General features: G+C 42.2%; 3 protein-coding genes and 5 long non-coding RNA genes across 11 annotated transcripts; 3 read left to right on the top strand and 5 right to left on the bottom strand.

The window, feature by feature from the left end:
- Nucleotides 1-5,979: 5,979 nt before the first annotated feature.
- LOC131274823 (uncharacterized) lies at nt 5,980-15,697 on the bottom strand. Its single transcript, XR_009182129.1, has 3 exons — nt 15,483-15,697; nt 11,097-11,238; nt 5,980-8,766 (listed from the first exon to the last, which is right to left on the bottom strand). It is a non-coding gene; the product is annotated as an uncharacterized lncRNA (long non-coding RNA).
- Nucleotides 15,698-27,735: 12,038 nt separating this feature from the next.
- Nucleotides 27,736-47,429, bottom strand: LOC101433744 (uncharacterized). 3 transcript variants are annotated; one of them, XR_002794097.2, is made up of 5 exons: nt 47,338-47,429; nt 47,040-47,195; nt 42,242-42,375; nt 41,909-41,988; nt 27,736-27,752 (listed from the first exon to the last, which is right to left on the bottom strand). It is a non-coding gene; the product is annotated as an uncharacterized lncRNA (long non-coding RNA). The 3 variants fall into 3 exon arrangements; XR_002794096.2 differs by lacking the exon at nt 27,736-27,752 and having other exon boundaries at nt 40,664-41,988; XR_188959.4 differs by lacking the exons at nt 27,736-27,752; nt 41,909-41,988 and having other exon boundaries at nt 42,043-42,375.
- A 28,897-nt stretch (nt 47,430-76,326) lies between these two features.
- LOC111760403 (uncharacterized) lies at nt 76,327-118,076 on the bottom strand. Its single transcript, XR_002794100.1, has 4 exons — nt 117,994-118,076; nt 97,013-97,067; nt 76,672-76,906; nt 76,327-76,495 (listed from the first exon to the last, which is right to left on the bottom strand). It is a non-coding gene; the product is annotated as an uncharacterized lncRNA (long non-coding RNA).
- Nucleotides 118,077-166,298: 48,222 nt separating this feature from the next.
- LOC139437096 (uncharacterized) lies at nt 166,299-167,808 on the top strand. The gene is made up of 3 exons (XR_011646688.1): nt 166,299-166,359; nt 166,510-166,554; nt 167,729-167,808. It is a non-coding gene; the product is annotated as an uncharacterized lncRNA (long non-coding RNA).
- A 1,853-nt stretch (nt 167,809-169,661) lies between these two features.
- Nucleotides 169,662-173,218, bottom strand: LOC131274822 (uncharacterized). The gene is made up of 3 exons (XR_011646689.1): nt 173,140-173,218; nt 172,744-172,955; nt 169,662-172,240 (listed from the first exon to the last, which is right to left on the bottom strand). It is a non-coding gene; the product is annotated as an uncharacterized lncRNA (long non-coding RNA).
- A 1,538-nt stretch (nt 173,219-174,756) lies between these two features.
- On the top strand, nt 174,757-175,588 carry LOC139437104 (serine/arginine repetitive matrix protein 3-like). The gene is made up of 2 exons (XM_071210255.1): nt 174,757-174,817; nt 175,023-175,588. The coding sequence occupies exons 1-2, from the start codon at nt 174,757-174,759 to the stop codon at nt 175,586-175,588; spliced, it is 627 nt and encodes a 208-aa protein (XP_071066356.1).
- A 6-nt stretch (nt 175,589-175,594) lies between these two features.
- AMN1 (antagonist of mitotic exit network 1 homolog) lies at nt 175,595-277,255 on the top strand. Of its 2 annotated transcripts, XM_058283017.2 has the most exons (9): nt 175,682-175,753; nt 177,259-177,974; nt 236,029-236,161; nt 242,400-242,544; nt 244,344-244,561; nt 244,884-244,940; nt 246,019-246,192; nt 263,031-263,142; nt 275,986-277,255. In XM_058283017.2, exons 3-9 carry the CDS (start codon nt 236,045-236,047, stop codon nt 276,057-276,059), a joined length of 897 nt encoding a protein of 298 aa, XP_058139000.1. In that variant the 5' UTR covers nt 175,682-175,753; nt 177,259-177,974; nt 236,029-236,044; the 3' UTR covers nt 276,060-277,255. The 2 variants fall into 2 exon arrangements, with proteins under 2 accessions (XP_004477975.1, XP_058139000.1); XM_004477918.4 differs by lacking the exons at nt 177,259-177,974; nt 246,019-246,192 and having other exon boundaries at nt 175,595-175,753.
- Nucleotides 277,256-280,942: 3,687 nt separating this feature from the next.
- On the bottom strand, nt 280,943-287,306 carry ETFBKMT (electron transfer flavoprotein subunit beta lysine methyltransferase). The gene is given in 5 exon segments (XM_004477920.5): nt 280,943-283,106; nt 283,879-284,009; nt 286,852-286,870; nt 286,873-286,946; nt 286,948-287,306. Coding segments are annotated over 5 exon segments (822 nt in total). The 5' UTR covers nt 287,172-287,306; the 3' UTR covers nt 280,943-282,732.
- Nucleotides 287,307-288,358: the final 1,052 nt, after the last annotated feature.

Below are 288,358 nucleotides of genomic sequence, written 5' to 3'. Positions count from 1 at the left end.
AATTGGAAACGAGGTCATTGGCTTTTTCTTTCCTGGGTTGTCCCCTCTATAATCTGCTTCTGCTTCCCAATAAGATTCAGCTGCTGCCAGGTCCTTCAGCTGGAGCCCATCTTCCCAGCCTGCCTTGCTGCTGGGCCCTGGGCCTTTCTCACCAGTGAAGTACGCGCAGGAGCACGAATGCAACTTCTGCCTAAGGGAATGGTTTGACAAAATTCTGTCTTTCTCCATTCTCTTGAATTGGAATGTAGAGATGACATGAACCTATTCCAGCCAGCCAAAGGAAGGTAACTCTGAGGACAGGAGTTCTTCAAGCTGGTGTCCGTGGACCGCTTTAGCAGTTTGGTAGTGAAGTAGGAAAAGCGGAGTATGCAGAAAACGGGGCCTATTCCTGCAAACGGAAAGATGGACATACGTCCCAACTCGCCGCCCCCCCCTTGGGGTAAACTCCCTAACCCCCTATAGCCGGCTAACTGCCGGTGTTCCACTTTTGTAACTTGATTGCATGTGTAACTTGCTCGACTGTAAACGCCCAGCCCCCGATAGCTCGGCTGACTGCTAATGTTTCATTTCTGTAACTCGCTTGACTTGCTTGCTTGCTCCGCATTAGAAAGCAAAGATTAACCAATGAAATTCCTTCTAAGCGTGTGAAAATGACCCCTGCCCTCTGTATAGACCCCTATAAAGCCCCAGTTCCCCTGAGTTTGGGGCCCCCTCACCTACTGATGGTTTAGGGTGCCCGGCCGTAAACAAAGGTTCTCTAAATTTATACCTCCTGGGTGTCGTGTCTGACTTACGAAGTGATCCCACTTCAGTAGGACCTGTACACCCATCTTAGAATAATGTTTTGGTTTTGTGTGTGTGTGTTTTTGTTGTTGTTATTTTTAGAATAATGTTTTTGAATGCAGGAAATAAAATACTTGAGACTGAAAAGGTAATTAATTCAATATGAAATTTCACAAAATATTAAACAAATGTATGAGGTGGTAATATGCATTTCTCTACTAATAAAATAAAAAGATCTAGTTACAGCTCTAGTAACAGCTGTGATTTTTAAAGTGATGAACATAAATGATATTTGATAACTATAACATATGAAAATATCTGTGAATTTTAATGGTGACAAGGTTACTGTTAAAACTGACATTACTACTGTGGTTTGACTGTCAACATTCATAAGCAGAGGAAATGATACATTCCAGTAAAATGTTGGTGAAAATGAAGCGCTCGTTGTTGTGCCATCTGAGTTCTCGGTGCTCCTGAACTCTGTCTGTGGATGTGGCGGGCAGCGGCCCCAGAACTGGTGCATCCTGGCGTTAGTCCATGGTTACGTAGTTTACATACAAAGGGACTTTGCAGAGCTAGTTAAGATGATTAATCAGCTGGCTGGCAACAGGGAGGTTATTGTGGGTTACCTGTGTGGGCCCCGGGTGCGTCTTAAAAGCAGGAAGGGAGGAGGAGAGGCCAGAGATGGGGCAGAGGGAAGTCGAGAGAGTCCACGCTTGGGAAGAGCTCGCTTGCTCTCACCGGCTCGACTGTGGAGGGACCCACGTGGAAAACACGAGAAGAAAATAAATCCTACCAGTACCTGAGTGAACTCGGACGTAAGTCCACACGCCTCCAGAAGGGAAGGCGGCCTCGCCAACACCTTCCTTTGGGCTTGTAGATCCTCAGCGGAGAACCCAGCTGAGCCACACTTTGCCCAGACTTCTGACCCACATACCGTGATGTTCAAAAATGGGTGTTCGAGACAACTGGGGGGGAGGGGGGGAGGGGAGAGAAATAAATAAAAATAAATCTTTAAAAAAACCAAAAAAACAAAAAAATGGGTGTTCGATGTTCATCATGGTATTGTTCATGATTGCCAAAGGATGGAAGGAATCCAGGTGCCCATCAACTGATGAATCGTAAACGAAATGTGGTGTCTACACACGATGGAGTATTATTCAACTGTGAAAAGGAATGAAGTTCTGAAACGTGCAACGACATGGATGAACCTTGAAGACATCTTGCTGATGAAAATGAACAGGCACGAAGGACAAAGACTGTATGTTCTCACAGGTGTGAAATAGGAAACTCGTAAAAGCAAACTCACAGAGTCGTAAACTAGAGTGCAAGTCTCCAGGGCCCAGAGTCAGGGAGGGGAAAAGAGAACCAAAGCTTAATTGGTATAGAATTTCTGCGTGGGATGGTGGAAAGGTTTTTCTGATGGATGGTTGATGGTGATGGTAAACATAGTGAATGTAATTAACACCACTGATTACACATTTGAATGTAGCTAAAGGGGGAAATTTTAGGCTGTATGTATGTTACTAGAATAAAAATTTTTAAAAAACATTAGACTGTATAGCATAGTGAAGCCTAATGTAAACTATGGTTTACAGTTAATAGTCCAATTATAATATTCTTTCATCAATTGTAACAGGACAAGTGCCACGCTGGTGCGAAGTGTTAATAATTGTGTGTGGGGGAGTTTTTCTCTAATGAAAAACAATGTTTTAAACAAATGGATGCTGTCTTAGTTTAATTTCGGTTAATTTGTTATAGCAGCAATAGAAAACTAATACATTAGACAATAGGCTAAGACCCTGCACAAGGGAATGTTCAAAGACAAAATGGAAGGACACTGGATGCTGACAGGTCTGTGAAGACGGCCTGTTGCCAGCCTGGATAGCTTGACTGTTATGAAGAGAGAAGTAATTTTCTATCTTTTAAAAGTTGATTGATGCTTCAGATCTGAAAGAGCCTATGTAGAGCATAGAATGAGAAAAGAGATCGTGGACCAAGTCTTGAAAAATTCCACTGTTTAATGGCAAGGTTGATGGATAAGTTTTAAAGAGCAAGGCAGAAGAAAACCAGAATGTTATCACAGAAGGAAAGGAAAGAAAGCAATTCACATGGGTAAAAAGTGTTCAGTCTTGCTAAAAGTCAAGTAAGAGTGCGCAGAAATATATCCTTCATATTTTACAAAAAGGGGGTAACTGAAGACTAAATCAGAATAATTTGAAGATCATTTGGACAAGGCCAATATGTAAAAATCAATTGTATTTCTAAATACAACAGGCAGTTGGAAAACAAAACTTTAAAAACCATTACAACAGCATCAAAAACACAAAATACTTAGGCTAATTCTATCAAAGATGTGCACGATCTCTATACTGAAGACTACAAAATATTTTTGAGAGAAATGAAAGAAGCCCTTGTTTAGAAGACTCACTGTTGTTAGGAGGCAATTCTGTCTCAATGGTCTAGTTTCAACTCATTTCCAACAGAAACTCTGTTACTACCTATTGTGGCAGTTTGATATTATTTGTGAATTTCCAAAAGAGATATTGATTATGTTTGTAAACTGGCCTGTTCCAGCTACCCAGGAAAGAATTGTGAAAAGTCTTACTGTCTGATGGCTTGGACCCCTGCTTCCTGCATGCTAAACCAGCAAGCTTTTTGAGAGCTGTATGAACAAAACTACTGTCAGCCTGGATTAAAAGGGACATGGAGGGGAGAGACTGAAGGAGAAACAGCTTTAAGAGGAAAACCATGGCAGCTGAGATCTGGAATTAAGACATCTCCTTGGGCCAAGAGAGGAACCCCACCCACGTGTACAGAGAGGGTGAGTTTGCCCCAGCAGTTGAAGAGGGCGGATGTCCCAGTTCAGGAGAGTTTTACCACCCTAGGCTACAGAGAGGGTAGAGCACATAACCCAAGGGTTGGAGAGAATAAGGTTGATACCCCTTAGTTCTGAGAGGTGGGTTTGTTCCCCATAAATTAGGAAGGCCAGGTCACCAATTCATTGCTCTGAGAGAGCTGGGCCTGTAGGCCAGAGATTAGGGGAATGTTACTGTCACCTCACTGTACTAAGGGGGCTGAGACTGCACCCCAGAGATAGGGAAAGAGTGGCCATCACCCCCTTGTTCTCGGAGGATGAGGTTGGGAGCTCGGTAGCCACCTAGATGCCTGATGAGGGTGGAACCAAGAAAATGGCCATTGGGCAAGCCTGTGGAAAGGGGGGCCACCATGAGGCCGCAAGGATACGATGAAACCATCATCTTGAAAAAGACTCTCAGATTTTGATATCTAATGAAGTATGCCCTGCAGGTTTACTGAACTGTAAGGGACCCATAACTCATGTTTTCTTCTGAATTTCTCCTTATGGTAATGCAAAAGTTTAACTTTTGTGTGCCCCTTTGTATACTGGAAGCAGATAAATGGTTTTGCAAGTTTCAGAGGTCTACAGCCAGGTGGGACTTTGCCCCAAGACAAACTGTGTTTCTTTAAACTGCGATATGATTTTGTATATAGCATTGTTACTGATTTAAGGTGCTTTTTTTTTTTTTACTATTGTAATGTCTTTTTGGAATTCAGAGGGTGGAGTGTAGCAGTTTGATGTTATTTATGAATTCCAAAAAGAGATATTATGTTTGTAAATTGGTCTGTTCCCCTGGGCATGAAAATGCCTTGATTCTATTAGGTTCAGCTGAGATGTCTGATTAAATTATGTTGAGGTGATTGAACCATGTCATTAGAGTACAACTCAGTGTTGAGTCCTAGGTCCCTTGGTAGGCTAACAAAACACTCTCACACAGAAGTAGATACACAGAGAAGGTACACAGGAGAACACAGAAAAAGGCACAGCAGAGGAGAGAACTTAGTTTTGATGCTGGAGCCCCCAGAGAGAGATGAGCCTGATAGTTTACAGCTGACCTTGTGAAAAGAACAGAGCAGCTCAGCCCAGAAAGAAATGAGCCCGAGGAAGAGAGAAGAGCCTTATCCCAGCCTATAGCTGAGGCAGGAAGAAGCTGGGACCACGGAGACTTAGGAGGAAGAAGGAAGGCTGGACCCTCCCAGACCTCACCTGCCATCCTGCTTCAACATGTGACAAAGGACTTTGGTGAGAAAGTACCTCTTATGCTACCTTGAGTTAGACTCTTTAGGGCCTTGTGACTGTAAATATCCTTTACAAACAGAGTTCTGGTACTTTACATCAGCACCCCTTTGGCTGACTCAATCACATATCAAAGCAGGGGTTCTCTGACAGATGCATTCAAGTGACCAATTCCTGAGACACCTGCGTTCAAAGGGAGACAGAGTTTATTGCTAAGTGCCAAGCAATGAGGTCAGATGGCCTATCCACCTAAAATCTCTCTCTCCAAGTCTAAGGAGTTTAGGGTTTTTATAGATTCAAACAAGGGGAGATGGAGTTGTTACCATTACAATAAGTATAAACAACTACAATTTACAAAATGTAAAGGAGTGGAGCTAAGTTGAAGTAACCATTACAAGAGCAAGTATAAACAACAATTGAATCACGTAAAGGAGTGGGAAGTAACCATTACAAGATCTAATACAGACAACTACAGTTTACAAAATGTAAAGGAGTGAAGCTAAGCTAGAAGCTAAAATAACCAATAAAACCTAAAGTAGTCAGTGGTCACAACTCCAGCAGGTTTTTTTTTTTTTTAGTAGAACTTGTGAAGCTGATTCTAATCTTTGTGTAGAAATACAAAGGACCAAGAAGAGCAAACAAAATCTTGGGGAAGAACAAAGTTGAAGGATACTAAGTACCTGATACTCAAGATTTACTGTGTAAAGCTATGGCAATCAAAAAGTGTGATGTTGACATAAGGATAAGTAACTCAATAGAATATAACCCATAAATAGACCCACAAATAAATAGTCAATTGATTTTTTCAGTTATCAAAGAAATTCAATGGAAAAAATAAAGTCATTTCAACAAATGGAGATGAAACAACTAGCTAGTCATTTATGAGAAAAGATGAATCAACACCTAATTCACACCGTGCCCAAAATCAATGAAATGGATATCGTTGTTCCCCATTTACCTTTATTTTTCCCAGTATCACTAAAGCACCAACTGTGCCTAATCCATGTACTTCTTCAGTGCTTTGCTCCATGCTTATTTAGCCACATAGAAATAATATACCTATAGTGTATTTAGTCATTATTTTGTTAAACAGCATATGAGACACTTCTCTGATTCTTGCTTTATTCAATAGGCCATTGAAATTTGTCCAAATCAGTGGGAATAGCGCTAAATCCTTTTTAATAGTTACTTAAAATTCATCATTATCCTTTTGAAAACCATAAACATTGTTTCCCAATTTTGCCACTATGAGTAATTTGGAAACCTTGGAAAGATTCCCAGAAGAAAGGTTACTGAGTTGAACTGTAATTTTAGCATAACAGAAATTGCCGGATTACTGTCCTTAAGAATGTAAGGGTTCTCGTTAACACCCAGAAGGGCATCCCTTCCCACTGCTGTCAACAACAGGTTTTAACTTCTCAATCTGGGTGAGGTTGTGTTTATTTGAACAGTCAGAAAGATCCAGTGAGTTAAATTACCAGCTGGAAAGCTAAATTCAAGGCCAATTTGGAAAACAGAGCGGAAGATGTAGAAGATAGTGAAGGAGCTCAGCAGTCAAGAAAGGAAAACGATTCCCCAACTCAGGTGATAAAAGCTTTGGGTTTAGGAAACCGAATGTAAGACGCCGCTCAAGTCATCAGTTCATCCCTTGTTGGAACTATGAGGCAGAATAGAACGGGAGCCTACGGAGGAGGGACAGAAAACCCAATGAGCCCCACAGACACCATGCGGCAAGGGAGGCTGAGGCAGCAGCCTGCTGACGGCACCAGCAGGTTCTCAGGGGCCAGCGTGCAGCACACCCAGCAGCTGCATTATCAGAAAACAGCACCCCCCACCCACCCACTATCACAGCACCTCTGCACAAACTCCAGCAGAGCTCCTCGACGGCAGCGGAAGCCAATCACCGCTGTTCAGCAGCCCCTAGATCAAACCTCCCAGTGAGTCTACCCCGCTTTGTTTCAACTATGCCAATCAGCAGCCCCTATTCCCTGGGGTGACCATAAAACCAGGAGCCCCAGAAGAGAGGGCGTCTCTATCTCGAGCACGCCCGCGTTCACATCTGAGTGTGTACTTTCTGAAGGGAGCATAGGCCATGTTGTGGGCCTGGGTGCCATCACAATGCTGAGTCATAGGTGCTGAGTCATGGTGAGTCAGGAGTGCTGAGTCATGGTGAATCAGGAGTGCTGAGTCATGGGGCGAGGCCAAGGCGCATGCCCCTCACCAGCTTGACTGACAAGCCCCTAAATTACCATATCCCTATATATCCCCCCTTCCCCTCCTCTTCCACAACTCGTCTGCAGATTGCGCACGAGCCCACACGCTCTGGCTCTCCCAATAAAGTCTCCTGTTTCTTCTGGCCGGTGTTCGTGTGAGCTCGTAGCGCGGTCCTCTTCGCCGCAGCTGGCTTGCGGCCCCGGCGGCGGTTCCCGGAGCGAGGCAGAGAAGTCGCCCCGACAACCCGTATCTCACGCCAGCAGCGTGAGGAAGGCCCTCTCCCCCGGCGGAACGGGTCCATGAGGGGCAGCCGACCGCCGCCTTCACTTTCCCCTTAGTAAACTCTTTGTCACTCTTTCTTACGACGTGACCAAGTACCTGGAAACCAGCTCCGGCTACACTGCTTTGTTCCGATTTCACACAGAGGCCTGGGGTCTTTGGTGCTGTTTCAGACAGCCCCGTTGTGTCAGGTCTCGCTCTCAGTGGTGGCTGCCCGGGTGGTACTGAATGTTGTGAGAGTCACTGAGGGACACACTTTTCCACAGTGGCCCTCTCGTGTCCTTGTCCCTCAAGGCTGCCCCTCCTCACCCGTGCTCACACATGGCCCTAGCCCCATCCTTTGGTTTCTCCTGCCTCTTGACCCAACAGTAGCTGCCAATCCACGAGAGCAACTCCCCTCTCTCCCAAGGACCTGTCATTGGCCAAGTATGCTGACGAGTCACACCTCAGCGGACCCCTCCTGCCGAGCCACCGTCCCTTCACAACGCCGCTGCTCATTCAGAGCCTTCTCATGCCTGGCATTCTCCAAAAAAGATCATGTTAACAGTGCTTTGGTCCATTTTTTCCTTCTTTTCTTTCTAAAATTGTGGTTCCTCGACTCAAATCAAGACTGGACCTTCTGTTACTTGAGTTCAGGCCACACTGACGAGAACAAAATGTACCTGAGACTTCTTGACGTGTCCCCTCCTCAGTCACCCTGACCTGCTGGCTGAGAGAGCCCTGCTCCTGGCAACCCATTCCACGTTCAAGTGTTGCCTGAGTGTTTATTCTCTTTATTGTCTTTGCTATAAGTTTCTTGAGGTGTTTTCATGACTCAGGGTTCTCGTGGATGAGGTTGATTTGGAGTTCCAAGTGATTCTTGGGGCCTGTTAGTCGTTTCTCTCTCTTTCTCTCTCTCTCTCTTTTTAAGAGGTACCAGAGATTGAATCCAGAACCTCGTACACGGCAAGCAGATGCTCAACCATTGAGCTACATTCACTCCCCAATGAGAGTTGGTTTTCTCGTTTGTTTGGTTGTTTTTTAGAAGGTACCAGGGACTGAACCTGGGACCTCATTTGTGGGAAGCAGGTGCTCATCCACCGAGCTACATCCACTCCCCAGTTGTTTCTTGTTTGTTCTTTATGTTTGAGCATTAACTCAAAGCTGTGAGGCAAAGAGTATTAAACACTTAAGGCTCCAGTTGGATCTTCCTAAGGACGTGCTAGTAGTTCACTGGCCACTCCCAGAAATTGGGGTATGGATAAGACATTCCATTTTCCTGACACAGTAGAAGAATCAAAGGGTTGGCTCAAAGATTCCAAATATTCACTGGTGGGCATTTTGATAATGGGTCTGATGAGGCCTCTAAAAGGAAAATTCTAAAGTTGCTTCCATGAAGTGGCTGTAAAAGACAGCTGTAAAGGACTAGCATTTGGTTACAGGTTACAACGGAGTTGTAAATCGCTCAACTAACCTAAGATAACAAGTAAAGGAATGGAAATAAGCTAAGCAAAGGGGCTGTAAGGGAAGGGCAATCATCTGGCTAAAGCCTTTATTAGGAAAAGCTTGTGAAAATGTGGAGGATCTAAATCCAAACGTAAGCTCTCCTCTCCTCTCCTGAACCAATCCTTGAATGATCTCTTTCTTTGACCTTCCACCTTGGCTTTCTCCTCCCCTGGCTCTGCCCCTCCTCCTGTACCTTCCCCAGCTCCTCTGCTGTCCGCCACTGGCCCTTCTGGCAGGACGATACCCCTTCAGGATGTCTTACAACACGGGTAGCTATGAGGGCCAACTTTGCAACTTTGCAGACCTTTGAACTCTAAATCTTGGTCAAAATCAGGTTTGCAAAAGCAAGTTGAGGACTTTGTAAATCCTAGTAAGGAAAGAGAAATATACTGCGTTAAATTCCAGTTCATTGAGCCTCGGAGACGACCAAAGTTAAGGCAGAGAAGTGTATTAGATCCCGGCGTGGGGGGTCTAAAGGGAACGACTCGGGTTTGCCCTTAACTGGCCTGGGGGCGGCCAACGAGGGAGAACAGCGGAAGAGGTCTGACCTCTACCCTGCCGGGAGGGGTCTTGGGAAGGACGTGGGGTGCGTGCGGGCGCTCAGCGGGACGTTGGACAAGCTTGCGTTGGCCTGGAGGTAAGGCAGATCCTGTTTTGGGGGGACAGGGGTGGGGGTTTAGGCCATCTGTCAGCTGCCCACGGAGACTTCTTGGAGCCGACCGGGGTCACGGGCGGGTTACTTTGCCAAGGGGGTTTTCAGACTGAGGGTGTTTTAGATCATTTTAGCAATTTGTAATATGAATCCCCTAATCTCTATCAATTAGTTTCTATCTTTACGGGACCCAGAGATGCTAAAACTCTTGTACAATGTGTGGCTCTTGCATTATGCTCTCCAGGCAGAATGTCTGGGAGGGTCAACTCCCCCCACAATTGGCAGTGTTGGCAGCGAGGCACAAAACGGCTTTGTGTCAGGTCAAAGTGCATCTTGGTGTGGGAAGCATGGGGTGGGGGGTGGGGGGTATACAGGAACCGCTTACATTTTTTAATGTAACTTTTTTTTTATGATGTATATATCTTCAAAAAAATACCATTTACAAAATGATGGGGTGGGGGGGTGGAGAGTGGGGTATATGGGAACCTCTTATGTTTTTTATGTTTTTTAACGTAACGTTAAAAAACATTTTGTGATCTATTAACTTTAACTTAAAAAGTGTAAAAAAAAAGCAGCAAAAATTTTTTTAAAAGTGCATTATGACATCATCATACGAAATGGAAAGCCTCTTTCCCTTCAGAGAATGGAAGCTCTTTTCGTGACTTTATCTGGCTGATTACCAACAGAGGAGTTAGAGGATTTCTTGGACTCACAGAATTCCGTGGACAATGCATCCCTGACTTTCCTATACTGTATCATCTGAACTAGTGGACACACGTGATCCCTTGCCCAGGACAGATGCACCGCTTGGACTCTAATCGTCACAAACTTTTCTTTGCAGGTGTGTGAGGACATAACTCAGAGATGCCATAAATTCCTAGATAATAAAAAACCCCAAAACACCCAGCCCTCTGCGAGTGCATCATAAAGTACATGTGCTCATTCCTAAGCAACAGAGCTATCCACACTAAAACGACTCCTGCTGTACACCAAGAACTTCGAAAGCATATTTATAATCTTGCAGACCCTGGCTTGGCTCTGTGCCTTCTTTGTTCTTGTGCTTTAGAGCGCTCTCTAATCTGCTGGGTGGTGCAGAGGGCTACACAAACGTCCTGCAGCCACCCGGGACCAGCCTCCTGGTCTGTAAGTTCCCTAGTAGCCTCTCACTATTCCATCATACGGAGGGGCTTGCTTTGTTTTTCAGTCTTAAGTGCCCATTGAACTTGGGCAGGACCTGTTCTGTGGGTTCACAGCAAGGCAAGGTGTAGATGAAGAGTTCAAGACATACTCTAGGGGCTTTAACCGCAGCACAAGGGGCACCAGAGACCCACTGCTCATTCTCGCCTCCTGCTTGACCTCTTGGCAAAGGCCTACCCGCCTCGTTTGGGTGCAGTGACAACAGCGTCAAAGTTACCTGAGGCCTCTGGTGATCCAGTCTTAGTGTCTTCACTTAACCTCATGTTCTCTCACACTGCTTAGACCTTATTCTTGAATGGAAATACTCAGCCTTTTTCTGCCTCTGGCCTCTAGATTGGCTTCCTTAAAAACTAAAAATCATGATTGTCATAGACTTTTTTGGGAACTTACCTATCTCTTACTTTCTTGAAACACCTTTATATAATCCATATTTAAAGTTGCTTGTGGATGATGACCAAACAAGGAGACTGTCCAACTGGATATGCCAGCACAACCCACTCAAGACTTGGTCAGTTTTGTGTGATCTATGTACCTTTAAAAGAAAAAAAAAGACAATAAAAAGAAAAAACTTTCTCAGATCCCACTCTCTCTCAGAAATCAAATGTGCGCTAGTTGCTGAAATTATAGCCTTTACAAAGGTCTGCCAGTGAGACTGCAAATGCATATACAAAGAGCAGATATCGTTTTAGAATGGTTCATAATTTGGTGTGCTTTGGAAGCAACACAGTTTCTCAGCTGCAGCTGGTACTCCACTTAAAAATGGAAGCAGCATAAAAATTCTATCAGATACCTTGTATCTTCCAAAGGAATTGCCTATAATTAAGGTTGAGGCCCATGCTAAAAAGAGACGCAAATTCAAGAAGCAAAGAGTAATGTTTTTGTAGATTAAGATGCTCAAGGGAAACGGACTTTGGCCCAGTGGTTAGGGCGTCCGTCTACCACATGGGAGGTCCGAGGTTCAAGCCCCGGGCCTCCTTGACCCGTGTGGAGCTGGCCCATGCGCAGCGCTGATGCGTGCAAGGAGTGCCTGCCGCGCAGGGGTGCCCCCCGCGTAGGGGAGCCCCACGCGCAAGGAGTGCACCCATAAGGAGAGCCGCCCAGCGCGAAGGAGGGAGCAGCCTGCCGAGGAATGGCGCCGCCCACACTTCCCGTGCCGCTGACGACAACAGAAGCGGACAAAGAAACAAGACGCAGCAAAAGACACAGAAAACAGACAACCGGGGGAGGGGAATTAAATAAATAAAAATAAATCTTTAAAAAAAAAAAAAAAAAGATGCTCAAGAGCTGCTTTAACACACCTCCAGACTGTCTACAAGTGTAAGAGTCAAAGCCCAAACTAATTCTTGTTGGCATCAGGCCTTGACTTAACTCCAGGATCAAGCACCTGATTCTGAAAAACACACTGGAAAATACCAGATTGTCTTCTCCATTCAGATTATCTCTGAAAACATCAAAATGGTTGTTTGGCATTGAAATAGAGCCTCTCATAAGTGATACATGCTATAACTCACCATGGAGAGGAAAATTTAAAACCACCTTATATAAATATTGATAAGGAAACTTCAAGATTGCAAGGGATGTGTCTGGTAGGAATCCCATCTATCAAGCCAACAGTCTTGGGAAAACTGATGAGATGGGGCATCCACCCAGCCAAAGCGTTTTATTAAGTCCTGTAGAACATCTACAAGTGGATTTCACTCAGTTACCCTTTCTATAGCAATGACTCTGTCTTTAACATTGTCTCTTTTCTGGTTGGCTGGATTGTTTCCTCTTGTGTAAAGCAACTGATTGATGGAAGTAAGGAAACTTTGAGATGTTGTATTTCTCACTTGAATAATCACCTATTTGCCTAGTGATGGAGGTAGCCATCATACAAGAATAGTATTTAAAGAACTCTGTAAGACTCTACCTGGGGAAGCAGACTTAGCTCAATGGATACAGCATCTGCCTACCACATGGGAGGTCCAGGGTTCAAACCCAGGGCCTCCTGACCCAGGTGGTGAGCTGACCCACGCACCGTGCTGATGTGGGCAAGCAGTGCTGTGCCACACAGGAGTGTCCCCCATGTAGAGGAGCCCCATGTGCAAGTAGCGCGCCCTGTAAGGAGAGCCACCCCACGTGAAAGAAAGTCCAGCCTGCCCAGGAGTGATGCCACACATACACAGAGCTGACACAACAAAAAGAAACACAGATTCCCGGTGCCGCTGACAAAAATACAAGCGGACACAGAAGAACACATAGCAAATAGACACAGAGGACAGACAACTGGGCAGGAGGGGAGGAACGGGACAGAAATAAATAAAAATAAATCTTAAAAAAAAAAACAACTCTACCTGTAATTCAGAAGCTTCACTGTTTCCCCTTCCCTGTCCTCAGTAAAAATTGAATAAATGGCATACTAAAATTGAAACTTGAAAAACTAAGGAACTCCATTTGCCGTGGCCCAAAGCTTTTCCCTCAGCTTCCTCCGGGTCACTCCCAATGAGCTGATGGTAGACCTGATGGCAGACCGTCTCACGTCATCTGGGGACCTCATCCCATCCTTTCCTCAGCTTTTTTATAGGATAATATCGCAAAATTTTGTTATGTTAACGGAATATGCCCAAACATATAATCAGCAGGTTATCTTTCCAAGACTAAGCCTCAGGAACTCTTGTTTGACTGGTTCACACTAAACACCACCAAAGTAAGACTGGTCTTGAACCTCAGTGAAAAGAACCTAATCTGGTAGTTGACCACAGTGCTACAGTTAGGTCCCAGGGACTTGGGCCTGCACCAGAAAGATAACAGCTTTCCTGAGAAACTTGGCCCAAGTAGCAGATTGCGAGATGAGGGCAGCTTCTGCTCAAGACCTTCTAATGAAGGCCCTCCGCCCCGCACACCAGGGGTGATGGACTGCCGCTCCTTTCTTTTGCCTCTTTGCTTTTCTTTCCATTGCTCTATTTTCCCTCCTCTGCTGGTTTAAAGTCGTAGATTGCTAAAATTAGATCCTTAAGTTTTCTCCCCCTAATTCTGCTACTCCAAGCCCTAGAGTCTAAGTATGTATGATGAACAAAGTGACACACAACCTTATTGAAAGAAAACTCCCTTTGCTACAGAAGAATGTAGGGATGGCTTCTCTTCTCTTGGCCAGTCCCAGGTAGGGGAAGATGGTGGCCAAGAGACATGGCCCAATGACTGATCATTCTCTTGTTAATTCTTAATGTGTCCACAACCTTTCACTTTCTTAAATGCTTCTGTATATTCAGGAGCTGGACAAATGATTAAAATTCAACTACAAAGGCAAAAAAGGAGCAGGAGTTCCTGATAGCAGTCATCACGTGAAGGGGCCAGAAACTGCAACCAACAAGAGGAGTGTCGAGTCAGAGAAGTGACAAACCCCGATATGGTCCAATGATGAGGCTTCAGTCTCCCCGTTGACCTAGAACAGGGGCTGTGAGAGAGCCTGAAGAACTTTATTTGTCATATACATTGGTCTCACACAGCTGTTCCTCTCTTAGACATGAACTTTTAACTCTTCCTGATTACCCCTTGAAAAAAATCAGATTGTCCGAACCATGGCTACTAATCTACAAGAACAATTCCTACCTTTCTGAGAACTATCCTTAACCAACCATTTCCAAAACTAGATGAATTTAAGCTGATAGTTTCTGCTAAAGATCTACACAAAATTTCTCTGCCCTTCTTGAGATCAGAATGACCTTTTGAAGCCTTCTCCTGCCCAGCATTTCCAAAAGAAATCTTATGCTAACAGTGCTCTGATTGACTTTCTCCCACAATTCTTGTCATCACATAATTACTGCTAGAGAGGACACTAGAACCCAGGGCCACCGGCATTGTCCTCTACTCTACTTATTCCTCATAGTGAGCCTTACAGAAGGTGTTTGATAGTTCTTTTCTAAACAATTTTCTGTTTGGTGTGATACACAACATAATTCACTCAAAGTTACATATTTTAAAGCCAATGAGACTGGTTTTCTTAAATACAAATTCATTGAATAGAACAGAGACTAGAAGGTCCAGATTCCAAAAGGAAAGGGCTAAGGTTTAAAGATCTGGGAATGCCATGGTATGTTTCTCCTTCAAGTTCCCAGTTTCATACCAAAGCACACAGGATCATAAGCAACGTAAGGAGCACGGCTGCCTTGTACTGTGTCAACTGAGCAAAGTTCAAAATAAGCTTCCCAGAGAAGCGGATGTGGCTCAACTGATAGAGCATCCGCCTACCACATGGGAGGTCCAGGGTTCAAACCCAGGGCCTCCTGACCCACGTGGTAAGCTGGCCCACGCACAGCACGGACGTGCGCAAGGAGTGCCATGCAACGCAGGGGTGTCCCCCGTGTTAGGGGAGTCCCACGCACAAGGAGTGCTCCGTAAGGAGAACCGCCCTGCACACAAAAAAAGTGCAGCCTGCCCAGGAGTGGCGCTGCACACACAGAGAGCTGATGCAGCAAGATGACGCACCAAAAAAGAGACACGGATTCCCAGTGCTGCTGACAAGAATACAAGCAGACACAGAAGAACACACAGCGAATGGCCACAGAGAAAAGACAACTGTTGGGGGTGGGGGGCAAGGGGGGAGAAATAAATAAAAAATATATCTTTAAAAAAAAAAGCTTCCCAGAATTCCTCTCCTTGCATGACTCCCGGTTATTGCTGGCCACAGGAGAAATATCCGCTGTATTCTGGAGGGCAAAAGGGAAGCCGCTGCCGGCAGTCCATAGGGTGCCAGGCATTAGGTACTGTGTTCCCGTTGTCGCTGATCTGTGAGCGCACCTTGTTGGGGTCACGTGGGGCGGTGGGCAGTCCACAGTCCCCATTCCTGCCAGAGCTCCTCCTTCATCTTTTTCTAGTCCCCAGGGAAGGGCACTACCTTCTGCGGGTCACCCGGCGTCACTGTGGGCCTTGTGGGTGCCAGTTCCGGCCTTGTGCCTTGCCGCTCTTTCCCCTTCTCTGCTTCAATCCAACTTTCCTGACCACCAGCCCGATGACCTCCGCTGGTCCAGGCCCCACCCACGGAGAGGCGGGAGGCTTCCCAGCCCCCTCGCTGAGCCGCATTCCTACAGCAGCTCCTCACCCTGCATTCACCCTGTCAAACCCTGCCAGAAACAAGGACCAGCACACCCGCGAAAGAAACACAAGCAAGATGCGTGCTCCTGCTCATAGCCACGTGTCCTCCTCTCTTCCCAAAGAGCATCAACTGCAGTTTTCAGTATGAATTTTTACAGCATAGGTGTTTTGACTCCACTCATTTTTGTTTAGGCTGAAAAGGAGTGTTTTCCTAGTAGATAAACCATGTGAAGAAGTTCCTTTGATTAACACAGTAGAAAAATAAGTCTTCTTCAGCAAAACTTATGAGACTGACTCTACAATTGGTTTAAAATGCTTGCCCTCCTTTTAAAAAGGCAGCAATCAAACACTCATGATCTGAGGTAAAATTCTTAAGTGTGGGAAAGAATAAAAAGGTCGTTTTATAAAAGCCACAAGAGGCCAACCTATTGCATCACACATTCTCAAAGTAGAGTCAGGGCATGCTGAAACATGCTGTGTTTTGTTTTTAACTATCATTTTCCTCACTATAAAAACAATACATGCTCATTAGACAATGAGAAAAATACTGAAAAATATAAGATAAAATATTGTCAAGAAGCCATTACCCAGAGAAAGCTATCATTAATAATACACTGATGCTTTTCTTCTCATGATTTCTTTTCTATGCATAGTTTTTGCTTCCTTAAAAAAGTTTTCCATACTGTAATTCAGCCTTCATAAACATAAATTTAATAACTGCATGCTATAATTTAACCTTCATAAACATAATTTTAATGATCCAAGGAAAAAGGTACTGTAGTTTACTAAACCATTTCTCTAAGTGGTGACCACAGTTACAGAGATCTTCGGGCTCCTTTGCTTTTCCTTAGGCACATAACATTTTTAATCAGGACTTTTTAAAGATGAAAAGTAATGCATAAATCCTGTAGAATTTAATATCCCATTTCAAACCCTGGAAATAACCACTGTCCAATTTTCTTCTGTTCACACCCTTCAGAGTCTTGTCTGTGAAGATACGATTTTATTGAAAGGCAGAATTCCTAGATAAACTTACTAGTACACAGAAAGGTTTTACTGAATTATGAGGGAACCATCAGGCAAGAAAAGTGTTTGGGAAGCATTTGAGGAGCAGAGATTTACATATGCAGTCAGAAGGGAAAGGAATGCCAGTAAGCAAATCAGCTTTAGACTGGTTAACTTTCCTAGGGCATAAAGCCCTAACACATTTGAGGTTAGCTTCTCAACCAGATAATAAGCATCCTCACAACTTATCAATGTATACAGGTTCACCTATAACCTCATAGAGCAGCAGTCTCCCTGTACCTTTATCAGATATGATTGTTATCAAAAATACAGGGAAGGGGACTTGGCCCCGTGGTTAGGGAGTCTACCTACCACATGGGAGGTCCATGGTTCAAACCCCGGGCCTCCTTGACCTGTGTGGAGCTGGCCCATGTGCAGTGCTGAAACGCACAAGGAGTGCCGTGCCATGCAGGGGTGTCTCCGCATAGGGGAGCCCCACGTACAAGGAGTGCACCCTGTAAGGAGAGCCGCCCAGCGCGAAAGAAAGTGCAGCCTGCCCAGGAATGGCACTGCACACACGGAGAGCTGATACAGCAAAAAGACACAACAAAAAGAAACACAGATTCCCGTGCCGCTGACAACAACAGAAGCGGACAAAGAAGAACATGCAGCAAATGGACACAGAGAGCAGACAACAGGGGGGTTGGGGGGAGGGGGAGGGGAGGGGGAGCAAAATAAATAAATAAATAAATAAATCTTAAAAAAAAAATACAGTGCCATTTCCCAAGAGTTTCACATTAGGGAAAGTGGGCTTTACTATAAAAGCTTAGGGAGGGTATCAAAATCAAGCAATCATCATTTTGCCTCTGTCCAAAGTTTCTTTTAAATATATATATACATATGAATTGTATGTATGTGCATATACACACACATGCCCCTTCTCACTTCAAAATTATAAAGGTATTTTCCTGAAATTTTTCCTGGTAATTTTATGCTTTGACTTAACTTTAGATTTTTAAGTCCCCCCTCCCTGAAAATATTTTATTTCATGTGATACAAGATCTTTTATGCCCAAAATAGCTAAAACACCACATATTGAATAATTCATCTTTTCGTTTGACATGAACCTGCAGTTACTAGATAGTGTACATACACATACACACAACTTGAGTCTATTTCTGGATCGTATTCTCTTTCACTGACCAATTTGTCTGTAACTGCTTTAATATGACAATGTTTTAATTACTTTGTACTTTTTTTTACATGAGAAAGCAAGTTCTCCATGTCTATTTCTCTACTCAAAATTTATCATTTACGTGATTCTACTCTTTCTGTTGACAAAGAAATTCTTTTGACTTGATAGGCTGAAGGCACGATCTAAAGGGTAAAGGGGCTCTCCAACCTGGCCCACGCAGAATGGCTCCCGCCAAAAGGGTGGCGGGAAGAGGCGAGCTGGGACCAGGGCGTACACCAGCTGTGCTCAGGAAGTGTCCTCGGGCACCCAAAGAGACCCAGAAATTAGCTGTGAAGGAGAGGGGAAGGCTGGAGGTGCACACCGACCCCAGACTCAACCAGGAAGGTTCACCAGCAAGCTCCAGCGTTGGTTAACCAGGTACCTGCAACCACTTCCGAAAACCTACAGACAATGCGGATGAAAACAACAGCTGGTTATCAAATAAAAGTATACATTAACTGCACATAAAGGGAAAGGGAAAAATAAATCGCCCTGCCAATTCTGTCCCCTGGCCATCTAGTTCTCTGCTACAAAGGCAACTAATATTTCTAGTTTCTTGGGTATCCCTCACGGACATTCTCCACAAGGGTATTTGGGTTGTTTCCGTCTTTTGGCTTTTACAATGCTGATATGAAGATTCTTAAGGATACTGTGGTGTACACATGCATCAGTTTCTCTGTGGCATGTTATTAAGAGTGGAATTTTGAGGTCATCGAGTTCAAGGACAAACTCTTCTTCAAAAACGCTGTACCAACTCATCCTCCCAACAAGCGGGCATGCGGTTTCCTGATGCTCACGTCCTCACCAGGACGTGGTTTCTCAGCTCCTTACTCTAGTTATGCTGGTACCTTGTGGTTTTCCTGGCACTGTGAGGCATCTTCACCTTGAGAATCTCTTTTTACATAATGCCTGTTTGAATCCTCAACATGTTTGTGGTAGGGGAAGGGAAAGTAGGCTGTTTACTTTAGCCCTGTTTTTTTTTTCTCCCTCCCTCCTCCCCCACCCTGCGACTTGCTGTCTGTGTCCATTCGCTGTGTGATCTTCTGTGTCTGTTTCTTTTTGTCTTCTCTTCTTGTTTTCTCCTCTAGACTTCACCAGGATTCGACCCTAGGGACCTCCGACGTGGGAGAGGTTCTCCTTCCTTGCACCACCGCAGTTCCTGGTTTCTGTCACAGCTCGCCTTGACTCTCCCCTCTGTCTCTCTTTTGTTGTGACATCATCTTGCTGCATTGCTCCCATGCAGGCCTGGCTCGTCTTTACCAGAGGCCCCAGGAATCGAACCCGGGTCCTCCCATATGGTAGGCAAAATCCCAATTGCTTAAGCCACATCTGCTTCCCTGCCCTGGTTTTTATTATGGTCTTGTTTATATTTTTTTATCCACTTGGAATTAATTTTGATATAAAGTAAGTGGTAGGAATTCAACTATCACTTTCCAGATGCCTACTCAGTTGTCACAATACATTTTAGATACATGTAGAATCAAGGTGTGTGTATGTGTGTAAATTCAAGACTCTGTATGCATACACTGTGTAGGTCAGTGGAGGAGAGTTTCCATCTTTTTGATATTGAGTCATCCTATCTAGGAACATAGTCTACCTCTCTATTCATCCAGGTATTCTTTTCTATGTCTTTTTATACTGCTTATAATTTTCTCCCAAAATCATCTGTAGTTTTTCTTGTTATAATGAGGATTTTCTGCACTATGTTCTCTGATTTATTCTTGCTGAAAATATATCATTCTATGTAAGTCTATATTTATCTTATACTTGTCTGCCTTACAGAAGTCTATCAATTCTTGGTAGACAACCTCAATGTCTGCAAAAAATTTTTGATAACCGAAAGTTTAAAAGCATCATAGCAAACTTATATTTTCTATGAATTACTTTAGTAGTTGAGAGCTTACCATCAAACCCGGGGTAAAGCAATGGAGGATTTGGATCCTTGTGGACCTAGTTAATCAGCAGATAATGAACGATTCAAAATCACTGGCTAGAACAAGTCAGTGACAAGTCCAATCACGGACTCTTCCTCTTTTGCCTGAACCTGCACTGCCCTTAGGCAACTTCTTTTCTTTGTCTCATGACTGTTAGCTAAGATTAGAACCATTTGGCACACTGAAACTAGGCAACCACAGGGAAAACATTTCCTGTTCAAACTTTCGCCTGCTTATAAAACAATCCAAACTGTGAATCACCTCACTTCTAAGTTATTTACCCCTAAGGCAAAATCACCCTGCTATTATATTCTTACCACTCTCTGGTGCTCTCTCCATTGGTCCGATCTGTCTTTGACAAATGCCAATGAACAGTATGTCCTAACAGGAAAAGTCTTGGTGCTTACCCAACACAATCCACCCTTCCTTAAAATTTTCATTTGCCGTATTCATTCATTATTTAGCAAGAAGGTTAAAAATAAATATAAGCAAAGGACATAACAGCTATTCATAGATGATTTCTCTTTTCCCCAGCGCTTAGCAAACCCCAATCAAGTGAAGTGCATAAGGAATTGAAAATTTTACTTTTAGAACTCCAGGGAAATGTTAATTGCATCCTCAGGAATTCATCCAGAGGTCATCTTATCCAGGAGCATTATGATGTTGCCAACAGCTTTGTTTGGCTGCTTGAGTTTGTGCCCTCTTACCCATGATCCATCTAAGTGACTTGAGGGGCAGTGGCTGAGATGTGTAACGAGGCATGCTGTAAGGTATGTACCACGAGTTTATGAGTAAGAAGACGGGAATGTGAGCTCTAGCTCTGGTTCTAGCTAACTTAAGCAAGTAATTTTACTTTTATGAAACTTTGATTTTTTTTTTCTTTAAAAATGGTAGGGATGCAGAGCTGATACAGTTCGGTGACTGAGAACCCGCTTTGCATATATGAGGCCCCAGGTTGAATCCCCAGTGCCTTCTTAAAAATAAATACATAAATACATACATACATACATACATACATAAAAATCGAAAGTCAGGGAGTTGAACTAGGTGACTTCCAAATTTTACTTCCCCAAATGACTGCATGGTATACAAACAGCCCAGAGCTGGCAGAGCACTCTCCACGAGGACGCCTGGCTCTACCTCCTTCCTACACACCATTCAGGTCACTGAACGTGTTTCTGGGGTACTTTTTTCTTCTCTTTCCTTTTCCTCCCTCCCCCTCCCTGGCTCCCTGGCTCCCTCCCTTCCTTCTCTTCCTTTCATCATAATGAGGACATTTATCTTATATAATGAGCTGTCCAGATGTAGTCTATGCTGCCTTCTAACTTAATATGACATGCACAAAACCTTTTGGGGAAAGGAAAACACCTTGTGATTTTGATTACCCTTAGGAATGTCCTAGGTATGGTTTGGGGATTTACACCTCTCTAGGGACCAACCTAGAGCAAGCACATTAATTATGGTTACTTTTGTCCGCTAAGTTCAAAAGTAGCCATTTAAATAAAGCTGCCACCTGAGTCCTCAGTCTTCCAGTCCTCCCTAGGGATTTATTAAACTCGGTTGTTCGGGGCTCTTTTTACATGACCAGTCTTTATATTTCACCATCCCACCTCACTAAGATCCCACAAGAGGACTCTGAACTGTTTGCAAACCACTTAAGTACTAATGCCAAATAAATGGGCAGACCTAGTCAAATTAAATATGATTAAAATCTGTGTTGCTTAAGGGAATTAGTTTTATCCAACAAGTTCAGTTCTACCAAATTTGGTTCTTCGGTTAGGTCTTCTACTTTTTTTAAAAAAGATTTATTGTATTTATTTCTCTCCTTCCCCTGCCCCCCCCCAGTTGTCTGCTCTCTGTTACCTTTTGCTGTGTGTTCTTCTATGCCCACTTGCATTATCAGGGGGCACCGGGAATCTGTCTCTTTTTATGCATCGCCTTGCTGTGTCAGCTCTCGGTGTGTGCGGCGCCACTCCTGGACAGGCTGTGCTTTTTTCACGCGGGGCAGCTCTCCTTGTGGGGCGCACTGCTTGGGTGTGGGGCTCCCCTATGTGGGGACGGCCCTGCGTGGTAGCCACACTCCCTGCGCGCATCAGCACTGCGCGTGGGCCAGCTCACCACAGGGGCCTCCTGTACGGGAGGTGGATGCTCTGTCAGTCGACCACATCCGCTTCCCGGTTGGGTCTTCTTAGATATTTTCCCGCATTTCCATCCGAGTTGTCCTTGGTTTAGATCAGCTCGTTAATGGTTCCCCACCAGCTCCGTCATCGCTCAGGCTTTGCTCCCATTCCAGTCAGTGCGGCTGCGGCCTCGCCTGCACGTGCTGTATGCTGTGGCCTCGTGCAGCTTGGAATTTTGGAGAAGCGAGAGGTAGAGACAAGAAGCTGTTATGAATCAATAGAAGAAGGCTGTGGTTGCTTTGGAAATGAGCGCTGGAGAGCAGAAAGCACCTCGTCATAGAGCGTGCGTGGTGAGAGATCCGCCGGAACGATCAGACTCATGGAGTCCAGGAGGCTTGAACAACTCGAGTTTCACAGCTCAAGAGCCCTCAAATTAAAAGACAAACTGAGCACAAAATTTTAAACATGGCAAAGACTAAGATTCTTATAGAGAGCTGAGTAATAAAAAGTCCCCACACTTCTAGGAAAAAGTCCTAGAGCCATGGTAACAAGTAAATACCAGAAGTTTCTGAAAACGCCTTTAGAAGCCAATCAATCAGACAGGCCACCGCTCCTGAGCGTCCGCGGTCAGCAGCAGTCGTGCCTGAATACACCACTCTCGTCTCTAACCCTCAAGCCGCACTGTCAGGGCTGAGGTAAGCCCACACCCAGCTCTGTAATCAGCGCAACCACAAGCAGATGCTTCCCAGACCCTCAGGAGGCAGCCGTGCGCTCTCCCTGCCAGTACTGCCCTTATGTCAGTCACACGCTCGTCTCTTCAGTGTCGGACACTAGGTAGCCGCCTCCTTAGACAGAGCTGATACAAACATGCGACGCACCATTAGATAAATTGCAACGGATGTGCGACAGTAATTCACAATGGAGGAAATACAAATGCCAAAAATATTGGGGAAATGGTCAATGTTACAATTAATCACAGAAATGCGAACTAAAACATCAAGATACAATTTTTCTTTTTTCAAAAAGACTAATGCTGGCAAGGGTTTACTGAAATAATATAAATGTAAAACCTTGAAAAATCTTCATGTAGTTTATCCGAGTAATTTTATTTTCATCCCCACCACCACAGAAAGAGAAAAAGAGGGGGGAGGGAAAGAGGAGAAGGAGGAAGAAAGAAGAAGCTTTATTTTATTTTATTCTACAAATAAGGTAATCTTTTTTTCTTCTCTCCCCCCCCCCACCACCCCATTGTTGCTCTCTTGCATCCATTTGCGGTGTGTTCTTCTGTGTCCGCTTGCATTCTCGGCAGCACCAAGAATCCATGTCTCTTTTTTATTGCGTCATCTTGCTGCATCAGTTCTTCATGTGTGCAGCGCCACTTGTGTGCGTGGGCTGCATTTTTTTCACGCAGAATGGCTCTCCTTGTAGGGTGCACTCCTTGCATGTGGACCTCCCCTACGTGGGGGACACCCCTGAGTGGCACAGCACTCCTTACATGCAGCAGCACTGCACATGGACAAGCTCACTACACAAGCCAGAAAGCCCTGGGTTTGAACCCTGGACTTCCTATTTGGTAGGCAGATGCTCTATCAGTTGAGCCACATCCACTTCCCAGAAGAAGCTTTATGAACAAATCTTTGCCATGATGATGAAAGGTGGTGAAAAGAGTAGCACCAACAATTCCATAAAAATTTTAAAGGTCTAATATACTATTCAACCCCGCTAGTTATCAGGTATGAATTAAAATAAGATACAGTGTTTTGATAACTAGAGTAAGTGAGGCAGTAATGGGATTACGTTCTTATGCTGTCACTTATGCTGGTCACTGTGGTCACCACAGGCCCTCTATTTCTAATAACAGAATTTGTATTAAACTCTTTTTTTTTCCATCAGATTTTAATATAGCCATGCTGGCTTTCTTTAGGTTAGAAATTGTCTGACCTACCTTTTCATCACTTTAATTTCAGCATTTCCACTTTTGCAGACAGTCTGAGATTTTTAAAAAATTCAATCTTTGTCTTTTAACTAAGGCATTAAATTTATTAACCTTTAAGGAAACTAGTTAATTTTTTTAAAAAAGGTGGAGGAGCGCATGTGGCTCAAACAGTAGAGCGCCTGCTTCCTACATGAGAGTTCCCCTGTGCTGCTAAAAACAACAAACAAACAAACAATAAGCAAACAAACAAAAAACAAACTCAGGGAAGCTGATGTGGCTCAGGGGTTGTGCGCCAGCTTCCCACAAACGAAGTCCAGGGTTCAATCCCCAGTCCCGGTACCTCAAAAACAAAAGACTGCCATCCTAGTTCATGCTATTAATTCCTACTCCTTTCTTGCCTTCTTTTGCAGTAATTCTTTATGGTTTCCTATATCAGTTGGAAAACTATACATTATACATGTACTTTGTTTTCTTTTAAGTGGTTCCTCAATATCTCCTCTGGAACATGGGCCTGTCACACTTTTTTTTTTTTTAATGTTTTTCCAGCTGTTCACTTTTTTTTTATTATTTCCCCTCCCCCCAGCAGCTTGCTTTTTGTCTGCTCTCTGTATCCATTTGCTGCATGCTCTTCTGTGTTTTGTTTTGTTTTGTTTCCTGTCTCCCTTTTTTGTTGCATCACCTTGCTGTGTTGGCCTTCTGCAGCACTTGTGGCCGGGGCAGCACTTTGCGGCGCTTGTGGGCCAGGTTGCGCTTTGCAGCGTGCCGGCGAGCCTGCCATCACAAGGAGGCCGCGGGACGTGAACCCAGCGCCTCCCGTATGGTAGACGGGAGCCCAACTGATTGAGCCACAGCTGCTTCCCCCGGCACACGTTTTAATATTATCTTGGGATTTTTACTTAAATATCACTAATATTGCCATTGTGTTATAGTCAATATTTGTTTAGATTTACCCAAATACTTATTTTTTGTTTCTTCCTGTATCTTAGACTGAGGAGAGGAAGCAGGCCGAGGTATAGTTAACCCCTGTGGCCAGCCCGGGGCAGCTGTAAGGTGCCACAGCTGCCCGGGAGGGGTGGCGGGAATGGGTGACTACGCCCTCCGCCTGGTACGGTGACTCCGCCCTCACATTGCCCCCGGCCACGCCCCCTCACCGGCCCACCTCTGCCCCGTCTCCACCCACTAGTCTGCAGCGCTGCATCTCCTGGCCATATAAGGGTATTCTGCGCGTGGGCACCAATCCGCTCTCACCCCATGCTAGCCCCACCCCCGTTCCCTCGGGCTTATATTGTCAAGCACTTCCTCATTAAATCAGACCTGCGCCATCAGCCTCGTCTCCATGTGGGTTCTTCCCCTCGTCGTTACTTGCCTGAGGCCCCTCTGCGGACTCCTCACCCAGCAAGCCGCAACCTCATTAGACCTTCCATCAAGGGTCACTTTTCCTTCTGCCTAAAGCATATCCATTAGATCTTCCTTTATGAGGGTTTGCTGGTGGGAGACTTAATTTTAATGGTCTGAAAATAATTTCATTTTGCCCTTATTTTTTAAAGATATTTTCACTGGGTTTAGAATTCTGGGATGTCAGTTATTTTCTGTCAGCATTTTCAATATAACATTTCAAGGAGAGTGGGTGTTGCTCAGGGATTGACTACCTGCTTCACATGCGCAATAAATAAATAAGTAACATTTCACTGTTCCTAAGCTACTGGTTACTAATTTTGCTTTTTTTGAGAATTCTCTTTATTCTCTCTTACTGTTTTGACAGTCTCTTTGTCATTATTGTTCTGAAACTTCACTATTTCATGTCTTGGTGTGGATTTCTTTTATATATATATCTACAAATGTAGCCTGAATATATGTAAATCAAAGACTGATATAATCACAAGGAGAAACAGACAAATCATAGTGAAGAATTTTAATATATCATTCTAGTAATAGAAAATGTTCAGCAAGAACACAGAAGATTTGAGCTATGTGATTTGCAAAATTTGACATAATTAAAATATAGACTACTGCATCAACAACTGCAGAAAACACATCCTACTGGAGCACATGTGAAGCATTTATTAGTTGAATATACATTTGGCCATAATGTTCAATTATCATATGCATAACAGTCTTTGACAATAATGATATTAAGTAATATACAAATAAAAAGATAACTAGATAATCTCCATGTGCTAGGAATTAAGATGCAAATAAAGAAATCAGAATGGAAGTGATATCAAACAAGATTATTATAAAATTATTACATATCACAACTTCTGGGATATAGCTAAGTAATATGTGGAGGGACATGTATAACCTTTAAGACCTGCATTAGAAAAAGAAAAACAGAAAAATCAATGTCTTACTACATAAGATAGAAAAATGGCAAAATAAATACAAAGTGGAAGGAACAAAACAGTAAATACACAAATCCGGAAAGACTGATTGAAAAACAAGAAATACAAACACACACTTTACCAAAGAAGTTATATAAATGGCATGTAATACATGAAATAGTGTTCAACATCATTTAGTCATTGGTGAAATGAGTACTAAAGCCACAATGGAATACCACTTCACACCCACTACAATGGCTCAGTTTAAGAAGACTGACAGTACCAAGTGTTGTTGAGAATGTGGAGCATTATTTGGAACTCTCATACAGTACTTCAAAAAAATAAAATAGTTTTTTACTAAGTAGAACATACACTTACCACATGACCTAACAATTCAATTCCTAGATATTTACTCAAAAGAAATGAAAACCTGTTTGTAAAGACTTGTACTTAACCTTTCATTGCAGTTTTATTCATAATATTTCCCCCAACGGGAAACAGCCAATTGATAAATGAATAAATTGTGGTACACCCTACAATGGAGTACTACACACCAAAACAAGGAACTACCAGTACACAATACCACAACATGGAGGAATCTCAAATGCATTATGCCAAATTCAAGAAGCCAGACACAAAAAACTATGCTATGTAATTCCATTTGTTTTTAAAAATTCCCTAAAGTCAAATTACACAGTGATGAAAAGTAGATTCAAGGTTGCCAGAATCCAGAGTGTTGAAGGAAGAGATTGACCATGAAGGGACATGATGAAAACTTTGGGATGGTAGAAATATTCCTTTCCTATGCAGTAACAGGATAGGCTGCCGCAGTGGTTTTCAATCTGAAGGTTGTAACCCACTGGTGAAGGCTTAAAACCAGCATGGCGGGTTGTGATCAGAACTTCAAAAAACAAAGTGGAATGGACTAGAACATAAAGGAAAGGACAGGAAATGAAATACCTGCATGCACTGGAAGAAGTATAGTTAATATTTTGCAAAACTTGTGTTTCAATTATACATGCATCTATGTGTACACTGGGTAGTTACATAAAACTGAAATTTTCCTGTGGGTTTCAGTCAAAATTTATGAAACACTGACTTGGGGTTGAGGACGTGACCCACAGATGTTTCACAGATGAAGCTGTCCAAGCGTAGGGAGGGCTGTATAAAAGGACAGCATCCCCCTGAGGCGAGAGGGATATGTCAGCAGAGAATGAGTGGGCAAGTCCAGCTTGGCGAGTGAGCGAGCCTCTGCTGGGGGCTTCCACGGGGTCCTTGTCCTCAGAGGTGGGAGGAGTGACAAGAGTTCCAAGCTCGAATCTCGCAAAACGCGAGGTCTTTTGTGGTACCTGTCTGCGTGCAGGCGGGAAAGGCCCGGGAGCGGAGCACGGCTTTCACGGAGCACAGCGCCTCTGGCACGCACGGCCTGCAGAACAGAAGTTACACATTCGCAGTGACAACGAGAAAGTGCTGTTGATGTGAGGGTAGTCAAGCACTCAAAAGAACAGATTCTTCTCAAATTTTCTGGAAGACAAGGCTAAGCATTTATGATGCAGGGTTCACTGACTTCACAACCAGTTCCTGGGGCTTGCCCTTTAACTATTTGGGAATGGAACATCGCCGTGGTGGGAAGGGAAAAGAACTGGAGGGGCTGGGGGGACAGAGGTCATCTGTGCCACACAAGGAACACGGGAGAGAGTTGTGCGGACAGAGAGCGGAATGCAACGTTCCACTGCACAGCTAGCACCGGCTGGTATCCTGTGATGGGGCTGCCTAGGTAGGGTGACTTCATAAATTGTCATCCAAACCAGGTCACTCCAAGTGAAAGCAGGAGCCAAGCCCGCAGTGTACACCGAGACCGTGCCCGGCGCAAAGAAGTGCTTAATAAATGCACGTGATAGCCAGACCCTGAGCCTCAACAGACTTCAGCTCCTACACTCTGGTTTACTGGACTTACCCCACTCAGCTGAAAGGGAGGTGAAGAAGGTCAACCACCACACCAGGGAGCCAAGAGGCCTACAACTGCAAGCAGGAGAATTGCATCCAGCATCCATGTGGAATCTAAGCCCCTCTTGACATAGATGTGGAGTGGACACGACCATTCCAAGGTCCACAGGATGGAGGAATAGAGTATGGATTAGAGTGAACTCACTGATATTCTATTCATGAACTATTGTGGTTAGTAATCGAAGAAAATGTGGCATTGGTGTGGAGAAAGTGGCCATGGTGGCTGCTGGGTGTGGGTAATGGGAGGAAGAGATGTGATGTGGAGGCGTTTTCAGGACTTGGAGTTGTCCTGGAGGATGCTGCAGGGACAATTACCGGACAATGTAAGTCCTCCCATGGCCCACTGGGTGGAACTTGGGAGAGTGTGGGCTATGGTGTGGACCATTGACCGTGAGGTGCTGCGGTGCTCAGAGATGTATTCACCAAATGCAGTGGATGTCTCATGATGATGGAGGAGATTGCTGCTACAGGGGGAGTAGTGGGGTGAGGGGGGTGGGGGTACATGGGGACCTCATATTTTTTGAATGTAATATTTTAAAACATGAATTAAAAAAATAAAAATAAAATAAAACAAATATAAAAAAATAATAAACGCATGTGCTCCGATTAGCAGTCATTTTTTACTAGGAATTTACTAGGAATCTAATTACAAGTGCTTCTGCATCACCACTGAGTTTGGGGGGCTTTCTGGGTAACCTGCCCATCGCCAGCACGGCCCCCTCTGGCCGCTTGATCCGCCTCTGCTAAACCCACCAGCCGGCGTGGGCTCCGAGCCACGGCCCGGCAGCGCGGGCTCCACCTGAGACCCTGCGTCTCCATCGCCAGCAGAAGAGAGCGGCGCTCAGCCCCGCGGCACCGCGAGCGCGCGGGGTCCCCGCTGGCCGCCCCCGGGGCTGCGCCAACACTCCACCACGAGCTGGGGGCCGAGCGCGCGCGGGAGGCCGCCTCTGCCCCCGCGCTCCTTCCGAGCTGAGGCTGCGGGGCTGCGCCTGCCCCTCCCCGGGCCGCAGCGCGGATCTCCTCTTCTCGTAAAGGCGCCGTCGCAGCCCCCTCCCCTACTCCAGTAACTCGCCAATTCCATCGGTCATGCCCCTTTTTCCAAATAAGGCCACATCCTGACGATGGGGACCACAGCACATCTTTTTTTCTTGGTTAGGAGGTGCTGGGGCTCGAGCCCAGGACCTCACAGGGAAGCAGGCGCTCAACCACGGAGCCACATCGGCTTCCTGAGTTGGTCTTTTCATTTGTTCCGCTTGCTGTTCGTTTCGTTTTTTTCAGGAGGCACTGGGGACGGAACTTGGGACCCGGAAACCTCCCTCAAACCTCCAGGTTAGAATAAGGACAGAAGTGACGCAAATTCTATCTAGAAGGATGTTAGGGGTAACGATCTGTTTGGGAGGTTTGGAGTGACTACGATGAGTTTTTTGTGTGTTGGTGTTTTGTTTTGTTTTTTTCCTGTATAAGTATTTTAAAATTTCACAGTTAACAATTTCACAGTCTAACAGGATTTTCCCATATTTTCAAATAAGAGAGTGTTGAACATATGTTATGATGAACTTTTACATTTGACCTCCTTTTACGTAAATACAGTTGCAGACTCCCCTCTCAGCACAGGCCGCTCTCTGGGATGGGTCCAGACACCCTGGCCCGCTGAGGCAGCGCACCCAGGAAGATACCTACCCAGGAAGATACCTGAGAGGGAAAGCTGCCCTCCCCACCACCTCCCCCACTTTTTTTTTGAGTTTTTAATGTCAAAATAAAAAGTCTTGTAAGATCTTAAGATAATCCTTTCACAAAATACGGCAGCGTCAGGCAGCGGAAGCGTTGGTTCCTCGCCTCGGTGAGGTTTTCTGCGCTCACCTGGAGGGGCGCGCAGGCCGGCAGGTGCGGTGAGCGCGTGGCTGCCCACGGGAGCTCCGCCGCGGCCTCCGGCGCCAGCGCCCACCTGGTCCCTTTCAGGACGACCGCGGAGCCCCCGGGGCGTGGAGGCCAGGGCGCACGGGGCTGGGTGCCAGCTGCGCCTCCCCGCGCCCCGCAGCGCCCACCTCCCCGCAGGGAGCCTCCGCCGGGGCTGGCCGCCCGGGGCCCAGGTCCACGCCCCGCTCCGCGCCCCGCCGCCTTGACAGAGCTTGGATTTGCTTAGAAACACCGTCTGGAGAGGACGGACACTGCTCTCCTTAGACGCAGTACCCCTTCCAGTAGGAGGAGCAGCCAGTGAGGCTTCGGCAGCAGAGCAGCGCGGACGCTCTGGGGCCGAGTTTGAATTCTGCCTTTCCCAAAGCAGACCCGGGCAGGACGCCCCACGCGCCCCGTGGGCGGGCTTCGCTTTGTTTCGTCTTTCCAATTTCAAAATGAATTCATTACAAGCTGGTACCAGATAACTCCGTAAGAGCTGCATGAAAACAATGCAGAGAGGGCTCCAGTCGCTCCACACCAGCAACTTACACTCAGAACAGCTAAAGTGCAAGGCATCCTCCAAGAAAGAAGCAGCACCTCCGCACCAAGCGTGCTCCTGCCAAGCGCAGGGGCCCGCCAAGGGTGTCGCACTGAAGCTGAGTCCAGCCTCAGGTGCTAGTGAAGGTGGGATGTTCTCTCACTCACCTAAGTGACGTGTCTCCTAGGGAATCACAATGCAATGCAAATAATAATGCATGAAAATAATGCACATCAACGAAAATGGCCCCTGAGGAAGCGTCCACTGACATTTACCACTGATTACCTACATCAAAGAGGGCAGCCGGTGGCGATCAGAGCTTTGCCAAACTGCTCCTTTGCAAGGCGTTGCGGTCACTACGGGTTGTAGAAGTCTGTCCTCTGCTGAGACTGGGGATTCTCCAAGGGCAAGGAGGCTGGCGGTCTCCTAGGTGTCCACAGCCCAAGCCCAGTAACCTGGCTCGTGCTGACTTCTGTTTGGGGAGTAGCGGACAGAGCGGGACAGCGGGAAGGCGGCTGGCCTTGTGTCCTGAAGGATGCCGAAGCCAAGAGCTTGGAGTCAGGTGGTCCCTGGAAACCTGAGCAGGACCCGCGTGAGGGAGAGCAGAGCAGCGGGGCCTCGGCAGCCTGGCGCAGGAGCCCCGGGTGTACAGGAGGCGCCGGGAGGGCCACCCACCCACGGGGGATCACCCAGGAGCGCCCCTGGGATAAGCCACGGAATCCCCCCAAAGCACGACCTAGGGAAATGCCTTTGGCAATTCCCTTCTCTCTCGATCAACTCAAGGGCACAAGTTTCTTGAGCAGATCAGGAGTCAGCAAACTACCTATACCCTTTTTCCTTCAATAACCCATGGTCTAAAAGTGGCTTTACAATTTTAAATGGAAAAAAAAAAGAAGAAAAATTACAAAATTTAGTGGAAACTTGGTGAAATTCAAATGTCAGCATCCACATATAAAGTTTTATTGGAACATAACTATGCCCATTCATTGACGTATTATCTATGGATATTTTTGTGCTAAGAAGGCAGAGGTGCAAAAGCTGAAAACAGTTACTCATTAGCCCTTTAGGGAAAGTTTCCTGACCCCTGAACCAGATTAACCACTCCAAGGAAGGCTGGCCAGGTAAGTATTAGAAAAGAGGATGGTCCCCGGGGCACTTGCTGCAAGGAGGAGGCGAAAGCACAGCTGGGAGCACGCAGCGACCTCTGATGAGCCTTCTGTTTCAGGACACCCTCAAATATTTTCCCCCTGGCTCCTTTGATTCTGATGGGATTCCTGGATGGGTAAGCAGTGAAGACAATGCTCACCCCGGGAGGCCCCCGTGCAGGGGATTTAGCTAGTAAAGGAGCGCTGGGTCTCAGTGGTCCAGCTCTCCGTACAGCTTGACCACAGGAGAGTGTGTGTTCACAAGGAACTGAGCATCCCGAGCCCAGGGCAGGTGTGAACCAATGCCTTGACCCTCTGGCTTTTTAGAGCAACCCCAGCAGCTTCACGTTGGTCCGTTCTCAGCAGATGGACCTGTTCTTGGTGAACTTTCCAGGTTCTGGATAAATACAGTAATTATTACCAAAGTCTCTCCTGTGGGGAGGAGAAGTCACTGATGTCCTGCTTAGCCTCTGCCCTCCCTGTCAAGCCCCATGGGAAAGGGTTCCACCCGTAAATACAGTCGAATTTTGGAGACTTCAAAATAGAAAGGAGATAGGACAATGGGTGTGTAAGTGGCTCAAAAGGATCAACTCGATCTTGAAGAACTGGATCACTCCCACTGCACTAGCTCATTAATTACTCTCTTAGGAGTCTGCCTGAGAGGGTATTTATGTAAAGTACAACAGACCCTTGAAATTCCTGGGATAATATTCTTGATTTGAAAAATTCATTAGAAATGTCATTTGAGCATGTTGGAATTTTTCTGAGTTACAAATTGGAGTCCCTAAGGGACCAGGCAGGTCTCAAATCAGAGTGACACTTATGTCAGGGAAGTAAGGGCCACGTGTTTCTGCTACGTTAGGACTCTCCTTCCCCCCAGCTCTCCACGGACCGCGCCCTGCGCACAGCCCAGGCTCAGCCCAGGGACCCCTCACCTGGAGCTCAGCTGCGCTCTTCCCCGGAGAGCCCCCCCCCACCCGCCCCCGTCTCCACCTGTGAGGCCCGATGGCACCAAAACTGTGAAGGCAGCAGAGCCACCCTGGAAGTGCCTTAATGGTCACGGTGTCCAGGGCAGTCCTAGTACTACAATTCACTTGCCTTTCTTTACAGTGTTTACAACTTATGTGCTTATCGCTAACCAATATCAGGGAGAAGACTTTTAATGGGAATTCTGATATAAAGTAACTGGTTCCTTGGTCCCAGAATTCCCAGTGTTACCAAATTTTGTCTAGGTTCTTGGCTATGCTGCAAAAATGAATTTCAAGAGCACATCGGGTGAGTTAGGCCAGTACTTTATTCAGGTAGGGAGGGACAAGATATGGGAGAAAACAACAGATCAGGGGTGCCAAGTAGAGAGGAAGGGACTGAAAAGTGATAAAGAGAGCTGATTTACAGATTACAGTTTCCCCTTATAGATTATAAATCCCCAGGTTTACTTGCACAGCGATCCAAGCGGGGAGAAGGCTCCCAGAGTAGGGGTCCAGAGGTGAGAGAGCTCATGAGAGAGAGCTCAGGCCTTGTGCTTGCCTTTTTGAACTGTTAATTATCCCACCCCTTTGCTAATTGTTGGAAACTGAGGCACAGTGGCCCATCAAGGAGAGACGTGCTGTCTCCATGGCTATGCTTGCAACCTAAGGAATGCGGTAATTAAGAGTTCCCAGCAAACAGGATGAAGCTGTTAAAGGTTGAAAGAAAAGATGAGCACATACCTTTTGCAGTAAATAAAACACTTAGACTTTGTACCTTGAAATAAGATTTCTTTAAATTCCTGAGACTATGGGTAATGCTGATAGGTAATACGTGTTGCTGCTTGATGACTCGTAGGCTGTGTTTATGCTTATTGGCATGTAGGTAATGTATGCCTGCTTTTTGGCAGGTACACTGGGGTATATAAAGAGCCCCTTGTAAACAATAAAGTTGTCTGAGGAGTTATTACTCGCAGACCCCCTGATCCCAGCTCTCTCATTCTTTTTCTCTCGCTCTTTCTTTCTCTTTGTTTCCTTCTCCCTTTTCTCTTTCTTTCATTCCCAATACCCTTCGGGTCCAAATCTCCAACACTAATGGCAGGGGAGGAGTTCCAGCTGTTTACCATTTTGCTTGCTTATTTCTCCCATCAGTCTCCAGGAGGGCCCAATGATAAAGTCCTTGGGGAATATCGGGGGCGTCTCCTGGCTGCTGGAGGAAGTCTTCTTCTCAGTGGCAGAATCTTGGAGAGGGTCCTCCAGCAGCCATCTTGGGGATTACTGATGTCCACGTAAACTCTCTGCCAGGTTCCAGATCCCTCTATTGATTTCCTTTCTTAACTAGCATGCTTCATTCCCCCCTCAGAGAGTTTATACTTTTAATCTTACAGGGGTGCCAAAGGGAGATGATTGTTCTTCTGTAGCTATTTCCTGCTGGTTAGAGGCAGGAGGCCCTACCTGACAAGGTGTAAAACTCTCCTGCTATTCTATCTTGTTTGGAGGAAGATGGATGTGGCATTTTGGGCAAAGCTGGATGAAGTCCCCATATGGCTAACAAGATGTTGATTCTGGAAGAAATAACCTTAATTAGAATTTTGAGGATATATGGTCCTACTAAGAGGACACTGGGCCACAGAAGTAGAAAAGGCCAGGTGCCTGCAAAGGCTGCATTCTCCCAAAGTTGATGGGAAAGATTATTCTTCCATCAGTAGAATGGAAAGAAGCATTGCCCTCTTTAGTTAAGTCAAAGAAGATGAGAACAGACAAGGTTTTTTTAAAGGGATGTCTGGATTGTCCTCCCCCTAGCAAGAGGCATTTGGGCTAGAGTTAGAGGAACAGCTGACTTTGACATAGACACTACTTAGCTTTTTCTCTTGAAGAGGGATTTCAGGCCATCCCATCACTGGCATTCATCCAATGACTGGCATTTGTACATCCTGTCAGGTGCTTCTGATGAGCTGGCACTTTTTTGGGCAGCTGGCTTCCCTTGGGTTTAGTGCACCAAGCTGGGAAGTCCTTTAACTTTAATAGCTTTCACCATTATCCAATTTGTAACAGGTGAACCCCAAATCTGATTTCCTAGGCACAAGCAAACTGACAAAGTTAAATACAGATTTCAAAGTTGAACACAAAGTTAAGCCCAGATTAAAACACGAGAATTTTATACCTTTAGCATTTCTAGGGACTCATCGATCTTAACTGATGGCACATGAGGTTTCTTACTTTCCAGGAGAGGTTTAGTAACCAGTCTGGATCTTGATCCCTATTCACACCTTCTATAGGCACATCTGAGTTTAAACTAATGGAAATTTGAGGTACATTTCCTAATTTCTTTAAGGAGACACGACATGAGGTTTCTGGGCCCCAGATCTATCTGTCCTCTTTTCTTACACTGGTTTAACTGGAATCCAGGGTCTTATACAGAGGCTGCTCTTGGCTATACTGTGGCCATCTGGGCCAGCAGTAGGCAGAATTTCCTGATTCCTGAGAAGAGACTCCTACAGGGAGTTTACTGGTGGGCTAAAGACTGTGCCCATTATTCTAGGAAGAATGAAGAAGCACCTTTTAGTCGACTGATCTGGCATCCGTGAGTCCTAGTCTGACTAAAACCTTCACGGCTCCACATAATTTGGAGTTTGTGCTCTGTCCCAGCATCCTGAGAATTTCAATTTTCAGAGCCTTCCTGGCCGACAGGCTTTGCTGTGGGCAGCCTAGGTGTTGGGGGAGATCTGCTGCTTCTGGCAACCAGATCAGTGCGCCTACGCTGAGCTGGTGCCGACGTTCAGAGCAGATAAACCCAAATCAGAGTGCCTGAGATGAGTCTCAGGGATATTTGGCTGCCCTCTGAGCAGAAGGGCCTGAGGAACGGGGGCCATTCAGAGTTTCCTGCTCTGGTTCTCGGCGCCTCTGGCATTTCAGGGTCCGAGACTGACTGCACGGTTACCCAAACAGAAGTTCCTGAGTTAAATCTCAGGAAACGTTTGGCTGTTCTAGATTCCTGCCACCCCAGGAATCACAGAGCCCCTGCCCCCAAGTGTTTCTGGGGCCAGTCTGGACTTGGAAAACAGCCGAATAGATTCGACCTGAAGCTGCCAGGCCCAATAGCGCTCCTTCCTCAAATAGCGCTCCTCCCTCAAATGCGCTCCTCCCTCAAATAGCGCTCCTCCCTCAAATGCGCTCCTCCCTCAAATACTGCTCCTTTCTCAAATACTGCTCCTTCCTCAAATACTGCTCCTTCCTCACAGAAGGGGCAAAAAGCTTCTTCCTAGTCTTACAGAGGCCCTTAAAGCCATCCCAGTTTTATGACTTTACCGTCTGATAGTATCCCAGTTAGACCAGCCATCAAAAAGCCACTAAATGATTAATGATCAATTGCTTTAGCTAACAGGCTTTGGGACCCTGAAGCAATAGCTTCCTTGGTAGACAAAGGCATTTTCCATTTTCACAGTTTTGAAGACATTCCAAAGCATTCTAACACAAACCTGTAAAGATAAATTTGGTAGCAAGAAGTAGGAAGGTAAAACATGGGTAGAGATTAATTATGCAAGGGTGCCCTGGCCTGTGACACCCCTGGGGAAGGGAACGCCCCCAGCATCCATCTTAGCTCTGCCTGCCTGGAGGGCCTGCAAAGGCAGGGACCTGCTGGGAGGGGCAAGCCCCCAGGACTTTCTGCCATTGCCATGCTGCTTCTGAGGGGGGGAGGGCTGGAGAAGGCCCTGGCAGGCAGGCCCAAGGGCAAAGACCCCAACTGCTAAAAGGACTTGAAAACAAAGCTTTGCAGTGCCTGGCATTCTTTTGGGGAAGCTTTGTCTTGGTAGGGCCATGATTTGAGCCCAGTCCTATGACCCAGCCATCCTGGCTGGGGCCAGATCTCACAAGCTTGGGTGCACAGAGTGGATGTGGAGAATTCCCATGCCCCAGCCCCTTCCCTTAAGTCCTATGGGGGCTCATAGGCAAACCCGTTTAAAATGGAGAACCAAAGGAAGGCATTAAACAGGCTGAAGGCCATCATTTCACTCTCCAATAAACTCCTGGCTGGCTCGCCAAATATGTTACTGGATTTTGTCTAGGATCTTGATTATGCTGCAGAAATGAATTTCAAGAGCATATCAGATACTCATAGTGGAAACTGGGGGGGTACTGGGTTCCTGGCCGGGGGTGCTCTGTTGTGGTCCCTAGAGGAGCAGTGGCAGTCCCCCAGGTGCAACGGTAAGGACCAGGAAGGAATAAGGGTCCAACAGTGAGCCCCTGATACTAATGACTATGCCTGTGAGCCTATATGCTTGAAATAAGAACAAGGCCTAGAGCAGCACTGTGCCTAGGAGTTTCCTCCTGACAGCCTTCATGTTACTCAAATGTGGCCAGTCTCAAAGCCAAACTCAGCACGTAAATGCAATGCCTTCCCCCCAGCGTGGGACATGACACTCGGGGATGAACCTCCCTGGCACCGAGGGATCACTACCAAGTACCAACTGATGATGCAACTAGAAAATGACCTTGAATTAAAGGTTCAACGCAGACCAGCAGAATATCCCTGTCTACATATAATAACAGGAGTTAAAAATGCTGTTTGACCTAAATTAAGGGGGAAATGGAAAGGACAAATGAGTTTATATGGCTATGAGTCTCTAAAAAAGAGTCTGGAGGATGTCAGAAGGATTGCCCTTATGCACACCTGAGCAGAGTCTCAGAGACAGATAAAGTAGATACAACCCCAGGTATTGGTTCTTTTGAGGGCTAAAGAGACCCACAGGTTCTATGGTCATGGCAGATGGGGTTCACTGCCATGTCAGTTGGCCCTTCTTTGGAGCTGGTGTTTCTGCGTGATGGAGCTGGACACAGATGGGCTCTCTTTTCACAAGCCTTTCGTGCTACTTTACTGGAATTGTAGTTGGTGCTGGGGTTTAAGATATATCTAGGGGATTTGAATCTCTGGACTGACAATATGATAGCCAGGCCCTGAGCCTCAACAGACTTCAACTCCTACACTCTGATTTATTGGACTTACCCCACTCAGCTAACATGGAGTTGAAGAATGTCAACCACCACACCATGGAGCTTAGAGTGCCTACAACTGAAAGCAGGAGGATTGCATCCAGTATCCATGTGGAATCTAAGCCTCCTCTTGACATAGATGTGCAATGGACACAACCAGTGCAATGGACACAACCAATCCAATGTCCACAGAGAAAATGTGGCATTGGTGTGGGAAAAGTGGCCATGGTGGTTGATGGGTGTGGGGAATGGGAGGAAGAGATGAGATGTGGAGGTGTTTTCGAGACTTGGAGTTGTCCTGGGTGGTGCTTCAGGGACAATTATCAGACATTGTAGATCCTCCCAGGGCCCACTGGATGGAACGTGGGAGCGTATGGGCTATGATGTGGACCATTGACCATGAGGTGCAGCGATGCCCAGAGATATACTTACCAAATGCAATGGATATGTCATGATGATGGGAGAGAGTGTTGCTGGGGGGGGGAGTGGTGGGGTGGGGGTGGTGGGGTTGAATGGGACCTCATATTTTTTGAATGTAATATTTTTACAAAATGAATTTAAAAAAATTAAAAGATAAAAAAAAAAAAAAAAAGAGCACATCAGGTGAGTTAGGCCAGTAATTAATTCAGGCAGGGAGGGAGGAACAAGAAATGGGAAAAAATAACAGATCAAGGGTCCCATGAAGAGAGGAAGGGGTTGAAAAGTGATAAAGCAGATTGATTTACAGACTACAATTTCCCATTATAGATTATAAATCCCCAGATTTACTTGTGTAGTGATCCAAGTAGGGGAGAAAGCTGCCAGAGTATGGGTCCAGAGGTGAGAGTGCTCATGAGAGAGAGCTCAGGTCTGTGCCTGCCTTTTTAAACTGTTAATTATCCCACCCCTTTGCTAATGGCAGGGGAGGAGTTCCAGCTGTTTACCATTTTGATTGCTTATTTCTCCCATCAGTCTCCTAGGAGGCCCCAATGATAAAGTCCTTGGGGAATATCCAGGGCTTCTCCTGGCTTCTGGAGGAAGTCTTCTCAGTGGCAGAATCTTGGGGAGGGTCTTCCAGCAGCCATCTTGGGGTTGTTGATGCCCATATGGACTTCTTGCCAGGTTCCAGATCTGCCTATTGATTCCCTGTCTTACTTTTAGCCTGCTTCACCAGCAAGCTAACTGTGCAGTCTCACACTACCATACCATTATTCTGGCAATAACAAGAGCTCAAATCTTATGCATCCTGATTTTGTGGATCACTTGCCATGCAGTAAGGAAGAGTTTGCTGTACTCTTTAGTTCTGAAACATTGAGTAGAAAGAACAAAATTATCTGGATAAGAAAAATGCAATATTGCCACTGTTTGGAGACTGTCTCCTAAGATTGAGCAGAGTGTTTCTTTGGAGTTTATCCAAACTTCATCTAGGGGAGTTTGAATACAAGGTCATGAGTACTGAGCAATATAGATGGTGTAGTGTAGTGCCAGCAATGCATATATGATCAGGGAGCCTGGGATGTTCTGCATTTTCTATTTCCAGCCAACTGTGGCCCAAATCTAGTCTCAGGAGTAGAACCCTATGAGGTAGAAGAATTCTCAGCTGATCCAGGCAGCTAGGAAGAATGGCAAGCCATCTAAACTAGCCAAATCAGACAAGAACCTCTCCTTAGGTTACAAATGCTGTTAGAAGTCTTGGGGTTGACATCCCCGACATGTCTCTGTTTTCAGTCACGTTGCTCCCAATCTGGATGAGCCACCACCCACCCTTGAGAGTTACTTCCCATCCTTTGGTCCCTTCCCCAGCATCTTGGGCATTCCTTTTTCCTGTTACTACATCCTATATCTTCCTTCTCTGAGTTGTTTTCTCATTTGGATGGAGCATATCCTCCAGGAGTTTCCTTAGAAAGAGTAAATGGGAAATAATTTTGTTTTAGTTCTTTTCAGATCTTTGTCTGTACCAGTACTTGTTTGATAAGGAGGCTGGATATAGAGTTTTATATTGGAAGAAATCTTCCTTCAGAATTTTGAAAGCATTGCTGTATTGTCTTCTAACTTCCAGTGTGCTATGGAGAAGACCAAAGCCATTCTGTTTTCTGATCCTCTTTTTTTTTTTTTTCTTTCCCCTCTCTGGAAGACAGAGAACCTTTTCTTTGACCTAGATGTTTCAAATTTTGCAACCACTTGCCCTGGTATAGGACAGTTTTAATCTGTTATGATGAAATCTTTCAATCTGGAAATTCATGTCCTTCAATTCTGGCAATTGTTCTTCAATTACTTCTTTGGATCCCCTTGCCTCTGTTATTCCTCAATGGGAATCTCATTATTTGGCCACTGAACTTCATAGACGTTTTTAAAATTTTATCTTTTTCATATTTCCTTGTCTCTTTGGTGTACTTTCTGGACAATTTTCTCAATTTTGTTTTTCAATTTTTATTGTTTTTCAACTTCTAAAGCTCTTTTTTGTTCTCACAATGTTCCTCTTTTAAAAAATAACATATTGTTCTTGTTTTAGAGATGTGGTATTTTCTGTTATCTCTCTAAGGACTGAGCAATGGAAAATGACAGAAACCACAACTTGAAAAACAGAAAACCCTCACAGAATCTACAACTTGCAAAACAGAAACTATTTCAGCAACAGCTCAGCTTGGATCCATGTTTTCAGTAAAAATGAAACCACAGACTTTTTCACACACAGCCTCTCCTAGCCTATCAAAGCAATCAAACTCAAATTACTTATAAATTCTGAACCAATTTTTCCTGCCTCTCCCCGCTCCTTCCTTCCTGCCTCCCCCACCCACCCATGCTAACTCCCACCCTAAAACCATCCTTTGACTAACTCCTCCCCAATGAAACAAAAAAATTCAAGTACTCAAGCCCCTCAGAGAGTCCATTTAGTCTGATTTCGTTTGATCAGTGAATCCCCTACCTGGCACATTTCTAAACTAAGTTTATTTGGTATTTATTTTTCCTGTTTGTTCTTCATAATAGACTTCTTTGGTGGCCTTCTTTGGGAGAATTTGAATATAAATTATATAATTTTTTTAAACAAATCAATTTTATTGGTACAAATCAACGAATTCATCCAAATACAATATTTTCTTTCATCACATATTCTCACTTATTCTGTTTTCTCCAAGCTGTTTCTTCTGTTTGTTTGTTCTTTATCTTGCATGTTAGAGACTTTCTTAGAGTCATGAGAATCTTGGGTGGTTGGACATGATTAAGAGGGAAGGACTAAAAAGCTGATTGAAAGTTCTGAATACATGGGGAGGTTTTGCATAGTTTGAGTTTGCGGTAGGGTCATTTATTTGTTGGGTAATCCCTGATGTCGATATCTCTACTTTTTTTCTTTTGGGCTACTCACATTTCCCATAGGTGAAAGGTCAGGCTGCCACTGTTTGGGGACTGAATGGGGAATGAAGGTTGTGGGGCAGAGGTGGCACCTTAGCATCCACCTGCACATGGAGAAATAAGCCTCCATTTCTGTAGTGGCCATGCCCACAGCCGGAGGGGTCAACGTTCAACACTGTTGCCTCAGAATTCACTTTTCTCCGTTCTTCTAAGTCAGTCAGCTATCATGTTTTCCAGTTTCCAAACTTTTATTGTTGTTCTCCTCCCAACATCATGCTTTTATGTCTTAAAAAAAATCGCACTGTTGTACTTTTGTTTTAGGGAGGGAAAACAATTAGATTGATGTATTTTATCCACTCTCCTAACCCCAGAATTCCTCTAATGCTTTTTCAATAGCTATGTGGACCCAACTGCCATTACACTACAAATTTATGCAGTCAATATTTTTATGAGGTTCATTCTGTCACAGCCAAACTGTTTTGGGAACATTTAGGCAGATCACATGCCTGAGCAGTCAAAATAAGACCGAAGTCCTTCTCACATGCAAAAGCAAAGCAATGAATGGCTTAAGAAATGGAGGCAGCAGCTTCCTCTCCTGAAATTCTCTATCTTTGCATTTTCTGAATCTCAAGTCAGAGTGTTTAAAGGATGCACTGGATTTGAGAGTGGAGTTGGGGAAGGAATGGGCAGGAAGAGAGAAAAGACTGACCTTTCATTTATAGAGGGCAAGCTGCTTGTTCAGAGGTTCCACACACTGCCTTGGCAAGTCATCCATCCCACGGTCTGATCCTTTGTTTAGAAATTAAAATGTTAAATTTACCCAAAGTGAATTGAACCCCAAACTAAAAAGATTTATTTGTTTATTCTGTGTCCATTACATAGCAGTCTTGGTGCTATGTGCTAAGGATACAAAGAAAATAAAATAGAAACAATCCTAGTCTTTATGGTGCATATGATCAATTTATATTTTATATTGATTTATTTCATAGTGATAAATATTACTATTGATGACAAGCCAGGAATGATGCTGAAAGCGAATTACCGGGTTCTTTTTCAAGTCAAACAGGAATAGTACCCCAGCCCCTGCAGTCTTCCAGGCTTGATCATTTCTTGTTCTTCAGCTTTCCTTTTATAGATGCCCTCCAGCTCAGCTCAAGACTGCTGAAAACATTCTTTCTGCAGAGAGAATGAAATACACTGATTAGATCTCTGCTTTCTACCACAATAACATTCCAGTCATGCCTCTCGGAGATTACCACCCCCTGTTCCTGATGGGATTTGGGGTGTTCCCAACCCCCCCCCAATATTTAAGACATGCAAATATATGTAAAGAATAAAAATGTAAAACAAACAAACAAACAAAAAATATATATATAAAGATTGCTCAACAAGCACAGGACTGTCCACTATTCAGCTAAAGAAATGACAGGCGCCACTACAATTAAATCTCCCAATTATACACCTCCCCCACCTTTCCCTCCAGAATTAAGCTTTATCCTGAATTTGGTGTCCTAATATCCCTTGCATTTCTGTATAATTCCACAATGTACATATGTACCCTAAGTAATATATAAAATTGCCTTGCATGGTTGTTACTTTATATGACCAGTATCATACTATGCTTATTTCATCACCATTTTTTATTTTGATCAAACATTGCAGACCTAGGGATGAAAATTCCAGGTGTAGAGCAAGTGCATCTTAAAATTTTCTTGGTATTATCAATATGCTCTTCAACATTATTTTAGCAATCTATAATCCCCATCCCTCACCCCCTACCTCTAAATTCCTGCTACTTCAAATTTCTGCAATATTTGGTACTGTCCAAATTTAAAATTTGCTACAATGATGAGTTTGAAATTGATTCCTTCTTTGATTTACACTTCGGTTACCAGTGAAGCTGAGACTTTTTCGTAGGTTTATTGGCTCTACCTGTCTTTGTGAGTTGCATGTCTACAAGAATGTAAGCTCCTTAAGGACGAGAACTGTGTGTACCAGCACTTTAAGCCAAGCCTAGTTTGAAGCAGATATTCAATACATATTTTCTTAAGTATTTGTTTTATCTGTGTGTTAGCCTATGTTGAATATTGAAGAGAGTTTACAGATTTTGTTCATTTTTTTTAAGTTCTCTTTTTCTTAATGATTTGTCAGATTTCTTTATATGTTTGAACTACTAATTTATGGGTTATGTGTGTAGCAATAACCTCTCTAAGTTTATGACTTAAGTTTTCCATTTCAAAAAGGTGTCGATGCTCAGAAGTATTTGTTTTAATACAGTTTTTAATTTAATATGCATAAGCCAAGCTGCTGGGTGGCCGTTCCATCCCGAGAAGCCATCTCTTCTGCATGGCTGAAACAAAGTTGCAGCCGTGTGCATGTTCAGCCAGCAGGAAGGGGGGAAAGAACGTGGAGGGGCACACACGCTCGGAGCAGGGCAGGACGTGGTGTTTATGACAGTCCTTCCTTCTGCTGGGGCGAGCATGTCCACATGGCACGTCCAGCTGCCCGGGCCTTAGGAAGCACTGCTGGGCAGCTGTGTGCCTTGACCTTGGAGCAAGGGGAGCAAACAGAACAAGTGGACATTGACAACCTCTCCACAGGGAGCTTTTCCTCTTTTTCAATAATTTAAAGAGATTGCATGATAGGAATGATCTCTTCCTTAAAAGTTTAATATAATTCATATGTAAAACCTTAAGGGGCTGCTTTCTTGAAGGGAATATGGTAAACATTTTAATGAATTAATTTACTGATGATATTTAGTTTTTTTATTTCTTCTTAAGTTTTGATGTTTATCTTTCTAAAAATTTGACCTTTTAATCTAAGTTGTCCTTTTTTAAAAAAAAGAAGTTTTATTGAGATACATTCTCAGACCATACACCCCGTCTACAGTGAACATTCAGCGGCTGTCGGTGTGATCACGGAGCAGTGCGTTCACCACCACCGTCAATATTAGAGCATTTCCACTACGCCAGAAGGAGAAACCCCTGGCCCTCCACTCGCCTCTCAACCCCTCTGTCCTGCTCCTGCCACTCCCAGCTGCTTGTGTAGCTCCATCTCTATAAATGTATTTATATTTACAATTTATATAACTGGAGTCAAACAAAAGGTAGTACTTTGTGTCTGGTTTCTGCCACTTAGCATAATTCTCTTTCTCTCTTTTTACAGTTGATGAAAAAATATCAACACATTACTCTGCGCCCCAGTCCGCAGGTTGCTTTAGGTGTGTTTTCGCCTCCTTATTGTTAACATCTTGTAACATGAACTGCTCTTGCCCTGATCAATGCAAGAACGTTCTCATATGTGCACCATTAACCACCCAGCGGGATACTCCAGGCTCCACGGTGCCAGGACCCACCCCGCTCTGCTGGAGACGCCCCTCCACTGTCCTCTCAGCCTCACCCATACCCCACGTGGGTGCGTGACTCACGGCCACTCCCACGCGAGCGCTCTTCACCATTCTCACCCGAGGCGCGCCTCTGCCATTGCCTTTCACGTAACCAGCTTTGGGCTTCATAGGTCCTCCTAGCCGCGCTTTGCTTTCTAGTTTGTTATTTATTTATTTATTTTTGCTCCTACCTTTATTTCCATTCTTCTACTTCTGTTTATTCAGTTGCTCTTTTTTTAAATTCCTTAAATTTATTAAAGTTCAGCCTTTATTATTTCCTAATATAAGCATTTAAAACTAAAAAATTTCCTCTAGGTGCTTCTTCAGATGCATCCCACAAGTTTTAATACGTGTTATTTTCAGTATCACTTGGTGCAAGTATTTCTTATTTTCTATCATGATTTCTGCTTGATTTCATGAGTTATTTAATAGTGCCCTTTTAAATTTTCAAGTAAATTTTATCTTTTCATTAATTTTTAAACTTAATTATATTACAGTCAGAGATTACAGTCAGCAGATACTATGAATAGCAGGAGTTATCACCCTCACCTTATCTCTAGCCGCTTTCCTTCTTAACTCTCACTTCCTCTAAGAAAAAGAGAAGTTTCAGGAGCTTCTTTTGTTTCTCTCACACCTGCCCACTAGCCCACCGACATAAAACATGCCTAAATCAGGAAGTGGATGTGGCTCAACGGATAGGGCGTCCGCCTACCACATGGGAGGTCCCAGGGCCTCCTGACCCGTGTGGTGAGCTGGCCCACGCAGTGCTGATGTGCACAAGGAGTGCCCTGCCACACGGGGGTGTCCCCCATGTAAGAGAGCTCCACGCCCAAGGAGTGCGCCCCGTAAGGAGAGCAGCCCTGCTTGAAAGAAGCGCAGCCTGCACAGGTGTGGCGCTGCACACACAGAGAGCTGACACAGCAAGATGACACAACAAAAAGAACACAGATTTCTGGTGCCGCTGATAAGAATCAAGCAGATACAGAAGAACACACAGCAAATGGACACAGAGAGCAAACAATGGGGGGAAGGGGAGAGAAATAAATTTTTAAAAATAAATAAGTCTTTTTAAAAAACACAAAAACATGCCTAAATCTCAAGAAGTGCACCAAATAGGCTCCAACTGCAGCACATTTGGAATGTGCAAGTTTTAGTCCACTTACAATGCATTGCACATGGCATTCAGTACACAGCATTTAATGAAAACTCAACGCAAACCAGACGCAGTATTGAGAATTGTATGTACCTTATCTCATTTAAACATCAAAGCAGCCCATTGTTTCCCCCCATTTTGAAGGCAAGGAAACTGAAGCACAAATAAATTAAATAACTTTCTCCAAGTCACACAGCCCCAAGGGGAAGCACCAAGAACCTATTGTTGGTCTGACCCCAGAGCCTTTGCCCTGTAAGAACACAAATGAAGACCATGTACAACAAAACAGACTTTAATGCCACTGCATCATGCAGTCACAAAGTATGCTCAACGCGTTGAAAAGCCTAGGAATTCGGGGTTATCTTATTTTTGAACTGTTTCAAGTCAACTATAAAATAGAACAAGGTGAAGAGTTACAAGACTGGTAAATTCTTTTTTCTTTTAATATTTATTTTATTTATTTTTCCCACCCCCTTGTTGTTGTTTGTACTTGCTATGTTCTTTAGGAGGCACTGGGAACCTCTACTCCCTGCTTTGTTGTGTCTCTCAATATGTTTTTCCTCCCTGAGTTTCTTGTTGCATCATCTTGTTGCATCCTCCAGCTCGTTGTCTTTTTCAGGAGGCACTGGGAACCTCTTCTCCCTGCATTGTTGTTTCTCTCATTATGTTTTTTCTTCTTGTGTCTCTTGTGTCAGCTTGCTGGGCCTGCCCTTCATGCCAGCTCACTGTCTTCTTTAGGAAACACTGGGATCAAACCAGGGACCTCCCAGGTGGTAGGCGGGAGCCCAGGTGCCTAAGCCATATCCGCTTCCCAGACCAGTAAATCCTTGTTGCTGCTTCCTGTCTTGTTATAGCGGCTCTTTAGGCATTACCTTCTTTTCTGATGAAGCAGTAGATGTACCTAAATCACACCCTTGTTCTTAATAATTCCTGCTCAAACATTTAACAATCTACTGTTAAAGCTCAGGAAATTGTGAATTTTCTAAATCGCTTAAGATAATTTGCAATCTGTCCCAAAAGTCATCTTTCACTGCTTTTTTCGCTTGCCGCAAAATGGTTTTTCCTCACTATGTATTTCATTTTCCACAATTAATTACTTTATATGTATATATACACACACATGAATTTTAGAGAGATAAATAGACACTGAATTTTTTTAAGCCTCCTATCTTAACCTAGGGTTCTTTCTTCTTCATAATCTTGCCTTCCTGTGTCATCACGTCTTCCATTTATTTGGTTCTCCCTATATTTTGTCTGACATGTCTAGTGATGAAACATAGGAATTTAAGTGTTCATAGTTACCACTGTCTGCACAGCCTTTCATCCCGTCGCCTGCCTTCCACCTGCGTCGGCCCCGTGCTCCGAGCACTCACACCGTGGCTGATCGCGGTGTCCCTCCATGCTGGGGTTATCCGTGTTCCATTAGTGCTGCCGGTCTCCTCTAGGTTCTTGGCGATGCTACAAAAAAAGAATTTTAAGTACACGCCAGTTCAGTTAGGCCAGTAGTTTATTTTAAAAAATAAGAGAAGAGAAATGGGAGGTAAAATCAGATTATGGGTCCCAGGTAGAGAGAGGAAAAGGGGTAAAAAGGGCTATTTACAGACTTCAAGTCCCATTACAGCTTAGAGTCCCCAGGCCTCCTTGTGTGCTAATCCAGGCAGGGAGAGAGCCGCACCCCACGGCAGCCCTGGCCTGCACGCTTGCCTTTTAAACCCTCCGCTATCCCGCCCCTTTGCTAACGTCAGGGGAGGAGTCCCAGCTGTTCGCTGTTTTGATTGGCTACCCTACCCGTCAATCCCCGGGAGAGCCCCATGATAAGGCCCTGGAGAATATTCAGGGCTTTTCCTTGATGCTGGATGAATTCCCTCGGAAGGGGGTTCTGGCTGGGTTCTTCCAGCAGCACCGCGTGGGGTCTCCCTGCCATGTGCTCACGGCTGTGTTTTTCTGCCAGGTCCAGATTCATCTCTTGATTCCCTAGTCTAGCCTGCCTCACTAGTAAGGGACTATCCATTTGCTCCTAATTCCAGAATCCATTTTGAGGAAATCTTTCCTGGGGCCAATTACTCAATCAGTCAAGTTCCAACAGGAAACACAGCACAATTAATTGGAGAAATTGAAAAGAGTTATGTATCAACTGACTTCTGAGGAGAGTGAAGACAATTCAACGGGACAGAAAAACCTTTTCAACACATGGTTCTAGAATAGTTGGAAGTCACATACAAAAGAATGAAATTGAACCCCTGCCTCATATCACACACAAAAATGAACTCAAAATGGATCAAAGATCTAAATGTAAGAGCTAAGCTACAACAATCTTAAGAAGTAAACTTGGGTATAAATCTTCATGACTTGGATTTGACAATAGTTTGTTAATATGACACCAAAAAGACAAGCAACTAAAGAAAAATAAACTAAATTTCATTAAAATGAAAAACTTTTAAGAATCAAAGTACACTATCAGGAAAGTGAAAAGACAAGCTACAGAATGGGAGAAATAGTTGCAAATCTCTTATCGGAGAAGGACTTACTCTCTAGAATATAGAAAGAGCTCCTATAACTCAACAATAAAAAGGCAAATAACCCTTTGAAAAATTGGCCAAAGGATTTGAACAGACATTTCTCCAAAGAAGATACAAAACAACCAATTAGCACATGAAAAGCTGCTCAACATCATTAGTAATTAGGGACATGCAAAGCAAACCCACAATGAGACATCCACAACAACATGGATGGGACTACGTCACATCCGCTGCGATGGCTAATGTAAAAAAGATGGGCAATAACAAGTGTCAAGGAGGCTGTGCAGAAATCGGCACCCTCATACACTGCTGTTGGGAATGTAAAATACTGTGGCCACTGTGGGAGAAAAACCTGAAGTTCTTCAAAGGCGAAACATAGTGTTTCCTGTCTGATCCAGCAATTCCACTCCTAGAATATCCCCAAGAGAAATGAAAACTCATTTGTAAATGTTCATGGTAGCATTCATAACAGCCCCAAAAGTGGGAAGCACCCAAATGTTCATCAGCTGACAAGTGGATAGACTAATGTGGCATAGTCACACGATGATATAATTCAGCCAAAAAAAGGAACGAAGTACTAATAGCTGCTACATCATGGGTGAATCTTGAAATATGCTAAGTAAAAGAAGTCTGTCCCCAAAGGGCACATGTTGTAGGAAATATACAGAACAGGCAGTAGATTAGGGGTTGCCTAGGGCTGGGGTGAAGGAGAATGGGAAATGGCTGTTAATGCGCACAGGAGTTCTTTCTGAGGTGATGAGAATGTTCTAGAATAATGTGGTAGTGATGGTAGCACTGCTACACAAATAGACCGAGTATACTAAAAATCACTGAATCTGACACTCTAAAAGGATGAATCCTAGAGTGTGTAAATTATATCTCAGCTTGTTCTAGCAACCACTCAGAGGGCGTTCTCCTCAGTAGCCAATGGCAGGGGCCCTAGGCGGAGAGAGGAAACATGGACGTCAAGTCTCGACACGCATCTCACCCAGTCACATTCCATTGGCCATAGCAAGTCAAGAGAAGGCCTGAATGTTTACTGAACAAAATGGAATCTATCACAAACTACCCTCTCATTTATAAATATATTTAATTTCTTTCTGCAGGCAAAATACACTCAGCATCCCCAAGACACCCCAGAAGTGCCACCTAGTCACATCATTGGGCGCAAAGTCTAGCATCTGGTGATCTGAAGTAGGTCTGAGTCAGGTTTTCCTAGCAGAGATGCAGAAACTAAAACAATAAAACATCTGTCCAAGTGCACCCAACACACAATGGTGGAAAGACACAGGCTCACCACGGCAAATCTTCCAATTCAAAACTGATTAGAAACGGAGACACAGAGCAATGGCGGTCCACGAGCAGACCGGAAGTCCCTCTGGCCGAGTGCTGCCAGGGAGCCCTGAGGCTGGGAAGGGTCCTTGGGTGGACCCCTGCTGTTCCCGGGGCATAGCTCGGTGGCTCTCAGCCACACTCTGGAGAGACTTCTTTTTCTGCTCCTTTGACGTGACTGAGAAAGGCCCTGGAGAGGTGCCCTCCCTGGAGTGGAGAGCGAGCGGGTGGAATTGAGGGATTTCTGTTTCCTGCCGGTAGAAAGCTGGGAACCCTGAGCTCATTTGATCTGAATCAGTCAGGACCTCTTTTAATCCGGGTTGGAAAACTTTTGCCAATGCAGCAACTCAGAAATTTTGCGGGTTTTCTAGTATTTGATTCCAGTCATTATCAAGTGCCAAAAGCCATAGTCATACTTTTTTCTTTTTCATGGCAGGCCTCCTTCTTGCTAGATTTAATTGCATGTACTCTGGGTCTATTTGGCTTCTGTGGGATCATGTCCTAATCTTTTTAGGAGCCATTTGATCCAGTTGGAAGAATCTACTAGACTCCACCTTAATCTGTTCAGGCTCTTAAACAAAAGGTGTAACAGCTACACGCTTTTATTCCCCTTTGCCTGTGCTTTATTGGCTATACCGCTTTTTCTGCTAAGAAACAGTTTACTTTGAGCTTGTCATTCCTGGACTCTAGATTCCCTCTAAATTATGCTTGGAAACTGCCCGGCCTTCCCCAGGCCTGTACCTTCCTTGTAGAACCTTAGCAAATGCATTAACAGGAGTAAGCTCTTGCAATAAATATTCTACCTTTTATTAATTTATTCTGAAATATATTAACCCATTGACAAAAGTTTATTAGGTACCAAAGTTTACAGAGTACATTTGGTGTCTTTCAAGTTACTGCCAATGATAGTTTTTCCAAGTATTTCACAAGTACACAGCATAGATCACCATTTTTCCAGTTTTCCATACTACTTACTCTGCTACTTGCCAAGCAGTCACAAAGTCAATACCACATATTTTAGTAATCCATTTAAAGTAAAAATGTCTGCATTTATTGCTTCAATAAAGCTATATGGCCAGCCACCCCAGAGTTCAGTAGTGTAAAACAACACGCGCTGTTTCTTGGTCACACGTCCTTGGTTTGATGCGGTTTGGGTGGCTTGGGCGGCCTTGATCCAGTGTCTAATGTAGGCTGCAGGTGGTCTTGCCTTGGCTCTGAGATGAGCTGAACTGAGCTCCCTGTGACTGTCATCCTCTCTGTCTAACAAGCACGTCCTTCCCACAGCAAAGGACGAGAGAGGACACATGGGAGCAAGACGTCTCTTCCGGTCGCTGGTGGCATCATGACCACTGCTGTTCTTTTGGCCAAAGACAGCAAGGAAGAGAAGAGTGCTGTGCCTCCAGGGGACGGGAGTAGGGAATTCTGGTGAAAACGAATCCCACCTCACGCCCTGCTGCTCCCTGTTCCCCTGCAGGTACTGTATTGGCCAAATCCTGGAGGCAGCCAGGGGTAGCAAGGAGCGGAGTCTGTCCGTCCGTAAAGGTCTGCGTTCTGGACCCCAGGCCCGACAGGGAGGATGGAGAAGGGTGGAGAGTCAAGTGGAAGTGCCTCCGGGGTCCACAGGGGAGCCTCTTTCTCTTCAGTCACTGTGTTGGGGGGGGGGGGGCTTTCTTTGCTCGTTCCTTAGCTCAGCCAAAGCATCCAAGTCCCCGCCACTGAATTAGGGTGGCTGAAAACGGCCACAACCACTGGAACGTGCGGCGCCCTCAGGTAGGGTATTTGTTCGGCCTGCGTAGGGGAGATTTCCCCTTACCTTCCCTCGTCTCCAGCTCCCAGCGGCCTTTCTGCCCTGGCTTTCCACTCAGTTCAGTCCATGGAAGCCGTGGCGGGAGACTGAAGGGGCAACCGAGGGAAGCTCTCCGTTTCTGGGGAGGTCCCGGGGGGCTGCATGGGTCTCATCTGTGATCCAGCTCCCACCAGGCAGGAGAGGCCTGCCGCCTTAGTCCCAGGGCCGCCCACCGTCCAGAGCTCCTAACCCTGGCTCCCCCCCTTATCCTGGCATCCCCAGCGACTTCCGGCGGTGGCAGGTCTGCCGTTGCCCCTCCCGCACTTTCAGAACTGCTCCCCGTATGGAGTTCCATCTCTGGAGCGGCCTGCAGGGTGCCGGGTTTGTTTGAACTGGACCTGTCTAATATGCCCTTTGGCCTAGAATTTTCACTTCCAGTAATTTTATCCACATTCCTAGATAGGCAGGCACCTGTGCGCAAACCCGTCATACAGGAGTCACTGGTGCAGGGTCTTTCAGGGCAAAAGCCCGGAAGCCATCTAGAAACACACGGGGAGGTATAGTTCAGCAGTGGAATGCTATCCAGTCATTTAGAGGAAAGGGGTAGTTGATCTAGGGTTCAAATAGACCAAGATATTGTTAAGTGAAAAAAGCAAGAGACAGAACAGTGTACAAGTTTAAAAGAAATCCTCATCAACATATATTCACGGGTTTTAGAGCAGTGCTCATGAAGGCAGGCTCTGGAGACAGTTGCCTGGGACTGTGTCAGTTCCACAACTTGATAACCGTGTGACCTTGGGCAATTATGTGACCTTTCTGTTTATTTATCGATCCCTGTTTCCTTATCTGGAAAGTGGGCTAGTAATGCTCATAGGGCATTTGAGAGGATTAGATGCGTTAACGCAGGAGTTGGCAAATGAAGTCTTACCGGAACAGAGCCACGCCATTTGTTCACACATTCTCTGCAGCTGTTTTCATCTACAATACAAGAGATGAGTAGTTGCAACAGAGCCCAAATGGTACACGTAGCCTAAAATATTTACTATCTGGCCTTTAGGGGAAAAGTTTGCCAACCCTTGAATTAATGCACACAAAGTGTATTAGAGAAATAGAACTGACCAGATCTCTCTCTCTTTAGCGTCTGTATTCTCTATCTAACTATCTATCTATCTTATGTAAATAGTAAGAGATTCATTATAGGAATTGGCTCACACAACCATAGGGATTGGCAGGTCGGGGTTCTGTAGGACAGGCTGCAAGTTGGAAATTGGTGACGGTGAAGGAGAATTCCTCAGGAGAAGGTGGCTGGCTGAGGTAAAGAGAGAGTTCTTTCTGACTTCTGAAACCCTCAGCCCCGGCGTTAGGACCTCCCAGCTCTTTGGATGAGGAGAAGCTGCTCCTTGTCTCCTCTGGGGATTACAGATGCAGTTACCCATAGACACAGTCCACTAAGTAGCAAATCCACCCAGGAAGGACCTTTGCAGGAACAGTCCAGCGAAAGCCTCCTGGAGCAAACACCTGGACACCGTAACCCAGCCAAGGTGACACGTGTTTACCTACCATCACACGAAGAGTTGAGAACAGGGCTTGGCACACAGTAAACTCTCATTGTTGGTTATTCTTATTGAATAAACATCAAAAATTCATGCAAGAATTCCTAATTGGGAGTCTGAGTACAGCCTTTTACATTGTGTTTTTTGTCGTGTACCTTTTTAAGCTCTTTGACTTTTTCTTCATATGTATACATTACTTCTAACGTTAAAAATTTTAATTTAAAAATAACTTTCTACCCTTCAGTGTAGTTCAAATTTTGTTTCCATTTTTCACGTGGTCTGACTGACAGACCACAGTATTTGAGGTTAAACCCCAACTTTGGATATATTATGTGCCCTTTAACCTCTCTCAGTCTCAATTTTCTCAGCTGTAAAAATGAACATGAAAATACTTCTTCAGAGAAAGGTGGTGAGACTTGAGGGAAGCAGTCTGTAAAAGGCATGTGGAAATAGAACAATGCCACTCAGATTCTATGGAAGTCTTATAGAATTTAGAACAAAGGCTCGTTCTCATCAAGGCAGGGCACAGCTGGAGTCTCTGAACTGCCACAGGTTGTGAGCACTAAAATGGGAGCTCTCACGCAGAGCGTCGAGAGGAAAGAGCGTCGAGATAGTGCTGAACAAGTCAGAGGTAGGACTTTTATTTAGTTAGTTACTTTTTTATCTTTATTTATTTTATTAATATTACATTTTAAAAAATGATGTCCCCATATTCTCCCCACCCCCTTACCTCACTCCTCCCCCCATAACAACAACCTCCTCCATCATCACGAGACATTCATTGCATTTGGTGAATACATCTCTGAGCACCGCTGCGCCTCATGGTCAATGGTCCACACCATAGCCCACACTCTCCCCCAGTCCACCCAGTGGGCCATGGGAGGACATACAATGTCCAGTAACTGTCCCTGCAGCACCCCCAGGACAACTCCAAGTCCCGAAAATGCCCCCACATCTCATCTCTTCCTCCCACTCCCTACCCCCAGCAGCCACCATGGCCACTTTCTCCACACCAATGGAGGTGGGACTTTTAGAGGCCCCCCTGGATGGCTCGGCACATCCAGAGCTACATCTGAGCGCTGGTCCATTGTGCATCCCTGGGCTGGCACACCTGATACGGGTCAACAGCTTTCCACAGCAGGTCATCAAGGGTGTAATCGTTCCCCATGGTTGTTTGGATTGGATACTTAATAGTTCTATAGCTGCACTTTGGAATAATCCTACAAATTGTAGGGAGAGAGCCTGGTACAGAAATCATGCTAAAACTATCTCTGCTAAGTGTTTCAGTTATCTATTGCTGGAGGATAAATAGGTCCAAAGTCACTGGTTCAAAACAGCAGTGTATTCATTCTCATCCTGTAGGTTGAAACTCCAGACAGCGCTTGGCTGGGTGTTTCTTCTGCACTGATCTGGCAGCCAGGTCACTCGCTAGGCTTGGCTGGGTGGCTCTTCTGCTTCCTGCGCTGGCAGCCACAGTTGCTCGCTGGGTTGGCATCAGCTAGAGGCTGGACTGGGCTGGAAGGCCCAAGAAGGTGCACACACATGCTCCTCGGATGGCCCATCTTCTCTCTCTGTGGTCTCTCCTCACTCAGGAACCTTTCTTTTCTCATTTAACACAACATCTTCAAGGCCGATCCATATCGCAGCATGCGTCAGAACTTCATTCCATTTTACAGTTGAATAACATTCCATTTTATGTATATAGCACATTTTATTTATCCATTCTTCAGTTCATAAACACTTGGGCTGCTTCCATCTTTTGGCAATCGTGAATGAAGCTGCTGTGAATATCAGTGTGCATATGTCTGTTTGAGTCCCAGCTTTTAATTCTTTTGGGTATACACTCAGAGGTGGGATTGCCAGGTCATATGGCAATTCTACACTTAACTCTCTGAGGACTCATCACACTGTTTTCCACAGCAGCTGCACCAGTTTACATTCCCACCAACAATGTACCAGCATACCTATTTCTCCACATCCTCTCCAGCACTTGTTATTTTCCATTTGTTTTTTTATTTTTTTGTTTTTTTAAAGATTTATTTTTTATTTATTTCTCTCCCCTTCTGCCCCTCCTCCCCCAGTTGTCTGCTCTCTGTGTCCATTCACTGTGTGTTCTTCTGTGACTGCTTCTATCCTTATCAGTGGCACCGGGAATCTGTGTTTCTTTTTGTTGCATCATCTTGCTGCATCAGCTCTCCGTGTGTGCGGCGCCATTCCTGGGCAGGCTGAAATTTCTTTCATGCTGGGTGGCTCTCCTTACGGGGTGCACTCCTTGAGCATGGGCTCCCCTATGCGGGGGGCACCCCTGCGTGGTACAACACTCCTGGCACGCATCAGCCCTGCGCATGGGCCAGCTGCACACGGGTCAAGGAGGCCCGGGGTTTGAACCGTGGACCTCCCATGTGGTAGGCGGATGCCCTATCCATTGGGCCAAGTCCATTACCCATGTTTTTTTTAATAGTTGCCATTCTAGTGGAAATGAGATGGTATCTCAACGGGCTTTTGATTTGCGTTGACCTAATGGCTAAAGATTTTGAGCATCTTTTCATGTGCTTTTTTGGCCATTTATATGTCTTCTTTGGAGAAATGTCTATTCAAGTCTTTTTCTCATTTTTTAATTGCATCTTATATTTTGTCGTTGTTGAGTTGTAGAAGTTCCTTATAAATTCTGGATATTAAACCCTTATCAGATATATGGTTTCCAAATATTTTCTCCCATCCTGTAGGTTTTCTTTTTAGTTTCTTGATAAAGCCCTTTGACTTTAACACAAAAAAGCACAAAAGTTTTTAATTTTTGACGAGGTTCATTTATCTCTTTTTTTCTTTTGTTGCTCATGCTTTTGGTGTAAGTCTAAGAAACCACTACCTAAACAAGGCCCTAAAGATCTTCTCCTATTTTTTCTTCTAGGAGTTTTATATTTTAATTCTTATATTTAGGTCTTTAATCCATTTTGAGTTGATTTTTATATATGGTTTGAGGTAGGGTTGTACCTTAAATCTTTTGCAAATGACTATCCAGTTTCCCAGAACCATTTGTTGAAGAGATTATTCTTTCTCTCACTGTGTGGACTGGCACCTTTGTCAAAGATCAGTTGACCAAAGGTGGGAAGGTTTATTTCTGAGCCCTTAATTCTATTCCATTGTCTATTTGTGTGTCCCTGTGCCTATACCATACTGTTTTGATTATTGTAGCTTTGTAATAAGTTTAAAATAGGAAAGTATGAGTCCTCCAATTTTGTTGTTCTTTTTCAAGATGGTTTTGGCAATTCAGGGCCACTTACCCTTCCATATCAATTTGTGATTGTTTTTTCTATGAAGAAGTCTATTGGAATTTTGATTGGTACTGTGATCAATCTATACGTTGCTTTGGGTAGAAATGAATCTTAGCAATGTTTAGTCTTCCAGAACATGAACACGGAATGCCCTTCCATTCACTGACTTCTTCTTTAATTTCTTTCAGCAATGTTTTGTCGTTTTCCAGGTACAAGTCCTTTACATCCTTGGTTAGACTTATTCCTAGTTGTTTAATTCTTTTAGTTGCTTCTGTAAATGGAATTTTTTTAAAAAGTTCCTCTTCAGAGTGTTCAATACTTGTGCATAAGAAGCACCACTGATTTTTGCATGATGATCTTGTACCCTGTCACAATCCACATTTTGTACATTGTTCCTGGGGATTTAATCATGTACCCTACAAAAGGTATGCTCAAGACTTAATCCCTTTTAAATGAGGCCTCATTGAACCAGGGTGGGCCTTCATTCCTGTTATTGGAGTCCTTAAAAACAAAGGAGGCTGGAGGTAGAGGGAGAAACCAGAAGTCAGGAGAAGCCAGAGGATGAGGCAGCTCGCCGTGCGATAGAGACAGATGTCAGCCAAGGTACTCAAAGGATTGCCCCATACCAACACCAGACCTCTGCAGACTCCTGGAGAGTGTGGCCTGTGGAGGCCTTGATTTTGGACTGCTAGCCTTCAAAGCCATGAGGTCATAAATTCTGTTCCTTAGCCAAACAGTGTGTAGTGTTTCTCATAGCAGCCCTGGCAAACTAACACAATTGCCTTCTCAAAGTCCATCTCTTACCTCCTCCTTCCCTGCTGACAGACCATCGCTGTGTTCAGATTCCTGTTCTCAAGGAGACAGACTCCAGCCCTAGGGGGTCAGCTGCGGCTTCTTGTACTAGTCCCACTGTACTAGTTATTAAATTAGGTAAATGCTTTCAGAGCAGCTGGTAAATAGCTGCTTCCTTGATCCCCCCAACTGCCACCCTACTACCGCCATGCCAGCCCTTCCAGATATAACATAGAGAAGCCAAGACTCACCAAAAACACAAATGTAGACACCTGACTTCTTGGTTCTTATCAATGAATCAAGTTGTTAATTACTGAATGTAAGATATTATGGTGATGGAGAGAACTGCAGCAGAATTGGGAGAAATTGGAAAATAATGGGCAAAGATTCACCTTAAAAAATTTTTTTGAAACTGTATTAGGTATTTGCTGTATTATTTAAGACTATTTGATTCTGACATAGAAAATTTGAGAAATAAATAAATGAGGATAAATTGGATTACAGTTAGCAGCAAGTATTTGTGGAAAACAAGTAGAATCCATAAGAAATGTTAACAGATAAGCTAGTAACCCCTGAGACATGTCAGGCATGTTCTGAACATAAAAAGATGGTGATAGTGAAACCAGGGACAAGACAGCTAGGGATCACGACTGCAAGTAGGTTCAGACCAGACCCTGCTTTCAGCATTTTCCTCTCCCATACCTAGAGTTCTTTCTGAGCTTGTTTTACAGGCAGCCAAACTCGGCCCTGAGCAGAGACCAGAGCATGGGGAGAAGCACTTCTCCCCTGAATGACCCCTGAGGTACTAGGAACAAAAACCACCTTCTCTGGAACCAAGATTACAGGAATGAGGAGTCAGTGGAAGCAAATAAAATGTGAAGGGTCCCCCAAAAGGAAGGTAAAATGCAGCCCGGCATATTTTGACCATATATAGGAAGTCCTATAGACAACCAATCAGAACAGGCCAACCTGAATCCTGCCACAGTCCCCACCTCCTCTTATTTCCCTCCTATAAATCTCCCTTAGTTCTTGGACCAGGGAGACAGACTGAGCTTTCCTCCTGTCTCCTTGCTGGTCAACCTCGCAATAAAACTTTCTCTCTCAAAATCCTGGTGTCATGACATTGGTTTCTCTGCACATTGGGCAGCAAGCCCATTGCTCTGTAACAATAAGAAGGACCAAGAGGCACTGAAAATTCATAATACCCTAGTGCATATGCATAAAGTACATGAACCAAAAAGTTTTATGATGCACTCAATACACAGGAGACATGGAGGAGCTCAATTTTCATGAGCTCATAGATGGGCCACCCACTCACAGACAAAAAGCATCGTTAGTGAAACAGGTTTAGCCCAGTGGTTGAGCATCTGCTGGGCATGTATCAGGTCCTGGGTTTAATCACTGGTACCTCCTTTAAAAAAAGCTTGATTATTCAACAGGCTAATTGGTAATTTATAGCTGTGGCCAGGTATATATATTCCTGGGTCTCTCCAATAAGTGTGCATCATTGGCCCCAGGCACCGTTCATCTGACTGAACCTCTCACTTGAACCTCAAATAACTGTGGTTCTTGAAACCACACAATTAACTGAAAAGGCTGCTGGAGCAAAGAGAGAGAACACATGAGCACCATGTACCCAGAATCCAGGAGATTTGGTCCTTGTACCCTATCTTAATTGTACCCTATCCATCTTTTGTTTTGCTTCTTGATGTTTGTTTCCAATTTACTTATTAAACCATGTGGTTTGTGTACATTAATTTTTCTGTGAGTATTTGAACTATGTGCTCTAGATAATTTATCTGGTGGTGCACTTGGCAGTTAGAAGGCAATTCCCCACTTAAAAGAGAATTTCCTAAATTTGGACTGAGATACTGAGTTTTTGTTTCCTTAATCTTAGTATGGTATTAAGTAAAATAAAATGGTCAACTGCATTGGATGTTACCAAGAGCGACCCCTTTCTGAGTAATGGCAGGTACTTTCCAGAAGACAAAAGTAATTGACCTTGGGACTTTCTGAGAAAATGTAACAGACCCTACAGAGTTATAGATAAGCAGCATCTTGTTGTAAGACAGTTTCAGTCCAGTAGAAATATCCTATCAGAAATGGACAAATGTACTACATACACTGATGTATGTCTGCTCTGTTCTGTGAGACCATCCTAAGTAACATGGAATTTAACATAAACCAGTCGTTGTAACCCTCCACTTGGAAATTCCCTACATGCCTTTATAAGCAGCTGTGACCAGAAGGCTAAGACTCTCACTCCACTTCTGGTTTGAGCTATCCCCGCTCGCTAGCATTCTCTCCCTCAGTAAACCCTTTAATGTCTTGATTTATATGTGATGAACCTGTTTCTTTTGGCAATGTTAATTTTTTAAAAGATTATGAGAATCAGACTGCTTCTGAATTTTGCCTGAATCTTTAGGGACCATGGTTTTAAGAAGAGAGTACCTGTACCAATACTGAAAATTTGAGTTCCATAATAGAGGTAAACAAAGCCAATGAGCATTCACCTGAAGAATTTATTTTGGGGACCTAACGTTCAATCACTATTTATCTCCTTTTTTCTTTGTTAAACATCTCAAGAGCTATATAAAACATCATTCTCCTCTCTCCACTCACTTGCTCCACAATCTCCTGTAGTCTAAGCTCTCACACATCCTACCTACTACCATTCACCAATGGAATGCCATAATGAAATTCTAATTAGTACACCCAATGGTCTTTTCTCGTTTCTTATTTGCTCTGTCCACTTACATTATTTGACATCTCATCACTCCTTACTTGACATATTATGCTTCCCTGCCTTCTCTAATACTCAGAGCCCTGCTTCTTACTTTTCCACCTCTTCTGCTTTCCTCTCTGGGATCTATTTTAAAATTCATTCTTTTCTGTCTCCTTGCGTGGCTTTTTTTGTTCCTCTTATACACCATGAATCCACCCTCCACCAGTCCCAGAGAGTAAATATATAGACGTAGACCCAGCGAAGTGGGCATTGGGGATCTGAGGGCTCATACAAATGCTTTTCTCTTGTTGTTCCCAACAGCAAATGCACCAGGACACGTGGAGCGAGGGGCATGTGGCTAAAGAAAGAGCTCTCTCCAACAGACTCACACCGGCTAGTCCAGGAGACAGGGCTGGGATAGGATGGTCAACACAGTGTGCTCTGTGTTTTGGAGTGGCTTGTGAGAGGCCCCGTCCCTAGCCTGAATAACAGCCAGGACTTGCAGAAGGTATAAGTTTATTATTAACCTGCTCCATTGTGAAAGGGTGACCAGCCGTTTAGTCAGGAGCCACATCCCAAGAGAACAGCCCCCATTCGGAGCCTCTGTGTCCAGATACAGTTCATTTCCTCATAAGAATAGACAAAGGGGTCACATGACCCCATCAGCCCCCTCCACACCCTTAGAATTCACTGCCCCTAGCCCACTGGCCCCTAGCCAGTCCTATAGGCCCCAACCCCTCCCAATAACTAAGCATGTTCCTGCCTGTAGAAGTACTGGATAAACTCATGACTGCCTCTGCCAGGGGCAGGCGGAAGTTTATTCTTCAGACTCCCTCCGTTGGGAGAGCTTGCCTATAAATCCTTGCCTGCAGTCACTGGTCTCCACATCCCAATTTTCTCATCCTGACATCTCACAGCTTAAACATGAAGAATCTGAAAAATGGAATCAGAGACAATAACCTGAGAGCAGAAGTCTGAATTCTGGATCACAACTAGGATTTATTACTGCTTCCAGCCGATCCTGGGAAAAGGGCCAAACTGATGTGCCAGGGACCCCTCTGACCCTGACCTTGGCTCTGTGTGCATCTAAACCACTGGGGTGCCCAGGAGATACCTGCCTAAAAATAAGACACAAAAGCAAAAAGAATAAAACCATAAGAATCAGTCTGGTCTGTTGGCTGGAAAGGACTAATGGGCAGTGATAGCAAAGAGCCACGCATCTGTATAGAGGTATGCTGTTAGTGCTAAAGGTTTTATTTAAAGCACTAATTAAATGGGAAAAATAGACAGATGTTATAACTTGCTCAAAGAAGAAGTCAAAGAACAAGTTTATGCGGAGCAAAGGAATATTGAAATCAATGTACAAATGAGAGCAACAGTGGCCTGGTGTGGGGCAAACAGGTTGCTCCTTACTAGATCAGAACAGCTGGCATGTCTACAGAGAATTTTCGCATTGGGGTCAGCTACCTACAACTTAGAGTTGCCAAATAGCTCTCAGCATCAGAATCAGCTGTCCCAGGCAGTGCACGGTTTTCCGCGGAAACACCATTTCCCCCTCCATTGTGAAGGCTCCGACAAAACAGCCTGCGCCCTCGCAGGTGAGGGGGCAGAGGAAGGGAGAACGCCACGGTTTCCTTTAAATACTTATGCAAAATTTGATTCTCTTTTACCAGAATGTGTTCTTGTGAAGTTGGTTCTAACAAAAGAAGACGATTTGGAGTTGAGGACCACACAGTCTAGCGGTGATCATCCGGGCTCAGGGCCCGCGTGACGGGGCTTGAACCGCCGTTGTTGCAGAGTGGAGAGAGGTTCAATCAATTGTGTACAGAAAGGCCGGGACTCAGGAATGATTTTGAGAAGGAGAAAGGATTTATTTATGACCAGCCGGCCTCGGAGCTTCTCATTCAAAATCCAAACCCCGAATAGAGTTTTGGGTCCTTTTTATACAGATGATATAAGGGTGGGGAGTCAAATGGTGCTTTTATGAAAGGAAACGACTTTCTTTGTTAAAGTGTTTGCCTGAGTGCCAGGCAGGGTTTGCACTGACATACCCCCACATTCCAGGGGAGCTTGAAGTAACATCTCGCCCACATTCCATCTGGATGCAACTTTGAATGCACATTCAGTTTGCATCCTTTCTGAACACTCAAAGCCTGTAGGGCCTGTATCACTTAACTGGATTCCTAGAGACTAGGCACACAGATTTAGATATGTTTGGATTTTTGCACAGCCTGCATTACCGTCTCCACGTGCGGCCGCCTCGTCCTGAAGCTGGCTAAGCCAGGTGCTTCCGCCAGGAGATGGAATAACCTGAGTACCACCTTTCATGGGGTTACTGTGAAGATTAAATGGGAAAATGCGTGTAAGCCATTTAGCATGATGCCTGGCCCGTAGTAGACACCGGCAACATTAGTCATGATAAATAATATGGCTATTATTTCCATGAAACTCCAGGAACCTGGAGGCGTAGGAGCCAGGAGGGGTTCCGAGGCCAAAAGCCGTCTGCGTCCTGCCTCTGAGTACATCTGCCGTAGGAGACCGATGTCAGACAGTGGAAAGCTCAAGGAAGAGCTTGGTAAACGGAAAAGGAAAGTTAAGGATGAAACAGTTCAAAGTGACCTGTAATCAACGGTTGGTAAAGTAGTAGAAACTTAGAGCTGGAAGGAATTGTTGCTGGAAACGCAGGTTCGCTGCCCGCTGTGACACCCACCGGTGCTTCAAAGAGAGAGACGCCTTTGGTGCCTGGTGGGGGCAGCGCAGAGCACAGAGAGCCCTGGGCTCCGCTCTCTCCCGGGGTCCAGGGAGCTTGGGGTCTTGGTGGAGTCATCCAAGGGGAGCTGGTGCCATCACAAAAATGCATACAAAGGACAACAGCCTGTGAAGGAGTGGAGCTAGGCTGGAATAACCAGTACAATAACAAGGATAAGCACTGCAGTGGCGTTACAAAATCTTTGCAGGCCAAGAAATTATTGCAGACTTGTTAATTGCTTTAATGTCACAGAAAACAGGAAAAGTCTACATTGGGGGGTGGGGGGGGAGGGCAAGGAAAGAAACTGCCAAGGAGACGGGAGCCCACAGTGGCTCCAAGGGACCAGGAACCTCCCAAAGAGAGCTGGCTGCTCGTAGCTCCCTGCTGGGTAAGGAAGGTTCCCACCCCCCTTCCCACCCCCCCTTCCCACCCCTTCTTCCTACCCCTCCTTCCCCACCCCCACCCCCCACTCGCACAATCCATTTCCTGCCTTTCTTCAAGCTCCTTTTCTTTTCTTTTTGGCCTCACTGGGGAACAGACTGAAAAGCAACCAATGTAAACGTGCTTCCAACACAGACACTGTTTTAGGTACATTTGCTTCTTTGTCTTCTGATATTTAGCTCAAACAGAACCTCTCCCTTCCAGACCACGCAGGGAAAGGAAAACAGCTGCTGGCTTTAACAAATCTTGGAAAATTTTATGACATAAATGTAAAGAAAAGCACTTCAAAGGAAATGAAAGAAATCCGTTCATATGTATTTTATTATTACAAATACTCACTTTAAGGGTTTTTTTCCAAAAATAGTAATTATAAAAAATGTAACCCTAGTTGTACTGTAAATTACTAAGAAAAAGCTGATTTCCTTGACTATTAAAGAATATTTAATATTCTTTATTAAACATATATGTTAATGTGTTTGAAGAGTACAGACTACATGTAATAGTGACTTTGTTCCATACATTTTAATTTGCTATTTTAGAGTATGTAGTACAGACATAGTGGGGGAACAAAGCATTTATTGTCTTTCAAACCTGCCACCAGCCATGCCTAGAATGTGGGAACAATGAGCAGCTGATATTCTGGATTATGACTGAGGGACCAATATTTTGTGAGAGTGTTGGCATATCCATATGGATAATTATTTTCTCAGCTCAACTTTTTGATTATTAGACAAGTCACACCCAATCACTTGCTCCCACCAGTCAAATTTCATATTTACTAACAATCAGAAGTTCAAGAAGAATAAAAAGGGGAAACTTGTGCAACCAGATTCAAGATTTATTAAACAGCTTTGTTAATTAAAACCTATGTGTGTGTATATATGTACATATATATGGAATTTTGATATAAGATAATGATAACACAGTAGAAGAATAGAGAAAAAAGAGACTACTCAATAAATTACGGTGGAGAAAATAATTATACATAGGGGTGAAAGTGGAATTGAATCCCTAATCACACTGTGATAAAAATCAACCCCAGGTAGATTAAGGATATAAATGTCAAAAGCAAAAATTTTTACAGCAAGTATTGATTTTTGTTCGTTTGTTTGGGGCTGGGGAAGGAGCTCTTAATCAAGCACAAACACTAATCCTAAAGAATGTGAAAATTCTGCTCATGTTAAAACTAAGAACATCTATTCATCAAAATATTGTGTATTGAAATATTAATGATTTTGGATCCCAAAACCTTGTAAGCTCGTTGACCAAAATTAGAATGTAAACAAATTGAGGAAAATATGCTTTTATAATAAGTGATAACCATATATTTGTGTAAAGAAATTACATGGGCTGCTTAAGGCCAGCCGGACGGGCACTTCGTAGAGTCGGCGCAGGTGCCGTGTGGGCGAGCACCCGGGCGGGCAGCAGGCGTGCTCTAACTGCAGACCCAGGGCCAGAGCTGCGGGCCTTGCTGCCGTTCACGCGGACACACGGCGTGGTCCAGCGCCCCTCGCCACCAGCCCGAGACCCCCTGCACCAGACCTGTCTCCAGAGTGTGCTTTTCAAAAGGTGTTCGCCTGTTCTGTAATCCAGCCTTCTGGGCTGTGGGACATCTTTGGCCTTCCACGCACTGTGCGCGCAATGCGGTCACACTGGCTGCGAACAATTAAGTAGGCAAACACAAGGCTTTGGGCATTCGAAGCAGGTCATGTCCGACCTGCTTTCAAGAGCTAAGTGTACTCGTTTTTTTATTCCTTTTTTTTTTTTTAACACTTTTTAGAATTAAAGTTAATAGATCACAAAGAATGTTACATTAAAAAACATAAAAAACATAAGAGGTTTCCATATTAGCCACTTCCCACGCCCCACCCCATCATTTTTGTAAATTGTATATTTTTGAAGATATACACATCAAAAAAAAAAGTTACATTAAAAAATATAAGAGGTTCTGTTATAGGTTAGTGATATTGACCAGACTTGGACTTTGAATACAGTTCCAATTGAGAGCTTTATTAACCGCGCGGCGACTGTCTCATCCTACGCAGAGGAGAGAGCAGCCCTGAGTCTCAGGGAAGGGGTGGTTTTATAGCTTTTTAGGAAGAGGGGCATCTACTAATAAGCGAGCAAGGAAGCAGGCACAGAAGCGGAACACTGCGGTTAGCTGAAGATAGCGTATCTATTTTTTCTTTTTGAAAAGCCTCTTCTTGTGAACAGTCCCGTGTTATTTATTGGCCCTTTCCTTACAGGCTGCCCTAAGTTATCTATTGGCACTCTCCGTACAGGCTGCCCTAAGTTATTTACTGGCACTCTCCTTGGAGGCTGCCCTAAGTTATCTATTGGCACTCTCCTTGGAGGCTGCCTTAAGTCATTTATCTATCTGAAGGCTCCTGCAAGTCCCACCTCCCCATGTAGTTCTATTCCTATTTTCCCAATGTGGCCTTTCCCTTACAGTTCCTGTATATCCCCCACCCCACCCCTCCCACACCAACAACCTCCCCCATCACTGTGGCACACTCATTGCACTCGGTGAACACATTCTGGAGCACTGCTGCACCACAGAGATAATCATTTACCCTGTAATTCACACTCTTATGGCAGGATACATAAAGTCCAGCATCTGTCCCTGCAATATCACCGAGGACAACTCCAAGTCCCAAAAATGCCCCCTCATCACATCTCTTCTACCCTCTCCCTGCCCTCAGCAACTACCCTTGCCACTGCTTTCTGTTTGTTACAATAGCTACATTTACACAACCCAGAAACAATTTAAAGAAAGTGTAAGTTCAGGCTTTAAACTAGGAGACCTGACAAAGAATTAATATCAAAACTGAAAAAAAAAGAGCTTCTATAACCCAATTAGAGAAGGACAAAGAACCCACCAGGGAAAAATGGGTGACGATCATGAGCAGGCATTGCATCAATGAATAAAGGCTAAGTTCAATAAGTATGAAGACATCCACCTCCACCACCGATCAGACACCGCCCAGGACTGCGACACTGTTCCTCTCATCCGAGGGGCGCAGAGTCCCGCCACCCGCTGCTCTGGGGGTTCCGCCTGCGCCCGGGGCTTGGGGGCTCTGGCCGCCACCTCGAGGCTTGGAGAGCGTGAAGCCCGGCCTGCGGCGCTCGGGAGAGCCCGGCCACTGCTCAGGAGGGTCGGGGCTGCTGCGGCCCGAGGCCCGGAGGACAAGCCACGCGTCCATAGCTGACGCAGACCCTGAAATCTAACGGAGATGCTCCGCTGGGACTCGGAATGCCCGGGGCCCGGGACCCCGTTTTCCTTCCACGTGCTCCCTGTGGGAATGGGATGTTTATCCCTCGACTGTCCCTCCACTGGACATTGCTTTCCAGGTTCCACAGTCTGCAGACAAAGCGCAGTTGTGCCCCAGGACAGACCGTGTCCATGACCGATTTTGATGAGCTTTTGCACCAGGCTTAGTTTCTGAAGTGACCAAAGGCTCTTTGGATGTGATGGAATGAAAGTATTTCGCATATGGAAGGAACAAGGCTTTCTGGGGTCCAGGATGGAGTGTGGTGGTTTGAAGCTGTATGTACCCCAGGAAAACATGTTCTTAAATTTAATCCATTCCTGTGCATGTAAATCCATTATAAATAGGAACTTATAGTTTAATTTTTCAAACAAAACAAAAAATATACTGTTCAAGCCTCTATAATTCTAAGGTGCATGGCATGTCCATTTAACTAGCAATTATCATTTGGTGGACACTTTGAAAATCATTATAGGTACTGATGAAAGAGAAACAAATGTTTAAATCATGGCCTGAAATGGGAGGAAATAAATATTTTGGTACAAGTTTTACCCCATAAGACAACATATTGATTTTCAGTTAAAAAAAAAAAAACAAAAGAAAAGAAAAAACAGCCATCCTACAAAAAGGATTGGCACAGCTTAATTAAAATTTTAGACATTTTTATTTGAAGCATAAATGTGTCTCAGACTGCAAGTGGCTTTCTTAAAAAGTGAAATCTCTGGTAAAAATCAACCCCCAAATTCTACAAATCTGATAGCATGTATTCACAATCATTCCTACTGAAATTATGCAAGTCAGCAGCACCAATCAATACGATGTTAAAAGCTAATCTTGTCCTGAGTAGCTGGGTCTACAAAAATGGATGCTAGGGAAATGGATGTGGGTCAAGCAATTGGGCTCCTGTCTATCACATAGGAGGTCCAGGGTTCGATGCCCAGGGCCTCCTGGTGAGGGCAAGCTGGCCCGTGTGGTGAACTGCCCCACGCAGGAGTGCTGCCCCACGCAGGAGTGCTGGCCCACGCAGAGAGCTAATGCACAACAAAAAGAGACACAGGAGATAATGAGAGACATAGCAGACCAGGGAGCTGAGGTGGTACAAGAGAATGATCGCCTCTCTCCCACCCCACAAGGCCCCAGGATGGGTTCCCAGAGCCACCTAATGAGAATACAACAGACACAGAAGAACACACAGCGAATGGACACAGAGAGCAGACAATGGAGGGAGTGGGGAGAAATAAATAAATAAATCTTTTTAAAAATAAAAATAAAAACGGTGCTGGCACTGTGGTGTGATGAGTACAACCACCGGAACAGAAAGGCAAGGAGCAGCCGGGGGCAGGGGCTGCAGGCCAGGCTGCGGACGCTGGGGGGGCTGCGGCTGCCCCGGTGGCAGATGAGGCCTGACTGCCTCTGGGAGAAGGAGGCCTGCGGACATGCGCCCAGCTCCACGTGCCCTGGGGGCACAGGCTGGCCCTGGGCTGCCCGGCGAGCGCCCCCTCCTCAGCGGCCCCAGGCCCGGAACCTGCGCTCTGGGTCTCGTTGCAGAGGTGGGCCAGGCTTCTGCTGCGAGGCCGCTGCCACTGGACTCCGGCGCTGACCCAAGGTTCGCACGTGGGAGATAGGAGAACGGCGACATCGCGCGTGGCAGACTGCTCCTCTTAACTGAGCACACGTACGTCAATGTTACAAGATGCTACCATCAGGCAAAAACACAACCAAAGCAAAGTATGGGCCGTGGTGCGTAGGAAGACATTAAGGGTAAAAAAGGAAGGAAATAGTACATCATGACTAGCTATCTTGGTTATTTTCAAACACTTACACGGACACGGAAAACTACTTTCAGAACTATTCCTTAACGGCTCTTTTACAAAGACATCCACATTGTTTGTGGAATGTAATGAAGCTGTGATGATGAGTAGGATGAAGATGCTTCAGCCTCTCAAAGGGAGGCTGTGGGTTCATCTTGCTGCATCATCCTTCGCTCTCCTCCTAAATTCTGGCTCTTGTCGTGGGCACAACCAAAACGATGGTCACCTCCACTGGCCCGCGCCTTCCCTTTGGAGAGCGAGGGGCCGCCAGGCTGGCTGGGACGGGTTCTGGGGCAGTCCTGAGGCGGGTGGTCCCGGGCTTGGGGCTTGTTCCCCAGCAGCGCTGAGCCGCTGTCCCCGCGGCTTGCCTGACAGTCGGGCGTCCCCGCGATGGACAGCGTTGGCCGGGCTTCCTTTCCAAGCTGCTGCCTCTTCCTTCCTGGCCTGGCGCCTCGTGCGTCTTCAGATTCCGCCCGCCCACCGCATCGGAAGCAGGATCTAAGCTGGGCGTTCTTAAGCTGGGTGGTAGGGACATCGGCGTTAGCCTGGCTGTTGTTCCTCATGCCGTGGCTTCTAAAACGTAGCTGTACGTTGGAGAAACCTAGCTATTTTTTTAAAATACTGATGGCTAGGTCCCACCTCAGAGTTGCAGATTTATTTGATATAGGGTATAGCAAATATTATCTTAAATGGAAACACTGAATTTTATCATGCTGAAGATAATTGGGCTCATTCCTGAAGTTAAAAAAAAGAAAAAAGAGTTATTCTGAACTAACCATAACCATAACGTTAACAAAGACAATCGAGTTCTCCTTCAACCAGCTTCCTTTGTGTTATTATTAGCAATAGTACTGTGATCGAAACACTGCTCTGATACTATCAGCTTTGCCCTCAACATTCTGTTGTAGGTTCAGGATCAATCCAGGATCTCACATTCCATTTAGCCGCCATGTCTCAGTGTCTTCCAATCTGGAAGCTCCTCAAGTCTTTCTTGTGTTTCATGAAATCAACATTTTGAAGAGTACTGGGAAGTATTTTGCAGAATCCGTAATCTTGGCTTTGACTGATATTTTCTCATGATTAAATTGAGATTACACATTTTTGGCAAGAATACTAGAATAGTGATGTTGTGGCCTTCTTGGTGCACTGTATCAGGGAGTACGTGAGGTTGATCTGTTTAATTACTCGTGATATTGATATTAACTATGATCACTTGATTAAAGATGGTACCTGCCAATTCATCATATTTTTATTTTTTCCTGATTTCGATTCAATGGAAAACTCAGAAATTATGAAGGACGTTTTACTGTAATTCTACTGCACAAATGAAGAAGAGTTGGACATACAGACAGACACGCGCACACACAGAAATTTAAGAGAAGATATTTAAATCCATTGTAGTAGTCAGTATTTCCACAATAATGCTGCATAACATACCACCCTGAAACTCAGAGACTTACAACAAGCATTTCTTTTCCTGCTTCACGGGTCTTTGTGTGGACAGGGGCAATTTTGCTTTAGACAGTAGGTTGCCTGGGCTTGGCTCCAGACTTCTTGGGCTCAGGTTTGCTCTACACGTTTTTCCAGTCTCTTTATAGCACAGCTACAGGGAGTGGGGGGTGGGGGTAGACGTCCTTCTCATATAAGATCACAGGAGCCTAGAGGGCAAGTGCTTTCTTTTGAAGCAAGAACTGGCACAGTGTCCCTTCAGCCCATATTCTACTAGCCAAAGTAACTTGGGAAATACAGTCCATCTTGAGTAGGAAGAAGGGCAAAGCACATGGCAAAAGTATAAAGGGAGGGTGAATGATGTGTGAATGATGATTCCATCTGCCTCATCACTCTTACATTTTTAAGAAGTGGCATGTTGTTCAACACACACTATTACCCCTGAAAGTCTTAAAGAAAAGTGAGTGTGACAGGCAGTGAGGTTGGGATGATGGATTACGGCTGGATCAAAAGATTACAAATGAGCCCTCGGAGAGTCCAACAACATATACACAGTTCAACCGTCCCTTTGCTTTCCTCCATTGCTCCAAGATGATTAATTTTAACTTGAGAGTCTTCTTACTTTTTCTTATACATGCTTAAAATAATTTTGAAAAGTAATGTCCTTCCTCACCTCCTTCTAACTTTTTTCAAAAAACATAATTTTGGGCATTGTGTAAGTATCAATATTTGAAAACATAACTGTATATGAGCTTTGAAATGTATCGGATGGACCCTAAATAACATATTTTAGTTTCCTCATTCCTAAAGCAAATACCATGCAGTGGGATGGTTTAAGCAATGGGAATTTATTGGCTCATGGTTTTGAGGTGAGGAGAAAGTCCAAATCAAGCCATCACCAAGGTGATGCTTTCTTCCCAAAGACTGGACCTCGGGGACCGGCTGCGGTCAGCCTTGGTCCTCGGCTTTTCTGTTACATGGCAATGCACGTGGCGGGCTCCCTGGCCTCTCCTTCTCTCCCCAGTGCTGCTGACTTTGGCGCCTGGCTGCTCTCTCCGTGTCTTTTTCTATCTTTGTGACCCTCCCTATAAAGCCTTGGTAACAGTCCTACCCCATCCCTGGCCACACCCTAAATGACGGCACCTCCTCAGAAGGTCCTGCTTCCAGGGGCCACGCCCTCGGGAACGGCGTAGGTTTAAAAGTGCGTCTTCCCGGGGTACCCAGCTCCAAACCACCACAAGAGGGTTTTGATACACACCGTCATTCATTAAAAGCAAAAAATGAAGTCTCTGTTCTTCTTAAACATAGATTCTCAGTCCTTTTTCCCTACAAAATTTTATTCTAATTATACATATATATGTTTAAGAGTATTAATCATCCTATCATATTTTTTTGGAACAAAAATATGTATATAAACTGAAATTTTTTTAAACTGCTTTTATTTCCTGTGATCTTAGAGATCTAATATTTAAACATTTCTTCTGGATGGAATCACCACTATAGTTTTTAGTAATTGGTCTAAACAAGTAAATATATGGCAGTTTTAAATTAATAGTTATTAAACGCTATAAGACAGGAACTCACAGTGACCTGAAATTCTTGCTCCAACCCCAGACACACATGGACAGCTGACCCTGAGTTGACCTTCTTGCAACATTAATCTCTGGAATGTTCTAAGTTAAGATAATTGTGGAATGTTGTGCAGACTGTGCTTTTCCTTGTGAAGTATATCTGGTTGTCCAGATTATTTATTGTATAACCGTTCATGGATGGGATTCAGCTGCCCCCAAGAATGTTAGTAACTTACACACATGCCCTGGGGAAAACACCACCAACAGGGTGTGAAAAACCCAGGAGCAGAGCGCGTAGTAGTTTCCCAGAGCTGCAGGTCTTGGAGGCTGGGCCTGGCATATTGCGAGGTCTTTGCTAAAATGGGGACTTGCAAGCCAAATTACCTGTTCTTTATTGTTTGGATAAGTAAACTGCTGTTGGGAACAGATTATGTTTTGCTAACCTTCCCATCAGTCCAGATTTGTATCAGAAGTTGCAATTGATGTGCGACCTTGGCCAAATATGGCAAAACTGTTAGAACATGAACAGGAGTGAAGGCTTTTGATGCCAGAGTGGTTGCTGACCCATCGCCTGTGGTTTGCTATGGCTAACTTTTTATGGCCCCTGCCCAGAATTGATTTGATGAGTGGAACTTAAAAAAACCCATCTGATTCACTAGGAACTGATGAAATTAGTTGCAAAAGAGAGGCACGCAGGGAGGAAGGCTGAGCTACCTCTCCGTGGCTGCTGCCTACGGCATTGCTGGACGTGAAACCACCAGCACAGAGACAGAAAAGGAGGAGCTGAGAGCTCCAAGGCCTTCACAGACACCGAGAACGCTGATGGGAATATGGGGGGAGAAAACAAAAACCAGAAACAAATGGAAACCACGGTACTCATGCTACCACTCACTGAGCTCCTGCCCCAAGCTCCCGTGTCCCGGTGGGAGTGAGCAAGTCACACGGAGGCCCAGTGGTCTAGTCTGGAGGAGCTGGCCTTTTGGCGGGTAATTCCAGCTGCCTGAGCAGGGCTTGCTGCCCTCGGAGTAAACAGTCAGGACGCCAGTCACCCAGTTGTGGGTGGTGTAGAATGGAGCAGTGTGTGTGGAGCACACATCCTTAATACGGAGAGTCGTATCTGGGGAGCCTGCCAATCCTGAACCTAGGAGTCACCAACGGTCTCTCCAACACACAAATAAAATTACACTGGAAATACATGACACAGTGAGATGTATGTTCTTCTGTCTTTCAGTCCATGTGCCCATTGAAGAATATGACCAATGAGCAGAACGGCACAGCGCTCCCCATCGACTGAAAGGTCATCCCACCAGCGTTGACCCTTGCTTGAGCCTGGAAAAGGGCAGTTAGGAAGATCCCCTCCTCCTTGTTCTCAGAAACAGCGTACTGCAAAAAAAAAAAAAAAGAAATCTTCCCACCCTTTCCTCAGGTGACCCCGTGTTCATGTAGGACAGACCTTCCAAATTCTCCGTCTCTGTCTCATAAATAATTAGCTGAACTCTTCGCATTGAACAATATGGACAAAGTGCCCACTAGTCTGACTTAACCAGACTTGATCTTAGGAGTCTCTCCTTGCCCCAAACCTCTGAACTTTGACCACCATTGAGCTTAAACAGGAATTGGAAGTTAAAACAAAGTCCTTCTGAGGCTCACCACAAAGAAAAGCTCTCCTTCTCACCCCCAGCCCAGCCCACTCCCCCACACCCAGTTCTTTCTAACCTTGTTTACTCCAGTCAAAGTATTTTCCCTCCTTCCCCTATTTTGATAAACTTTTTGAAAACACTCTCCTTACCCAAGCCCAGAGTTGTTTTTATTTGACACCTTGTTTCTTTAATAAGTAAGGAGAATAGAAGGGGTTTTATCATGAAAATAAAACCCAATTCTTTGGACTGTTTCTGAGATATATACCAAAATTACATGATTATGGATAATCAAAAATTGACAGTTAATGCAATTTCAGCTGTCGATTTCAGTAGGACTTCAAGTCCCCCATCAGCTGGGTAGAGAGGAAAGAATTGAGAAACACCCGACTAGCCAAGGAATTGTCATGCTGCCTCTAGTCACTCGCGCAGCAGCCACACGGACGTTTCTCAGCGAGTCCTGCCTGGAATCTTGGAAATGTCCTCTCCCCAGCATGTCCCTTGAGATTCAGCACAGGGCAGGCCGATGCACTAATTTTGTAAATGGGAAAAAAGGTTGTCAAGGGTGAACTGGGAAAGTAGAACCCGTGTAGCATCTGAGAACGAGCAGGACTACCGGCAGGTTCTCCGGCAGATTCCTTTTAAGGGAAAGTATATAAAGAAGATGAAGACGTGGAAGCCTATTTTCTGTACACTAATTCTGCCCATTGCTTCCTTCCTCTGTCTTCAGCAAAGCAGTTACTTTGCTGCTGCTGAATGAAAATGTTCAAAGGGCATCCTGCCTCAGGTTTACCAGCAAGAATCAAGGAAAGAGCAAGATTCAGGCTCAGCTGTGGAATGGGCACAAGGGTACGCCTTGTAGAAAGAAGGCGATGTATAGAATAGCTACTGTTGAAGACAAGAAAGCTCAGAGTTCTCTTTCTAAAAGTAACTGTGGGTAATATTACTGGAATGGAAAAGACCAAGCACATTACAAGTGAAGGGGTAATCCCAGCATCCAAGATTTCCTCTCTAACACCTTTGCAGTTAACCATCATGCAGAGAATAAAACAGCTCCCTGAAATATCAAGGCAGCTGGGCACTGACAATTGCACAAGTTAGCCAAAGAGTCTTTCCCATGGCAAGTGTTGAGGAGCAAAGCATCAAAACTAGAAGACACCAACGATGAAGAAAATAAAGATCTAAAAAGCCTATAAAATTTTGATATGACATCAAAGAATGACAGTAAAATTTTTTGTGGTTCTTGGAGCTCAGATGGACGAGATTTAACAAACGACCTCTATGATTCCAAGTTCTAGAGAAACAGAAAACATCATTTATTTATATTTAAATAACAAATATTTTTTAAATTAATACTGATTTTTCTTTTTTCCCCCATTTTTTCCTTGAATTAATTTTATATTGTGCATTTACTCCCAAACTCTATTTTTGTTTGTTTAAGATGTGAAGTACAGATGTTGCTTGAGGGATTGTTTCATTATCTTTTTTTTATTTTTTGGTGAATGTGAATTGTGCCGGGGGTATGTGTGGATATGCAGTGATGAATAAATTGGAAATTTTTCTATTTAGCCTTCTATAATGGTTAACTTCATGTCAGCGCAGCTAGATTATGGTGTCCAGTTGTTTAGTCAAACACTAGTCTAGATTTTGTACATGTGATTAACATTTATAATCACTTGACTTTAAGTGAAGGAGATTATTCTCAATAATGTGGGGAGGACTCATCTAAAAGACCTTAAGAGGAAAAATTGGGGTTTTCTGGGAAAAGAAATTCTGCTTCAAGACTGTAAAGTCAAGTCCTGCCAATCTCTAGCCTGCTCTGAAGTTTTGCACTTGCCAGTACCCACAATCATGTGAGCCAATTCCTTACAATAAATCTTTTAATATAAGTCTTGTAATTTCCTATTTTTTGCTTTCTCTGGAGAGCCCTGACTGATGCTGATACACCTCTTTCTTCCCCAGTTGAAACAAATCTTTATATTTGTTACATTTTTTTGCCCCAAAATTCAGAGACTTACTGAAAGGTCAGTGCCTTGTATTTCAAACATGAAGACATTCAAGACTTGGTTTTAATATATTCTGTGTGTTAAACTTCACTGTAGTTGGGAAACTTTTGAAAACCAAGCAGTTTGCTCACCTGGCCAAACAGTTCTTCTATTAGGACAATAGATCACTCACGTGGGCATAAAACGTACTTATCAAGTGACAGCTTACTTGTCATGACTTACTTCAGGACCCTCATCTCACTGTATCCACCAACCCTTAACTACTTTGTCACTAACTTGTCCAATCTCATTTCCCCTTCTAGGAAGACCCGCCTTAAACCACTGGATCTCAGACCCCGAAACCTTTTCTGAAACATTACTAAGATGTTGTCAAAGTGATAGTCTCTCTTTTTCTCTCAGTAAGTCTAACAAATGACACTTTGCTTGACCAATAGATTTTTCAAGTGACAGTTTGGAGGAGTCAACAGTTGACTTGACAAGCCACAGTTCTAGCTTCAGTTTCTGGTTTTGCATTTCCTTGATTGTTTGTTGGACTTCAAGATGTAAAATCTCATCTATGCTCACCACATCTTTATATGTCAACCTTACCCTGTGCGTTAGCCATACTTACTAACAGAAGCAGAATTGCCCCTTTTCAGCTAGATAGAACTTGAGTTTGTCCTTTTGAAACAGAAAAAAAAAAAGTTGTAAACTTATCCTGTAGCACTAACTGGGGCAAGGGGTAAAACTGTACTGGGCCCAGAAAGATTTCTTTAAATGCCATTCAACCGTTAGACTAGCATCTACCTCTGGGTAGATCCTCGTGGCTAGAGCTGCTCACATCATCTCCTTACTGCCTGGATTAATGCTTACGAGCAGTGATCAGATATATTATTTTTATCTCTTATCAGAAGACTTGGAGTTTCAGTTACATTCATATCCAGTGTTTGTATTTGACTCTATAAAGAGTGTTGCCTATTGAGACAGACATATAGTATGATGATGTTTGTTTTCTGGAATAATGTTGGAGTTTTCTTCACATTGAAAATTGCCACACTTCTTTACTTACCTTAACTTTCTATACTGCTAGCTCTAATTATTCTCAAATACCTTAACATATCCCTTAACAATAAAATCCCTCTCAGGTCATATTTTTTATGGAGACTCCCTCCTACAGAGTGCTGTCCTCTTGTTGCAATGCAGATCGGTTTTGCTGGTGCTGCTGCATCTCTGCCATCTGTGGACTTCCTTTCACCTCGCCCATTTTTAATTTTTAAAAAATTTTAGGAGGTTTTGGGGATTGAACCTGGGACCTTGTACATGGGAAGCAGGCACTCAACCACCACCGAGCTACACCTGCTCCCCACTTCACCCATTTTTATCTCCTGTTTTCTGTTGTCCCTTGTATTCATTTTCCAAAGGCCAGCTCCTTACTTGGTGGTACGTATTCTCAATTCCTTTCTGAATAAGGGTACATGGATGGCAAGTTATTTGACCGTTTGTCTGAAAATGACTTTGTTTTATTGTCACACCTGTTTGATAGTTTAGCTAGGTACAGAATTCTATGTGGACATGAGTTTCCCTCAGAATTTTGAAGACATTGCCAGGATACTTTTGTAATTTAAATTTTTATTGTTGCAACATACATATAAAACAAAATATCTCTGTTTTAGCACTTTTAAGCATTCATTTCAGTGGTATTAATTCTATTTGCTACATTGTGCAGGATACTTTAAAAATATCCCATTCACACTTACTCCCTCACCGTCATCTTGGACACAGAGGAACCATTCAGTAAGAGGAAGGTTGCTTTCATCCACAGCTTGAGTCATTCTGGCCTATGTGTTTGCTAGTGCCATGGCAGGATCTATAAAAACATTTTTAAATAAATAATACATTCATTGGTCCAAAATGCAAAAATTATGAAAGAGTGTTGAATGGAAAGTCTCCTTTCCAGTTCTATTAGTCAGATACTGCTGCAATAACACTGTATGTAAAACCACCACAATCTAGTGGTTTACAAGAAGCGTTTATTTTTCTTACCTGTGGGTCTGCGGGCCAGTTGATCGCGCTGCTTTAGACGGGCCTCGGGTGCCTTGGCTCTGGTTTCAGGTTGGCTCAGGACTGTCCTCGCATCGTAGTCTGGAGCCCAGGCCAAAGGACCAGTGCTACCGGGGCTGCTTTCCTTGTGGAAGATGCCTGGACGACAAGAGCCCAGACCCTGCTCAGGCCTGCTCTGTTCATAGTCCGTAGGCCAAAGCAGTGCCCACAGCCACGCCTAAGAACCAGGAGAGGCAGGGGGATGAATGGTTATTGGACAATAATCTGAACTATTTTACCAATCCATCAATCACTCAGTAGCCTCCCCACAGACAACTAATGTTATTAGGGTTTTTGTTATACTAACATTGATATATTATCCACACACAAGAAATTACATATATATTCTCTCTTCACCCCCTTTTTTACACAAATCATTACATTCTATACAAATTCCTACTACTTAATATTATAGGCCTTATTTAAAATAAAGGTTTGTGGCTTTTCCACAAATCTAGCTCAAGATTATTGTTCCAGGAAGTGGATGTGGCTTAAGCAGTTGAACACCTGCTTCCCAATTCGGAGGTCCTAGGTTCAATTCCCGGTGCCTCCTAGAAACAAACAAAAACAAACAAAACAAACAACAAGCAAGCAAATGAAAAACTAACTCAGAGTAGCCAATGTGGTTCAGTGGTCCCAGGTTCACGATGCGGCCCCAGTACCTCAGAAAAGAGAAAAATGTATTGCTCCATACACCATCTATCACTGTGCTTTCCTCTGAAATATCCTGATTGGGCACTTTAAGTGGGTAGCCCCCCAGTGTTATGCTGTTGTGGAAGCTGGAGGCACTTGATTTGGAGGTTTCATAATTGAAATGATCAAAAAGCACAAGAAGTTTTAGGAAAGTGCAGAAGAATGTCCAAAAGGCAGAACTTGGGAAAAACCATTTAAGGAGTGTTAGGAGAAAATTCTCCATGAGTCCAGTGAGCCTGCATGTCTTCCCACAGCTCCAGGATCGTCTTTCTAGGAACGTTTGGGCAATCAGGAGGCTATGGAAAGCTGGAGACCAGGACTTCCTTGCAGCACAAACATTTGCACTCACTGATAAGGAGAGATAAGAAGGCGACTCCCCCAGAGAGATTAATGGACTTCTCTTCCCAGGAGCATTTGCTTTCATACCAAGGTAATAAAATAATGCCTGTCTGGAGGGGGAATGGGCAGCTGCTTTTGCTATGGGTATTCTCTGCCTGTCCCTGCCATATGTATATTTTAAACATTGGCTGAGTGACTGTTAGCTTGCAAGTAAGTGGAAACCTCAGACACAGTTTCTGCCTTCACAAGGAGTTAGTAAAAGAAGAGTAAGAGGAAAAAGAGGATCTGCGTGTCATCTGAGTACGCTGGGGCATCTGTCCCTCCTGGAGAGGCGAGGTGGCTCTTGGTTTAGGAAGACCAGCCTTCACGGACCTGAAGGTGGAAGGCATAAGACAAGTGAAAAAGGAGAGTCCACAGTTTAAAAAAGGAAAAGAAAAGAAAAAAACAAGGTCCCCGCCCCATGGCATCTATATTTGATCAATGCAAAACTTATATAATCATAAAAGAAAAACTGTGGTTTTTGAAACACCAGGAGGGACAATGACCAGAGCTTCAGGTTGGTGCTGGGGGTGGGGGGGACAAGGAGATGACAGCCAGCTGGCACCCAAAACAGGTCGAGGCAGAAGCATCGCCCGTGGCTGCAAGTCCACTCCCGCACGCGGCCTCTTTGCCCTTTCAGGGCTGCTCTAGATGCTTCCTCCTATCTGTGCGTGAAAAGGTGTCTGTGGGAACTGGAGCTGGGGGAGGCGAGGGGGGAACCACCGCACGCACCGCGGGGGTCGTGGCCAGGCGCTCCTGGGGGCATCTGCACACGGGCAGCCCTTAGAGAAGGAGCGTGAGGGCCTGGGGTCCCCGTAAGCTCAGTGGTGGCGAGAGCCACACTCAGGCTGGAGGGCAGGGGGCTTGGCAGAGACCCTGTGGCGGGGTCTTCCCTGAGGGGTGTGGGAAGAGAACTCAGAAACAAGTGGCATGGAGAGGTAGGGAAAGGAGAAGAGATTCACGACCCTCATGGTGGGAGATAGCTATGACTTTATTTCTTCATTCAAAGAGTATGCAGCTGGGAAGTGACTGTGGCTCAATCAGTCGGGCTCCTGCCTACCATATGGGAGGCCCTGGGTTCACATCCCGGGGCCTCCTTGTGCGGGCAGGCTGGCCCGTGTGCCGTGGAGAGCTGACGCAGCAAGATGACACAACAAAGGGAGACAAGCAGATAAAGAAAAAACGTTCAGAGAATGGACACGGAGAGGAGACAACAAGCAAGCAGCAAGGAGGGGAGATAAATAAAAATAATAAATACAGACACAGGGAAGAACGCACAGCGAATGGACGCAGAGAGCAGACAGCAAGCAAGCCACAAGGCGGGGGGGGGGAATAATAAAAAAAAGAAGAGTAGGCATCTGTGAGCCAGGCACGTGCTGCATGCCAGATGCTCAGGAGTTTGTATAATTAAAATGGCAGGCACATAAGTCTCACAGTGAATACCTCTCTTAATCCCTGCCCAGTGAATCCTAAAACACGAGGCCCCAGCGAAGATGAAGTCCATGTCCTTCTCGGTGTTGAGAAGAGCTCCAGACTCCCCACAGCACTGGGCTGCCTTAAATCTGCTGCCTCCTGTAGGGGACGGCCCCAGATTGCTGAACTCTTTTATTAAGACTTCTTTGCTGAAGAGTTGGGTGACTGTGTTCTCGCTCAACTGTGAGCTACCAAGATGGTTTTAATACGTTTGGGATTTTTTTTAAGGATGGTGCTTAGAGATGAATGATGCATCTCTATCTCAAGCACATCGATAGCATTGCTTTGCAGTTAGCCTATTTAAAATGCTGTTTAGGGAAGCAGACTTGGCCCAATGGATAGGGCGTCCACCTACCACATGGGAGGTCCATGGTTCAAACCCTGGGCCTCCTTGACCCGTGTGGAGCTGGCCCATGTGCAGTGCTGACGCGCACAAGGAGTGCTGTGCCACGCAAGGGTGTCCCCCGCATGGGGGAGCCCCACGTGCAAGGAGTGTGCCCCGTAAGGAGAGCCGCCCAGTGCAAGAGAAAGTGCAGCCTGCCCAGGAATGGCACCGCACACAAGGAGAGCTGACACAGCAGGATGACGCAACAAAAAGAAACATAGAGTCCTGGTGCCGCTAATAAAGATAGAAGTGGTCACAGAAGAACACACAGCAAATGGACACAGAGCAGATAACTGGGGGGGTGGGGGTGGGGGAGGGGAAAGGGGAGATAAAATAAATTAAAAAATAAATCTTAAAAAAAAATAAAATGCTGTTTAGAGACAAGCTGTGGTTTCAGGAAAAAGAAGCTTTCATATGCAGAACCACATTTTTTAAATCATTGGAATATGTTATGTTTTAATAATTTCCACGTGAGAAAGGGTCAGATCATGCTAGTTAGAAAATTACTTGCTACAGGAAAGTTAAGTGGGTCATAATTTATCAGTGCTCCAGGGAATGAAAAGGTAGGTAAGTGGACCCAAAGTTAATTTTCAATATTTTAACATGATTTTTAATATTTTTTAAATCTAATTTAACATTGATTTAGTTAGACAGAGTATACTGTATGTTCTGTAAATTTGGGGGGGGGGGGGCGCGGAATGCCACTGTGAAAAATTTTAATTAGAGGCATATACTAACATGTATAAACAGGTAAGACCATCCTCTGAAAGTGTTCAAGCCCTTTGCATGCCAGAGACAATTTAAGTTTTCTCCATGAACATCTGGATAGTAAGACAAGAGGATGTTTGTTCTAAAACACTGGGTCAGTAAACAGCTCAGTCTTCTGCAGGATTATCCACACTGCTCACATTGGTAGACAGATGTATTTGTGAACTAGTATGTCTTTAGGTTTTGCTCAATCCTTTACAATATGCAATATGCACTGAATGCATATTGTTAAAAACATTCAAGCCCACTTCAGAGAACTTCCCACATGGTACATGAATTCAACTGCAAAGGACAGAAATCCAAGTCAAATGAGCTTAGTTATAAGGGAAATTTATTGGGATATCACACCAAAAATTCAAGGGGTAAATCTAGTTTCAGAATCTTCATAATCCAAAGCCTCAAATAGTATTATAGTTTGCAGTTATTCTTATAATCACCCTTTCTTGTTCTCTTTTTCTCCTTCTCTCCAATCTGCTTTCCTCTGTAAATTGACCAAAGTTTCTTCCATTAACAGGTGGACTTTTCTATCGGACCACTGGCAAACACACCTTCATATTACCCCAATATCAGGTCTCCAAAGGTAGGAGACAGATTTCCTTGGCCTTTGGTCTGGCTTCAGGAGGTAAAATGTAAATCTTTGGTATTTCCTGTGATTTTTCTGGAACAAGAGGGGATGAGGACAGGACTGGAGATCAACTTTAACCACATGGGCATTGATTCCAGAAATCCTGCCCAGTAGAAACTCTTGGGCACTGCAGCACTAGAAAGCCTGATGATACTACATCGATGTGCCGGGAGGATGAGCATTCTAATGCCACCTGGAGAGGACACAAGCTTTGCCTTTGCAACCCTTCCAAATCATGCCCCATGTATTACTTCTTATCCTTTTTGCTATTATGAAACTCTAATCATAAGTGTAGTGCTTTCTTGAGTTTTGTGAGACGTTCTCGCAAATTATGGAAACTGAGTGGGTGGTGAAACCCCTGACTTTGTAGCCATTTGGTCCTGGAAACCTCCCAGCTGGCTGCAGGGTGGCTGAAGGTCATCTAGCAGAGGACTGACCTGAACCAGTGGAGACTGGCCCAACTCAGGGGCATTGAATTGAAGTTAAGGTCTGAAGTCATTGAAGGCATTTGCCGTTGTCCACTATACAATGATACTAGTTGATACTCATGTAAATGTTGGCTAGGAACTTTCTGCTTTGTTTACATATTATCCCTCTAAAAAGTGGCTAAGAGGAAACAATTCTTAGAGACTAGATTATCTTCATATAGAGTTGTGGTAATGCCATTTATTAAATAAAAGAATTGTGTACTCAACAAATGTTGACAGAACGCCTACTATGGGCAAGGTACTAGAGACAGAGTGTCCAACAAGCCCGATATGATTACTCCCCTCCTGGGTGTGCGTTATAGTGATGGTAACGCAATGGGCATTAAAGGATGATACAACTTAGTGTTAAGTTATAGCTGTGATCATGCTTGTGTGATTTATTAGTGCTGCTCTCTTCTTCCAGACACATAGTAGGATTGATTGGGGTTGGGTCAAGTTAACAGTTTTGGCCAATGAGTTACAAACAAAAATGCTGTGTGTCATATCCATTGTAGGCATTTCATTGCCCAGCGTGACAATCTCCAGAGCCCTCCTGCCTAGCCTGGCCACCGCCAAAGTCCAAGAAGCAGCTTTATTTGTATCCATTATTAAGAGTCTGCTATTAACTAATTAAACTATTATTTAATTTTTAACTTTTTGATTTGAAATACTTTCAAATTATGGACTGTTAGAAAAATAATACAAACAACATACAAAACTCCAACATCCCACTACACCCTCAGACACCCAGACCAACCTTTTTCCATTTCTTCCTTCCTCCCTCCCTCCCTTTCCTTCCTTCCTTCCTTCCTTCCTTCCTTCCTTCCTTCCTTCCTTCCTTCCTTCCTTCCTTCCTTTCTTCCTTCCTTCCTTCCTTTCTCTCTCTTTCTTTCTCTCTCTCTTTCTTTCGTGCTATCAATCCATTTTCTGAGCAGCTGAATGTTGGTTGTATACCTCTTGCTCCTTGAACATTTAATATTGATATGTACATTTCCTAAAAACACTTATATAACCATGTTAAGCACAGTTATCAACTTCCAGAACATTGATAAAAAGCTTATAGTCTATATTCCAACTTTTTATATGTCCCAGTAATATCCCTTTGAGTCCTTTCTCCTCCCTTCTTAGTTCCCGTTGAGGATCATGTATTGCATTTAATTGGCATTGACTCTTAAGTGCTTTTTCTTTCTTGTTTGTTTCTTAATTGTGGGAAATATATATAACATAAACTTTTCCCATTTCATCCATGCCCAAGCACAGCATTCATTGGATTAATCACATTCACAACATTGTGGTATACTCACCTTCCTTCCATTCTTAAAACTTTCCCATTACCCCAAGTAGAAAACCCTATATCCATGACATACAAGGAAGCCTCAATTAAATTAAGTGCCAAGTTCTCATTAAAAAAACATGGAGGCAAGAATTCAGTGTATTTAAAATGCTGACAGCAAAACTTGCCATCCAAGAATTCTATATCTGGAAAAATGGTCCTTCAAAAATGTGAGAGATATTAAGACATTCCTAGATAAACAAAAGCTGTGGAAGTTCATCATCACTAGACTGGCCCTACGTGAGAGGCTAAAGAGAGTTCTGCAGGCTGAAAAGAAAGGACATAGACAATAGACTGAAGCCATGTGAAGAAATAAAGATCACCAGAGAGGGTAACATGGGGAAATGTAAATACCATTTCTATGGTATCTTTGGTTTGTAACTCCACTTTTTCTTTTCTTTTCTTTTCTTTTTTTATAATTCCGCATCTTACTTCCTGTAGAATCTAAAAGGCAAATGTTTAAAATTTAATAGTTTTGGGTTCACAATGTATAGACATATAATTTGTGATGAAAACTACATAAGGGTGGGGGGAGGAGGGGCATAGGAACATAGTTTGAGTATACTGTTGAGTTAAGTTGTTATCCAAGCAAACATGATGGTTATAGATTTAGGATGTTGAATTTAAGCCCCATAATAACTACAGAGAAAATATCAGACAATATGCATGCTCATAGAGACAGAAATTAGAGTTCAGGATGCTGGGGGCAGCAGGCAGGGGGAATGGAGAGTAATGCATGATGGACATAGGGTTCCTATTGCTTCTCCGTTGTGGCTTTCAGAATTCTCTTTTCCCCTTTGGCATACGACAGCTTGATTATAATACACTGTGGCACGGATCTATTTGGGTTTATCCTGTTTGGTGTTCACTGAGAGTCTTAGATATGTATATTCATGTCTGTCATTAAATTTGGGAAATCATCAGTCATTATTTCTTTGAATATTCTCTCCCTTTCTCTCTCTTGCCTCTCCTTTTGGGATTCCTATAATGTGTGTATTGGTAAGCTTGATGGTGCCCCACAGGTTCCTCAGGCTCTATACACCTTTCTTCATTCTTTCTGCTCCTCAGACTGAATGATTTCATGTCTCCTCTTCAAGTTCTCTGATTCTTTCTTTGGCCAGCTCCAATCTACTGTTGAGCCCCTCTAGGGAACTTTAAATTTCTATTACTGTGGTCTTCATCTCTGCTTGGTACCTTTTCACAATTTCCATCTCTTTATTGATATTCTCTTTGTGTTCATCTATCATTTTCCTGATTTCTTTTAGTTATTTTGTCCATGTTTTCCTTTAGCTCCTTGAATGTATTTAGGACTATTGTCTGGTATGCCCTAGCTCTGGTCCTCCTTAGTCATGGTCTCTAATGCTTTAATCTTCCTCTTTGCCTGTCCCATCGCTTCCTGGTTCTTTGTATGTTTTGTAACCTTTTGCTGAAATCCAGACATGTTGATATTTTAATGTGTTATTGCTGGAATTAAGACTCTGAGGTGTCTGTCCCTTAAGGCCACATCCAGCTGGTGTAATGGCAGAGCTTTCCTTTAATGCCAGGATCTAAAAAAATATATAAAAAATTTAAAAAGGGGAAAGAGAAGGAGAAGTGGAAGGGGAAAGGGAAGAAGGAGGAGGAAGAGGAGGAAGAAGAAGAAAACAACTTTACCAGTCCTTGCAGATTGACCTGTGGGAGTACACACGTTCAGGGCTTATCCATACAAGAGTCTGGAGAATAGCTCCAGAGAGAATAGCACAGAGGTCTCGCTAATCCTTTCTGCACAAGCGGCTTTTCTTGGGCATGTACTTGTGACTCCAGGAATTACCCTGTTTACACAGTTTCATATGTCCCCTTTACCCTAGAAACAGTTTCCTCACAGTCCCAGGCACTGCACTGTGTAATGTACAGACAACCATCTCCTGCGCCTGAGCAGCGTAACTCGCTGCTCTCCCACAGCATTCTGCAGGACAGCTAAGTTCTGGGACAGCATGTCCCTCAGGCCACCACCAGACAGATGGAGCCAGACATTCAGGCTTCCAGTGTATGGATGAGATTTACTCTGCTTCCTCCAGAACTGGGCCCAGAAATCCTTTCTGGGAGTGAGGGCCAGCTTTGTGCCAGCCAGTGCACAGGGGTGAGGGGCTGGCCAGGACGCCACAAGATCCTGCTGCTTTGCGGTGGCCTTTTTCTCCATTCAGCACTCGCCCTGTTTCTGCAGTCCTTTGGACTGTTTTCTGAAGCTTTGAGGAAGATGTTTCTGCCAGTTCTTGCTGGTTATTCAAATCTTCTGAAATGGGATAGAGCCTTGGAGCATCTCTGCCATCTTGATCAGGGTGGGACCCCTAATCGAATTTTTAAAATTTTGTTATGCACTGGCAGTGCTGGTCAAACATTAAATAACCATTGTGGGGTCATGTTTTGGAATGTCCTACATTAGCTAAATATTACCAGAGTTGCCATGCAAGACATATATTATGAAAGACGAGATGTCCTATATGGGGTCAATTTGTGTGAGGAAGAGAGAAACAATTAGAAAGCCTTTGTTAGACAGACGTAGTAAAACAAAGGAATTCCAGAAAGAAAAATAAAAGAGGTTATCTCACACAACCAAGTACTCAGATGTGTCTTCCATATGTGAAGAGGAGCATCAAAAGTTTGGATCCCACACCCCAGCCGATGCAAGAGGCAGGGCCTGAGCCCGGATGCCTCCTATCACCAGGAGTCCTGGCAGCCCAGACCCTGGCTTTGATGCCTTCCCAAGTTGAACACGGCTTGAGAGCCAGCATAGGACACAGGACTCTTTCCAAGACGCGTTAATCTCACCATATACACTGTTTCCTGCTTCAGAGGGATTCTCAGCACGGCATAGCCCCTTCTCTGTAATGGTCTTTGAGGCTGCATATGTACCCTTAGGGAATACATAGTTATGAATAGCTTTAAAGAACCACTGTCTAATTCAAATTGCATTTGAATTCTTGTAAAAGTCATCTGCCTGTAATGTGTCTGTGGTCTGCTAGCTTTCCAGTCACCCTCCCTTCTCCCAGTGAAAGCCATAGGCATACTTCTCACCCGTCCCAAAGCTTATATGCCACTGGGGAGGGTGAAGAGGACAGGGCTCTAAAACCTATCTGTTAAGCACAAAATAAAGGGGCTGTGCAGCCTTGTTTCATCTAGATCCCCAGAATGGCGTAGCTGACTTTGCCTTTTCTCCCCCAGCCCTTCCAGTTCTTTTTCCTTCAGTCACAGCAACATTCCATTCCCAAGTAGCTAAGGGGCAAGCCCCAGGAACTGGCTGTTTGTGAACTCGTGGCCGATCAGTAAATCCGACATCATAAATGCTTAACCTTTTCTCCCAGAAACTTTCACAACAATCTGTTCTTTTGAACTGCTTGACTACCCTCACATCAGTAGATCTTTTACATAGTCACTGTGAATTTCTGCTCTACTGATAAACATGGTGAATGTTCACTCCCTTGTTTTCCGCCCTAAGCACTGCATTCTGTCTTACTCCATAAATAAAATGAGAAAAAAAGTCTTGTTCCCCCTCACGCACCTTCTTCATCTGCATATAGACAAGTACTATAAAAGACGCCTATCGCTTTGCAAAAACTGAGGACGCTCAAGCTCGGAATTGTCGTCTCTCCTCCCACCACTGAGAATGAGCGCTGTGCAAAGTCCCCAGCGAACGCTCCCTCGCCAAGCTGGGCTTGCCCGTCATTCTTCGGTCTAACGTATCCTTCTCGGTTCGGCCGGAAGCCATCATTTTACACGGCCCGTCACTACACTTGGGACACCCAGATGACCATCTCATGCCTGGATTAATGAGCTATCTATTCAGATGTTGGAGGGGAAGGCAGGGGCCTCACCAGAGATCAGCCACCACCTTCGCCACGTGGCAGGACCCCAGGATCACAGTAGCTGACTCTGGTGAGAAAGCATCTCTAATGGTGCCTTGACTTGGACGTTTCGTGGCCTCAGAACTGTAAGCTTTACCCCAAATAAAATTCATATTATAAAAGTCAACCCATTTCTGGCAGTTTGCATCAGCATCATTTGGCAAACTAAGGCAGTGGCTTAAAACAACAATAAGCATTTATGGCATTTAAGTCTCTGTGTGGCAGGAATCTGGGAGCAACTTAGCTAAGTTGTTGGCTCTCTCAAGAGGCCACAGACGCCAGAAGCGCAGATGGGGGCTGCAGGGGCGGCTCTCCAGGTGGCTAGCAAGCTGGACTGTCTGGAGGAAGGAAATGTCAGTTCTTCCTCTTCCAGGCTTTTCCACCCGTAGCTGCTTGAATGGATTCTTGACATGATGGTTGGTTTCTTCCAGAGGCAGTGGTCCAAGAGACAAGGGGTGGCAGAAGCCCTTACGATCTAGCTTCAGAAGTCACATACCATCTCCTCCGCCATAGTCTATGGTCACATGGACAAGTTCTGATTCAACATGGGTGGAGACTACACAAAGGCATGAATATTAGGAGGTGAAGGATCACTGGGTCCCTCTGAGAGGATTATCTCCAGAGATTGTATTAACATGTTTACTTGGATTAAAACAAAGAATTAGGGAAATAAAATAAATAAATCAATAATAAATAAAAAAAGAAAAGAAAAGAATTAGGCTTTCTAAAAAAGTAAGTCTAATTTGGCTGAATAGTTTGACAATCTTGACTGTCTCTGTCCATCAGGTTATATGGCAGACATTTTGCATAAACTGAAAGAACTAAATCTGCAATTCTAAGGTTTTGAAAATAGTATTCTTAAATTACATTTACATTATATAATGCATTGGAAAATACATGTTTTGCAACTAAACTTCTGATAAAAAATTCAGATATCAACTCAAAAATGTGCAAGGGGTATGTATTTTTTTTTAATTATTTTAGAGGATGACCCGGCCTGCAGGTCAAACGAACCGGCACCTGAAAGAGGGAGTGGGAATTGGGGGACAAGAGGCGAGAGAAACGGAGACAAGACAGGATTCTGATCAAGTCTCCGTTTATTGAGGGTAGAGCATCAGAATATATACTAAGGGGAGGGTATTAGCAGGGGGTGATAGGCTGATGAAGCGGCTCTTCCATATAAGGCAATAAAATGCTGTTACACCACTTGCTATAGGTTGCGAGTCTTCAGTGCTGGTCATGGCTTCAACATCTTGTTGTGCAGGCGCAACACTTTTTGCCTGGGAAACTGGGGAAAGGGGAAGAAGAAGGCGGAAGCACAGGGGTGGACTTATGAAAACCGCCATGTTGCTGGAGACCGCAAATGCACGTAGCTCCGGGCGGCTCCCCACAAGAGGATATAAAGTAAAAAATAAAAATTGAAGAGCATCTTCCACTCCCTAATAGAAGGACAAGAATAGAGATGGGAAGACTATAGTATTTTTTTCCTTTTGACCTATGACATTTGGCAAATATTTCCAAGTTTGGATATTCAGAAGGACTCACTAGATGCCACAGAGCATAACAGCATAACTGCAGCGAGAGAAATAGAATGCGGGGATGCATCGGGTGCCGAAGACGTAGGGCTGGGACAAATGCCTTATTTGCCCCAGGAATACAATTTAAGAGAATGCCAAAAAAACTCAGGAATCAAGATAAATATTTTAGTGCAATATTTTTAAAAATAAAAATTAGTGCAAAAATATCCATGATAAACAAAAAATCAAAATTTTTAATGAAGACAGGTTTGACCCTGCACTGGTATGATCCTTACCCTCCTCTTCCTAAACACAGTCATAGTTCTAATAACACTTTATTTATACAAGCAGATCCACAAGCCATAGTTTTACTATTTAATTATTTTTTAATATGCATTTAAATTGGATTTATCTTATTACTGGGCTTTTTGGTACTGCCTTAAATGATGTGTCTAGCTGTGACCCTGCCGATTGACCTTCCTTTTTTTCCTTTCTTTCTTTCTTTTTTTAATGCTACATTCAGAAAACATGAGGTCCGATTGACCTTCTGTGCATGAGCCTCCTGGTGTCCTTACCCGCACCAGGATGGAGAGCGCTTCATCACTAGATGAACGAAAAGGATCTGTGCAAGGAATTTTGGCTCTAGGAAAAGCTAAAGCCAAAGTTTCCAGCAGGGTTTTTATTTCCCTCTAGTCATTCAAACAAGTCAGATGATCTAACTGGTTAAGCTAGTTGAAAACTTTTGGTAAAGAAACAGACCCTGGGGCTCACCACGGACGATTCAGACTTTAAACAATACTCATAAATTCCACTGCCCATATCTAGGCCAAGAGTCAAAACCCAAACATCCAGCTTCTCCAGAGACAAAGACAGACCTTTTCCAATTCAGTCGTAAATCAACCGCATCATCCACACATTCCCAATAAATGACCTTTCCTTTAAGAGTCCTCAGTGCCAAACGTGACAAACTGATGAGTTTTACACAGATTAGGAAAACACCTAGACACCTAGATCACCTGTTAGTGACTTATACCAACTGGAGACCACCTGTTACAGTAAGTGTCCACAGTGCTTATTACAGGTCATGATGCATTGTAGGTATTCAGTCCATATTTGCTGAGCAAGAGAGACCAAGCAGAGGAAGGAAGAGAATATAAAAAGCAGTTTCTGCAGGCCCCATTTCCCCTTCTGCCTCTGCCCTCTTCCTGTATGAAGGTCTGTGCTTCTCTTTTATGGCGTGGTTCCCCTTTCAGTTCCCTTTCCAAAACGGGCCAATGACCTTGATGTCTAGTTCAAATTTAACCTATTAAGATCTACAGTTTCTGGTCTCCCTTTCTGCAAGTAGTGACATCCTCATTTCTCTTATTCCTGGATACTTAGCTGCTAAATTCTTATTGGCTTATCCACTCAGGTCATTCCCAGATGGAAGTTAGACTTTTTGACCTAGAAGATAAAATGGACTTGATATTTCATCCCAAATTAAAAATACAGGCAATATGATTCACCAAGTTCTACTTACCACCCTTTTTCCTCAGCAAATGGGTTAAAACTGAGTTTTTAGCCTTTTATTTTTATGTGGTCCCTTTTATAATTGATTCCATCCACTTCTTCACATTTTTCTTTGCAATCTAAGTTCTCAAAGAAATTTGTTTCTCAGTGCTTTGGGCAGATTGAATTTCGCTGTGTAAATCCTCTTGACACATAAGACTCTAGAATGGTGAAAACTCTCCTTGAGAGGCCTTCTGTGGGAAATCTCCACATGGCAGGTCTGTGTTGCTCAGGTCTCATGTCTCCCAGAGAGCCTAGACTTGAGACTGATCCAAGGCCAACTTCAGGGACTACAGTACTCAGAACGCTTTTTACGTCATCAATGGATTGACGACTTTGCTGTGTGCACCTGGAGCAACGGGCCGTGCTGTGCCAGCAGGTCAATTTGCTTTGCACAGCGATGATGTACTCCTGGTTTTGTTACTGTGATCCCGAGTTTCAGTTGCCATGGCTGACAGAATTCCAGAGTGTGCCTACGTGACCAGGCCCCATACAATCCATCTACGTCCTTGTGGTTCACTGCTAAAGAGAACACGTGTCCTGTGTAGCCTCAGATGAGGACGGCCTTGAGGACGGGCTGAATTGCTCTGGAATGCACCTGACACATGTCTTTTTCCTATTGCAATGTCTCTGCTAACTAGTCATCCTATCTCTATTTAAAAATGTCCATCACTAATTTTTTTTTTTTCAGATTTATTTTATTTATTTATTTCTGCCCACCCCCCGTCACCTTTCACTTGCTGAGTCTGTTCGTTTTCCCTGTTTCTTTAGGAGGCACTGGGAGCCAAACCAGCGACCTCCCATGTGGTAGGCAGGATCCCAGCTTCCCAAGCCACATCCACTTCCCCATCACTAATTCTGGATGGCACAAGAATTTTATTTTATCAGCTACAGGAGGCAATACACCCAACCAAAATTGAACATAAAAATCAAGTGATAAGAACTATTTTCTCGGGTAGAGCACTATCTTTTTTCAGAATTTAGAAGAGGCTTAAGTTAGAAATTATAATTTTTCATCAAAGGTTATATCCAGAAGTATGTAACAGAAAAGCACATCAAATAGAAACCATGAAAAAAGAGATAATGGCAAGTGTTGATTGTGGAGGATGTGAAGGAATAGAAGTTCTCATGCCCTGCTGATGGGAATTTAAAATAGTGCACTCATGGTAGAAAATAGTTTGGTTTTCCTCAAAAGCTGCCTCAAAAATGTTCAACATGGAGCTACCATAAGACCCATCAGTTCCACTTCTAGGTATACACCTAAGAGAAATGAAAATGTAGGTCCACACGAAAACACTCACTAATGTTAATGGCAGCATTATTCATCACAGTCAAATAGTGGAAATTATCTGAACGTCCATCAACTGATGAATGGATGAACAAATGTCTGTCTATACAATGGATATTATATGGCAATAAAAAGAATTGAAATATTGATACATGATACACATGGGTGAACCTTGAAAACATTATACTAAGTGAAAGAAGCTAGTCATAAAGGACTATATAGTGTATGATCCCATATTGTATGATTTCATTTATATATAAAATGTCCAGAATGGGTAAACCCATAGAAACAAAAAGTAGATTGGTGGTTTCCTAGTGCTAGAAGGTTTCAAGGGAAATGGCTAATGAGTATGGAATTTCTTTTGGGGGTGATAAAAAGGTTCTAAAATTGTAGTGGTTGCACATCTCTGTGGATATACTAAAAGACATTGAGTTATACACTTTAAATGGGTGAATTGTACGATATATGAATTATATTTTAATGAGGATACTGTGGCAGTTCGAAACTCTTGTATGATCCTTAAAAGGAGAAGGATTATGCTTTTGAACTAATCCATTCCTGTGGGTGTGAGACCTTTCTGATTGGAGTATGTCAGTGAGGTGTGACTCACATTGAGCCTCCGCCCTCTTGCCATGTCTGATATAAACAGAAACACAAAGGAAAATGGAGCTGCCGTATTAAATTGATCCTGCCATATGAGAGAGAGGACTGCAGGAAAACAGAAGCCCTGAGGTGCTCAAGGAGCCGAGGTCCAGAAAGAGGTGAGCCATATGCCTAAAAACTCACAGCCGAAGTGAGGAAGAAAGCGGAGCATCTGAGACTGATAGAGGAGGCTGCGAAAAGGCAAGCGCTGAGCCTGGTTGCCCACAGCTTAGGGCTCCCGGGGACACCAGGGTAGGGGTTCTTTGCAAGGAGTCCAAGAGCTTGAATTGAAATTTTAAAAAAACATTATTCTTGTGGGGACGTGTTGGTGCAGGTGTGATCTATTTATTAAATAATACACAATATAGTGTGGACTTATAAGGAGTCCATGGTTTTCAAATGACTGGCAAAAAGGTCTGTGGAACAAAAAAGGTGACGAGCCCTGCTGTAGATTCTGGAAGGTAAGACAGGGCCCCAGCAGGGGTGGCAGCCACCTTGCTTGGCCACAGGGCGGGACCGCAGGATCAGCAGTAGCTGACTGGTGAGAAAGCACCTCGGATGGTGCCTTGATGTGGTCCTTCCACAGCCTCAGAACTGTAAGCTTTCACCCAAATAAATTTCTCATTATAAAAGCCAACCCATTTCTGGTACTGTGCATCGGCAGCCCTGTAGCAAACTGAAACATACTATTTTTAAGAAAGCAACCATTGAAACTTTCAATTAATTATTTCTAAGAAAACATAATATTATACTGTACTATGTTTTATGAATTGTTCACAAGCCTGAATTACTATTAAAATAAAATTTTTTATTATGTACTGCTAGAATCCCTTGTTAGATGTTCATTTTAATGAGATAAGACTCTGTTAAAATAAGAACTCTACCAAAGTCACAGGATGTTTTTCCATCATGCATTAAAAAGAAGAGGGTTGGGGGGGAAATACACCAAATCTAAGATACGTTGGTTAGTAGTAATATTTTGAGGATGCTCTTTAATCATTAGTTAAAAATGTTTCACAACAACGCAAGGTATTGGTGATAGGGTGAGGCATGAAAGCCCTGTATGATGTTATGTATGTTTTGTAATTTCTCAACTATACTATATACTTACTGTTTATGTATGTTTCTGTGCAAGTGATATACTTCAATAAATGAAAAAAAAAGGAGAGAAACATAGAATCCTCTTTTGATTTGCAGAGCAATGTTACATGCAGAGATGTCAATTACAACATTACTAACAAGGAACATTATCCAGTAAAACAGCCAACCAGAATTACAAGCTGTGAGGAAGAGGCTTATGTAGCAAGTCTGGTTTACTCCATTTCCACTTATTTCCAGGAGAACCTAGATTCATGGTGCCAACCCTTGGCTGACCTCTGGAAACTCAACCTTTACTTGCATTGTTCACAGTCCTGGTTAATGAGATTGCTTTGTGCTCCCAAGGCAATGAGGCATGATGCACAGGTTGCCAACATTGCTTGACAAAATATCAAGATTTATCACATGCATCTGCTGCCTGGTTTGGGGTCTGCACAATGGGTGGTCACATAGGAATGTGCCTGTGTGGCCAGATTCCTAGAACACTGAACTCCAAGACATGAGCAGGTTTTCCAGGCACAGATATATCTGGTGCATGTCGTTATTGTTCACAGGTGGACAGAAAGCACATCAGTGTGACCTGCAGAGAGGAAGGACGTGGAAGTCTGCACCTACCTTTCTAGCTTCTCCTAAGTACATCTTTTGTCTACAGATCCTGTATTGTTTCCTATGAGCATAAATTGATACTGAGTCGAATGAACCCTTCTAACAAGTCATCAAGCTACCAAGTGTTCTCCAGACCCTCAAAGCACAAACATTTCTCAGAAGGTTATTTTCAAGAACATTGAAACAGGTTCTAAATCTTAGTAGTTTTACAAGACCACCATTTTTTAACATTTTGCAAAATCAGATACGTTGAATAAATGTTATGCCACAGAAAGTTATCTCTCCCTCTGTGCTAGAAGGGAGAGTGGGTGTATCCTTTATTTCTTTTTTGAGACTTTTGTTAACAACAAAGGCTTGCTTACATTGATAAAGTCAAGTCACAGTTTCATTAGTTAGCATTATAAGCAAAAAGCAGAGATCAATTTTACTGGGCATAAATGGAGTAAAGAATGAAAAAGGTCTTATAAAATCAGTAAAATAAGGAGCAAATAGAATTGTTTTTCTGCATTGTATGGTCACATATTTGTAAATATGACAATAAATATTATTAGAATGTAACTGCAAAATATTTGGCAATAGGCACAAATATACCTTAAAGCTGCTCTATTCTTTTTTTATACAATTTTATATTTACATATGCTTTTCAGTAAAGTCAGACAAATTTTAACCTAAGTTGATCTGTGTGCATTCAGAACAACAGGGTGAAATTTTTGAGATTGCTCACCAAAATGCTTAGAGTTATCTAAATTCTCTCTGAAATAAAAATCATTTACTTTCCACAAATAGGCCTTCTTTCCTATGTAAGTACAAATTTAAAATAATGAATTAAAATAAATAGCAGAAGAAACAAACAAAAATAAGTAGTAGAGAAGTTAAAAAAGACTCTTGTATAATTTTCTTTTGTTTTCTGTATAGAAATACACCTGCTATGAAATATGCTAATATCTCTTGTAAATACGCCAAGCGTGTGTTCTTAACCTTAAAGCACACCCTAACCCTGCCCAAATTAAACAGAAGAACAACTGGTGAAACGCTCCTCAATTATGACCCAGGATATTGTTTCATAAGGAGGCAGATTGCTTTTCTTCAAGCTCAAGTTTTGCCTCTTGTTGTCTCCAGGAGTTCTATCTCTTTATTAATGAGGTCACATATTTTGTCACCAGGTCAACTAGCCTACTCGTGTAGTGCTGATCTTGGGATGAAACACTTTCCCTGAAATTCAACTTCCAATACCAGAGGTAGATGTCTGAGAACCTTGACCTTGCAAATATAATACAAAACCCAGAAAAGATTTTCTTAAATGATAAATTTGACTTAAAAAAATTACACAAGACATAAATCACCATTAACAAAGTCAAAAGAACATATGACAAACATCTATAACATAAGAATTACCTGGAAGTACTAAAAATCCATTAAGGTAATTAGAGTGTAGTATCAGGGAAATAAGACTAGAATGTAGTTGAACCCTAGTTAGCTAAAATATTGATCTTACACTGTCCAAAGAAATTTTGCATTAAAAAGGAAGACAGTCAGAGGGGATAAATAAAGGACAACAAGAGAACAAGATTTGGGGGCACAGATTATCTAGCAGTATTCTGAGTCCAGAGAAATTGAATACAGTAGACACAAATACTCTGGTTGCACCATAGTTATATGCTATTGTAGGATAAGGATGGCTTACTTTACTTCATTATAGCTTGGATAAAATATTTCTTAAAACCATATACTTCCTGGGGAATGGGTGTGGCTCAAGTATTTGAATGCCTGCTTTCCACAGGGGGCGGTCCCAGGTTCAATTCCTGGTGCCTCCTAAAAAAAAAAAATTAAAAACAACAAGCAAGCAAATATAAAAGAGAACTCAGGGGAGCCCATGTGGCTCAGTGATTGAGCGCCAGCTTCCCACATCTGAGAAACAACTTCACTCTAGGAGCCCTTTCTAAGCAGTCAGCTGACCCCAGATCGTATGCCTCTCTTAGCCCTTGCTGCATAACAAACCACACCCACGATTAGTAGCTTAAAAAAGGAACTATGTATTTGCTGGGGATTCTGTGGATGGCAGTTGGATGTGCAATCAGCCAGGGCTTCTCCTGCTAGTGCTGACAAAATCCCTCCTGTGGCTAGTTAGCCTTCTAAGATAGCCTCATTCACACCCCTGGCCCCCAGTGCTGGCTGTCGGCTGGGGAAGCTTAGCGCACAGGCTCATCTTTCAAGAGGCTAGACTGAGCTTCCTTACACAGTAGTCTAAGAGAAAGCAGAAGCTCAAAGACCTTCCAAGGCTGAAATTCAGAAATCGTATCACATCCCTTCTGCAGTTCATTAGCCGAAGTGAGACAACTCAAGCAGTTAAGCGCCTAGTTCCCACTTGGGAGGCCTCGGGTTCCGATCCGCTGCCTCCCAGAAAAAAAAAAAGAACAACAAGCAAATGGAAGGAACCAACTAAGGAGAGCCGATGTGGCTCAGTGGTTGAGTGTTGGCTTGCCACACATGAGGTTCCAGGCTCAGTCGCTGGTCCCAGTATCTAAGAAACAAACAAATAAAAAACTACCAGACCAGCCCAAGGCTCAAGAGGTGGGGAAATAGACTCCACCTCTTTTCAGGAGGAACTACAAATAATTTGTAGCAATATTTAATCCTCTACAATTCTGAACACAAATTTCACAGGTTGTCCCAATAATGTCCTTTATAGGAAAAAAAACAAAACAAAACAAAATGATTCTCCAGCCTAGTATCCAAGGTAAAATCAACTTCAGTCTTTTTTAAGTCTGGAATACTTCCTTAGCTTTTCTTTGCCTTTCATTACATTGACGTTTTTGGAGAGTTATTTTGCAGATTGTTCCTCAGTTGGGGATTGTCTGATATAGCCTTGTCTGTAGATTCAGTTTATGCATGTTTGGCATAAACACTAAAAAAGAGGTGTTATGACCCCCTCATTGCTTCACATCAAAATAAAATGATGTCAGTTTATCCCAGCTGGGGATGTTAATTTTGATTAGTTTGCGGTTCCACTGTAAAAACATACATTTTCTTTTGTAATTAATTAGTAATTTGCATGGTGATATGCTGTTCCTTATCAAACTTTCACCCACTAGTTCTAGCATCTATTAATTATTTCTAAATAAATTTTAAAGAAGATCTAATTTAGAAAAAACTTAGGTTCATAAATCAGTTTGCCACTTACCAGCTATGACCTTAAGGCAATTCACTGAACAGCCCTCAACTTCAGTTTACACATCTTTAAACAGTAGATAATAATACTTACCTCATTGAATTCTTGTGAATATTAAAACAAGATAATGCATGTAAAATACTTGGCAGAGTGCTTACCATTCATTTATTTGATTAATTTTTATTGGAATTCTTTCATTTTCAACACTGTGCTAGAAAGAGCTAAACAAAACAAAAAGCATCCTTGCCCTATTGGAGAGCCTTGTCTTATCTGGAGCAGATGTTAGTACACTTTTCCTACAAAGGGCCAAATTGTAGATAGTTTAGAAGCCATACTGTCACTGGAATGACTATTCAACTCTGCAGTTGTGTGAAAATGCAGCCACTACTGTATTCCAATAAAACTTTACTTACAGAACAGGTGGCAGGCTGGACTTGGCCCATGAGCTGTAGTTTGCTGATCCTTGGTCTAGAGAAAACAGACCAACAAATAAATATAAATATAAATTTTCCTAAGTGCAATGAAAGAAAAATATAGATATTATGAGATCCTCACCTTATTTAGAATGTGAGGGATAGTAAAGAAGTAACATTTAAACAGAGACCTGAAAAACAGGTAGTCATTAACTATGTATGTGGTGGCAGGGAGCTTTCCAGGCAGAGGAAACAGCATATGCTAAGGTATTGAAGGAGAAATTTGCATGGCGTTTTTTAAGAATGCAAATAAAAGCAAGGTGACTAATAAATTCTTTCAACAAGCAAATACAGGGACTCAATAATTCCAGTTACTGAACTTTTCAGTGCCTGGGGTTAATAATTTGGGGGAAAAAAAATACTGAACAGCAAATTAAATTAGTTGAAGTCTAAGGTTTTATCAACACTATTAAAATTTTCATATAATACTTATTAAAATTACATTATGTCTTTGACAAATCTATTCAATAATCAATGAATGTCTCCCTGAGCTTATTCTTATTCACATTCTTTTAGGAAAAATATCCTTTTTTCTTGCTCAATTTTATTTCAGTCCATTGGGGTTATACATTTATTTTGAAATATCTCAGGCATATGGAAGAATATGAAAAATACAACAGAAGATCATCTGCACCCAGCACATCATCAAGCCTCTGTTTAGTCTTCCTAAATGATCTCTTACCACACACATTACTTTGACTTTGTTGTTTACTATTCTCATTTGTTTATGCTTTTTCCATGTATATGTATCTCTCCACAGCATATATTTTGTTTCTTTTAAACTTTCTGTAATGGGATAATTCTCTTTACTCTTTTATGACTTGCTTCTCCTCCCTCAAAATTATATATTTGAGACATCCATTTGCTTTGACCATTGTAATATAGTATTCCACTGAATGAGTATATAACAATTTATTATCCCACTGGTGGATGTTTCCAAGTATTTTGCTTATTTGTTTTTCAGAAAAAAAAGTTTCAATGAATATCTTTATGTTCCTCTTCTTGAGCATATTTGCAAAAGTTTCTCAGAGAATATCCGTTGGAGTGGAATTGCTGGATGTAAAATATGCTCAAAATTTCTCAACTTGAAAATTGTATTAACCAAATGGAGATTTTAATTTATTCATTCAAAAAATGTTTAATGAGTATGGACTCTGTCCTCATGGTGTTTACACTATTGTGGCGTAATAGAAGAGATTTACACATTTGGAAATGTTTTGTGCTAAATGATGTCTAAGATCTTAAATAATTCTGAAATCGTATAAATCTGTGAAATCAGAGATGATCTTATTAATCAAAATAGTCTTAAAACATAAATATGTATTTCCCCCCTTCTTTCAGGAATATTTAATTAAAATTGACCAACAAAACGAGACCATAATGTAAAACCTAAGAAAGCAAAATCATGAAGGAATAGTAAGCTCTTACTCTCCATAAAGAGCAAGAACACAGACAGTAGGGAATTCAGTATTGGGAATAAGCAAATAACTGGTTCAAGAAAAATAAAAACCCATTCAAAGATAACTAACATGAATTTAAACAGAAAGCAGCAGCACGAGATGTACCAAACGGTATTGCAAGTTGCGCGTGCCGGCAAGGGCACGCTCGCCACCGGGACCGCGCACGCAGCCGGCGGGGGCACGCTCGCCCCGAGGATGCGCACGCAGCCGGCGGGGGCACGCTCGCCCCGGGGCCGCGCACGCAGCCACCTCCTGCTCCCCCGCTACTCTCTTTCCTGCGCTGTCCTCTCTTCCCGCCCGCCTGTCGCCCACCCCGTGACAGCCCCCCGGCCCGTTCCCCTCAGGCGGGCCTCCGCCCCGCGCCTCCCCAGGCTCCCGGCGGCGCTGGCGCTCCCGGCCGCGGCTGGCGGCCGCCTGCTGCTCGTGGGCCCTCGGTCGCCTCTTCAGCCGCCTGTCGCCGCAGCCCGCGCCTCACGGCGATGCCGGGGAAGATGTGCTTGGAGCGGCGGCCGCTGACGTGCCGCTGACGTCTTCTCCATCAACCACAGCCTTTGCCTCAAGCCCCGACTTGTTGAACCTCACCTCAGACGGCAAACTGGAGGCTGGCGCCCAGGTGAGGCAGGCGACCGATCAGTCTGTGGTGGATGGCCCTGATATTGACATTACAGCTTCGGATGAATCAGAACAGGGAGCAGAGGTGGCTCGAGCAAGCAGACACCTGTCTCCCACATTGGAGGCCCCGGGTTGGGTTCCCAGTGCCTCCTTTTAAAAAAAGAAGACCACACAACAAACACAGCAAATACAAACGAAGAAAGGATGGGGAGAAATAAATAAAATATATCTTTTAATAAAAGAACCAGAAGGAGATGAAGAAATACATGCCACAGGATTAAACTGTCAGAATGAAGCCTGGAAGAGTCACTGTTACCACAAACGTGGCTGGTCCCAATAGAAGGGCCTGCCGTATCCAGCGACACAAAGGAATAACGTTTTTCTCAGTGGCAAGGTGATTTATTCCGAATGCACAAGCAAGGAACTGGGGGAATCGTCCCCAAATCACGTCCTCAAAGTGAGGATGTGTGTTAGGGTTTTTACAGGTAGAAGAAAGGGGTAGGGATGGAAAACCAAGTGATTGATTGTGATACATTCTTGTCAGGTCAACAATGAAGTTGAATCTTTCAAGGGTTTTGTAAGGAGGTCATGAGCAGATTTCTCAATCCTATGTTGTCTTAAGCATGCCGAACTTACTCCTGTAGTGGCGGTTTTAGTGATTGGTCAATCACAGTTTAGATTTAGATATTAATTGATGTGCATGATCCTACATACGGAGTCTTCCATGACTTTTCCCAGCTAATGGCTCAGGAATTTCAAACTTCCGTGTTTTGAGGAGGGAATTTCTGATTTACTGGGCCACAGGGTGCTACTGATGCCATTTTGTCTAGTTTTGCTTTGAGATGTTATCTTGTTCCTGTAACCTGAACTGAGAAGTTCTGGTTAATGTCCTTTGGTGAGCTAAGTACAGAGTAAACTACTAAGATTAGATTGATAGAAAACCAGCTCAGCTAGGTCTGGGAAGGATATTGGAAAATCTAGATCTGCTTAAGTGAAGAAATTTTAATAAGTGTATTTTTCAGCTGTCATCACTTAGTCATACTCTAAACAGGACCTCGTATTCAAGAAACAGCCACTTTCTACATGCTGTTCTCACTCATGGCAGAGGGCAGAAGCTCAGAGGTGAGAACAGAGCCAAACCACAAAGACACATTTAAAACTTTCATGGATGGTCATCTACTTCATGTCCACTCAAAATCCACTGGTCAAACAAGTAACATGGCCATGCCCAAATTCAGTGGGGCCATTAATAACCAGATACTGGAGAAAAGCTTCTAATATCAGAGAAAGAGAGCAAAAAGCAAAGCAATAGGTATAATAGAAATACAAAACTTTGAAGAAGGAAAGACAAGTGAAAAGAAAGTTTTGGAAAACCAAAACCTAATATTCTTTTAGAGTTAAGAGAAGATACTGGATTCATGATACAAGGACAAGATGCAGTCACTAAGGAGGGCTTAGAGCAAGAAAACTTTTGAAAACTATAATATGGAAATTTAAAAATCCATAGAAGTTTTAGAAGATGAAATTGAGTAATCTTCCACAAAGTAGGGAAAACAAAAAGAAAACAGGAGAGAAAAACAGAAGATCTAAGGACCCATCCAACAGATCCAATGTCTATCTCATTAAAGAGAAAACAAAGAAAATGATAGGAAATTATTAAAGATATGGAGTAAGATTTCTCTGAATTGATGGCACAGGAGCCTACAGATTGAAAGGATCCACTGTTGGACCTTTGGAAGGTACTAAAAGTGTAAAATGTAATGAATCCACATCAAAGCAAATTGTGAAACTTGAGACCAACCTGTATAAAATCATGTTCTCGATAAGTTTCCAACTGGGGAGGAGTGTGGCAAGATGGGGAGAAGAGGAAGGGCTAGCAGATTAAGAATCCAAGGATTAGAATGGCAGTAGACTTAACGATAGGAACAGTGGGAAGCTAGGTTCTAATACTAATGAAGCCATTCCTTCAACATTCTGAGTGAAACTGATTTTCAACTTAGAATTCTGTTTAGCCAAACCATGCATTTAAGTATGGAGGTAAAATAAAGATATTTTTAGATTTACAAAGTTGTAGAAAATGTAGTGCTTTGTAAAAAGATGTGGGAGTGAGGGATATAATTTAGCTTAGTCTTCACTTTCTATATTAATGTCTAAAAATGAAAAATGAAGAAATAGCAATATAAGCAAGCTATTTAAAAACAACATTTAGAGTTGAAATTTCTTGCTTCTGAAGGCAGGGTATGGAAAGTAGAGTTATATTGGCCAGTGGCCTGCTGCTTTTATTTGTAAGCTTTATATTACTATATGACATATTACTATATGACTATATGACAACCATTTTGTAGAAATAAAGTAAAAATTTCCAAAATTAAAAGGTAGTGCAAAAAAAAAAAAGGAAATTCCAGGAAGACGGCACCAGAGTAGGCAGGCAAGACTCAGCTCTCTAACATGAACAGTGGAGAAAGGGCAAGAAGCTCTTCAAGGGACCTGCTTTTAGGGTCAGCAGACCAGGACAGTTCTGTGCAACCCCCAGGACAGTGAGGGACAGAGAGATAAAGAATCCAAAGCAACAAATGTGAGTTACTAAACCCTGTGGCAGCTGGGAAGGATACCACCCCCCACCCTCAAGATGTTAAGCCGAGATAAACCCCTGGCTCACTGCAGCTAATGAGAGGGGAACAGATGTATTCCTCCTCGGGAAGAGGGAGGGTGCATGGCGGGGGGGGGGGGCAGAGAATGAGACAGAGAGTGGTTTCCATTCAGTGAATTAGGCCAGTAGAACCTGCTTGGAATCTCGGCTTGACCAAGACCAAAAACATGGGCAAGTGGAGGTTGAAAGAAACACCTCTGAAAAGGTTCACTGACAAGTGCCATCTGCTTGTTAGCCAGAAAACTGTAAGGAAAAAAACTTCTTTTAGGTCTCTCTTAACCTGAACCCCATGGGAAAAAAATCTGCATCCCATTAGTGAATCTCTGGGCCAATTTTGATAAGTTGGGAAATTTTAAAGACTCAAAAAAAGCTGAACCAAAAATCAAAGAAGAGATGTGGGGAATAAAAAAAACACAACAACAACCAATAGACAAAAGAGAAATTGACCATCAGAGTAAATTCCAGATGCCTAGATATCATCAAAATATGACAAGGCATATTAGTAATCAGGAAGAGATGGCCCAGCCAAAGGAACAAACCAAATATCCTGATGAGATACAGGATTTAAGATAACTAATCAATGATAACCACACAAATTTCCTAAATCAAAGAATTGTAGGAAAATATGACAAAAGAGACAAAGGATATTAAGAAGACACTGGGTATCTTCATAAAGAAAAATTTGAAACCTACAAAGAAAAGTAACAGGGCTTATGGGAATGAAAGACACAATAGATGATATTCAAAATACATTAGAGGGGAAGCAGACTTGGCCCAGTGGTTAGGGCGTCCATCTACCACATGGGAGGTCCGCAGTTCAAACCCCAGGCCTCCTTGACCCATGTGGAGCTGGCCCATGCGTAGTGCTGATGCGCGCAAGGAGGGCCGTGCCATGTGCGGGTGTCCCCTATGCGCAAGGAGTGCGCCCCATAAGACCACCCAGCGTGAAAGAAAGTGCAGCCTGCCCAGGAATGGCACCGCACACATGGAGAGCTGACACAACCAGATGATGCAACAAAAAGAAACACAGGTTCCCGTGCTGCTGACAACAACAGAAGCAAACAAAGAAGAACACGCAGCAAATAGACACAGAGAACAGACAACTGGGGTGGGGAGGAAGGGGAGAGAAATAAAAAAATTTTAAAAAGAGAGATATCTGTCAATAGCATCCAATTCTTTAAGAGTCTCTCATGCAGTCGTGGGGATGCACAAGTCCAGGTTCCACAGGCAGGCTGCAACCTGGGGCTTCAATGAATGTCCAGTGAAGGTTCTTGATGAGTTCTGGGAGATGTTGGCTGCCCAAAGGCAAGCTGGGAAACGCTCTCTCAATGCTAGAATCACTTCCCCTTTTAAGGCATTCACATGATTAAGTGGCACTCATTGCTGATGGCAAACTCCCTAATTGATGTAATTATAACCAACTATCTATGATTTACCAATGCAGTAAAGTCAATGGTGACTTAAGTCCATAAATGTCCTTGTATTTACAGTTAGCCCAGTGTTTGCTTGACCAAAAAACTGGGCACAATTACCTGGCCGAGTTGACACAATAGCCTAATCATCACACTAAGGGTTTGTTGATTTTGTTCATCTTCTCAAAGAACCAGCTTTTGGTTTCTTGATTCTATTTTTTTTTCTCAATTTAATTTATTTCTGCTCTGATCTTTACTATTTCTTTTCTTTGGCTTGGTTTGCGATAAATTTGCTGTTCTTTCTCTAGTTCTTCCAGGTGTGTAGTTAGACCTTCAATTTTAGTTTCTACTTTTTTTAATGTAAGCATTGAGGCCTATAAATTTCCCTCTTGGCACTACCTTTGTGATGTCCCATAGGTTTTGATATGTTGTGCTCTAGTTCTCATTTGTCTCAAGATATTTACTGAAATCTCTTGCAATTTCTTCTTTGACCCTCTTATTATTTAAAAGTGTATTAATTTTCATATATTTGTGAATTTTCTGTTACTGATTTCCAGCTTTATTCTATTATGATCAAAGAAAGTATTTTGTACAATTTTAATCTTTATAAAATTATTGAGACCTGTCTTTTAACTCAACATATGGTCTATCCTGGAGAAGGATCCATGGGCTTTTGAAAATAATGTACATCCTGCTATTTTGGAGTGTAATGCTCTATAAAAACGTTAGGACTAGTTCATTTATCATATTTTTCAAAATCTCTATTTATCCTCTCTCCAGATGTTCTATCTAATGCTGAAAGTGGTGTACTGAAGTCTCCAACTATTACTGTAGAAACTTCTATTTCTCCCTCCAGTTTGGTCAGTGTGTGCCTCACACGTCTTGGGGTACCTAGGTTAGGTGCATAAATATTTATTGTAGTTATTTCAACTTGGCGAATTACCCCTTTTACAATGACTTTCTTCATTCCTTACAATAGCTTTGCATTTAAAATCTATTTTGTCCAATATTAGTTAACCTTTTTGGTTACTATTTGTGTGGAATATCTTTTTCTGATCTTTCAGTTTCAACCTGGTTGTATCCCTCCATCTGAGGTTACTCTCTTGTAGATAGCATATAGATGGGTCACATTTTAAAAATCCATTCATCAGTCTATGTCTTTTGATTGGGGTATTCAACTCATTAATGTTCAATATTATTACTGCAAAGGCATTACTCACTTCATTTTGTTCTTTGTCTTTCCATTGTCATAACTTATTGTTGTCTTATTACCTTTTAATTTGCCTTTCCTAATAATCTTCATTTCTACACTTTTCTCCAAGTCTTTTGCCTTTGTTTTTTCCTTTCAGGCTGCAGCACTCCTTTTAGCATCTTTTGTAGTTCTGGTGTTTTGGTAACATCTCTCTCAGGTTTTGTTTTTCCATGAAGACTTTTAACTCACCCTCATATTTGAAAGACACTTTTGCTGGAATTCTTGGCTGGTAGTTTTCTCATTACCTTAACTTTTGTCATCTCCATAATTTCTGATGAGAGGTCAGCAATTATTATTGAGCTCCTCTTATATGTGATGCTTTGCTTTTCTCTTGGTGCTTTCAGAATCCTCTTTTTGATATTTGTCATTCTGAATATTACATGTCGCAGATTGGGCTCTATTTAAGGTGCATTGTTCTTGGTTATTGATATTTATATCTTTCACATGAGTTGGGTTGATTTCCATTATTTCCTCAAATATTCTTTCTGCCCCTTTTTCACTCTCTTCTCTTTCTGGGACACTGATAATGCATATGTTTGTACATTTTGCATTATCATTCAATTCTCTGAAACTCTTTTCCATTTTTTCCCATTCTTTCCTCTTTCTGTTCTCCTGTCTTTTCCAGTTCAGATGTTCTGTCCTTGAAATCACTAATTCTGACCTCAAGCAACTCAAATCTGCCTCTAATGTATTTTATTTTATTTTTATTTTTTATTTTTCTCCTCTCCCTCCCCCCCATCCAATACCAATCCTACTCAAGCTCTTTCAAAAGACTGAACAGGAAAGAATGCTACCAAACTCATTCTATGACGCCAACATCACCCTAACACCAAAGCCAGATAAAGATACTATGAAAAAAGAAAGACCAATACCTCTATTGGGGAAGTGGATTTGGCCCAATAGATAGGGCGTCCACCTACCACATGGGAAGTCCAAGGTTCAAACCCAGGGCCTCCTGACCCATGTGATGAAGTGGCCCACACGCAGTGCTGATGTGTGCAAGGAGTGCCTTGCCACACAGGGGTGTCCCCTGCGTAGGGGAGCCCCACATGCAAGGAGTGCTTCCCATAAGGAGAGCCACCCAGCACACAAAAAGTACAGCCTGCCCAGGAATGGCACCGCACACAGGGAGTGCTGATGCAACAAGATGACACAACAAAAAGAGACACAGATTCTGGGTGCCACTGACAAGAATATAAGCAGACACAGACACACAGCAAATGGACACAGAGAGCAAACAACTGGGGGGCAGGGAAGGGGAGAGAAATAAATTTTAAAAAATGAATCTTAAAAAACACTAGTGAACATAGATGCAAAAATCCTGAACAAAATATTTGCAAACAGAATCCAAAAGCACATTTTAAAAAGTATACACCATGATCAAGTGGGTTTTATCCCAGGTATGAAATGGTGGTTCAATATAAGAAAATCTATTAGTGTAATAAAAAGCATTAATAGGGAAGCAGACTTGGCCCAATGGATAGGGCATCCGCCTACCACGTGGGAGGTCTGCAGTTCAAACCCCGGGCCTCCTTGACCCGTGTGGAGCTGGCCCATGCGCAGTGCTGATGCACGCAAGGAGTGCCATGCCACACAGGGGTGTCCCCCACATAGGGAAGCCCCATGCGCAAGGAGTGCGCCCCCTAAGGAGAGCCGCCCAGCACGAAAGTGCAGCCTGTCCAAGAATGGCGCCGCACACACGGAGAGCTGACACAGCAAGATGACGCAACAAAAAGAAACACAGATTCCTGGTGCCGCTGATAAGGATAGAAGCAGTCACAGAAGAACACACAGCAAATGAGCACAGCAGGACTGGGGGGGGGCGTGTAAAAAAAATAAATCTTTTTTTAAAAAGCATTAATAAATTGAAGAAGGAAAATCACGTGATCCTGTTGATGGATGCAGAAAAGGTGTTTGACAAAATACAGAGTCTGTTGTTGATAAACAATCCAAAAAATAGGAATAGAAGGAAATTTTCTCAATATGGTAAAGTGTATAGGTGAAAAACCTACAGGTTTTGTACTCAATGATGAAATTCTGAAAGCTTTCCTACTGAGATCAGGAACAAGGTAAGGATACCCACTGTCACCACTATTATTCAATATTGTGCTAGAAGTTCTAGCTAGATCAATTAGGCCAAATAAAGAAGTAGAAGCCATCCAAACAGGAAAGGAAGAAGTAAAGCTTTCACTATTTGCTGACAATGTGATCCTATATCTAGAAAATCCTGAAAACACCTCAAGAAAGCTACTAGTGCTAATAGACATGTTCAAAAGTTAGTAGCATTTCATTACATTACTGATGAGCAATCTGAGGAAGAAATCCAGAAAAAAAAAATTCCATTTATAATAGCAACTAAAAGAATCACATATTTAAGAGTAAACTTAACTAAGGACATAAAGGGCCTGAATTCAGAAAACTACAAAACATTGCTAAAAGAAACCAAAGAAGACTTAAGTAAATGGAAGAAAATAGTGTGTTCATGGATTGGAAGACTAAATATCATTAAGATGTCAATTCTACCCAAGCTGACAGATTCAATGAAATCCTAATAAAAATAACAAAAGCCTTTTTTTTGCAGAAATGGAAAAGCCAATAACCAAATTTATTTGGAAGGGTAAGGGGCCCTGAATAGCCAATAATGTTTTTAAAAAGAACAAAGTTGGAAGACTCTCACCTACTGACTTTAAAGCATATTACTTAGCTACAGTGGTAAAAACAACATGGTACTGGCACAAAGATAGATTGACCAATGGAACTGAATAGAGCACTCAGAAATAGACCCTCAGATCTGTAGTCAAGTGTCTTTGATAAGGCTGTCAAGCCCTCCCTGCTGGACCAGAACAGTCTATTCAATAAATGGTGCTGAATATCCATATCCAAAAAAAGTGATGACCCCTATCTCATATCTTATACAAAAATTAACTCAAAATGTATCAAGGACCTAAATATAAAAGCTACAAACAAAACTATTAGAAGAAAACATCATCAAGATCTTGTGGTAGACAATAGTTTCTTAAGTCTTACACCCAAAGCATGAGCAACAAAAGATAAAATAGATAAATGAGATCTCCTCAAAATTAAACACTTTTGTACATCAAAGGACTTTGTCAAAGGGGTGAAAAGGCAGCTGACTCAATGGGGGAAAATATTTGGAGATCACATCCCTGACAAGGGCTTAATATCTCTGATAAAGAAAGAAAGACTACAATTCAACAATAAAAAGACAAGCCCTCAATTTAAAAAATGGGCAAAAGACTTGAATAGACATTTGTCCAAAGAAGAATTACAAATGGCAAAAAAAAAAAAAACATGAAAAAATATTCAACATTACTAGCATTTAGGGAAATGCAAATCAAAACTTCAATGAGATATCATTTCACACTTATTAAATGGCAACTATTAAAAAGCCAGAAAACTACAAATGTTGGAGAGGATGTGGAGAAATAGGAACACTTATTCATTGTTGGTGGGGATGTAGAATGGTACAGCCACTGTGGAGGACAATTTGGTTGTTCCTAAGGAAGTTGAATATAGACTTGCTATGTGACCTGACAATACCACTGGTGTTATATACCCAGAAGAACTGAGACCTGTGACATGAACAGACATCTTCACAATGATGTTCATAGTGGTTTACTCACAATTGTCAAAAGATAGAAACAATCCAGGTGTCCATCAACCAATAAATGGATAAACTGTGATGTATACACATGATGGATTATGCAGCTCTAAGAAGAAATGAAGTCATGAAACATATGACAACATGGATGAACCTGGAGGACATTACGTTGAGTGAAGCAAGCCAGACACATAATGACAAACACTGTATGACTATACTATTATGAACTAAATATATAATGGAAACTTATGGTGTTAACAATTAGAATATTGGTCCCCAGAAAATAGAATGAGGGTAGAGAATGGAAAGCTGAGGATTAATCTGTGTAGAATTGGTAAAAGATTTTTTGTTACTCTTTGAAAATAAACAGAAAAGGTGAAAGCATATCATAGTTTTTATAACTAACAGTGCTAATATATGGGTATGATAACAGGGATAATATATGGGTTAAAAGGGCAAGTCTAAGATCAAGTATAATTCTAGAAGGAAAGCTGAAAAATGTTAATATGGAACAGTGAAACCTGTGAAATACGAAAATGGATAATATTATGTTGCTGCCTCCCTTCACCCCTCCTCCTAGCCTTTGTTATCTCCCTTTTCCAGCCGTTGCTATCCTTCCCGCCAGTCCCGTCCACTTAGCCAACTCATAATCTGCCCCCTTTCTTAATCACCGCCTACTTCATAGCTGCCTGCACAGTTCTGCCTATCCACTACCGCCCTGTAGTTTACCCGCCCCAATTCCTACCCCTCCCTTGACCCGACCTTATATAATAAGTGTATTTCCGCAATAAATTGGACTAGCTCATTCTCACAGGCTGTCTCCGTGGTTTTTACCACGCGTCCCCCACGCCTGGAGAACCTAGGCCTACGCGTTGGCCTAGGGGCTCACCGCCGAGCCGTGGAAGCCCGCCCGGTCCTCGTAGGTTGCTAACTTAGAATAGCAGCCCACAGCAAGGGTTGCTAACTTAGAATAGCAGCCCACAGCAGGGGTTGCTAACTTGGAATAGCAATATTACATATATGACTTCTTACAAAATATAAACACAAACTAGACTGATGGAAACAGAATAGAACTATGCATGGCATGGGAAGCATAGAGAGATTGAGAGGTGATATGGCAGTTTGATACTATATGAATCCCCCCAAAAAAGAGAAGAATAATGCTTGTAAACTCCTCTGTTCCTCCAGGAGCGATATCCTTTGGTTTTATTAAATTCAAAGGTTTTAAGTTTACTTAATAAAAGATGAGGGCTTTGATTCAACCATGTCAGTAAGACATGACTCAGGGTTGAGTCCCTGTCCCCTTGGTGGACTGATATAAATGGACATTCATGTGGAAAGAGAGAGAGAGCTCCATAGATGCCACAGGAAGAGAGAGAGCTCCATAGACACAGAAGAAGAGAGAACTTTGTTAGTCTTAATCCTGGAGCACTGGGAAGAGATGAACCATTCGGCTGCCAGTTCGCAGCTGGGCAGCTGAGCAGCTGAATAAGGCCTAGAAAGAAATGAGCCCTGTGCCAGCCTACAGCTGGGCCCACAGAGCGTTATGAGAAAGAAGAGACCAGGTAGAGATCACCTGCCATCTTGCTTCAACACTTGGTGCTGAGAGCCTTCTTCCCTTCGTGCCCCACATTGGGCACCAGTTGCTGAAATCAGCTCAGCAATAGGTTGGCTTGAAGGGAAGGCAACACAGAACTTTACGAAATAAAGGACAGAGAGAGACACACACAAGAGAGGAGATAAAGATGGGTCCAGGGGACTCACAGCTTCTGGAACCGAAAGCCTCAACCCTAGTTTCCACCTCATATTTATTGGAAACTACCAAGCAGCTGTTTGCTATCTGAACTGCAACATCATCTACAATAATAGGGAACAAATGCAACATCTACAATAGAACAAATGTAACATTTACAATAAGGGACAAGTCATAGAAAGTTCAAATACAATCTAAACTTTTTCCACAACTTAGAAGGAAGAAATGGCTTGTTGACTGAAGAAAATAAGACTTGATGTTACCTAGGAAACAGAACAAGAAAAGAATGTTCTTTGTTGAGGCTCCCTTGGTCAACAGGACAGGAATGTCTCTGGTTAAGATTTACTAGGTCAACAGGCCAGCTTAGTAGAAAGAACAAAGTCACTTTGAAAAATTAAAAGATACGCAGCCTCTCCCTGTTTCTAATGATAACAACAATAAATCTGTGTGTCTCTGTTAGCATATAAGCTTTCTCTATTAGTGTGTAGCAGAATAGAAATACACTTGTCTGTAGGCATTGACTTGCAGATCCCCTGATCCCTTCTCTCTTGTCCTTCATTCCCAATACCCTTAGGGCTGGCAGCAACACAACTTGGCAACTGACTTTGGTAAGAAACAGCCTTGAGTTGGGCTCTTTAGGGACTTGTAACTGTAAGCTTTTTTCCCGTAACTGTAAGCTTTTTTCCCTAGATAAAGTCCCTTTATAAAAGCCAACAGATTTCTTGTACCTTGCATCAGCACCCCTTTGGTTAACTAACACAGGTGATGAGGTTTTTGTTTGTTTTTTGTTTATTATTGTTATTGGAATAAGGAAAATGCTCCAATAATGATTAAAGGGATGAATGCACAGCTATGTGATTATATCAAATACCACCAACTGTATACTCTGGATGGATTTATGCTTTATTAATACGTATGAACAAAATTGATTTGTTTTTTTAAAAAGCTATTAAGCAGTTAGCATATTTAAAAAGACTTGAAACTGAAATAGCTTGGTTTTAAAAATTAAAAGTCAGCTGAAAAAGAGACACTTAAAAAATTATGCCATAAAGCAGGTGAAATTATAAAGAAATATTTCTCCATAAATCAAAGAAATTATTTTAAAAAATAACAGCTTCTGTAGAAATGAGAAAGAAAAGCTACAGGAACTGAAAGGTAGGTGCAGGGCACAGGTATATCTGGCACTCTTGGGAAGAGAAGCACACGAAAGGGGCATACGTACCCCTCTTTGTGAGGTTTCAAAATCTTGACCACAGAAGGAAATGCAGAAGGGTAGAATTTTCTCTCTCACCTCTCTTCCCCCATTCCCACTATTTTCTTCTGTTAGGTGCATAACATTCAATCTTTTATTGAACATATATATATATATATATTAAGATAATATATATATATATTAAGATTTATTTATTTATTTCTCTCCCCTCCCCTCCCCCCAGTTGTCTGCACTCTGTGCCCATTCTCTGTGTGTTCTTCTGTGACGGCTGCTATCCTTATCGGCGGCACCAGGAATCTGTGTTTCTTTTTGTTGCATCATCTTGTGTCAGCTCTCCGTGTATGCGGCACCATTCTTAGGTAGGCTGCACTTTCTTTTGCGCTGGGTGGCTCTCCTTATGGGGTGCACTCCTTGCACATGGGGCTCCCCTATGCGGGGGACACCCCTGCATGGCACGGCACTCCTTGCATGCATCAGCACTGCACATGGGCCAGCTTCACACGGGTCAAGGAGGCCCAGGGTTTGAACTGCGGACCTCCCATGTGGTAGACGGACGCCCTATCCACTGGGCCAAGTCCGCTTCCCTGAATGTATATTTATTAAACCTGTCCTTTGTGCCAAGCAATGTGCTCTGTTCTGTGGATACAAAAGGGAACAAGACTGAACATACCTGCCTATACACTTACATTCTAATGGAGTAAACAAATAAATAAAAAGGAAGTAAGTAAATGCATGCGTAAGTCCATTTTAAAAATTGGAAAGACTTAAGAAAACGAACAGTGTTAAGTGATAGCGAGTAATAGGGGAGGGCCGGCACACGAGGGAGGGTGGTCAGGGAAGGCTTTCTGGTCAACTTGAGCTGAAACATGAGCGATGAGAACAGGTCAACCACGCAAAGAACTAAGGAAACACTCCAAGCTAAGATAGGTGAGTTTGAGCAAGCGGAGGGCAGAATGTCTTGACATGTAAGAGAGCATAAAGAATATTATTGTGGGAGCCAAGGGAGGATTTTGTTTTCGAGGATGAGTGATACTATAGGATGTTCAGGTGCTGATGTTAATCAATCACAATAGACTTGGGCGAGGGCTAGGCAACAGGCACCCAACCACTTGAGCTACACCTGCTCCCAAATTTTCATTGAATTAACATATTAGCAGAAACCTTTGTCTTAGAAAAAGTCATATTGATTAGCATTAGGGAAATCTATACTTTTAAATAATCAGGTTCCTTCTCCCCAGTTTCCAAGTTACTTTCAGCTCAAAAGGTTGATATTTAGATAATCAAATAAACACTTAACAGGCCACTAGAGAACAAGAAGGAAAAGAGCCACAGTGTCCCAAAACAGCTACAAGGTGAAAGTCTAAATATCTAACTTCTTCCAAATAGTGTGCTTTAAATTCCAGGGAAAACTCCCTTTGTTGAAGGACTCCCCTTCCCCTTTCTGGAGGGAACCCCTTTCCCCCTCCTTCTTCCCTGTTGTGGGATGCTGAAAGGAGCTGCTTCCTGATAACGCAGCCCTTGCCCTTGGGTATGTGTGTGCTGAGGGCTGCAGGGCGTGCACTGGTAAGCCCCTGCTTGTGCGAGTCAGCAGGCTAATCTAAGATAGCAGCCTTGCCTCAGCCTGTGTCCATTTATCTCAGCTAACAGCAAAATTTGCTTCTGTACTCCCGCTTGCTTCCGCCCCCTATATAAGGCCCTGAAAACCGCAGCTCGGGACCCAGAATTTGGAGACCGAGCTCTCCTCTGGGTCCACGAGCGTAATAAAACCTGAGTTCCTCCATCTCTCCGAGGGCATGCTTGGGGCGGCTGGACCTGGACTAATTCTGCAACAACTTGAGAATTGATACCAATCAAAGTGGGGCTTCTCTGCCTAAAACGCACAAATGACCAGTTCCTGAGACACCGGCGTCTAAGGGGTGAAAAGGTTTATTGCAAGTTTGATGCAAGGAGAGCAGATGGCCTATGGCAGAGTTAGAGCTGATCTAATTATTTAAGCCTGTGCCGACTGACCACACGCCTCGTCACAGGCCATGCGTGAGGAAACGGAGGCCTCAGCATGATGGCAGGTGTGATCGCCAGTGCCACAACGAGGTATAGGTCACTTACAGGTCAAGGGTTAACGAATGCACATGTCAGGTGGGCCAATTCTGGTTACCTCTAGCTTTGTCTCTTGTAAGATAGCTTAGGAATTGGGGCAGGTTAGTTCTGGGCTGATTCAAGTTCCTTCATTAATAGATATTAGAGACAGTCTTTGTAATCACAAGACTCCAAAGTTGTAAAGCCAAGTAAGGGGGAACAAGCAAAGCCAGTCACGAGGTTTTACAACCACAGGATAACGGTCATAGGGTGTGGATGAGCCAGTGGTTGAGTGCCTGCCTCCGAATCACGAGGTCCCCGGTTCAATCCCCAGCACTGTTGTAGAATTTGAGAATGGTTCAATTATTTGCGTATAGAAAGGCCAGGACTCAGGAATGATTTTGAGAAGGAAAAATGGTTTATTGACAGCTGGCCGGACTCGGGAGCTTCCTGTTGCAAACCCAAGCCCCGAACAAGATTTTCGAGTTTCTTTTATACAGAGAGGAAAGGTTAAATTGTCCTTTCGTTTCAGGTCTCAATGGGCTTGAATTAGCATATATCTTCCACATCTTAGGTAAGCTTTTAGCATGGACTTCATACATTCTAGATAAGCTTTTAGCTTATCTTGGTTTGCATTTTCCCTGAATATTCAAAGTCAATAGAGTTTGCATTGATAAACTGTTCCTGGGCTGGAGTCGTTGCCACGGTCACCAAGGGCAGGACTGCAGCCTCTTACCATCCCACACCCACAAGTCACAGACAGCTTAGGTTATCTCTGAAGAGACAAAGAGCCTCCCACCCATAGCCCACATCACTACCTCCTAAAGAACAAACAAACCAAAAAAAAAAAAAAAACTGAATTAAACAAGATAACGGTTATATTGTTATACCATCATTATCAAAGATCAGGGCCTCTGGGTTACAATTCAGTGAGTTTTAGTAATTTCATGTATTTACTTTTGGCCATTGTACAATATACTGGAAAGTAAAAAGGCATCTATATAATGATTTAGTAATCATAATCATTGGTTGATTCTTAACTTCTCAGACACAGTATTTTGCCTTAAAAGAAAGAGTCCCAAATCTTGCCATGTTCCTTGACCTGTGCAGGAACACTGCACTATGACTGTATCACTAGTTGTAAAAAAATAATAATTATAATAATAAATAATATGTGAATTGTTCTAAGACTTTCCCTTAGTACAAGATGATGACACGGGATGCTGTTGTTCATTGTGCCTCATTTAATTGCTCTCCAGTAATGACTGGAGACTTATAGAGAAAAAAGCATGTAAGTTTGGCCAGGAAGGGCTTGCAGTAGAAAATATGAATTGGCAGCACACCCGTCTAATGCTACATTCCATGACATGCCACAGAACCTGAGGATGCCATGCTCTTGATTCAATGAGAATTCAAAAAGACAGGCAGATTGAGCTAAGTTTAATGTTTAAATGGAAAATAACTTTTTTTCCCTACAGGAATATGTGTTTCTGTCGCTGGACAAAGTGGGCTTCTTAATTAACATAAGATAAGTAGAGGAATTGAACTGAGCTAAACAAATGGGCTATAAAAGTGACAAAAGCTAGCTGGGGCCAACCTAGTTACAGGTGATAGCAGTGTTGTAAAAGGTAAGATAACAATGAAAGGAATGGAAATAAGCCTAAAATAACATTTATAATTAAAACCTTGTAGTCAGCAGTTATGGTCTACAGAGAAACAGCCTTTTCCCAAGGACGTTAGGGAAGGGTTGTAACCTAAGGTTAAGAATTAGCAAATAATTATGATTACCTGAATCATGATACAGATGTCCTTTCACTTTCCAGAATATTATAAAATAGCCAAAACTTAATATGTGAAATTACTGAAACTGGCTAGACCGACCTCATCCTTTACATATGGTCATTTCTAGCTTAGAAAGACCTGCTACTATGATGAATACTCCAGATAGATCTTACCCTTGCGTTTCTATTGAAATGGTAAGCATTCCACCTTCCCGTGTGAAATCCATTAAAAAACCCTTGTCCCTGAACCCTCCAACACTGTGCCCCACCCCAGATGCCTTGAACACGGAAATGACTGTCTTGTGGTTGTGATATAGCCTGTGAATAAATTCAAAATTGTTTCCAAGTGTACCTAGTCCCTAAAAGTCCAAGTAAGTAAGAGGCCCTACAGTCTTTGGACGTTTAGGAAAGATGTAAGACTGAAGGTGTGTTCAAGGTTGCCTCCAGACAGAAGGTGGAGGATATGCTAACCCAAGCGGGCTTGGAATGGGGGAATGTGCAGCTCACCTGGAGGAGATAACCCATCTGATACTCAGCTCAAACACTGAAGAACCTAACCCAAGGTCTGTTTGCATGCCATCACCCTTGTCTCCCTAATCCTATTTCCTCTGTATAAAAGGGACCAAAAAGGGCTATTAGGGCTCGGTTTTTATTAGGACAGGAGTCCATGGAGTCTGGCCGGTGGAAGTGGAAATAAACCAACTTCCTTCTCGGAGCTCCCGTGTCCTGGCCTTTGATACTGCGTATACCCGACTTCTCTACGACAGTTGTGATAACCCCCTCTTGTGCCCACCCCCTCCTGCTCAGCCCCATAGCGTATCTTAGTGCAGGAACCTGAGCCTGCCCCACCCCAGTTACTCGTCAGCCTAAGCCTGTCTTTGCTGCTTTAAAACCATCAAAATTACTGAAGTTTGGAGAGGCAGATTTTTGGGCCCTTGGGCCACTGACCTTTGATATGCACTAGCAAATAAACTACATTTTTTGAAATCTCGGTATGTCAGGAATTGGTTAATGAGCGCATCAGCTATTTTCCTCTGCATCAGGGTTTTTAAGCGAAATGGGCCAAATGGTAATAGCAGCAGTTACACGGCTACATTTCCACAGTAGCACACGGGACTTAGTGAAATATTCTACTAAATAGCTGCAAGTTAAAGTCTCCCATTGTCTTCAGCGTGAGATGGCGACTTGGGAGATTGCGACAACTTGGTAAGTCATCATCAAGAGACCACTGCCGGGAAACGGACTTTGGCCCAGTGGTTAGGGCGTCTGTCTACCACATGGAAGGTCCGCGGTTCAAGCCCCGGGCCTCCTTGACCCGTGTGGAGCTGGCCATGCGCAGTGCTGATGTGCGCAAGGAGTGCCCTGCCACGCAGGGGTGTCCCCCGCGTAGGGGAGCTCCACGTGCAAGGAGTGCACCCATAAGGAGAGCCGCCCAGCGCGAAGGAGGCAGCAGCCTGCTGCGAAGGAGGCAGCAGCCTGCTGAGGAATGGCGCCGCCCACACTTCCCCTGCCGCTGACGACAACAGAAGCGGACAGAGAAACAAGACGCAGCAAAAAGACACAGAAAACAGACAACCGGGGGAGGGGAAATAAATAAATAAATAAATAAAGACCACTGTCAGCACAGCTAAAATGCTGAGTCTTAATCTTCCTAAAGCAAAAAAGCTTAAAAAGCTGTATTCTTTTTGTTTTTGTTTTGCAGCTTAACATTTAACAATATGAGAAATGACCTTTTAGGACCTGCATTGTTCAAAGTTTCATTAAATATAACGTTATGTTATATAGTTACCTTAGGAGATGAATCCAGCAGTCATAGCTGGTTCTTTTCTCCATTTAAAATAATTAGAACATTTTGGAGAATTTTAACTTCCATAGTGCTAACATCTGTTATTTGTAGAGAGGATCTAACCTAACAGTGGTAATGACAAGAAAAAATTATAATCAGTCTCTTAACGGAAGAGTCAACAGTAAAATTAAACCCTCAGCATTAAATAATTCTGGACTATTTTCAAGGAACAAAAATCAGTCAATGATTATAATAAAAGAGCATTTACCTGAAAAATATCCAAATTATCTATTGAATAATAATAAAATCTAAATATTAATTTTACCTAAAACAGGAGATACTGGGTGCCCACCTAAGGACAAACCTGTCCCTTTACCACCAGTTACTATCTCCCCAACTTCACAGCAGGTGTCAGCCAAGAAATAACAAACTTCAAGGCCATGAATGCATTTATTTGGGGTCTTAGAATTGCAATTCCCAGAGCACAGATTCAGGTAGCAGCACAAATCCGGCCTTGGCATTTCCAGTTGAGGGTTTTTAAAGGAGAAGATTACACAGGCTGTTGGTGGGTGGATATTTGTCTCTCAGGAATCTCCTGGTTTGTTTTTGGTGTCGGGATGCCCTTGGGGTTTTCAGGGGGTCTTGAGGTTTTGCTCCCAGTAGCAGTTTGTGTTATCTGCAGAAATTTGCATAAGAGTAATCACCTCCTTTTGAAATCTCTTATCCACAGAAACTCTATTTTGTTTTGTTTCTAACATCCTGAAATAGAAGTGCTAGGGCAGGGTCTCACCAGAAACCGGAGGTCAAAGACAAGCTGCCACCTGGAGGGAAGGAGGGCAGAAGGGCTGCCACCGGGGAGGGAAGGAGGGCAGAAGGGCTGCCACCCGGGAGGGAGGGAAGGAGGGCAGAAGGGCTGCCACCCGGGAGGGAGGGAAGGAGGCAGAAGGGCTGCCACCGGGAGGGAAGGAGGGCAGAAGGGCTGCCACCGGGAGGGAAGGAGGGCAGAAGGGCTGCCACCGGGGACGGAGGGAAGGAGGCAGAAGGGCTGCCACCGGGGACGGAGGGAAGGAGGCAGAAGGGCTGCCACCCGGGAGGGAGGGAAGGAGGGCAGAAGGGCTGCCACCGGGGAGGGAGGGAGGGCAGAAGGGCTGCCTGTGCAGTTCCCTCGTATTCTAGGGTGAACAACTGCTCCTCGAAGAGAGCGTCTTTGTTTTCACTTCCCCTAGAAATATTTGATCTTCACAGCCTTCATTGTAGGGCCATTCACTTTCATTTAGAGGATAATAAAACTTCTCTTATCTTACCTGGAGTGAAAGCTTTAAATTCCAGGTCGCTGGGGAGACCTTGGGAGAGAATCATTCCCTGGTGTTTACATTTCAGAAAGGAGGGAAACCCTACTCTGAGAACTCTGGGAGCTGGTCTTATCTCCCCCTAGAGACTAACATTTATTTAGATTCCGAAGAGTAAGAATCCAAGATACTTCCCCTTCAGTTCCCAAGGAGAACTTGTTTACATTAGGGGCAAAGATCCCCCCTGGTACATGGGAAACCGGCACTCAAAGGCTGCGCCCCACCGGCTCCCCAGGGAGCTGGGGATTTTCTCCTTCCTTTCTGGAGGAGAGAGGGGATGGTTGTCCTTCTCCTGTGATAAACTCTCCGATCCACCTTTCTGGATCCCTCTCCCACAGCGTGAAGGCTTGTCCATCCAGCTCTCTTTGTGGGGCTGCGAGGCTCAGGGAACAGGGCTGCCCCCTTCCTCTGGTCGCTGTTACTGCTGGACGTAAGAAAATTCTGCTCTGGATCCAGGGACCTGGGGATTCTGCTGGTATCTACCTGTGGATCTATGCATCTACCATCTATCTATTGTTGCAGAATTTGAGAGAGAGGTTCAATTATTTGCGTATAGAGAGGCCAGGACTCAGGAATGATTTTGAGAAGGAAAAATGGTTTATTGACGGCCGGCCGGACTCGGGAGCTTTCTGTTTTAATCCTGAGCCCCGAACAAGATTTTCAAATGTCTTTTATACAGAGAGGAAAGGCCAAATGGTCCCTTTGTTTCATTTCTCAATAGACCTGAATTAGCATATATATTTTCCATATCTTAGGTAAGCTTTTAGCATGGACTCCAGACATTCTAGATAAGCTTTTAGCATATTTGGTTTGCATTTCCCCTAAATACTTAAAGTTTATAGACCTTGCATTGTTAAACTGTTTCCTGGGATTGGAGTTGTTGCCATTGTCATTAAGGGCAGGACTGCAGCCTCTTACCGTTCCACACCCACAAGTCAGACAGCTTAGGTTATCTCTGAAGAGACAAAGAGCCTCCCACTCATAGCCCACATTACTATCACCTATCCATCTATCTGTCCTTTATCTATCTACTTACCTACCTATCATCTACCTATTTATCTATCTACCATCTATCATCTATCTACCTACCTACCTGCCTACCTATCATCTGCCAGCTACCTACCTACCTATTATCTATCTATCTATCTATCTATCTATCTATCTATCTATATCTATCTTCTACCTATTCATCTACCTATCAATATCTATCAATCAATCATCTATATCTGTCATCTAGTCTGTCATGTATGGCAACATCTCAGACACATCAGTTTCTGACTTGACATTGCCTTCCTTGAAGAAATTGGTGAGCTACTCTCTTACATAGTGATTCAAGCAATATTGAGTTTCTAATATGAGCCCAATATCATTTATGTATTTTCCTGCCCCAAATGGAGGAAACCTAATAATGAGTAAACATTTGAAAAGGAAAATCCAAATCGAGGAACATTCTAAAAAGCTATTGGTCTGTGTACACCAAAAATATCTTCTTTGTCATAGAAGACAAAGAAAGTCTGAGGAAATGTTTAAGTTTAAAGAAGACTAAAGACATGTGGGGGGAAAGATGAAATGTGTGAAAAAGGAACAATTGTTGTAAAGGACATTTTAGGTACAATTGGCAAAATGTGTGAACAGACTGTATACTGAAAACATTGCAACAATGTTACAGTTTCTCAATTTGATAAGTATACTGTGGCTTGCAAGAGAATATTCCTTTTCTTCAGGATAAATACTAAATTATTTAGACCAGATGGGTCATGATATCTGCTACTTAGTTTCAAAGGGAGAGAATGAAAGAGAGAAAGAAAAATTTAAATGTGGCAAAATGTGTACTGATTACTGGTAATCTAGATGAAGAGCGCTCAGAATCACTGGACTATTTTTGTAAATTAACTCTGGTTTAAATCTTTTCTTTAAATAAAGGCTTTTCATAAAACAGCAACAAAAATAATCCCATAAAAAGTCTAATATGTGTCAGACTCTGAGCTAACCACAGGCCCTAGAGATGGAGTGATGGACATGTTATATTCCCAGCCTTGACAAACTCACAGTTCAGTGGAGCAGACAAACAAACTGACATCATTTCATGGCATGAAAAGAAAGAATACTGTAGAATATGATTATGAGCATTTTCTGCCCTTGGGTTCTAGAACATCACTATCTCTTGATTTTCCTATTTTGTGGCTGCTGCCTCTCAGTGTCCTTTGCTAATCCCCCCACGTCTCCCCCAACTCTAAACTCGAGTCTGCCCTGGAGCTCAAGTCTTGGAAACTCATCCCTCCTCTGTCTACTCTTGCTCCTTAGGTGGACTTACCTAGTTGCCTGTCTTTAAATACCATCTACAAGCTGATGACTCCGGAATGTGTACCTCCAGCTTGGGCCTCTCTTCTAAACTCCTGCCTGTCAACCATCTCCATTTGGAGCTTGGATAGGCATCTCAAAGTCAACTCATCTGAAAACAAATGATGGGTTTTTTCCCCCAAGCCTACTCCTTCTGTAGCATTCCCTATCTCAGTAAATAAAAAACCTTACAGTCATCTTTTACTTCTCTTTCACTGATACCCTACATAAATTCTTTAGTAAATCTTATTGGTTTTAACTTCAAGATATTGTATATCCATAATCTTGCTACTTCTTACCACTTCGGTGCTACCACTCTGATCAAACCACCCTCGTTTCTCCCTCTGATTATCGTTAAGAGTCCCAAGCTGGTCTCTGGGCTTCTCCACGTCTACTCTTCATACAGTATCCCAGTCATCTATTAAATTGCAAGTTCTCCACTTGTGACCCAAATGTCCAGGACAGTCCCATTTTTGCCTATTGTCCCAATGCAATTATTTTTTTATACAGTTTTTTATTAGAGAAGTTGGGGTTTACAGAATAATCTTGCCTAAAACACAGAATTCCCATTTATCATCCTATTATTTATTAACACCTCCCATTGGTGTGATACTTTTATTAAAATTGATAAAGCACATTTTTATAATTATACTATTAACTATAGTCCATGATTTAACTTAGGGTTTACTGTGCAGTGCATTTCCATGGAATTTTTAAAAATTGTTTATTCTACTACCATCTATACAACCAAACATCCCCCCCTTTTTTGAAAATCACTCCATTTATTTCCTACGTATTAAGTACTCAGTGCATCATGAGAACTATTCACACCATTCTCCATAACACTCATTTCCATTTTTTATCCTTTCCCAACAGCATGCTATAATTTCAAATCATGATAATTTGTTATAATCTGTTTTTTACCCACTAGTGGAGTGAAATATCTAAGTTGTCCCAGACTCTTTTCCATGTAAACATACTTTCGGAACCAATTAAAAAAATCTCTAAGACATTTCCATTAAAGGCAACTCACGAAGTCATCTTACAGCATGAAAACAGAAATATTGGGAGACTAATTAGGATCATTTCTGATCACAAATACATTTTTTTATTACAAATAAATTTTTGGCTTAAAAATAATAAATAACATGAAACCTATTTATTTTATAAAGTAACAGTATGAGAAAACTTTCTGAGAGATCTTGTCCTCATAACTTGTCTTTCAGTATAAAGTAATGCATTTGTATAATAATAATAAACTTTATTTTTAGAGACTTTTAAAATTTTTTATTATTTATTTATTTATCCCCCCTACCCCTCACTGTTTTTGTGCTCACTGTCTGCTTGTCTTCTTTTTTTATATTTAAGGAAGCACCAGGAACTGAACCTGGGACCTCCCATGTGGGAAGGAGGCACCTAATCACTTGAACGACCTCCACTCCCTGCTTGTTGTGTCTTTCATTGTGTTTCCTTGTTGCGTCATCATCTTTTTGTGTCACCTCACTGCACCAGCTCCTCACCTCAGCTCACTGTCTTGCTAGTCTTCTTTAAGTGGCACTAGAAACTGAACCAAGGACCTCCCATGTCCTAGGCAGGCACCCAAGGGTTTGAGCCACATCAGCTTCCCTAGAGATGTTTTAGATTACAGAAAAGTTACATCAAAAGTATAGGGGATTTCCATATAACCCCCTCCCACGTATCCCCTATTAATAGCATCTTACCTTAGTGTAGTACATTTCTTACAACTGATGAACCAATATTGAAACATTGCTACTAACCAATGTCTATAGCTTACATTGTGGTTTACATTTTGCACTGTACAGTTTTATAGGTTTTGACAAAATGTATAATGTCCTATATCCATCATTGCAGTATCAAGCAGAACAATTCCAATACCCTAAAAATGCCCCACGTTCCACCTATTTTTCCTCCCCCTCCCCTCAGACCCTCTGGTAACCCCTGTCTTTACATCAATGTTACAAGTCTTCCATTACTGCAGTAATGATAAGTCTACTTTGGTCTGTGGTTGCACCCCCCCCCCCATTATGTTTATTCATTCCTCAGTCTCGAGGAATTTGGAATGATGGCATCTGCTCTGCTTCAGATTGAGAGGGAGCTTAGATGGGACAGATGGATGGACCTGGTTTGCTTACAGGGACAGATGGATGGACCTGGTTTGCTTACAGGTGGGATGGGACTTGTCCGTTAATCATTGTTTTGTTGGTTGTCCTGGGTGAGACCGAATAACTATAGAGTAGGTGTTGGCACAACTCTGCTGAGATTCAGGAACCGGCAAATGAACAGACCAAAGATTTAAGACTCTGGGACACATATTTAATGGGTACTCACTTTCCCTTTTAACCACACTCAGATATACCTTTCAGTGCTGTTAATTATGTTTACATTGTTGTGCTACCATCACCACCATCCATTACCAAACATTTCCATCATTTCAAATAGGAATTCTGTACATTTTCAGCCTTAACTTCCCATTCCCTGTCCCCACCCCATCCCCTGGTAACCTGTATTCTAGATACTGACTCTGAGTTTGCTTATTCTAATTGCTTCATATTAGTGAGATCATACAGTATCTGTCCTTTTGTGTCTTACTTATTTCACTCAACGTATCATCAAGATTCATCTATGTTGTTGCATGCATCAGAATTTCATTCCTTTTTATGGCTGAATAATATTCCATTGTGTGTATATACCACATCTTGTTTATCCATTCCTTAGTTGAGGGACCCTTGGGTTGCTTCCTTCTTTGGGCATTTATGAGTAATGCCACTATATATATCAGTGTGATTAACCTGTCCAAGTTCCAGCTTTTAATTCTTTTGGGTATCTACCAAGTAGTGGGATTGCTGGATCATATGGTAGTTCTGTACTTAGCTTCCTGAGGAACTGCCAAGCTGTCTTCCACAGTGGCTGCACCATTTTACATTGCCACCAGCTAAGAATGAGTGTGCCTATTTCTCTGCATCTCCTCCAATACTTATTTTCCTTTTTTTAAAATAGCAACCATTTAAATCAGTGTGAAATGGTGTCTTATTTTGTTGTTTTTTTGTCTTTATTTTTTTAATGTTACATTAAAAAAATATGAGGTCCCCATATACCCCCCACCCCCTCACCCCACTCCTCCCCCCATAACAACAACCTCCTCCGTCATCATGAGACATGAGACGTTTGTTGCACTTGGTGAGCACATCTCTGAGCACCGCTGCACCTCATGGTCAATGGTCCACACCAGAGCCCTCATTTTGGTTTTGGTTTGCATTCCTCTGGTTCTCTAATGGCTAATGATGCTGAGTACCTTTTCATTTTTGTCTCTTTGTATATCTTTTTTTTTTTTTTTTTTTAGGTACTGGGTCAGGGATTGAACCTGGGACCTCAGATTTGGGAAGCTGGCGCTCAACCACGGAGCCACATCAGCTCCCCTGAGTTGGTTTTTTTGTTTGTTTGCTTGCTCTTGTTTTTAGGCAGTACCAGAGGTCGAACCCAGAACCTTGTACATGGGAAGCAGGTGCTCAGCCACTGAGCTATTTCCGCTCCCCTTTGTGTCTTCTTTGGAGAGATGTCTATTTAAGTCTTTTGCCCATTTTTAAATTGGGTTATCTTTTCGTTGTTAAATTGATGGATTTCTTTATATATTCTGGATATTAAACCTTAATCAGATACGTGGTTTCCAAATTTTCTCGTTTTATAAGTTGTCATTTTACTTTTATGTTAAAATCCTTTGAGAGACACAACTTGCTTTTTTTAATAAGGTCCCACTTACCTATTTTTTTTCTTTTGTTGTTTGTGCTTTGGGTGTAAAGTCTAAGAAACCATTGCCTAGCACAAGGTCCTGAAGATGCTTCTCTATGTTTTCATCCAGGTGTTTGAAAGTTCTGGTTCTTAAATTTAGGTCTTTGATACATTATGAATTGGTTTTTTGTAAGGTATGAGATAGGGGTCCTTCCTTCTTTCTTTTGCAAATGGAAATTCAGTTTTCCCAGCACCATTTGTTGAAGAAACTATTCTTTCCCAATTGAGTGGTCTTTGCTCCTTTGTCAAAAATTAGTTGGCCGAAAATGTGAGGGTTGACTTCTGAGCTCTCAGTTAGATTGAGATCAACTCCTCCTACCATCTTGTAATTTCACTCCCAGCCTTCACAAATGTCCCGTTATTTTGTTCCCAGGAACTGTTCAAATTCTATCAAAGAATCAAAGGCTCTGGTAATACTCAGAGTTTCTATCCCAAGTGTCAACCTCTTACCTATTTTCACTCTCTTTTTACAACAGGAAAAAGTGCTTTATAGGGAAATGTGCTGCTACTAACCAAGGCCTGCAGAGGTCTTTTTTTTTTTTACGCTTTTGACGAGAAGTCAGCCCCTCTAAAATCAACTTCATGGCCCATTTCTAAAGATTAAAAATTCACCTAAAAATGAAAGATACTTAATATTTTACTCCTTGGAACAATTATCATGAGCCCATTACAGATCTTCAATGTAATACCTACTCTCTTTGTACCGCTGAACAAATATCTTGATTTTCATGTGTTTAGCCTCTTTTCAGTGTGTTTTCAGTATTTCTTTCAACTGGCCTCATGGAAGTCTGCTAAGCTCTGATTAGGTCCCTCCCCTCACTTCCTGAATACCATCAGTCTCTTTTTAAAAGATAGTTCTGGTCCTAAAAGTATATCCTCCGTTGGTAGATTAAAAATGAAATTGGGACATAATAATTAAGACTTGGAGACAAGAGATAAGAAAAGATTTTAAATTCTGGACAAGTGTACTTAGCAGTGACACACAGAATTGTTCTTCACTGCCATCTTGGGTTTTCTAAACTCTTAAGTTCTCTAAACTCCTAAGTTGTAATATATAGAATAAATTAATAAAAAAAATTATAGAGAACAGTTACCTAAAGTGTACAAAATATCTACCAGGTACAGTTCATAAAATGAGAAAATAGGCATGAAGCACTTTTAAAAATAATACAAATATAAGTCAGTATTTACCTCTGAATGTTAGGTAAATGCACATCAAAAAGAAAATTAAGTTTCCCTGGTACAAAAAGGGGAAAAGGCTCCCTTCCACACCCCTCCTTCCTAGAGCATTTACTTTAGAAAATGTTATTATAATTTTTTTTCTCTGCCCCTTTGAGATGTACGTAATTCTTTTTAAAAGCCAATATGCCTTTTTGCTAGCTTTACAGCCCAGGAGTGTCTTTTTCAAGGACTGGAAGCATCTCCCTGGAATGGAACCCTGGAGGGGAGAGCAGTCCTCAGGCCCCAGCGCAGGAGGCTAACTTAGGGCCTGGCTCCAGGCCACCCGCCCCTCCCAGAGAGGGAGAAGTTTTATCACTTCTTTGGATAAAGGCAACAGCGAACACAAAGGCCACTCAAAGGTCCCTCGGTGGCCAGGTGAATTCAGGGTGACAAATGGTGCCCTCAGGTCCCCTTACTTGCGCACCAGTTGTTGTTTATCTGGAGAATATGGGTACAGTGGGGGCATCTCCGTGGCTCCATAAAAGGGTGAGATTTCTTTTCTTCTCTGCAATCTCTCTAGCAGATTACCGGTGATGTGCATCACATGCTGGTTTAATGCTTATTCAAAAATGGAACCTTCTTTCTCTTCTACCTTTGCAGAGAGGTTTCCTGGGTTTGGGACAGATTTTGTTTTTAATTTTATTTCCCCAGCATGAGCAAGGAATAATTCTCCTGCATGAATTTCCAAAGTCACTATCTCTTATTAAAATACATGAAGAATTTATATGAAGAACAAATCTTATTCTTTATATACAGTTGTGAATAAATCTTATTGTGTTTTGGCTACTCAAATATTAAAATCATGATGATCAACCAAAAAAAGTGAAGGGTGCTTTAAGTAACAAGTTATAGAATTTTACTACTGAAGTCAAGAACTACTTTCAGCTCTTTGTCAATTTCGAGAACTCTATGCTTATTAGATAGAAATGAAATATTTTCTCAAATAGAGGATGTTGAGTAGAATACAGGATAATCTGCATAAGAGATTTCTTTGGAGATATTATTAAAATATCACCTTAATAAAGTGAAAATGTGACTCATAAGCAGGTTTAATATATAATATCTTTAGAATGTATTATTTGAGTAAAAGAAGTATATAAAAATGTCAAACTTATTCTAGTGTAGTTAAATTTTGGATTACAGAGCACCCAAAAAGAAGTAGATCCCTCACGTCTAAGAAATAACCCTAGTTAGGAGCAAATAAGCTGGTAAAAAGCTGTCGGGGTTCCACAGTGGGAAGAGTCTTGTCCAGCAAGACGTCGATGCCTGGAAAGAAAGAGCCCTCTTACTCGCGCCTGCAGATCCCTTTAGTAACATTCTGCTCCTCTATGTATCTTTTCTAACTGATTGTTAATGTGTATCTATAATCACACGACAATTAGTCTTGCACCTAATACATTTGTTCATATCAAGGAAACGGAAAGTTTATGTTCTGCTGTGTTCCTTTAGCGGCCGGCGATGTTCTGTATGTCAGCAGGATGTGGGCCTGCGTTTGCAAACCTTCTCATCTTTTGGTTCCCTCATGAATTCTTAAGCACAGGACGTAACTTGTCAGGTGCTTTGTGAGACGCGACGGTGACGATTGTTTTCAACCATCAAGATTCAGGATTTTCCTTGAGTGCCATCAAGGCTCCCAGGAGCAAGCCGACGTGCCACAAAGAGCTTCCCGTTGCCCGTTGTCCTTCAGTGGGTGAAAAATGTGCTGCTTCCTTCTGGTCTCCAGGATTGCTAATGAGAAACCTGCTATAATTTTTCCCCCCATCACTTCTCTTTGGCTGTTTTTCAAAAATTTTTCTTTGTCTTTGGTTTCAGAAGCTATGGCGTGTTTTGGCATGGATTTCTTTGGTTTTATCCTCATTGTATATCAGTTTCCTGAATCTGTAGGTTTCAGTCTTTTACTCAAATTAGGGACACTTTCAGCCCTTATTTTTTATACGGTTTTTCAGCCCCCCGTCCCCATCTTTGCTCTAATTCTAAGACTCTAATGACACAGATGTTAGCTCTTTTGTCCCCAGGGTCCCTGACGCTCACTCCTTGTCCCTGCTATCTGAGTGTTTTCTCCTGCTAGGCTGCCGCCTTTCTGGTCCTTTGGCTACAAAGAACAGTCTTGTTTTAAGCGCATTTTCCCCCCTGTACCCACTGTGTTTCTGGTTTGCCAACTTCTCCAGCACAAAAGGACAGCCAGGGGTGTCACCGCGTGCCCTCCTCGGGCTCAGGGCCGGGTGGTGCTGCCGGCAGCCACTTCCACGTCCTCGCTGATTTCTAGCTTACCTGCAGGGCGCGGTGGAGAATTCCCTCTTTCCAGACGTGGAAGTCTCTGTGGTAGGTTTTTGACATACAGAAATATAACATTTTTACAAAGCCAGATGATCATTTCTAAGTTGAAATTTTAAACCTTTTAGTCTTTCCCCACACCAAGATTATATAAATATTAATTTAACTTTTTTCTTTCATTTATATTGTTTTATTACAAGTGATTCAACATTTCATTTTGTTCTTTCCTATTTTCTGTATTATAAATTGAACAAACATCACATTTACAATACGAAAAAATTGCTAAATACAAGAAAAATACATAAATGTAGAATTTGTATGTGTCAAATAAATGGTAAGGCAGACTACAAGTGTTCAAAGAAGACATGTGAAATCTAAGCTGTGCTAAAGAACGCTTCTTAAAGCTTGTGGAACTGAAATGGGCTTGAAGAATGAGTTTGAGCTCTGTTAAAGAAAAGGGGAAGGAGATGAGGAGATTCTTGGGCGGAGGTGAGCAACAAAGAACCGTGACTTTCAGGTTAAGAGGAAAATACGTTTGTCTCAAGTGTTGTGTTTGCCCAGAGGAGAAAACTTGAGGGTGTAAGGTCCACATTGAAAAGAGCCAGAATTATGATGCAAGGAACTTCACACCTCAGTCGACAAAACTCAGACAAATTGGGGGGAAGATTAGAATTTTAATTTGTATTTGCAAGGGACACCAATTAGTATAGACCTGCCTTACCTAATCAAGAAAATAACTATTTGAAGTATGAAATCACAAGGACAGGCGATAGCTCAAACTGTTATGTGGTAACTGGCAATTCTGACTGGAGAGTGTTTGGGTCTGTTTTGATTAAATGAAAAACAAGATGTTTCTGTCTCTGGAATGAAAGATAATTTTGTGGATTGTCTTGAATTCACGGTTTTTGTGGTGTAGCTTGAGTTCAAGGCTGTTGGGACTGTCTGCCTTTTCCCAGCTGTTGTACAGGATGAGCTTGATTAGTTATTATGGTGCACAGGGCTAAACAAAATATCAGTTTTCTTTCTCATATCATATAAACCAGAGTGCAAAACCTCAAACGCACACAGCCCTCAGCAGGGCCATCAGGCAGAGGTGTACAGGTGTACAGGTTGTACACTGCACGACTCTGCGGGGTACCAAGGGCAGCCTCCTGGCCAGGCAGGTACCGCAAATCAGCAACGCATGTGCCCCATCTAAAGATTTCCAACTAATTAAAAGAAATGTGCAGAACACTGTGGCGCTCTAACAAAGCCAAGCTGTGGGTGATATCTAGCCTCAGAGCTCCAGACTGGGATCTCTGCTGTAGAATGTAGAATCAGGCAATATTTCTGAACAGGGTAAAGATGCACTAAAGTGGTGTGATGGTTTGGAGCTGTATATACCCCAGAAAAACATGTTCCTAAAGTTAATCCTTTCCTGTGTGTATTAGTCAGCCAAAGGGGAGCTGATGCAAAATACCAGAAATTGGTTGGTTTTTGTAAAGGGTATTTATTTGGGGTAGGAACTCACAAATACCAGGCCATAAAGCATTAGTTACTTCCCTCACCAAAGTCTATTTGGAGCAAGATGGCTGCCGACGTCTGCGAGGGTTCAGGCTTCCTGGGTTCCCATGTTCCTGGGGCTTGCTTTTCTCTGGTCTCAAGTTTCCTCTCTTCCTTGGACGGCTTCTCATTCCTCTGTGTGCTTACTTCCCAGGGCTCCAGCTTAGGTCTTCAGCATCAAACTCCAACATCAAAACTCCCACGTCAGAAACCCCCAACCCTGTGCTTTGGGATGCCTTTTATCTGTGAGTCCCCCACCCATCGAGGAGCAGGGACTCAATGCCCTCACGAGGTGGCCCAATTAAAGCCCTAATTGTAACTTACTCAGGCCCAGGTACAGATCAGATCACAAACATAAGCCAGGATCTACTTTCGGAATTCATAACCATATCACACTGCTACACCGTGGGTGAGACCCATCGCGAGTAGGACATTGTGAAGCGGCTGCTTCCGTTAAGGTGTGGCCCGCCTCAGTCAGGGTGCGTCTTCCTCCTATTACTGGAGTCCTTTATAAATGAGATGAATACAGAGAAAAAGCCATGGAAACAAGAAGCTGAAATAATGAACCCCGGAAGAGCAGGGAGCGCCCAGCGGACGCCGCCATGTTCCCTGGCATAGGACGGTGGGGCCGGACCCCCACAGCCGGCTGTTGGCAAGAAAGTATCACCTTGATGGTGCCTTGATTTGAACATTTTTCTCAGCCTCAAGACTGTAAGCTAATAAATTCCCATTGTTAGGCCAACTCATTTCATGGTTGTTGCTTTCAGCAGCCTAGGAAACTAAAAGAGTTGTACGGAAAATAAAGGAATAGACTAGAAAGAAGGAGAGCAATCAGAAAAGGACTTCAAAAATCTAGAGCTGAGGAAGTAGGGGCATGGCCCTGGGCCATGGAAATGGACTAGAAAGGAGAGAACTGAACTGCACAAGAACACTAGCATAACGCACCCGCGTGAACCTGCTCACGGTTCGAAAGATCTTCTCTATACGTGTACAGTTTCCAAAGTTTCCTCAATGAATGTGATTTATTTATAATCAGAAAAAAATAATTTTCAAGATCTTTAGGAACTCGACTTGTATATAATCCATAAAGTAAATTATATTGTTTATATTGTATCTGTACAACCATTTACAATTATAAACACTAACAGGCTTGGCTTTTTGCTATTGGAAAACCATATCCTGTTCTAGAGTGCTAGATGCAGACCTTGAAATCTCAAGGAAATCAGGATTTAATACTTTTGAAGAATGTCAATGTACTTTGTTTTTGTTTTTTACACTTTTTAAATTAAAGTTAATAGATCATAAAGAACGTTACATAAAAAACAAAAAACATGAGGTTCCCGTATACCCCACTCCCCAGCCCCCCACCCCATCATTTTTATAAATTGTATTTTTTGAAGATATATACATCACAAAAAAATGTTACATTAAAAAATATAAGAGATTCCTGTATAGCCCCCACCCCCACCCCACTCCTCCCACACCAACAACCTCCCCCATCATTGTGGCACACTCATCGCACTCAGTGAACACATTTTGGAGCACTGCTGCACCACATAGATAATAGTTTTGCCCTGTAGTTCACACTCTCCCCCCCAGTACATTCAGTGGGTTATGGCAGGATACATAAAGTCCAGCATCTGACCCTGCAATATCATTTAGGACAACTCAAAATCCCAAAAATGCCCCCTCACATCTCTTCTTCCCTCTCCCTGCCCTCAGGAACTACTGTGGCCACTTTCTCCACCTCACTGCTACAATTTCTTCTATTACTAGTCACAATAGTTTCTTAGTAGAATATGAGGAGTCCACTCTAATCCATATTTTATTCCTCCACCCTGTGGACTCTGGCATGGAGATGTCCCCTCTACCTCTAGATCAAGAGGGGGCTTAGATTCCACATGGATGATGGGTGCAGTTCCTCTGCTTACAGTTGTAGGCACTCTCGATTCCCTGGTGTGGTGGTTGACCATCTTCACCTCCCTGTTAGCCGACCTGGGTAAGACCAACAAACCAGAGAGGAGGAGTGGTCACTGCTGAGGCTCAGGGCCCAGCTGGCACATGGGCAGCCCAGAGAATCAAAAGATTCAAGTCTCCTGAGTATGCACCATCCCTAGTGCCAACCATAGGTTCAGTAAAAGTGACAGAAGAGGCATGTGTAGGAAGGTCACATCTGAGTCCAGCTCCATCACACTCCGGAGCACAAATTCCAAAGTAGGGCCCTCTGCCATGGCACAGAACTCCAAATCCATCCGCCATGACCATATACCCTGCGGATCTCTGTAGCCTTCAGGAGAACCAGCAGCTAGGGCTGTATCCATTTTGGCTGCCTCTGGGGTCCTGCTGAGGTGTGCATAAGCGTGACCCCTCTGATGACTTCCCGGCTCTTTTTGGAAGACTCTTAGCCATAGAAACGCATTTGTCTTTGCCATTTCCCCCTTTTATTCAAGGTCAAAAAGCAGTTTTTAACACATGATCCTACATGTAGGCTGAGATATTCTGCTGGTCTGAGTTTTACTTTAGACATTATTTTCTGATTCAAAAATAATTTCAAATGAGGTAAAGACTTAAAAAAGATACAGTTATTTTTTAGCATTAGCTGTTAGCCCGTGTCAAGGTGCTTTCAAGCATACGGTCTAGCTGAGCTTTTGCCAAAAAACATAAGAATCAAGGTAAGCAGGGATTACAATAGCATCAACCACAAAAATAATGTATTTGTTACACTTTAAAATTTTTTAAAATGATTTCACATATATGTCAGACTCATTCGACCTTTATGGAAAAAAGAGTATGTAATTATGGCAAGTATTTTTATTTTTTTATTTTTTTTTATTTTTTTACATTTTTTTTATTGATTTTGTAATAATATTACATTAAAAATATATATGTGAGGTCCCATTCAACCCCACCCCCCCCCACCCCACCTCTCCCCCCCCCCCCCAGCAACACTCGTTCCCATCTGGCAAGTATTTTTAGTTCAATTTTATGGACAAGACAGACTCAGAGAGGTACAGTCTCTGGCTCGATATCACACAGTTCCTAAGTGGAAATGTGGTAGAGAAGTCGGGTGTGCACGGTATCGAAGGCCAGGACGCGAGAACTCTGAGAAGGAAGTCGGTTTATTTCAACCGGCTGGACTCAGCGGACTCCTGTCCTAATGAAACCAAGCCCCAAACAGAATTTTGGGTTCCCTTTTATACAGAAAAGATATAAAGGTTGGGAGTTAAATGGTGCTTTTATGAAAGAAAAGGACTTTCCTTGTTAGTTAAGTGTCTGTCTGAGTACCAGATAGGTTTTGGATTAAAGTATCCCCCCGCATTTCAGGTGAGCTTGGATTAAAGTCCCCCCACCTTCCGTCTGGATGCAACTTTGAATACACGTTCAGTCTTATGCCCTTTCTGAACATTCAGAGCCTGCAGGGCCTGTGCTACTTACTTGGATTTCTAGAGACGAGGCACACTTGGATACAATTCTGAATTTATGCACGGGCTATATTAGTAAAACCAGAATTCCCCTCGAGGACCCCGTTCAAGGACTGGCTTGTTTTACAGAGCGTCAGTTGGGAACCATGAAAACGCGCTCGGCCCGCGGGGTCAGGCCTCTCCCAGGACCTCCCGGCCCACCGCTCCCCTCCCCACCGTGCCAGCCCCACGTCACCCTCCAGGCCCTTCCATCCATCTCCTTCAACCTAATGAAACCCAAAATGCAGCAAAGGAGAACAGAAAGTGGTTAAAAACTTTCATTGCTTTAAGGCATATTTAATATTTTAAACTTTGCACAATGGTTTGCAAGTAAGTGCTTCCTAAAAAGAATGCAAGAATAAAGGTCTGAGAAAAGTGACAGAAATTACTGAAACTTTCACAAGTTGATTACTGAGTCCACACCCACCAGCAGAATAATTTTCCATGGGTGGATCTTACCCAAAATAAATGGTTAAATTAGGAGAAAACAATTCTTCAAGAATCGGCTTCAGTTCCACCTGGTTACATCCTCAAAATTAATTTTCCTTTCATGCTCCTTTTATATCATTCCTTTTGGCAGTTATGCCCACTTGTTGCAGGAATTTCTCGTTGCTCTGTGATCCAGGGTATTCATTTGTTTTAACTGATGTTCTACTGTTCGTCATGCAAACGTGATTTTTGCTTTGAACACATTTTTGATTTAATAAACGCTCAGATTGTTTTTCAAGCACTCATGGATTTTTATGTAACTTTTTTTCCTGCCAGGATTATTAGCTTCTTGTGTATTAACGTAACATGAAAACATAAAAGCATAAACAGATACCTAAATGGTAGCACCCCTAGTTCTTGATTCAGTAAACTCTTATTGCTGGATAAATTCTATATAGTAGCAACAGTGTTTTTTACCCCGCTAATCATCTTTAAAGCAACATTGCTTTCTCTGAAGTTTGTAATAATGTCATGCAAAATAAATAGCCATTAAATGAATGATGGATATAGCTAAGACGAGATATTTTAGCCAACTTAGAGTGGAATGTTATAAAAAGTAAGAGATTCTAATTTTTGAAATATTTGTTGATAACCAAAAAAAAAAAAAATGGCTTAAGTCTAGTTGCAATTTAGAATTTGAAATATTTTAAGCTACCAAGCCTAAGTAATAAAGGATAAACTTGAAAAATAAGGAATTTTAAAATGACCAGAAATGACAGTGATGTGGGTTGTGGGTGGGAGGCTCTTTGTCTCTTCAGAGATAACCTTAACCAAACTGTCTGTCCTGACTTGTGGGTGTGGGACGGTAAGAGGCTGCAGTCCTGCCCTCGGTGACCAAGGCAAGGACTCCAGTCCTGGGAGGCAATTTAGCAATGCAAACTCTACATACATACCAGTCAGTCCAGGGCAACTCTGATGGTGGTGATGCCAAAGCTTGAGGGAACTTGGACTTGGCCTCGAATGAGAAACATAATATAGCCTGTGCATAAATTCAAAATCATCTAATTCTGTATCCAAGTGTGCCTAGTCTCTAGAAATCCAGTTAAGTGATATGGACTTTGAATGTTCAGAAAGGATGTAAGACTGATGAGTATTCAAGGTTGCATCCAGAGGGAATGTGGGCAAGATGCTAATTCTAGCTCACCTGAAATATGGGCGATATGTTAATTCAAAACCTACCTGGTACTCAGGCAAAGACTTAACTAACAAAGAAAGTGGTTTTCTTTGATAAAAGCACCATTTGACTCCCCACCCTGTATAAAAGGAACTTGAAAGTCTTGTTCGTGGCTTGGTTTTGAAACAGAAAGCTCCCGAGTCCGGCTGGCCCTCAATAAATCATTTTTCCTTCTCAAAATCATTCCTGAGTCCTGGCCCTTCTATACGCAAATAATTGAACCTCTCTCAAATTCTACAACAGATTCTCAGAGGACGCGGAATACATCGTCCTGGCAAAAGCCAACTCCCTCTTGTCTTATTTACTGCTGCTGAACAAAATACCCAAGACTTAGCAACCTGAACAACACATGTTTGTCATCTCACAGTTCTGAGTGTGAGGAAGCTCAGTGTCTCAGGGTCACTGCCAAATTCCAGCCGGGGCAGCAGGCAGCTGATGGCTCGGCTGTGTTGGGGCTCCTCTTCCAACATCATTAGCAAGGTGCTGGGCAAGAAGCCGCATTTTCTCACTGCTGGAGAAAAACAGTGTTCACTGGGACGCAGAGACTGATTGACCACAGGCAGAAAATATATTTATTGAGAAGCTCTCCCAATGGAGGGGGTCTGAAGAGAGACTTCAGCCCACTCCAGGAAGGGGGGTCTTGAATTTATACACAGCTTTCCTAGGTGGGGAAATGATAGTTAGAGGGAGGGGGGTTGAGGGTCCCAGTGAGGGAGTGGGAGAGGGTTGAGGTAGTCTAGGGCTTCTTGGAATGCCGCAGGAGCAGACGTTTCTTTTCCTCTGTGGGATTAAAGGATACGTAAATAGTGAAGGTTTCCATCTCTCCCTCTGATATGCAGGCGGAGGTAGTAAAGATCTCCATCTCCCCCGATATGCAGGTGGTGAAGATCCTATCTCCCTTTACTCCTGTCTCTAGGAGGTTTCTTGTTTAGCCTGTGGGAAAGCCCTGTGCCCTCAGACACAGGGAGGGGGCTTGCCTTTTCCCAGTGCACATCAGGGGAAACGGAGCTACAGCTTGTTAATTCTTGCAAACCTCTAACTCACCGCGTGTCCCTCTCCACAGGGCTGTTCATGACACAGCAGCTGGCGTCCCCCCGGGAAAATGATGTGGAAGGAAGGGAGCCTTCAAGATTGAAGCCACAGTGTTTTTTATAATTAATTTTAGAAGCAACAAACCATCCCTTCTGCTGCAGTCTATTGGTCACCCTGGTACTGTTGGGACAGTGTGGAAGGACGACAAAGAATGTGATACCAAACCGGGGGAGTCCCTGGGAGCCACCATGCAGAGCCGGCCAACGCTCGCCTTGCATTCTTTATTGATCATCCCCGCCTCCTCAGGGATCTTGTTCCATCGTTCTCCTCCTTGATCTTTCAGCTTTCATTACTTCCTGGTTATCAGCTCTTCCCCTATCTTGGTTTTAGGTGCCCCAAAACTATACCCTGAAGCTTCATTCTGTACTATCTTGGGAAAGAATGATAATAATAATAAAAACCCAACCCTAGACAATCTAAGTTCTGCTCTAGTTCCAGCTCTATTGCCATGGCTGGGTCTCCTGAAGGAAAAGTCCCCCTCCACTTCCTCACTTCCTGTTGATTCTTCGGTCAACACCCCAACCTCACCAATGAAACTACAGTCCCTAGGTCATTAAGATGCTGCAAGAACTTCTTGATTGAAAATTCCAATACGTTTTTCAGCCCTTACTTAATCTCTGTAGCATTAGTTTTCCTTGCATCTTTTTCCCCTTGGTTTTCATGACACCATTCTTCTCTGGCTTTTGTCAAAAACTCTAAGTACTGCTTCTCAGCCTCCATTGCTGTTTTTCCCCCTACCTCTCTTTAAATATTGGCATACTCCATAATTCAATCCTCACCTCTTTTCTTATGCTTCTAAACACTCTCCCTTTATAATTTCTTCCATATCGGCTTGACCCACCAGCTGTGTCCTGATGATGGCCAAATCGAAATCCCTACATAAGTTCTTTTTCATGAGTTCTCCACCATTATAATCACCTGTTTGCTTAAGAATGTGGAAGTCTCACAGATTTCTTAATTGATAGAAATGGATAAATTACTTCTGAGAATTTCTTATTGGAGGTGAAACATTTTGCTTACAAAATTGATTCCAGGGAAACAGACTTTGGCCCAGTGGTTAGGGCGTCCGTCTACCACATGGGAGGTCCGCGGTTTAAACCCCAGGCCTCCTTGACCCGTGTGGAGCTGGCCCACGCACATTGCTGATGCGCGCAAGGAGTGCTGTGCCACGCAGGGGTGTCCCCCGCGTAGGGGAGCCCCACGCACAAGGAGTGCACCCATAAGGAGAGCCGCCCAGCACGAAGGAGGGAGCAGCCTGCCCAGGAATGGCGCCGCCCACACTTCCCGTGCCGCTGACGACAACAGAAGCGGACAAAGAAACAAGACGCAGCAAAAAGACACAGAAAAAAAAAACAGACAACCGGGGGAGGGGAGGGGAATTAAATAAATAAATAATTAAAAAATAAAAAATTGATTCCATTGCAGCTTTTATCTTTTTTAATATACTTTTTTTGCAATAAAAAATTTACATAATGTCCTCCAGGTTCATCCATGTTGTCACTTGCTTTATGACTTCATTTCTTCTTACAGTTGCATAATATTCCATCATGTGAATACACCACAGTAACAGTAATCTGTTGTGCCTGAGCCTGCGTTCCCACAACACACTGTATAGTTGATGTGGGCTATGGGTGGGCGGCTCTTTGTCTCTTCAGAGATAACCTAAGCTGTCTGTCCTGACTTGTGGGTGTGGGACAGTAAGAGGCTGCAGTCCTGCCCTTGGTGACCAAGGCAACGACTCCAGGCCCGGGAGGCCATTTAGCAAAGCAAACTCTCTATACATACCAGTCAGTCCAGGGCAACTCTGATGGTGGTGATGCCGAAGCGTAAGGGAACTTGGACTTGGCCTCGAATGGGAAACATAATATAGCCTGCGCATAAATTCAAAATCATCTAATTCTGTATCCAAGTGTGCCCAGTCTCTAGAAATCCACTTAAGTGATAGGGGTTTGAATGTTCACAAAGGATGTAAGACTGATGAGTATTCAAAGTTGCATCCAGAGGGAAGGTGGGCAAGATGCTAATTCAAGCTCACCTGAAATGTGGGCGATATGCTAATTCAAAACCTACCTGGTACTCAGGCAAAGACTTAACTAACAAAGAAAGTAGTTTTCTTTGATAAAAGCACCATTTAACTCCCCACCCTGAATAAAAGGCATTTGAAAATCTTGTTTGTCGGGATTGAAACAGAAAGCTCCCCAGTCTGGCTGGCCGTCAGTAAACCACTTTTCCTTCTCAAAATCATTCCTGAGTCCTGGCCTTTCTATACGCAAATAATTAAACCTCTCTCAACTTCTACAACATAGTAACTCGCTCCACACTACTCTTCTCAATAAATTGCTCAACTAAGACACCTTCTTCCTGGGATGTTCAGGGTTTCAGACTGAAGCCTGTTCTAAACCACTGCTAAGCCAACATTGTGAGAGTAAGAGCTGAGCGTCATGTCGCACAGGTGTTGCTAGTGTAGATGCCGGGTTCACATCCTGCAGCTGTCACTGCTCCAGCGACTCCTGAGGTCCCTGTTTCTATGAGTAAATGGCTGAGTGAGCATTCGCACTGCTGACAACACCATGATGCCCATCACCGGCTCCATGCCACGTCCTGCTGGTCACACATATACAAGATCAGGAATGCTTGGTGTTTCCATGTGGGCACGAGCCCGACAAGAACAAAAGCAGATGTTGGGTGGATGGGTGTCAAGAACTTTATTTTTGCCAGTGAAATCACTGGCATTGAGACGGAGCCCTCTACACACGCTGGAATCTCCCAAGCCTTCATTCTACGATGGACGAAACCACCTCAACTTCCAGCTCACCCAGTTGAAGAGGCTTCCCAGAGACTACTGACCAGTGCCACTGCTGGTCTAATGTTTAAAACTGATCAGGAACCACAAAAAAGAAACTCATGTCTCACCCAAGTTCCCCCCCCCCAAAAAAAAAGCCTAAACACTGAACGACTTCAGCATTGTAAAAAAATGCAAAATAAAAATAAATTTCAGGTGGCGGACTTGGCCCATGGTTAGGGCGCCTATCTACCACATGGGAGGTCCATGGTTCAAACCCTGGGCCTCCTTGACCCGTGTGGAGCTGGCCCATGTGTAGTGCTGATGCACACAAGGAGTGCCGTGCCACGCAGGGGTGTCTCCGTGTAGGGGAGCCCCACGCACAAGGAGTGCACCCCGTAAGGAGAGCTGCCCAGCGCGAAAGAAAGTGCAGCCTGCCTAGGAATGGCGCCGCACGCATGGAGAGCTGACACAAGATGACACAGCAAAAAGAAACAGATTCCCAACAGAAGCGGACAACGCAGCAAATAGACACAGAGAACAGACAACCGGGGTGGGTGGGGGGGGCAGGGGAGAGAAATAAATAAATAAATCTTTAAAAAAATTAATTTCAAATAAAAAGCAAATTTGAACCACACATACTGAGAAAATGCCATGTCAAACAAATTTAATGCCTGCCTAGATTACTTAGGAATCTTTGAAAAGACAGAGAGGGAGGGATGGAAGTAAAAAGGGTAAATATATAGAGGGAGCCTTCTCACCCAGAAGATAATGAGAAAAGTGTAAGCCCTGATTCTGGATACCCCGAAATTATCTTTTCCAGTTGGCCTACATTCCTTCATCTCATATTGCCATTTTTAGTTATTATTGGATTGCATAAGTTTATGGTTAGTGTTCCTTTATGTTGATAGTTTATAGTTTTTGTTATCCTGAGAATACTTTATAGTCTCTTGCAATGAAGACAATTCAGATTCTTTACTACATAAATTATTTTTAGCTGCATGTAATCTTAATGTTCTGACAAAAGACTTGGAAGAAGGCACAAAATTTGAAATAGTATCTCTGATATCAGGACGCACCAGGAGTATTCTTATCCTGACAGTCCCTCAGTCAGAGATTGTATAATACTGCCGTCCACAGACACCAGAAGCCCACGATCAGAAAACACGCCACCAAAAGACAAAAAAAGAGAAAACACGCCACCAGATGTGACTTCAAGTCTTACCACTGTCAAATTATGGAGAAGATTTTCAGCAGCAGAGCCTATTAGAATCTCACTTTACTGGTCTACCCATTCTAGCACTGCACGTTACAGAGTAGTACATTATAGAAAGCAGTGAGTCAGTCTGCACATTATAAACGCTCATTGTAAGAGACCCAAGGGCCTCCCACATAGAAATGGGGCCAGACCCTGCCCACCGCGCCCTGTCCCTGCCCACCACGTCCTGTCCTCCCCGCTCAGGACCCACTTAGGGAACAGACAATCGAGGGAGAGCACGGCTGGCAGAGGTGGCCAGGGGCCGACCACCGACGTAGACCCCAGCCAGCTGGGACGTTCCAGCCTTCAGCGCGCTCAGTACCACAGTTCAGTGACCTTCGCCAAACCTCGGCTCACTACAGTGGTAAGCTATCCTCCTCTCACTACAGTGGTAAGCTATCCTCCTCTCACTACAGTGGTAAGCTATCCTCCTCTCACTACAGTGGTGAGCTATCCTCCTCTCACTACAGTGGTAAGCTATCCTCCTCTGGGCAGGACTTAGACACCATTTTCTGTGCATGCAACGTATGACCAAGTATGTTAGAGCGTGTTAGAACATGGAGCGTGCACAGGTAAGAACCCACCTGCTAAACCCCTCCCTGTCTCTCTTCCCTCCCAGACCAAGCAGCCCTCCCTCCCTAACGCAAGCCAATGCAACGCCGCTGCTCCCACTGCCCGGGGAGCGAGCGCGAGGCCTCCCGCCTGACCTCCAACGGCTTCGTAAAGCGCTTTCCCTTGATCGGCCAGCCTCGGTGTGGACCTGCATTCTCTGCACCAGGCAGAAGAAACCGAATCTGTCAGGGGCCCTTTCAGCTGCAGCCCAAAACCAAGGCTTCAGCAAGATGCCACTTCCTCCCCGAAGTCCAGAATTCCGGCTCTGGCTTGCCGCACATCCTTTGGTCTCCTCGGCTGGCGTCTCTGCCCCCATCGTGCGATGAGCTCCCTCCCGTGCCTGCTCTCCCGGTTTCCGTGGGCTTCTCTGTGTCTCTCTCCGTGTCTCTCTCCGGCTGACCTCGTCCACTGGCCTCTCTTTACAGGGCCCCCAGCAGCTTGGCTGAAGGCCCTCCTGATTCGATTTGGCTTCCTACAGATAGGATCTTCAAAGGCCCCATTCACAGAAGAGTCCACTCCCTAACTAACAACAACATCGCCCGAGAGCCTGTGTTCCAGTGGCTTCACACGCGCAGGACGGTGGATTAAGACTTGAACACGTCTTCTGGGACGGATGTGAGTCAATGCTCAACAACACCTTCTCTAGGTTTTTTTCCTCCTCACCTGAGATGGCTCTCTCGTCTGTTGGCTTGTTGTCTGCTCATTGATTTTTGCTCACTATCTGCTCTTTTTGTCTGTGTTTTTTTTTAAGATTTATTTATTTCTCTCCCCTTCCCCTCACCCCGGTTGTCTGTGTCTATTTGCTGCGTCTTCTTTGTCCTCTTCTGTTGTTATCAGTGGCACGGGAACCTGTATTTCTTTTTTGTTGCGTCATCTTGCTGTGTCAGCTCTCCGTGTGTGTGGCACCATTCCTGGGCAGGCTGCACTTTCTTTCGCGCTGGGTGGCTCTCCTTACGGGGTGCACTCCTTGTGCGTGGGGCTCCCCTACGTGGGGGACACCCCTGCGTGGCAGGGCACTCCTTGCGCGCATCAGCACTGCGCATGGGCCAGCTCCACACGGGTCAAGGAGGCCCGGGGTTTGAACCTCGGACCTCCCATGTGGTAGACAGACACCCTAACCACTGGGCCAACTCTGCTTCCCATTATCTGGTTTTTTCTTTAGGAGATACCAGGAACCGAACCTGGGACCTCCCCTGTGGGAGATAGGAGCTCAACTGCTTGAGCCTCATCTGCTCCCTGCTCATTTGTTTTTGCTCATTATCTGCTTGTCCTTTGCTTATTGCTTTTGCTTGATATCTGCCCATTTTTCCTCATTGTCTGCTTGTTGTTTTTGCTTGATGTCTGTTCATTGTTTGTCTTTAGGAGGCCCTGGGAACCAAATCTGGGTCCTCCCATGTGGAAGGCAGAAGCTCAACCCCTGAGCCACATCCGCTCCCTCTAGTGTTTTAATCAAGGGCCTTGATTAAAGAGACAGATAACTTTTTTTAAGAATAAAAAAAGTCCCCACAAACCTGAGAAACGACTGATTTTCTATGGCCATAGTAACAAATAAGCACCAAACGCTGTTTTAAACCTGTTTATTTAGGACAGCTTGCTTCAGTGAGCGTGCTGCAGTAACTGAGTGAAAGTTTCTACAACTGGCAAACGGTGCTTCTAAGATGGACTTTCAACCCAGTCCTGCCTCAGTAACCAAAACTGGCCCCCCAAAACCCTTCCCACAAACCCTACATTTGCTTTGCTCTGTGGGACTGTGGCTAATCAGCAAAGATGTCCCTTACTGAAATAAGCAATAATGTCAGTGTAGGTTTCAGATCTTTTTAATCGTAGTTTCATCATTTGATATGTTGCACAATTTTCTTAAGGGAAGACTTACACTTCTTTATTCCAGAAGTGTCCAGGATAACACGGAATATGTAATGATGAAACCAGAGACAGATTTTGGTACTAACAATAATAAAGTGAAGGGGAAAGGGGCATCTGCTAATTTGTTTTAATTACATGAAGAAACAGCTTTATGTGTTTAAGCCTCTTGAATTTTTTCTGCATTTTTATTTGAAAAACACTGAAAGGCTAAAAGTAAATTAAATTACAATCCCATTACCTTTGTTTTTAAAAAATATTTAAAAAAGCAAAAGATCTCCCTTGAGCTCCTTCCTACCAGTTCCATGGAAAAGAGGTAATCACTGTTAGTTTTATGTGTATCATGGGTTGAACTGTGTCCCCTCCAAAGCTGTGCTGATGTTCTAACCCTTGTCCTGGGAATTAGGGCCTTCGAAGGTGTTGTTAGTTAAGATGAGGCCAAACTATAGTAGAATGGGCCCTGATTTAAAATACCGGGAGTCCTTTTAAGAAGAGTAATTTGAACAAAGCCTAGATGGACACTGGGAAGGTGGGAGGAAGGTGGATGTGGCAGAGCCTGGGCCATGTCTGTAGGCTGAGCAGCCGCGCTGGCCAGCAGGGGCAGGGAGGGGCTCCCTCTGGTCAGGGGAGTGGGCCCCGCTGCCTCGGGTTCTGAGACCTCCGTTCCTGTCGTTGTCAGCGTCCACTGGAGCTGCTCGTGGGGCAGACCTAGGAAGCAGACCGTGTGCGTCTGGAGAATTTGTACTTAGTCACAGAGTCGTTCATCAGCCTCTCTTCACCAGTCGACACGGCATTGCCGGGAGGCTGGGGACGTGCCGTATATAACTGGATATCAGGGTAGTTTGTTAGTACGAGTGTGAGCTTCTAGAGCACAGCTGCCACGATTTAGTCTCTGAAAAACAGATAACGTTACAGAAGAGCTTTCCAATAAATATTTATTGAAGTAAATTAGGGGCTAGGGGTTTCTCTAATAAGATTCCATTCAATTTCTGGTATAAGAATATAATACTCACAAGGAGAAATGGATATTTGGCTCAACTTTGGGATCTGAGTGTTTGAAGTTCTAGGACAGTATTGCTCAAAGAGAGGTCAAATCATGGTCTATCAAGTACCAAGAGCGTCTGGCCAGGAAAGTGGATGAGGCTCAACAGAGCATCCGTCTACGATATGGAGGTCCAAGGGTTCGATACCCAGGGTCTCCTGGCTCATGTGGTGAGCTGGCCCACACGCAGTGCCGATGAGCTCAAGGGTGCCCGCCCATGCAGGGGTGCCCCTGTGTAAGGGTGCACCCTGTGCAAGGAGAGCTGCCCCGCGCAAAACCATAGCCCGCCCAGGAGTGGTGCCACACACGGAGAGCGGATGCAACAAGATGATGCAACAAAAGAGACACAGATCCCCAGTGCCGCCTGATGAGAATACAAGTGGAAACAGAAGAACACACAGTGAATGGACACAAAGAGCAGACAATGGGGGTGGGGGGGGAGAAAGAAATAAATAAATCTTAAGAAAAAAAAAAGAGTGGCCATTTCAGAGGAAAAAGTAATTTTGTCGCAGACGTTTCATAAATGAAATTTAAGACTAATCACTATTTTTACAGAAATCCTGCTAAAATATAAGATAAAATAAAATTAAATTAAAGATAGGACTTTCACATGATTCAACACTGAAAAAGTTCAAAGGATACACAGTAAAAGATCTTCCAACCACATCCCCTAGCCATCCAGTTCTTGCAAGAGGTAACCATTTGGATCAGTTTTTGTATACTTCCAGGGATATTTTACAATATACAAGAAAATGTATATACACACACACACACTTTCCTCCATTTTACACAAGGAATTAGGTCATACCCTTTTCTGTATCTTGCTTTTTACATTTAACAGCTTATCTAGGACAGCCTCTGTATCAGTACACAGGAGCTGCTTCATGCTTTTTAGAGATGCAGACAGCTCTTGAATGGACATAAAGATTGTTTGCTTTTCATATTACGAAAAAGGTCTTAATAACTGTATTAGTCAGCCCTAGGGGAGCTGATGCAGAGTACCAGAGCTCTGCTGGCTTTTAAAAAGGGTATTTATTTGGGGTAGAAGCTGACAGTCAAAAGGCCCTAGAGAGTCCAACTCAAAGTACCATAAAAGGTAATGTTTTTACCCAAGGTCATTTGCCACATGTTGAAGCAAGGTGGCGGGCGCTATCTGTGAGGTTTGCCCTTCCTTCTTCTTAAGGCTCCGTGGTCCCAGCTTCTTCTAATCTCAGCTGTAGGCTGGTATAAAGCTCATGTCTCTCCCCGGGGCTCGTTTCTTTCTGGGTCCAGCTGCTCTGTTCTATTCACAAGGTCAGCTGTAGACTATCAGGCTCAACTCTCTTCTTGGGTCCTCTGTCATGTCTAATGAGCTGTCTCTCTTCCTCTGTGTTCTCTGTGTGTCTACTTCTGTGTGACAGTCTGTTTTATCAGCCCACCAAGGGGGTGGGGACCCAACACTGAGGCTGAGTTTCACTCTAATGATGTGGTTGAATCTTTTTTTTTTAATATTTATTTACTTATTTATTTTTAAAATTTTTCTCCCCTTTCCCCCTCCCCATTTGTCTGCTGTGTCCATTTGCTGTGTGTTTTCTGTGTCCACTTGTATTCTTGTCACCGGCACTGGGAAATTTCATCTCTTTTTTGTTGCGTCATCTTGCTGTGTCAGCTCTCCGTGTGTGCAGTGCCACTCCTGGGCATGCTGCACTTTTTTTGTGCAGGGCAGCTCTCCTTACGGGGTGCAGTCCTTGCGTGTGGGGCTCCCCTACGTGGGGGACACCCCTGTGTGGCACAGCACCCCTTGTGTGCATCGGCACTGCGCATGGGCCAGCTCCACATGGGTCAAGGAGGCCCGGGGTTTGAACCCTGGACCTCCCATGTGGTAGGCAGATGCTCTATCATTTGAGCCAAATCCACTTCCCTGGTTGAATCTTAACATAATTTAATCAGACATCTCAGCTGAATCTAGTATAGTCAAAGAGTATCATGCCCAGAGGAACTGACAAGTTTAAAAACATAATCAGTTTCTCTTTTTGTAATTCATAAATAATATCAAACTGCCACAATAACTTTGTACAAATATCAGTTCATTTGATATAGACTTGCTAGACTGAAAGGTATGTGGATTTGTAACTCTTAAAACTGATGCCCAAATCACCTTTCATGGAGAGCAATATGCTCTCACGGACCATTAGAATGCCTAGTTCCCCATAAGGCTCAGTCATAAGTATATCATCAAATATATTTTCTTTTGCTAATCTGATCATTTAAAAATGATCTCTTGGTAAGGCTTTAATTTATATCCTATTGCATGTGAAGTTAGCATTTTTTCATGTTTACATCATTTGTATTTCATTTCCCTGAACTGTCTAGTCAATTATTTGCCCATTTTTTCTATTGGATTGTTTGGGCTTTTTTTTTCCCCTTAGTTATTTTAGGTGCTCTTTTATGCTGGGAAAATTAGCTCTTTGTCTAAGGTATTTGTAGCAAATGATTTTCCACAATTTGTCATTGCCATTTTTTTAAAAAGAACTTTTAGATTACATAAAAGTTACATCAAAATATAGGGGATTCCAATATACCCCACTACTTCCCTTCCCAGACTTTTCCCCATTATCAACATGCTTCATTAGTGTGGTACATTTGTTACAATGATGAACACATATTGAAACATTGCCACTAACTAAGGTGTAGCAGTTTGATATGGTTTATGAATTCCAAAAATAGATATTGGATTATGTTTGTAAACTGGTCTGTCTGAGGTTTCACCTTTACTTGATTAAATTATGATTAGGACTTTGATTGGGCCACGTCAGTAGGGCACTGATTGCCCGCCCCTTGGTGGGTGGGGACTCACAGAGAAAAGACATGGCAAAGGAGAAAGTAGGGCATTTTGAGCTGGAGCCCAGGATGTGAACCCACAGGGTAAGAACACAGAGGAATAGAGATGGCTCCTTAGACACGGCAGAAGCCTCAGGGAGAGACAGAGCTGTTCACCCACTAGTCTACAGCTGGCTTTGTGGAGCGGGCACAGCAGCTGAGCTTGGAGATGGTTTTTATTTCATTTCCTTGCCTAATTCCCCTAGCTAGACCCTCCTGGAATAGAAGTAGAATAGACGTAATCTCTTTTTTCTGCTTTCTTAGATTTATTTTGCTAATCTTTAACTTCTTCATTTGGATGTTTACTTCATTTGTTTTCATTTTTTCTCATTAGTGAAATTTTATAGTAAATTATATATACAATAAAATTCTATGGTGAAAATTTCCTGCTGCTTTATATGTTCACCTGTGAATACACCTAGTGTGGAATATTTGTAGAATCAGATTCTAAGATGTGCTTTGTCAGCATTACCTGGAATGTATGTGGTTTATTCCACTAACTGACTGAAATCATTTAAGTGGGTACTGATAAGCCAGTGGCGAGACTGGCCAAACATGGTGCTTCACGGAGCCTGAGTCTGGTTTGACCAGGACAGCTATCCCTGAACTTGAGGCAAGCTTCCTGCCAGGTAACTCACTTGTGCCCCTGCCACGTGCCTGACCACCAAGTCGCATTTCCTGCTCAGCCCTCCTGCTGCTGTGGCAGATGACACAGCTGGCGAAGTTCAAAGCTCCTCTGCTTCCTCCCTCACAGCCAGCTGGCTGGCGCCTCTGCGTAGAAAGGTTCTGTGGGTCTACCCTCCACGGCCTGCTTCTGGCTCCGGCTTCCAGTGTCGCCCTCTGCACCAGGACCTCCAGAAAGTCTTCTTCACTACATCCAGACTCACATTTTTGCTTTGACACCTGAAATGTTTGCCAAAACTCCATTGACTTTGGATTATGATTTTGCTGCTAGTGTTGTTTACTTATTAAATGGTATAAATGGTATACATGTGTAGGAGCTTTTTGGAATCCTATTCCTAGCACAACTCCTAGCTCTTCTGAATAGATCTAGGTCTATATAACTGCTATTCTGGCCTATTATAAAAGTATTTAAAATATAATGTTTCTTCTGAACACTGCCTTAGCAGTCTTTCATAGGTTCTAATACATAATATTTTTCAGAAAGTAGTTTTATTGAGATTATCTTCAATGATGTTTTTGTGTTTCTTGAGATACATTCAGTAATGCTTTTATTATCATTATTTTCTAGATAGTCTACACTTCCATTTGGATTTGTCTCTTGAGCCCAGGACCTTATTTGCAAGTAGGCAAGGGATTTTGTTTCCTTGTTATGTAGTTACCTTCTAGTTTTATTGCATTGCTTCTAGGAAAAATTGTCTGTACTGTTTCAACATTTTGGAATTTATTGAAGTTTCCTTCTTGATTGGGAATATAAAAGAAAGTATATTCTTTGTTTTAAGAATCACAGAATTTAGCATAAATCAATTAGCTCTACCTTATGTTATTTAAGCTCATTATATTATTATTATTGCATATTTTTTATACAGTTTAACTGTCATGGGCAGAGAGAGTGAATTAAAGTCTCCTAAAGTATGTTCCACTAATGTGTCTATCTCTCCATGATGCCCTTAAGTTTTTGCTTCAAGGGCTATGCTTGTACTATATCATTTGTGCATAGATATTTGTGACTTATGTTGCTGTGAATTGTACCTCTTAGCATTATGAGGTACATAATTTGTCTTATTTAATGCTTTTGACCCCAATTCAATCATATTTGAAATTAAGATCATGACCACTTTTGTTTGCATTAGCCTAGTGTGGGTATGCCCATTCATTTCTTTTTTTAATATAGTTCTTTTTAGTTGCTTTCTCTTTTTTATAAGATTATTTATCCCCCCCTGCCCCCACCCAATGTTTTGCACTTGCTGTCTGCTCTCTGTATCCATTCACTGTGTGTTCTTCTATGTCTGCCTTCTCTTTAGCAGCCCCAGGAACAGAACCTGGAACCTTCTGGAGTGGGGGAGAGGTGCTCAATCTCTTGCACCACCTGAGCTCCCTGATCCGCTGCCTCTGTTATTGTCTCTCCTCTGTGTCTCTTTTTGTTGCATTATCTTGCTGCGCCAGCTCTCCACGTGGGCAGCTGTCTTCCCACTGATGGACCAGCTTGCCTTCACCAGGAGGCCCCAGGAATTGAATTCTGGACCTCCATATGGTAGATGGGAGCCCAATCGCTTGAGCCACATCTGCTTCCCATCTTTCCTTTTTCTTTTCCATCCTTCAGCATCTCTTAGTTTAGGTTTCCTTTTTTTTTTTCTTTTTTTCTTTTTTAACAATGTAGAGTTGAGCTATATTCTGTAATCCAATCAGAATTTTTTTCCTTTTACTAGATGATTGCAAATTAAGGAATACTACAGATATTCATCACAGTTGCACTCCTTATATCTAAAATAGGTATAGTTTACACTGATTTCAAAAGGCCTATAAAATGCAGCCCCAAACTCAGCTCTTGGCATATGTGTAATATGAAGTGTGCTAGATGAAGAAGTGCTAGAGGAGTTTTTGCTACATGAAGAAGTGCTAGAGGAGTTTTTGCTCTTTCATGTGCTAAAACCCAATGCTTCGGGAGAAAAGATTTTTCTATTTATTTAATCATGACTTTGTGAGCCATGGCATAGACTGGAAGAGGTATACTAGAGTCAGTGCTGATGACCCACCAGTTCCTGAGTGTCTTAATGTCAGTCCACATGTTGCTTCATTCTTGGAAGAGTGGGTAGTCAAGCACATGCCTCCTGGGCTTATTTCAGTGTTTAAAGGAAACCATGAAACAATGTGACTAAAAGAAATGGTGACCACCGCTTGTTCAACTTCTGAGCATATTGTGTGAAGACTCATCTAATTCCATCAAGCTTGTTTCTGCCTCCTCCACAAAACACCCCAAAATTGCCAACCAACTTCCATTCCAACCATTTCAAATACAATGGTCAGTTTTCTGTCCAAATCATTGTTGATCTCTTAGTAGCATTGACCCTTCCTTTCTTTCTGAAAGTTTCTTCTCCAAGCTTTTTCTGAAACCACAATCTTCTGATTTCCTCCTCTATTACTGGCTCTTCCTTCTCAGTCTCCTTGCTAGTATCACCTTTTCTGTTTATCTTCTAAATATTGGCCCTCCCAAGATTTGGGTCCCTGGTGCTCTTATTTGTCTATCTTCTTTGTTTAGGTCATCTCAACCAACCCCATGGCTTTAAATGACAACTTTATGCTACAGATTCCCAAATGTATACCTACAGCCCTGTTTTCTCTCCTGAACTTCAGATAACATTTATTCAATTGGGAAGCAGACTTGGCCCAGGGGTTAGGGCGTCTGCCTACCACATGGGAGGTCCATGGTTCAAACCCCGGGCCTCCCTGACCCATGTGGAGCTGGCCCACACGCAGTGCTGCCGTGTGCAAGGAGTGCCCTTTCACGCAGGGGTGTCCCCGCGTAGGGGGACCCCACGCACAAGGAGTGCGCCCCATAAGGAGGGCTGCCCAGTGTGAAAAAAAAGTGCAGCCTGCCCAGGAATGGCGCCGAACACATGGAGAGTTGACACAACAAGATTACACAACAAAAAGAAACACAGATTCCCATGCTGCTGACACAACAGAAGCAGACAAAAAAGAACACGCAGCAAATAGACACAGAGAACAGACAACTGTTGGGGGGGGGAGGAAGAGGAGAGGAATAAATAAATAAGTCTTTTAAAAAAACATTTATTCAATTGTCTTTTTGACTTTTCAACTTGGATGTCAAAAAAGCTTCTCAAACTTACTATATTCTAACATAAATTTCCTCCCTCCCTTCTCAAAAAAAAACAACAGAACTCCCTCTCCTTCTGCACTCACTTAAAGGCACTGCCATTCATCCTGGTTGCGGCATATATGGCTTTGCATTTCCCCCCAACACTTCCAGGTCTTTCCAGTTGCTGTAGCATTCCTTTCCCAAATAGTTAAAAGGCAAACCATGGAAAACGGTTGTTTGTAAACGGGTGACTCATCTGTAAACCTTGCTTCATAAATGCTTGACCATTCCTTTTAGAACACTGTAGGAACATTTGTTCCTTTGGACTGTTTGATTACCCTCATATGAAGAGGTCTTTACATAGTTACTGTAAAAATGTAATTCCTGTCCTACTGATAAACATTGTAAATGTCTATTCCTTCGTTATCTGTCCAAAGCACTGCATTCTTTAGAAATCAGGCTCTCCCTCATGTACCTTCCTCATCTGCATGTAAACATGTACCATAAAAAGCCCTTCTTTTCATGGCTAGTATGGACAATCCAACTCAGAACTGTTGTCTCTCTTCCTGCCGCCAAGGACAAGACCCCACGTAACCCCCTTAATAAAAATGCTCACTTTCTCGCCAAGCTGGACTTGTCTGAGTCATTCTTTGGTCTGACATATACCTCTCAGCTTGGTAGGAAGCTGTTGTTTCATACAGCCCCTCAATATACTCAGAACACTAGTGCTTCAGCCAAAAGCCTATGAGACCCCAACTCATCTTCTTGATTTGCCTTTTGATTCACTATAACTTATTCTTCACTGACAGGGTACTTCACACGGTAACCAAAGGGATTGTTTCCTCTTTATACTTTTAAATTTAGGAAATAAATTACACATATGGAAGTTTATAAAAAATACACTATTAAGTCAATATCCATGTACAGTAACTTTTTTCTCTTGCATATGTATTTTTTTAAATTTATGTTAAAGAAATTTTAGATTACATAAAAGTTACATAAAGAATTTAGGGCATTCCCATATGCCCTACTCCCTTCCCCTCCTACATTTCCCCACATTAACAACATCCTTCATTAGTGTGGTACATCTGTTACAATTGATGAACACATGTTAAAGTATTGCCACTAACCGTGGATTATAATTTACATTGTAGTTTACACTCTGTCCTGTGCAATTTTGTAAGCTACGACAAAATATGTAATGACCTGTATCTGTCATTGCAACATCATGTAGGACAATTCCATTGTCCAAAAAAAATGCCCCCATATCACATTTATTTTTCCCTCTCCCTTCCCTCAGAAACTCTGGTGGCCACTGCCTCCACATCAATGATAAAACTTCTGTGGTTGCTAGAATAACAATAAATCTATAGTGGAATAATGGTAAGTCTACTTATTCCATTGGTCATTCCCCAATTTTGAGTATTTGGAGATGGTGATGACCACTCTTCCTCTAATTGGGGGCTTAGATCCCATGAGGGCAGATGGATAGAACTCTCTTGCTTGCAGTCAAAGACTCCCTCAGTTCCTTGGGATGGCCATTGCCCATCATCTTCTCTTTGTTAGTTGTCTGAGTGAGTCCAATGAACTGAAGAGGAGGTATTGCAACTCTTCTGAGATTCAAGGCCCAACAGGCACATGGACAGACCAAAGATTTAAGTCTCTTGGACATACAGCTGTCAAGTACAGTACAAACTATAGGTTCAAATAGAAGGAGCAGAAGAGCCATGTGTAGGCAAACCACAAATGAGTCCAACTCTGTCACACTGGGGAGCGTAAGTTCCAAGGTAAGGCCCACTGGCAGGGTGCCAAACTCCTAAGCTGTCTGAAAGTCTCTAGAGCCCTCAGGAGCCTCACTATCTGAGGAAATATTTACTGTGGCAGTCAAGGAGATCCTGCTGAGACATGCATAAGTGTAAACTCTAGAATAACCTCCTGACTCACTTTGAAATCTCTCAGCCATAAGAACTTTTTTTTTTTAAAGATTTATTATTTATTTATTTAATTCTCCTCCCCTCCCCCGGTTGTCTGGTTTCTGTGTCTTTTTGCTGTGTCTTGTTTCTTTTGTCCACTTCTGTTGTCGTCAGCGGCACGGGAAGTGTGGGCGGCGCCATTCCTCGGCAGGCTGCTCCCTCCTTCGCGCTGGGCGGCTCTCCTTATGGGTGCACTCCTTGCGCATGGGGCTCCCCTACGCGGGGGACACCCCTGTGTAGCACGGCACTCCTTGCGCGCATCAGCACTGCGCATGGCCAGCTCCACACGGGTCAAGGAGGCCCGGGGCTTGAACTGCGGACCTCCCATGTGGTAGATGGACGCCCTAACCACTGGGCCAAAGTCCGTTTCCCAGAACTTCTTGTATTTACCATTTTCCCCTATGGTCAAGTCTTTTTTCAGGTGCATTGGTGGTTGGCTCTTGGTAATAATCCTCAGTGCCATGGAGGCTTATCTCAGGAGTCATGTCCCATGCCTGGGGGAAGGTAGTGCATTTATATGGTGAGTTTGCCTTAAAGAAAGGCCACATTTGAGCAAAAAGGAGGCTCTCAGGAGTTAACTCTTAGGCAACATACACTACTAGGCTAAGTTTCTGTTTTGAAAGAAAAGGTTCATAAGTACAATCATCAATATCAAGGACTTGGTGCAATTGCCATCCTCTTTCACTAGGTGCCATCCCTGTACTTGGGGGATTCTTGCTGTCCCATTAGAGAATGCAGCAGAGCTCCCCAGGATGAGAGTTCAATATTCTTTTGGTTATTTTGTGGATCTCCACTCACCATGGCAATGCCCCATGAACAGCTGAATGCGTTCATATGCCTTAGAGGCTTGCCTTAGATGAATGCCCTCTCATGTATCCCCCATCACCAACACACAGCACCAATATTCCTCCCCTGCCAAAGTTGTGATGCTTGTGTAATCCAAAATCTCGCCAAAGATGAAGGCCAAGAAAGTAACCAAATAAAAATAATAAGAAAATGAAATAATGACAGTTTTTAAAATAACATATACCAAAAAATTTTTAAAAATTAAACAAAATTTTAAATAATAAAAACTTTTTAGCCTACTCATCTTTCATCACTGTAAAATCTGTTGTCTTGTATGTACTGTGAGATTTTTCTTCCATGTATTCCCCCAGGGTCTTTTTTTTTCTTCCATTTTATCTTCAAAGAAGCTTTAGGTTACAAAAAAGTCATGTACCAAATATAGGGGATTTCCCTACACCCAAGCTCCCCCTTCCTCTCTCCCCTATTAATAACATTTTATATATGGATGGTACATTCATTACAATTGATGTACAAATATTGAAGCATTGCTACTGACCATGGTCAATGATTTACATTATTTTTTTTTAAGATTTTATTTTATTTACTTCTCTCCCCTTCCCCCCAATGATTTACATTATGATTTAGATTTAGATTAATTCTCCCCCACCCCTTGTTGTTTACACTCACTGTCTGCTCTCTGCATCCATTTGTGTGTGCTCTCAATGTCTGCTCATTTTCTGTTTAGGAGGCACCCGGAATCAAACCTGAGACCTCCCAGCTGAGAGAGAGGCACTCCATCACTTAGCCATCTCAGCTCCCTGCTTTGTTGTGTCTCTCATTGTCTTTCTTCTTTGTGTCCCTTTGTTGCATCACCTTGTTGTATCAGCTCACTATGTCTGCCTGTCACACCAGTTCACTGTCTTGCCATCTTCTCCAGGAGGTACCGGGAACTGAATGCAGGACCTCCCATGTGTTAGGTGGGAGCCCAATCTCTTGAGCCATGATTTACATTTTGGACCATACACTTTCATAAATTTTGACAAAATTTAAAATTACCTGTATCCATTATTGCGAGATAATGCAGCACACTTCTAATGCCCCCCAAATGCCCTATGTTCCATCTTTTCTATTCTTCCCTCCCTTTCCCCTTGGGACCTATGGTAACCACTAAGCTTCACATTTTGAAGGATAAGATTCATAGTTACTTGCAATAATATTGAGGGTTTGACATATTTCTTGACATATTTTCTTGTTTGTTGTGTGCACCTGATATAGCACGCTATGACAAGATGAATACTTACATATTCTAGAGAAACCTGCCTCAGGTGAACCCTATCCTGTATGTCCCACCCCTACATCCTACACCCTACACCAGTAATACTCCCCTGCAATATTTGCCAAAAGAACATTCCCAACATTGTAGTTTTAACCACAGACCTTCAAATCCTGAGTTCCCCTGCTCCTTCTCCCAATTCTCCCCCCAGTTCCATGGATAGTCTAACCCAGCCCTCTCACCTTACCCACCCCATAGAGCAGCACTGCCAAACCCAATAGCATCACTGCATCCCTGTCATGCCCATCCATTGCACAACTTCACCCTTCCACCTTATCATAGATTTTGCCCTTGTGGGCATTGGCTCACAAGCCCCTATTCCCTGTCTCATGCTCAATTTGCTCAGTTCCTATCAGTGAGGTCATGTAATATATATCCTTCAGGGCCTGGCTTGTTTCACTCAACATAAGGTCTTCAAGATTCATCCATATTATCCCATGCATTCCTTCTTACAGCTGAGTAATATTCCATTGTATGTATATACCAGAGTTTGTTTATACATTCATCTGTTGACAGACATTTGGGTTACTTCCAACGTTTGGCAATAGTGAATAATGCTGTGAATAATGCTGCTATGAACATTGGTGTGCATATATCTGTTCCTGTCCCTGTTTTCAATTCTTCTAGATATATGCCCAGCAGTGGGATTGTTGGATCTTATAGCAGTTCTATACTTAGCTTACTGAAGAACTGCCAAACTGTCCCCCACAATGGCTGTACCTTTCTATATTCCCACCAGCGGTGGGTAAGGGTTCCCTTTCCTCCACATCCTCTCCAACACTTGTTCCTCTGTCTTTTTAATAACCACCAGTCTAATGGGCATAAGATGATATCTCATTGTAGTTTTGATTTGCATTTCTCTAATGGCTAATGATGTTGAGCATCTTTTCATGTACTTTTCAGCTATTTATATTTCTTCTTTGGAGACGTGTCTATTTAAATCATTTGCCCATTTTTAAATGGATTGTCTTTCTATTTTCAAGATGTAGGATTTCTTTATATATGCTGGATATTAGTCCCCTATCAGATACATGGTTACCAAATATTTTCTCCCATTGAGTGGACTGTCTTTTCACTTTCTTGACAAATTCCTTTGAAGTGCAAAAGTTTTTAATTTTGAGGAGGTTCCATTTATCTATTTTTTCTTTTCTTGCTCATGCTTTGGGTGTAAAGTTTATGAAACAATTTCCTACTACAAGATCTTGTAGATGCTTCCCTACATTATCTTCCAGGAGATTTATGGTCTTGGCACTTATATTTAGATCTTTGCTTCATTTTGAGTTAATTTTTGTGTAGGGCATGAGATCATGATCCTCTCCCATTCTTTTGGATATGCATATCCAGTTCTCCAAGCACCATTTGTTGAAGAGCCATTCTCTCCCAGTTGAGTGGCTTGGTGGCCTTGCAAATATAAGTTGATTGTATATGCAAGAATCTATATCTGACTTCTCAGTATGTCTATCCTTGTGCCAATGCCATGAAGTTTTGACCACTACAGTTTTGTAGTATGTTTTAAAGTCAGGTAGTGTGATTCCCCAGTTTTCTTTTTCAATATGTCTTTGACTGTTTGGGGCCCCTTGCCCTTCCAAAAAAATTTCCTAGTTAGCTTTTCCAATTTAGTAAAAAATGCTGCCATAATTTTTTATTTATTTAATCTGTAAATCATTTTGAGTAGGATAGACATCTTAATGATGTTTAATCTTCTCCATGAGCAGGGAATATTCTCTTTATTTACATCTTATTTGATCTCCTTTAACAATATTGCATCGTTTTCTGTGTATACGTACTTTACATCTTTAGTTAAGTTTATTCCTAGGTACTTGATTCTTTTAGTTGCTATTGTAAATGGAATTTTTTCTTGAGTTCCTCCTCAATTGCTAATTATTGGTGTACAGAAATGCTACTGATTTTTGTGCATTGATCTTATATCTTGCCACTTTACTGACTCTTTTATAAGCTCTAGAAGCATTGTTGTAGATTTCTCAGGAATTTCTATGTATAGGATCATGTCATCTACAAGTAGTGAAATTTTTACTTCCTCCTTTCCAATTTATATCTTTTTCTTGCATAAGTGCTTGAGCAAGTACTTCTAACATAATGTTAAATAAGTGCAGTGACAGTGGGCATCCTTGTCTTGTTCCAGATCTTAGAGGGAAAGCTTTCAGCATTTCATCATTGAATATGATGTTAGCTGTGGGTTTTTCATATATACCCTTTATCATGTTGAGGAAATTTCCTTCTATTCCTATCTTTTGAAGTGTTTTTATCAGGAAAGAGTGTTGTATTTTGTGAAATGCTTTTTCTGCATCTATAGAGATGATCACATGATTTTGTTCTTTTGATCTGTTAATGTGGTATATTACATGGATTGGTTTTCTTATGTTGAATCATTTTTGCATACCAGGGATGGAACCCACTTGGTCATGGAGTGTAATTATTTTGATGTATTGTTTAATAGGATTAGCAAGTATTTTGGTGAGGATTTTAGCATCTAGGTTCATTAGAGAGATTGGTCTATAGATTCCTTTCTCATGGTATCTTTGCTTGGTGTTGGTATTAGGGTGATGCTGGCAACATAGAATGAGTTAGGCAATGTTCCCTCTGCTTCTGTTTTTTGGAAGAGTTTAAGCAGAATTCATGTTAGTTCTTTCCAGAATGTTTGGTAGAATTCACCTATGAAGCCATCTGGTCCTGGGCTCTTCTTTGGAGGTTTTCAATGACAATTCAATCTCCTTACTTGTGATTGTTCTGTTGAGTTCATCAATTTCTTCTTTCATCAATGTAGGCTGCTTGTATGTTTCTAGGAATTTGTCCATTTCGTCTAAGTTATCTGCTGAGACCAGATCAGCAATAGGTTTGCATGAAGGGAAGGCAACGCAGAACTGAAGAAATAAAAGGACAGAAAGAAAGACACAAGAGAGAAATTAAACATGGGACCAGGGGAATCAACAGCTTCTGGAACTGAGAGCCTCGACTCTAGTTTCCACATTGTATTTATTAGAAATTACAGAGCAGTAGTTATCTATGTTTATTTTCAAGGCTGCTTGATAGTAAAGCTGTAGCCCTGGCAATGCTAGGGAGTAGGCCATAACAAAGTTCAAACATTACACACAGACAACTTTCATGCTGACCAGACAGCGGTCCGTCTAGTCAAGGCTGGTGTTCCTAAGCTCACATTTCTTATCTGCGTTATGGAAACATTCCAACTTTAAGCGAGGTTCCCACATTCAAATTCAAACTATTTTCCCACAGTTATCCATCCTGTTGGCATACAATTTTTCAAAGTATCTTCTTATGATACTCTTTTTCTGTGAGGTCAGTGGTAATAGTCCTTTCATCCTTTCTTATTCTATGTATTTGCATCTTCTCTCTCTCTCTCTTTTTTTTTTTTTTTGTTAGTTTAGCTAAGGTTTGTCAATTTTATCAGTATTTTTAAAGAACCAGCTTTTGGTTTTGTTATTTTTTCTAGTGCTTTCTTATTTTCAGTTTCACTTAGCTCTGCTCTAATCTTTGTTATTTCCCTCTTTCTGCTTGCTTTGGAATTAGTTTTTTCTTTTTCTAATTCCTCCAGGAGAATTCCCTTTAGTGTTTCCTGAAGGGCAGATTTCTTATTGACAAACTCTCTTAATTTCTATTTATCTGTGAATATTTTGAACTCTCCCTCATTTTTTAATGTTAGCCTTGCTGGATAGAGAATTCTTGGCTGGGTTTTTTCTTTTTTTCTTTTAGCACCTTAGCTATGTTATACCACTGCCTTCTTATCTCCATGGATTCAGATGAGAAACCAGCACTTAATCTTATTGAGCTTCCCTTGTATGTGATGGATCTGTTTTATCTTGCTGTTTTCTGTATTCTCTCTTTGTCTTGAGCATTGGACAATTTGACAAGTACGTGTCTTGGGGTAGGATTTTTAGGATTTATACTGTCTGGGGTGCACTGCACTTCCTGGACATGTATGTCCTTGTTCTTCAAGAGCTGGGAAACTTTCAGCCATTATTTCCAACAGCACTCCTTCTGCTCCCTTTCTCTTCTCTTCTCCCTCTGGAATGCCTATAATGCAACTATTTGTGTGTTTTGTGCTATCATTCAAATCCCTAAGTTCCTGTTGGATTTTTTTCTATCTTTTTATCTATCTGTTCTGCTGTTTGATTTTAGATGTACTGATTTCAACATCACAAATTCTTTCCTCTGCCTGTTCAAACCTGCTGTTATGTACTTCCAGTGTATTTTTTTATTTCTTGCATGCGCCATTCATCACCATCATATCTGTTATCTTTTTATGTATGTTTACAATTTCCTCAGTATGTTCCACCAGTGTCCTCTTTTTTTTTTTAAGATTTATTTATTATTTATTTCTCTCCCCTTCCCCCCAACCCCAGTTGTCTGTTCTCTGTGTCTATTTGCTGCCTCTTCTTTGTCTGCTTCTGTTGTTGTCAGCAGCACAGGAATCTGTGTTTCTTTTTGCTGCATTATCTTGTTGTGTCATTTCTCCGTGTGGGCAGCGCCATTCTTAGGCAGGCTGCACTTTCTTTGGCACTGAGCAGCTCTCCTTACGGGGCGCACTCCTTGTACGTGGGCCTTCCCTATGCGGGGGATACCCCTGCGTGGCAGGGCACTCCTTGCCAGCATCAGCGCTGCACATGGGCCAGCTCCACACGGGTCAAGGAGGCCCGGGGTTTGAACCGCAGACCTCCCGTGTGGTAGACGAACGCCCTAACCACTGGGCCAAGTCCACCGCCCCACCAGTGTCTTCTTAATATCCTTTATCTCTTTCTTCACTTCATTAAGGTGATTCATGATATTTGTTTGGACATTCCTGATTAGTTGTTCCACATTCTGCATCTCCTCCTGTTTTTTAGTTTGTTCATTAGATTGGGTCATGTATTCCTGTTTCTTTGGTATGACTTGTAATTTTTTGTTGGTGTCTAGGCAACTGTTTATCTTGATATGCTTATTTGGTTGGTTAGCTTCTCTTTTTTCTCCAGGGTTTTATTTTGTTGTTTGTGTATGGGGGGAGAAGGGGGTAAGGTTCCTTTTGTCACTTGGTTCCTCTTGGTCTATATCCTTGCAGTTGTCTGGGTTCCCTTGGAAAAAAAAATCAGGACCAGAGAAGATGAAAGAGGTAAGAAGAGAAAAAGAATAATAGTAATAATAATTTTAAAAAGTAGAGGAACCATACAAGAGCTAGGAAAATAAATAACATGAGTAAAAAGTTTTTTTAAAAAGTACAAAGGAATAAAAGGTTGAATTGAAAAATGAAACAATGAGCAAAATAGAGGAAAAAGTAGAATGACTTAAAAGGTTGGAATGATTGATGAGAAGAGAGGAAAAGAAAAAGGGAAGGAAAAAAGACCAAACCAAGAGAGACAGAATGAAAGAAAACTAACAGAAAATGGAAGATTGAAAAATTAAGGAAAGTAAAGAAATAAAGTAGGTAGGAAAAATAAGTAAAAGAAAAAGAAAGGAAAGAAAGGGGAAAGACAACAGACAAAAAACAAAAACAAACAAACAAATAAATAAAACCAGGAAAATCAGCCAGCCCTCCTAAGCTCCTAAGGAGCTTCTCAGGCTGCCAGCGCTCATCAGTAAATCATCCATTTTTTTAAAGATTTATTTATTTATTTTATTTCTCTCCCCTCCCCTCCCACCCCAGTTGTCTGTTCTCTGTGTCTATTTGCTGCGTGTTCTTTGTCTGTATCTGTCATTGTCAGCAGTACTGGGAATCTGTGTTTCTTTTTTTGCATCATCTTGTTGTGTCAGCTCTCCGTGTGTGCGGCGCCATTCCTGGGCAGGCTGAACTTTCTTTCATGCTGGGCGGCTCTCCTTATGGGGTGCACTCCTTGCACGTGCGGCTCCCCTACACGGGGGACACCCCTGCATGGCAGGGCACTCCTTGCGTGCGACAGCACTGCACGTGGGCCAGCTCCACACGGGTCAAGGAGGCCCGGGGTTTGAACCGCGGACCTCCCATGTGGTAGGTGGATGCCCTAACCACTGGGCAAAGTCTGCTTCCCTCAATCACCATTCAGCATGCCCTCTGCAGGTGATGTACTGGTTTTAGTGAATAAAGAAAGTAAAAAAAAAAAAAAAAAAAAAAGAACTGATAGAAAAGAATAAAAAATAACAGATTCAAGAAAAACTAAAACAAGGACATCTGTCTGCATGTTCCTTGTCATCGCCTACCAGCTGGATGCCTGCTAACCCGATCACTTCCCTAGGAGGTGCTGGATCACTTCTCTAAGGAGACCTGGGAATGGGACCAGGGACCCTGTAGACACAAGGCAGGAGCTCCACCCCAGCTCCACAGCCCAGGGAGGCCTCAGAAAGCTCATCTGGCTCTACCTGCCCCCTTTCCCTCCGGTGGTTAAGCTTCAAACTATTTGCCGAGCCAGGCAGTTAGGCGCCTGTCTCCTCCCTCTCTACCTTAGTTCCTCTCTTCCCCAGGTCGGGCAGTTGTGAAAGCCTGCCTGACCAGGTCTCCCCTCCCCTTGAGGGGGCTCAGCTGGCCAAATGCACTGAAAAGAAACCCCTCTCCCCCCTCCACCGGACCCTCTTCCTCCTGGGAATGCTATGTACAATAACATTTTGCACCAACGGCAGTACACTTCTGATTCTAACTACCAAGTGTTGGGTCAGCCTCCACAGTCAAGAGTTAGTCCCTTGAGTCGTTCTCCCTTCAGTCACTACCAACAAGTTCAGGGTTTCCCAAGTCGCTGCAAGACTGGAGGTTTCCACCAGCCCTCCAGGTCTGGCAAGTCACTAGAACAATTCCTAGAACTCAGAAAAGCACTATCCTTATTAATAGTTCTATTCTAGCAAAAATGATACCAATAAAAAGAAATACATAAGGTGAGGTATGGGAGTGTCCCCAAGCATGAAACTCCAGTGTCTTCCCCATGGAGAGTCTGATGCCTCACTCTCCCAGCACGTAGTACTTACTAAGCATTAGGAAAGCTCTCTAGAGCCTTGGTGTCCAGGCATTTTACTGGAGTCTCACTGCCCAGGCCTGAGTGCGTGTTGAGCTCAGTGTTCAGTCAGACCTCCCCTGCCTGGAGGTTGGTGTATGGCATGGCTCAAAGTCCCAACCCCTAGCCAAATGGTTGGTCTTTCCAGCTGTGACAGTCCCCACCCGAAGACTCTCAGCACAAACTATCAGATGTGGTCTGTGATCCCCATCACAGGAAATTCCAGGCTTAGAGCATATCTCTGGGAGTAAAGTCCTGCCAAGTTTTTCATTCTTTTTTTATACATCACTATGTGTCTACACATAGGTTTAGAAATGGAAACAGTCCTGCAAAAGAATGAAATTGGCCATCCTACCAACTCATACCATATACAAAATTATCTCAAAATGGCTCCAAGACCTAAATGCAAGAACTAAAACTATAAAACTCTTAAAATAACATAGAAGTCAATCTTTGCACCCTTGGATTTGGCCATAATTTCTTAAATATGACACCAAAATGCAAGCAACCAAATTAAAAATGGATAAATTGGACTTCATCAACATTACACACTTGTTGCTTCACAGAAATGGAATATTTGCAGCACTTTACCAGGCCTCTTCCTTCTCCCATATCCTGCCTTCCTGCAGATATATCCACAGGCTGTGTATGACAGTCATTCCTTCCCTTCAGTTTTATCACATATGCATGCATCCCAAGACAATATAGTTTAGTTTTTCCCAATCTGAAGTTATATAAATGGAATCCCACCATATATACCCTTTTGTCACTTGCTTTTTTTTGTCGCTTAGTGTTATTTTTGTGCACTTCATCAATACATATAACTATAGCTCTGTATAGAATTTCATTATGTAATACACTATAATTAATATTATTCATTATAATATTTATGGGCTCTGGGGTATTTTAGTCATGTCTTGTGCCACAATGAAACTCCTGATACATGCCTCCTAATATTTGTGTGCTAGAGTTTCTCTAAGTTTCACGTCTAGGAAAATATAATTTGTACTGTTGAGTAATCTCAGAGATGGGCATCCTCTATTTTTCAAGATGGTTATACCAATTTAATACTCCTACCACTAGAGATTGAGAGTTTCAATTGACTGTGTTAATGTTTCTTATTGTCAGATGTTTATACAGGTTTGTCAGCCTAGCAGCTTGCATGGGTATCTTGTGGTTTTAGCATACGTTTATCAACCATTTGGATTTCCTCTTTTGGAAAGTGCCTGCTCAAGGACTTGACAATTTTCCAATTACATCTGGGCGTTTTGATATTGATTAGTAAGAGTGCTTTTTATATTATAGATACTAGTCCTCTTTATTTATCTGTGTTGCAAATGTTTTTCCTAAGTTTATGGCTCCCAGTTGATTTGTTAAAAATACCTGTCAGATCCTACTGAAGCAGGCTAGTAAGAGAGGGAATCAAGAGACAGATCTGGAACCTGGCAAGAAGTCCATGTTGACATCAATAATCCCAAGATTCTGCCACTCAGAAGAAGACTTCCCCCGGAAGCCAGGAGAAGGCCTGGATATTCTCCAAGGACTTTATCATTGGGGCCTCCTGGGAGATTGATGGGAGAAATAAGCAATTAAAATGGTAAACAGCTGGAACTCCTCCCCTGCCATTAGCAAAGGGGTGGGATAATCAACAATTCAAAACACAGGCACAGGCCTGAGTGCTCTCTTGTGTGCTCTCTCACCTCTGGACCCTAACTCTGGCTGCCTTCTCCCCTGCTTGGATCACTATGTAAGTAAACCCGGGGACCTGTAACTTAGAATGGGGAATTGTAGTCTGTAAATCAGCCTTTTTATCACTTTTCAGCCCCCTCCTCTCTACTGGGACCCCTGATCTGTTATTTTCTCCCATTTCTCTTCCCTCCCTACCTGAATAAATTACTGGTCCACTCACGCAGTGTGCTCCTGAAATTCACTTCTGCAGCATAATCAAGAACCTAGTCAAAATCCGGTAGCAGTACTGTGCCCTTGTTTATGGCCGTCTGTGGCTCCCTATTGCTCTCAGCTGTACAATCCCAACTTGCCGTGGTCTCGAGGTCCTACAGGATGGAGGCCTGCCCACCTGTGTCCTCCCCTCCTTCGTTTACTCCAGCAGCACTGGCTGCCATTAGTTTTCAATTGGGTGTGAGGGACTTTCGCTTTGGACAAGGGCTAGTTCTTGGCCACACTCACTGCACCGCTGCACCTCTGCAGTAAGTTAGCAGTTACAACATACAAGTTTGTCTAGTCTCAATACATTAGCATTTCCATTTTTTTTTAAGTAACATCTTTATTGAAGTATAACTCAAATTCCCTACAATTGACCCATTTAAAATGTATGATTTAATAGTTCTCAGTAATCCACAGAGCTGTGCAACCACTGTCCCAACTGATGTTAGAGCATTTTCATCGCTGCAGGAAGAGCCCCAGCTGTTGGCAGTGGCTGTGTGCGTGGAATGCTGTCCCCGGCTGTCACTGGCAGCCACCTCCTTGACACAGATGGAAGCAGAGACGACGGTCTTGGCTCCCTGGGTGATTCCTGGCTTGGTCAGAGTGTGTGATAAATATTGAGGGTGTTATAGGAGGATTGGGGCAAAGGTTTTGTGCTTTAAAAAGAGAGGTAAAAGAAAAAGCGGTTCTTTTTTCCTGCCTCCAGACACCTTAGGGAAAAGATGTCCTGCCTTGACCCTCAGAGTCATCCTGCAGCACGAGGGGACCATCCGGAGAAGCAGGGGCTGAGCTGGAGTTACGAGGGCACCGAGCCAATGCGCGGCCCTGGAGCCATCCTACGAGGTGGTTTCCCTGGACGAAGCCTGATGTGACAGCCGTTTTGAACTGGGTCTGCGGCCAAATGCACCCTCCCTACTAACCCATTAGAACACCCCGTTTTCTTTTCTGCTCGGCAATGTCGTGTTTGCTTACTGCTTGTCCCCCCCCCGTTGGAGTGCAAGCTCCAAGGTCAGGGACCTCGTCTAGTTTTCCTTGTACCTGGCACCAGGTGGGCAACCACAACCGTCAGCTGGAAGTGAAGGAGCAAGGCCTGCCCCACTCTCCCCTCACCTGCCCTCGGCCGGGCCCTCTGCAGTCTTGGCCGATCCCACAGCGCGTCTCAGGGTAACCACTGCTCGCCTCCAGCTGGCATTCCAGCACCCTCCAAGCCAGTCTCACCCTTGGGCCTCCTCTTCCCGCTTGTCCTCAATTCCAGGGTAATGAGGGGTGTGGGGTGCTGGGCTCGTGACCTCACGGCAGTGGGGGGGGGGGACGCTGAGGAGGCATGGGGGCTACAGGGGGGACGTCCTTGCAGGGCTCAGGGGTGCGGGCACTGAGCCCCCTCTGCACCGTCCCAGGCTGGCAGCGAGGCCGGACAGGGCTGGGGGCATGGCAGGTGCACTGGGGACCTGTCCTTGCTCCGTCACATGATCAAAAGGAAAAAGCGCTCCTTGTCCAGAGCCGGTGTACCTTGCCATCCCTCTCCCTTCACGTATTTGGGTGGGAGTGACCAGCCAGCCCCATCTGACTGGAACGAAACAGACAGTGCAGGGAAGCCCTTTATCAGCGTCATCCACCACCCCAGCCCGCCCAGGGCCCTGCCAGGAAGGGCACACGGCAGCCCAGGCCATGAGCGGAGGTTCCGGAGGAGGAGGATTTGACCCTGCACCTGCCTGAAGGCTCCTCCGAGAGGCCCTCCTCTTAGAGATGGGGAAACTGAGGCCCAGAGAAGGGAGGCAACTTGCACAGAACAGCAGGCAAGCAGACCGGCCGACCCCAATTGCCCGTGTTCATCCATCCCATCCTGCATGTTAACTGTTGTCCCAAACCCTTCCCCAGAGCTCAATCCACCCGCCGCGCCTCTGCAAAGTCAGAGGACAGGCCACCACCCCTTAGCTACAGCCTGGAAGTCCCCAAAACTCTGAAAACCAAAAGCCTTTTCCTGTATTTGCTGCCCAAACTCTTCTGGTGATTAATGTCATGAACTTGTTGCAGAAGAGGTCTAGGTGGAGCAGAGAAACCCAAGCAACACTCGGAGAGATGGAGGAACGAAGTTTTGTTGCGCACACAGACCCAGAGGAGAGTTCAATCTCCAAATTCTGGGGCCCCCACTGCGGTTTTCAGAGGTTTATATAGGGAGGCTGGCGGGAAGCAGGCGGGAGTACAGAGGCAAATTTTGCTGGTTACCTTGCGATAAATGGACGCAGGCAACGGCTTAGATTAGCCCGCTGGCTCCCATCGAGCTCCTACGGGTGCGCACCCTGCAGCCCACAGCGCCCCCAAGGGCTGCGTTATCAGAAGGCAGCCTGGGCCAGCACTGCACGGCGGGATACAAGGGGGGGCAGGGGTTCCCTCGACAAACTGAGGTTATTTATATTTTTTTAAATAACTTGTCATTTATAATCTTAAAAGCTCGCTCGGTATAGCCACACCTCTGCTGGTTTTCTAGTGCTGTGTGTCGATGCTACCACAGCCCTGGTGGCTTAACACGGCCCTCGTTCGCTATCTCGCCACCTCCTGGGCAGGCTCTCCCCCGCCTGGCGTCTCGCCGGCCTTCGCCGAGGGGCGCGGGACCGCGGCGCCGCCGGGGACTGACCGGCGACACTCTGCGGGATGGGGGAGCGGCTGCGGCCACCCCCGGAGCTGCGCGTCCCCCAGGACGGGCCCCTCACACTGGCTCCTCAAAGGCCGAGAGGGCGCGCCGCCGGCGCCTCGTCGCTCCGGACTTGCGTCACCGCGCTTACGTCATCGCGCTCACGTCAGGACGGGCTTCCTGCCGTCCGCCTTCAGCGTGTTCTGGCGGGTAGACGAGCCCCGGTCCTGCCCGCTCCCCAGGAGCGGGGACGGCGGGGCCCTTCCCGGGCCTGCCCACCACCTGCTTTCCCAAACAGAACCGTCGGCGGGCTTGGCTCCGCTCCCGGGCCCGGGGGACGTCCCCGAGTGGCTGGTGCGTGCCACGCAGCTTCCCAAAACGCGGAGCCTGTGAGTTGTGCAGCACGTCTGTCCTCGCGGGTCTGAGATTAGCCGGACATCGCCGTCACCACTACACGGGGGCGCTGAGGCGTCCGGGCCTTGAGGTCTGGGTCCGAGCCCCCGGCCGCACACAGGCTCCCGGGTCTGAGGTTCAGGGACCTGCTGGGCCAAGACTCCGAGGCGTCCAGCCCCTGACAGCACCCCCGAAGCCCCCGAAGGGCGGGCAGGCTCGGGTTAGGGGCAGCGCTGCCCCTCCTCCTGGGGACGGCGGAGGGAAGCTGCCCCAGGCCCAGCCTGCCCAGGACAGCGACTGCCCACCCTCTCCATTCTCTCACCACAGCCCGCGGCAGGAACCCCTTTTAAACCTGGTTTTCTAGTTCATATTGAATAACATGCAGGTCCTCCCAGTCTTACATTCTGCTATTCCTCCCTCCGCCCACCACACTAATCTGTCTTCCAGCCAAGCCCAGTTTTGCCTCAGGGCTCTCTCTCCCCTGGGTCTGCAGATGGCTGCGAGTCCAGCTTCTTTTTATCTTCAGAGCTCTGCAAAAAGTCACAAACTCAAGGAGACCTTCCCGGCCCCCTAGCTACACCAAAGTCTCTCCAGTATCTTTCTCTCCACATCATGAAACTATTTGTATGCTTATTTTCTTTCTCTACCACTAGACTGTAAACTCCTAAAGGATATGTTTGTTTACTGATATATCCTGCCTGGTAAGAGCAGACTTTAAAAAATATTTGTTTGAGTGAATGAATTTAATGCTTTTTAAAAAACATTTATTTATTTCTCCCCTCTCCCTCCATTGTCTGCTCTCTGTGTCCATTCCCTGTGTGTTCTTCTGTGTCTGGTTGTATTCTCATTAGGTGGCTCCAGGAACGCATCCTAGAACCTTCTGGAGTGGGAGAGAGGTGATCATTCCCTTGTGCAACCTCAGCTCCCTGGTCTGCTGCATCTCTTATTGTCGCTCCTCTGTGTCTCATTTTGTTGCATCATCTTGCTGTGACAGCTCTACGTGTGGGCCAGCACTCCTGCATGGAGCAGCACTCCTTGCGTGGGGCAGCGCTTTGCATAGGCCAGCTCACCATATGGGCCAGCTTGCCTTCACCAGGAGCCCCTGGGTATCAAACCCTGGATCTCCTATATGGTAGACGGGAGCCAATTGGTTGAGCCACATCTGCTTTCCTTAATGGCCTTTTTTTTTTTTTAAGATTTATTTATTTATTTCTCTCCCCTTCCTCCCTGCCCCAGTTGTCTGTTCTCTGTGTCTATTTGCTGTGTGTTCTTCTTTTTCTGCTTCTGTTGTTGTCAGCATCATGGGAATCTGTGTTTCTTTTTGTTGCGTCATCTTGTTGTGTCAGCTCTCCGTGTGTGCGGCGCCATTCCTGGGCAGGCTGCACTTTCTTTTGCGCTGGGTGGCTCTCCTTACGGGGTGCACTCCTTTTGCATGGGGCTCCCCTACGGGGGGACACCCCTGCGTGGCACGGCACTCCTTGCGCACATCAGCACTGCGCATGGGCCAGCTCCACACGGGTCAAGGAGGCCCGGGGTTTGAACCGCGCACCTCCCATGTGGTAGACGGACGCCCTAACCACTGGGCCAAGTCCGCTTCCCCCTTAATGGATTTTTAGGGGAAAATTTTCCCCCATATTTTTCAAATGGGGCATCCGTGTGACAGATATATGTAACACCCGATTCCATTGCAGATGACCAATAATTGAGAATTAGGAATTCTATAGCTTTGTAAAAATAAAGAATAACAAGTGAATCTAACTAGAAAAGACAATGGCTTAAGCTGTCATCAGGTTGGTTATCAACATCCTAATGACAAACTGTAATGCCATTCTTCTCACTATTAAGACGCTATTGTTATTTTGGCTGGGTTTGAGCTATTATTCTAATTTTTAAAAAAAGATTTATTATTTATTCCCTGCTCTTCATGGGCACGGGCCAGCCTGCCTTCACAAGGAGGCCCTGGGATGCAAACCCAGGGCCTCCCATATGGTAGACAGGAGCCCAACTGATGGAGCCACAGCCGCTTCCCTGTAATTAATTTTTAAAATGTTCTATTTTGTTTTTTTTTAGGAGGTATGGGAGATTGAACTCAGGACTTTGCATACGTGAAGCAGATTCTCAGTTACTGAGCTACATCTATCTGCTCCACTATTCCTTATATTTTAGAAACTTGTGATATTTAAATATTTCAATTATCTAAAAATCAGTGGTCTGAGTTGTTGATTTCCCCTCTATTCTCTCTTTTTTGGTTTGTTTTTCTTTTTTCTTCTACTCTGCTCTGGGGCATCAAAAGGGAAATGGCAAATGAGGTGGGAGCATTTATTCTCCCGGCTCCCTCCCTGCTGGGTTGCCAGAGGCTGGCTAAGTCCTGCTACCCACTTGCCCTAGCAGACATAAGGGCCTCTTGCTCTCACTAGCCCTAGGATTGAACCAGGCATACCCCTGCTTTCCCTACTCAGCCTCTCTGCTTACCCTGTTTATACTTGCCCATCTGTTTCCTGTTGGATTCTGAGGCACACAGTGCTTGCCTCAAACTTCCGAGTATTTGAAAGAACATACCACACCAAGGGTTTCTAGCCAATGGAAAATTTTAACAATGCCCAGCAGTCCATGAGCACGGGCACTGTTGTTTCCAATCTGGACTATGACATGAGACATAAAATTAAGTAAAGCAGCTGCCTGCCGTAGCCGATTACAGGAGGGACTCCTTTCTGGGGAGGGCTTTGCTAGAGGACAGAGCACTTGATGTGCAGGGGCTTTCTGAAACACCGGGACATGCAGCGCCACCTACAGGACCGCGGGGGAAGCACACCCGCTGAGAAGTGAGCACGTGCAGGTGCTCCCGCTTTGTAAGACCCCCGTCAGTGGGAGCGCCAGCCAATCAGGACGTCTCCTCGCGGGCCTCCCTGTTCGCCGTGTGAGAGGGTCCCCTTCCGCAGCCTCAGCAGAGCTCCCTTCTATTTTCTGACGGGTGGCTGCCGATTCATGAATCACTCAGCGAGGATGTAACACACTAAATTGCATGAAAAGTTTTAATTTAAAATGAAGCTAAATGAAGAGTGTTTCTCACTGGCATGACTTAAGAGTGCTACTCTCGTTTCCGTACATTCTATTTATCTCCACCCCCCTCAGAGTGATAACCTAAAGATCAGGTTTTTAAAAATGTACTGAACAAAAGATTGGGAAACCTCAGAAACGTTAAGTAATCTGTCAACTTTTCTGTAATTTCCCAATCTGTAAGATATTGGAATAATTTATAGCCAGGACATCCTTTTGACTCTAAAACTTTGACTTGATACTTTTATTTTATAATTATGAAGACCTGTCAGGAGTTTTTGTTTTAAAGGGAAGAGGGACAGTGATATAGAGCAGTGCTTACAAATCCAGGCTCTGCAGTCTAATTGCTTGATTTCAAATCCCAGCTTTGCCACTGACTAGCTGGGTGTAGGATCTGGGGATATTTCTTAACCATTCTGTTTCCTCACCTAGAAAATGACCTGGTGTTAAAAATACCCATTAATCAAGGCTGTTTTGAGGATTAAATGAGTTAGGACCTATAAAATACTCACTGTGTGCAAGGCATTGTTTAACCACTCAGTATATGTTCACAATTTATCATTAACACTCAACTGAAATGATCTGGGGTTAGTAATAGATTGTGATGTATATGTTATACTGAATTAAAAATTAATATTTGAAGAGCAATTACAATTTTGAATCCAAATATAAATTGAGTGAAGAACACAATTCACAGCTGATTCTTATACCCCAAATACATGTAAGGATGATCTGAACAACTTATTACCATCTACTTGCTGTGTGCACACATTCTCATTATCCACCCACAATTCATGTGTGTGTATTTTTGTGTGTATGTACTACTCATACCATAAAAGATATACTTCTTGTTTTATATATACACACACGTTCTCATTATCCACCCACAATTCATGTGTGTATCTTTGTGTATGTACCACCCATACCATAAAAGATACACTTCTCATTTTGTATATACATGTATTTATTATATACTTTATATACATACCTAGGTATTACATACACAATAGGAATCAGTAACATGAGTTAAGGAAAGTAATACTGTTTATTATTCTTATATAATCTATCCAGAGCAAAAAGCATAAAGCTTTCTTGATATGGTACCTACGATAGGAAGTAAAAGAGGTTTATAGCTAGAGAAAACCATGGTAAAGTGGGTGCAGTAAGCAAAGAAAGGAGAATGGGAAGATGGTATCTTGCTCTTAGCCTAGTCCTGTCCACAATTCACCTACCATAAGCCAGAAAAGACTTGCATTCCTGAAAGCACTGTATTCAAAGATAAACCATAAATAACAGGAAACTCCTAAAAGCCTAACAGGAAATCCCAAAATCTTTGCCTCCTGAGATAAGCCACAAAAACAAGAACATCCTGTTTTCCTTACCAGAGAGGAACATTGTGTTCTTACCCAGTATGAATTATCAATGTCATAGGACAATCTAAGCTATAAATGCCTCCTATTTTATTTGAAGAGCCACTATTTCTGAAGGCCTGATTCCCTTGCATTGCTAGTAAATGCTTCTTTGTGCTCATAAGTGCCTGGACTTTCTTTTGACAAAGGGCTCCTGAATCGTCACTGGGGGGCTGATTTTCTTGGGCAGCCTGGGGTTGGACGCACCCAGATAAGGATGCAGTGGCAGAGGGCTCCTCCCCTAGGACCCCACACCCGGCTTCATGCTCTGCTGTCATCAGCATGAAATTCTTAATCCTTTTTTTTGAGGACCCCACAAGTTCTGCTGTTGGTCCTGGATCCACCATCGGTCTCTCTTCTGTGCACTTAAATCTGAACTCAGTTGTTTCACACTTTCAAGTGTACCCTACTAAGAGCCTATCTCACTGCGCTATGACAAACAAACCCACCCACCCCCATTTTTTTTCAGACCATTAACCGAGTAGAAAGAGCATTAACTTTTGGAGTCAGATCTTTTTACTGGGAAAGTTCTCATCTCATCTGTTGGAGAAAAACGGTGTTCACTGGGACACAGAGACTGATTGACCACAGACAGAAAATGTATTTATTGAGAAGCTCTCCCAATGGAGGGGGTCTGAAGAGAGACTTCAGCCCACTCCTGGGAGGAGGGGACTTGAATTTATACAGAACTTTTCTAGGGGGGGAAATGATAATTGGTGGGAGGGGGTTAAGGGCCCAAGTGAGGTGCAGGGGCCAATAGGAAGCCCTAGAGGTGAAAACTTTCCCTGAATGATTAGAGAATAGTGGGTTAGGGAGTTTACGTTTATCTGTAGGAATTAAAAGGGTTTCTTTATCTCCCTTCAATATGTAAATAGTGAAGGTTCCCTTCTCCCTCTGATATGCAGGTAGAGGTAGTAAAGATCTCCATCTCCCTCTGATATGCAGATGGTGAAGATCTCTATCTCCCTTTACTCCAGTCTATACGGATTGCTTTCTTTGTTTAACCGGTGGGAAAGTGCCCTCAAAAGAGTGGGGGGGCGGGGGGATGAGATGGGACTGAGCTACAGCTTGTTAATTATTGCAGACCTCTAACATCATCTATAAAGCATCATGAATGACACCTCAGCCTTGTTTGATGACTACATGAGCTCATGAATGCATTTCCCATGTTTGATCCCTAGAAGCTGCATAAATCAGTTCTGAGTGGTTCCGTTTTACCTTCTTTGAAGTACAGCCATACCCTTAGGCAAGCTACTTCCCTTCTCACTATGTCTAAATAGCAGCAGCAGTTCATTTCAGTAAGTACTTGCTGTGACTGAGCTGGAATCCTTGTGTGTTTACTGCATGTCCCCTTCACTTTTTTTGCTGTGGTCAGGTTGTATCCTTCATCACCACCTCACTGGCCTTCAGAGACCTTGCTGCTAAATCACTGTCAGTTCTTGTATTACTAGACCTGTCTGCAGCACATGAAAATTTTAACCAATCTCTCTTCTGTGACACTCCACTCTCTGGTTTCTCCCCTTACTCTGTGGCTGCTCCTTCTCAGAGTTAACTAATAGCTCTTCTTTTTTTTTTTTTTTTTAAGATTTATTTATTCATTTATTTCTCTCCCCTTCCCCCTCCCACCCCGGTTGTCTGTTCTCTGTGTCTATTTGCTGCATCTTCTTTGTCCGCTTCTGTTGTTGTGAGCCACATGGGAATCTGTGTTTCTTTTTGTTGTGTCATCTTGTTGGGTCAGCTCTCCGTGTGGTGGTGCCATTCCTGGGCAGGCTGCACTTTGTTTGCGCTGGGCGGCTCTCCTTACGGGGTGCACTCCTTGCGCGTGGGGCTCCCTTACACGGGAGGCACAGCACTCCTTGCGCACATCAGCACTGCACACGGGCCAGCTCCACACGGGTCAAGGAGGCCCAGGGTTTGAACTGCAGACCTCCCATGTGGTAGGCGGACGCCCTAACCACTGGGCCAAGTCCGCCACCTAATAGCTCTTCTTTTCCTTAAAATTTGCTGCCCCCCAGCTATCTCTCCAAGGACTTTGGTTGTTCTCACTGTACTTACTCTGGTTGGTTGAATTCATCCATTCCCATAGCTTCAATCACCACTTACATGCTGTTGATTCCTGCTAAGAATATGTAACTTGTTAGGATGCTTTTGGCAGCAAGAAACAGAAAATTCAACTTAACTGATTTTCTTAACAACAAGAAAGGGGTTTATTGAATCATGAAACAGAAAGTAGTCATGAGCACCCCAGCTTTCTCCTATAAGTCTCTCCCTCCGACTTCCTGTTTAACCTCATTCAGCATGACAATGATGAGAAGAGAAAGGGTTCAGTGAACCTTGTCGTAAGTTCAAGAAAGCATCTTTCCTAGAAGACACCAGCAAAGCTTTCCTTGCTTCTTACTGATCCCAAATGGGTATCCCCTGACCAGGTGCTCATTTTCAAATCAATCCCTGCGGCCACAGAATGTCATGATTTGTTGACTGGCTTAGGCTGCTAATGCCTGAATCCATCACTACAGCATTCAGTGATCAGCCTTAATCTGTAATGTTTTAGTTTCCTTAGCTGCTCAAGCAAATACCATGAAATATTTCAGCTTAAACAGTGGGAATTTTTTCACTCACGATTTTGAGGACAGAAAACCGCCCAAATCAATGGAATCATCAAGGCGATGCGTTCACCTCACAGACTGCGGCGTTCTGGGGCTGGTACCCATGACGCGTGGCTCCTTTGTCACGTGGCGAGGCACACGGTGGCACCTCTGGTCTCTTCCTTTCCTTCCAGGTTGTTTCAGCTTCTTGCTTCCTTGTGGCTCTCTTGCTCTCTGAGTTGCATTCTGCTTATAAAGGAGTCCAGTAATAGGATTAAGACACTTCCTGATTGAGCTGGGCCACACCTTAACTGAAACCATCTCAATGAAAGGCCCTACTTATAATGGGTTCACACACACAGGAATGGGTCACATTTAAGAACATGTTTTTCTGGAGTACATACAGCTTTAAACTACCAGGTGGGCGTACCTCTTGAAGATAGGAGTCAGTTCCCCAAACCACAAGGCTGCTATAAAAAAGAAAAATGAGTGTGTTAAGGTAATCACAAAGTTCACCAAGTCTACCTATTCAGTGGTGAGAAACTCAAGATCAGGAACTCTTGATTTAGTTATGCTAAGTATCTGATGTCCAGACTTATAGATACTGCAGGCCCTAAAATCTGGGAGAAATAATTGTAAAATCAATTATAAGAAATATATCACGATCTTTGACCTTTAAAATAATTGGCTAGAGATAACTGGGGCTTTGTTATCTGATCTTGTTATACACATGATGTTTTTTTTTTAAATGGAAGTACCAGAGATTGAACCCAGGACCTTGAACATGCGAAGCAGGCGCTTACCCACTAAGCTACACCTGCTCCCTGATAATTGCTAAAAACAAAGCAGTGACGGGTACTTTCCTGGTCTTGGGGAGTCAGATCATTAATGGGAAGACTCAGAACACTGTGTAGCACTTAACAGATAGGAAAGGCCAGGAGGTTCTGCCCTGATGTGCTTTGTCAAGGTCTTGCAGCTAATTGGCTCCCAGGGCAGCTGAGTAGTCTTCCAAAAAATTATTGCATTTATAAGTAAATACATGTGCAGCCCTATCACTGCTATTTAATCTCTTCTTAAAAGCAAACCAGCACAATTTCCAGATCTGTAACTCCAGGCCTATGTTTTTCAAAGATGTCCAAAATTTAGATAATCTCCCCCTTTTCTTGAACAAGCAGAACACTAATCCTCTCATTTCAGTACATGGCATCACCCTGTGCACACCCAGTTCCCAAACCCAAATCCTTAGAGATTAGCCTTTTTTCCCCCAAAGATTTATTTTTTATTTATTTCTCTCCCCTCTCCCCCCATTGTCTGCTCTTGTCCATTCTCTGTGTGGTCTCCTGCACCTGCTTGCATTAGCCGGCGGCACCAGGAAACTGCCTCTCTTTTTTGTTGCATCAGCTCTCTGTGTATGTGGTGACACTCCTGGGTGGGCTGTGCTTTTTTTTTTCACACAGGGTGGCTCTCCTTGTGGGGCGCACTCCTTGCACGTAGGGCACCCCTATGCGGCACGGTACTCCTTGCATGCGGCAGCACTGTGCATGGGCCAGCTTACCACACGGGTCAGGAGCCCGTGGGTATCGAACCCTGGACGCTCCATGTGGTAGACAGACACTCTATCAGTTGAGCCACCTCCACTTCTCTAGAGATTACCCTTAACTTCTCACTTTCCCTCACCTCTCTCATGTCAACCAATCTCTCAATCCTGTCAATTCTACCTCCATTAACTCGACTCTGTCCATTCCGCTATTACTTTAGGCTACCAGCCTCCAACTGTGCCCTCACTAATCCATTTACTACATAACAGCTAAAGTTATCTTTCTAAGGGCCACTTTTCCCATGCATGACCTGTCCTTGTTTAAAAACGCTCCATGGAGAACAGGTGTAGCTCAGTGCTTCCCACAGAGGGGACCACCTTAAAAAAAAAAAAAAAAAAGACGACATCAACGACTTCACCCATCGTCCTCCGGAGAAAGCCTGAATTCATGTGACATAACACAGACCATCAGACCCCCATCTTGGCTCTCCGGATGAGAGGAAGGCAACCATGACTCGCCAGCCAAATCCAGCCCATGGCTGGTTTTTAGGCAGCCTGCAAGTCAAGAATGGTTTTTACATTTTTAAATGGTTGTAAATGAATTAAAGATTGAATAATATTTAATTTATGGAAATTATAAGAAATTCAACTTCAGTGTGTATAAAGATTTTTTGGAATACAGTCACGCCCATTGCTTCTCTCTACGGCTGCTTTTGAACTGCAAGTTAGCAAGCGGCTCACAAAACCTCCAATTTTTACTATCTGGCCATTTCCAGAAAGTGTGCCAGTCCCTGCGCTGCACGCCCCTCCCACCACCCTCCAGTCCTGGCCTGGGGCGTTCGCAGGCCCTCACGGGGCACCTGTCTCCCCCGCGGGCTCCCCTCCAAGCCCCGGGGCGTTCGCAGCACCGAGCCCGCCCGGGCGTGGACGTGTCACTCTGCGCCCCTGTCCCCGGGTAAAGCCACGGTCCAGCCCCGCGTCCTCAGCGTCCGCGCGGCCCCGGCCGTCCCTCGGCGCTGGACCGGCGGCGAGCAGCTCCGAGCGGAGACGCGCACGACCTGCCCACCTCCAAGGCGCTCCCGACGGGAAGCAGGCCCGAGCCAGGGCGGCTCCACCAGGGGCGCGGGAGCGCGCCGAAGTGCGGACGAGCGCGCGGCCGGGGCGCGTCCTCGCCCGCCAAGGCCGATTTCGCAGGACGCTGCGGCGTCGCCCGGGCGCTCGGCGGGCAGAAGCCGCCAGGCAGGCCGCACGTCCCGCCGGCGGGCGCGCGCGGGACTACGCCTCCCGTGGTGCCTTGCGGCGGTTAGGGCCCCGCCGCAAGGGCTCCTGGTCTACGGGCTGAGGTCCCGGGGGAGGCCGCGCCTCCGGTGGCGTCCGGTGACGTCACGCGCGTGCCCTCGGAGCCGGCGTTGCGCTCCGCCCCTCCTGTGGTCCTGCCGGGGCCGCCGAGGAGGCTCCCGGCGGTGGCGATGCCGCGCCCGCGGCGGGTCAGTCAGCTCCTGGATCTGTGAGTTCCCCGCCCCCGCGGCCTTGGCGCCGGGCCTCCCTGCGGGCCGGGCCTCCCTGCGGGCCGGGCCTCCCTGCGGGCCGGGCGCCGCGCCCCTTCCTCTCGCCACCTGTGAGGCCCTCGCGGTGCCCGTGGCCTGCGCGCCGAGGACAGCTGGGCAGGCCCGGCCCTCCTTCCGCGCTGCGGGCGGGCGCCGGCTCCTCGGGGCCGGCGCAGACGGGAGCCGAGGGCCTGTGGAACAAAGGGAAACGCTAGATGGGGTCCACGGCCTTCAGCAGAATTCCATTCCGGTCCTTCCTGTTTCTCTAACTGGGATAAATATTGGTTCTTTGAGACAGTATCTAGCGTTGAGGTTAAGATCAGGGATCCTTGATTTAGTTTTCTGGGTCCAGTTCCCTGCTCTGCCATTCACCAGCTCTGACCATGGACACGTTATGTAAGTCTCTGTGCCAGAGTTCTTTATTTATAAGCTTAGGATACTAGGAGTACCCAGCTCATTGAGTTGTAGTGAGGAATACATTTTGTAAATTTATTTTTAATATCAATGTTGCGAGTTATTCAGTTAACACAAGATGACTACGATAACAGCAAATCAGCTTTAGTCAGCAGTTTATTCTTCATGAGGAATTTGGGAGAATGATCACTGTGCTTCAGGTAGCTAATATGGGGCAGAGGAATGAAAATGTTTTGCTTGCAGTTGAAGACACTCCTCACTTTGGAATCAGCTGGTCCATCTCCTTTGTTTCTTAGTTCAGTTGTTGGAAGAACTGGAGAATAGGAGTTGGCGGCATGTCTGCTGGGTTTCAAGGCTGAGCTGCCGTAGGATACATCTGAGGGCTTTAAGTCCCTGAGGAGTATATTACCCAACGTACATTGGAAACAATAGGTTCAAATAAAAGAAAGAGAAGGATCATGAAGAGAAGGAAGTGACTTACAAATGAGTGTTACTATGTTTTATTGGGTAAATTATTTTTCATATATTCCTTGATAGGTCCCTCTGAAGGGGTGTTGATTTCAGTGCTTGCCTGTGGTGTCCAGATCTCCCTACAGCCCTCAGGAGCACTTTCGTTTGTGGCTTTGTCTGTTGTGGTGTTTTGTGAAGTCTGGCTGAGACCTGCATAACCGATACTTCCAGAATGACCTCCTGACCCACTTTGAAGTCTCTTAGCCATAAAAACTGTATATTATTTAATATATCCCCCTTTTGATCAAGGTCTTTCTTCAGATGCATTGCCGATTAATGCTTGGTAGTAATCTCTGGGTTGCCAGGGAGGCTTATTCCTGGGAGTCACATCCAATGTGGGGGAGAGGGAAGAAGTAAGTTTATTTGCAGAGTTTGTCTTAGAAAGAGAACACATTTGAGTAATGAGGTTTTCAGGAGGTAACTCTTAGATATTAATTATAATTAGTCTTAGTTTCATTATTACAAGAATAAGGTTCATAAGTGCAATCATTAAGATTGAGGGCTTGCTTATTGCTTATTACTCTGTTTTCTTTTATTCCAGATCGTTCGGCCTTCTAATTTGAGAAAGTAGCAAGACTTCCCCAGAAGGGAAGTTTAGTATTTTGTTAGCTAATGTGTGGGTCTCTCTGCCTATCCAGAAAACATACTTATTGCAACAAGTATACATTTATATACCATAGAAGTATGTAACTATATAAGATTGGGTTTATAAGTATCTATCTAGACACCTGGCCATGTAAAACAGTTTAACTTAAGGGAAGTTTGGTTGCTTCTGTGACTTAAAACATTTTTCTGAGGATAAAATAATGCAACATTCCCAAACTCCCCTATTGTTGACGCTTAGCATTGGTAGGTGTAGCAGTATGATATGGTTATGAATTCCAAAAATAGATACTGCATTATGTTTGTAATCTGGTCTGTACCTGGGAGTGATTATGTTTAGGGCTTTGATTGGGCCACGTCATTAGGGCATTGAGTCCCCACCCTTTGGTGGATGGGGGACTCACAGATAAAAGACGTGGCAAAGGACAGAGTTCAGGGTTTTTGATGTTGGAGTTTTGATGTTGAAGTTTGATCCTGAAACCTTAAGCTGGAGCCCTGGGAAGTAAACTCATAGAGGAAACAGAAGCAAGTCTCAGAAAGAGAGGAACCCTGAGCCCAGGAAGAAGTAAGACCCTGGAAGGGAGGAACCCAGGAAGCCAGAACCCTCACAGACGTCGGCAGCCATCTTGCTCCAACACATGAAAATAGACTTTGGTGAGGGAAGTAACTTATGCTTATGGCCTGGTATCTGTAAGCTCCTACCCCAAATAAGTACCCTTTATAAAAACCAACCAATTTCTGGTATTTTGCATCAGCACCCCTTTGACTAACAATACAGTAGGGTACTTTTGTTACAATTGATAAAAGAATGTTAAAACGTTACTCTTAACTATAGTCCATGTTTTGCTTTAGGTGCATTTCCTCCCTGTATACTACCATATTATTAACAGCAGGTACTAGTGATGTACTTCTGTTTTAGATCTTGAAAGAACACTCTTATATTTGTATTATTAACTGCAATTCTTGTACACCACAAGGTTCACTGTATTATACAATCCCATGTTTTAGCCTCTAGCTTTCCTTCTAGTAACACGTATGATGTAAAACCTATCCATTCAAATTCAATCACACACACAATACACACACACTTAAGCGCTGCCAACTGTATTCACACTATTGCACTACCGTTGCCTCTGTCCACCCTCAAACCACTACAATCAACCGAGTTATAAATTCTGCACAGATTAAGCATCGCCTTCCCCTTCTTTATGCTGATTCTATCTCCTGGTAACCTATCTTTTAGATTCTTTCTTTATGAGTTTGCTTATTATAATTAGGTCATTTTAGTGAGATCATACAATATTTGTCCTTTTGTGCCTGGCTTAGTTCACTCAACATACTGTCCTCGGGGTTCATCCATGCTGTTGCGTGCATTAGTATTTCAGTCCTTCTTACAGCTGAATAATATTCTGTTGTATGTATATACCACATTTTGTTTATCCATTCATTTGTTGATGGCATTTAAGTTGCTTCCATCTTTTGGCAATTGGGAATAATGACACTATGAACACTGATGGGCATATATCTGTTTGTGCCGCTGCTTTCAATTCTTCTGGGTAAATACCTAGAGCAGAATTGCTGGATCAAATGGCAATTTTATATTTAGCTTCCTGAGGAACTGCCATACTGTCTTCTACAGTGGCTGCACCATTCTCCATTCCCACTAGCAATGAATGTTCCTTTCTCCACAGCCTCTCCAACACTTGTAGTTTTCTGTTTTTTAAACAGTGGCCAGTATAGTACGTGTGAAGTGGTGTCTCATAGTGGTTTGGATTTGCGTTTCTCTAACAGCTAGTGATGTTGAGCATCTTTTCCTGTGCTTTTTAGCCATTGTATTTCCTTTTTGGAAAAATGTCTATTCAAGTCTCTTGCCTATTTTTTAATTGGGCTGTTTGACTTTTTATTGTTGAGTTGTAGGGTCTCTTCACATATGCTGGGTATTAGACCCTTATTGGATAGCTGGTTTCCAAATATCTTCTCCCATTGAGTAGGCTGCCTTTTTTACTTTCTTGACAAACTCCTTTGAAGCACAAAGTTTTTAATTTTGAGGAGGTCCTATTTGTCTATTTTTTGTTTCATTGCTTATGCTTTGAGCATAAAGTTTTTTAAACCATTTGTTGCCTACCATAAGATCTTGAAGAAGCTTCTCTATATTTTCTTCTAGGAGTTTTTTGGTCCTGGCTCTTATATTTAGGTCTTTGATCCATCTTGAGTTAATTTTTGTATATGGCATGAGAGAGGGATACTCTTTCATTCTTTTGGATATGGATATCCACTTCTCTTAGCACCATTTGTTGAAGATACTATTTGTCCCAGTTGAGTGGACTTGGCAGACATGTCAAATATAGGTTGGCTATAGATGTGGAGGTCTGTTTTTTAATTTTTAAAATTTTTCTATGGATCTATATTTTAAGTCTCAATTTGGTTCCATTAGTCAATATGTCTATCCTTGTGTGAGAACCGTGTTGTTTTGACCACTGTAGCTTTAAAGTCAGGTAGTGTGAGTCTTCCAACTTTGTTCTTCTTTTTCAAGATGTTTTGCTATTCAGAGCCCCTTCCTCAAACTAATAAATTTGATAATTGACTTTTCCATTTCTTCAAAAAAAGGCTGATGTAACTCTTATTGAAATTGCATTGAATCAATCAGTTGGGTAGAACTGACATCTTAACAATATTAAGTCTTTCACTCCATGAACACAGAATGTCCTTCCATTTCTTTAGGTCTACTTTGATTTCTTTTATTAATGTATAGTTTTCTGTGTACAAGCCCTATACATCCTTAGTTAAATTTATTCCTAAATATTTTATTCTTTTAGTTGTTATTGTAAATGGAATTTTTTATTGATTTCCTCATCTTGCTCATTACTAATATATAGAAACATTGCTCATTTTTGCATATTGATCTTATATCCCACCACTTTGCTGAACTCATTTATTACATCTAGTAGCTTTGTTGTAGATCTTATGGCACTTTTATATATAGAATCGTGTTGTCGGCAAAAAATGAAAGTTTTACTTCTTTTCTGGTTGAGTGCTTTTTTTTCTTTTTCTTGCTTAGTTGATTTGGCAAGAACTTCCAATAAAGTGTTGAATAACAGTGGGCATCCTTGTCTTGTTCCTGATCTTAGAGGGAAACCTTTAAGTCTTTTACCATTAAAGTAGGGTGTAAGCTGTGGGTTTTTCATATATGCCCTTTATCTTGTTAAGGAAGTTTCCTTCTATTCCTATCTTTTGAAGTGTTTTTAATCAAGAAAGGTTGCTAGATTTTGTCAAATCCTTTTCTGCATCAATAGAGATGATCATGTGAGTTTACTCTTTCAATCTGTTAATGTGGTGTATTGCATTAATGATTTTCTCATGTTGAACCACCCTTGCATACTTGGGATAAACCCACTTGATCATGGTATATAATTCATTTAATGTGTTGTTTAATTCTATTTGCCAGTATTTTGTTGAGGATTTTGCATCTGTATTCATTAGAGGGATTGGTCTGTAATTTTCTTTTCTTGTAGCATCTTTATCTGGCTTTGGTGTTAGAGTGATGTTGACTCCATAGATTGAGTAGGTAATATTCCTTCCTCTTCAGTTTTTCGGAAAAGTTTGAGCAGGATGGAAATGCTTGGTAGAATTCACCTGTGAAGCCATTTGGTGTTGGGCTTTTCTTTGTGGGAAGGTTTTTGATAAATGTTTCAATCTCTTGTGATTGGTCTTTTGAAGTTATTTCCTCTAGAGTAGTATAGGTTGTTTCTGTGTTTCTAGGAATTTATTCATTTCAACTAAATTGTCTAATTTTTTTGGTATACAGTTGTTCACAGTATCCTCTTATGATCTCTCTTATTTCTGGGGGGCAGGGGAGGTCAGTGGTGATGTCCCCTCTCTCATTTCTGATTTTATCTATTTGCATCTTTTCTCTTTTTTTTTTAGTCTAGCTGAGAGTTTGTCAATTTTGTTTATCTTCTCCTAGAACTAACTTTTGGTTTTGTTAATTCTCTATTGTTTTACTCTCCATTTCATTTATTTCTGCTCTAATCTTCATTATTTCTTTCCTTCTTCTCACTTTGAAATTAGTTTGCTGTTCTTTTTCTGGTTCCTCGATGTGTAGCTAGGTCTTTGATTTTAGCTCTTTTTTTTAAAAATATAGGTATTTTGAGCTATAAATTTCCCTCTCAGCACGGCCTTCATTGCATCCCATAGGTTCTGATATGTTGTGTTCTCGTTTCATTCATGTCAAGATATTTATTGATTTCTCTTGCAATTTCCTGTTTAACACACCATTTAATTTTTGTGAATTTTTAGTTCTTTCCCTTTTTTGATATCTAGCTTCATTCCTTTGTAGACAGAGAAAGTGCTCTGTATAATTTCTTCCTAAACTCATTAAAACTTGTTCTGTGACCTAGTATGTGGTCTATCCTGGAGAATGACCCATGAACACTTGAGAAGAGTGCTCTTTTGGGTGCATTGTTCTGTATATGTCTGTTAGGTTTAGTTCACTTACTGTATTAGTCAAGATCGCTGTTTCCTTATTGATTATCTGTCTAGATGGTCTGTCTATTGCTGAGAATGTTGTATTAAAGTATCCCACTATTGTAGGTGTCTGTTTCTCCCCTCAATTTTGCCAGCGTTTGCCTAGAATTTTGGGGCACCCTGGTTAGGTGCATAAATATTTATTATAGTTACTTCTTGGTGAATTGCCCCTTTTATTAATATATAATGACCTTCTTTATCCCTATCTTCCTCCCACTTCTAGAATATGAGTATACTCTGCTGCTCTATACTCCACCATCTTTCAGAAGCAGGAATAAATTTAACATACTTAAATTTCTTAGAAGGATACCCGGCAAATAATAAAGACCATTTAAGTGTTAGCTATTGTTATTATTAATTATTTCACACCAGAAATTGTGCTAGCACCATTTACAGTTACAGTGCCAATCTCTTCTCTCGAGAGCTTTCAGTCCAATATTACTCTGTGAAAAATAGACAGGTAAAGGCAATGGAGAAGAATCACGTAATCTACTGAAGGCATTCTAAAACCAGGAAATTGACACATATATCATAAACTTCTGGCCTTTCAGCTCACAGTCACTTTAATAAAAGGAAAATTGATTGGTTTCCCTTGTGTAGAATGAAGCTAGTGTACAGAGTCCTGAGAAAAAAAATCTTACTTTAGTTCTTGGCATAAATTTTATACCTGGTCCAAATAGGATTTTACTCCTGTCAATTTAGAATAGTGTCTAATGTGCAAGCTAGGAAGAAGGGACTACCTTCTTCCTACCTTATTTTATTCATACGTCTAACACTTACTAATTTTACAACCTTGAGTGAATGATATAACTTGTTTGGATTTCCGTTTTCTCATCCGTAAATGGGGGTGATGATTTTGTGGAGTGAGTTGTTATACTATGTGTCATGGCAGCACAGTCTCAGGTATAAAACATGGAGTTATAGCAAATGACTACTTTATTACTTACATAGCACAAAGGGTCCAAAAGAGGGAAACGGACTTTGGCCCAGTGGTTAGGGCATCCGTCTACCACATGGGAGGTCCGCGGTTCAAGCCCCGGGCCTCCCTGACCCGTGTGGAGCTGGCCCATGCACAGTGCTGATGCGCGCAAGGAGTGCCGTGCTACACAGGGGTGTCCCCCGCGTAGGAGAGCCCCATGCGCAAGGAGTGCACCCATAAGGAGAGCTGCCCAGGGCGAAGGAGGGAGCAGCCTGCCGAGGAATGGCGCCGCCCACACTTCCCGTGCCGCTGACGACCACAGAAGCGGACAAAGAAACAAGACGCAGCAAATAGACACAGAGAACAGACAACCGGGGGAGGGGAGGGGAATTAAATAAATAAAAATAAATCTTTAAAAAAAAAAAAAGGGTCCAAAAGAGCAGAAGAGGTCCCATCATGGCCACTCCCCTGAGAAGGCCACTTGTTCAGGTCAGGGTCAGTGGATGGGGACTCCACATCCCTGCTTCACATTGGAGAGGAGGGACCATATCTGCTGCCCAAAGGACCATATGTGCTGTCCAAAGGTTGGATATTTATACACCCCAGGGGGAGGGGACCCTGCCACTGAGCAACAGGCACGTATCAGCAGCCTTTTTGTAGAGTTCTCTGCTTGATAAGCAGCTAGGATTGCTTGTTCCCAGGTTCAGGCTCAGGTTCAGGTTCAAGTTATGGTCAGGCCAGTTCATTAGACCTAGAAGCTGGAACATTGAAAAATGGTGACCAAGAGAATAAGTTGCAAATCAGTAACTGTAAAAACCCAGCAGACAGGAGGACAAACACTGTCAAACAGTTCAGTATCTCCTGAAAGGAATCTCTCTTGATTGGTATAAGATGTGTAAATCTAGTTCTATTGTTACATAGAAGAGATTTGCTCTGAAATCAAGGGGAGCTAATATAAATTAGAGGTGACCCAGTATACTAACCTAAGCATTTATTAACTTTAACAGTTGATGCTTGTGTTTATATTCTATATACTATTCATATGTTGGTAGTTCCTATTTGTTGCCTTATTGTGCGTTTGACCAAATTTTATACTTGATGTGTTATTTTCTTGAATTTTAATCCCCTCAGGGAAGTTTCTCTCTCTCTCTGTATGTGTGTGATTACTTAATCTGAGTTTTATCTAAGTATCAGAACGGAAGTTAGTCCATACTTGCTTTTAGAACCATACTTCAGAACCCTTTTGGGGCGGGGATGCCTCAGAGCTGTCCTATTCAAAGTGTGATCTGAAGATGTGCAGTTGGTCAACATACTGTTTCTGGTTTGGGACAAGTGAGATGTTTGAGCCAGAACAGCATTTAACCATCTTACTAAGCACTCTGTTTAGTTTAGCTAATGGTACTTCCTCCATGCAGGAAACCGCACTTGATTTATATTCTTGCATAAGGTACTTATGCCCTCACCAGCACTTTGCCTCTTAGAGAATCCCTTGGAACTGAGATATGGTGAATAATTTAGAAAAGAGGGACAAGGGAAGAGAAGAATAAGAAATGACTGTAATTCTTTTTTTTTAAATTTATCTCCCCCCCTCCCCCGCCTTGCTGCTTGCTTGCTCTCTGCTCTTTGAGTCCATTAGCTGTGCGTTCTTCTGTGTCTGCTTGTCTCCCTTTGTTGCATCATCTTGCTGCACCAGCTCTCCACAGGCACAGCAGGCATGGGCCGTCAGCTCTCCATGGATGTGGGCCAGCTTGCCTTCACAAGGAGGCCTTGAGAAGCAAACCTAGGGCCTCCTATATGGTAAATGGAAGTCCATTCGGTTGAGCAACATCCGCTTCCCAACCCTAATTCTTTATGCTTTGTTGACTGGGGGGATGGTGATTGTTACGGGTTGTGTTCTCCAAACAGATATGTTGAAGTCCTAATCCAAGGTACCGGTAAATGTGACTTTATTTGGAAATACGGTTTTGCAGATGTAATCAAGTTAGGATAAGGCCACAATGAATTAGGGTAGGCCCTAATCCAATATGACTTGTATCCTCATAAGAAGAGAAGAAGAAACAGACTCAGAGAGGGTAATACTATGTAAAGACAGAGACACACAGGGAGAAGATGGCCGGATGTAAAGGAAGTGGAATTGGAATTAGGCTGCCATGATCCATGCACACCAAGGATTGCCAACCATCATCGGAAGCTAGGAAGAGACAAAGAGGGATTCTTCCCTAGACCCTTCAGAGGGAGCGTGGCCCTGCGACATCTTGATTTTGGACTTTTGTCTCCAGAATTGAGAGAGAATGGATTTAAGTTGTTTTAAGCCACCCACCTTGTGACTTTATTATGGAAACTCTAGAAAACTAATATTGTAATGTCAGATAATTGTAGAAGTAGCGTCTTATGGGGAAAATGAATGTCAAAATATCCAATATAAATTTCAAGCTGGAAGTTAGAAATATAATTTTTAAACTGAAAGAGAAATCAGGGATTGAGACTAAGAATGGGAATAAACTTTTAAAGATGATAGGTGTTGGGAAACGGACTTTGGCCCAGTGGTTAGGGCGTCTGTCTACCACATGGGAGGCCCGCGGTTCAAGCCCCGGGCCTCCTTGACCCGTGTGGAGCTGGCCATGAGCAGTGCTGATGCGCGCAAGGAGTGCCGCGCCACGCAGGTGTCCCCCGCGTAGGGGAGCCTCACGCGTAAGGAGTGCACCCATAAGGAGAGCCGCCCAGCGCGAAGGAGGGAGCAGCCTGCCCAGGAATGGCGCCGCCCACACTTCCCGTGCTGCTGACGACAACAGAAGCGGACAAAGAAACAAGAAACAAGACGCAGCAAAAAGACACAGAAAACAGACAACCGGGGGAGGGGAGTGGAATTAAAGAAATAAAAAAAATAAATCTTTAAAAAAAAAAAAAAAATTAAAGATGATAGGTGAAGCCATGATTAGTTCTAAGGGAGAGAAGAAGAGAAGACCAAGGACCATACTTTTTGCAACACGTTTATTGGAAGCAGGCCATTTTGCCTAAAACATTTCTTTGTTGGATCAAGTGGTTGATTATATTCTAATAATTTGTTTCTTTTAACTGTAAAGTTTAGATCAATTTATAAAGAATTGAATCCTCCCCTTTTTTTAATAGTGGGAGAGGATCTTGTACAAGGTTCTATTTATTTATTTATTTATTTATTTAATTTCTCTCCCCTTCTCCCCCACCCCAGTGTCTGTTCTCTGTGTCTATTTGCTGCATCTTCTTTGCCCACTTCTGTTGTTGTCAGCGGCACAGGAATCTGTGTTTCCTTTTGTTGCATCATCTTTTTGTGTCTGCTCTCCATGTGTGGGGGGCCATTCCTGGGCAGGCTGAACTTTCTTTCGCACTGGGCGGCTCTCCTTATGGGGCACACTCCTTGCGTGTGGGGCTCCCCTACGCAGGGACACCCTTGCGTGGCAGGGCACTCCTTGCATGCATCAGCGCTGCACGGGTCAAGGAGGGCCCGGGGTTTGAACTGTGGACCTCCCATGTAATACATGGACACCCTAACCACTGGGCCAAGTCTGCTTCCCCTCCCTCCCCATTTTTATAGCTTTTGATGTTTTGTTACCTTTCAGTTGGCCATTTTTCACTTTATCTTGAGAACTGAGACCACCTGTGTAAACTCTTATTTGGGCCTGAGACCTGAGGCCACTAATGTCAGCATAATTTTTTGTTCCAGGAAATTTTTTCAAATCTATTTATCTAAATAAACTTGGTTTATCAGTACAAACATTTTTATTATCAGGGCAAGAATTGTGTTCAATTCAAAGCCCTATGTCCATGAATCCTATTATGTAACACACTTTGTTCAATCCCAGCTTATTCTATATCTTGAAAAAAAAGGAAGGAAAAAAGAAAAACCTCTTAAACTATTTGAGCTCACATCCCCAAACCCTGTACATACTCTTGTCTAACTTTGCCCTATTGAAACACAGTTAAAACCCTATTACGGTGGTCTTCCTTGCTGTAATAAATTTAATAAATTTTGATTTACTTGACCAGTAGGCTTTGTGGATGGTCTTTGTGGGGCATTTAATAGTCCTTACAGTAGCGTCTTAAGAAACATTTCATTTGTTTCTGTCACAGCCCCTGCTAGTGCAGCTGGAGGGAACTGGAGGAAAAAGAGGGAACCATTTACTGTGAATTGCATGATAGAGTATGCACAGCTCAGTTCAGAGAAGAGGATACTAAAGGACTGAGATGAAAAAGATTGAGAGGAAGGAGAAGGGAAAAGGGGGGTGATATTGTGGAAAAAATATATAACTGGTGAAATCTGAATAAAGGAAAAAATGGGGGTGTGACTGTCACAGATGGAACTGGATATCACCCTACTTACTAGCTAATATGTTTTTAGCCTATTACTTTTTAAAGGGTGCTCTTAGAAGACAAGAGGCTCCTGCGTCAGAGACAAAGGGTTTTATTCACAGCAGGATAAGCAACTTGAGTATTAGCATATTTATGTCACTTTCCGTTGCCTCCAAGTTAGAGAGTAGCAACATAGAGGGCCCAAATGGATGCCTGCATGCATAAGCAGGGGGGTTGCATCACAGAGGAGGAATTCTGAGCTTGGAGAATGCACTATTTTTTATCAAGAAATAAGCAAAACTTCCTTTTGTCCTTGAATGAGACAATACCTCATCCCTGAAGATTGCTCAGTTTACACACAACTCACCTAAGAAATAGCTCAGATAAAGAGCAGTGAGGACCTTACATTCTTGGCATACCCAGAAACACATGGAGAAGTACGGGAGACCCAACTGTGCCCACCAGCCAGGAGCTGGAAAACTACCGCACCTCAATTGTTAGCAAATTTTAACAAGTTTATGGGTTCTTTTTTAACACGAGTATAGCTGTAGACTCTCCCCCATGCGCACACACACACACACACATACTCCATCCCTTCCAGAAATTATTTTGGAATCCATTGGGATGGAAGGACTTTAGAGTCAAAAGTAAGCAAACTTGATATGGCTGATTTATTTGAAAAGAGACCCAATATATATTTGAACAAAAAGGAGTTATAGTATTCCTTATAAATGGGACCCAGGTGTTTGTTAAATAGATGAAAAGATTGATGATATTTGGAAGACATACAGAATGGCAGTGTGAAGGGCTCCATAGACCTGGTCCCCAGTAAAATAATTGTTGAAAATTATTTTTTTAAATTAAATTAAAATCTCTGGAAATTTTCATAGGGATATATATCAAATAAGGAAACTTATTCAAGAAAGTCAACTAAACTTAGTAAGGAGAGGAAGAGCCTATGACATTTAAACCTTGACCCACTCCCTCCATCACCCTTCCTTTCCCCCAGCTCAGTTTCACAGAAAGCTCCACTCTGGCTTGGTATGGCCAAGATGATGGGGCAAACTTTCCCCCCAGGTCTGAGTTGAGAGCTTCAGCCATCAGCATTTTTCATCATCTTAGCCACCTGTGCAGAGGCTGTGGCAACTCTAACTAAAGTATGCCACACTGAAAATACTAGGGGACTGATCTCCCTTGCCCAACTCATTCATAGGGTAGAGGTTCCGTGTCAGCACAGGCAAGCTGAAAAGACCAGAGGCTACCACCCCCACCCAGAACCCCTGCTCCTAAAATAGTGTCACTCAAGCAATGGGGCATGCCATTGTCCTAGCCCTAGCTCCAGAGCTGTGGCTCATGGATTTTGTTCAGGAGGAGAGGCAGGCCATAAAACAGAGTTCCAAAGATCTCCCCTATAGAAATGTTTTTGTTTTTGTTTTTTTTTAAACAGAGCTTGAGGAAGTTCAAGTCTAAAGGCACTCTCAGGAATAATGGAGGTTTTCGTACTAAGCAATAAGAAAAGGCTGCTAGCTTCATTGTACGTGCTAGCTAAATCTCAGGCTGGCTAGTTTAACAGAGCTAGAGAAATAGCTAAGAGCCCACCTGGCATCAGAATAAACCTGACACTGTCCTCGAAAGTTATTCCTGCAAAGGGACCAAAATTGAATTGGATCACACTGGAGCAATTTATTCCCCAGGCATTGTCAAAAACAAAGAACAGTCTGTAACTAGTGAAATCTAACAGCTGGATGGGATACCAATAGAGGCGTAAGAGGGAGGTCAAAGAAATATCCAGAGAGAACCCTACTAAAACCACTGTCATCCCAGTATGATAGTATACATGCCCAAGGATGTGTGTATGAAGGACCAGCTTCAGAGGCTGCATATGAGGAGAGAAATAGACTTCCCTAAAATTGTCCAGCTACATCACTAAACCAACAAGAAAATAACAAGTCCCAGAAGTGCTACAGTATATTATCTAAAGTGTCCAGTTTTCAATAACAGCAAAAAATTGAGATATGCAAAGGGACAGAAAGTGTGACCCATTACACAGGGGAAAAATCACTGAACATAAACTGCCTTTTTGAGGTCTGAGATGTTAGACTTAGCAAAATTATTATAAATATGTTAACAGGCAGAGGAAACCATGCTTAAAGAAGTAAAGGAAGGTAATATGGCAGTTTCTTACCGAATAGAATTTCAAAAAAGAAATATTTAAAATTAAATGGAAATTCTAGAGGTGAAAAAGTTCAATGAAAGAAATGAGGAAATTTACTAGAGAAAAAATATTTAAAGAAATCATGGTTGAAAACTTCCAAAATTTAATGAAAACATTAGTCTACACATTCAGGAAGCTAAATGAACTTCACCTAGGATAAATACAAAAATATTCACTCACAGAAACATCATAGTAAAAATGTTAATAACAAAGAGAAAATCGTAAAAGCAGCAAAAGAAAAGCCGTAATCACTTATAAAGGAACCTCATTAACAAAAACAGCTCATCAAAAACAATGGGGGCCAAAAAGCAGTGGGATGATACATTTAAAATGCTGAAAGAAAAAAAGAACAAACTACCAAACAAGAATCCTATATCTAGCAAAACTATCTTTTAAAAGGGAAAGTGAAATAAAGGCATTCCCAGGAAAACAAAAAATAAAATAATTTGTTGCTAGCAGAACAGTCTTATAAGAAATATTAAAGGAAGTTCTTCAGGTTGAAAGAAGTGGTCTCAGATGATAATTCAAATCTACACATACCCAAAGAAAGATCAATGGTAAAGGTAAGAATATAGGGAAACGGACTTTGGCCCAGTGGTTAGGGCGTCCGTCTACCATATGGGAGGTCCGCGGTTCAAACCCCGGGCCTCCTTGACCCGTGTGGAGCTGGCCATGCGCAGTGCTGATGCGCGCAAGGAGTGCCGTGCCACGCAAGGGTGTCCCCCGCGTGGGGGAGCCCCACGCGCAAGGAGTGCGCCCGTGAGGAAAGCCGCCCAGCGTGAAAAGAAAGAGCAGCCTGCCCAGGAATGGCGCCGCCCACACTTCCCGTGCCACTGACGACAACAGAAGCGGACAAAGAAACAAGACGCAGCAAATAGACACCAAGAACAGACAACCAGGGGAGGGGGGGGGGAATTAAATAAATAAATAAATCTTTAAAAAAAAAAAAAAAGGTAAGAATATAATTATAAAAGACAGTATAAATGTATATTTATTATCCTTTTTATTTTACCTCATTTAAAAAGCAGTTATATAAGACAATGTGTATATAATTACAGTGTTGGACCTTTATCATATAGGAATGTATATATTTTTAGGTTTTATTTATTTTTACTTGTCTTTTTAAAAAAGATTCATAGATTGTAAAAAATGTTATATTAAAAAATATAAGAGGTTCCCAAAACCCCCCCCATCCCACCCCCCCCCCACACACACTCCTCCTACACCAACAGCCTCTTTCATCATTGTGGCACATTCATTGCATTTGGTGAATACATTTTGGAACACTGCTGCCCCACATGGATTATAGCTTACATTGTAGTTTACACTCTCCCCCAGTCCATTCAGTGGGTTATGGCAGGATATAAAATGTCCTCCATCTGTCCCTGCAATATCATTTAGGACAACTCCAACTCCCAAAAATGCCCCCATATCACATCTCTTCTTCCCTCTTCCTGCCCTCAGCAACTCCCGTGGCCACTGTCTCCACATCAGTGATACAATTTCTTCCATTGCTAGAGTCACAATAGTTCTTTAGTAGAATACCAGTAAGTCCACTCTAATCCATATTTTATTCCTCCATCCTGTGGGCCCTGGGATGGTGATGGCCAGTCCACCTCTAAATTGAGAGGATGCTTAGATTCCACATGGCTAGTGAATGCGATTCTCCTGATTGCAGTTGTAGGTACTCTCGGTTCCCTGGTGTGGTGGTTGACCATCTTCACCTCCCTGTTAGCTCACCTGGATAAGTCCAACAAATTGGAGAGTAGGAGTTGCAACTCTGCTAAGGTTCATGGCCTAGCTGGCATATGGCCAGTCCAGAGACTCAAGTCTTCTGAGTATACACCAACCCCAGCACCAGCCACAGGTTCAGTAAATGTGACAGAAGAGGCATGTGTAGAAAAGTCACATCTGAGTCCAACTTCATCACACTCAGGAGCACAAATTCCAAAGTAGGGCCCACTGACAAGGCACTGAACTCCAGAGCCATCTGCCATGATTGTAGAACCTGTGTGTCTCTGTAGCCCTCAGGAGCACCAGTACCTGGGGTTGTATCTACTTTGGCTGTCTCTGGGATCCTGCTGAGACGTGCATAAGCATATCCCCTCTAATGAGCTCCTGACCCATTTTGACGTCTCTTAGCCATGTAAACTCATTTGTCTTTACCATTTCTCCCTTTTACTCAAGGTCTTTTTCTAGTGGCATCACCAGCTGGTGATTGGTAATAATCTCTTGGCGCCAGGGAGGCTTATCCCCAGGAGTCATGTACCACACTGGGGAGAAATTAGAGCAGTTACATGCTGAGTTTGGCTTAGAGAGTGGCCAAGAAATGTAATATATTTGACAATAACACAAAGGAGTCAGGTAGGAGCAAAGCTGTGTTAGAGTAAGGAAATGATACCAGATGCTAACTTGAATCCATAGGAAAAAATAAAGAGAACCAAATATGTTAAATGATAAGATTAATATACAAATATAATATTTATTTGCTTGGTTTTTTCTCTACTTCTTTAAGAGATACAGAATTATTTAAAGCAATAGTTATAATGTATTGTTGAGTTTGTAAAATATATAGATTTAATAGGTTTGTCAATAATTGCACAAAAAAGGGAGAGGGTCCTTTTTCTATATCTAACTGGAATTTAGTATAAATCTGAGTAGATACTGATAAGATGTATGGAGCAATCACTAATAAAATAAATTTTAAAAATCATGAGAGGAATTCAAATGTGACACTAGCAAATAGTTCCTTAAAACAAACAAAAAAAGCAGTAAAGGAGGAATGAACAGAAATGCATGAGAAAACAGAAGTAAATCCAACTATACCAGTAACAGCATTAAGTGTGACTAGATTAATCAAATAAAAAAATAAGTCCAATTATATTCTATCTACAGAAGACACTTTAGATTTAAAGATAAGAATAAACTGAAAGTAAAAGAATGGAAAAAGATATATCATGCAAATAGCATCAATAAGACAGTTGTATTGGCTTTACTAATATCAAGCAATATAGACGTTAAAACAATAAAGTGTTGCTAGAGATAAAGAAGGATATTTTTTAAGATAAAAGGTTGTCCATCAGGAAGGTATAACAGTAATAACAGATGTGCACCTAGTAATGTAGTTCCAAAATACACAAAGCAAAAATTGCTAGTAAAGAAGGAATAGACAATTCATCAATAATTGGAGACTTTAATACCCCATTATTAATAATGAACAACTAGGTAGAAGATAAAAAAAGACCATAGACTTGAACAATACTAAAAACCAACAAAACAGACATCTATAGAACACTCCACCCAATATCAGCAGAATATACATTCTTCTCAAGTGCATATGGAACATACTCCAGGTTAGACTATATGCTAAGTTATAATACATCTCAATAAATATAAAAAGAATACAAGCACACAAAGTATGCTGTCACAATGGAATATTTAGGAAAGTCCCAAGGATGTTGAAGTTAAACAGTACACTCCTAACTAATCAATGGGTCAAAGAAAAAGCACAAGAGAAGTTAGAAAATACTTTGAGATGAAGCAAAATGAGCATGCAACATACCAAAACTTATGGGTACAGACAGTTAAAGCAGTACTTAGAGGGAAAATTTATGGCTGTAGATGCCAATATTAAAAAATAGTGACTAACCTAATCATCACATTAAGAAAGTTGATAATAAAGAGCAAGCTCAACCCAAAGCAAATAGAAGGAAGAAAAAAATAAAGATTAGAGTGGGAATTAATGAAATAGAGGGTAAAAAACAATAGAGAAAGTTAACAAAACCAAAACTTGGTTCTTTGGAAAGATGAAAAACTTTATAAATCTTTAGCTAGATTGACTAAGAAAAGAAGAGAGTACTCAAATTTAGTAGATCAGGAATGAAAGAGGGGATGTTATACTGACCTTACAGAAATAAAAAGGATGATAAGAGAAGCGAATGTGGCTGAAGTGATAGGGCTTCCACCTACCATATGGGAGGACCCAGATTTGATCCCTGGGGCCTCATGGTGAAAAAAAGAGTTTGTCTGCATGGTGAGCCAGTGCCCACTTGGTGAGCCAAGTGCCTATGTGGCAAGCCGAGGACCCGCATGAGTGCCCACATGGTGAGCCAGTCCCCACCCAAGTGAGTCATGCAGCAAGATGATGACATAACAAAAGAGACAAAGGGGAGAGTCAAGGAGAAGTGCAGCAGAGATCAGGAACAGAGGTGGTGCAGCTGACATGGAACCTCTCTCCACATCAGAGGTCCCCAGAATCGAATCCCAGTGAATCATAAAGGAGAAAAAGTGAGAAGAGAAGACAAAAAGAAATAGGTACAGAAGATCACACAGTGACTGGACACAGACAGCAAAAACAGCAGGGCAGGGGAGGGAGAGAGGGAGGAAGAATAAAAAAAAAAAAGATGGTAAGAGAATATTATGAATGATAGTATGCCTATAAGTGGACAAATTCCTGAAAAGACACAAACTACAAAAGCTGCCCAAGATCTAATAGGATATCTGAATAGACTTAAAACAAGTAAGGAAACAATAATTTAAAACTATCCAAAAAGGAAAGGAGCCCAGGTCCAGGTGGCTTCACTGGTGAATTGTATCATATATTTAAAGAATTAGGGCCAATTATTCACAAATTCTTCCTAAAAAATGGAAGAGGCCAGAGCACTTTCCAGTTATTCTAGGGGACTAGTATTACCCCGATACCAAAACCAGACAGAGATATCACAAGAAAAGAAAACTACGGATCTATATATCTTACAAATATAGATAAAAAATCCTCATAATATTAGCAAACTGAACCTCAAAACATAAAAAGGGTTATATACTATGACAAAGTGGGATTTATCCCAGAAATGCAAGGTTGGTTCAGCATACAAAAGTCAATCAATGCAATACATTGTAGCAGTTTGGCATTATTTATGAATTCCAAAAATAGATTCTGGATTATGTTTGTAAACTGGTTTGTTCCTCTGGGCATAGTAGATTATATTGGATTCAGCAGTTTCACTTTTAAACTTGATTAAATAATTATTAAGGCTTTGATTGGGCCACTTCAGTAGGATAACAGTACCACAGTTTTTGAGCTGGAGTCTGGGAAGTAAACACACGGGAAAAGAACACAGAGGAATACAGATGGCTCCACCAACATAGCAGAGGCCCTGGAAAGAGAGATGAGCCTAATCACCTGTACCTGCAGCTGAACCTGGAGAGAAACAAGCTCCAGGGAGAGACACAAGCCTTATACCAGCCTATAGCTGAGGTTGGAAGGAGCTGGATCCTCGCAGATGTCACCCACCATCTTGCTCCAACACGTGGCCACTGTCTTTAGGTGAGAAAGTACCTTGAGTTTGACTCTTTGGGGCCTTGTGACTGTAAGCTTCTACCTCAAATAAATAACCTTTATAAAAATCAACATTACTGTATTTTGCATCAGCGGCCCTTTGATACATACATCATCTTACTAGAATAAAAGACAGAAGTCACATGATATTCTCAACAGATGCAGATAAAACTTTTGACAAAATCCAACCTTTCATGACTTTAAAAAGCACTCAACATGCTAGGAATTGAGGGGAACTTCCTCAACTTGATAAAGGGCATCTATTTAAAAAACCCCACAACGAATGTCATAGTTAATGGAAGACTCTTCTCCCTAATAACAGAAGTAAGTCAAAGGTATCTGCTCTTGCCAGTTATATTCAGCATTGTATTGGAGGTATCATCTAGGACCTGTAGGCAAGAAAAATGAAATAAAAGACATCCAGGGAAGCAAATGTGGCTTAAGCAGTTGGATGTCCGCCTACCACATGAGAGGTCCTGGGTTCAGTTCCTGGTACTTCCTAAAGAATATGAGCAAGACAGCGAGCTGGCTCAGTGAGCTGATGCAACAAAATGACGCCACAGGATGACACATGAAAAAACACAAAAGACACAACAAGCAGCGAGCGGAGGTGGTTCAGTTGATTAGGCACCTCCCTCCCACATGGGAGGTCTCAGGTTTGTTTCCCTGTGTTGCCTAAAAAGAAGACAAACAGACACAGCACAGAATGACACACAGAACAGACAGCGAGCTCAAACAGCGGGGAAGAGGAATAAATAAATCTTAAAAAAAAATAAAAGGACATCTAGATTGGAAAGAAGTATAACTATATTAGGTGATGACATGATTTTGTATGTACAAAATCCAAGGAATCCATGAACCTTATTAGAACTAATAAGTTCAGTGAGGTTGCAGGGTACAAGATCAATGTTTAAAAAAATCAGTTGTTCCTATATACAGCCTACACACTATGTAATCCAAAAATGAAGCTAAGAAAGCAATTCCATTTACAATAACATCAAAAAGAATAAAATACTTAGGATTAAATTTAACAAAAGAACTGAAAATATGCATTCTGAAAACTGTAAAATATCATTAAAAAAAAGAAGATCTAAATAAATGGCAAGACAACCCAGGTTCATGAGTTAGAAGACTTATTATTGTTAAGATAGAAATACTCCATCAGTTGATCTACAGAGTCTGGCTTTTTTGCCAAAATTCCCAAGCAGACTTAAAATTCATATAGAAATGCAGTGGACCTAGAATAGCCAAAACAATCTTGAAAAAGAAGAACAAAGCTGGAGGGCTTACATTTCCCAATTACAAAACTTATGATAAAGCTACAATAATCAGAATTGTGTTACTAGCATAAGGATAGACATACAGATCAATGTAGAAAATTGAGAATTCAGAAATAAGCCCTCACACTTATGGTAAGTTGATTTTCAGCAAGAATGCCGAAAGAGTTCAATGGGGAAAGAATTGCTTTTTACAACAAATGGTGCTGGGAAAATTGGATATTCATGTTGAAAAGAATGAAGTTGGACCCGTACCTCATACCATGTGTAAGCATTAACTTAAAACTCAAAGCAGACCTCACTCAAAATAAGAGCTAAGCTGTGAGACTCCTAGAAGAAAACATAAAAGTAAATCTTCATTTCTTTGGATTTTGCAATGGTTACTTAAATATGATACCAAAATGACAAGCAACTAAAGAAAAATTAGGTAAATTGGATTCCATAAAAATTTTTCAAATCTTTTGTGCTTCAGACGACACCATCAAGAAAGTAAAAAGATGACCCACTGAATGGAAGAAAATATTTGAAAATAAATACCTGTTAAGGTATTTGTACCTAGGATATGTAAAGAACCCCCAGAACTCAATAATAAAAGGACTGCCCAGTTTTAAAATGAGCAAAGAATCTGAATAGACATTTGTTCCAAGAAGATATACAAATGGCCAGTAAGCACATGAGAAGATGACCAACATGACTAGTCATAACAGATACGCAAATAAAAACAAAAAGAGATATAATGTCACAACCACTAGAATGACTACAATAAAAAAGATAATAAATAACAGGTTTTGTTGAAGATGTGGAGAAATTGGAACTCTCACTGTTGGTGGGAATCTAAAATAGGGCAGCCACTTTGGAAAAAAGTCTGGCAGTTTCTCAAAAGTTTATACATAGAGTTATCTTATGTCTCAACATTTTTACTCCTAGATATCTGTGTCAGTCTGCCAAAAGGCTGCCAATGAAAAGAACCAGAAATCTGTTGGCTTTTATAAAGGGTATTTATTTGGGGTAAAAGCTTACAGTTAGAAGGTCATAAAAAGTCCAACTCATGGTTGTTTTCTCACCAGTCAGTTATTACTGTTGAAGCAAGATGGTTCCAAGTCTCTCACTGGTCTCTGCCTTCCCGTCTGGGCTTCCTCTTCCTCCTGGAGGCTCCCTGGGCCCGGCCTCTTGAGGCTCCCTGCTTGAGTGAAATCCTGTCTCTTCTGGCATAGGGCTTGTTTCTTTTCAGGATGTCCTGTATTAGTCTTGACTCTCTTCCCAAGGTCAGCTGTAAGCTATCAGGCAAAATGGTTCATCCCTGCCTGGGGCTTTAGCTGTTTGAGCCTTCTCCTTTCTGTCATGTGGCAGGATGGAAAAATGACAGAGCTCTCTCTTCTCTGTGTGTGAGTGTGTCTGTGTGAGTCTCTTTATATCAGACCCAGCAAAGGGTCAGGGACTCAACCTGAGTCATGCCTGCCCTACTGACATATTCCAATAAAAAATGCCCTAAAAGCAATCTTAATAGATAAAGTAATAAAAAACATCTCAGCTGAATTTAATGCTGAGTTTAATCAAAGGGTATCACACCCAGAGGAATAGATTAGTTTACAAACATAATCTTTGGATTATATTTCCTAAAATAATTTCAAACTGCCACAATAGCTACCCAAAAGAACTGAAAACACATGTGCACACAAAATCTTGAATGTGAATATTCATAGCAGTATTATTCATAATAGCCAAAAAATGGAAACAATCCAAATGTCCATCAAATGGTGATAAATAAAATGTGTTGTATCAGTACATTGGAATATTATTTAGCAATAAAAAGTAATGAAGTACTGATACATGCTACAACTTGGATGAACCTTGAAAATATTATGCTATGTGAAAGCAGACAAAAAAACTACATATTATATGATTCTATAAGATAGTCTTAATTTCTAGAGACAGAAAGTAGATTAGTGTTTGCCTAGGGCTTGTGGACATGGGAGAATTGGTGGTTGATTGCTAATGGGTGCAGGGTTTCTTTTTGAAGTAATGAAAATGTTCTGAAATTAGTGGTAACAGTTGTACAGCTCTGTGAATATACTAAAAACCATTGAATAGTACAATTTAGTGGGTCAGTGTGAATTATGTATTGATAAAGATGTTACCATAAAAGAAAGAGAAATTATTTTTTCACTTAAGCTTTTAACTTTTAGGATAATTGACATACATTTCTGTTGATAGTGGAGTGTCTGTTTTCATCATCATAAGAGTGGAGAATGACAGCTAGGAGGGTCTAAATCTCTTACTCTCTGAGTACTTGTAATTCATGCAATATGGATTACTTAAAATGTATAAATACCAAAAAGAAATGGTTTTGGAAAATGGGTGTGATAGCCATAGAGATGCACCACCTAGTCACCCTTCCAGAGAGGGCTTGCTGCCCGTCGTCCGCTGGAGGGTTCAGGCAGTTTCCAGCGCTGCCTCCGAGTCTCCCTCCACTGCAGAACTGCCTAACTCGAAGTCACACTGAGCAGCCATGTCTGAGACCTGGGACATGAAGTCCCAGCCATAAGTGGAAAAAGAATCCCTGTTGAGAAACTAGAATCTTAGGCCCTCATTATGCATGGGTGCATGGTAATATTGAATTCTCACCATGAATATGGTACACTATTCTCAAGATGAATAATTAACATTAACTCTGCTTTGGAATTTGTGAAAATACATGACGTCTAAGCAGAGGAAAGCCCACACCTTCACTATGAGGATGCCCTTACAACGTAAGAGTACCTGGGACTCTCACAGAAAACAACTTAAACAGAGGACGCATTAACAGCCAAAATTTGCAAAGTGTGCGAGGAGAAAAACAGCATGAGAGATCTCAGACTCAGAAGCAAATAACAGAATTCATATTAGGAATTATAGTTACTAGAACAATTTGAAAGGTATTTTAAAACATATATGTTAGAAATGTTCAAAAACATAGGGAGAAAAAGTCATCCTTAAGGAGAGAATAAGGATTAAATAACAAATTAGAAAAAAAATTTGAAGCCCTAGGGGGGAAGAATTACATTTACTGAAATAACAGATGAATTAAAGAGTAGATCTGACAGAACCAAGAAGGGAATCAACATATTAGAACATGGGTATGAGGTGGTCAATCAGAATTCTGCTGACAAAGAAAAAGAGATTAAAAATATGAAAGAGAAAAGATCTGCATGTATTTAGAATTTTATTTTGTTTTTATTTATTTCTCTCCCCTTCCCGCCCAGTTGTTTGCTCTCTCTGTCCATTGACTGTGTGTTCTTCTGTGTCTGCTTGTATTCTTGTCAGTGGCACTGGGAATCTGTGTCTCTTTGTTGCATCATCTTGCTGAGTCACCTCTCTGTGTGTGTGGCCCCACTACTGGACAGGCTGTCCTTGCGTATGGGGCTCCCCTACTCGGGGGGCACCCCTGTATGGCACAGCACTCCTTGTGTGCATCAGTACTGTGTGTGGGCCAGCTTACCACACAGGTCAGGAGGCTCTGGGTTTAAACCTTGGACCTCCTATGTGGTAGGTGGATGCTCTATCCGTTGAGCCAAATCTTCTTCCCATGTATTTAGAAATTTTGAAGCACTTCTAGGTAACTCATGGTTATGGATTGAATTGTGTTCCCCCACCAAAAAAAAAAAATAGACATACTGATGTCCTGATCTCTATAATCTGTGAGTGTAACCTGTGAATGTGAACTTTTTTGCAGTTATATTTAAGTTGAGATGAGATCAGAATTAAGGGGATCCTTAATCCAATATGACTAGTGTTCTTATAAGAAGAGACAGAAAGAGAACATGTGAAGATGGAGGCAGAAATTGGAGTGATGCATCTACATGCCAAGGAATGCCAAGGATTTCTAGTAAACACCAGAAGCTAGAAGAGACAAGGAAGGATTCTTGCCTGCAGGTTTCAGAGGGAGCACGACCCTGTTGACACCTTGATTTCAGACTTCTAAAACTTCAGAACTGTGAGACAATACATTTTAGTTGTTTTAAGGTATGTAGTTTAATGTACCTTGTTACAGCAGCCCTAGAAAATGAAAACACTCATAAAAATAAAAATCATAATGGCAATTAAGAATATAACTGAAAAATGTTGATGTAAAAATACCATACATCAATTTGTGGGCAGCTGCTTAACTTATTCTAGAGGAACATTTATGACCTTGTTCTCATTTGCTAGCTGTTAAATACCACACAATGGGTTGGCTTAAACAACAGGATTTTATTGGCTCGTAGTTTTGAGGCTGGGATAAATTAAAAAATTAAAGTGTCAGCATGGTAGTGCTTTCTCTCGAAAGACTGGGATTCTAGGGCTGGCTGCTGCTGATCCTTGGTCCTTGCTTTTCTGTCACATACAGTGCACATGTAGCAGCACCTCTTTTCTTTTCTGGGTTCTGTTGACTTCCCTCTTCTGGCTGCTCCCTGTAGCTTCTCTCTTTCTGGCCTCTGTTAGGTTTCCAGTAATAGGAGTAAGACCCATCCTGATTCATTTGGGCCATACCTTCACTGAAGTAACCTATTTACTGTTTACAGTGGGTTCACGCCTACAAGAACAGAGATGAAGAACATGTTTTTCTGAGGTGCATAACTCCAAGCCACCACACTTCTTAATAAAAAGAAGAGAGACTGAATTCTGAGAAGATAGCAGATGAGAAAGACAAAGGACTCTCCTCTCAGAAAAAACAGCTAGAGGACAGGCAGGAACAGCTTGGGGAGAGAAGGCCTAGGGTGTAGGACAGCCCTGATGAGAGAGAGGTACAGGAAAGGAAGGTCAATGTTAAGACCCTGAGGAGACTGCAGCTGGAGCTGCCAGTCCCCATCCCTCACCCTATAAGGAGGAAGCGTTGAATTTGGGCCTGGCCTGTGACTACAAAGAGCGCCATGGGGATTCACCTCTAGGATGTGAGGAGAGACACAGCCTAGGGCTGATCCAGCTTTTGACCCAGCACAAGCCCTTCCAGGCCAGGGGGGCTGCCATTGTTTGCCTTAGGGGTCAGCAAGGGGCTAAAGAGACCCACCCTTTTGAATCACCTTCCCAAATGACTGGGACTGCTTGTTGAGGATGAAGAGGGGGATGGAATACTTCCTACCCAGGATAGAGAGGGGACTGCCAGAAAAAGTTGAACAGTCTCTGAGAAAGTTAGAATGACAAAGCTCATAGCCTGCAGGTAGGATCCTCTCACACTGATCCAGTGGAGTGCAGCAGGCACACTTTGACCTGGCTTTGAACTGAGAGGCCTGCTGAAGAGCACCATCCGATGGCCAACAAGGAAGTTCATGTGAGGGAAATAAAGTAAAAGAGGCTTTTTCCACCCTTTACAGCCTCCTTCCCCAAGGCCCTGGGAAGCAGATCTGTAACACTTTATTGCAGGGGTTCTTAACCAGGGGTCCATGGACCCCTAAGAGGTCCATCAAAAGATTTTAAGGGGTCTGTGAGCTTGAGTTGAAAAGCAATCAACTTATTATCTTTATTTTCTCTGACTTCTTATGTTGAGTGTCATTAAATATCTGCTTCTACATTCTGAGAAGGGGTCCATGGTTTTCACCTGACTGGCAAAGGGGTCCATGGAACGAAAGTTAAGAAACTCTTCATTACTGGGTCCAGGGCCTAGATTTGAGAAACTAATAACAGGGACAATCCAAAAGACCTAAAACAGGTTGAACCCAAAATCAAAGAACGGAAATAATAAGGTGTCCCACCACTATAAATCCCTACAAGAGAGAGAAATTGAGCAACAGAGTTAACTCACCATCATAAGCAGATGCCTAGACTTCAGCAAAAAAATTACAAGCCATACTAAGAAAATGGAAGAATTGGCGCAAGCAAAGGAATATATCAAAGACCCATATAAGAACAGGATTTAAGACAACTAATCAACAAGCTTTATACAAATTTCCAAAATCAAATTAATGAGCTGAAAGACAACATGGCTAAAGAGATAAAGAAAATCAAGGAGACACTGAGAGAGCACAAAGAAGAATTTGAAAACCTGAATAGAAAAGTAACAGCTCATGGGAATGAAAGACACAAGAGGTGAGATCAAAAACATATTAGCACGGGAAGCGGATATGGCTCAACTGATAGAGCGTCTGCCTGCCATATAGGAGGTCCAGGGTTTGAACCCAGGTCCTCCTTGTTCATGTGGTGAGCTGGCCCACATACAGTGCTGCCGCATGCAAGGAGTGCCACGCCACACAAGGGTGTCCCCCATGTAGGGGAGCCCCACACGCAAGGAGTGTGCCCCACAAGGAGAGCCGCCCCATGGGAAAAAAGCACTGCCAACCCAGGGGTGATGCTGCATACACTGAGAGCTGATGCCCCAAGATGATGCAACAGAGACACAGATTCCCGGTGCCACCGAGAATGTAGGCGGACACAGAAGAACACACAGCCAATGGACACGAGAGTAGACAACCGGGGGGAGGGGTGGGAGAAGAGGAGAGAAATAAATAAAATAAAACTTGGGAAAAAAACACATTAGGAGACAACCAGAGCTTCTGGACTGGGAGGGAACTCTAAACTGTCTGCACATATGTGCCAAGGTGGCAACCACCACGCATCCCAATTGGAAAACTCGTATTGTGCCTAAGAAATAATGATTTGGAGGTTGGGAGTGGGAGGGAGCCTTGATCCTTCAGTATCCATGTAGAAACTTGGAGGCTCAGACACTTAAAGTAAAAGAAACCAGACACAAAGTACTATATGTTGTATAATCTGTTTATATAAAATTTAAATATAAATCAAATTAATGAAGTTGAAATTAGATTAGTGGTTATTTAAGGCTGGGGGAGGAATGGCAAAGGGTATGGAGCTTTTCTTTTTGAAGTAATGAAATTGTTCTACAATTTTTTGTGGTAATGAATGCACAACGTTGTCATTATACTAAAAGCCCTTGATTATACACTTGGGATAGATGGTATGATATGTGAATATATCTCAATAAAACTGCTTAATACATAATAAATAATTGTTCAAGAATAGCCAGAAATAGCAGCTATGTACAGCAGGGGAAGCATAGAGAGATTGAGAGGTGAAGAATTCTGCCTTTTATTATTCTTATTATTATTCTTCTTATTATTATTGAAATAATGAAAATGCTTTAATAATGATTGAGGTGATGAATGCTCAACTATGTGATTATACAAAATAGCACTGTTCACTTTGGATGAATTGTATGCTTTATTAATATGTATCAATAAAACTGACTTGTCTAAAAAATATATATAACTGACAGAATAGATGGGGGGAAAATGAGCCATTCATTCATATGTTGCCTACAAGAGACTCATCTTAGACCCAGGGATACAAACCAGCTGAAAGTGAAAAGTTGGAAAAATATACTCAGTGCCAGCCCACATGGGAATGCTGCCCTGTGCAGTAGTGCCGCCTGATGCAGAGAGCTGGTACAGCAAGATGATGTGACGAGATACAGAGGAGAGAAAATAAGAAGACATAACAGAACAGGGAGCTGAGGTGGCGCAAGAGAGCAGTCACCTCTCTCCTGATCCAGAAGGTGCCAGGATTGGTTCCTGGAGCCACCTAGTGAGAATACAAGCAGACACAGAAGAACACACAGTGAATGGACAGAGAAAGCCAACAATGGGATGGGGGGACAGTGAAAAAAATAATAAATCTTTCTAAAAACCTAGCATGGTATTGATATAAAGATATACACATCAATCAGTGGAATAGAATTGAGAGTCAAGAAATAAATTCTCACCTCCACAGCCAATTGGTTTTCAACAAACCTACCAAGTCCATGTTACTGGGACAAAAAAGTCTCTTCAGTAAATGGTGTTATGAGACCTGGGTATCTTTAACTAAAAGAGGGAGCCTTATCTCATTCCCTAGAAGAGTCAGCTCAATGTAGATCAAGGACCTAAATATAAAAGCAAGGACCATAAAACTAGTAAAAGAAAATGCAGGGAAACATCTTAAGATCTTGTGGTAGGTGGTGGTTTCTTGGACCTTACGCCCAAAGCACAAGCAACAAAATAAAAAGTAGATAAATGGGACTTTCCCATATTTAAACACTTACATCCCAAGGACTTTCCCAGAAGGGTGAAAAGGCAGCCAACACAATGGGAGAAAGTATTTGGAAATCACATATCCAATAAGGATTTAATATCTATGATATATAAAGATATGCTACAACAATAATTAAAAGACACAACCCAATTAAAAAATGGACAAAAGACTTGAATAGACATTTGTCCAAAGAAGAAATACAAATGGTGAAAAAACATGGAAAAATGGTCAATATCATTAGCAGTTAGGGAAATGCAAATCAGACGTACAATGAGCTATCATTTCACACCTATTAGAATTGCCACTATTAAAAAGACAAAAGTACAAGTGTTGGAGGGGATGTAGAGAGAGAGGAATGCTTATTCCCTGTTGGTGTGAATGTAGAATCATACAGCCACTGTGGAGAACAGTTTGGCAGTTCCTAAAGTAGTTGCATGTAGACTTGCCACATGACTCAGCAATACCACTATGGGTGTGTGTGTGTGTGTTATATATATATATATATACACCTCACAGAACTAAGAGCAGTGACATGAATAGATATCTTAACACCAGTGTTCAGATCAGCATTATTCTGATTGCCAGAAGATGGAAATGTCCCAGGTGCCTATCAACTGATGAATAGATAAACAAACTGTGGTATATACACATGATGGAATATTATGCAGCTGTAAGAAGAAATGAAGTTGTAAAACATATGGCAACATGGATTAACCTGGAGTACATTATGTTTAGTGAAGCAAGCTGGAAACAAAACAACAAATACTGTATGATTGCACTACTGTGAACTAATATATTGTATAATCTCAGGGAATTAATAACTTGAATATGAGTCACCATAAAATAGAATGAGGTTAGAGAATGAAAAGCTGAGGGTTAACGTGCACAGAATTGGCAAAAAGGATGTGTGTTCATCTTGGGAAATGAATAGAAAAACTGAAAGCACAATGTGTTTGTAACTAGCAGTGCTGTTGTATGGGTATGACAGTGTTAGAAGGTCAAAAGTCATGTAAATTATTAAATGAAAAGCTAAAAAATGTAACATGGGACTCTATAGTAGAGTAAAACCTCATATGATATACAAATATGTTTGATATTTCATATGTAAGACTTTTTTTTTGTAACTGATCAACTGTATGTTAGTGTTACAAGGTGTAAATATCAGACAAAAAAACCCACAAATTATGCTAAGTGAAAGAAACCAGACACAAAGTACTATGTATTGTATGATTCCGTTTATTTAATATGTAAATATAAATTAATTTGTAAAGATAAAATTAGGTTGTTTAGGGCTGCGAAAGAAGGATAGAGGAATTGAGAGGTGACTGCTAAGTGGTATGGAGTTTTTCTTTTTGGAGTAATAAAATTGTTCTATAATGTTTTTTGGTGATGTATGCACAGCATTGTGATTATACTAAGAGCCATTGATTATGAACTTTGGATAGATTGTATGGTATGTGAATATATATATCTCAATAAAACTGCTTTAAAATAAAAAAAAAAAGGCTGAAAATTAATGTCCTAATGTGGCAGATTGTATTTTCTAAAGAAGCCTGCCTTATTATATCCCATCCCACATGCTTATTTTACAATGTGATATTGACACTCTTCCCATCGAGTGGTGGAATCTGTCCCACCCTCAAACTTGGATAGACCTTTGTGACTACCCCGACCATTACAGTATGGCAAAAGTGATGCTGTAAGACTTCCAAGACTTGGCCATAAAAGGTGATACAGCTTTTGTCATTCTTTCTTGGGACACTATGATGTCACCATGCTGGAGAGAGCACACTAAGTGACTGTATAGATACAGAAAGGCATACCTGTGTGTATTAGCCTGCCAAAGGAGTGCTGATGCAAAGTAACAGAAATCTGTTGGCTTTTATAAAGGGTATTTATTTGGGTCAAAGCTTACATTTACAAGTCCTGAAGAGTCCAACTCAAGGTTGTTTTCTCATCCGTCAGTTGCCACGTGTTGAAGCAAGATGGTTGCTGATCTCTATCAGGCAAATGGCTCTTCTGTCCCCAGGACCCAGGATCAAACATGACAGAGCTCTCTCTTGTGCCTTTTTTTTTTTTAAATAACATTCATTCCTGAATGTCCTTTTTTTAAATAAAGATTTATCTCCCCCCACCACCACCATTGTTTTTTTTGCACTTGCTCTCTGTTCTCTGTGCCATTTGCTGTGTGTTCTTCTGTGTCTGCTTGTCCTCTTTTTAGGTGGCACCTGGAAGTGATCCTGCAACCTTCCCAGGGTGGGAGAGAGACACTCAGTCTCTTTTGCCACCTCAGCTCCATCTGCTGTGTCTCTTATTGTCTCTCCTCTGTATCTCTTTTTGTTGCATTATCTTGCTGTACCAGCACTCGTGCATGGGTCAGCACCCCACACAGGCCAGCACACCGCGTGGGCCAGTACTCCATGTGGGCCAGCTCTCTGCTTGGGCCAGCTCACCTTTCAGGCCAGCTTCCTCCCATATGGTAGACAGGAGCCCAATTTCTCGAGTTACATATGCTTCCCTCTTGTGCCTTCTTGAAATGGTTGAATCAAAGCCCTAATAATTACAGGTAATTTAATCAAGGGACCTTCAACTGAATCCAATATAATAAAAGAGTATCACATCCAGAGGAGATTAGTTTACAAACATAATCTTTCCCTTTGTGGTATTCATAAATAATCATAAATAATCTCGAACTGCCAAATCTCAAACTTGCGTGGAGCGCAAGCTTTTCCAACTTCCACCTGAGTCTTCTCAGCCCAGGCACCAAACGTGAACAAGAAACTTGAGATGATTACAGTGCAGCTGTTATCCGGCAGTCACCACGTGAGAGACCCAAGAGATAACCACCTGCCTATGCCCAGTCAATACTGGAAGAACCATGAAATATGAAAATAAAAAGATTATTGTTGTTTTAGGCCATTAAGTTTAAGGATTTGTTATGCAGCCATAGATAGTAGCATCACTTATGCATCCAGTTCAAGAATTTAGTCAAAAATAAAAAATTTAAAGAAACTCCTTAGTATGAAATAAAGATTCATGAGGGGAGTGTGGCTCAAGCATTTCAGCATCTGCTTCCTACATGGGAGGTCCCAGTTCAGTTCCTGGTGCCTCTTAAAAACAACAAAAAATACAAATATCAAACAAATTTAAAAAAAAACAGTGCCGGTGAGCCACTGTGGCTCAGGGTTGAATGCTAGCTTCCCACATATGTGGTCCCAAGTTCAATCCCTAGCTCCAGTACCTAAAAAAACAAAGCAATTAATGAAATAGAAAACAAGCATACAAAGAGAAGAAAGTAAAATATCAGGTCCTTGAAAAGATTCGCTTAAAAAAGTCTCAGTCAAGATTGCTCAGGAAAAAAATGAATGTGGAATGAAAAGGAAACATAATTACAGCTGTAGCAAGGATTATAAAAATAACAAAAGAATGTTATGGAAATCTTTTTGCCCATAAATTGGAAACTTTAGGTGAAATAGAGAATGCCTAGGAAAAAAAATGTAGCTTATCTAACCTGACCCAAAAAGAAATATAATATTGATAATTCTATAATCATTTATAAAAAATTGAATCAGGGAAATCTTTCTCAATAAAACCACCAGAAACAGATATGGTGAGTTTTATCCTGTTCAAAACAAAACAAGAGAACAGATCATTCCAATCTTATACAATGTTTTTCAGAGAATAGAAAAAGAAGAAACATCTCTCAATATGACAACCTGATGAAATCAGACAAGGATGGCTTGAGAAAGGGAAATTTGAGGCTAATGACTATAGAAGTAAAAATTGTAAATAAAACAGTAACAACTTGAACCTAACAATGTATATATTAATAAAAAAAAATTCATCAAGACCAAGTTAGTTTTATACTAGAAATCCAAAAATGCTTTAATGTCAGTGAAATTCACCAAGTGGAAATATTAAAGTAGAAAAAACATTTGAACCATTAGGCTTATTGGTGAAACATTAGAATCATTCCTCTTTTAAAAAGTTCCTTCAAAATTAAAATATAAAGATGCCTTTCACCACTTTTATTTACCATTATGAAAGACCACTTAGCATGGAAGCCATGACTAAATAATAATAATAAGGATTGAAGAGGAAGAAATAAAACTTTATTAACTGATGCTTTGATTATCTTCATAGAAATTTTTTAAAATTAAAGGAGAAAATTGTATCATCTTTAAAAATATATATTTATTCCCCCAACCCCACCACTTGCACTCGCTGTCTGCTTTCTATGTCCATTTGCTGTGCATTCTTCTGTGTCTGCTTGTCTTCATTTATCATCTTCTCTTTAGGAGGCCCTGGGAACCAATCCCAGGAATTTTCAGCATGGGAGAGAGGCATTCAGTCGTTTGAGTCACCTTAGCTCCCTGATTCATTGTGTCGCTCGCTGCCTCTCCTGTGTGTCTCATTTTCTGTTGCATCATCTTGTTCCACCACCTCACTGCGTGGGCCAGCTCTCCATGTGGGCCAGCTCACTTTCACCAGGAGACTCATCCTCTGTATGGTAGATGGGAGCCCAATCACTTAGCCACATACACTTCCCTGTAGCATCATTTTAATTGATACATGTTTTAGTTTCCTAGGCTGCCAAAATGCAATTTATCAGAAATGGGTTTACTTTTATTAAGGGGGCTTATTAGGTTGTAAGCTTACAATTTCGAGGTTAGAAAAATGTCCAAATCAAAGCATCATGAGGTGATCCTTTCTCCTTGAAAACTGGCTGCTGGCTATCCTGGACTCCTCTCATATGGCAAGGTACATGGTGACATCTGCTGGTCTCTTCCCCTCTCTTCTGGGTTTCATTGTTTTCAGCTTCTGGCTTCCTGTGGCTTTCTCTGTTTTTCTATGGGTTTCTCTCGCTTCTGTGGGTTTCTCTCTCTCTCTCTCTCTGTATTCATACCATTTATCAAGGACTCCAGTGCATGGGTTAAGAACCGCCCTGGGCCATGCCCTACTGAATAATAGAATTAAAAGGTACATCCACAGGAATTGATTAGCTCTAAGAACATGATTTTCTGGGATCCATAAAGGCCTCAAACTACCACAATACTGAAAGTGCATTTTATATAATCCAATATCCATTTAGGCTAAAAATTCATAGTGAATTAGGAATAAAATAAACTTTCTTAACCTGATAAATGCTATCTTCTATACATCTACAAAAAACTTCATTATTAATTGTGAAACATGATTGGAATAATTCCCTTTAATATAAAAATAGTAAAAGATACCCTTTCACAGTGTAGCAGTTTGATATAATTGATGAATTCCAAAAAGAAATATTGGATTATGCTTCTAATCTGATCCGTACCTGGGCATGATTGAGTTATGATTAGGGCTTTTGATATTGGCGTTTTAATTTTGGAGTTTGATTCTGGAGACTTAAACTGGAGCCCTGGGAAGTCAGCACACACAGGAAAGAGAAGCCAGCCCCAGAAAGGGAAGAATCTTGAAGCCAGAGTAAAGCAAGCCCCAGAAACATAGGAACCCAGGAAGCCTGAACTCTCTCAGACATAGGCAGCCATCTTGCTCCAAATAGACTTTGATGAAGGAAATAACTTATGCTTTATGGCCTGGTATCTGTAAGCTCCTACCCCAAATAAATACCCTTTATAAAAACTAACCAATTTCTGGTATTTTGCATCAGCACCCCTTTGTTTGACTAATACACACAGCTTCTGTTCAATCTCACTGCCAGCTATGCAGAATTTTAAATGGACATGGTCATACTGCTCAGTGGGAAAAACTCAAGGCTATTTTCATAGCTCTGGCCAGTACTCTCCTTGATAAACTCTTTTTTGTACTGTTGTCAATATCCAGCTCTCTAGTCTGCCACTTGGAAGACAAAAATCTGGCAGATAAAAGACATTCCTCTTTGGGACCATGAACTATGAAAACAAATTGTAACTTCCAGTTGAACAATATGGGCCCCTCATGTAGATGCCCTCATGTAACAGTCCATTCTTTGATAAGACTGGAGTCAGGCTGGTAATCAAGTCTGCACTGCCTAGATTGCTGCCAGTGCTACCTGGCCCCATCATATAAAAAGTAAGGGTAAAAAGTAAGGACTACATGGCTACAGAAGGTACCACTGCATGCCAAACTTGTGACTGCTGTAAAAAGTTGTTTGTTTTGTGACCAAAAGAGGCCATATGTCATATGGCATTGGCCCTGCATGCTTCTGACCTTTGATCCCCTATTAGTGATGCCTCATCACTATTGACACTCACTTTACAGTGTTGATGTTCCAGTTCTGTTCAGCTGACTGGCCACACCATTGTGGTCCTGGAAATCAATCTGTGTCATGTTTTGGCTTTCCAGAACCTTTAGTTTGATAATGGTGTGCCTTTTGTTGCAATAACTACCTAAAAATGGTCTCATAGTCAAGGTATTTGGAAGACTTTCCACACTCCCTACTACCCACAGACACTTGATACAGTTACTATTGTGTACTAGAAGAGCTTCCTGAAAGGTTGACTCAAAAAGATTTCTGACTCCTCCTTCCTCACCTTTTTCCTGGTCCACAAACCTTAATAAGGCAGTTTGGTCATCTGAATGTGGACATCCCCAGAAAGTGTTCATCTCCACTTTCCCATTTCCTCAGTAATGATCAATATGAAAGGGATGTGTGTTCAAAGAACTGTTTTGAAATTTGGGGATTCCACTATGACCATTTTGGCATGATGTGTCCTTCTCTCCCATAACAGTAGCTCCTGGATGATATACTCTTTATATACAACCTGGCCAAAAGGTGCTTAGGTGATTAAACTTCATTCTGGTTTAGCCACCTGGATTCTCTTGTTAGGTTGAAATAGCCCTAGATGAAAGATATAGGGGGTTATAGGATTATATTGACTTAATTTGAAAATTCACAATTCTACCCCATTCTGTGTGAAAGGTCTGGGTGCAAGTAGGAGATGATGGGGGGAAGTGAAGACATAGCTACTGGAATGGGAAAATTGTGTGGCCAAGGAGAAAGAACAACCCTGGTACCCGGGAGGGAATATCTTGGACCCCTAGCCGTTAATACTATATTTGTCCTTCACGTCCAGCACTGGCACCTGAGTCAAATACCATCTAACATACTGCTAGTTTGTGAATCCCACCCATATGCTATGAAAATAGAAAATCTCATGTGGACATGACTGGCCCTGAACTATTGTGCTGTGCTTAAAGCCATCAGTGATAGCTCCTGAATGTGAATGTGTGAGACACATGGACCAGCACAACCTTGTTTCACTCTGACTGCTACAAATTCATAATTTTCCTATGCCTAATTGGCCTTGGGTTATGTCATGTATTGTAAGGCTGCAGCACTTAGTGACACAGCCCATGTTTCTTAACCAAACCAGTGTAATGGTGTTCTAACAACAAATTTCAAACTGGAGTAACCTGTGTCCCTTCGGGGTATATTTTATATGTGGGAGGAAATGGACCACAAAATGTGTCTCCATTGGTTATTGGGGTTGCTTTTTGGCCCATGTGTTGTCCCCTGTTATTCTTCACAGAATTCCTTTGTATGGATCATAATGGATTAGATTCCTTTGTATGGATCATAATGGATTAGAGACTGGTCTTTAACTATAGCCTGTCTAAATTAAGACCTGCTGGTCTCCCTGGGAATTATTTATAGTTAGCTGAGTCTGGAACTCTGGGGGCATGGGTGATTCAATACTGCTGGTTGACTTTATCCTTCTATCCTACTTGGAGTGCTATTGATGGTACCCTTAATTAAATTCTGTGAGACAAATTGAACAGATTTCAGCCTTTGTTGGTAAAATTAATTAAAGTAGCTGACAGAATTGCATGCTCACATAAATCTTTGAGTTCAGCCAAGAACATGTTGGACTAAGAGATGAATTGTTAGGAGAGTTTGCCTTGGACCTATTCATCCTTGTTCAGTATGCCAAGAATACAATGCCCTGACTTTACCCAGGTCATTCCTCACGGTTGTGTTTGCAGCAAGCAACCTTGAGGGATAAAGTACTGTCTCCCTGTGGAAAAGAGTAGGCTTGCATCTATCTGCTATAAAAGTGGTGAATTCCCCAAGCTCACTGTTCCTCTCCTGTAACACATCTTACCATGTGTGCAGGCATTCATCTAGGCCCACCTGCATCACACTCTGTGGGAATTGGAGGGCATGAGGAGCAAATATGAATATGAAGCTATTGCTACTGCTGTTGCTGTAACAAAGTCTTTTTTTTTCTGACGCAGGAGTCTCATGACTTCTGCCATCAGCCCTGCATTACTAATAGGCTAACTTGTAAGCTTGCAAGCAGGGTAAAATCCCAGGCCCTTTACAATTCTTGACATATACAAAAATCAATTCCTGGTGGTTTTGAAATAAAAAAGTGAAAGGTAAAGCAATAACTATCCCTGGTAGGAAACACAGGAGAATAGCTTTATGACCTTGGAACATAGAGAGTTCATAAACCAGGACACAAAAATCACTTGCCATAAAGGGATTTGGACTACAATAAAAAGTAAATATAAGAACTGAATTGAGAGTTCAGAAATAGACCAGCACATCTACAGCAAAATGATATTTGACAAGGCTGCCAAGTCCACTTAACTGGGACAGAATAGTCTCTTTAACAAATGGTACTGGGAAAACTGGATATCCATATCCAAAAGAATGAAAGGGGATCCCTATCTCATGCTCTATACCAAAAAAATTATTTATTTATTTATTTCCCCTTCTCCACCCCCTTCCCCCCTCTCCCTGTTGTCTGCTCTCTGTGTCCATTTGCTGTGCGTTCTTCTGCGTCTGTTTGTGTTCTTGTCAGCGGCATTGGGAATCTCTGTCTCTCTTTGTTGCATCGTCTTGGTGCATCAGCTCTCCGTGTGTGCAGCACCATTCCTGGGCAGGCTGCACTTTTTTGCGTGGGGCAGCTCTCCTTGCAGGGAGCAGTCTTTGCACATGGGGCTCCCGCGTGGCACCGCACTCCTTGCGCACATCAGCACTGTGCATGGGCCGACCCACCACATGGGTCAGGAGGCCCTGGGTTTGAACCCTGGACCTCCCATGTGGTAGGTGGACACTCTATCAGTTGAGCCAAATCCTCTTCTGTACAAAAATTAACTCAAGATGAATTAAAGAGCCAGGACCATAAAGATCTTAGAAATGATGTAGGGAAGCAGCTACATGACTTTGAGGTAGGCAATGGTTTCATGAACTTTGCACCCAAAGTGCAAGCAATGGAAGAAAAAATAGATAAATGGGACCTCCTCAAAATTTAAAAAAAAAAAAAATGCTTATGCTCCAAAGGAGTTTGGATGTGTGTTTTCCAAATATTTTATCTCATTGAGTTGGCTGCCTTTTCACTTTCTTGACAAACTACTTTGAAGCATAAGCATACAAGTGTTGGAGAGGATATGGAGGTAGAGGAACACTCATTCACTGCTGGTGGGAATGTAGAATGGTGCAGCCATTGTGGAGGACAGTTTGAGGCTTCCTCAGAAAGTTAAGTATAGAAGTGCCATATGATCTGACAATTCCACTACTAGGAATATATCCAGAAGAAGTTAAAGCAGGGACATGAACAGATATATATGCATTTATGCACACCAATGTTTATAACAGCATTATTCACAATTGCCAAAATATTGAAGCAACCCAGGTGTCCTTCAACAGATTGAAGCAACCCAGGTGTCCTTCAACAGATGAGTGATAAAATGTGGTTTATACATACAATGGAATATTATTCACCTGTAAGAAGGAATGATGTATTAACGCATGTAACAACATGGATGAACCTTAAGGACTATATGTTGAGTGAAATAAGCCAGACACAAAAGGACAAATATATGATCTCACTAGTATGAACCAAGGATAGTGAGACCTTGGCAAACCCCTCCTCCCACAATTTGTCTTCCAGGCAAAAGCAGCTTAAAATGATGAAAGGGGTGTAAGAAATGATAGAGGTGGGCAGTCTGAGGCAAAGGCCTGTGGGCTTCAAACCCCAAGGGAGGGAGATCACTTCCATGGGAAATAGAGGGACAACCAAATTCCTATACACAGGAGAACCCCAAAACAATGAAAAAAATAAAAGCCTAGGACAAGACAGAGGCCCAAAGTACAAGGAAAACCCTGCACACTGCATTTGCTGGACATACTTTCCTGATAGGAGGGCTGACGCTCAAGAAAATCTCTGTCTTATCACCAGCTGGTTACAAAATCAAGAAACAGACATCTCATGGAATAAATTGCAGATTTAACATTTTTAAATATTAAAATGTACTGTGTACAACAAAAGAATATGAGGCAAACAAAGAAATAGGAAATGAAGGCCCATCCAAAGGAAGAGGATAAAAATCCTCAAAACACCAGTCTGAAGAAGAGCAAACTGTGGACATAGCTAAAACAAAGCCTTTTTGAAAAAAGATCTTAAACATGCTCAAGGAGATCAAGGAAACTACAGAGAAGGAATGAAAGGAAATCAGGAAAATACGAATGAGCAATAATCTCAGTAAAGAAAAAGAAAATTTTAAAAGGAACAAAACACAACTACTGGAGTTCAAGACCATAATAACTGAAATGAAAAATTCCCAGTAAAGTTTCAAGAGCAGATTGGAGTTGGCAGAAGAAATAATGAGTGAACTCAGAGTCAAAACACTTAAAATGAGTCAGACTGAGGAGCAAAGAAAGAAGAATTATTAGAAGCAAAAATATCTTAAAACACAAGACACAATCAAGCGTATGAATATATGCATCATGGGAGTCACAGGAGAAAAAGAGAAAGGGGCAGAAGAATATTCAAAGAAATGATGATAGAGAATGTTCCAAAATTAGCAGAAGATGTGAATATGCACATCCAAGAAACCCAATGAACACCAATCAGGATAGGCATGAAGAAAAATGCACCCTATCATATACTGATCACACCATTGAATGCAAAGGACAAGGAGAGAGTTCTGGGAGCTGCAAGAGAAAGGCAAGGTGTTATATACAGGGTAGGCCCAATTTGAGTGCCGATTTCTCATCAGAAACCATGGAGGCAATAAGGCAGTGGATTGAAATACTTTAAGTGCTGAAAGGAAAAAACTGCCAGACAAGAATTAAATATCCAGAAAGACTTTCCTACAAAAATAAGGTCAAGACATTCTCAGATTTTTAAAAGCTGAGGGAGTTCATCACCACTAAATCTGCCCTACCAGCAATGCTAAAGGGGATTTTTCAGACTGAAAGGAAAGGACACTAGACAGTGGCTCAAAGCAGTTTAAAGAAATAAAGACCAGGAAGCAGACTTGGCCCAGTGGTTAGGGCGTCCGTCTACCACATGGGAGGTCCGCAGTTCAAATAAAGACCAGTGATAAAGGTAACCATTTAGGTAATTATAAATACCAGTATTATTGTAGTGTATTGTTTAGTATGTAATTCTACTTCTTATTACCTATTGATGCTAAAAAGCAAGTGCATAAAAAGTAATGATAACTTTAGGCTTTTGGACAGTGTACAAAGATATAAGAGGTAACAGGTACACAAAAGATGGGGGCTAGAGGGGTGTAGGAAAAGTATGTGTACATGCTATTGAAAAAGTTGGTATCAAACCAAATATGATTGTTACTTGTTAACTCCATGCTTAACAAATAAAATGTAAAAGTGGGTTAATCTCATGATAACCACAGGGGAAATAGATGAAAAATTCATCTGGATAGAAATGAGAAGGCACTTACTATGTTACAACACACAAAAAATCAAATAAATATAAAAGTAGGCATTAACAGAAGCGAGGGACCAAAAAATGTATAAGACTTACAAAGGCTAAATAGCAAAATGACAGAAGAAATTTGCGTACTATCAGTTGTGACTTTAAATGTAAATGGATTAAACTCTCCAATCAAAAGGCAGAGATTGGCAGAATGGATAAAAATCATGACCCAACTATATACTATCTGCAAGAGACTCACCTTAAATTCAAAGATACAAGTACATTAAAAGCAAAAAGATGGGTAAAAATATAATATGTGAGTAGTAAACAAAAGAGAGCTGTGCTGCTATACTGATGTCAGATAAACTTCTAATTAAGAAACATTACAAGGACAAAGACAGTTGTTATATACTGATAAAGGGAAAAACTCAACAAGATTTAACATATATGCACCTGGAGAGTGGGTTGGGCACCTGCATCCTATGTACAAGGTCCTGGGTTCGATCCCTGGTACCGCCTAATAAAAATGATAGATATATTGTACATATATATTAGCAGAGTTCCAAAGTCTGTGAAGCAAATAATGCACAGAACATCTACTCATAAAATCAGTAAGGAAATGAAAGACTTGGCTGATACTCTAAACCGACTAGACCTAACAGATACATATATAACACATCACCCAAAAAAACAGAAAACACATTCTCTTCAAGTGCACATAAATCATTCTCCTTCTAGAAAGACCATGTTAGGTCACAAAGCAAGTCTCAATAAATTGAAAAATATTGAAATCATACAATGTATATTCTTGAATCACAAATGGACCTAAAAATCAGTAATAGAGGGAGAAATGGAGAAATTAAACAATATGTGGAAATTAAACAACATATTCTTAAGCAACCAATGAGTTAAAGAGGAAATCAGAAGCAAATACAGGAAATATCTTGAGGAAAATAAAAATGAAAACAACATACCAAAACTTGTGAGATGAAGCAAAGGCAGTGCTGAGAGGGGAATATGTAGCTCTAAATTCTTACATTAAGAAAGAAAAAAGACTTCAAATCAGAGACCTAACCTCAAAACAGGAAGAACTAGAAAAAGAAGAGAAAACTAAACCAAAAGTGAGCAGAAGGAAGGAAATAAAGACTGGAGTGAAGATAAATGATAGAGAAAGTAAAAAACAGTAGAGAGGATCAACAAAATCAAAAGTTGGTTCTTGAAAAAATAAGAACAACTGACAGACTATTAGCTAGACTGATAAAGAAAAAAAAAAGTATACAAATAACTAAAATCAGAAGTGAAAAGGCAGACATTACTACCATCCCTGCTAAAATAAAAAGAACTATAAGAAGGCACTATGAACAAGTGTATGCCAATAAATTAGAAAACCTAGATGAAATGGACAAATTCTTAGAAACACATATACTACCTACATTGATTCAAGAAGAAAAAGATCTCAACAAACTAATTACTATTAACAAAATTAAATGAGTAATCAAAAACCTCCCAACAAGGAAAAGTCCAGGACCAGATTGCTTCACATGGGAATTTTACCAATCATTCCAAGATTTAACACCACTCCTGTTCATATTCTTCCAAAAAAGTGAAGAGGAGGGAACACTCTTTAGTTTATTCTGCAGGGACAACATCACCCTCATGCCAAAACTGGTAAAGGTACAAGAAAAGAAAAGTACAGACCAATATTGCTTATGAATGTAGATGCAAATCTCAATAGAATACTAGCAAAGCAAATCCAACAACATATTAAAGAATTATAACACCATGATCAAGTGAGATTTATCCCTCATATGCAAGATTGATTCAACTTTTTAAAAATCAATCAATATAAACCACCATGTTAACACAATGATGGAAAAACCCATAATATTATCTCAATTGATGCAGAAAAGGCATTTGACAAAATCTAGCACCCCTTTTTGATAAAAACAGAACAGTAGGAATGGAAGGAAACTTCCTCAGTATGATAAAGGGCATTATATGGAAAACCCACAGCTAACACTTAATGGTAAAAGACTGAAAGCTATCCCTTTAAGATCAGGAACAAGTCAAGGTTGCCTACTGTCACCACTGTTATTTAACAATTTACTGGAAATTATTTCCAAAGCAGTTAGGCAAGAAAAATAAATAAAAGGCATCCAAAGTGGAAAAGAAGAAGCAAAACTTTCCCTATTTCCAGATGATATAATCCTACATACAGAAAATCCTGAAAAATCCAAACACAGCTCCTAGATGAATTCAGCAAAGTGGCACAGTACAAGATCAACATCCAAAAATCAGAAATGTGTCTATACACAAGCAATGAAAAATAAAAGAAGAAATCAAAAGAAAAAATCCATTCACAGCAATTAAAAGTTTTAGATATCTAGGAATAAATCTAACTGAGGAGATAAAGGACTTGTACACAGAAAACTACAAAACATCACTAAGAGAAATCAAAGAAGACCTAAATAAATGGAAGGACATTCCATGTTCATAAATTGGAAGGCTTACTCTCATCCTTCCCAAAGCAATTTATAGATTTAATGCAATCTAAATCAGAATTCCAACAACCTTCTTTGTGGAAATGGAAAGGCCAGTCATTAAATATATATGGAAGAGTAAGGGGCCCTGAATAACTAAAGTCACCTTGAAAAAGAAGAATGAAGTTGGAGCACTCACATTTCCCTATCTTAAAAACTTTTACAAAGCCATCGTAATCAAAACAGTCTGATACTGGCACAAGGACAGATATATAGACCAATGGAATAGAATTGAAAGCTCAGAAATCCATCCTCAAATTTATGGCCAACTGATTTTTGACAATTTGGCAAAGACCACTCAATTTGCAAAGAATAGTCTCTTCAACATATGGTGCTGGGAAAACTTGATCTCCATTTGGAAAATCATCTCAAAATGTATTTATCCAAGACCTAAATATAAGAGCCAGAACTATTAAACTCATAGAAGAAAACATATGGAAGCATCTTCAGGACCTTTAGACCATCTTCAAGCATCTTCAGTGTAGGGAATGGTTTCTTAGACTTTATATACAAAGCACAAGCAACAAAAGAAAATATATACAAATGGAACCTCTTCCCTATTTAAAAACTTTTGTGACTCAAAGACTTTATCATGTAACTAAAACAACAACCTATGCAATGGGAGAAAATATTTAGAAACCCCATATCCAATAAAGGTTTAACATCCAGGATATACTTTTAAAAATCCATCAACTTAACAACAAAAAGACAGACAATAAAATAAGGGCAAAAGACTTGAATAAACATTGTTCCAGAGAAGATGTACAAATGGCTAAAAAGCATATGAAAAGATGCTTGCATCATTATTCATCATAGAAATGCAAATCAAAACCGCAACGGGATACTGTTTCATACTCATTAGAATGGTGCCATTAAAAGAATGGAAAATAACAAATGTTGGGGAGGATGTAGAGAAATGAGAACACGCATTCATTGCTGGTGGCAATCTAAAATGGTGTTGCAGCTATGGAAGACAGTTTGGTGGTTCCTCAGAAAGCTAAGAATAGCACTACCATATGACTTGCAAACCCACTACCAGGTGTAGACTCAAAAGAATAGAAAACTGGGACTCAAACAGAGGTTCCTAGCAGCATTATCCACAATGGCCAGAAGATGGAGCAACACACATATCCATGAACCAATCAATGGATAAATAAAATTGGGATAAACATACAATGGAATATTATTCACCCATAAACAGGAATGAAGTGAGGATCTAAACATGGTGATAGGGTAGGGAGCTCTAAGGTTCAGCTTGTTCTACTTACATGACAGAAGAAATAACAATCATAAATTTATATGAACTTAACCAAAATGCCCCAAATTATGAGACAAGCACTGGCAAAACTAAAGGGAGAAATAGATGTCTCTGCAATAATAGTTGGAGACTTCAGTACACCACTCAGCATTGGATAGAACATTTGGGCAGAGGATCAGTAAAGAAAGAGCTTAAATAATACGATAAACTAAATCTAATAGGCATATATGTACCATTGCACCCCAAAACACAGGATATATATTCTTCTTAAGTACTCATGATTCTTTCTACAGGGTAGAGCGTATGTTGGGTCATGAAACAGATCTAAATAATTTTGAAAAGACTGATTATGCAAGGCACTTTCTATGACTAAAATGGAATAAAGCTAGAAATCAACAACAGGCAGAAAAAAGGGGAAATTTGCAAATATATGGAGATTAAACAACATGCTCTTAAATAATCAGTGGGTCCAAGAAGAATTGCAAGAGAAATCAATAAATATCGTGACACAAATGAAAGAACACAACGTATCAGGACAAATGAGATGCAGTGAATACAGTTCTGAGAGGGACATTTATAGTATAGTCCTCACTGCTTTCATTAACAAAAAGAAGAAAGAGCTAAAATCAATGACCTAACTACACAGCTGGAGGAACTAGGAAAAAAAAAACAGCAAACTGTTCCGAAAGCAAGCAGAAGGAATGAAATAACAAAGATCAGGGAGACATAAATCAAATTGAGAACAACAATATCAAAAAAGACACAATAGAATTAACAAAACCAAAAGTTGGTTCTTTGAGAAGATTAATAAAATTGACAAACACTTAACTATACTGTCAAAGATAAAAAGAGAAAAGATGCAAATAAAATCAGACATGAAAACAGGGCCATTATTACAGACCCCACAGAAGTAAAAAAGATCGTAAGAGAATACTATGAGCAACTGTATGCCAAAAAATTTTTAAAAATATAGATGAAATAGACAAATTCCTAGAAACACACAATCTACTGATCCTAGAAGAAATAGAAGACCTCAACAAATCAATCACAATAAAGAGGTTGAAACAGTCTTCAACTCCCCAAAACGAAAAACCCAGGACCAGATGCTTCACAGGTGAATACTACCAAATGTTCAAAGATAATTTAATATCAGTCTTACTCAAACTCTTCCCAAAAAAACTGAACAGGAAGGAATGCTAACAAACTCAATTATAGTTAATTGAACCAAAAACATGTTAAAAGAATTATTTATTTTCATCAAGTGGATTTTATGCCAGACATGCAAGGGTGGTTCAGCATAAGAAAGTCAATTAATGTAATACACCACATTAATTAACCAAAGAAGAAAAATCACATGATCATATTGATTGATGCAGAAAAGGCATAAAAATACTCCAAAAGATAGAAATTGAAGGAAATTTTCTCAACATGATAAAGGGCATATATGGAAAACCCACAGCTAACATTGTACTCAATGGTGAAAGATTAAAAGCTCTCCCTTTGAGATCAGGAACAAGAAAAAGATCCACTGTCACCAATGTTGTTCCACATAATGGTAGAGGTTCTAGCTAGAGCAATCAGTCAAGAAAAAATATGATGTAATTAATGTACTGAAAGAGAAAAACTACCAGCCAACAAGTCTGTATTTGGCAAAACTGTCCTTCAAAAATGAGGATGTTTTTAAAGTCTTCCAAGACAAACAAAAACTGAGAGAGTATGTTACCAAAATACCAGAATTACAGACGATATTAAAGGGAGTGCTTCAGCCTTAAAGGAAAAAAGAAGGACAAGAAATATGGAGAAGAGTGTAGAAATGATTATTAGAAAGGGTAAATAAAAGGATCACAGGACAATAGTAACATATGACAACAGAAAGCCAAAGGGTAAAATGGACAAAATAAGTAATGTCTTTATCATAATTGCATTGAATGTTAATGGCTTAAACTCCCCAGTTGAAAGACAGACTGATAGAATGGATAAAATGTTTGAGTCATCTATATGCTATCTACAAGAGACTCACCTCAGACATAAGGATAGATTGAAAGTGAAAGTTTAGAAAAAGATATTGCATGCAAATAGTTATCAAAAAAGATCTGGAGTAGTGATACTAATATCAGACAAAGTAGATTTTAAGTGCAAAACCATTATAAGGGGCATAGAAGGTCATTGTATATTAATAAGTGGGGCAGTTCACCAAGAAGAAATAAGTATAATAAATATTTATGCATCTAACTTAGGTGCCCCAAGAAACATGAGGCACACTAGAAAAACTGAAGGAAGAAATAGATATCTGTACAATAATAGTTGAAGACTTCAGTACACCTCTCTCTGCTTTGAATAGAATATCTGGCCAGAGGAACAATAAATAGAGAGCTTGAATAATATGATACATGAGTAGACCTAACAGATATTGATAGAGCATTACTCCATAAAACAGCAAGCAATCATGGATCATTCTCCAGGATTGACCATATATTGGGTCACAGTACAGGTCTCAGTAAATTCCATATTAAATTCTTATAAATTAAATAATCAGTGGGTCAAAGAAGAAATTGCAAGATAATTCAGTGATTTTCTTGAGACTAATGAAAATGAGAACACACCATATCAAAACCTATGGGATACTGCAAATGCAATGCCAAAAGGGAAATTTATAGTCCTCAATGCTTATGTCAAAAAATAATAAAGAACTAAAAGAGAAGACCTAACTGCACATTTACAGAAATTAGAAAAAGAGAAGTAAACTAATCCCAAAACAAGCTGAAAGATCAGAGCAGAAATAAATGAAATTGAGAACAAAAAACAATAAAGAGAATTAACAAACCAAAAGTTGCCTCTTTTAGAAGATCAAGAAAATTGACAAACCCTTAGCTAGACTGACAGAGAAAAAAAAAGAAGATGCCAATAAAATCAGAAATGAGGTGGGGAGGTGGATATTACCTCTGACACCACAGAAATAAGAGAGATCATAAGAGGATACTATGAACAACTGTTTGCGAAAAAACTAGACAACATTGAAGAAATGGACAAATTCCTAGAAACACATAAACAACCTACACTGACCCTAGAAGAAATAGAAGACCTCAACAAACCAATCATAATAAAGAGCTTGAAACAGTCATTAAAAACCTTCTAAAGATAAATGCTCTAGACCAGATGGTTTCACAGGTGAATTCTACCAAGCATTCAAAGATGATCTAATACCAATCTTACTCTAGCTCTTTCAAAAATTGAATACAGAGGAGCACTACCAAACTCATTCTATGAAGCAAACATCACCCTAATACCAAAACCAGGTAAAGATACTCAAAGAAAGAAAATTACAGACAAATTTGTCTAGTGAACATAGACGCAAAAATCCTCAACAAAATACTTTCCAACTAAATCCAAAAGCACATTAAAAGAATTATACACCATGATCAAGTGGGTTTTATCTCAGGTATGCAAGGGTGGTTCACAAAAAGAAAATCAATTAGTGTAATAAACCACATGAATAAATTGAAAGTGAAAAATCAAGTGGTCCTCTCAATTGATGCAGAAAAGACATTTGACAAAATACAACATCCTTTCTTCATATAAAACTCCAAAAGATAGGAAAGAAGGAAGCTCTCAACATGGTAAGGTGCATGTATGAAAAGCCCACAACTATTGTACCCAATGGTGAAAGACTGAAAGATTTCTCGCTGAGATTAGGACAACACAGGGATGCCCATTGTCACCACAGTTATTCAATATTGTACTAGAATTTCTAGCTACAGCAATTAAGCAGAATAAAAAAATAAAAGACACTCATATAGGAAAGAAGTAAAACTTTCACTATTCGCTGATGATATAGCTAGAAAATCCCAAAAAACCCACAGTAAACCTACTTTAACTAGAGAGAGTACAGCAAAGTGGTAGGATACAAGGTTAATATGCAAAAATCAGTAGCATTTCTATACACTACTGTTTAGCAATCTGAGGAGGAAGTCAGAAAAAAATCCATTTATAATAGCAACTAAAAAAATCAACTATTTAGGCATAAAATTAACCAAGGTCATGAAGGACATGTATTCAGGAAACTACAAAACATTGCCAAAAGAAACCAAAGAAGACCTCAATAAATAGAAGGGCATCTATATTCACGGATTGGAAGACTAAATATTGTTAAGATGTCAGTTCTACCTAATCTGTTTTACAGATTCAATGCATCCCAATAAAAATCCCAACAGCCTTTTTTGCATAAATGGAAAAGCCAATTATCAAATTTATTTGGAACTTTAAAGGACCCCAAATAGCCAAAAATGTCTTTAAAAAGAAGAGCAAAGTTGGAGGACACTCACTTCCTGACTTTAAAGCATATTACCTAGGTACAGTGATTTAAATTACAGCATGGTACTGGCATAAAGATAGATTGACTAATGGAACCAAATCAAGAACTCAGAAATAGACCCTCACATCTACAGTCAAGTGATTTTTGTCAAGGCAGTCAAGCCCACCCATCTGAGTCAGAACATTCTATTCAACAAATGGTGCTGGAAGAACTTGATTCATATCCAAAAATTAGAAAGAGGACATCTTTCTCATATTATCTAGAAAAAAATTAAATCAAATGGATCAAGGACCTAATATAAAAGCCACAACCATATAACTCCTAGAAGCAAATGTAGGAAAACATCTTCAAGATCTTGTGGTAGGTGGTAGTTTCTTGACCCTTACACTAAAAACATGAGCAACAAAAGAAAAAATAGATAAGTGGGACCACTTCAGAATTAAACACTTTTGCTCTTCAAATGACTTTGCCAAGACAGCAAAAAAAAGCAGCTGACTAAATGGGAGAAAATATTTGGAAACCACATATCTGTAAATGTTCCCTGTTATATAAAGAGACCATACAACTCAACCATAAAAAGTTAAAGCAACCCAATTTTAAAATGGGCAAAAGACTTGAATAGACATTTCTCCAAGAAGGAAATGCAAATGATCAAAAGGCACATGAAAAAATATTCAACATAACTAGCTATTAGGGAAAAGCAGATCAAAACTAGAATGAGGGAAACGGACTTTGGCCCAGTGGTTAGGGCGTCCGTCTACCATATGGGAGGTCCGCGGTTCAAACCCCGGGCCTCCTTGACCCGTGTGGAGCTGGCCATGCACAGCGCTGATGCGCGCAAGGAGTGCCGTGCCACGAAGGGTGTCCCCCGCGTGGGGGAGCCCCACGCGCAAGGAGTGCGCCCGTGAGGAAAGCCGCCCAGCGTGAAAAGAAAGAGCAGCCTGCCCAGTAATGGCGCCGCCCACACTTCCCGTGCCGCTGACGACAACAGAAGCGAACAAAGAAACAAGACGCAGCAAATAGACACCAAGAACAGACAACCAGGGGAGGGGGGAAAATTAAATAAATAAATAAATAAATAAATAAAAAACTAGAATGAGATACCATTTCACACCTTAAAGAATAACGATCATCAAACAAAACAAACAAACAAACAAACAAGAAAACTACAGGCACCGAGAGGATGTGGAGAAATAGGAACACCCCTTTGCTATTGGTGGGAATGTAGAATGGTGCAGCCTCTGTGGATGACAGTTGGGCAGTTCCTCAGGAAGCTAAATATAGAACTGCTATGTGATCCAGCAATCCCATTACTAGGAATATATACAGAAGAACTTAACAGGGAAGCAGATGTGGCTCAACTGATAAAGCATCTGTCTACCATACAGGAGGTCCAGGGGTTATACCCCGGGCCTCCTGGCCCATGTGGTGAGCTGGCTAACATACAGTGCTGCCGCATGCAAGGAGTGCTGTGCCACACGGGCGCCCTCGCGTAGAGAAGCCTCATGCGCAAGGAGTGTGCCCCACAAGGAGAGCTACCCCATGTGAAAAAAAGTGCAGCCCATCCAGGAGTGGTGCCACACACATGGAGAGTTGACACAGAAAGATGATGCAACAAAAAAAAAAGACGGAGTTTCCCACTGCCACCTGATAATACAAGTAGACACAGAAGAACACACAGCAAAGGGACACAGCAGACAACGGGGGAAGGGGAGAGAAATAAATAATAAAATAAATATTTTTTTAAAAATAAAGAACTTAGTGTAAGGACATGAACTGACATTTGCACACCAGTGTTCATAGAAGCATTATTCACAATTGCTAAAATATGGAACCAGCCCAAGAGTCCATCAATAAATGACTACACAAAATATAGCATATAGATACAGTGGGATACTGTTCAGCTTTAAAAAGAAATGAAATCATGTGCATATGACAACATGCATGAACTAGATGATATCATGTTGAGTGAAATAAGCCATATACAAGAGGACAAATATTTTATGGTCTCAGTTAATATGAACTAAAGACGATGAGTAAACTCATGGAGGTAAACTAGAGTATAGGTTACTAGGAAATAGGATGTGGATTGAAAATGGGAGCTGATCCTCAATGTACATAGAATTTTTAATACAGGTTATTATAATGTATAAATTAGTAGAGTTGATTATATATAACACATTATAGTGAGTATAACTAAAACTGCTGAGTTATAAATGAGATTGTGGCTGAAAGGGTAGTCTGTTGATGTAAATGTCAATGGAAAAGAAGCTAGAGAATAATCTAGACTATGTATAATGAAGTGATTTAGGTGGTGGATGAAGATTGTGGTTAATAGTATAAATATAAGTATGTTCTTTTATGAAGTATTAAGAATATGGTGATACATGGCATAGTTACAACTAATGTAACTTATGAATGATAGTTAACAGTAATATTGTATTATTTTTGCAGCAATGGCAAAGAATATATCAATTCTAAGAGACAACTATAGGGGAGTATAAAGGGGGTATGAGATTGTTCCTTTTGAAGTAATGAAAATGGTCTAAAATTGACTGAGGTGATGATAGCACAACTCATAATCTGGTGGGATGGGGGGAAATACACCAAATGTAAGATACGGGCTATAGTTAGTAATAATGTTTTGATGATACTTTTTCATAATTTGTTACAAATGTTTCACAACAATGCAAAGTGTTTGTAGTGGGGTTATGTATTGGAGCCCTGTATAATGATGTGCATGTTTTTTAAGTTCACAATTAATTATATACTTACTATTTAAGAATGTTCATGTATGAATGATATACTTCAATAAAATATTACTTAAAAAAAGAAAATAAATAAATTGGACTTTACCAAAATTAAAATCTTGTACAAAAAACAGTTTCATCAAGAAAGTAAAAGACCAGTTACAGAATGGGAGAAGCTTTTTGCAAATCATATTGGTAATAAGGGACTTGTACCTAGAATATATAACAACACTTCAACTCAAAAATGAAATGACTAATAACCCAATTAAAACATGGGCAAAGGAAGATTTATGTACGTGCAAAACCCAGAAATGAATATTTATAGGTGCTTTCATCATAACCCTAAAGTGGAAACAACCCAAGAGTTGAACAAACTGTGGTACATCTATACCATGGAATTATTACTCAACAAGAAAAAGTAATGAACTATTTAAAAAAGTAGAGTAGTATTATTAAACTAATGTAAACTATGGACCATAATTAAAAGTAATATTTTTAATATTGTTTCATCAATTGTAGCAAAGTTAACATTCCAGTGGTAAATGTCAATAATAGTGGAGTATGAGGGGTCTGGGGTCTTTCTTTTTGTGGTAGTGAATAATTACTGTAATTGTGGTAATGAATGTACAACTCTGTGATTACATTGAAAGCCATTGATTGTAAAGTTTGGATGGATTGTATCATGTGTGAATATATTTCAAGAAAACTAGTTAATTTTTTAAAAAAGGAATGAAGTCCTGATACATGCTAGAAAATGGATGAAGCTTGAAGACATCGTATTGGGTAAAATAAGCCAGACCCAAAAAGATAAATATTGTATAATCTCACTGATTTGGAATAATTAGAATAAGCAAGCTCCCAGAGTGCAGAGTATAAGTTACCAATGGACAGGATGGGCATAGGGAATGGGAAGTTAGGTTTAAGATGTGCAGGGTCATGGCTTGGAGTGATGGAAATGTTTTGGTAATGGATGGTGGTGATGGTAGCACAACGTTATGAACATAATTAGTATATATATATATCTGAATGTGATTAAAAGGGAAAATGTTATTAATAATCAGGGAAATGGTATTTAAAGCCATAATGCAATGTTTCTATATCCCACTAGAATGGCTAAAATTAAGAAGACTGACAATTCCAAGTGTTGACAAGGGTTTGTCACAAGAACTCTATTTCACTAATGGAAGGATTGTAACTGGGTATAGCTACTTTGGAAAGCTGTCACTGAGAATGCATTGAGCAGAACATATGTATATCCTATATACCAGCATTTCCACTCATTGATACATGAGCAACAGAAACACGTACACCAATAGATGTACAAGAAGAGTCACATAAATATTATTCATAATAGAATAATGCAAACTCAACTGTACATCTGCAGTAGAATGCTCGAATTGTTCAAATATTGGAATATTATGCTGGAGTGAAAAAGAACATGAACAAATTGAAAGCAAAAGTGAACAAAGTATAGTTACATGCAACAATACAGATGAATTTCACAAACAATGTTGAGCAGAAAAAGCAAAGAAAAGAATAAATACTGAATTATTATATAAAGATAAAAAACATGCAGAACTAATTAGTGGTACTAAAATTCGCTATGGTAGTTATGTTTTTTCTTGGAGAGAAGGAAGAGTTAGAGATTGCAATAGGGAATAGTTGCTTATAGTATTCTATTCCTTCATGCTCATTTTTTGATAAATCATTATATTCATGAATTATATACTTTATGTGTGTTAATTAGAAAGGTTTAAAATCAATTTTACTTTTATAAACCAGCTACAATGAATATGTTGTTTAAAAACAATATTTACAATAACAACACCAAAAAAGAATTATAGAGAGAGTTTGGGGTTTTAGTTTAAGGCATATTGAAATACTTATCTTGTCTGGGAAGAGGATAAATATTGATTAACTTTAGATTTAGGGAAGTATGCATGTGAAACTTAAAGGATAACTAATATAAGCACAGAAATAAAAATTGGACTGAATAGAACTTATAGTGAAGAATACTAATGTGGATAAAGAGGGACATTACATGATGATAAAAAGAATACTGCACAGGAAGACATAATGATCATGAGTTTGCAACTAGCCCATAGTCTTAATAAAAAAAGTTATCAAAATTACTAGGACAGTTGACAAATTCAGTCATGGTAGGAGATATAATACACTACTCTTACCTTTTACTGATATAGAAAACAATTATGTTATATATGGATATATACATTAGTATGAAAAGTGTAATAAAATCATGTACAGGAACTGTTTTTTAAAGACATGGTGATAGTTGCCTCTGTAAAGGGAAAGATGGAGAGTAAACTTGAGTAGGTGTACAAAGAAGGTTTTAATTTTATGTGTGATTCTTTATGTCTTAAGAAAAAATATCTGATGAAGAGAATGAAAAAATAGTAACATTTTAAATTCTAGATTGTAGGTACAAGGTTTATATTTCCTATTTTCCATATTTAAATTTTTTCATTAAAAATAAGCAGAACTAATAGAAATAAAAGCAAAAACTTATTTAAAAATACAAAGTATTATAAATTGAGAATTCTACCAATTTAAAAGAAAACTAGTAAGAACATAGAATTACTACAAATGATAAAATATGTATGTATGTAGACATAAAATATATTTATGTGAGCATACATATATACACACAGGGAGAGATTTATCCATATGTATGTATGTGTACATACACAAAATTAAGAATATACTTTCTCTGAATATTTTTAGAACATATACATATCTAATCATGTATTTGGCCACAAGAAAACCATAACAAAATTTTAGAAGGAGTTTTGTTTTCTTACAGTTATCAGTAAAACAAATAATGAAATGATGACCAAAAATCTCTTAACTACATGGGATTTAAGAAACACTCCATTAGGAATCTCTTGGGTTGAAGAGGAAATTATAAGGGAAATGACAAACTATTTGGAAAACAATGAAAAACACTTCAAAACCTATGAGATCCATCAAAAACTTTATTCAGCAAAAAGACTTAGTCTCAAGCACTTTCATTATTAAAGGAGGGCAAGAAAATAAATTAGAAAAGGCATTAAAAGAAGTAATCAGGGAAAAGGAATTAATAAAGATTAAAACTGAAATTCATAACAAACAAATTAATAGAAAGAAAATACATATCTAAAAGGTACCTCCTTAAAAAGACTAACAATAGAGTGAAGAAAACCTGATTTAAAAAAAAAAGTTTTAGAATGGGGAAGGGGGAGAAAAATAAGATTAGGAATGATAAGAAAGACAATCACAAATATAGGAGAAATTAAAAGAGAACTTTTGTCTAAAGAATCCATTCCAATCTTATTTAAGCCATGTTAAAATATGGAAAATACTGGGAAATACTTTGGTTCATGTGTTGAAAGTAGTGTTGCTGCCCCAACAGGCTCGCTCCTGTATGCACACAAAAGTCAAGGCCATGACACCAGGCTTTCCAGAGAAGAGAGTTTATTGCAAGGCCAGCCCAGTAGCAGGAGGCGAGCATCAGACTTTTGTCTCTCTGAGCTGAAGGGGTTGGAGATTTTTAATCCTTTTACGGTAGACGGATCCAGGGGAGCGTCATAGGCTGGAGTGAGATGTTGGGGGTTAAGAGGCAGGTTTAAGTGGAGCACATGCAGTTATCAATCCTGCTAGTTTATGCATCACTTGGTCAAAATGGCAGCTTAGCATGATTGGTGGGTGTGATTTTTACTATCATAATTAAGTGAAGGTAACTTTAGGTTCTGGCTTCTCCTGACTGCCTATGCCCCCATGGCTAGAACCCATCAGAAGCAGCTGTAGCAGATGCTGCAGGGGGAAAGGAAATCAGGAACTAACCTTGTGCTGAAGCAAGCTTCTTATGAATAAACAGAAAGCGATGGATAGGGGTTCTAAAAAACAGGGAAATGGAAACTTCTGCAAGCCACAAATGGGAGGGATCACTTTGGGAAGGTGGGCTAGTAAGTAGTGGTTTCAGTAGCATAACTTTAATTTTAAAATCTGACTAAAAATTTTTTTTTTTAAACTTAAGACTTGGTGTAGCACAACATGGTGAACATAATTAACAGTACTGAAATATATATCTGAATGTGATTAAAAGGAAATATTAGTCTGTATATAGGGTAACAAAAATTTTTTTAAATATCCATGGAATTTCATTACCCTAGGTTAAACTATGAACTATAGTTAATAGTACAATTATAATAATATGCTTTCATAAATTATAGCTAGTGTTCCATACCAATGCAAGTTGTTAATAATAGGGTGGAATATTGGAATCCTGAATTTTATTACATGATGATTCTGTAAACCCACAATTTCTCTAATAAAGGAAAAAAAGTAGAAAAAAATTTTTAGACTAACATTATATAAATATAAATGGAAACAGTTTAGATAAAATATTAGCAAATAGAACCCACCAGTATATCAAAATATAATAACAGGAACAAATAGGATTTATATCAAGAATAAGAGGGTGATTTTAAAAATAAGTGAAAAAGAAGGAACCTCTTACATAAAATAAAAACTTTCCCCAAAAAGTCAGCAAGTATTATCCTATGTGACCATGCATCAAAACCATTTCAGTTAAAGTTAGGAAGTAGACAGGATACCTAGTTTTTGAAAATATAAAGGGTAAAATGAAAATAGCTGATATAAACATTGAAAAGGAGATAAAACCATTTTTGCTGATATGATTTCATACTTATAATACCTAAGAGATTTTAGTTGAAAATTACTAGTATTATTAGACACATTGAAAAGTAGAGTCTGAATAAATGTATAAAAATCAATAAATAACTACAAGTGACAATGGAATATAATTTTGGATAAAAAACAAATTGGAAGATGATGAATAGTATCACACAAGAGCCTCTTCTCTGGGAAAGTGATATAAATTCAGAAAAAGGAAATTCTAGCAATGCCCATGATTTACACACAGATACACACACAAACACACACAAATAGGGAAACGGACTTTGGCCCAGTGGTTAGGGCGTCCGTCTACCACATGGGAGGTCCGCGGTTCAAACCCCAGGCCTCCTTGACCCGTGTGGAGCTGGCCCATGCGCAGTGCTGATGCGCGCAAGGAGTGCCGCCCCACGCAGGGGTGACCCCCGCGTAGGGGAGCCCCACGCGCAAGGAGTGCACCCATAAGGAGAGCCGCCCAGCGCGAAAGAAAGTGCAGCCTGCCCAGGAATGGCGCCGCCCACACTTCCTGTGACGCTGATGACAACAGAAGCGGACAAAGAAACAAGACGCAGCAAAAAGACACAGAAAACAGACAACCGGGGGAGGGGAATTAAATAAATAAAAAAAAAAAAAAAAACACACACACAAATACACAAGGCTTACCTCACTTGTTACTTTCCTATGAAGTCATCCTGAGTTTCCCAATCACAGACAGTCTCTGCTTACAAAGAAACATACCACTCTGTGTGTTCCTTTCTTGTATTACATTTTTTGCTGAATCCTGGCAGTAATCATTTGACTACAGGTTATTTCATCTACTAAATCATAAACTTTAGAGCTGAGAGTGAGCATGTATCCCTTAGTTTATAAATATAGAATTCTTTTAAAATTATTTCACTCTACTTTTAACTTGTATTGCATTGTTATTAGACAGTGGCACATAGGAACATAACAAATTTCTAAAATTGTTAATATTACTGCTCATCTTTTTATTATGTACAATTATATACCAATAAAAGAAATGAACAATGGTTTAGGAAAAAAAAAATCAGTGGGGGAGGATCGTGAGAAGATGGTGAGGGAGTAACAGGCAGACCTGAATGTGCTCACAAAAACAACGAGAAAGAACCAAAAGCTGTCTGAGGGACCTGCTTTGGGGGTCAGCAGATGAGCACAGTGCTGCCCAACTCCCAGCAGGGTGATGGACATAGAGACGCCAAAGCTGAAATGACAAGTGTGAGTTACCAAGCCCCTGCGGCATCCAGGAAGGGATCCCCTCTCCACCGCCCACCCCCCAGGTATTAAGCTGGGGTAAAATCCCTTCCTCACTGCAGCCACTGAGAAGGGAACAGCCATCTTCCTTCCTGTCAGCTGTTTCAAGAGAAAAGGGAGGGGAGGTGGGGGTGCTTTTCTTCAGGGAATTTGGCCAGTAGAGCCCACTTTGAATCTCTGCTGTGGAGGTTCCACACAGGAGCACAGGAAAGCCCAGACTGAAGCACCACCCTGGAAAGGTGCATGACTAGCACCAACTGTAGGCCAGTCCAGAAACTGCATGGACAAAAACTGCACTTTTCTGTGTCCAACCCCTGGAAGAAAATCTGCACCCCACTAGTGAATTCCTGGCCTGATTTAGAAAACTTAAGCTGGGCAATTTTAAGACTGAGAATAAGTTGAACCAAATATCAAAGAAAAGCTGTGAAAAAAAGATAGGCAAGAGAGAGAAATTGGTCATCGGAGAAAATTCACCAACATATTCAGATGCTTAGACATCAGCAAAAATTACAAGCTATACTAAGAAACAGGAAAATATGGCCCAACCAAAAGAACAAACCAAATATCCTGAAGAGAAACAGGATTTAAGACAATCAGTGATAATCACAATCCTCATAAGTCACTTCAAAGAATTTATAGAAAATATGACTAAAGAAATAAAAGATATTAAGAAGATACTGGAAGAGCATAAAGAGCAATTTTAAAGCCTGCAAAGAAAAGTAACAGAGCTTATGGAAATGAAAGACATGATGGATGAGATTAAAAATACATTAGAGGCACGTAAGAGCAGATTTGAATTGCTTACGATAGAATTAGTGCCTTTGAAGGCAGAACATCTCAAAGACAGGAGAACAAAAAGAGAAGAGAATGGAAGAAATGGAATAGAGACTTGGAATTGAATGCCAACGTGAAACACACAAGCATTCACATTATTGGTGTCCCAGAAGGACAAGAGAATGGAAAAGAGGAAGAAAGAATATTCGAGGAAATAATGACTGAGAACTTCCCAATCCTTATGAAGGACATAAATATCAATATCAAACAACACACCCCAGACAGAATAAATTAGAATAGACCAACCCGATATACCTCCTATTCAGAATGACAAATATCAGAGATAAAGAGAGGATTCTGAAAGCAGCATGAGAAAAGCAAAACATCAAATACAAGGGAAACTTGATAAGATTAAGTGCCAACCTCTCATCAGAAACCGTGGAGGACAGAAGAAAGTGGAATGATGTATTTAAGGTACTGAAAGAGGGAAACGGACTTGGCCCAGTGGTTAGGGCGTCCGTCTACCACATGGGAGGTCTGCGGTTCAAACCCCAGGCCTCCTTGACCTGTGTGGAGCTGGCCCATGCGCAGTGCTGATGTGTGCAAGGAGTGCCCTGCCACGCAGGGGTGTCCCCAGCGTAGGGGAGCCCCACGCGCAAGGAGTGCACCCGTAAGGAGAGCAGCTCAGCTCGAAAGGAAGTGCAGCCTGCCCAGGAATGGCACCACCCACACTTCCCGTGCCGCTGACGACAACAGAAGCGGACAAAGAAACAAGACGTAGCAAATAGACACAGAGAACAGACAACCGGAGGGGGTGGTATTAAATAAATAAATCTTTTTAAAAAATAAATAAATAAATAAGGTACTAAAAGAGAAAAACTGCCAGCCACGATTTCTGTATACAGCCAAGCTGACCTTCAAAAATTAGGGTGAGTTCAGAGTGTTCACAGACAAAAACTGATAGAATATGTTACCAAAAAAACTGATTTGCAGGAGATACTAAAGGGAGTCCTGCAGCCTGAAAGGATAGAACAAGGGTGAGAGATTTGGAGAAGAATTAAGAAATTAAGATTATTAGGAAGGGTAAACTAAAAGATAAGAAGACAGACAATAGAATGTTATGACAAGAGAGAGCCAAAGGACAAAATGGATGAAGTGAAGTAATGCCTTTACAGTGATAACACTGAATGTTAATTGATTGAACTCCCTAATCAAAAGACATCAACTGAAGAATGGATTAAAAAATATGAGTCATCTACATATTGTCTACAAGAGACCCAACTCAGAAATAAGGACAAAACCAGGTTAAAAGTTAAAGGTTAGAAAAAGGTATTCCATGTAAATAGTAATCAAGTAACAGCTAGAATAGACCAGATAAAATGTAAAATAAAAAAAATATTTTTAAAGATTTTTTAATAAGTTTATTTCGCCCTCCCCTCCCCTTTGTCTGCTCTCTGTGTCCATTCACTGTGTGTTCTTCTGTGTCTGTTGTATTCTTATTAGGTGGCTCTGGGAACTGATCCTAGGACCTTCTGGAGTGGGAGAGAGGTGATTATTCTCTTGTACCACCTCTGCTCCCTGTTCTGCTCCGTCTTCTTATTGAGTCTCCTCTGTGTCTCTTGTTTTTGTTTTTTATTATTCATTTTTTTAAAATATTACATTCAAAAAATATGAGGTCCCATTCAACCCCACCGCCCCCATCCCACCACTCCCCCCACAGCAACACTCTCCCCCATCATCATGACACATCCATTGCATTTGGTAAGTATATCTCTGGGCATCGCTGCACCTCATGGTCAGTGGTCCACATCATAGCCCACACTCTCCCACGTTCCATCCAGTGGGCCCTGGGGGGATCTACAATGTCCCGTAATTGTCCGTGAAGCATCACCCAGGACAACTCCAAGTCCCGAAAACACCTCCCCATCTCATCTCTTCCTCCCATTCCCCGCACCCAGCAGCCACTATGGCCACTTTTCCCACACCAATGCCACATTTTCTCTGTGGACCTTGGATGGGTTGTGTCATCTTGCTGCAGCCCGCTGGGCTGGGGGGCCTCCTGCAGGGCTTCACTTACCAGCGGGGGTGACGGGCCACCCAGACCCCGCGGCCCACCCTCAGGAAAGCAGTCTTCTCGGGTGCACCCAGGTTAAGGCCTGGAGATGTGGCCCTCCTAGGGCGGCCTGAGTGGACTCCAAGTCCAAGGACAGGTATCCTAAAGCCACAGATGTGAGGCTGGCGGGGGGGGGGGGGGGGGAGGCGGAGAGGGGCAGGAGCTCGAGAGGCAGGGTTGGGGAAGCCCTGGGGCGGGGGGGGGGGGGGGGGGAGCCCCCGGCACCTGGGAGCCGAGAGCGCGTCGTGTTGCTTAAGCACCAGGTTTTCCGTGATTCCTTACAGCAACCCTGGGAAGTAATACACCATCATAATTTAGAGGAAAAGTAGTGAAAATAAATTGACAGGATTAACAGATACAGCTTTCAACTCAGTGGACCTCATTTTCATGTTTATTTAGGAATATAATATATGACTTGAATCCTGGTGGTGTATGTATTTCAGGAACTGGAGAGATTGTCTTAGGAAAAACACTTTTTTTTTTAGTCATTAAAATGCACCTTAATAAATAAGGTATGCCTGAGGAAATGTAGAGAAAGCATTTGAATGAGCACAGGCTAGCTTTTGAATTGTACACAAGCGAAGGCACCGCTATTAAATAAAATGTACACCGGTTTTATGGAAGGACTGAGTGCTATCAGTCAGCATTGAACAAGTATTAGGAATCTCTACAGTGTGATTTACTATGTTGTATTTGTATTCCAGGTGCCTGTGGTGCTTCATGAAGAATATTTCCAGATATATCACAGACATAAAGCCTTTGCCTCCTAACATAAAAGACAGACTGATAAAAATAATGAGCATGCAGGGACGGATCACAGATTCAAATATAAGTGAGGTAAGAGTATGTATAACTTTAAATTGAGCATTTTAGATTTTAATGTTTAGATATGGCTTCAGATTTTTAGAGCAATCCAAATGTAGTAGGATTTAATATGTAGTAGGATTAGTAATCATTTAAAAATATAACAAAGCGTTAGGGCCTTATTCCCCTCCAGAAAACCCAAAAGTCCCTGTGTAATCATTCCTAAGACATCTCCCACCATTCTTTCAGTTACTGCCCTGGTGTCCAGGATCCAGCACTCTTGATCTCCATCTTTTCAAAAAGTTAAAAATTTTTTAGTCAAGACCTACAGTAAGAAATGCATGTTAATTATAACCCCAGTGCATAAACACACATATATGTAACAGTACTGTGTGCAGGACAGTTTAGTCGTTTCTATTTTATTCTATGTCTTATTTCATTTAAAAATTGTTGATCACAACTTTCTAAATTGATTCCATAATGTATTAATGGATAATATTAAGCAAGTAAAGATCATTCTACTAACCTAGTCTCATTCTTTCTCTGGGTACTTCACTCCTGCTAATTATACTCAGCATCCTTCCCTCGACTTGAGCCAGTCTTCCTCAGGACACGTGCTTTAACTGGCTTTCCTTTAGAGCAGTGAGAATAGTAAGGTCCCCAGTATGGGTTTAAATTCCAGCCTTGCCGCTTTGTGTGGCTTCATGTCTTAGTTCTCTTCCTTGTAACATGGAGGGCAAAGGTAGCCATCGGCAGGGGTGCATGAGCCTCTCCCAGGGCTGCTCAGGTATTGCTCGGGAGCCAGGATCGTGAGAGCTTGAGCCAGGACAGCCGGGTCAGGGCGGGACCCTGGGTGCTGCCGTAAACCGGGCTGGGGGCAGGCAGGTGGCCTCGTGCTGAGACGCTGCTCAGAAACGGTGGGAGGTTGGAAAAGAGGGGTCATGCTTATTACATATGTCAAATACTTTATCTGGTGAACTTTGTGAGAGTCAGGTTGTGTGAAAACTATCCCTGTGCACTAATCTTTAAGCACGTCGAAACCTAATTCTAAAAACGTTAAAACATGATCCTCAAGCAAATAGTATGCATGTGCCAGAGTTTAAATAACTCAGTAAAAGAACCAGTAGCAATGCCAAATCAGTCCAAAAGAGGATTCAAGAGTCTCTATCTACCCACCCACACAGGGAAAAAACCGTGCTGGAATAAGGTTATAAATTAGACACAAAACTGGATAATGTCTCACAGGGTAATAAAACTAACCACTGAACAGAAATCTTTGCTTCTCTCTAGAAAAAAATTGCATTATTCCATTCTCTACAAGTTAGCATCACTTTTCAGACCTGTGGGGTAATTGGGATCTGTGCTTTAATTATACAGTGTTATACTTTCCTAGGTCAGTGGACTGTCAGGGGGCTCCTTAGCGCTCTCTCTGCCTCCTCATTAATGGTGATGTGATCTTTTCTAATGACTTATTTCCAAGTTTTGTGGAATTTTTCTCAACAAATGGTTGGAATAAAAGAAGATTTTTTTTTCAGCCCTTGACCCTATAGTGAAATAATTAATTCAACTTTTAAATTTATAAGTTATCCTATTTCTCTAAAACAATAGGAATAGAAGGTTGGGAAATTAATTTATGTCTTAATAAAAAACAAAAAGAAAAGAGTTCTTTTGTTGGGTATCATGTTGATATTAAAAAATTATGACAAATATAAATCCATGAAAATCAATATGCTACACAAACAGTAAAGATACAAGTTTCTTTCTTTAAAAAAAAAGCAGCCCCACTCCCTATCCTCATGCACACAAATATACATAGAAAACCCCATATGTTGAGAAAGGAATTCAAGAATTTTTATTTTTTTCCAAAAGAAGAATCATCCTCTTTGCCTATTAACCCTTTCAGTATAAGATCTTTCATCTTTAATTCTGAGAATTTTTTTGCCACTATTTCTTCATATATTTTATCCTCTCCATTTCTATTTTTATTTTTCTGAAATTCTTATTATCCAAATGTTAGCATTTCTACTTCCATCCTTCATATTGCTTAAGTTTTCTTTTATATGTATATTTTCTATTTCTCCTTTCCACTTTGTATTAGTCAGCCAAAGGGGTGCTGATGTGAAATACCAGAAATTGGTTGGTTGGGGTAGGAGCTTACAGACACCAGGCCATAAAGCATAAGTTACTTCCCTCACCAAAGTCTCTTTGGAGCAAGATGGCTGCTGACGTCTGCGAGGGTTCAGGCTTCCTGGGTTCCCACGTTCCTGGGGCTTGCTTTTCTCTGGCTTCAAGGTTTCTTCCTTCCTGAGCTGGCTTCTCTTTCTTCTCCATGCTGACTTCCTAGGGCTCCAGTTTAAGTCTTCAGCATCAAACTCCAAAATCAAAACTCCAACTTTAAAAGCCCCCAACTCTGTTCTTTGCCATGCCACCAAGGGGCGGGACTGGGTGGGGACTCCATGGAATCATAACTCAGTCACGACCAGGTACAGATCAGATTATAAACATAATCCAATATTTCTTTCTGTAATTCATCAATTATATCAAACTGCTACATTCCATCCTCTGAATTCCAAAAAGTCATTACAATTTTCAAAAAAACCTTAAATCAGTTATAATGCAAGTACTAAATCATATCATAATCAATTTAAAGAAATACCGTTTGTGTTGGGGCAAAGCCCTGTCTGCTATAGAACTCTGAAATGTACAAAACAATTCATCTGCTTCCAATACACAAATGGACAGACATAGGATAAACATTTTCATTATATTAAGGAGAAATTAGGGGGGAAACATGAGTCATGGGTCCTGTCCAGTTCATTAAACCTGAAGGGCATCCTCCATTCGATTTCAAAGTCTTGAGAGTCATTTTTACGATGATGATTTCTTCTCCTTGGGGCCATATGGGGACCCACCCTTTCCACATGCTTGCCCAATGACCATTTTCTTGGTTCCACCCTCATCAAGCATCTGGGTGTTGACCAAGCTCCAGACCTCTCCCTCTGAGAGTGTTAGGGTGATTGCCACACCTTACCCAATCTTTGGGTTAGAGGCTTAACCCCCCTCATACAGTGATGTGAAGACAACATTCCCCTAACCTTTGGCATACAGGCTCAACCCTGTCAATGAGTTGACCACCTGGCCTTCCCTAACCTTTGGGGGACAGGTCCACCCCTCTCAGACCTGAGTGGTGTTGACCTTAACTGCCCTAATCCTTGGGGAATGTGCTCCACCCTCTCTGTACCCTGGGGTGGCAAAACTCTCCCAGAACATTGGACAGGAACATCCACCGTCTTCAACTGTTAGGGCAAACTCACCCTCTCTATTCACCTGGGTGGGATTCCTCTCTTTGCCCAAGATGATGTTCGAATTCCAGATCTCAGCTTCCATGGTTTTCCTCTTAAAGCTGTTTCTCCTTCAATCTGTCCTTTCCATGTCCCTTTTCATTCCAGGCTGACAGTGGTTTTGTTCATACAGCTCTCTCAAAATGTCTGTTGGTTTAGCATGCAGGAAGCAGGGGTCCAAGTCCTCAGACAATAAGACTTTCCCCAGGTCTTTCCGACATAACTGTATCTTCAATCCTGATTTACAAGTTCCAAGTTTAGTTAAGTCCTCCAGTGGGGTACTTTCATATGGTAGCTTGATCTCCAGAGGCTTGGAATTTCCAGAATCAGTTTCTGTTTTCTTTGTGCCCAATAGTTCCATCCTCAGCATATCTCTCTCTTCTAGCATTTTGCTATAAGCTGCAAGCAGAAGCCAAGCTGCATTCTCTGGGTTTACTTTGGAAATTTCTTCAGCTGAATGCCCAGGCTTGCCATTTTCAAAATCTGCCTTCCATATAACACCAGGAGTTAATCTTGCTAAGTTCTCTGCAACTTTAAAACATGGATTGCTTCTCTCCAGTTTCCAGTAATAGTTTCATCATTTACTTCTGAGGCATCATAAAAAGTCTCTTTAGCATCCATATTGCTATCAACAGTCTCTTCAAAGCACTGTAGGTCTTTTCTTCGTAGCATCTCACAATTCCTCCAAAGAATACCCCTTACCCATTTATAAAACTGTTCCAGCATTTCTGTAATGGCAAAAGCACTTCCCCACTCCTCGGTACCAAATTCTGTATTAGTCAGCCAAGGGGGTGCTGATGCAAAATACCAGAAATTGGTTGGTTTTTACAAAGTATATTTATTTGGGGTTGAAGCTTACAGATACCAGGCCATAAAGCATAAGTTCCTTCCCTCACCAAATTCTATTTGGAGCAAGATGGCTGCCGACGTCTGTGAGGGCTCAGGCTTCCTGGGTTCCTACCTTCCTGGGGCTCGCTTTACTCTGGCTTCAAGTTTCCTTCCTTCCTGGGCTGGCTTCTCTTTCTTCTCCATGCTGACTTTCCATGGCTCCCATTTAAGTCTTCAGCATCAAACTCCAAAACAAAAATTCCAACATTAAAAGCCCTCAACTCTGTCCTTCGCGTTTTTTCTGAGCCTCCACCCACCAAGGGGTGGGGACCGGGTGGGGACTCAACGCCCTAATCATAACTCAGTAATGACCAGGTATAGATCAGACTACAAACATAATCCAGTATTTCTTTTTGGAATTCATCAGTTATATCCAACTGCTACACATTTCCACCTTGCTAAATTATTCCTCAGCTAGTCAACTACTTACCTCATCAATAGTTTTATTTCAGCTGCTAAACTTTACAAACCTAATAATTCCAGTCCTCTTTTCTGTAGCCCCTCTCTTGTTTCTTTTAGTATATTATTGTGCTTAGGGAGGTGCCTGGTCCCTCCAGGCTAAGGCCGCTGCTCCTGAGGGAATCAGTAGCCCAGGCTCTTTTCTCCTCAAGCAGTTGTGCTCTCTACAAGCCTTGTTGGTGCCCTGGGTGGACGGAGTGCAGGCTCCAAGCACTACCCTATATTTCCTCCCAAAATCAAATTAAACGTTCGACTTCAATGTTTGCTCATGTGAGATGTATTTAATTAGTTATTTTGATACATGCATAAAACGGGGTAGTATACAGCCACAATAAATTGTTTTCTTTTAAAAGCTGCTCATCTAATAATATATATGATGATACTAGTTTTCTTCAGTTTTGTTTTGTTTTTAACTCAAAAACATTAAAACTAATGATTCTCTCCAAGTACTGGTAGTATGGGTAATTTTAACTGTAGTGTTTAAAAGCAAGGGCTGTGGCATAGAAAGTAATGAAGTTCTGGTACTTGCTACAACCTGGATGAACCTTGGAAACACTACACTAAGTGAAATAAGCCAGGTACAAAAGGACAGATACTGTATTGTTCCAGTTATATGAAGTATCTAGAATAGGCAAATTCATTGAGACAGACCGTAGATCAGGCGTTACCAGGCCTGCGGAAGGGCGTAATGGAGTTACTGCTTACAAGTTTCTATTTGGGGTGATGAAAAGTTATGGAAAAAGATAATGTGATGGTTGCAGAACATTTGGAATATAATCAGTGTCACTGAATGTACATTTAAAATGATTAAAACGACATTTTATGTTCTATATATTTTATCACAATAAAATAAAATGTAAAGACTTGTCAGGAAGCGCTTTTTGACCAGTCTTGCCACCCCCACCCCACGCCCCCCAGCGGTCTTTGGAGTCAGAAAGGCTGGGCGCACGTCCCAGCTCTGCGGCCTTGTGGCTGAGGAGCACTGTGCTGGCCCCTTAAGGTCCCTCACTGATGAGGTGGCAGTAGCCAGTTGCCCAGGGGTGTGTGTGTATGGGCGCGAGAGAATTAAATGAGATAATGTGTACGATACATACAGTATCTTTCCTGGCAAAGGCTCTCAAAATAAAAACAGTTATTCTTATCATTATTATAATTAATACTCCTTACCCTGTTTTACTTTCTCTGGATATTTTTGCAAAAGTAATAACAATATATTACCTTAATATTCAGAAAAGTAAAACCATTTCTATTTTAGGAAAAATAAAGTAAAAGAAAGGAAAAATAGCCTCAGAAAGAGAGCTTAAGAACGGTCTAAAGCTGGAATACTTGGAAATTAATCTATTTGTTGGTCTCAATTAAATGTTCAATAATACTGGATTTGTTTGTACTAGCTCCCAAAAATAAGAATGAAAAATATAAATGTTCTAAATAAGCAATACTAATAGCCTATAAGCATGTGGTATACAAGTGATTAAAGACTCATACCTCCTTAGCTTGTCTCTTATGATCTTCAAAACACTGAATTTGGAAAGACACCTACATTTAGAAAAAACTAATTTTTCAAAATCATGCACTTATTACAGATTTTACATCCTGAAGTCCAATCTCTAGATCTTCGAAGCTGTGATATTTCAGATACTGCTCTCCTGCACCTGTGTAACTGCAGAAAACTTAAGAAATTAAACTTAAATTCCTCAAAAGAAAACAGAATGTCTATAACTTCAGAAGGTATGTTTGCTAACATTGAATAAATTGATAGATTGCTATTCACCCACCTGGTATAATTTTGGGGCAAAGAGGGGGAAATATGTCAAAAGAGAGTATGAAGATATAAAGATATAGAAATTATATCAATAGAAATTATTTAGACTAAGATAAGGAATCTAAATTAGAATTTTTATTTTGTTTTTATCACCAGTGCTGAAAGTTAAAAAAATGTTTAGGGTAAGTCACTATCTTGCATTTTAAACATATTTATAATATAGAGTTTATCCATCAAAGTTTTTTTCCTCTGGTGTAGCAGAACAAGAAATGACCAGTTCATGTTTTAAGGTAATGCTTTTTTGATGCAATATTACAACGGAGAGTCAGTCATCAGATTCAATTTACCAGGCACTTTCTGATCAGTCTATGCAGTACATGGTTTTATGAATTAGTGGACCTTTCCCATTTTCTTCAATATAGACCATTCTGGTTAAATTAAGAGAGAGGAACTTACCTGGCTAACTACATTTCTGGAAAGCTTTGTCAGTAGTTGGCCAAGCTTTGCAGTCATCTTGGTTTGTAAGTTAGGATAGTCATAATACTGGAAAAATCATGAGTTTTTAAGTGTTTACAAAACTAATGACTCACTAAAAAGAACTTCCAGGCTGATGAATAAAACAGCTCTTTCTTAAGATGTTAAAAAAAAAAAGCATAAAAATGACCTAATCATGAAGATACCATCTCTTCCCTTTTGCGTGTTTTGCCTATAAATGTATTTTTTAACAGCACCACAATATTTGTCCATGACTGAAGGGCTCAGGAGCCCTGAAGTGCTCTTTTATTTATGGGCACAGTGTCGTGTGCCCATGTCCCATGTGCATTTACATCAGGTTAGGTATATTTAAGGACTTCTCTTTTCTCGTCCCTCAGTAAAATGTAAAATTGGTCCAGGCTAACAGAGAAGGAGCTTCGTGATAGAAAAGAAATCGGGGGAAGCAGATGTGGCTTAACTGATAGAGCATCTGCCTACCATATGGGAGGTCCATGGTTCAAACCCAGGGCCTCCTGACCCGTGTGGTGAGCTGACCCACGCACAAGAAGTGCCATGCCATGCAGGGGTATCCCCTGCGTAGGGGGGCCCCATGCTCAAGGAGCACACCCTGCAGAGAGCCACCCTGCGTGAAAAAAGTGCAGCCTGCCCAGGAGTGGTGCGCACATGGAGAGCTGATGCGACAAGATGACACCACAAAAAGAGACACAGATTCCTGGTGCCACTGAGCAAGAATGCAAGTGGACACAGAACACACAGCGGATGGACACAGCAGACAACAGCGGGGAGGGGAGAGAAAGAAATAAAGAGTAAATCTTGGGGGGGGGGGGAAGAAAGAAAGAAAAGAAATTGGAGTATGCGGACAGAGTCCAAAGGGAAAGAAGGGATACAGAGGTGTGGGAGTGATACCTAAGGATAAGCATGCAGACTATTACTTAAAACTTTTGACCAATTAACTTTTGAGTTTCCTTTGAGGCAACCAGAAGTTTAACTTTATTACTTTAAAATGTTTGTTTTAACAAAAGGAGAACCATCCACGAGTAGTTACTTATTTGATTTTGAACATTTTACCATTTCCGAAAAGCAAATGTAACCTTAAACAATAAAGATTTACCATCAATTGCAGATATTCTGAAATATTCCAGAAGAGTTTTAAGTACTGACAGCGCCACTGGAAAATGAGCATGTCCTCACAGATGGACTGCTTTGAGAAAGGCTAACATAGTATGAGTGATGGCTAAAGCAGTCCCTTTCTGCTTGTGTTTCCCTCTAGGAATAAAAGCGGTGGCTTTGTCCTGTTCCCACCTGCACGAAGCCTCTTTGAAAAGATGCTGCAGGCTAACTGATGAAGGCGTGCTCGCGCTCGCCCTCAACTGCCGGCTGCTGAAGCTCGTTGACTTGGGGGGCTGCCTGGGTATCACAGACATGTCCTTGCATGCTTTAGGGGAAAACTGCCCGTTTTTGCAGTGTGTTGACTTTTCAGCTACTCAGGTAAATGTTAAAATAGACTTCAAAAAGATAGACTGTATACACCTACCCAGCATATTTCTAATGACTTATCAGAAGGACATAATTAATTATTTTTGTTGTTGAAATTGTTGACTACTTCATGCTTTGGTGATTAAATAATTCAGTATAGTTTCACATTTTCCCCTCAATTTCTTAGTAACAAAGATAGAAGGTATGTATGGCTAAAACAGATGTTTACTGAGTGGGAGGTAGTAAATCTATATTCTAAATGAGTCATAATTTTTAAAAATCCTCCCTCCATCATCTCCATTTATGTGCTCTGTCTCTTTTTCCATTTGCTTAGGTATCTGACAATGGCGTGGTTGCACTTGTTGGTGGGCCCTGTGCCAAGAAATTAGAGGTAAGTAAAAAGTATTTATAAAAACGATGCTAAGTCAACTCTGTGATGCAATGAGAGCCACCAAGTGTGCACTCTGGGTCGAATGTACCAGGCACAATGAGTATAACACAGTGAGCCACATGGTGGAAGAGGGACGGTCGTGAACTGTACAGAGATGAGTGTGCTCTCCTATGAGCTGCAGCTAATACATGGTGTTAATAATAGGGGGTGTATGGGAAAAAATATACCAAATATGCACTTTGGGTCTTAGTGGTAAAAGTCTGGTCATGTTCTTTCATAATCTATAACAAATGTTCCAAAACAATGTAAGGTGTTGGTGGAGAGATGATGTATGGGAATTCTGCATATAATGTATGATTGTTTTGTAAACTCACAACTTCTCTAACAAAAAAAAATGGAAAAAAAAATGACACTAACTTCATTTTTATATTACGCTCAGAAAGTATCTTTTAAATTTAGTAGTCAAAGCCTAATTAACAATTAGGTATTTCTATGGATTTATTTTCTCTACCATTTTATTCCGAGAATAAAGAAAAACTAATAAAATTGGGAGGTAAGAAGTATTTTAAAATAAAATCCTGTTTTACTTCCAGTGAAAGGTCTTATTTTACAGAAGTGTTAGCTTCTAACACATTTAAAACAGTCTGAGTATGAATGAAGATTATAAATGTTTACAAATGCAAAGTGATGTTTTCTTAGGATTTCCAAGTGTGACTTACATTCCTACAAGGAATACTTATTCTCTGACCAACCCATTTTTCTTGATAGCCACACTGTGCAACCAATTAAAAAATGTTAAATTAGTGTTCAGCCTGTTAGGTTCAGAGGGAAGCCGAGGAAGGGGAGCGTTTGAGAAATCCGACGGGGGAGTGAGGCTGGTTGAAGCAAAGCCTTTAAGGAGAGCCCTGAGCAGGCGGCTGCTCTGAGCAGACTCCAGCAGCCACGGAGCGGAGGGCCGTGGCGCCCCGTCCTGGGGCCAGCCTGCGCGGGGGCTGGTTGTGATGGCTCCACTAGCTTTGTGGTTCTGGGGTCAGGCCGTGATAACGCTGCCGACTTTGTGGTGCCGCCTGCATTTTAGGTGTCATCACCTTCCTGTCGACACAAGCGCCTGGGCAGGAGTGGAGGCAGGGCCTCGGGGGTCGTGCCAGCTCGGGTGCACGCCTGGGCTGGGGGCAGGTCCAGAGCCCTGGGCCTCAAAGCCTTTGGATTCAGCGACTGCGGAGGCGCCCGTAACTGGGTTCTGAATCTACGAGTAAGTCTTTTACCCCAAGGTTTTAGTTACCTCCCTTCCCAAGTGACACTTCTTTTTCATTCTTATTTAATACAACTGTGCTCTTTTAGCAGTAAGCCACAAAAATCCTTTTTGGGAGTAAGGGGCTATAAATGAATTATAAATGTCAACAATACTAACTGCTGTAATAGAACGGCAGTGCCATGTTTTTGACAGAATATTTCTCTTTGAATTATTGCTCAAAGAGATTCCTCTTTTTTTTTTTTTTTTTTAAAGATTTATTTTTATTTTTTTTAATTCCCCTCCCCTCCCCCGGTTGTCTGTTTTCTGTGTCTTTTTGCTGCGTCTTGTTTCTTTGTCCGCTTCTGTTGTCGTCAGCGGCACGGGAAGTGTGGGCGGCGCCATTCCTCAGCAGGCTGCTCCCTCCTTCGCGCTGGGCGGCTCTCCTTATGGGTGCACTCCTTGCACGTGGGGCTCCCCTACGCGGGGGACACCCCTGTGTAGCACGGCACTCCTTGCGTGCATCAGCACTGCGCATGGCCAGCTCCACACGGGTCAAGCAGGCCCGGGGCTTGAACCGCAGACCTCCCGTGTGGTAGACGGACGCCCTAACCACTGGGCCAAAGTCCGTTTCCCAGAGATTCCTCTTTTTATATTTACATATCTGGGTTTTTTATGTGCTAAAAGCTGTTGGGAGCGATATGACAGAAATGGATTGGCTTTCTCAGTGGGAATTTATTAGGTTCTGAGGCTGTGACAGCGTCCAAGCGAAGGAGTCGTCAGAGGTGGTGGCCCTGAGCGCAGCTGGGGCACCGCGTGGCAGGGTCCCCACGCGCCCCCCTCGGGGCCTCCCGCTCTTGGGTCTGTGTTCGCTGATTTCAGCCTCTGGCTCCCCGCAGCCTCTTGTAGGAGTTTTTGTCTCTCTCCGCAGCGTTTTTCTGTTTCTGCAGCTTTTTATTCCTCCATTTATAGAGGACTGCAGTAGGAAGATGGACCTTCCTGCGTCTCAGAAGGTGTTTAGCTGAAGGGATTTAATCAGATGGTCCCCCTAGACGAGGCGCACATGCACGGGGTGGGCTCGCGCTGAGCAGGGTTTTCTGGGGTCCACAAAAGCCTAAACTGCCACGTGGGTCCTGCTTGCATATATGTCATTAAAAATCTTTTTACTGAGAAATTACCATATTTTTCTTATACCAACTTCCAAATTATAAATTGTTTCCTAAATGTAGGGACAATAAACTCTGTTGTAATTTTCACTATTAAAAACATGCTTATTATTTTTCTCCTGGACATTTTTATTTGTAAGTAATTTGCAGTTCTGTTTCATAACTTGCTACCACACCTACCAATTAAAGAATTAATGAAATAGAAAGTGGTAAGAATTAAAATGGTTCTGTAACTCTGATCAAAATTTTGCGGTGGGAGAAATAAAAGAAACAAAATGCTGGCGTTTGGGAGCACTCGCTCCGGGCAGCCTGTCAGGTCACTTGACTCCCGGGCAGTTCCGACTCCCCGTCCCTGTCGCCCAGCAGGGGCGCGGGGCGGGGCGAGGAGCCGCTGGCCCCGCGAGGCTCCCCGGGTCGGCCCCGGCCTGCGCGCGGGGAGGGTCGCCGGCGGCCGCTGGTCCAGTCGGGGGGTGGGCGGGCGTGGGGCCGCGAGCGCCGTGCGCGTGCGCGTGCGCGGGCCGGGAGCCCCGGGGCAGTTCCCTCGTCACCGCGTTCTAAGAACGTCCTCGGACCCTTCGCCTCTGCTCGCGGTTCCTCGTTGAAACCACCGGGAAGTCAGCTGTTAGGCGGTGAAAGGAAATGCACCTGCGCTTTCAGTGTGATAAAATCAGGGCCTCAAACCTAAGCAGATTTAGGAAAAATTCCAGGAACCAGTAAGTCGTGGTGGCTATGGTGCCATGTCACTGCATATTCATTTTTACATTCCAAAGCCTATTCCTGTAAGTTTTTGACCAAAACATGTTAGTGGAAATATTTCTAAAACTAATTATTAGAACTTAATTCCTTCCTTAAACAAAGTAGAGTGAATATTCTTTAACCTTTAATTCATAGCATCTTTGTGACCATCAGTTTCTAACTTAAATTGAAATACAAACTTTTAACTTTTTTTGACTGGCTCTTCTCTTGGGGGGTGATGTGCCTTTTATCCTGTGCCCTGTTTTATTCTGCTACTATGAATTTTAATTTGTTCTATTCAGTGAAATTAAATCATCAGTGTAGCTAAATTATTTATAAGCTGAAAATAGATTTCATTGAGGGTCTAAGGACCTCAAATAAAGATCGAGAAGAACTAAGGACAAACATGGTACACACCATTTATCAAATATCATGTTGATTTCTGAAATCCTCAATTTTTGAGTTCCCAGTGGCCAGGAACCTTTTTTTTTTTCATCATTTTTTTCATCCTCAGTTTTTACCACAGTTCCAAACACATGGTAGCACTTCTATAAATGTTATCAAATTCTTACCTTTATATTGTAGTGATTTTATAAGTTTCTATGGTCTTCATAATTAAAATTTTAATTTGCTGTATAAAATCTCATTTATTCAACAAATATTTATTAAAAATCTCCTATGTTCTAGGCGTTGGTATAGCAAAAACACATTATGTCCAATTGATGTATCATATTTCCCTTTAATTATTTTTCTGTTGTTGATAATTCAGACTATTCCCATTTTTTAACTATTAGAAATAATCATATGTTCAGGTATATTGTTTTCCTTCCATTGTTGTGATGAAATCCCTAAAATGCATCAAATGAGTCAGTAGGTATGAGTACTTTTTTAATGGTCCTAAATTCATATTACTAAATTGTTTTACAAAAAGGTTATGTTGTGAATTGAGAATTTTGCCAGCACCCCACCTTGCCACAATTTTGCTATTATCTTCTTTTTTAATGCCTTAATTTAATATACTTTAAATGGTACCTGATCTGAACACTTTTTCAATGAGCTGTTCTCAAATTGTATTTCTTCTTAGGGCAATTGTCTGCTGGTAGCCTTTGCCAATTTATATCATAGAGAGCATTTCACCTCAATTTTTATGGGCTTCCAATACATCTAGATTTCCATTATTTCTAAGATGTCATTGATTATACTATATGCACCATTTAATATTTAATATCAACTTTCAGAAGAAACATTACCATCGTAAATGTATACATCAACCATTACATGAATCTTGATTCCAGAATTGTTAAAATGTTTTAAAATTATATCTTAGAATTAAGAATAAGTAACATAGATATTAATAATTTTCTGCCATATTTGCAGCAAATATTTCTTTATTGTTTCCATTTTTTTTACATCAAATTTAAAAATTTGTTAAGTTGAATGTATCAGTATTTCCTTTCATGATTTCCTCTGTACTTCCAAATTTTGAAAGTTATAATTCCTCCAAATATCTGATCAATTATATTTTCAGTTTGTCTTTCAGAGAGTTTCTAAATTATCTCTTATTCTTTTGGAATGTCTTTTGGTGGCAAAAAAAGGTGACTCACATTATTTTTTTCTTAATTCTTACTGTTATTCCAAAAACATGTACTTAATAATCTGTCTGTTTCCAGTGTTTAAATATCTATCACCTCATAATCTGTGAGCATCTACTTTATCAGCTATTAAAATTCATATGCGATTTGAGTTTTCTAATCTTCTCCATTGATTATGGCATTTCTTCCTTGAAATTTCCATGGCATGAGGTCATGGTTGAGAAACTACCTTATTGAAAAATGGGGTTTAAGGGCTCTAGGTTCCTTGAACCTATTGAATTCTTTCTAAATATCATTTACATTAACTAAAATGTATAAAAACATAGTAATTAATGTCATCTGCAATATTTTTACTTAAATTAGAAATTATGGGTAGTATATGGATATATATAGTATACTGTATATATGGATATATAAATTTAACTTATTCCACTCTAATTATAGAAAGTTTTCAGAATTTATTTCTCTGTAGTTGTGAAATATTTCTAGCGTATTTCATTGAAGCTGTCTTTTATTTGTTTCAATAAAGGTTTAAAGTACTGAAGGTTTACCTTTATATTTGGCTATGTCTTTCCTTTATTACCATTAATGTTTTTAATTACATGACTAGCAGTATCTCTAAATTGCACTAAGCAGTGATGGTAGAGAGAAACCTGTCTGATAGGCATGTGTTGATAAGAGTTTAAAAACTGAGTACTTTGCCCAAGATGGGCTCTGAGGGAAGGATGTGTGCTGGCATTCCAAATTTCAGCTTGCCTATGTTATTCCCTGTAGAAGGCACTTCTTGGGTTTCGTTGGTGATTGTTTATTGTTGAAATTGCTTGAGTTTATTAGTTAAGGCACTTTTGAATCATATTTCTTTGCTAACCTCAAGAATGTTTGAGTCTCCTTTTGTGATTAGTGTATGTTTACATTTGGAATTACTTGCCTTTCCCATATAGACTTGGTGAAATTAGGATTTATCTTATCTTTATGTGCCAACACTGGATTTTGGAAAGCACATGTATGGATTTGACCACTACCTCCAGTACAGAGGGGTTACTCTGTTACTGTATGTAACTGTGGCCAACTAAAACCATGGATTATTTCAGATTTTGAGCTAATAGTGATATGCTGAATGTGTCACATAGTCAATAAAAGCACCTGAAAGACTACAAACCAAGTTGGGTTTAGTCTTTGCTGTGTTTGACTGAAATTCTTAGGACAATACCAGAGACATGGGTAATGGAATCTCAGGGCTAATTTTGTTTGATTTGCCTCTACTAATGAATATATATGTATACAGAGACAAGCTATGTGGCTAGTGCTCTGAAATTATTTTACCAAATATTCTTTATGCTGTTTCAAAAGATAACCAACTGAACTCAGTAAACATTTCTTGCAAATCTACCATATACCAGATAATTTGGTGGGGGCTGTGACTACAAAGGTTTATAAAACCTACTTATCTTCCCTCAAGATTCTTGCAGACAATAAAGGGAGACAATTACAGTTATTTAGAAAAGAGATGGGACTTATGGGAAGATGGCATCAGAGTAGGGCAGCAGGGCTCAACTCTCTAAGAACAGAGGAAGGGCAAAAATCTGAGAGAGCTGCTTTGCAGACCAGGGAGTCCTGCCCATCATTCAGGAGGGAGAGGGATAGAGAGAATAGGAGGCCAGAGTGAAAACAGTGAGTTACTCACTCCCATAGCTGGGAATAGCGCCTGTCCTCCATCCTAGAGGTGAACAGCCTGAGTAAAACCCATAACTCTGTGGCCAGCTGAGAGGGGAGCAGACATACTCTGCCCTGGGAGGAGGGAGAGTATGGCAGAGGTCAGAGGGTATTTTCCCTTCAGTGAGTTTGGTCAGTGGACCCCACTTTGAATCTTGACTCAGGCCAGGGCAAAATCACCAGCAAGTGGAAGTTGAGAGAGTCACCTCCATGCAAAGGTTTACCAAAGAGCACTGTCTGCTTGCAGGCTGGGAAACTGCCAGAAGTAAAAAAGCTTTTAATAACCTCTCATGTCCAGGCCCTTTTGGATCTGGTCTGTGCCCAATTAGTGAGTCCCTGCCCTGTTTTGATAACTTAAGATGGGCACTTTTAAAGATTTACAGTAAGTTGAGCTAAAAATCAAAGAAGAGCTGTGAAACAGAATCACTAGGCAAAATAGTTGACCTTAAGAGTAAATTCACCAACATAAACAGATGCCTAGACATCAGCAAGATATTACAACCCATACAAAGAAGCAAAAAGATATGGCCCACTAAAGGAGCAAATAAAAATTCTGATGAGACCACAGGGTTTAAGACAACTAATCAGTGATGTTCACACAAATCTCCTAAATCAATTCAAAGAGTTGAAGGAAAATATGATCAAAGAGATAAAGAATATTATGAAGACACTGGGAGAGTATAAAAAGCCATATGAAAGCCTGCAAAGAAAATAACCAGAGCTTATGGGAATGAAAGACAATAGATGAGATTAAAAATACATTAGTAGGGGAAATGCTGTGGCTCAAGCCATTGAACTCCCATTTATCATATGGAGGAGCTGGGTTTGATCTCCAGGACCTCCTGGTTAAAAAAAAAAAAAAAATGCATCCCAAACCTGCATGGTGAGGCACAGGCCCTGTGTGGTATGGAGAGGTGCAGGCCCCCATGCGGTGCAAGAGGCTCAGGCTGTGTAGTGAAGCAACACACAGAGAAAAAGACAATGATGCAACCAGATAGAAAGAAAAAAAAATACATTAATCGTAACATTTTGTGTAATCTAAGTATCTTTTTTAAAAAATAAAAAATTTATTTAGAAGAATACATTAGAGTGGGAAAATATGAGAGGGGTAGGGAATGAGACATATGAGACTATCCTATATTTTTCATGTAGCATCTATGTAATCTAAGTATCTTTTTAAAAAAATAAAAAGTAAATATTAATGGGATATCGGGGGAAAATATATTAGAGGGAGCTGGTATAGCTCAGTTGAGCACCAGCTTCCCACATACGAGATCCCAAGTTCAGTCACCAGTACATCCTTAAATAATGCATTAGAGGTATATAGCAGCGTATTCGAGTTGGTGGAGGACAGAATTAGTGAATTAGAAAACAGAACATCTTAACTGGAAAAGATTGGAGAACAGAGAAAAGAATGGAAAAAACACAACAGGGTTTCAGGAAATTGAAAGACAATGCAGAACTCACAAACATACATATTATAGCTGTCCCAGAAAGAAAAGAAAATGGAAAAGAGGCAGAAAGAATATTTGAGGATATAATAACGGAAAATTTCCCAACCCTTATGAAAGAAATATCAATTTCCAAGAGGAAAAACACACCTCAAATGGAATAAATATGAATAGATCTACTCCAAGACACCTACTATTTAGAATATCAAATGCCAGAGATAAAAAGGATTCTGAAAACAGCAAGAGAAAAGCAATGCATCACATACATGGGAAGCTTGATAAGACTAAATGCTGATCTCTCAACAGAAACCTTGAAGGTGAGAAGTCAATGTTATGATATATTTAAGGTACTGAAAGAGAAAAACTGCCAGCCAAGAATTCTTTACCTAGCTAAGCTGTTTTCATAAATGTGGGTGAAATTAAAAAAAAAAAAAAAAAGAGGGTGAGTTTAAAGACAAACAAAAACAGAGTATGTTATGAAAAAGACTGGATTTACAAGAGATAATAAAGGAAGTGTTACAGCCTGAAAGGAAAAAACAAGGGTCAGAGACTTGGAGAAGAGCATAGAAATAAATACTATTTAAAAAGGTAAAAAGACAGATGATAGTAAGATATGATAACAGAAAGCCAAAGGATAAAATGGATGAAGTAAGTAATGCCTTTACAGTAATAACATTGAACATCAATGGATTGAACTCCCTGATCAAACACATAGACTGACAGAATGGATAAACAAATACGGCCATCTGTGTACTGTCTACAAGAGACTCACCTTAGATGCAAAGGCACAATCAGGCTGAAAGTAAAAGGTTGGAAAAGATATTCCACACAAATAATAGCCAAAAAAAGATCTGGAGTAGAGATATTAGTATCAGATAAAATGTATTTTAAATGTAAAAGTGTTATAAGAGATGAAAAATGTCATTATATATTAATAAAGGGGGCAATTCATCAAGAAGAAATAGCAGTCATAAATATTTGTGGACCTAACCTGGGTACCCCAAGAAACATGAGACACATACTGGCAAAACTGAAATGAGAAATAGTCATCTCTACAATAATAGTTGCAGACTTCAATACACCACTCTCAGCATTGGATAGACTATCTGAACAGAGGAAAATAAGGAAACAAAGAACTAGAATAATATGATAAATTAACTAGACATAACACATTTAAAGAGCATTACAGGGAAGCAGATTTGGCTCAACTGATAGGGCATCTGCCTACCACACGGGAGGTCCAGGGTTCAAACCCCAGGCCTCTTGATCAGTGTGGTGAGCTGGCCCATGCACAGTGCTGATGCATACAAGGAGTGCCATGCCATGCAGAGGTGTCCCCTGCATAGGGGAGTCCTACATGCAAGGAGTGTACCCTGTAAGGAAGGCTGCCCCACATAAAAAAAGTCCAGCCTGCCCAGGAGTGGTGCCGCACACATGGAGAGCTGATGCAGCAAGATACACAACTAAAAGAGACACAGATTCCTGGTACCAACAAAAAGAGACACAGATTCCCGAGAATGCAAGCGGACACAGAAGAACACACACAGTGCTTGGACACAGAGAGTAGACAACTGGGTGGGAGTTGGGGGAAGGGGATATAAATTAATAATTAATTTAAAAAAAAAACAAAATTCAAGCAAAGAGATTGAATCAGTCATCAACACCCTCCCCACCCCCACCCCCACCCCCAAGGTGTAAAGCCCAGGACTAGATGGCTTCACAGGTGAATTCTACCTCTCATTCACAGAAGATCCAATACCAATCTTGCTCAAACTCTTTCAAAAAATTGAACAGGAGGGAATGCTACCAAACCCATTCTGTGAAACCAACATCACCCTAATTCCAAAGCCAGACAAAGATACTACAAAAAAAGAAAATTACAGACCAATTCCTCTAATGAATATAGATGCAAAAATCCTTAGCAAAGTACTTGTTAACAAAATCCAAAAGCATATTAAAAGAATTATACACCATGTTCAAGTGGGTTTTATCTCAGATATGCAAGGGTGGTCCATCACAAAAAGATCAATTAATATAATAAACCACATTAATAAATTGAAGAAGTATCACATGATCATCTTAATTGATGTAGAAAAGACGTTTGACAAACTCCAGCAGCCTTTCTTGATAAATATACTCCGATAGGTAGGAATAGAAGGAAATTTCCTCAACACGATAAAGGTCATAAATGAAAAACCCGCAGCTAACATTGCATTCAGCAGTGGAAGACTGAGCGCTTTCCTACTGAGATCAGGAACAAGCCAAGGATGCCCTCTGTCTACACTGTTATTTAGTATTGTGCTAGAAGTTGTAGCTAGAGCAATTAGGCAAGAAAAAGAAGTAAAAGATACTATACCTAGAAAATTCCAATGAATCCACCAAAACTCCTAGAACTAGTAGATGGTTCAACAAAGTGGCAGGATACAAGATTGATATGCAAAATCAGTAGTGTTTCTGTACACTACTAATGAGCAATCTGAAGAGGAAGTCAGAAAAAAATTCCATTTACAATAGCAACTAAGAGGGTCAAATATTTACAAGTAAAATTAACCAAGGGCAGAAAGTACCAGTATTCAGAAAACTATAAAACACTGCTAAAAGAAACTAAAGAAGACCTAAGTAAAAGGAAGGACATTCTGTGTTCATGGATTGAAAGACTAAATAATGTTAAGATATCGGTTGTACCCAAACTGATTTACAGATTCAGTGCAGTCCCAATAAAAATTCCATCAGCCTTTTTTAGAGAAATAGAAAAGCCCATTTTCAAATTTATTTGGAAGGGTAAGGGCCCCCAAAAGTGAGTCTTTAAAAAAAAATAACATAGTTGGAGGACTTTCACTTCCTGACTTTAAAGCATATTACTTAGCTACAGTGGTAAAACCATGGTACTGGCATAAAGATAGCGATTTTGACCAAAGGAACTGAAATGATAATCAGAAATAGACCCTAATATCTACAGTCATGTGATTTTTGACAAGGTGATCAAACCACTCAGCTGAGTCAGAATTGCTTATTAAATAATGTTGGGGCAACTGAATTCCCATATCCAAAATAAAGAAAGAGTAACCCTATCTCACACCTTACTAAAAAAATACCTCAAAATGCATCAAGGACCTAAATATAAAAGCTACAACCATAAAACTCCTAGAGGGAAATGTAGGGAAACATCTTCAAAATCTTGTGGTAGATATGGGTTTCTTAAACCATACACCAAAAGCACAAGTAACGGAAGAAAACATAGATAAATGGGTCCTCCTCAAAATTAAACACTTTTGTGCTCAACATAACTAGGGAAATGCAGATCAAAAGTACAATGAGATTCCATTTCACACCTTACAGAATGGCCATTATTAAAAAGGTGGAAAACTACAAGCGTGGAGAGGAGGAGAGGAGGTGGAGAAATGGGAACTTTCCTTCACTGTTGATGGGAACATAAAATGGTACAGCCTCTGTGGAGGACAGTTTGGCAGTTCTTCAGGAAGCTAAATATAGAAGAACTGCCATATTACCCAGCACCCACTACTAGGAGAAAGAATGTAATGGTAACACAGTATAGTGTATAACTAACACTGCTGATTTATAAATATGATTGTGGCTGAAATGGGTAGTTTAGGGAGGTTAATGTCAATTGAAAGAAAGCTAGAGGATAACCTAGGGACTGAATAACTGATTTCAGTGGTGGATGACAATGGTTAATAGTATTAGGTTGGTGCAAAAGAAATCGCAGTTTCACACTGAATTTTAAATCATAACTAGGTTCAAACACACCTCTATTAATCAAAATAAGAACCATTACAATCAACACATTTTTGCAAATTAGGAATAATTTTGCTTTTTCCTGTAGCGTAAAAGTCTGCTTGAGGATTCGGTGAACTCTTGGAAAGGATTTTCTGCATTCTGCTCGTTGTGGAATTGCTTCCCCTGCAAAAAGTTGTCGAGGTGCTTGAAGAAGTAGTAGTCAGTTGGCAAGAGGTCAGGTGAATATGGCAAATGAGGCAAAAATTTGTAGCCCACTTCGTTCAACTTTTGAAGCGTTGCTTGTGCAACGTGCCATCAGGTGTTACCATGGAGAAGAATTGGGCCTTTTCTGTTAACCAATGGTGACTGCAGATGTTGCAGTTTTTGGTGAGCATACTTCTCAGATGTCATGGTTTTGCCAGGATACAGAAAGCTATAGTGGCAGCAGACCACCAAACAGTGACCATGACCTTTTTTTGGTGCAAGTTTGGCTTTGGGAAGTGCTTTGGAGCTTCTTCTCGGTCCAGCTGCTGAGCTGGTTGTTGCAGATTGCCATATAAAATCCACTTTTTGTTGCAAGTCACAAATCAGTCGAGAAATGATTCATTGTTGTTTAGAATAAGAGAAGACGACACTTCAAAACGATGATTTTTAAAAAATGTGTGGTCAGCTCATGAGGCACCCACTTACCAAACTTTTTCACCTTTCCAATTTGCTTCAAATGCTGAATGACCATGGAATGGTTTTCTACGTAGTTTTCATGTAGTTTAAGAGGATCAGCTTCAATGATTGCTCTCAACTGGTCCTTGTCAACTTCCGATGGCCGGCCACTAAGCTCCTCATCTTCACGTCTCTTATCTCCTTTGCAAAACTTTTTTTTTTAATTGTAAAATCAGTAAAATTAGTAAATACTTTATTCAGACATGATTAACCTGGTTAAGCATTTAATTAATTAGTTGATGATTTGACTCATTAAAAGCAATGTTTTTTTTTGGTCTTTATTTTTTTAATGTTACATTCAAAAAATATGAGGTGCCCATATATCCCCCCACCCCTCTGCAAAACTTCTTGAACCACCACTGCACTGTACATTCGTTAGCAGTTCCTGGGCCAAATGCATTGTTCATGTTGCAAGTTGTCTCTGCTGCTTTATGACCCATTTTGAACTCAAGTTAGAAAATCGCTCGAATTTGCTATTTGTTTAAAACATCATTTCCATAGTCTAAAATAAATATAAACAGCAAGAAATAAGTCATTAGCAAAAAAAGTATAAAGTGAGAAATGTATTTTAAAATGATGTATAACATAACCACATTTATCTAAGAATGTATGCCAAGGTTAAACAGCAAATTTCAACAATGGAAAACCTCCATTACTTTTGCACCAACCTAACACAAATCACAATGTACCTCTATTACAAGGTGTTAAGAATATGGAGATACATGGAAAAAATACAACTAATCAAATTTATCGACTATTGTTAACAATAATATTGTAATATTTTTATAGCAGTGGGAAAGAAGGTACTACATTAATGCTAAAATCAATAAGGGAGGGTAGAAGGGGATACAGGATTTTTCTATTTGGAGTAATGAAAACATTCTGAAATGGATTGAGCTCATGCAGCACAAATCTGTGTTTAAACAGAGAGCCACTGAGGGTATGTTGTAGAATTTGAGAGAGGTTCAATTATTTGCGTATAGAAAGGCCAGGACTTAGGAATGATTTTGAGAAGGAAAAATGTTTTATTGACGGCTGGCTGGACTCGGTTGCTTTCTGTTTCGAACCCGAGCCCCGAACAAGATTTTTGAGTCCCTTTTATACAGAGAGGAAAGGCCAAATGGTCCTTTTGTTTCAGTTCTCAATAGGCTTGAATTAACATATATCTTCCACATCCTAGATAAGCTTTTAACATGGACTTCATACATTCTAGATAAGCTTTTAGCACATTTGGTTTGCATTTCCTCTGAATATTTAAAGTTTATAGAGTTTGCATTGTTAAACTGTTTCCTGGGACTGGAGTCATTGCCATGGTCACCAAGGGCAGGACTGCAGCCTCTCACCATCCCACACCCACAAGTCAGGACAGACAGTTTAGGTTAAGGTTATCTCCGAAGAGACAAAGAGCCTCCCACCCATAGCCCACATCAGGTACACTTTGGATGGACTGTGCAGAGCAGGGGACCGTATAACACAGTGAGCCCTATGGTGAATGATGGACTGTGGTTAACAGTACAAATATCAGCATGTTCTCTCATGAAATATAGCAATTATTCAACCCTAATACATATTCTTAATAATTGGGTGGTTTGTTAGAAAAATATACCAAATATAAGCTATGGACTCTTGATAGCAGTAATATTATGGCATTCTTTCATCATTTGTAACAAATATATCACAACAATGCAGGTTGTTGGTGGAGGGGCAATATATGGGCATCCTGAATAGTATGCATGATTCTTTTGTTAATTCACCACTTCTGAAATAAAGAAGAAAAGAAAAAAAGAACAAAAAACAATTACAGTTACTTAACTATAATACATTTCAATAAGTATCCAAGTAAGGGAGTGTAGATGTCTCAGAATCTAGGTATGATAGGAAACATGTTCTTGCATATAAACTGAAACTTAGTAGTTCACAAATCTACCTGATCATCAGAATATCTGAAAGGGACAGTAAATGATCCCGGCATGCAGGTCCTGCGTCAGTTCAAGGGAGAAGCAGGAGAATTGAGAAACATGTTACTGCATTCTCAACCTTACATGAGGACAAGGCAGCAGTTGTCTGCCACTGGGGAAGGGACGGGAAACCCTCGTGCTCTCCATCCCCTGCACTGAGTACAAGACAGTGGGAATTCTGTTACTAAGGGAGGACCTCCTCTCCTGCCTGCCTAATTCTTTCAGTTTCACCAAGTGCCAGGCCGTGACGCTCTACCACTCAGCACAGAGTGGGCAAGTTGGGAGAGAGCCCTCCTCTACCCTCAGCACGGGCTCATCAGACCTGCCTCGGGCTGAGGGCAGATTAGAACTGAGAGAACCCCCACCCTATCCCAATATTCTGGACTTTTCACCTAACACTAAGCAACAGCAGTTTACCACTAGAGAAGGGGCAGGAGTACTAGAGATCCATGAGTACTAGAGATCCCCTCTGTGGTGCAGGCATCCATGGTCTGCTGGAGTGAGAGTGTGGAAAGGAGGAATGAAAGAAACCCTCCGGCACTGAGGCCCCACACTAAGTACAAGAAAGTGGCAGTCATCACTGCAGGGGTTTGAAGACCATGTAGTGCACAGAACGTGACTAAATCTCAGCTACAGACTAGACTAACCCAATTCCCCATACTGACAGCTTGATAGAAGTGTCCCTATTTCTGGGCATAAATAGTATTTACCTCAGTTTCTACTATTTGTTTATACTCAATATCTGGCATTTAATAAAAAATTAAAAGACACACAAAAAGCAAGAAATTATTACTCATCACCAAGAGATAAAATCAGCAATAGAACTAGACCCAGAGATGACCAGATTTTAGAATTATCCAGACAGGGACATTAAAAGAACCATGGTAATATATTAAAAGATCTAAGGGGGAAGCTGGATAACATGCATGAACAGTGAATTTCAGCAGAGGTGGAAACTAACTTCAGTAACAGAGAACCTGTATAAAATCGTTATTAATATCCTAATTAAAATAATGTTCATTAGTTACATCACAAGGGAAAATAGTTAGAGCAAAAGTCATTTAAGAAAATCTCTTTAACTGTCTGGCTAAAAATATTAATATATACAGAGAAACAAAGATTGGAAAGAAATAGTTCAAAGTATTATCTCTTAGTGGTAGCACTATTAGTAATGTTTATTTTCATATTTATGATTTTTTGTAATCTCTAAAATTTATGCAATTCCAATGATTTCTAATTAGGGAAAACTCAATGAAGTTTTCTATTTTATCATGTTAGAGAGCTAAATGTATTCCTTAGGGAAATATGCCACCACACAATACGCATCATTGTCTCTGTGATTTTTATCTAGGCTGCAGATATCTTGATCTCAGAACAGAAATAATTTTTAGTGTATATGTAAAAAGGAAGTTGCACTGTTTTCAAGGAGTTATTGAAAGAAAAGCAAAGAAAGGTTTCTTTTTATTAGCTACTGTGCAGCAGGAAAGACAGCTTCCAAAAAAATAACCTTGAGTGATTAAGCAAGAATGATTTTTTGGTAGCAATTTTATGAAATCTGTGGGGGACAGAATCACTTGGAGAAAAAATAGTAGATGTTCTGAGAACTGCACAGTTTAGTTTAAGCATTCTGGGATGCAGGTTCCAGCAAAATAGGATGTCCAGTGGAATGGACTGGTGCAAAAGGGCCCCTCCGCGGTTTTCTTGAGAGGGGGCGGATAGTTATTTGTCAGTAACTTGGCTCTAATTTAGGGCAAACTGGAATACCCTTGTTGGAGTGAATGAGGCCCAGGAAAAAACCTCATGAGAAAAGGGGTTCAAAGTTGTTTTAAAAAAAATGCAGTCTTTGAGGCTTTAATGTTAATTGATAAAGGTCACATTCTTTTTTTTTTTTAATCCCCCCCTTGTGGCTTTTTTTTTTTTTTTGCATGCTGTCTGCTCATTCGCTGTGTATTCTTCTGTGTCTGTATTTATTTTTATTTATTTCCCCTCCCCCCCCTTACGGCTTGCTTGCTGTCTGCTCTCTATGTCCATCACTGTGCTCGTCTGCATTTTTTGCTTGTCTCCCTTTTTGTTGCATCACCTTGCTGAGTCTGCTCTCTGTGGCAGACTTGCAGGGTCGGGTGGCACTCCGTGGCGCTTGTGGGTCTGCTCTCTGCAGCATGCAGACAAGCCTGCCTTCACAAGGAGGCCCTGGGACACAAACCCAGGGCCTCCCATATGGTAGGCAGGAGCCCAACTGATTGAGCCACAGCCGCTTCCCAGTCACATTCATTTTTTTGTTTGAGTCTGTTTATTTTAGTTTTTTGGTTCATATCGTTTTAGTTAATTAAACTGGAGAATAACATTTTTCCCAGTTTTAAGCTAATTTCAAAATTAGTTCATCAAAAAAGTGGATATATATTATTTAAAACAAATGGAAAAGTACACAGACCTATGGAACCACCACTTCAATTTTAACATTTTCTGTTTTTAGTTCACTTCTTTTTCTAAAGTAAAATGTTATATTTATAGCTCCCCACCCCATTTATTACCCCTTCCTTAAGAGAGAACTTCTATCATAAATATGACTGTGTATATTTCCTTGCATGTTTGGATACTTATTGTATATATGTATAGGTCCATAAACAAGATATAGTATTGTTTTATATGTTTTTAAAATTATACATAATAGTTTCATGAAGTGTGTGGCCTTTTACAATTTGTTTTTTTAATTCAAAATTGTTTTAAAATTTTTCAAGCTTTATTGAGGTATAATTAATATACAGTAAACTCCGGCCATTTTAAGTGTAAACATGGGGCCTTTGGTCATGACAGTCAGTCATGTAACCACCATCACAACTGAAATAGACAACATTTCCATCACTCTAAAAGTCTTTCTCCTGTCCCTTCGCAGCACTGCCCTTCCGCTGACCCTCACTCCAGGCAGCCACTGATTTTCTTTCTGTCTTTACATTTTTGCCTTGTCTAGAATTTGATATAAATGGACTTATCCGGTACATAGTCTTTTGTTTTTAATTTCCTTTGTTTACTTTACTTGTACTTACCGTAGTATTTTTTATATTCATCAATGTAATATATTTACTGTTTAACTCCTTTTTATTGCTAAATAGTATTCCATATTGTGATTATGCCACAGTTTGTTCATACATTCACCATTTGATGGGCATTTGCATTGTTCTAGTTATAGACTGTTATAAATACTGCTATGGACACTTGCATACAAGTCTTTGTGTAAACATATGTTTGCATTTTTCTGGGGTAAATACTTAGAAGTGAGATTTCTGGGGGTTGTGTAATAAGTACATATTCACTGTTAAAAGATAGTGCCATACTATTTCCCAAAGTGGCTGAACTAACATATTTAAGATTTATGTCTATTAGTGCAAGTAGATCTTGTTCATTTTAATTGTTTTATTCCATTATATTAATAAAGCATCGTTTATTTACCCACTACTTCATTATTATAAATAATACTACTGTGAGCATATTTATAAATTGTTTCATTGTGCATATGTACAAGAGTCTCTAGTGGTCATCTACTATAGGGATTGCTGGGTTATCTTCAGTTTTAATAGTACTGCTAAATTGCTTTATAAAAAGGTTGAGCATCTAACATTTAAAGTTACTATACCTTCCAAATTACTGTAAAATCAATATTGAACCTTTCTGTGTAGTTTTCTTGTGAGTAGACATTTGGTTCTTTTTATATCAGTATTTCCCAAACTTTTTAATATATATTATGGACCTATTTTTTCTTTTTCTTTGCTTTTCTTTTCTTTTAAATAGGAGATCCATATGGGGCATTGTGTGAATCTCACTGATGAGGCCGTGGAAGCTGTCCTTACTTGCTGTCCGCAAATACGTATTTTACTCTTCCATGGATGCCCCCTGATAACAGGTTAGTCTGATAAAATGCTTGGGTTCAAATCCTGGCTTCATCTTTTACTGGCTGGGTGACCTTGATTAAATTATTTAACCTATTCCATTATTCAGTTTCCTCATCTATAAAATGGGCATTATGGCAGTATCTACTGTTGTGGAATTTGAGAAAGGTTCAATTACTTGCATATAGAAAGGCCAGGACTCAGGAATGATTTTGAGAAGGAAAAATGTTTTATTGACGGCTGGCCGGACTCGATTGCTTTCTGTTTCGAACCCGAGCCCCGAACAAGATTTTTGAGTCCCTTTTATGCAGAGAAGAAAGGCCAAATGGTCCTTTTGTTTCAGTTCTCAATAGGCTTGAATTAGCATACATCTTCCACATCCTAGGTAAGCTTTTAGCATGGACTTCATACAGTCTAGGTAAGCTTTTAGCACATTTGGTTTGCATTTCCCCTGAATATTTAAGTTTATAGAGTTTGCATTGTTAAACTGTTTCCTGGGACTGGAGTCGTTGCCATGGTCACCAAAGGGCAGGACTATAGCCTCTTACTGTTCCACACCCACAAGTCAGGACAGACAGCTTAGATTATCTCTGAAGAGACAAAGAGCCTCCCACCCATAGCCCACATCACTACCTCATAGGCCTGGTCGTCATGATTGTATGACACCTGTTTGTATACGATGCCTGGCACATAGTAAGGGATCAGTAAATGTTAGTCATACTGATGGTGGTACATGGCAGCAGGTACTCATTAATGGCTGTGACGAGGATGATGGTGGTGTTGTGATTTTAAACACGCTGTTTAAGGAAGACCATAGGAAGTTTGAAGTTTAAAATATTATGTATAGCAAATATGCTGAATGACCTGTTAAATGTTATTATATCAGGCTGTAGTCACTGAGAGAGTAATTGGACTCTTAGGCTGATGTTGTCGTTCACTGAAGAAGAACAAAGTAGTCACAGCCTATTTGGCCTCCATAGGAACTACGATACAGTATATTCCCCTGGCGCCCAAACCACCACACCTCATCCCTTTCGCATTGCCCTGATAATGGTTCCCATACCATACTCTAACCCAAATCACTGGTAAATCAGTGCTTACGCCCAGCCCATTTGGCTCATCTCCCTACTTGCAGTCTAACACAGTTATTCTCTAAGTTAGGTGACCATAGTGGAAGTCCTTTGGACAGGTTTCTTTGTCTTCACTCCTTTGCTTATATTTGGACTTAACAGTTCAAATCAAGCCTCCAGCCTTGGACTGTATTGGATATCGGTGACAATTTCACTAAATCTTATTTTAAGCAGATATTTCTCCAGAAACTAGAGCCAAAGAACACATAAGAAACTTGAAACAGCAGTTACCTCCAGGGAAAGTTGTGGTGAGACAAGAGTTTTCACCATTGTTTCCTAGTGGGCCCATAACCAGTTACCACACACTGGGTGGCTTACACCAACAGAAATGTATTCTCTCACAGTTTTGTAGGCTAGAATCTGAAATCAGAGTGTCAGGATTGGGCCTCTTGGAGGTTCTGAGGAAGAAACTGTTCCACGTGTCTTTCTTCAATTTTGGCAGTTGCTGGATGTTCTCTAGCTTTTCTCCATCACTCCAGTTCTCCACATAACCATCACCTGTGCCCACAGGGCCGTCATCGAGTTCTCCACAGAGCCATCACCTGTGTCCACAGGGTTCTCTTTCCTTTAAACATCTCTCAGAGTCATCACCTTCTCTTAAAAGGATGCCCACCTAATCCAGTGACTCAACTTAACTCATTACGTCTGCAAAGCCTTATTTCCAAATAAGGTTATTACATTCTGAAGTTCCAGCTGGGGACATGAATTTTGGGGGGGGACAAGTCAACCCAGTGCAGCTTTATACTTTTTATACCTTTTTTTAAAAAATTAAAGCAATTGTGAGTTGACAGTAAAATCATGCAGAAAGTAGAGTTCCCATGTGTGCCCCCCTCATACACAGTTTTCCCTATTATTAACTTTTTGTATCAGTGTGGTACTATTTTATATCTTTTAAATTTTATATTTGCATTATTTTTTCAATTAAAATTAATAATCATAATTTTTAAAAGATAATCTAGAACCAGAAAAGCTCCCAGGACTGAGACTTGACCCCTGTGCACACTGTGGCAGGTACTGTGAGGCTTGAGCAGAATGTCTGTGGCCATCAAACAAGGCATGAAATTGTATTCCAACAGGTAGGCTCTTTTTTTAAGTTGGGGAAGATCACACTTGTAAAATGTATTAACAGCAACCTTTGATGTCAGATCTTCAAAATACCAACTGAAAGTGTACTGGCTACCCGAGAGCCCCAAGTGTGTTTAACCAAAACACAAAGCAAACAAGAATAGTCAGAAGGTGACTCTTCTCCTCCCACCACTGTAACGCAGGCCTCCACTTCCTCCTCATGACCTGGGGTGGGGGATCTGCTCACAGCCCAGCTGAGCTCTGATTTTTCCCTTCTTTTAGATGAATTCTCTCTTTTCTTATCACTTCCAGGTAGTTCAAATGTCTTGTCATTTCAACTCACTGAAGCCTTCTCATTTCAGTACTTAAAATGTCTTAAATACACATAATACTCTACATGATTCAAGTTTAAGCTTTTTGCCCTCCAGCTCAGGTTTGCTTTGGATGGACAGCTGCAGTGGGTAAAGGGACATCATCAGTTTCCCTTTTACCATACTGCACTTCTTCCCTTCCTCTCCCAGCTTTCCCACCACGCTCTCTGGCTCCACCAGTGTCAGTACGAAGTGGGACAGGGGGGCAGGAGAGGGAGGGAAGGAAAAGTCTTATGACCACAGTAGTCATGCTGGTGTCAGTGCTCTGGGTTCTGTGGCTAAGCTGATCCCAGGCTTTTCTAATTGGCATACAGAACAGTTGTGAAAATCATACAAAACCTATACAGAGAACTCCAACATACCCCCTCCCCAAATACTGTTTTATCTCTCCATCTGTCCATCCATCCTTCCATCTGTCAATCTGTTTTCTGAAACACTTGAAAGTAGGTTGTATGCATCGTGCTTAATACTTATAGTATATTTCCTAAGAACAATTAGATTCACTTATGTTGTTGTTGTAGAATTTGAGAGAAGTTCAATTATTTGAGTATAGAAAGGCCAGGACTCAGGAATGATTTTGAGAAGGAAAAATAGTTTATTGATGGCCGGCTGGACTCGGGAGCTTTCTGTTTGAATCCCGAGCCCTGAACAAGATTTTCAAACGTCTTTTATACAGAGAGGAAAGGCCAAATGGTCCCTTTGTTTCAGTTCTCTATAGGCTTCAATTAGCATATATATCTTCCACATCTTAGGTAAGCTTTTAGCACGACTCCAGATATTCTAGATAAGCTTTTAGCATATTTGGTTTTTGCATTTCCCCTAAATACTTAAAGTTTATAGCCCTTGCATTGTTAAACTGTTTCCTGGGACTGGAGCCGTTGCCATTGTCCCTAAGGGCAGGACTGCAGCCTCTTACCGTTCCACACCCACAAGTCAAACAGCTTAGGTTATCTCTGAAGAGACAAAGAGCCTTCCACCCATAGCCCACATCATTGTAACCACCTTAAGTGTAATCAAATTCAAAAAACTTAACATTAATATAAAGCTTATGGTCTATATGTTCATGGAGAACTTTTGAGGTTCTTCAGCACCCACTTCCAGCGGCCCCCACCCCCTCATCGTTTTATGTGTCTCCCAGCTTCTGTTTCCTTGATTTGAGCAAATGCATCTCTTCTGGGCAGTAGCTGCTGTTCCCTTCAGTGGGGACTGAGTCATGCCGACCACACAGGCATGTTCAGGTCCCCACAGCTGGCCCTGTGGGTGTGACCCCCGTCTGTAGATAGGACCTTTGAAGGTGTCATTAGTTAAGGTGCCCAGGCTAAATGCAGGGGAGCCTTAATCCAGTGTGGCGAAGTCCTTATCAGCAAAAGAAGTTGGCCTCAGAAAGAAGCCTGGGAGAAGCAAGAATCTGGAAGTCAGCGAAACCCAGAAGAGAAAGGAGCCATGTGCACTGCCATGTGTTGGAGCACCCAGGAAGCCCAAAGGTGGCTGGCCAGAAGCACCAGCCCCAGAGGAGGCCAGCCGTCCAGCTCTGGAAGCATGAGACAGGGCGTTCCTGTTGGTAAGCCAGCCCTTGTGTGGTTTTTATCCTAGCAGCCAAGAAATCAAAACAGCTGGCACGAAACTTTAGCTTTAAAGGTTCTCTCGCTCATCCATGTTGCTTTCAAGAGCAAAATATAAGGCAACTCCAAGTGGGCTTTCGATGGCCCACACCATCCCTGGGTTACACACACCACCCAGCGAGAGTGCAGGTACTTCCCAGCCGTCCTTTCCTTAGCTGCCTGGACTCCTGCCACAGCTTTGCCCCGTGGCCTCCACGGTGAGGGCCTGATGTTTGCACAGTGTCCCCCAGGCTCCGAGGGAGATGCCAGGCGCTGTGGTGGCCTCTTCAAGGCCGTTTCGCTAGGCTGTGGGGAGGAGAAAGCTCCCCAGCCTCCGGCTGTAGCCGGGTTCCTCCAGGCTCTTGGCCATGTTACATAAAAGGATTTATGGACATGTCAGCTTAGTTAGGCCAGTAGTTCATTAAGGACATGAGAGAAGAGACTAGAAAAGGGAGAAAATAGCAGATTCCAGGGCCCCAGCTATGTTGCGGGCTGCTCCAGGCAGAGCTGGCGTTGGCTGGTGCGGCTGCTTTTAAACATTGATCACTCCTCCCCTAGCTAGTGCTCCGGGAGGGGTCCCCGCTGTTGGCTGTTTTGATGGAGTGCCCCACCCGTCACTTCCTGGGGGAGGGGCGGGCAATGAAAAGACCCCTTGAGACTAGCCGGGCTTTTCCTGACTCCAGATGAAACCTCGTTCCAATTGAGCATCCCGCGGGTCCCCCAGCAGCCCCTGGTGGGGTCTTTCCCTCGGGGTTTCCAGATGGGGTTCCCTGGCCACTGCTTCACAGCCAGGTTTTTCTGCCAGGTGTTAGGCTCGTCTCCCCTTTCCCTAAACTAGCCGGCCTCACTTCTCGGGCTCAAATCAAAGCTACCTGTTTCGAAACCCTTTCTCCAATTTCAACTCTCCAACCCCACCCACTTTAATAGTTTTATACCTTTGAATGGATGAGCAGCCTTGGACTACAAATGAGTTTTGAGGCCTAATTACAAGTCATGCCCAGATGGTCTGATATCTCATTTTGGAAAGAGAATAGTTGGCCCTTCTGGTTCTTAGGCCTTAGCTGAAATAGTTCCATTTTAATGTCCTGTTATATTTGTCTCAGGGAACTGATGGGGAAATATAATTAAAAACGAAATCTGTTCCGTAACCCAGCAAACCTCTCCGCAAATGTAGAAGAGAGGGAAAAAAAAGTTTTATTGTTGAAAAAGCATTAAACTAAAATGTGATTCACATCACAGGCAATCCACCAGAGATTGCAAAGGAAGAAAGAAAGAAATCTCACCCTTTTAACAGCCAAGGAGTTACAACCATTACGGACATGTTCTCAGGATAAGTGATAACTAGTGCTGGAGTAAGAGGAGCAGTTGGCACCATTGTCACACGCAGTTCCTCTTAAATGCAGCTGGTAATTATCGTGGTCTTTGTGTTTGCTAACGGCCTTTATCCAGAGTAATAATAAAACTTCTCTTATCTTTGTGATAAGTAGGTAGGTAAACTTTGGAGCCCCATACCTAAGCTAAACTCTCAGAGATGGGAGTTAGTGATGCAGGCTATGGGTGGCAGGCTCTTTGTCTCTTCAGAGATAACCTAAACTATCTGTGACTTGTGGGTGTGGGATGATAAAAGGCTGCAGTCCTGCCCTTGGTGAGCAGGAAACAGTTTAACAATGCAAGGTCTATAAACTTTAAGTATTCAGGGGAAATGCAAACCAAATATGCTAAAAGCTTATCGAAATGCCTGAGGTCCATGCTAAAAGCTTACCTAAGATGTGGAAATAGATGCTAATTCAAGCCTATTGAGAACTGAAACAAAAGGACCATTTGGCCTTTCCTCTCTGTATAAAAGGGACTAAAAAATCTTGTTTTTCGGGGCTCGGGATTGAAACAGAAAGTTCCCTAGTCCGGCCTGCCGTCAGTAAACCATTTTTCCTTTTCAAAATCATTCCTGAGTCCTGGCCTCTCTATACTCAAATAATTGAACTTCTCTCAAATTCTACAACATTAAGAGTGCTACTTCCTTGATATTTACATTTCACAGAGATGGCTTGTAGGTTATCCAGAAGACATTTCTGGGTTGTAAAATGGCAAAAGGCCTTTGTAGCTTTAAAAAGATTTACATACATCTCAAAGGGGCAGAGAAAGAATTTACAATTACAAGTTTTCTAGAGAAAAAGCTCTTAGAAAATAGGAGGGGGAGAAGTCGTCTTCCCTTTTTGTATCTGGGAAAATTAGTGTTTTGTTTTTTTTTTCTTTTCAAAACCATCAACAAGGAGGACCAGACTTAGGGCATACCAGACAAAGACTTTTAAGAAAAGGTCCTAAATATGCTCAGAGAGCTAAATGCTTTAATACTCTTCTTCTCCCAGGCCATTACTTCCTGTTTCATTGTATGTTTTGTAATGTTTTGTTGAAACCTGAACATTTTTATATTTTCATGGCTTGTCACTGAATATAGTCTTCAGTATCTCTTCCTTAAGCTTGTATGTACTATTGTGACAAATGAGTTTTCCTTGAATGTCAGGGGCTAACAACAACCAAAAAAAGGAGTTGGGAGGAGAGGAAAAAGAGAAAACTGCCCCCTTAGTCTGCAGCTGGGCCTGCGCGTGCCCGGGGGCTCGTGGGCACCATGGGCTGTGCGAGAACAGCTCCAGGCCCAAGCTCGGGGCCTCCCTGCCCTCTCTACACCTGGAGTCCAGGCACGCTCGCTGGCCCCTGCTGCGCACGGGGGAGTTCCCTCGCAGTCCTGGGCGCTGCACTGCAGGTCCCTTGGCCGCACAGACTGCCCGCCACAGCCTTCTGTTGGAGGGCTCTGGGAGCTGCCGGCTGCACAGGGCAAGCCTGAGACAGCGCACGCCCAAGCCTGCAGCAGACAGATGGACAGAGGCAGGCGCCCCAGCTGAGCACTGGGACCGCCCTCTCCCCAGCAGAGCACAAGGGCTGCGCTCTCTGGGCCGGGCACAAGGGCCATGCTCTCCCCGGCTGAGCACTGGGCTGCGCTCTCCCAGCAGTGAACGGGGGCCGCCCTCCCCTCTGGGGCAGGACCAGGGTCAGTGCCAGGGGCAGGGCCAGCCCAAGCAGTGGAAGGGACCCGTCCTGGGCCTCGGGGCCCCTGCTTCTAAGAGGCGTTTCCTCCATCGGGGCCTGCCCTGTTTTACTGCGGTCCTTTGACTGTTTTCTGGAACCCTGAAAAAGATGGTTCTGCCAGTTCTTGCCGGTGGTTCAAAGCTTCTTGGGGACAGAGCCTGAAGCTTCTCACTCTGCATCTTGACTGGGGCAGGGATGGGGGCTCCCTCCAATCTTCATAGAAGTCAGGTCAGAAAAAAATTTAGGTAAATTGCTCAAAGCAGTTATGAAAGCATTTATGGGTAATTATTTGTAAAAATAATAATGTTCTGATCATATTGACATATATGCATGTTACAATCGGTGTTTTTTCCTTCCCTTTCATATTTTTGCTTTTTCTACCCTCTCAAAGATAAAATGATAGAAATATAACTCTATTAAAAAGAATCTTAGATTCTGTGTTCCCCATTTATATTTCAAAACAAACTGTTGGGTTTTTTTGTACTCTTATATTGGTGATGAGATCAATTACCAATTGTAGTTTTCCAGTAATTGATAGAATACTTTAAGGCAGAAGCCCTCAAATGGAAATAAATGGAGACAGACAAATGAGGATCAGCAAAGGTTATTTACTCCGAGCCGGCCACAGCAGGGGAGTGGCCACAGCAGGGGAGTGGCCACAGCAGGGGAGTGGCCTCCAGCACTTGCGTTGGTTGGAGACTCGCAGGGACAGAGGAGTGGGAAGGCTTTACGGTGGACAGAGGGCGATGACAGGTGCTCAGACCTGCCTCGCTGGAGGTGCTGGGCCTGGGGGGCCAGAGGCGGCTGGCTGAAGAGGGCATCTCGTGATTGGGCACAGAGCATACAGGTTGTCATCGGCTGGTCCTAAACTGGAAGCTGGAGCAACACTTAGGGAAGCTGACAGTTATTATCAAGTCCTGACCATTTGGGGTCAGTAGTTTGGAAATTGTGGCTAACTTCCAGGCGTGGTGCTGCAAATAGTGGTTTCGTTTTCAGACTGGTTGCTGCAAATGTTGAGTCAGCTTACTGGGCTCCTGCAGGCTGTGGGTCCGGAGTTCTGTTTTCACATGTGGTCCACTTGTACATTTACTCTCTTGCATCTCAGGATCCATTTACACAGTTGAAAATTATTGAGGATGCCAAAGAGTTGTTTGTTTATGTGGGTTATACTTATATTTACTATATTAGGAATTATAACTGAAATTTTTAATAAATGTGTTCATTTATAAAAATAATAAGCCTGTTAAATGGAAAGAGAGAAGTATCTTATAGCCTTTCAGATCATTGTAGGTAGTTTTCTTTGATGCTACCCTAAAACTCAACAAATGGTAATTTTTTAAGCAGTTTTATTGACATATATTCACATACAGTCTATCCAGATTGTATAATCTATGGCTTTTAGTATAATCAGAGTGTTGTGCATTCATAACTACAAAAATTTTTTAAACTCATTACTCCAATAAGAAAAGCTTCACCCACTTTAGCAGTCACTTGTTGATTCTCAGTCCATCTTTGATTCCCTAGCCCTGCATAACCACTAATCTAATTTCATCTTTATAAATTAACTTATATTTAATTTCATATAAATGGAATCATACAATATGTAGTACTTTGTGTCTAGTTTCTTTCACTTAGCATAATGTTTGGCGTTTTTGACTGATATTAACATTTTGTGACACTAACATACCTTTGTGCAGTTTCAAAGAAAAGCAGTCATAATGCAATATTACCCATATTCATATATCACATGCGGTTTCACTGTGCTCTTCAGTCCCATGTTAGTTTTTAGCTTCCTTCTGGTAACACCCATGACCTTAGACTTTCCCTTTCAACCATTGTCATACCCATATAATAACACGGCTAGGTATCGTATGTTGTACTTTCACCTTTTCTGTTCGTTTCTCAAGATTAACACACATCCTTTTTACCAGTTCTACACAAATTAGCCCTCAGCTTTCCATTCTCTAAACTCATTCTATTTTCTGGCAACCCATATTCAAGTTATTAACTCCACGAGATTACATAATATATTTAAAAAGAAGGGAGAGAGAGAGAAAAAAATGAAGACCAAACAAGAAAAGGTGGAATGAAAGAAAAACAGTGGAAAAGGGAAAAATGAAAGAAAGAAAATAAATAAACTAAGGAGAAAAAATAAGGAAAAGAAAAAAAAAGGAACCAAAGAAAGAGAAAAAACAACACACAAAACCCCCCAGGGAAAGCAGGCTTCCCTCGCAGGTGCCTGGGAACTGTCGCAGGCTGCCAGTGCTCATCAGTCAATCACCCTGCAGCCTGCGAGTTGGGGGATTTTTACCTATTATTTCCTTAAACACTTTGTGCCCCTTTCCCCTTTTCTTCTTCTTCTGAAACCCCCATGACACGTATGTTGTTGCGCTTCATGTTGTTATTCAACTCCCTGAGCCCCTGCTCAATTTTTTGAAAGAGTTATTTTATTTATTTTTGCCACCCACCCCCACTTGCTTGCTCATCTTATTTTTTAAGAGGTACTGGAAACCGAATCCAGGACTTCCCATGTGTGCGGGAGGTGCCCATTCACCTGAGCCTTATTGGCTCTGTGTTTGCTGTGTCTCTCATTGTGTTTCCTTGTTGTGTTATCTTGTATCCATTAGCCCTACTTTTTGATCATGTCAAACAGAAACTCTGAATCCATCAAGCAATAACTCCCTCTTCCCTTCCCCTGCCAGCGGCCCCTGGAAACCTATAATTACTCTCTGTCCCTATGAAATTTGCTGCTTCTAGGTTTTTCTTGTGAGATCATGCAATATTTGTCTTTTGTGCCTGGCTTATTTCACTCAATATGTCTTCAAGTTTCACCCATGCCGTTGTATGTATGAGGACATCATTTATTTTTATGGCTGAATAATATTCCATTGTATGTGTATACCACACTGTGTTTATCCATCTGCTGATGGACAGTGGGTTGCTTCCACCTTTTGGCTATTGTGAATAATGCTGCTATAAACATTGGGGTACAAGTATGTGTTTGAGTCCCTGCTTACAATTCTTTTGGGTATATGCCAAGAAGTGAGATTGCTGGGCCATATGGTAATTCTATTTCCAATGTCCTGAGTTACATTCTGATTTCCGCAGTGGCTTCACCATTTTACAGTACTACCAGCAATGTATAAGGATTGCCATTTCTCCACATCTCCACCAACACTTAATACATATTTTTTAAAAGATTTGTTTTATTTCTTCCCAGCCCTTCAATTGTTTGTGCTCGCTGTCTGCTCTCTGTATCTGTTGTGTGCTCTCTATGTCTGCTCTTCTTCTATTTTTAGGAAGCACCGGGAACCAAACCCAGGACGTCCCATGTGGGAGGGAGGTGCACAATTGCATGAGCCACCTCCAGTCCCTGCTTGTTGTGACTCTGTGTTTCCTTATTGCGCCATCTTGCATCATCTTGTATCATCTCACCACACCATTGCATTGCATCGGCTCACTGTCTTGCTCGTCTTCTTTAAGAGGCACTGGGTACCAAACCTGGAACCTCCCAAGTGGTAGGCAGACACCCAACTGCTTGAGCCACATCTGCTTCCCTACAGTTGTTTTTTTAGTAATAGCCATTCAAGTGGGTGTGAAGTTGCTCCTCATCGTGGTTTTCATTTGCATTTCCCTGATGACTAATGATCTTGAGCATCTTGTCATGTGCTTGTTGCACATTTATATATCTTCTTTGAAGAAATGCCTATTCAAGTCCTTTGCTCGTTTTTAAAATTGGGTTATTTGTCTTTTTGTTTTTGAGTTGTAGCAGTCTTTATATATTCTCAATATTAAATCCTTATCAGATATGTGGTTAGCAATTCTTTTCTTCCATTCTATAGGCTGCTTTTTCACTTTCTTGATACTGTCCTTTGATTTCAAAGGTTTTTATCTATTTTTTCTTTTGTTTCTCATGCTTTTGATGTCATATCTAAGAAATCACTATTATATCCAAAGTTAGTAAGGGATTTTCTTCATGTTTTATTCTAGGAGTTTTATGGTTTTAGCTTTTATGCTTAGGCCATTGATCCACCATTCAACATTGTACTAGAAATCTTTGACAGAGCAATTAGGAAAGAAAAAAGTAAAAGGCTACCAAATTGGAAAGGAAGAAGTATAACTATCTCTATTCACATATGACATGTTCCTTTAAACCCCAAACTCCACAAGAAAACTACCAAAAAGGTATAGGCTACAAGATTAACAAAAATCAATTGTTTTGTCAACTTCCAGGAACATGAAGAATTAGAGAGACACAGGACTCACTTCTCTCCCAGAAAAATAGCTAGAGGATAGGCAGAACATTCTGGAAAAATGTTCTAGGGCTTAAGCCACCAAGGGAATTCCAGTCCAGGCGGCGGACTTGGCCCAGTGGTTAGGGCGTCCGTCTACCACATGGGAGGTCCACGGTTCAAACCCTGGGCCTCCTTGACCCATGTGGAGCTGGCCCATGCGCAGTGCTGATGCGCACAAGGGGTGCCCTGCCACGCAGGGGTGTCCCTGCGTAGGGGAGCCCCACGTGCAAGGAGTGCACCCCGTAAGGAGAGCCACCCAGTGCGAAAGAAAGTGCAGCCTGCCCAGGAGTGGTGCCGCACACACGGAGAGCTTACACAAAGATGACGCAACAAAAAGAAACACAGATTGCTGTGCCACTGACAACAACAGAAGCAGACAAAGAAGACACAGCAAATAGACACAGAGAACAGACAACTGGGTTGGAGGCGGGGAGAAATAAATAATGTTGCTGTGAACATCTGTGTGCAGATGACTGTTCGGGTCACTGTTCTCAGTTCTTCTGGGCATATACCTAGTAGTGATAACTGGTTGGTGAAATGTGCTAGTCTAGGAAACACTAAACTAGAGAATTCCAAGGCTAGGTTAGAGATATGTTGTATATATGACATAGGTTGTATTTAAGGAACAGGTTTGTTAAAGTTATGAATAATTTTAAAGTAATAAAATTGGACCTATATTTTTGCTTTAATTCATATTTTTAAAAGACATTATGAAACTGACTTTGCCAAAAGAGATGGAAGCCATATCAAAATTATTACTGTCCACATTGTGAAAAATGGGAAACCATCTAAATCTCCAGTAATAAGGACTGGCTAATTTACAGTGCATTGGTATAGTATTTATTAAACCATGCTTTATGAAAATATTCTATCACACGGAAAAACGTTCAACTACAGGTCAGCCTGTCGTGTTCTGGCTACTGCTCCCTGCTCTAACCCCTCTGGACAGGTTGCAGCTTCCTCAGGTGCCGCACCACCTCTGCGGCTGCCCTTGGATCTGCTCACACCTTTGGAAATAGAGTCTTCATTAAACCCCCTCAGCATGTTACCTGTTACCTGCCAGGACCCTGAGGAATGTCAATTATGAAGTTCCACTGTTAATTTCTAGTAGGTGAAATTACTGAGGAAACAATAAATGCTTATTTTTAAAAGTATTACTATGATATATGCACTGCAGCAAATAATAGTGATGGCTAGAGCAATTAAATGCTTTACATATATTATCTTATGGAATCCTTTAAATAACCCTATGACATGCAATAATCATGCATGAGGAAACATTCAAAATATTGTCACTGTTTTCTTTTGTAGATCATTCACGAGAAGTCTTGGAACAATTAGTAGGCCCAAACAAACTAAAGCAAGTGACATGGACTGTTTATTGATGCTTTTTGAAGCCTGTCAGACCTACAGTCATCATACTACTTCCCCAGGAAACAATGGTCGGTCCATAGAGATTGGCTTTCCACTTCATGTAACTCTACCCTATTACTTTAATGTCTTATGTTAAGTTATAATCTTTAAAGAGCCAGCTAAACCATACATGTTTTGTGCTTTGAAGTTAACCAGGTTCTTCAACATTGTAATAGTGCTTTTGTTCTGTATTTGTTTGATGAGTCAGTGTTTTTTGAAATGGTAATCCCAGCATGACTTCTGATCTACTTGAGGAAGGGGGTGTTTTGTTTCTTAAATAACAAAGGTTTTAATAATCTGTTCTCCCTGGAGGTTTCCTTCCCCTTCTAGGTGTTTGAGCTATTATAAGAGAAATTTAAGAATATGAACTTTAGGAGAATTCTAAGTAAAGGTAATTCCAAAAGATTACCTTCCTAGCAATTTTCTGACTCCTGCCCTCCTAAAGGATTTAAATGCCCATTTGCCAAAAATCAAAGCTGAACATCAGGATTGCAAATTCTTTACAGAATTTATTTCAATGAAATAAATGTAATAGTTTAATGTCATAATTCAGGACATCACACTCACTAGCCACTTAGCATGTACATGCTACTGACACCTTGATCAACCACTTAGTTTTTTTAGCTTCATTGCTACTCTTTCCAAAATTCTTGATGTTCATCTACTAACTTTTTTTCTTGGCAAAACTGTATTCAGAAAAGTATTAAAATGAGTAAATACAAAATATTGTCACAGATACTATATCTGCAAACTGTATTGGTTTCACATTGTGAAATAAACAGCATAGGTCTTCATTTTTCAAATGAAATGTAATACTCTTCTGTAATCATAAAATATACTAATATACTTTACTTAAACTACCCCTGAATTCAGCATATTCCCTGTACCATGAACCATTCTCATTGGGACTTTCTGTAGTGAAAAACAGGTAGCATAAGGTATGGTAAATTTGTTGTACATTTTTAGAGGGAGGGATTACATATTCAACTCTGTTTCTTGTCCTTACTATTAATTACTTTATAAATGCAGTATATGTATACTGTGAATGTATATATATGACCATGGCAAAGAGGATATATGTATATAAATGTTTAAATGGGTAAGATCTGTTCTACCTATGAAATTGTTCTAAAGACAAACTCAATAAAATGTAATATTGAATATCTAACCAAGTCATTTTTTCCTCTTTCTGAGAAACCAGTGTCAAGATCTAAAATATCAGGGTTGCATGGGGAGGGGTGCACCTGGGGCATGCCTCTATGGAATATGAATGTGTTCAAGTGATCATGGGGTATCGTCTTGGTGAATGGAGGCCCACAAAATAACTGAAAGAATAGTGAATTCCCATCCTGGGGAGTCCTGCTTCATTCTCTAATAGAATGGCAAAAATCCCTAGAGAGCATGGGCAATGCCTAGTGAAGGACAGACCAATACACCAGGCCCCTGATATTGATGCTTGTACTTATGAACTTCATTCTTGTGAAACTGAAACTTAGTCTAATATTATATATTGCCTAAGAGTTACCTCCTGAAAGGCTTCTTGTTGCTCTAATATGCTCTCTCTCTAAGCTGAACTCAGCATATAAACTCATTTCCTTCCCGGCAGCATGGGACATGATTCCCAGGGATGACCCTCCCTGGCACTGAGGGATTATCACCAAGTGACAATTAGCAATGCATTTGGAAAAAGATCTAGACCAAAAGGGGGAAATTATTAAATATAAATGAGGTGTTTTTTTAAAAAATATTTTATTTCTTCCCATCCCCTCATTGTTTGTGCTTGCTGTCTGTTCATTGTGTGCTTCTCTTCTTTTTTTTAGGAGGCACTGTGAACCAAACCTGGGGCCTCCCAAGTAGAAAGGAGGTACCTAATCACTTGAGCCACCTCCGCTCCCTGCTTTTTTGTATCTCTTGTTGCATCATCTTGTTGTGTCAGCTTACTGTCTTGCTCATCTTCTTTAGGAGGCATCAGGGACCAAGCCCAGGACCTCCCATGTAGTAGGCAGGAGCTCAATTGTTTGAGCCACATCCACTTCCCACAAATGAGTTTTTAGGGCTAAGAGATTTCAAAGTGAGTCAGGTCATTCCAGAGGTTACACTTATGCATGTCTTAGGAGGATCTCAATTTACTGCCACAGTAAACAGTGTTCATGTGGGGGGAGGGGGTCCTGAGTGCTCTAGAGACATCTGGATGCTATAGGCAGAGCAGACAGCCCCTGAAATTCAGCACCCCTGAAAGTGGGCCTTACATTGGAATATATAACCTATCCCCCCCTCCCAGTGTATCCAAGTTGGACTCATTTATAATTTTGCTACGTTTGGTTCTTCTGCCCCTTTTATTTAAACCTATAATTAGCACTATATCTGGGACATATAAATATATGTCCCAGAGACTTAAATATTCTGTCTGTTCACATGCCAGTTGAGCCCTGAATCTCAGCAGAGTTGCAGCCAATACCTACCCTCTAATTCATCAGACTCACCCAGGACAACTAACAAAAGGATGATGATGGACAACACCCATCCCCCAAAACAGAGATCTACAACTGAAAGGAAGACAGTTCCATCCATCTGGCCCATGGAATCTAAGCCTCCTTGCAACTGGAAGCAGAATGGGCATCACCATCCCCAAATCCTCAAGATTGAGGAATGAACAAAAGAGGAGAAGGCAACTGTGGACTAGAGTTACTATTATTCTAGCAATGGAGGAACTTGTAACACTGATATAAAGGCAGTGGTAACCAGAGGTTCTGAGGGAATTGAGAGGGAAGAATACGTGTAACATGGACCATTTTGGGAACATTGGAATTGTTTTGCACAACATTGTAATGATGGATACAAGCCATTATCTATTTTGCCCTAATCTACAAAATTGTGTGGTGCAAAGTATAAACCATAAACTATAGACCATTGGTAGTACCAATGCTTCAATATGTGTTTGTCAATTGTAACAAATGTATCACACTAATGAAAGATGTTAATGGGGAAAAGTGTGTGTGGGAGGGGTATATAAGAATCCCCTATATTTTCAGTGTAACTGAAATATGTTTATGTTATCTAAAGTATCTTTTAAAACAGTAAAAAAAGAGAAAATTTTAATCTAAAAAAAAAGATCTAAAGTATTAGCTTCTTAGAGCATGTAAAGGATTTATCTTTATAAAGCAATTTGCACTTTGTCTAGCTTTCCCACTACTGATTATATTAGGTATTCCTCACTGCCCAGTTTAAAATTTCAGTACACCATCTCCACCCCAGTATGCCTTTTTTTAGATTTTATTTCTCCCCATTCCCTTGTTGTTTGTACTTGCGGTGTCTGTTCGTCTTCCTTTTTTTTTTTTTTTTTTAAGATCTATTCTTGCACTTTCCCTCCCCCATTCCCTGTTGTCTGCTCTCTCTGTCCATTCACCGTGTGTTCTTCTGTGTCTGCTTGTATTCTCATTGGGCAGCTCCAGGAACCAATCCTGGGACCTTCCAGAGTGGGAGAGAGGCGATTAGTCTCTTGCGCCACCTCAGCTCCCTGTTCGCTCCGTCGTCTTATTTTCTTTCCTCTCTGTCTCTTGTTGCATCATCTTGCTGCGCCAGCTCTCTGCTTCGGCCTGCACTCCTGCACAGGGCGGCTTTCCTGCACGGGACAGCATTCCCACACCGGGCAGCACTCCTGTGCAGGCCCACATTCCTGCATGGGCCAGGTCACCATGTGGGCCAGTTTGCCCTCACTGGGAGACCCTGGACACCAAACCCTGGACCTCCTATATGGTAGGCGGGAGCCCAGTTGCTTGAGCCGCATCCTTTCCCCCTTGTTTCTTCAGAAGGTACCAGGACCCAAACCCAGGGCCTCTAGTGTAGGAGGAGGGGGCTAATAGCGTGAGCCGCCTCTTTTCCTCGCTTTGCTGTGTCGCGCAGGTTTCCTTCTTGTGTCTCTTATTGCATCATCTTGTGTCAGCTCACCACGCCTGCCCACAGCACCAGCTCCGTCTTCTTTAGGAGGCACTGGGAACCCGTCGCTTGAGGCACATCTGCTTCTTCCGTGTCATTCTTACCTACTTTGTTTCTCTTACCTCTGTCACCTATAACCTGTTTATTTTTTATTATCTGCCTCCCTACCCTAGAACATAAGCTCCTGGAAGGCAAGATTTGTGTCCCTTTTGTTCTCTTGTACTCCCAGGGCCTAGAACAGTGCCCAGTACATAATAAGCACCACTATTTGTTGAATGACGGGTAGATGAGAGGGAGGGAGGATAGAAAAAAAAGAAGGTAAAGTAATGCCTTCTGAAAAATATAGTTTTCAAGGATAATTAATGTATACTTCAATGTCTGGCAATTTGATACTGTGCATAGATAAGATAGTTTTATTATTTATGGCAGATTAAAAATTCCTAGTATTAAAGTATAAAATACTTTTGCTTTATAGGAGAAAAATAAATCATGTGACAATTATATAAAACTGTCCCACATTGAACTCTGTTCCTTTCCTACCGTTTGTTCTCCCTGACCCTAACCAAGTGACCCTTGTGTCTGTGACTCTGTAGGTGTAATGTATGATTTTTAGTAGAAGCAAAGGAAAGGAGACGTCATTCAGTGAATGACTCACCTCTGACTGTTACCTAAGCATATCAGGTTACCCATTACTCTAGCTTGCTGATTAATAAATCCCTTCTACATAGAGGAAATGCACTATCTAACCAATAGTAGTGTCGAAGAAAACAGACTTTATGTTTGGTTCAGACTCTGCTAGAGGCGCTGTTTACTTGAAGCAGGAGAAAACTAGTGTTTTACAGGAGAATCTCTTCTACCCGCACGCACACATACATACATGAACACAGAGCGGTGTGCTGATTAACACAGGCTTGAGCGCTTAAAGTTTAAAAATAAAATTGTTTCCTAAAAGGAATATATTCAATAGCAAAGTGAAGAAATACAATTTCCTGTTATAGACATGTTTGTTAAGCTATGAAATCATTTCAAGGCTCATCATTACATACATGGGAGTTCACAAAATATTTTAGGTTAAAAAAAAAAACCTAAAAATGTATATATATTTCCTGTAACAGATGGATAGCTGAGAGCTTTTTGTGCCCGCCTCATTACAGAAGATGACAGAAACAGGGTTTGTAGAGATTTAAACTTAAATCTAGCCTTTGGCTCAGTATGATTTCTAACAGTGCTCCAAACTCCAATTTTCTCATATATTCTCTTTCTTATCTTGCTGAGAAGGGCAATAACCAGCAGAGTATCCTGAGTTTTCAAAGAATATGTAAACAATTATTTCCTTTCGGGTATCCTCGTCCAACACCATAATGACCTATAATTTCTAGTCATTTTAACCAATTCAGGGTTTATAATTTCAAACTCCAGTAGACACCAGTGGAAACTGACTCACTGGGCTATATAATAAACTCTAGCTTCTGAAGTTGAAGAATAACAAGAGTTCCAAATTCCTATCTCATTATTCTATTTTTCTATCCAACCAACATCATGCCCTTAATTGCTTTCTCTACATCCATGTTCAGAGATAAGGCTGATTACACACTCCTGGTCTCTTAATCCCAGCAGCATGTGTGTATTACTAGAAAATCCATAATGTAAGCCTTGTAAGTAATTCCTAAGAAGGATACAAAGCCTCACAGTGCATTCAGATGGCTGCATTTTACACTTATATCATACAGGAAAAACATATATAAATATTAGGGAAGAGGAATTAAAGTACATGCAGTAGTACAACATTCCAAGGCCTAAAAGTAAAAACTGCATCTCCCTCCACCCTATCCACCAGCCACCTGGTTCCTTCTCAGAAGACAACCACTGTTTCTAGTTTCTGATGGGTCCTTCCAGGGATACGTATTTTAAACACAGGCATTTCCAGTAAAGTGCTTATTGATGCCTAAGAACCTGACAGCCTGGGGTGTGCAGTGGTGGCACAGCCGACTGCTGGCTAACCTCGGGGAGCCACGAAGAGACCTCGCAATGTGCCACGGTACAGAGCAAACAGGGAATTCTAAAATCTCTGTTTTTCTCCACAGTGGTCAACTGAGGCCCAACTCTGTGCTAAATACTATATTAAGCACCTTACATATTCTTTCATTTAATACAATAACTCTTTGAGGTGGATTTATGGGGTTGTATTACTATTTTATAGATGAGGAAATTAAAGCTTAGAGAGCTTAACTCGCCTTCAAAATCCCAGCTGGAAAGTGACAGAGCTGTCTGACTCCAAAGCTCATGAACTGGGTACAGGATTAACCACATCTTCCATCTTCATATACAATTTTTAAAAATCAGAGTTCATCTATATTTTATTCACATGTATTCGTATTTTCTTCAATTCATGGTTGTCCTCAAGTACAGAAGCAGATTCTGTTACAATATCTAGTTCCTCTCCACTACCTAAATTACATGTTAACACCATGAGGTATTGCCTTATGTAATCATATTCCTACAGCAGTAAAACGAGAAAAAAAAAGCAAATACAGATGTGTATAACTGTCATGAGTAGAACTGCAAAACTAGTTACATGACAAAGGCTGACAAAACTTTAAACTCAGATTTTGGAAACAAGATTTGCCATTTCATAGTAATAAAATCTTTCAACTGGAAGAGATCCCTTACAGGGAAAAGGTTTAGGGTTAAATCCAAATATATTTAATCCTATATCCATCCTCGGGAGCCCGTGGAAACTTCAGGCTGAAAGTCCCACACTGTGCTGGTCGTCAGCCCGTTGTTTTCCTGCCTCGTGGGCTCTGGAAGGGAATATTCTTGCACTTTGTGCAGCTGACTCTGAATGCTGTGTCCACTGAGCTGGGGTCGCCCAGGGTCACCAATCAGAACGCGGGTTTCATGGGTCCAAAAGCACTTCCTCAGCCACTGGTGAAGGCTGTGCGCAAGGTGCTCATCATAGAACATATCGCCAAGAAGAACAAGGTCCCACTTTCCTTGTTCCAGATCCAAAATGTTTTTTATTAAAATGGGAAAAGGATTCAGTTGGTTCAATTCACAATTCAGTGTAATAGCTATTCCTGCAACTTAAAAAAAGCATATAATGAATTGCAATTGCTAGGCCACTTTAATTCCCTGTTGACTAATTTGACTAATTTTTAAAATCTCCTACAATATATTTTTTCCTTTTGGTTGAGAGTTGTTTTTCTATAAAGAAGTCTAAAGTTTATGCCAGTATAAGCAACGTTCTACGCCATTTCCAGAAATGACAGACTGGATTTCCTGAAGAAAAAAAAAAACACAATACAAAACAGCTAGAAATGTTGAGATCTTAGGAACATTCATGGATCTCAGTAACTAACAAGGTTGGCTTTTCACAGCTGAACACAAAATAGGGGAACAAGCTTTGGCCTTGAGCAGAGTGGCAAGTTAGAGCTGGGACTCCTGTATAAAATCAGGATCTTCCAAGAGCTACAGCTCAGTAACAGCACGGACCAGAGGAAATCAATAAATTAAAAACGCACCTGCCTTAGCTAGGGCTCTAATGGAACAAAAGCTCCCCACCCGAGCATGCAAGCCTACCCTCAAGTAAACACTCCCTACGTCTTCCAGGAAACTTCTTGCCAAGAGTTAACATTAAGTGGCCCCAGGCTGCTGTCAGGCTGGGAGGTCAGGCAAGGCAAACAAACCCCTGGGGAAAGGCACCTCCAACTCCGGCCGCCCAGGAGCCCCGCGTCCACTGAGCAGGAGCTCACACTCTCTGGCGCAGCAATAGGCAACCATGTTGAGGCAACCCTCCATATTTATCCTGCGGGGAAAAGGATGAGCTTTAAATATTTTTAAATATAAAATCCTTACGCGGGTCTATGTCGTTGGCCAAAATCCTTGATGCTCCACTCATTTTAGCTGCAATAGCTGTAGCTCCACATCCACTCCCAAGGTCTAACACAGATTTGCCTCTGACGGAGTCAGGATTATCTAAAATATACCTGAATTTGAAAGAAAGCAAAAAAAGAAGAGATGGGAAGTCAGAATGTCTAAAGACAACAACAACAAATCTTTGGACTGAACAAAGAAGTAGTAGAACCTAGCAGAAGAACTTGGTCCAGCTTGACAATGTTAGAGGTTTGCAGTAATTAACAAGCTGTAGCTCAGTTTCCCCTGACAAGCACTGGGAAAAAGGCAAACCCCCTCCCCCGTCTCTGAGGGCACCGCACTTTCCCACAGGTTAAACAAAGAGACCTCATAGAGACAGGAGAAAAGGGAGAGAGAGATCTTCACCATCAGATCTTTACTACCTCTACCTGCATATCAGAGAAACACCAAGATGGACACCTTCCCTATTTACATATTGAAGGGAAATAAACCCTTTAATCCCTACGATCAAAAGAGACACCTGCTGCTGCAGCATTCCAAGAAAGCAGAAACTCCCTAACCCACCATTCTCGAGTCATTGTCAGGGAAAATTTTCACCTCTTGGTCTTCCTACTGGCCCCTGCACCTCAGTCAGACCCTAACCCCCTCCCACTGTCATTCCTCCGCCTAGGAAAGTTCTGTATAAATTCAAGTCCCCCCTCCCAGGAGTGGGTGAAGTCTCTCTGCAGACCCCGCCATGCTGGTGGGGGGGCCGAAGTCTGTTCTTCAGACCCCTCCATTGGGAGAGCTTTCTCTGCCCACGGTCATATCAGTTTCCATGTCCCAGTAAGTGCCACTTTTCTCCAACACGAGAGAGATGGGAAGTCAGAATGTCTGAAGACAACAAGAACAAATTTGGGGGCTGACTGGACCAAGTAGTAGTAGAACCTAGCAGAAGAACCTGGTCCAGCTTGACAGGTTTGGCCTGGCTAACGTGAGACAGTCTGGAGAGCTGGACTGAGGAGGTGGGAGAGAGGACCTGGTCACTCATCTTTTCTTCAGCAGGTGCCTTCCAAATGACTAATCATGCTCTTCAAGTCAATTTTTAAAAATGTACTGAACACCTATGACCCAGAGACCAAGTGCCAAGGACACAGACTGATAAAATATTGTTATTATCAGGACTAAGCATGCCAGAGCCAGAATTCACTGTCTCCTTTGGACTGTTCATCATGCAGTGATTTTATCTGCCACTTGAATTTTATTGTAATGACACTTCTGGTAAGGACAACCAAAGTCCAAAGAATATGGACAAAGCTTAAGGAGTTACCAAAGAAGTAAAGATGAATATGGTAACACTGAAATAATAGTGTTATTATTTAATAATAACACTTACTATTATATATAAAAGTAGATCTGACATGTGACCCCAGCAGGATAACAGAGTAGTGGGAACTATGGAAAAGTATGCGGTAGCTGTCCTGTTTAAAGGGACAGCTCCTAGGAAAACGGACTTTGGCCCAGTGGTTAGGGCGTCCGTCTACCATATGGGAGGTCCGCGGTTCAAACCCCAGGCCTCCTTGACCCGTGTGGAGCTGGCCATGCGCAGTGCTGATGCGCGCAAGGAGTGCCGTGCCACGCAAGGGTGTCCCCGCGTGGGGGAGCCCCACGCGCAAGGAGTGCGCCCGTGAGGAGAGCCGCCCAGAGTGAAAAGAAAGAGCAGCCTGCCTAGGAATGGCGCCGCCCACACTTCCCGTGCCGCTGACGACAACAGAAGCGGGTGCCACTGACGACAACAGAAGCGGACAAAGAAACAAGACGCAGCAAACAGACACCAAGAACAGACAACCAGGGGAGGGGGGGAAATTAAATAAATAAATAAATCTTAAAAAAAAAAAAAATAAAGGGACAGCTCCTACCCATCTCGACAGCTGGTGTTGCCATTCAGAAATCCAGTGTCATCAAATATTACTGTTTTTCAAAAGAGTTGACTTGTACATGAAAGTTCTCAAGTTTTAAACATTTAAATGTTAGCAACAAATTTTTTTTTAAAGTCTACAACCAAGTACAGGCCAAACAAACTACATCTGTGGGTCACCATTTTGTGACTTCTGATTCAGACAGTATCTTAAATAAACTGACTGTATTTATAGTTAACTTGATCAACATTGGCTTTAATAAACTTAATTTAAAATATCAGCATTTATATGGATGCAACTAAATATAGTCTGAAAATCTGGCAACACAACCAGAAAATTGGAATTACCATTTGGTATGCTTTCCAGTCCTCAGGACTGCCTAAAAAGCTGTATGTCTGCATTTATATACATTGTATTTAAACATACACACATCATTAGCTCTGTAACCTCAAGGAATAAACAGTTTAAATAATTTGCCAATCCAAAAACAGAGAGATTGGATTGAAATGCTGAAAGTCTTTGCTTCAGAGCCGTATTTTAAATAAAAATGCCCTAAGAGGACCTCTGCATATGAGGGGTGCGAGAAAAGATCAAGCCCAGAGTTGCCCCGAGCCGGGGGGCTTCTCCAGGGCCGCTCGCCCCCCCTGGAGAGGGAGCTGTGCAGGCGGGAGGCGGGAGGCCCAAGGGGCAGCACTGCGAGCTGCCCGGCGCAGCTGAAGGGCTCGGCAGCGGGGAGCGGCTCTGGCCTGGGCGTGCTGGGGACCGGGCCCTGGAAGGCGTGGGATCCACTGGATCACGGCAGGGCTCTAGGGCCTCGACAGCTGAGCCCAGAATTTGGGGTGGGGAAGGAATAATATTTGGGGAAAATGCCTTGATAATCAGCTTTGGGAAGAAGGCGAAACTATGCAACAATCAAAACGAGATGGCCACGCTGCTCTCAAGGAGACGAGGGGCGCGGGGTCGCCCTGGTGGCCCTGGGGCGCAGGGGCGCAGGAGGAGGAGCGGGGCGCCGGGGCTGGAGAGGGAAAGGCGCTGCGGCGGCCCCGAGGGGCAGCACCTGGACAGGGCTTGGCCTCCGGCCAGGAGACGCCCAGCAGGGCCCCGTGGGGCCACAGGTCGGGCCGCTCCCGCCTCGGCTCGCACGCGGGGTCAGAGCCGCAGCCGGATTTCCGCGGTGAGGCTGCCGGCGCGGGTGGCTTCCGGGCTCCGCTCCAGGAAAGCTCTCGGGTCCGAGTCCGCGAGGCGCCCGGCGGCCCTGCGGGGGCAGCGGCCCCGGGCGCACGAGCGCGGGCCGCCGCCGCCCACGGTCTTCGGGAGGAAACGGCAGCCGCCTGCTGGAAGCCGCGCAAACGCTCTCCAAGCCGGGCTCAAGGCCATCGGCTTCTTCCAGGACGGGCTGGCAAGGGCGGCTCCCGGGGTGGGCGCGGCATACAAGGGCCACAGGGCCCGCGGGGGCCGGGCGTGCTCCCGGTTTCTTCCCCGGCTCCTCCAGGACCGCCCTCGGCCGCCGCTACGCGGGCGCCCAGGGGAAGTCGGACCGGAAACCCAGCCTGAGCCGAGCGGAGGGTTAGCCGAGCCGGGGCCGAGCGGGGCCGAGCGGGGGCCGAGCGGGGGCCGAGCGGGGGCCGAGCGGAGGGTTAGCCGAACGGGAGCCGAGCGGAGGGTTAGCCGAACGGGAGCCGAGCGGAGGGTTAGCCGAACGGGAGCCGAGCGGAGGGTTAGCCGAGCGGGGGCCGAGCGGGAGCCGAGCGGGAGCCGAGCGGGGGCCGAGCGGGAGCCGAGCGGGGGCCGAGCGGGGCCGAGCGGGGGCCGAGCGGGAGCCGAGCCGGGGCCGAGCGGGAGCCGAGCGGGAGCCGAGCGGGAGCCGAGCGGAGGGTTAGCCGAACGGGAGCCGAGCGGAGGGTTAGCCGAGCCGGGGCCGAGCGGGAGCCGAGCGGGAGCCGAGCGGGAGCCGAGCGGGGGCCGAGCGGGAGCCGAGCGGGAGCCGAGCGGAGGGTTAGCCGAACGGGAGCCGAGCGGAGGGTTAGCCGAACGGGAGCCGAGCGGGGGCCGAGCGGGAGCCGAGCGCGAGGCGAGCGGAGGGTTAGCCGAACGGGAGCCGAGCGGAGGGTTAGCCGAACGGGAGCCGAGCGGGGCCGAGCGGGGGCCGAGCGGGAGCCGAGCGGGGGCCGAGCGGGAGCCGAGCGGGAGCCGAGCGGGGGCCGAGCGGGAGCCGAGCGGGAGCCGAGCGGGGGCCGAGCGGGAGCCGAGCGGGAGCCGAGCGGGGGCCGAGCGGGAGCCGAGCGGGAGCCGAGCGGGAGCCGAGCGGAGGGTTAGCCGAACGGGAGCCGAGCGGGGGCCGAGCGGAGGGTTAGCCGAACGGGAGCCGAGCGGGGGCCGAGCGGGAGCCGAGCGCGAGGCGAGCGGGAGCCGAGCGGGAGCCGAGCGGGAGCCGAGCGGAGGGTTAGCCGAACGGGAGCCGAGCGGAGGGTTAGCCGAACGGGAGCCGAGCGGGAGCCGAACGGGAGCCGAGCGGGGGCCGAGCGGGAGCCGAGCGGGAGCCGAGCGGGAGCCGAGCGGGAGCC

The sequence above is a fragment of the Dasypus novemcinctus genome, chromosome 20 (genome assembly GCF_030445035.2).
Source record: "Dasypus novemcinctus isolate mDasNov1 chromosome 20, mDasNov1.1.hap2, whole genome shotgun sequence".
NCBI lineage: Eukaryota > Metazoa > Chordata > Mammalia > Cingulata > Dasypodidae > Dasypus > Dasypus novemcinctus.
This window is presented reverse-complemented; position numbering and strand designations above follow the sequence as displayed.

Coding starts and splice junctions, on each gene's coding strand:
- LOC139437104 (XM_071210255.1), top strand. CDS start 174,757: ATGACTCGCCAGCCAAATCCAGCCCATGGCTGGTTTTTAGGCAGCCTG. Junction 174,818..175,022: donor CAGCCTGCAAGTCAAGAATG/GTTTTTACATTT, acceptor GGCCATTTCCAG/AAAGTGTGCCAGTCCCTGCG.
- AMN1 (XM_058283017.2), top strand. CDS start 236,045: ATGAAGAATATTTCCAGATATATCACAGACATAAAGCCTTTGCCTCCT. Junction 242,545..244,343: donor AATGTCTATAACTTCAGAAG/GTATGTTTGCTA, acceptor GTTTCCCTCTAG/GAATAAAAGCGGTGGCTTTG. Junction 244,941..246,018: donor CCTGTGCCAAGAAATTAGAG/GTAAGTAAAAAG, acceptor CCTGCATTTTAG/GTGTCATCACCTTCCTGTCG.